At 39.7% G+C, this 285,551-nt stretch overlaps 6 protein-coding genes and 3 long non-coding RNA genes across 18 annotated transcripts; 8 read left to right on the top strand and 1 right to left on the bottom strand.

The window, feature by feature from the left end:
• Positions 1-11,636: 11,636 nt before the first annotated feature.
• IDE (insulin degrading enzyme) lies at positions 11,637-66,759 on the bottom strand. 4 transcript variants are annotated; one of them, XM_069019714.1, is made up of 25 exons: positions 66,680-66,759; positions 58,020-58,204; positions 56,404-56,611; positions 55,355-55,524; positions 53,118-53,240; positions 51,600-51,712; positions 51,027-51,189; positions 50,318-50,410; positions 49,700-49,791; positions 48,022-48,102; positions 45,888-45,991; positions 39,028-39,130; positions 37,934-38,056; positions 37,247-37,329; positions 32,969-33,113; positions 30,204-30,314; positions 28,797-28,917; positions 27,191-27,282; positions 24,804-24,915; positions 23,566-23,733; positions 20,548-20,820; positions 18,565-18,626; positions 17,118-17,190; positions 15,446-15,513; positions 11,637-14,281 (listed from the first exon to the last, which is right to left on the bottom strand). In XM_069019714.1, exons 2-25 carry the CDS (start codon positions 58,177-58,179, stop codon positions 14,186-14,188), a joined length of 2,937 nt encoding a protein of 978 aa, XP_068875815.1. In that variant the 5' UTR covers positions 58,180-58,204; positions 66,680-66,759; the 3' UTR covers positions 11,637-14,185. The 4 variants fall into 4 exon arrangements, with proteins under 4 accessions (XP_068875815.1, XP_068875814.1, XP_068875813.1 ...); XM_069019713.1 differs by lacking the exons at positions 32,969-33,113; positions 66,680-66,759 and adding exons at positions 32,307-32,451; positions 66,366-66,573; XM_069019712.1 differs by lacking the exon at positions 66,680-66,759 and adding an exon at positions 66,366-66,571.
• Positions 66,760-66,811: 52 nt separating this feature from the next.
• On the top strand, positions 66,812-73,492 carry LOC138112503 (uncharacterized). Of its 2 annotated transcripts, XR_011151758.1 has the most exons (5): positions 66,812-66,968; positions 67,547-67,683; positions 68,190-68,335; positions 71,768-71,928; positions 72,774-73,492. It is a non-coding gene; the product is annotated as an uncharacterized lncRNA (long non-coding RNA). The 2 variants fall into 2 exon arrangements; XR_011151757.1 differs by lacking the exons at positions 71,768-71,928; positions 72,774-73,492 and adding an exon at positions 71,149-71,406.
• A 209-nt stretch (positions 73,493-73,701) lies between these two features.
• On the top strand, positions 73,702-92,977 carry KIF11 (kinesin family member 11). The gene is made up of 22 exons (XM_069019709.1): positions 73,702-73,841; positions 76,794-76,926; positions 77,036-77,133; positions 77,215-77,293; positions 77,619-77,804; positions 77,886-78,010; positions 80,552-80,642; positions 80,889-81,131; positions 81,240-81,335; positions 81,971-82,059; positions 82,574-82,661; positions 83,426-83,614; positions 84,791-84,998; positions 85,268-85,440; positions 85,735-85,857; positions 86,834-86,992; positions 87,392-87,531; positions 88,143-88,422; positions 89,549-89,771; positions 90,001-90,155; positions 90,473-90,589; positions 91,280-92,977. Exons 1-22 carry the CDS (start codon positions 73,759-73,761, stop codon positions 91,400-91,402), a joined length of 3,201 nt encoding a protein of 1,066 aa, XP_068875810.1. The 5' UTR covers positions 73,702-73,758; the 3' UTR covers positions 91,403-92,977.
• A 17,832-nt stretch (positions 92,978-110,809) lies between these two features.
• On the top strand, positions 110,810-116,233 carry HHEX (hematopoietically expressed homeobox). Its single transcript, XM_069019708.1, has 4 exons — positions 110,810-111,303; positions 112,938-113,116; positions 113,344-113,394; positions 115,002-116,233. The coding sequence occupies exons 1-4, from the start codon at positions 110,925-110,927 to the stop codon at positions 115,233-115,235; spliced, it is 843 nt and encodes a 280-aa protein (XP_068875809.1). The 5' UTR covers positions 110,810-110,924; the 3' UTR covers positions 115,236-116,233.
• A 20,414-nt stretch (positions 116,234-136,647) lies between these two features.
• Positions 136,648-159,499, top strand: LOC138112840 (uncharacterized). Its single transcript, XR_011151868.1, has 5 exons — positions 136,648-136,690; positions 147,798-147,873; positions 150,907-151,128; positions 155,563-155,711; positions 159,178-159,499. It is a non-coding gene; the product is annotated as an uncharacterized lncRNA (long non-coding RNA).
• Positions 159,500-163,119: 3,620 nt separating this feature from the next.
• EXOC6 (exocyst complex component 6) lies at positions 163,120-249,713 on the top strand. 5 transcript variants are annotated; one of them, XM_069019702.1, is made up of 24 exons: positions 163,120-163,301; positions 183,542-183,713; positions 184,986-185,033; positions 185,147-185,237; positions 186,147-186,192; positions 193,377-193,581; positions 194,668-194,823; positions 195,461-195,529; positions 197,504-197,587; positions 197,682-197,728; positions 198,106-198,226; positions 200,111-200,182; positions 200,780-200,877; positions 201,951-202,056; positions 203,923-204,032; positions 205,069-205,180; positions 205,926-206,060; positions 209,235-209,414; positions 212,452-212,481; positions 218,060-218,201; positions 225,415-225,488; positions 247,604-247,716; positions 248,121-248,132; positions 248,575-249,713. In XM_069019702.1, the coding sequence occupies exons 1-24, from the start codon at positions 163,180-163,182 to the stop codon at positions 248,705-248,707; spliced, it is 2,478 nt and encodes an 825-aa protein (XP_068875803.1). In that variant the 5' UTR covers positions 163,120-163,179; the 3' UTR covers positions 248,708-249,713. The 5 variants fall into 5 exon arrangements, with proteins under 5 accessions (XP_068875803.1, XP_068875804.1, XP_068875808.1 ...); XM_069019704.1 differs by lacking the exon at positions 163,120-163,301 and adding an exon at positions 165,399-165,515; XM_069019703.1 differs by lacking the exon at positions 212,452-212,481.
• A 717-nt stretch (positions 249,714-250,430) lies between these two features.
• Positions 250,431-257,950, top strand: CYP26C1 (cytochrome P450 family 26 subfamily C member 1). The gene is made up of 6 exons (XM_069020427.1): positions 250,431-250,622; positions 250,698-250,922; positions 251,052-251,327; positions 252,971-253,126; positions 256,715-257,221; positions 257,498-257,950. The coding sequence occupies exons 1-6, from the start codon at positions 250,431-250,433 to the stop codon at positions 257,858-257,860; spliced, it is 1,719 nt and encodes a 572-aa protein (XP_068876528.1). The 3' UTR covers positions 257,861-257,950.
• Positions 257,951-261,585: 3,635 nt separating this feature from the next.
• On the top strand, positions 261,586-264,705 carry CYP26A1 (cytochrome P450 family 26 subfamily A member 1). Its single transcript, XM_069020426.1, has 7 exons — positions 261,586-261,841; positions 262,027-262,251; positions 262,343-262,630; positions 262,754-262,903; positions 263,234-263,368; positions 263,583-263,735; positions 263,926-264,705. The coding sequence occupies exons 1-7, from the start codon at positions 261,653-261,655 to the stop codon at positions 264,265-264,267; spliced, it is 1,482 nt and encodes a 493-aa protein (XP_068876527.1). The 5' UTR covers positions 261,586-261,652; the 3' UTR covers positions 264,268-264,705.
• Positions 264,706-266,660: 1,955 nt separating this feature from the next.
• On the top strand, positions 266,661-268,976 carry LOC138112837 (uncharacterized). 2 transcript variants are annotated; one of them, XR_011151866.1, is made up of 3 exons: positions 266,661-266,716; positions 267,675-267,750; positions 268,268-268,976. It is a non-coding gene; the product is annotated as an uncharacterized lncRNA (long non-coding RNA). The 2 variants fall into 2 exon arrangements; XR_011151867.1 differs by lacking the exon at positions 266,661-266,716 and adding an exon at positions 266,863-267,176.
• The last annotated feature ends 16,575 nt before the right edge of the window (positions 268,977-285,551 follow it).

The raw sequence follows: 285,551 nt of genomic DNA, 5'->3' as shown, positions 1-285,551 counted from the left end.
TCTCTCCTTATCCCAGCAATATAAGCCTAGAGCAGATGCTGGAATTCAAAATTCTGCACCAGCTGAAAGCAGATCTAGGTCCCCAGCAGGTAAAATGCTGGACTTGCCAGCACTGTTTTCTTTTTCCGGCTTCTGCTGCTCCTGCCAGTAGCTGCAGTTGTGCTGAAAAGTTATTTTAAAAGGTCAGAGATAAAGATAGTTGGATACAGATTTGCAATCCTGAACACATGCAGTATCTGAGAAGATGATCTGATCTCATATTCTGGTTCAGTCCTTTTATAGTTAATCTCCCCATTTTCCAACTGTGTAGGAATTGTACATTTTGGCTAATCCTTATATGCCTCTGGTGGTTGGAGTTTTTTCCATTGACAGCAGTTCATCAGTACAGCTAAACAAAATCACTGTAAGCTGTCAAACAGAAGACAAATGAGAGCTTAGAAAATAGAATACTCGCTGAACTGAGACAAAACTTCAGCACCGACAATGATGATGGCAGGGGAGCAGAGACTAGTTATATTGCCAATTTAGCAACAGCTGAGCCTGTACTTATCTGAATTAGTATTTCTGCTAAATTCATGATGGTTTTGTCCTGTCCTAAGCTTTAACATTAGCAGACACAATGCAAATGCAGTGTTCCAGGGATAACTCCTCTCTCAAAAGCAGCAGGATGTGGTTAGTCTGAGGACTGAGTCGTAAGGGAAGATCTCTTTTTTCCCTTATGTGGGCACCTGCTGTTGAGCTGAGATTTTTTGAATGTGCCTGCAAGCCATAAGGTGATGAGCAAGCACTGGTTATTCTTCAGTAGATATTTGTTCTAGCCTTCACCTTTTTCTATAAGCTCAAAATATGAATTAATTTTGTTTTAAACTTGCCTATCAGGTGAAGTCTTATCTTGGTAACAGGTATCTTTGGATCATACCTCATAAATCCAGCATTCTGTTTCATCATGAAGGGGTTGCCACCAAACACTGGGGGCTTATTCTTTCAAGGATAGGTGATTTGTGGGGGGTAATTACTGTTTAGCCTCTTGATATGCTCTCTCATCAAAAGATGCTTCAAATTAATGAAGTGTTAAAAGGATATATAAAAATATGCAAAGCCCATTTCTCAGAAATAAATTTTGCTCCAATGCACTAAAGTGCAGATGAGTGGAGTAGCAAAACATGCACCTGCCCTTTTAAATGACAAACGGTCTCAGGGAAATTCATACAGCAACAATAATTCTCATAATCTAAACATAAGCATCAACTATAATATTAGGTGCATGGATGATGTTAGTACACAACATGGCATACCTAAACCAGAAAGATAATACAGAATCCTGAAATTAAAATTGGACTATTCATTACAAGAATAGGGGATAGCAAGAAGCTGGAGTAAGAAACAAATCTTCCCACCTTTCCTGTATAGGCATCCATGTACTGCTATCCATTGTGGGAACCTTCTAACATTCTTCTAACCCCCATGACATACAAGAGAAACTGTGTCCCTTCACCAAGCTGACAGTTATTTTAGTCCCATAAATAGCTTGCTATAAATTATGCCACAGAATAATAAAATTGCAGGGATGACACAAAAATTAGCTATATGATACAGAAAAACAGCAGAGAAATTTGTCTTCAGTTGAAATTTGAAATGTTGCAGACCACTGTGCCACATCCTAAAAGGCTTTGACAGGCCTCTCACCAGCATAGCTGTAGTTTCCTTTTCTACCATGTATTCTCTAAGTCATAGCTGAAGGCCTTTCTTGTTTCAGTATGGGTAGCATGTTTGGTTTGCAGTGTGGATTGTGAGGCAGATCATAAGAAAGGGTCCGTGTGGTCTGAACAATGCCTGTGGTCTGAAGCATTAGTATTTGATACAGCTTTGACCAAATTTGCTGCACTGGAGCTCACGTGGTGAGTGGGAGGGACAGGGGCTGGCAGCACAGTCTGTCTATCAAAGGCCTGACTCAGGCAGCTGCCTAGTCCAGCTTCAAAAGCAGCTCTTTGTGTACAGATTTCACTCTCCTATTGCTAAGTCATAGAAATCTGTGCCATAGTCATGTGTTCAGGATTGCAAGTAGGGCTGTACATTCACGGCTAATGCTGTTACTTACGTAACTGCTACTTTAAAATCTAAGGAGAATTTAGATTTACAAGGTTGAATTTGAAAGTGAATGAAGATGCTGGAACAACACATTCATCTATTCTTTTCATACTGTGTGTAACATCATATTAGATTTCCCATAAATCTGCATAGGCAAGGGCATGGTTTAAACTGAGCCAGTGTAATAATGGTTTGTACTGTCCTTCCTGGCAGGAGCTGTTTGAGTGGCCCATTACCAACTCCTGACTGGGGCCCAGCAATGTGAGGTGAGTGGCTGGCAAGGAGAATGAAGATACACACCTGATCCTTCCAATACAGCGATGAGAATGATGCAGTCACCTCATTAAACCACCCTTCAGACTCACCCCTTTTCACCTTTTCCTTTGCTGCCAGATTTAGATTATTTATTACAGTTCTGCATGTGTGAATCTGACCTGTTTGCCATGACAGGCTGTAGCACAGAAGATCAGAATAAGCTGAGCAAGGAAGCTTGAGCTTTCTCAGTCTTGCTCTTTAAGATGCAAGTAACATCACTTCAGACTTGCATCTGGGTAGTCAGCAGGGATAAGTGCAGGTCTAAGGCCATTCAAGCTGACAAATCTCTGACTCATCTCTCATCTCTCCTCTCTACTGGGGTGATACACACTGCGCATTACTGAGGCCTTTGAAATAAAAAACGGACAAAGGAAAGACAAAAGGGAATTTAACAAAATGTCATAATTGATTCAACAACATTTTAAATCACCAACTGCAGTGTTACTCAGTTTTGGTGAATGGGAAATTAAATAATTCAAATTTTTTCAAATCTCAAAGACCAATTATTCAATTGAAAGCTCAAAAGTTCAGATCAATCTTCAGAGAGGTATATTTCTAATGGACAGGATTTCTCTCAAGCCAAGAACATGCATTATCTCTGCAATGTTCTTTTCAAGCTTACAGCTCTGGAAAGCGCAATTTATTCGTCTGTCAGATTTTATGCACTTCTTGCCAGAGTATCATTTATATATTATTTCTCCAAACCAGAAAAAATATTTTTAGAAAGAGAGAGCAAGCAGAATAAAGCCCTTAAATACAAATCAGCTGATTCAGAGTCTCTTCTCCATTTTCTATCTCCTTCAACCACACTGCCTTGTATTTACCCTTAAGTTAAACCAGTCAGATGAGCTTTTGCTCTCTGTTACAGAATTACAGAAAACAGGATAAGCAGTTTATCCTTTCAATGTACAAACCAGGCATCTCTTCCAAGCAGATGTATTAGCAAGTTACCACAGCAGGTGCAGCCCAGGGATGCTCACGCCCAGCAGAAAGTCTGACCCAGGGGGAAAAGGAAGGTCCTGCTGCATTGCAAAGCACAGAGAAAGGGGCGTGTGGCTCTGTAATTCTGTTCTTCATTCACTGTGCAAAGTGTGCAGTTAATGAGATATTGCTGCAAATTTCTCTTCTTGCACTCTCTCCTAAGGCTCGTACTGCTCCTCTTTCCTCAGCACTCACATGCCTGCATGTACCTACACATACAGCTCCCCCAAAAGCAAGTCTTGAGCCAAGAGGAGGGTGTTAGTACAGGCTTTTGGAAGGCAGATGTGCAGGATCCTTTCCATTTAAGGGTATGTCAGCCTTACAGAGCTCTGCAAGATGTTTTCCTCCTCCTTCTCCTCTTCCTCCTCCTCCTCCTCCTCTACTTCCACCTGACACAGGAATGCTGCTACCACCACCTGGTTGCCTGGTAATTCCTTTAATAAGACCATGTTTCCAATTGCTAAGATTCTTACTGAACCTCAAACACCATGCTCTGTGGCCCCAGTAAGCAACTATGGAAGATTTCTTCTGTCATAGTTTGGACACTTAATGGGAAATGGTGGCAGGTCTCTGACAGTCTTAAAGTTTGAAGCAGGAAATTGAAAATTAGGTGGTAGGGAAGACTTCAGATTGATTGATTGAGGTGGTGTGTTTTGTGAATTGTATGAGGAATCTTCCAAGCACCCTAAAGATTTGTATGTTGAAGCTGCTTAGGTGGAATTGGATTGAAACAACTGCAATTTCCCGAGTCTGGGTTTTTTTAAGGGCTACTTTAAGAGAAGAGATGGATCTTAGCACCTTATCGCCACCTGCAGTGCTGTATGGCTGGACCTGAAAGCAAAAAGGCTGTCCTTCAGAGCGCTTGGTGACTTCCCTGCTTATCCTATCCTACTCCAAGGTAAAAGATAAAATGTGGTTTCAGCAACATGTGTAATGAAGGAAGGACAAAGAAGCTCGGGAAGCTGGGGACTAAGGAGTCATTGAGAAAAGTGCGTGAGAGCTGGTGGGCATTAATCTGTGACAGGAGCCTGGGAGCTGCAGGAGGCTGTCGGCTGTAGGGGGCTGTTGATTACACATGGGGTGAAGCAGGCAGGTGACAAATGGGTGAGGAGATGAGGACTGAGTCTGGCCAGAGCAGAAGGACGTGGATCGGAGACGGGGAGGGGATGGTCGGGAAGAAAAGACACGTGGTGTGTCACCATCCGAGGCTGGAGCGAGTGCGTGCCTCAGCCCTTTGCTGCTCTCCCGCACCGGGCAGTGGCAGCGCTGGCTGCTTATCGCACGGCCACACACGTCCTGCACGTGGCGGGGCCCGTGGCTGTCCCCGCCAGATAATGCGCGTGGGGTCACCAGGTACCACTGAACGAAAGCTGTCCCGCATCGACCCCTTCAGTTTCCCTTTTCTCTGGCTTGAACACTTGCCAATTACATCTCCCAGTCTGTGCTACGAGCACTTACCATCGAGGCCCCACTACGCCGGCACAGACCAGAGCCATTCTCTCTTCCTCAGCCCCCTGTGCGCCACTCTCCCTCAAACCTGCTCCGTAGGCAAAATTGCTGCTGTTTCCATGCGTCTCCCTGTAGTGGCAGCTGTCGCAGTGCCGAGCAGTGCCCCAGCACAGCCTCCTCGGGGGCTGGGTGCGAAGCTGGAGCACTTAAGATGATGGCACTGCCGGCGCCACGTCCCGGCCCGGGTCAGTTCTGCCCTCAGAGAACGGCGCGTCGCGCCCGCCGTGCGTGGGGCGGGCCCCGGTAACTCACGGACACCCCGCACCCCTAGAGAGCAGGGGCGGCTGATAAATGGAGCCTGCGGCCCCGCCGCTGCCCGCCCGCAGCCCCCCGGTGCTGCTCCCGCCGGGCCCCTCGGCATGAGGGGAAGGCAAAGCCGGGGCCAACCCCCCGGGCCGGGAGGCCTGGAAAACCCTTGGAAAGCCCTGGGGTGAAGGGCACGGGCAGCGAGCGAGGTCCGGAGCTGGCGAAGATAAGGACGTCACGCCGTCCTGCTCCTTATAAAATACACATCGGAACTAGTTCTGCAATTTAAAACTGATTTATTTTCTCTGATTAAGCATTAAAAGTTCGGTTTAGACTTTTATCCGTAGAATCGTACAAACACGATTTTCCTCAGCGCAACGAAGGAAATAATTTTCATGCATAATGGTGAGATGCACAACTCTTCACATTGTTACAGGGAAGAACAGCAAACTTTGTATCGTATAGCACCAAGAAGAATTTTAATTACAGTGTGAAAGAAAGGTACCACAAAAGCTTCTTGTTTCATGGTAAATAATTTAGGCTGACGTTTTTACTCTGAAGTATATGCTGTTTTCCAAGCAACGAAAATTAGGCTTCTCATTAAAAAATTAAAATACACCTGTTTAAAAACTTTACACTTTCTAAAAATTAAGATATTACATTTTACTTATTTTCTTGCATAGCATATTTTAAACTTTGAAACAGGCAAGACAATCTAACAAAAAACCCCCAAAAAACAAACCAAACAAAAAAAAAACCACCCAACCCCAAAAAATTAACTCTTCCTTTCCTGGTGTTCCCTTACCCTAGCCTGGTCAAGCAGCAGGAAGTAATTATTGAATATATAGACTACATCATGAACTTGAACATTTCTCTGAAAATTTAAGCCTACAGTCCTGCTCCTTAATTCATTACTATTAAAATGGCACTAAAGCGTTCAAAATTTACTGTCCAGTAAGTCAGTTCTACTTGACTTTCAAAAATATTTTGGGAAGTGCCAGCTCTAAAGACTCAACAAGCGACCCAAAAATTCCTACTTCAGGTCTTTCACTCTCTTGCATCACCATAAATAAAACACCCAGTTCTGTTGTTCATTTCAAAGACGAAGAACTAAATGTGACGGGCAATTTCAAATACTTATGCCCATCTGTTACCTGCAGGCACAGGTAACTGGTTGGAAATAGCACTAATTAATGCCCTATAAATACTGCAAAAGAGGAGATATAATTAAACTTCCTTTTTGACAAGGAAAAGGTAGTAACATATAACATTAAATCAAACCAAAGGAAAGACCTGTTGAGTAAGGAGACTTGATTTCATGTAGTTGCTGCTCAAGAACAGAACTTTACTGTTCTTGCCCAAAGCATCCGAGATTGCAAGGGGCCAATAAAAGCAGGATCACTCTCCTGATAGCTTTGGCCATTCTTACTTTCAGGACTAGGAAGAAACATCACAAATACTGCTGAGCTGCTGTGGGTCTGTGGGTACTGCAGTGCTCTCCATTCTCCTTACAGGTCCCCAAACTGGGCACTCTCTCCTGCAATACCAGAGCACCAGGACTGTGCATGGTGTTGCCAGGACATTTCTGGTGTGTCTGCTGAGAGCATCTCAGCATGTTCAATGCACCAGAACTTACCACCAGCCTAAGTAAAATAGTTTAAGTTTACTGACTGTGCTATCCCTTATAGTCTTATTTATCATACACATAAATCTATACTTGGCTTTGATTTTGAGTTGCAGTCTATTTTCTGAACAATTACCTCTTCTGAGCTGCTGGACAACCAGATCTATTAAATCTTTCCACACAGTTTTGAGAATGTATATTATTTACTTCAGTTTAAGAAAAAGTGCCAGATTACACTACAAATGCATACTTCACAAAGTAGTAGACAGGCATTATTCTTTTGCTTGCATGGGGTATGGTGGCTCCTGGGGACTAGCGAGGCAGCTCCTCTGGCATCTTTGTAACACATCTCTGTCACAGATCTCTGTGACACTGTTGCCAAATTAAAGCTCAGTCCAACAAGCTCAAGTCCAACTATGGGACTCTTGATTATTTCTATCCAAGACTAAGACCCTGGATGTGGATCTCAGATCAAAACAAAAACATGAATGTTACAAGACTTCCAGGATTCTTAACTATTCCAAAAGTATTTAAGATTATTTTAAATGACTAGCCAAGAGTTTATGCCAAAACCATTGTTAAGATATACATATTTTATAATCTAGGGCTATCAGGATACTTACTACAAGGCAACACATTTAGTCCAGCTGTCAGGCCACCTTAAGGATTTAGTTATCAATTATCTCTCAACTGCCTTCATTTTTTTGGTGTCTTGGGTAGAGAATGTAGAGCTAATAAAGTCAATGAGAAATTCTGGTAATTTTATTCTGTTGCTTTCAAGGCCCCAAGAAACTTAGGACTGTTTAGATACTACAAGTTGTCCTGAAATTAAGGTCTTGTCCTCACGCGAAATTACTCAATTCAACATTTAAAAAAGCCTAACACATATTATTAGCTATAATAATGCCACAGTTGTGCATTGGTGGTTCACACAGTAACACATGACCCCTTTTCCCAGGAATTTATAATTTTTACACAATGACGTGACAGACAGACATGATTATCAGACAAGAAGTGCAAAATGGCATGCAATTTATATGCATTATCTTCCATTTCAACATTATGAAGTGGCTCACAGTACGGGCTAGCACCCCAGCTCACACTTACACTTTGTATACATTGAGTTTAGTACAATCTTTTGCATTTTCACATTCATAGTATCTTTAAACTAACCATTACTGACATTTAAATTCAACTGGACAATCCAAACTACAAGCATTCTTTATATATGCACTCTTCAAGATACACAGAGCCTACAAGTTATTCCACTCTTAAATACTCTACTCTTCCTACTGCCAGGAAAAGGCTGCATAAGGTACATTTTTCTTAGCTTATTCACAGCAATAGAATCATGTTGTGCATACATCAGCAGATGTCTCCTGCTGCAGTTGAGTAGCACCTGCTTTTAAATTATTTCTGCAATAGTTTTACTTGCTTAAATCTCCCACTTTGCTGAGCTCCAGCAGCAGTCCAGGGTGGCTCTCCAGACTTGGACATACTGTAGCTGCCATCTTTGTATAATTTCATGGGTCAAGCTTCCCATGATCAGAAGATAAGCTCTAATCACAGAAACAATATCCTAGGGCACACACATGCTGCCCACACATGGTGTGTGCCAGTGCTAAAGGGACACCAGTGACACTCTGGGCTGGTGTGACAATGGCAGTATCTGGTCACCTCACCTTGGCCAGGGAGACATCACACAAGGCGAGGTGAGCAGCAGCTGTCTCTGCCTTTGAAGGTGACACACAGAGTAGCAGAACTAAACAATCAGCTTGTGGAGATGACAGATCCAGTTATACATACAGATTCCTGTGTTCCTAAAATACATTCAATTCTGCAGAATTGTCACTATTACTTTCTCTTCCTACAATCTTATCTGGAAATAAGTATTAGTCAAATCTGTGAACAGAATTATTTGCATAGTTTTTTTTCAGATTCTTCAAACCTTCCCCTTAACCGGTATGTGCCAGTGAATGATATGGGTGTCTCCCAGTCAAAACAAATAACTTCACTTGGAGTAATGGGCTTTAAGAAATTGGTTGTAAAAAACACTTCTACTCCTCTGGCCCTGCAGAAGGCTTGGAATGCACAAGTATTAGCAGGCTGAAAGTTACTGTAATGACAACAGCACAAAGTGAGGAGGTGTTGAACTGTTTGACAGCTGACTGACTCTAGAGCACTGATGGGCACTAAGCTTGTGAACTTCCCTGGCTTTCACACAGATGCACAAATATTCCTTTGGGTTGAAACCTGTCCTGCTAACCTTGCTTCATTCCAGAGCCAGTTGGAAAGTTTAAGAAAGACCAAGTGAGCCACTTTTGAGCACTATTACTGTGAAATGTGTATGTACTTCTGGTGGTTTAAACTACTTCCAACATTGCCTTGTCAAGTGCACAATTTTTAATACTATTCAGGAAATTTTAAAGATCTCTCACTAAAAGGCATCACATCTAAAATTTACATCTTCAAAGTGCTGCCTCAGTTTTCACTGACATTTTGCACACCCAGATTTTCTACATTCCATACCCCAAAATACCATTTTTGCACATGCTCTGAAGTGACTCAGCCTTAACCATGTAAAATGCATTATAATTGGTCTCCTACATCTGCCTGGAATTCACAAATAGCTCTTCTCTCTCTCCCATCACACGAGTCCATCCTCTACAACAGCCTCCATATAAAAAATATGCTTTTCTATGCCACAACACAGTGGTTAGTTGAAGCTTCCAAAACATCAACCTCATTTCCATTTTCTATTAGAATCTTCCCTAGCCTGTTCTTCCCACTTTCCAGGTTACTAATGTAGGCTGAGGACCACCTCATTCCCTTCTGTGGAACTTGTGCTGATTTTTAAGTGTTCCCCAAAAGAGCAGATGTGTGTTTGAGCCCACACATACCACAGGACACCCAGTTCTGTGTATGGCTGGAGAGGAGGGCTGGAAAGGGTCCTGAGTTCCAGCTGCTGCTCCAGTGGAATTCTACATGCCTTTGGTAGTCACTGGACAAGTACCACAATTCCTTGCTTCCCTTTTTGAAAAGGAAGCTGAGCAGACAGTGAAAATCTGTAACAGAAATCTGACACAGAAGGAAGCACATCCAGTGAAGCGGTAGCAAATCCTCAGAAAGATGTAAGATTTAAACTTGGAGGCCTCTCACTGGAGCTTCCCATTGGCTAAGCCTGGTGATTTCCTTGCACTTGGAGCTGTGTATCTTCCCTCATCCATTGCGCAGTTAAGGAATTTAATAGGGAATTTTGCACTGCACCACTAAAGACAGAGTCTTAAAAATTAACAGTGGCAAATGCTCATCAGTGTGGTGTCTACATCCTTTAATGCTGCACTTGGGCTTAGAAATGTTAATTTAGAAAGCTGTAAGTATTTTCAATCTTAAATTCTGTTTAGATGCTTGAGTTCAAATAAGATGATTTAATTGTGATGTTCTGCTGGGCCTTTGGCCTTATACACTTTGTTCCTTTGAACTCCAAATTTCACCCACTATTATTATATTACACCCACAGCACATACTGTAACTTATATTCTTTGAATGGTAAATAGAAATTTTTCAAATAAAAGCCTCTCAGCAGAATCTACATAAGCCAGGCTTCTTTTAAGATTACAGGGTAGAAAAGGGGCCTGACTTTCTGATCTCTTCTGCCTTTAAAATACCCAGAGGTGCCTTGTATTAGCAACAATATTAAAAACTGACTTGCAAACAAAATATTTCAGAGCTGGATTTGAATATCACAGCTCAAGAAAAGGCCCCAGGTGTCACTGTGGATGACCATGTCAGCTCAATGGTCACATACTGAAAAAAAATGGGAAAAATGTATGAAAATGTAGATAATGATTTTTCATTTTACAACAGACCTACAGTAAAAGCATACTAACCAGTTAAGTAGGAGAGAAAAGCTGGAGTAAAATTCTGCTGATCCTGTTTTAAAACAAGAGCTAGATAATAATAAATGAAGTTAAAAAGGTGTGTAATGCTTTCTCCAGATGCTATCATTACACTGTAGAACACATTATCAATAAGGGCTGCTCACATCCAAATGCTTAAATAATCTGAAAAAGCTCAAGCATTTTTTTACAGCTAGTAGTATTAGTTAAAGTAGATTTGGATTACGTGATTTTTTTGTAAGACAGTAAAGTCAGTGAGTCAAGATTTACACCAACCCCCACTGACTGGGAGTGGAGAAAGCTCTCATGCTGGGGACAAACAATTTTCCAGGTGGGCTGTTGGCATTTTTTTTCTCCCCTAAGAGTACCAGCCACTCTTCCCAATGCCAAGGACAAGACCTGTCTCTTTTAACACTGCTGTCATACTTTACTTCAAGGAGCCCCCCTCAGAGTAGCAGGAGGGCCTGCTGACTTGTATCTTTATGCTGTCAAAACTGACATAATTTACTACTTTAACAATCACACACTCCTAACCTTTTGAAACATAGTCTTCTGGTGTGCACAGAACAAAGAAAACAACCAGGGAAAGTAATTTTTCAAAAGCAACACTGTAAAGCTGCACTAGGCAATTCAGTCTGGCTGTAGCCATGGCCTAAATTTACAGTTTCAGATTTGATAATTAAAATTCTGTCTTGTGCAAATATTTCTACCTTTATGTTACTAATTTTTCATACACTTAGAGGGCAACAGAGGTGGATCTACTTAAGAGGTGTGGGATGCCATATGGGGAAGTCCTCTGAAACTTCCCTAGAAGTGCCTGGGAGCACTTCTGCAGCAATGCTATTTGGCCTAACTAGTCCAACTGGATAGCGGAAAATCACATTTAACATCTAATAAAAAACATGCACAGACTGATAGATGTAACATTACCAGTATGCAAAAATTAAAATGAAACAAATTAAGAACTCCAAACATTAAATTCAGATTGTTTATTGTAAACAGAATAACTCTAGCACTCTGTCATACTGGCTGTGTCACATGCACCCAATTCCACATCAACTGCTTAAAATAGCACTTGCAAAAATTACAGTTATGTAATAATAATTTATGGTTTCTTACATAAACTAATTAACAAGCACTAAAATTGAATTACAGTGTATTCTAGGTAGTTCTTTATTGCTTGTAGACACTGCAGCTTTGGATCCATTAAAATGAACCCATTAGTATGCCTGAGTTTATCAAAATTTACTGCTATATCAAACTCAGAAACTGTAAAATGCTGGAGAACACTTAAAAGCAATTAAGAGTTGTTGGAAAACTACATGGGTTTCCACATCCAGTCACAGAACTTTGAAGTTATACATTTTTTCCTCTGGAAAACATGATTTGTGAGCTTGTGTTAGATACACTGCTATTCCAATTTATTTATATAATCTGTTAGAGTTGATAGTACTTCCATGACTATATATATATATATTTATTTTTACACACAATAGGAGCCATTTCATTGTATTTACCATAAGAGTGGTATGTTTAAATACTAAATCCCAAAAAATATATTTTTATAATATGTTGTCAAAACTTTTACTATATATAATACAAATACTTTTACTAAAGGAAAACTATAAACAAAAGTGAAATGCAAGAGGGCAAAAAGCCTCATGTGAAGGTTCCATGAAAAATGTGAACAAAGACATCTTGACTGGTTTTGTTTAGACTGTATTTATTTTTTCCTCCTCATCAGGCTAAAAAAACTGCTAGTGGTCTTCCCTGGCAACAGGTTACATCACAAACTCTCATCAAATTTATTAAAAAGATATTGAAACACGTACCATTTAACCTTTAAAACAATTTTAAATGCACTGTATTTATTCAGTTAGACGAAACTCTCAGATAAACCCAACTTAAGGCCCTTGCCCTGTCAAGCATTCATTTAATTTGGCTTCAGAGCCAATGTAGGAACCAACATTAATTCAATCACAGAACAGCCCTATTGACTACACCAGGATTCTGGTATTTGACACACATGCCTGTCACATCAGGGCATTATTTTCAGGTTCTTCTAGTAAGAAGCAAATTCTCACTAACACCTCTGATGAGCCAATTTTGTATCTTCAGTGCTTTACATACTCTCTCCTAAGTGCCATCTCTTTTATGCACCCCAGAGGTAGGAGAATTTAATGCTCCTTACCTTTTCCTATGTGGGTGCTGTCCCAAGCACTGCAGAAGTCAGCAAAGTTGGTGAAGATGAGACACCATATATATTGTTTTAACATTTTACTACACTATGGAATATCTATATGTATAAACATTATTTCAGCATAGTTCTTGATCCTTCTAAGTTCTGCACAGCCTTCTTCCAAGAAGTAGGAGCAAACCCTTTGTGATGTAACCTGAAGCACAGGCTGTGCTGTAGCACTGCTACCCCAGCACTGCACTGTCCCAAACACCTTCCTGAAGGACAAGAAGGACCCATACATGTATCAAAACAATGACGTCTCTGATTCTGAGAGCCCCTATTTGACATGCACCTGTTCTTGAGTAAAGAACTAGTGTGTGTTTAAAGTTATTTGCACTAGTGAGTGCTTTGCTGGACTGAGACCAACCATAACAAGTGAGGCAAAAGGGACTGTGTTCTCCGTCAGTACATATGCAACTGAAAACAAAAAATGACACCAAATAAAGTATTTGATATACCACATGGACAGTTCACAGTAATGCTGAAAAACTGAACAGGATGTTGACAGTATCAAGAGACTGGGACAACACTTTTGGTAACAAAGATAAGATGCACTAATAAAGTGTTTCCAGCATTTTACTAGTTTTAATATAAAATGTCCCCAAATTTGTATAGAAAGATTAAAATCATGCCCTTATCTTCAATTATTCTCCTTAAGACAATTCTCTCACCTATTACTGTGTTGTCAAATTTCCTTTTTTTCAGCCCCACTGGTCTTCATAAAACTTAAATAGAAAATATGTTGGTTGCATTAAGCATCAATTAAAAAAGTATCATTCAACACGTCACTTCAAAAAAAATGTGAAAGTCTCTATTTTTAAGAAAAATTGTTGACCCCATCCCAAAAAGGACTTACTTCTCTCACCCCCTCCAACTCCCAATAAGATAATTATTGGGATACTAAACAGTGTTTTTCAGGAGTAACAAGCACATTTCAAGCAACTTTGTTTGCTCTGGAGGGTTATTTCATCAAAATGAAAATCTGAAGGGATATATTATTTTAAAAATATACTGCATCTACAAGTTTTCTATTATTACTGTTTCAGTTGATTTTGGTTTTTAACAGGTTGTCTGTAATATAAATGACACATGACCACAACTGATTTTTATATACTCTCTATCCCTAACACACAGCTAATGTCAAAAGAACCAAGAAGGAATTAGGGACTTTCATAATGAACAGAACCATTTATCCCAATGATCTTTAATAATTTTGTTCATCACAAAGTCCCCTGAAACCATGTCAGTACTGATCATTTGCATTTCTTCATCCATTGGGGTTCTTCACAGTTTTGCAGCCATGAAATTGATATGTGGTTTCACCAGTGGGAAGAGCGGCAGACTGCGCTTGAATTCTGTCATATTTTCAATCACACTTGGCTGCAAAGAAGTGCATGCAAGAAAAAGTCTGCTCAGTATCTTCAATCAGAAAAATGACCAATTCCTTGCTTTCCATTTTAACTGTTGCTACAGCTACAAAGAAACATACCTGTCTTGCTCTTTTCTACAAGAAATTAGTGATTCAATTAGTGATTCATGCTTCATTATTACAGGAACCTCCAAAATACAACATTATTTCTTACAGAATAACCGGTTTCATATTTATGTCATTTCAAACAGCTATAATGCAGTAACTGCATTGCTAATAATGTCAGGATCTCCAATAATGCAGCGCTGATAATTTCATTTACAAGTTCTGCTTCAGACCACCCCACCTGTCCTTTGAACATCAGAGTAAGATCATAACCACAATAGCTATTCTGTGCTCTATTATTTTTAGATGTACTAACAAAGTAAGTTTCTAATATTTCAGTCATAATAGCTAATATGTCCCCATACCATTCATACAGAAATTTCTACCCATGGCAATTATTTCACCTGATGAAGACAGATCTACCACACTGTGAAAAGTTAATCACCTACTGGGACAAACACTGCCATCCTTCAAGAAAATTCACTAAAGGCCCAGTAAAGGCCCAGTGCTGTCCCATCTAACCCAGTGAAATCTGTAATACTTGTAGGAACAGAATTTGCCGAATTGTTTTCCTCCACAAGTTACACATTGACAGGAATGTGCATTAATATTTTAGGCTTTAAGACAATGACCAAGTAGTTGGTTTTGTTGTTGCTTTGGGGTTGGTGGGTTGTTTGGGTTTTTTAAACAAAGATTATAAATTTGTTGCTGCATATGCATCTCTCTCGACACCTGATTTATCTGATCATATACGATCAGTATTTTCAGACACTAATCATCTGTATTCACTCCATAGTGCAGATACTCAGTGCAGTTTATTACTATTAGCTTTCACTTCAGAGGGCTGAAAGGAACAGAGGTAACTGGACAAATTGATAAAAGGAAAAATCAGGAAAAATCACTGTTGTTAGTGAGGACAAAAATGCATGTAGGAAAGAGCTAAAACATCAACCCCATGACAGCAGGAATTTCCAGAAGTCTGTTTCTCCCTATAAACTCGTGTTTAATAATACTAAACCTCTAGATTAAGAATGCAGGCTAGGATTTTTTTGTGTGTTGTTTCTTTTTACCTGTGGTAGTGGTGGTGCTGGTGCCAGGTTCACATCATTTTGGCATGGAAATTCTCCAACAACAGGGCCTATTTAACATCAGCAAAATTAATCTGGGACCATAATTTAATGAGTATCTTTTACATAATTAATTGTTTTCTCTTATAAGACAGGCATCTAAATAAAGCACAGGTTTTTAATTTTAAAGTATCACTAAATAAGGTTTTCTAAACATTTTGCTTTTATATACCATGGCTGTCCATTATTTTATTTGAAAACATGAGCTGAGGCAGTGGCTTTTATTCATTTTACTTACACATAAAGAGAATGTAGAAATAGAAATTGCTATGTTGATCAATGAATACTTGAAACTGCTTCTCAGTACAAATTATGAGAACAGTAGCAAATGCCAGTGGTACACTCAAGAGCAGTGCAAGAACAGCACATCATTTGATAAGGAAATGCCTACAGAAGTGTAGAGGTTACTCCAGGTACCACAAATCTGGACAGCAACCCCAAGTACTCCCTGCCTGTCTCCATACACGTCCTACTCCAATTACTCCAAAACTTCTTTTTGCATTTCTAATCTCAATTTTTTTCATGGCGTAAGAGAGGCCAAATGCCAGATTAAAAGATTTAGGACTGGGGAGTTGTTTTAGGACTTGTTATAATTCTGTAAGTAACCACTTGTTAGGTTGTCTCGGAAGCTCATCCTCGTCTTGGGAAGATACCATTCCAAGCAAATAATAATTAATCTGGCAATACAGTTACTACACTTTAAAAAGTTTTTTTCTAGATAGGAGAAGTTTTAGAATTATTTCTATTTAGCAATTGCTAGTCATGAAAACTGGAAAGATGCTTTGAAGCAAGTCTTCCTTACTCAGCTGCAAAGCTACAATTTCTACACTACCATGAAAGTTGATCCTTCAGAGGCAGAAGAGTTTCATGACACGCACGCAGTATCTGCTTCTCTCTCTACTACAGACAAGTCTTTAATATTTTTGATTTTGCAAACAGATGCATGTTGGAATTTAAGTCCAGTATAAAATGGTGGAAGAATTGCAAACAAAACCTTAGAAGTTTCTCCTCTAAGTTTACTCATATTAACACTTCTAGCCTTTTCCTTATTGCATTCTAAAATGGAACAATACAGTCAGAATGCGCAACTGATCTATATTACTTCAAAATAAAATCTAAATAAAAGTTGACTTTCTTAAATTTAAATAAAATGTTTGACATTCCCAGAAGTTTTGGGTTTTGTCTGAGGGTGCTTGAATACTACTGGGGACATTCAATGCTTCTCAGGCAAAAAAAACCCCACACTGGACTGATAACTGCAAATCCTAATTTTGGGTTGGTTGGGGTTTTTTTTCCCCTGTAGGACTATTACAAAGTTTTATGTTTGTTTTAAAACACCTTGTTGAAAACAGAAGTGCTATTTTAGGATATATTGTTTTATTATCAATATACTTCAGACTGGCTGAAAAACTTCTCTAAAAAAAATTAACAAAAAATTTGAAGCATCTATGTGAAGTAAACCTAGAAAAACCCCCACCTTCTTCCTCTGAAAGGTATGTCATCCCCAAAGCTGAGTTTTTCTTACAGTGTATTTGCATGATGTAATATGGCTATCTGTAACTGTGACTTGCTGGAACAGGAATTGATTAATTACTATATTCAGCACAATACTTACAGGAATCCATTTCCCTTGCAAGGACATGTACTGATACCTTGTGCCTTCTGGGAGCATCTATTGCCAACAGCACCTACAGTAAAAAACATCAAGTCCTTCATGTGTAGGAAGTATCCCTTAGACATATAAAATAGTAAAAAGAACAAGAGCATTTAAATTTTAATTTAAGCCTTGAAATGAGGGATGAATTTTGAGATGTGCCTTCAAATATTATTAAGAGTCATCCATACAGTACTCTTGAATTATTTTACAATCAAGTTAAGCAATTCATATACTGCTTGGAAGTCAGAAAAACTGTAAGTAACAGAAATTCAGCCATTAACTATCACAGTATCAAGAATACAACCTAAAATCGCTGCAGAATTTTCTGTCCCTAGCAGCCTTCTGGAAGCACATCACCCTGAACACAACCATTAAATTCAGCTAGACTAGCTCACCAATCTAGCCTGTTATTTCTGCTCTGGAATTCTGGATAATCATGTATTGAGCATTGGTGTAAGTGAAATAGTATAGATTCCTACAAATCCAGAATATGCATACTTGTTCAAATTATCATTTATTAAACAACAGGTACTGAAATTCCATCTACTAACTTTGCAGTTGCTGCATATCTTCACCCATGCTATCATACTATTAAAAAAATTTGAAGTAAACAACCCCCTCTGCCCAAGAGAGGAAAAAAAGAACACAGACACACACAGGCCCATGCTTCTTCATGGGCAGAAATTTTTCCATCCAATAATAAATTCTGAAGACATTAAGTCAATTTTATTTTCCAAAGAACTCCCTGAGCTACCAACCAGCTGCTCCATAAGTAATAAAACTCCATGAGCACTTTGCAATATAGTGAAATACCATCATCTATTACACATTACAGAACAGGAAGAATGATGCCCAATTTTTTTTATACTGGTGGGGGGTGACAGGGACACATTTTGATCGCTTATATTAGATATCCATCCAAGTTAAAATGTACAATTACTGCATCTTTATGCTGTTCCTTTGCTCTGCCTAACCATTAGAGAAAGAAAAAACACCACTGATTTACAGTGAACAGAGCTTTAAAAATATCTGTTTCATTCACAATTCATGCCCATAAAATAAGCTGAATCACTGATTGGTTGAAGAAAAAGATAAAAGAACAAATGTGCCATTTTGGCCAGGCTTGGTCATAGAGCAGCACATTTTATGCCCATAAAGAAAGGACAAATGAAGTAAGTAGAGTAAGCGCTGGCAAGAAAAAAAACACACCAAAACCCTATCATTCTGTACAATTTTTACAGTTGCTATTAAACTAAGTAATATTCAGGAAATAAAAGGTATCTGCATCGATTTTATCATCTGCCTAAAACAGGTGTCAGTATACCCCTTCATAGCATACACAAAGAAGATTCAGTTGCACTTCCATCTCATTCTAAGTAACATTTTAGCTACATGACTAACTTACCTTGTAGAACTGTATAATGTCATCCTTGGTCAGGGTCTTTAGATAAGCCACTTCAATGTTATCTGCACAACAATAGTACAAATTAGAGTGAGTCTGCAGATCACAGCTGGTTATTAGCACACTGCTTATACAAAGTATATTTCTTTCAAATTCAGATGAAATTGACTGCAAATGATAAGCTTTTCATTGTTATCTTTCAAGTTAATACTTGCTTCACTAAAAGTGTCAGTAGAATCTTGGCAGAAAATTGTACTTCAGTAAGTCTATTTGATTGGACTTACTAAAAAATGCACGATTGAAGAATACTGATTGCACTGTAGGATATTCAGTAGCTAAAATAGATATGCCTACTCTTGTATATTATCTTCCTATCAGTTGCATATTTCTAATGCAGACTGGTTATAGATGGCTTTTATTCACAGTTAAGAAACAGGATGGTAGGACATACTTTTAAAGAAATGTGCCTACACACCCCTTAAGAAGTAGTCACACCTTTAAGGTATCTGCGGACAACGTGTCTCAGTTGCTACATTCCTTCATATTAATTAAACTGTCATGGACTAATCACCTAATATCATTGCTGCTTAAGCAGAAGGATTTCTTGTTGTAGGCGTGCTTGCTTTTCTTAGGATTAGCAAAAGATCAAGGAAGAAATATGTGCAAGAGAACAGGCAGCTTACAAGTCTGTAAGGCAGGCTGTAAGTAATATGAAGTTCTATATGGAGGAAATAAAGTCAACAATACAGTTTGGAAAACTAGGTAAGATTTGGGAGAAAACAGTAAAAGTAGTAATAATAGAAATGTAAAAACATAAAAAATCCTTCCACTTCTTAAGGCTGGAATATGAATTTCCAATTTTGACAATTCTAGTAATATTATAATCATTAATGATATAAAATTACTAGAGGGGAGAGGGGAATTAAAGGTATAAAAGTCAAGGGAAATAATATGTGGGATTGAGATATGAAAAATATGGCTATACTTCGCAGTAAGAAATTCCAGAGAGATAACAGTGATCCAACTATGGTATAAACAGAAACACTTCAGGCAGAGAAAAATCAGACTATTTCATCAGACACAAAAAAAAGTACTCGAAGTGAAAAATTTCCATGCCCCTTCTTATGCTCAGACATGAAACCTTGTCAGTAGCTCTCATTCTCTCCAGACCAAGCTAGATGACAAGTCAAAACTGTTCATTATTAAACAGCTCAGTGAGTCATCGTAAAGCAAAAAGACTGTATTTGCTATCATGGAAAGCCAATACAGTGCCCGTAAAGCAGAAGAGAAGTCACGGACTACGGAGTGAGTTTTATGGAGGAAGCATATTATGCATGAAGACAGAAAATTACAGCTGTGAATAAGAGTCGAGACATGAAAATCAGGAAAAGCTGATCTGTACCTAAACTGATTTTTTTTTAATGTTAGAAACTGAATTACTAATGTATCTAACGAATGTATTACTAATATATCTAACTGTATTACTAATGTATGTTAGTATTTTTTAAAAAAAACTTAAAATACATTTGAAAAGTATTTAAAAAAAAATACAACTTAAATATCATGTAGGACCACACAGTAAATAACTGTCTGTCCATTTTCAGTAATAATACTAGAAGCTGGATCTTATTTGGTCTCCTGTAAACCTATAACTTTCAAAGCATCATAGATGGAAAAAAAAAATCAGTGTTTCTTCAAATTCACTCTAAGATGAGACAGATTGCATGTTAGTTAAGATATCTGCTGTTGCTTCTGCCAGCACTCCCTCAAAACAGCTGCACAATGGGAAGAGTAATAGGGTTCATATGAATGTGTGTACTGTCAGGAAAGTCAGTGTATATCTGAATGCACCTCAGAGAAATAGATAGTAAATTATGCATAGCAATGTAAAAGTTTATGTTGTTCCCAAATGAATATGACACTCAACAGTCACAAATGTAGCCAAACTAGAGCATTCAGTTTTAAAGGAATTACCATTTGTCTTACCTCTGTCAAAGTTATACTGCTGGGAAATTATTTCTCCCCAGTATTTAGCACATTCTGCAGACAGCTTCTTTGGTTTGTCTAGACGACGAATTGCTAAAGCTTGGATGTGTTTTTGGAAGGCCTCTTCTGTCATGTCTTCTATGCACTTCTCCATAGTTTTTAAGAATGCTTCAACTCTGCTCTCTAAATAGTGTGGTGGCTTTTCAGATTGGATAATAAATCGCAGTCCTTGGATGCCATTTGCCCGACGTGGACCACTGAACACAATGTAACCTTGGCAAAACAAGAGCAGCCACAAATTAGAAGAAATCCCTTGTCACAGCACTGCATTTACCAAATGTGACATGTTTGACAAGAATGCAATGCTATGCTAACTTAATTCTGTATTATAAATAAAATAATGCAGGTTTTCAAAATGTGTCACTGTATTTTTTTTAGAACATCTTTATTTCACTGAGGTCAAGATCAGTACAGGAGAGGGGCAAGGAGGAGATGAGGCAGACACAAAAGCAATTCTGTCATCAGGATCAGGATACCAGAAATGAAGCTGTACTCTACTGCTTCATTAGATTCAACATTAGAAACTTACTGTTTTTCCATAACATCTAACCTGAATTCTCTTTGTTGCAATGTAAGACCACTACTTCCCACTTTATCCGTTAAAGTATTATTCCCTTCCTTTTTGTTGCAGGATTTGCTAATCTGAACAACTAATCCTTTCTGCAGTATTCCTCCACCCTTTTAATAGCAAATCTATCACATTTCAGTCTTAAATGTTGTTTTATAGTTTTCTTATCGTTTCCTGATGCTCATGTCAAACCTGTTTACAGTATTTCAGAGTTCTTATCTGAACGATTTAGGAGTATGAGTGCATCTTGAACGCTTCCATTTACATATCCCAGCACTTTACACAGCAGCATGACACTGCTGATTTATGTCCTACTTTTGATCCACTGTACCCTGCAGAGTTTTCTACAAAACTGCTACTTAGCCAGTTGCTTCCTAGCTTGTATCTGTGCCATCGGTTGTTCCTGCCAAACTGTTCCTAACAAATTGCATCTTATCTTCATTCAAGTCATGTTTCCAAAATGTCAAACTAATTTTAAATTCTAACTCTATCTTCCCACACACTTGCAGCCTCTCCCAAATTAGTATTATCTGAAGATTCAGTGAGTATCCTCGCTCTTCTATCATCCAGAATTTTAATGAATATACCATGTACCACTGGATCACAGTAGAGCTCTGTAGAACACTGTTTTCCAAATGAACTACTCTCTATTCTCCAGTCATGACCTTCCAAAGTCCTGCACCCAAATGTGTAGCACTTCCACCTAGGTACTTCAGTAACAGTGTCTCAGTAACCTTCTATGAATTTAGAACTAGCTTGAAAGTTTATTCCACATTTTCCTGGACTTAGAATTAAACGGACTGATCTATAGTTTCCCTGCTTTTTTCTCTTTCTTTTTTTTTAAGGAAACATGTACCATTTAGCTGTGTCTATCTTTCCAATACCCCATTTATCATCCACAAATTTTCCACTATAAGACTTCTAATTCCAAGATTTCCTAACTTCATCCTTTGGAATAGAATGCAGAGTTCATCACACTTTGAACTTTTTTAAAGCTTCTAATTTAATCTGATTAATCTGTTATTTTCCTGTTCAAAGGTAAAACACAGACTTTGATCACCAGTGTTTATCTGGGAAGTCATCTGGCCACAGCTGACATTTTTAGTGCAAACTAACTAAGCCATCCCAAATTTTCTGATGATTTGAACATTTTGATTTTAATGATTTCAACACTTTGATTTTTTTTTTCCATCACTGCCAACTTTTCTCCTCCACTTTCTCATACTGCTTAAGCTTTTATTGAAAGAATCCTTGTTACTAATTGTACTCTTTAGCAAACTGCTAATTCTTGAACTTCTTTTTCCCTAAGATTTCTCAGAAATCTTACTAGCAATTCCACGAAGTTTACTGGATTTTGATGGTATTTCTACTGTCTCCCCTCCTAAGTCTCATGAACTCTATTATGAGCAATTATGAAGTGCTGGACTAAACCAGTTCTTCCTCAGTTCCCCCCCTGCTCTCTTTAGCTGTTACTTCCAACTTCTATACAAAACTGGCCACCAGCACACTTCAAAAACCTGTTAAATACCCTGGGTTCTATCCTATTTTCAGAAGGTATATAAATAGTTGAAGTTCCTATGATAAATATTGTATGGCTGGTTCTGCTAGTTGCTCATGTAAAGCCTAATCTTGCCTGACATCCATGGCAGTTATCACACTGAAGTATTTGTCTGCTTCTCACCTTCAGGAAACCTGTACTCCTCCTCACCAGTATTTCAATCATGTGAGCTGTCATGCAAAGTCCCTGCCTCTCCTTCTTACTCTGTTTGGAATACCTCACCAGTTCTCAGGCTTACTGGTTCAGGTAACAATTATTTGTACTTATTAGTGAACAGCTATAGTCTTAAAAAGCCTGAAATGTATTTAGGTCTTCACCAACATGGTAGCTTACCATTACCCACACAGCAGTATTCCTAAAATAGGACTTATAATTTAACAGTTGGACTCAGTGATCTTAGAGGTCTTTTCCAACATCAATGATTCTGTGATTCTAGGAATCATGAAGTGCACCTAGAAGTAGGATCACAAGCAGAAACAATCAAACTACTTCTGGTTCTTTAAGAAGATCTAGAAATTTAGGGAACTGATCCAATCTCCTTTCGGTAAATTCTAATACGAAGTTTTCTGTACAGTGATTGCACTTTTTTTAGTCGGAGTTGATTTCAGGTATTTCAGACATCTTAAAAATCATGCCTGCTTGCTCTTATTTTAGACTCTGTGCACAGTAAAATTTCTTTGAGTCATCAGCAGTTAAGACGATTTACATCTACCAAGTGCCCTTTAAATGGCATTCACTAAGCAGGGAGAGAACACCTCCTCAGGTCTCGTGTGAGCGCGTGACTGTGACAGCTCGTGTGTACACAGACACGCGACTGCTCCGGAGAACTCACCTAACTGCTCCTGGGTGCGCAGAGTATTGAAGCACGGTTCTGAGATAATCTGGCAAAAGAGCTCCAAAAACATATTCTCAGAAGTGCTCTGCATGTCTGTCTGGTAATATATTTCAATGCCACAGTTGTTATGAACTTCATTTCTCTGTTGATACACAAACCAACCTCCTAAAAGACAAAGTTAAAACATTGAAGCTCATAAAAGTGTACGTTCTTATTGTCCACAATTAAAAAGATACTGGTCCATTCCATTTGTGGAATGGAATGACAATAAATGGTTGAGGACTGTAAAGGCAGAATTTCCACTAAGAGCATACTTTTCATGAGACAAGAAAAGACTGTATTATTTTAACATCACAATGTCAGCACTTGGAAATATCAGCAAGTAAACTGGAGCTGGCTGCTTCTCTTGAAGCAAGTATTTTTGGAACAGCAGTGAAATTCTGCATTGCCTCTACTGTGTAAACAGTTTCTAAAGACAATCTGCCAGAAACTATTATGAACATTAAAAATAACTCAGCATTTAATACCAACAGCTTCTTTTGTACATGGTAGCTTCCACAGACAAACAACTATGGGTAATTTATCTTGTCTGTACAGCTACATACGTCATCACTTGCAGCAATACCTTGAACCTCCTTCTTATAAAAAACCACTTTTTTCACCATGGAAGTAAAAGCATACAAGCACTACCGGACCAAAAGAATTTGTGTAAGAAAAAAAAAGTTATTTGTGTAAGAACTTTTCATTTTTCCAAAGAGTCATTATGGGCAATTCTTAACTTGATGGTAAATTAATACTCAGAAATGCTCAAAGAATGGTGTTTATTCAAATGTATACACTATGTGTAGGAGAGAGTGGGACAGGGCTCTTATTTCCAAAAATTATAACAAGTCACTTAGAACTGAATTGCAGAATCATATGATCATAGAAGGGCTTTGGACTGGCAGTCAGCTAAAAGATCATCCAAGTCATCCCTAGAAGTCCCATTTACATACACAAATTAAAAATGAAATCAAATTAATTGTCAAGTAGCCTAGAAAGATCATGTATTAGTTCATAATTTTATTAGTAAAACCACGCCCTAACTATATTTCTGAAGCTTAAAATAACTTGGAGTAAGTTTGGCTTCAAAACACACTCCTAGCAACACATTAATATGCATTTTAAAATTTTGTTAGCAAGGAGAATCTCAATTTAATGTGCCTTAAATATTGTAAATAAATCATTTAACTTACTGTCAGGAAGTTGCACTTCTCTGTATCTCACTAGCTGACTGGGAAGGAGTGGCTTTGTATGAGCATGCTCAATGAGAGTGTCCTCAACCATCTGCATAATTCCTAATGCAGCCTGGAAAAGAAAACAAAGATGATTTTTAATAATCATTAGTTATTCTGTATTGAACAGCAAGGTAAGACTTTCCAATTACTGATGGTGCTGTGAGAGAAAAGAAAAAAAAATCAGGAATAGAAAGAAGGAATATTGTAATTCAATACAAATACAGTAGAAGTTCAGTAGATGAGAGAAAGTGGGAGTGTGGAGGGCAAAAGTTTGTGTCTTCTTTATGTTTGAATTGTCTACATGTTTAACTACTTCTACTTCTCCCCAGTGCTCAGTGCTTCTGAAATTAAAGCTCAATGGGCTGCCTTTTTTTTTTTCCCCACCTTCCCTCCACCACTTCATGTGGTCATCTTTCAAAGTTTGAAAATGAGATATCTTAAATGTATGTTTGCAAAGCAAATGGCATTTCAATAGATAAAAATTTTCAGAAAACAAATGGTTACAGTCATGGATGCATTTCATTGACGTGTTGGTGGTCTTAAGACTCATTGCACAAATACTTTCTTTTATTAGATGGATTACAGTAATAATTAAAAAAATATATTAATAGTGAAAAAAATTAAAAGTCGTTAGTTTCATTCAAGGATTTAACTTCAACAGCTTCACCTCTTAAGGGTTACGTGTTCTTGTAGCCTGCACACTGAAAATTACAGTAACTTGCTACAAAATAGTTTTGGCTGAAAGCTAAAATCTCTCTCTCTGCATTGCCATAAACTCACACAAGTGATTTTATCAGAAACATGCAAAATGTTTGAAAACTTAATAAACATACACCCTACCAACACCGCCAAAACCCCCTCACAGTATCAAAGACAAAAAGATTGAGGTCTAAAAACCACAGTTTAAAAAGTTAGAGAAAAATACTACATATTCTTTCAATCAAGTCACCATATTAAAATATTGACAAGACTGCTCAGACAGATGCTCTGAACAGGATTACTTTACTTTCATTCACTTGCAGCAAATTAAGAAATTGCCAAAGAAAAAGCAAGTATCAGAATGAAATCAAAGAAAAAAATATGAATTTCATGCAGCTAGATAAATCCAATTTTTCAAGTCCAGATTCACCAAAATTTTTTTTCATTATTAAAAGGTGTCACAAGACAATGTAGATTTTGGTTTAATTTTAGTTGGAAAAAAATCTTAGGTCCAGGTTAAAATTGCTGAGATTTGTCAGTGATTATCACATCATGGGTACTGAAGGACAGACAACTTTTCCTACTTGCATCTCTTCAGGTTTGCAGATGATTCCCAAACACTACACAGTTATGGGTGTACCAGGACATCATTCCCAGCTCTTTAGCTGTAGGACTTTCAATAGCCACCCACTATGCCAAGTAAAGAATACACTTCTCTGATATAACTGCATCATCATGGAAATCTAAAACATCTGGACATTCAGTCCTATTTCTAGAAGGAACTGACCTTCATAAACAAACACAAAAGAAGGAAAAAGAGATTATTTTTAAATTTCTCTGCAAGAATACTCTACAAAATTTTTTAACAAGTACTTTAGAGACATTCTTGAAAAAATTTGTCTCTCCATGCTATTAGCTCCTTCCTCTCTTATTTTTCCCCTCTGTACTAGTTAATTTTCTTCTCCATACATTCAGCAGTCACTAGCAGTGTTTATAACAGCTCCTGCTAGTAAACTATCCCAGAGCTGTTGCAACACAAAATACTGTAAACAAGCTTTATGAAAAAAGACTGCAAAAACATACAAGAAAAGTACTACATTTTGTATTGGTATGTATATCAAGTATTAAGATTTCATATGCAAATACAAACTGTTACTATCTTAATGGAAGACGAAGCAAATGTTTTCTGAGTTTTACTTCCCTAACTGAGAGATGACACTTGACTTTTTTATGGTCCACCATTCCTGTATAGCTATGTGCAAACTACTTAATTTGGAAGGATACTGGATTCTTAAATCTTTGCTAGTTATTCTGAAAGTTTTTAATGGAAAAAAGCAAGATCTGCAGAACACCATTCCTTTTGCAGCTTGATCATAGTAATGACATGCAGCAGACTTTCAAATACTTAGATCCTAAGTTGTTTTTATTAAATTTCCAAGAGCAATATAGAGGCAGCACTCAGCTTAACAAATCTAAAGTGGAAAAAATGACACTCTCATACTCCCATAAAGATAAAAAAGTACAAAGTTAAATTATGAAATCACATTTGGCAAAACTGCTTTAAGATCTGCAAAGATTAAACTAGTGTTCCATTTTTATGCTGCTTTTAAATAAAAATTGTTTTATTAAGAAAGTATCACACCAACCTGTTTTGTTATATTGCCATGGAGAAGAGCTTCGATGTGTAACCGTGACAACAGCTGTGCTATGAAGGCCTTGAGACGGGGAAGAGTGACATCTACAATAGATATTTAGACAGTTAAATCACTCAAATGCATTTTTAAATTATGAAGGACCTAAGCCTAAGTCATCATTAGATACAGCGCATTTCTCAGGAGGAGAAATTTGTCATTATGAAGAAGTGAATCTCTCCTTAAAAATGCAACATTGGAATGCTTCCAGGTCTAAACAGCAGCACTCATCATATAGTTTATTTCACTTAGAATTCACATGCTGTCTTGACCCAGATTCAAAAAAAAAAAAAAAAGAAGCTGCCTTTCCAATCATGCTGAACAAACACTCATTCTCCAGAGAAAACAGTTGCAATTATTCAGGTGGTGTTCCAAGGAAAAGCCTTAGTTATTAACTAAACAAGCAACATGTAGTTTATAATGCTCAAGAAGCACACTGTGCATTTACCATCCAGACTAAAAAAAGAACCTCAACTCAAATGTAGTGTTTTAATATTAACTTTGCAACAAACAAGACACAAGAAAAGTACTTTGGCAATATATTCTAGAGGACACATGCACAACACATACACATTCTATCCAGCCCACCCTTGCAAAGCAGTTTTCATATGTACTGCAAAGTATAGTTTAACACATAGAATCAATGGAATAAGAGAAAGGATGGTTGAATGCATGGGGTGTTTATGGATACGTGTTCTGAATCAAATCAATATAATAATAAATACAAAAGCCAGGTATTCTTGAAAATAATGTCTTGGTGTATTCCAAGAAGATATTACAAGACATTTTGCAAACTGTCCCAGGAACAGCCTTTTAATACAACACAGTAAAATGCAGGTAGGGAAAAGTTCTTCAGCTATTACTACAAACATAGAATCACCACAGAATGGCTTGGGTTGAGAGGGACCTTAAAGATCGTCTAGTTCTGACATCCCTGCCATGGGCACGGACACCTTCCACTAGGCTGGTTGCTCAGAATCCCACTCCAGCTGGACTTGAAACATCAATTAAATCTCTTAATTTGAAACTTCTTCTTCCTTCAAATATACTGGGGTGCCTACTCTTTGTTTAGAGCCACAATACTCTTTATTCTTCATCATTGTTGTCATTATCTACAGAAAGTACGTATTTTTTCTTTATTAGCTACGGTTCTTTATTACCTACAGAAACATAAGCTAGGATTCCCCAATAACAGAAAAAACAAAACAGTTTGCACATTGGGAAGTACTGTGCAGATACACTCCAATGTGCCTGTAAGATGCCAACTAGAGCCAAATGATTTTACCAACGTTGACTAAGTATTGGATTCACCATATCCAGGTTCATACCCAAAAAGTTGGTCAAGTTTTGCCTGAACTTTTACCTGCAAGTTTTGCCATTTGAGACCTTTTCCATGACCTACTCTACTTCTCTGAAACTGGAGGGCAAGTGCAGCAAGACCAGCATCAGCTCAGGTCTGGCACTGCAGGGGGTTCACTTGAATAGTGAGCAGAGGTCAAAACAAGTATCCTCAATAGTTAAGTAACATAAGAAAAGAAACAACAAAGTGGCAGAACATTACCATCTAGAGCTTCTTTTAATTCATCTTTGGTCCAAGCAACTTCTGTCATCAGGAGTCGGAGATAATACATTGCATGCTGGTGAGGCTGTTCAGCCCTGAAGTTGTTAAGTGATCTCATGTACTAAACCAAAACATTAGGTTCAAATTAGAAATTTAGAAATAAGAGTTCTGAACATAAAATATTAACACTGCACTCTCAACTTTGCATCAAAAAGATACAATTCAGATATTGAGAACATTCTCTTGCTTGTTTGAACGGTTAAAAAATTGTGTTAAATGACCTTAGTAATAATGTGGGCTTCTGAGCCTTTGGATTCAGCAAAAACCATTAAGATGGTTGAAATGAGCATGAAATCAAACTTGTCCATAAAATTAATGTCTAGAAATTAAACTATTGCAGTTAAACAATGACTTAGATCAAGTTGCTCTACCCAGGAAATCTGCATTCTGTGATGACTGACCAGGGGTGGGAAAATACTGCTAATAGAAAATGAATTTTTCTCTCTGTTGCCTCCTTTGGCTGACTGGATCAGACAAAAACTGGAGCATCTGGAAAATTCTTTGCATTTTTTGCATGAATAAAGGAGGTATGAGAGAAGAACCAGAGAGCTTCTGCAAAAAACCCCTCTTTTCTAGTCCAGCTGCACTTCTACAAAATAAGCAAAACCTTCTTCCTCTAACGGAGAAACTGGAAAGCACAAACTAATAGTTTTGGCAAACTGGAAGCATTTCCAGCATAGGAAAAAAGTAACTCATTGCAGGGCACATGAGTGACCAACAGTGAGCCTCAGGCTGCTCAGGATATATCTTTTTATCTGCTCCAAACAGAAGCCAGAAGTTGGTATCTCCCTTATCTTGTTTAATGCAGACACGAGGAGAAAACTGCAATCTCCCCATCTGATGTAACTTCTAGAAATCAACATGTACTAAACCAGGTGGTGACCTTTGCACCAAAGTATCTTGGCACAGGAGCCAAGACAAATCTGGGGAAAAGAAATGTTGCAAACTTTTTCAACACTTCATTTCCCCTTTCACCCATTTCCCACTTCTTTTATGGCTAGGTCCTACTGAAACCTTTCCAAATTGCAAAATAGTATAAAGTTAAGATTTGCCCCTCCATCCCCCTACTTAGATTTCTACTCCTACCAAAGCAAGCTGTGCTTCCTTGACACATCATAAGAAAGACTAGCTAAGAAAAGACTCCAGGACCAGTTATTTTTAACCAAAGAATGTTATATACACAACTCTGAGGAACTCACAGCCACAAAAAAGAAAAAAGCATCTGAAGTCCCACTAATGCAGAATTTCACTCTCTATTTCCATGGATAGTCAGCCCTCAGACTTCCTAACAAGTCAATGCATTCAACTTTCAATTACTCCAAAATGTGAATTTCTCATGCAGCTTACCGCTTCCTTGATAATTTCAAATCGCTTTTCATCGATCTCAAAAGTAGCCATTTTCTCAATGATCTTCTTGAGCAAGATATGCTGCTTGTCATTATAACCTTTTACAGAGAGCTATGGAAAAAGTGCATAAGTTGCTTTAAATGTGGAAGATAAAAGAATAAAACCATAACCACGTTTTGCATAATTCAAGGAGCAATACATTTTCAATACTTACGCTAAATTCACCATTACTGAACATTTAATAATTCTTAACTTAAATCCCTTTACCCACCAAAAAGTTACTGACAAATATAATATTGCATATTTGCACAAGAGTTCTAAATGCACAGAATTAATGAAATTTCATGTTGGTGTAAGTAAACTATACTCAGAATACAGATTTTTAATGATTACAATGCTGAGTCTTGGAGTACTGAAATGGTTTTAATTTACGTTTCTCACTTTAGTAATGAAGTCTAGATTCACAGCCTTCTAAAACACTCTCTCCAATTCACTTTCACCCTTATCTCTGTTGTTGATCAAAGAATATTTAGGTGGAAGTAAGCAATACTACAAAAAAGGGGTGCCGTAAACAGCAGCACATTTTATAACCAGGATGCTGCTGAGCTGAAACATCAGGGTAGTTATTCTGCAATTGTAATGATACATTGATCTGATCATACATATTTTTGAAAGTATAAATGAAATAAACTTGCTCATTTTAAAAATAACATAAAACTTTAAAATTACTGTATGATTTCATCAAGCTACAGAAAAATTCTCTGGCAAAAAAAAGGCATTAAAAGGTCATTTTTGCAGGGAAAAACTTCAAAATTTGGTATCTTGAACCAAAGTTGAATCGATTGGAATCAACTGGAATCCAACTGCACAAATCCAATCAAAAAGGAATTTGATTGGATTTGTGCAGTTTAATAATTAAGAGTAAAACTTGACTTTAGAACACAAACCAACATACAGATGGATTTCTGCTTTTCAGAAGGAAGAATTTTTTGTTCTGTAGTTGCTGAAACATAGCTGAACTTGAATGAACTTGAAGAAAAAGTTATCATAAAAGGATTTATGACAAAGGTTGGTATCCTAAATCAGCACAGGAACCCTAAGTGTTCAACAATCACCATGGGTGACTTTTCAGAGTAGCATCTGCCTATGCTCAAAGCATCAGTATAATACAGTTACACTTATTAATTATGAAACTTCTCACACTACAGAAAAGAATACAAGTTCTCAATATTTATAATAACTTTGACTAAAAATGAAGAAAATGACACTTTTTTTTAAAAAGGAATTAACCCTGATCATAGAAACATCAGCAAGCTTTGAAACCATGTTTGCAGTAAGTCAAGTGAATGCAACCAGGAATTAGATTTGTGTTGGATAAAAAAATAAAATTGCAGCACTCTCTCATATAGAAAATGTAAAGTCAATATACAGTACATTCTTCTACTAAAATGCTTTGGAAAAATAACACTTCTACAGGACATTTCAAAAGACATTCGGGAATGTAAGGGTGGTTAACAAAAGCTTTGAACAGAACTTCAAGAGAGACTACTAAAATCTCTTATCATAAATCCCATAGGAGAAGCTGAGTAAGAAATAACCATTTATCATAATATCAGTATTTATCAAGTATTGCCAGCCCTTTATAACAGATTATAAAATATGTGATAAAAACAAAAGAAAAAGGCATAAATATCCAGCATTGCATTCTAATGAACACATGCACAATCCATTTCCACAGCTCACTACAGTAGAATTAGAGAATTATAGCAAAATCTGTAAAGTTGAGGATTCATTCAACAGAAAAGTTAATCTTTTTATACAGAAACCAGCAATAGTACTTTCCAGATTATCATGCAAGCAAGTAAAAATGTGAACCAGAATGCAACAATTGCACTACACGCATGTTCACAAGTCACTGCAATCTTAAACAGGTCACTCAGTACTGATTAAAATACAGTCTTGCACTGCCTTTAATTCATGAGATATATGCAAGGAAAAAAAACCATTAACCATCTCATTTAGAAGTGCAGAAGTCAAATGTTTTCTCCAAGCTCAGCAACTCCCAAACTGTTTCATTTCCTCCTGTGTTTTTTTCTTACTTACAAGTATTGCATTCATTCCTGATGCAATGCCATAGACCAAACCTGAGAGGCGTGCTGCATATGTATACTCTTTTAAATCATCCTTCAATAACCTGATAAACAGGTATGTCATGTTGCAATGGAGAGGATCAGCATAAATGTAGCGACTAACAAAAAGAAAAACAAAAGAAATGCTTTGATACCTCAAGCAGTGACAAGGTAATGGATGAAGAAACATGACTGAAGAGTATGTATATGCAGCCTCATGATCAGTAGTTCTTGAACAGAAAAGCAGAAGTATACTGTTTATTTAATAGCATGAAAAGGGGTCTTTTACCCCATCAGTCAGAAAGTATTGGTAAATATCTGACCAATAAATAGGTAAGCTTGGATTAGGGTTGCCTTTTTTTTAATGGAGGAAGAAATCTTACAACTAATTAATTTCACAAATGATATAAAAATAAAGACGAAAATTTGCTTAGTATGAACTGAAAGACTGTTGAAGACTTTTAACAAAATTCAACTTAAAATTCAAATCAAAGAAAGGATGGTTAATAACCAAGATCAAAAGGACTAACAGCCTTTATTTTTTAAATAGAAGTCCTTCCATCAAATCAATATAAAAATGTTGATGAGTGGAAGTAGTTTTAAGGCTCTAAGCTTTTCCTTGATTTGGGTACTTACATACATCCCATAGATGGTATTTTGGAGATCATAGTTCAAGCCAGCTAGTTCTGCTGCATATGCATACTCGTTGAGGGAGTCTTTGAGTAGTTCAAGGTACAAATAGGCCATGTTACAATGCAAGGGATCCACGTAAGCAAATGGGCTGGAAGAAAATGTTGAAAGTAAAATATGCAGTTTAAAATTATTTTTCTGTTTCTTTTGGCCTTTTAAGTTTGATCTGAAGGAAACAGTATTTTCTGTGATTTTATGCTGATGGATCCCATTATGAAGGATTCCTATTTCAAAGCCAAATATGAACATACCTGAAAAGATTTACTTAGCTTGCTTATGGTTTGATGCCTAAATACAGTCAAGATCCCAGACATAGTCTATTCATGCTCATAAATCAAGACATGTTTTATTTACATGGCTGCACAGTCAGAATTCACCAGGAGTAAAAGAAACTAAATATACCAACATAATTTAACAGACGAAATGAAAGTCCACGTACTGAACATTAAATTAATTAATACTCATACACGATCAGTTTCTATTACAAAAATTAGGAGTTCAACAATTTGAGGTATGAAAATACGCAGTACATGCCAAGTTCAGCTCTGGAGACAAGTCTGACATACCCATTTTCTTACTACCGTAATTTTTTGTGTTATCTTTTTAATGGCAGTAACTCTCCAAAACCTACTGCTGCATTAGAAGCACGTGATCACACACAACACTGTCACAAATTTCTCAAAAAGAGAAATGCAACTCAAAGACTCAAGCCATGTTTCAGCTGTGCTAATTGTTACATACCTGTGTGTTTTAAAGATTTGGAAAGTCAAGCCAAGTCATGCGTACTATATGTATTTCTAAAGTCTCTGAAGTGCCTGTAAATTCACTACCAATTTCATGGAAATAATCAACAGTATCTGAAGCATTTGCTGTCAGGATATGGCTTGCAATTCAAACTCGTGCTACTGGCATTTCTTTTCCTGAAGCAGTCAGATATTCAGAGACCTGCTATTACATTTGTTTACACCTATACAGCAGGGTATTTCACTGTGAATATCAACATTAACTTAGTAAAGCAAGGATCACACGACCACAACACACAAACCGATAACTTTAAAACACATTGCAAAGGTATTTTTAAGAAGGTTCCTCATAGCTTTTACCTTCTCCTTCCTTTTAGGCTAAGGAAGCACAGAAAGGGATTTTAACAAACTAAATAAATAATTTTAAAAATATCTATTTGAGAAGCACAGCCTGCTGTAGCCTGAAATCTTAATCCAGATTAAACAAACAGGTCAGTAAAAAAGACAAAAGGAGTGGTATTTGCGTTTCTCCCTACAATGAGATTTCCCCAAACTGAGCAATTTCAATACGCCCAATGATATAAATCCAATTACTATTGAATTTTTAAATTAAGATCAAATTCAAAGCAAAATGTAGGTCAATCCTATAAACCTTCCTCCAAACTCACTATATTATTTAGCATTTTGGTACTAGAATACAGACTTAATCAGTTTGAGTGATTACTATGTCTGTATCAGTTATAAATTCTGTATTCTCACTTAGCTGGCAAAGGCCAACTGGAAGTTTTGAAAAAAATCACAGCTACTAGATCATTAATCCTCAAGTGAAAAGTAACAGAAAACAATTATTACAACACTGTTCTGGGAGTTGCTTCCTATTACTGACAGTTTTGTAAACAAATGCTTATTTCTAGTTTACCTTTTTTTTTTTACTAGACTCAAAGAAGTAGAACAACTCAATCACTAATGATGCATTTAAAAAATGTCAAGTCTAGCCTTTTCCTCTTTCAAACAGCTGTTAAGTGACAGAGCTGGAATCAACACTGAAGTGCTGAGTTTCTACCTTTAAAGAATTTTCAAAACATCAGCACATTACATGGTTGTTTTACTTTCTTTAAAAAAAGGATACTTATTGAGTTCTTAAGTTGCAATTCACACAAATGCAAAAGCTTATCATCCTCTTTTAGGCTGGGCAGTAAGTCAGATGTTTTTAGTGTGATGTTTCTTTAACACAAGGAACCACCCTGTAAGGATTTTCAGTTTTGGAACAAGGTGATTCCAAGAGGTTCATATACTCATTCTTCCTGTGGGATTTGTGTATTTAAGGGAGAAAACAACCTCATCAACTTCCTCTCAATTTATCTACACAGCAACTGCTGCTATAACACCTGGACCAGGAATTCTTTCTATGCTTCACATTGATCAGGGCTGCAAGGCAGGAAAAATCCTCCTAGGTTGTTTTTTTTTTTTTATCATACTGAAGCAGCCTCTAGTGTGAACAAACTCTTGCAATCCACTAAAAGGCAGCACATGCTTCATATTCTGATCTAGAGCTGAGGCTAAAACTTTCTGTGAAAACCCATGTCATTGAGATGGCTTTATTCACCAATTCACTTGGTCCCAAGAGAGATGAGTGATTCCATCAAGTCTCATGAATAAACACTCTACATTTCACCATTTCCACCAATAGCCATTAGCGTGACCAAACAGAGACAGATTCACCAAGCACCGTTTTTAAGTATCAAAACCGGGCAAACCTCCTTACAACACCTTTTAGAAGTGATGCACCCAATATTGTCAAAATCTCCTCTCTCCTGCTCACATACAATTACCACCTCATTTTTAAGGAAAAGGAAAGAACCCTTGCTCCAAGCCCTAAGAAAAAAGCCAGCTCTCCACCTGGAACTGTTCCTAGGAGGAAAGAGGCAAGTCATTCCATTACAATGGTCAGTAAAGCTCAAAGTACTTCTGGGCTTTTATACGGGCTCACTGAGATGAAAGCACAACTCTAACTGGGAAATACCATCTCCACAGGTATAGCTGAGACATCTCTGCTTGTTGCAGGAGGGTTGGACTAGACCTTTACAGGTCCCTTCCAACACAAACAATTCTATGATATTGTGTGTATGTGGAGACATTTATACCTTTGTGTGCTCTACGTAAACCAAATTACTATCTTTTATTCATTCACAAACTATTAGAGACTGGACCACTTACAGTTCACCTGAATTGATTTAAAAAACCACCGCAACTATAAACTCAGTGTCCATCAGTAAAATCCTTCATTGGATTTTGGCCAAACATAGTACAAGGAAAAGCCACGAAGAATGAACAAGGAAGGCAAAGCACTGCAGCTATTGTTCTCTGAGTAAGAGATGGGGAGTTACCGTTTTGCTCCTCCACTTCCTGACACACCGAAGTTGAAACAGTTGTAACATCTGGCCTGTGGTTTCAAAAAGCAAAAAGAGAAAATGCCCAGGCAACCTATTTTCCCCAACTAGTACCAAAACCAGTACCAAGACATGACACACTCTGAAAAAAACCTCTGTAAATCTTTCTCCTGCAATAAAAATTTCAAGTGGTCTCTCAAAACAAGAATTCAACAGTGCATCTACGGGAGCCCCCAAAATGGCCCTTCTAGCAAATAACTTAATTAGGCAAAAGGAGAGTCCCTGAATTTTTTCTAGCTTTCAGCAGTTCTACACAGAAACATCTGCACTCTAAAAACAGCAGTATTTTTTTAAATTGAAATGTTAGAAATTTATTACTTGAAAGGAGCATTAAGAAGGTCCATCATTGCCACGCTCACTTAAAAAAGAAACATTATCTTCCTACGATGAAAATCATGCAAGACCAGAATTAACATTACATCATTCTATCATACATCTTGAGGTCAGAGGCAAACATTCATTGGTAATACAGACAATGCTCTTCTAAAAATGAAATACAATCTGTTACGGGTGTCAGTTAAGTAAAATCCCAAAATTTTAAGCACTTTTTAAACTGGTTTGCATTATGCAAATGAAAACAGGATTTGAGCCTAAAACCATTATGAGAATAGCATTTCATAAAGAAAAAACATCTTAAAATAGCTGTGATTTAGTAATTAATTTTAAAATACACAATTATTTCTAAAGAGGGCTATTGCAATATGTAGTGGGTTCTATTGGCGGGTATATTGCAGCAATAGCAAATAAAATATAAAAAGAAAATTTGGCTTGAAAGTATTTTTAGATAAACTTTTCCTGTTAATATAGAAGAAGCACATCCAATTTCTTGCTACTCAATTACTGCGTATTTTAGATGATGCTACTCAATACTGCATATTCCTGCTATTTAAGCCTTATTACATATTCAAAGTAAGGATGAAGATTCTAAAGTGTCAATACATGCAAGAAAGTCTTTGCTGAAGAAACACAGATTCCCACTAAAGAAGAAACTTTTGGAGACTACTTTATGTGACATAGTTAACATTGCATACCTGAAAAATTCAAAGTTGAGACAAGCTTTTGGCAAAAAAAATTTGTCATCTTGCTTGAACCATAGTTTGCTCATAGCAGTGTCCTGTGTCAAGAAAAGAGGTTTTAAGTCATCTCACTTTTAATTGCAATATACGTCACTATTTAAAAAAAGTCTATTCACCACTTCAAATTGTCGCTTAGAATTATCCCCTTAAATTCATATTGCTTGAATTGCTATGTTCAATATATAAATATAGATATATTCAATATATTTTGAGATCATTAAATGACACTTCTCTCCCTTTTTCCATGCAATCACAGGCATTCTCCATACAGTTACAAAACAATAGCCTTGTCTACACACTCGACTTACTCAACACTGGTCAAAAAAATTAAGAGTGGCAGTCACCCTCCGGCTGAATAAACAGCTCTACTGCTATTTTTATCAATTGTTGACACACTTTCAAAAGGGCAGAGAGAGTTCAAGCTGTATCTAGATTCACTTTCATAGGAACACAAATTGTCATAATCCAAAGTTCAGCAAGAATGAACTTTCTACTGTCTTTGTAGCAATATATTGAAGTTTTGTACTTTTTTGTTTACTATACTTTGGAATATGAGATGATTTGTATTTTAAAAAAGAGAGGAATTAAATTCTAACTTCCCAGAAGGTTAGGCAGCAAACATGACAAATACAGACAGTCTACCTTGACAAGGGCAGGGTACTGCGTTGCATCTTTTTCCAATGGCAAGATCTCAAAGTTTGTAGGAATAAACTCATTCTTCATTGGAAGCTTGAATTTCCCATTCAGGTCAGCATTTTGCCATTTCTAGATCAACAGGAGAAACAATGAGGCTATGGCAATTTCTGCTTAATTAAAGCATATATGTGCTTATTTATTCTATGATGGAACAAAAAATCTAAAAATGCACTCCACTACCTTATGTGTAAATACTATTAAGATAACAGGGCAAGAAAGAAACAGCTGGGAAAACAAGCTGGAGTAGGCTATCTGCAGGATGAATTGCTCTTAGAAGAAGGATGACAAAAAGTAATTTTGAAAAGTTTACAGTAGAGACGAAGGTGGGTTTACATCTTACATTTTCTGCTGTCATGAACTGTAAATTAAGATATTAAACTAAACACTTAAACAAGAATTCTAATAAAGCACATAAGTATGGTCAAGCTAAAGGAAGTGTTTCTATGCAATGTTTTCAGAGCACACTCAGAAGGTCCAATTCAGCCCTAAGGTACATTTTACAGACATATCTTCTTAGAAGATTAGAACAATAACAAGTTTCAGTAAGCATTTACCCACCTTTTTTTGAGTTTTGATTTTTACAATCTCATTTAACTAGCAAAACATACTTGCTTTCTATGTTGCAAAAACTAACTTCAGAAACAGTTACATATAATAGTTTTAAAAAATTACTTGTTAAAGTACCGATCAGTTCATTAACATAGAATAGAGAGTTTTAAGTTTTTAAAAGTTAATGCTTACATTGTTAAGCAGCCACTGCATATTAGGGATCTTCTACAGAGAAAACAGTATAACATTCCCGGTACTTAACATGGTTTATAACCATTAAAATATATCCAACCTATGTAATAAATATTTGAAAACTAAAAACTAATGTAAGAGTCTTACTTCCTTTAACATTAAACAGACTCAGTGTATGATTTTCATGCTATGAAGAGCAGCAGATTTAAGTTCCCCCTTCAACTAAATGGAAAATTAGACTAAGGATTTACCACTGACTTTCATCTGCAGATATTCTAATGTTACAAATTTTAACATGCCTTAATAACTTCATCGGAAATTGCTTCTTGTTTGTACTGTGTTCCATACCAGTCCTCTGTTCGATCAGTTTTTCCTTCAAAAGACTTGGAAACTATTGCAACTCTGAAAACAAAGAGACAAAGCACTTTGGCATGAATGTGTCTGAAAAAAGACTCAGAGAAATTATTCCAAGCACTGTTTCTGCTCCATCACCAAATACCTTTACTTCTGCAAACAGTCCCTAGACAATTACAAGGTACAACAGCAAGTATAAGTATACTGAACTACATGCTAAGGTTAACCATGATATCAGGTTACCAGAGTCATTTAATGTCACTGTTTATTTCTAAAGTGTTACAACCTAGAGTTACACACCAGTAGTGCTGCATGCAATTTCTATTTTTTAGACTCTGTTGTTGTTCCAGAAAACAGAAAGCAGTTCTTGCAGTCTTCTAAAAAACTCATGAAGTGATTCTGTTTTACATATCACCTGTATCAACACCCAAATATGTGAAAATACTGATTAGAGAAATTTTATTCTAGTCCTAGTGTCACAGAATCATAGATAACCTCAAGTTAAAAGAGACCCCTAAGGATCATCACATTCAACTCCTCGCTTCTTGCAGGACTACCTAAAACTAAACCATGTGACTAAGAGCATCATCCAGGTGCTGCCTGAACTATAGAACACACCCAAAAAAGAAGAAATCCAGAATAAAGAAAATTACAAACTTATCAGTATTTTTTAGTAGTCTACGTGATAGGTATCAAGAAAACTCCTCTAATTCTATTAAACAATCTACAACACAAAAGAGTATTCAATGGAAGTGGCTACCTTCAAGAGTAAATAGATGTTTCTAAGAAATCTGAAATAGTCAAAAAGGTAGCACAATTACCTGTTCTCCTGGGCATGGCTGAACACCTGCCTGCCCATGGGAAGCAGTGAATTAATTCCTCGCTTTGCTCTGTGCACAGCTTTTGCTTTCCCTATTAAACTGTCTTTATCTCAGCCCACAAATTTTCCAGCTTTTACCCCTTCTGATTCTCTCCCTGATCCCACTGGTAGGTGAGTGAGCGAGTGGCTGTCTGGGGCTTGGCTGCTGGCTGGGGTCAAACCACAACACAGGTACAAAGTTGCCATGAGATTACAAAAACCATGAAGTCTCTTAGAATTTCAGAGCAACCTACCAGGTCTTTTTGTGCATAAATAAATAATAAAAATAAGACAAAGATGTGAGAGCTTTAAGTGAAAAAACTATCCTGATAAAATTCCAATAATCATATGGTTAGAGCAGCAAGACAAAGATGTTTTATGCTAGAATATACTTTTAAATATGTCTGTTATTCGACATTTCCTCCTCCTACCCTTCTTCAACATACTGATGCTCAAGCAGTAGTGACAATCCAAGCACCCAAACATTTCCTGCACAAACATAGTAAAATTCAAGAGCTAAAAATAATTGTATACTCACTGTATAGAAAATAAAACTGTGGAAATCAAAATTGTAATTCTTCAAGCAGTTCTGCTTCAAGAAATCCTCCTGCCTTCCCTTTATCCCAAATCACTACTGGAATGATTACTGACATTTTGAGCTGTCAAAAACATACCCACAATAATAGAAACTAATCAAAAGGCATTTTGTCTGCCCAAGAATTACAGCTTAAGACAAGACCAACAGGAAAGATGACCAGGACACAAGAAGAGGGGAAGAGAAGCACCCCAGGTAGAAATACTATGCCATGCAGGTATTTCAGTACATTGCAATCCATCTCTAAAATCACCAATTATGTAATGTTACTTTTGTTTTTCGTTTCCCTGTTGTCCTGTATGGCACTATGAACATCCATATGATATGATTTAAGACAGTGTGGAAATGAACCAGGAAAGCAAGACAGGCAATCAGGTAATCTTCAACAGCACCTGCTTAAAGTATATTTAGACACAACCAGTGCAATTATGCTTGATCCATTCATGGATATGGAACACAACAAACTAAAAATGCAATTTACTTCTGTATATACATTACTGTATGTGTAACCGGCTGTGGTCCCCAATTTCAAAAACAAGCACAGCTTCTATACTGTGATACATATTTACTAAATACTATCTTGTTTTTCACTCTCCTGAAATCTAAATTTAATCTACAATTGAGATATCCACAGGACAATGTTACTTGGGAAGAGAATGTGTACTTTAAAATTAATGTACTTCCACGAAAGATTATCAACTATTATACTCCAGATCTACGTAACAAAAGTCAAGGTTCTAAGGTTGAAAAAGTAATCGAGTTAGAAAACTTAGTCAGTATTTGTGACATTAATAAAAAACGTGTCAAAGCAAGTTTATTCTTATAAAAGATTAATTGATTTTTTTAGGACCTAATTTAAACTTGTCTTCCAAATTATGATATTGTCAAACAATGGGAAAAATTATTTCTATCTCATTCAAACACATAACATAACGTGACTGAGACAAAAATAGCAAAAGCCTACATTTGTTCATAGATGAACAACGTTCCCTCACAACCATTAGTAAAACTGATGTGAGGCAACACCTGCTATTCAAAGCCACTCACTTATAAATGCCCCCAGAAACCAGAGTAAGGGGAAACTACATGCAGAGAGATGCTGCTGGGGTGCAGCGCTCTGATCGCTCTGCAGAAGCACAAGTTATTTCTTAGGGTTCAGTAAAACTAAGTTGCTACAAAGGATTTGTAGGGGGAAATAAGTGAATAAAATCGTGATTTTCAAAATTGTTGCTCAGATCCAGGCAACTAAAACCAAACACATACATTTCTAGCATGTTTACCTTCAGGGGTGAGCATCACCAACTGCACTGAGATAACTTTGCTCAGAGTCTGTGAAATTCCAGTAGTTAGAAATCTCTCTATCAACATTTTTGGCATTCATTTTATTTTTCTTCCCTCTAGGATAGTACTAGTGCTGCACTTCTGCTATCAAGAGAGGAAAAAAGCCCACTTACTATCCAGGGGAAAATGTTCTTTAGCTGCTTAATCTGGTGAGTCACTATCTTTTTAAATTTTAATAAGAGCATTTATTTTGCAGATGTTGAAGGGAAAAAATGTCTTGGAAATGATAGGAAAATAACATTTTTCAACTAAGATTGCAACACATGCCAAGTCTACTCCCTTATCTTCACAGATGGCTGGTAAAACCCAATACAGTTTGAACAAGTAAAAATGATACTTACATTTTAAAATGTTTCGCTCTTAGGGGAATTAAGGCACTAAATGCAACAAGTAGTGCATGGGGGTGGGAGGAGAATATGAACACTTCCTGTTATGGTTCAGTCAAACGGAAGTACATGTGCATACTTACTACCATCAGTATGAATTTTTTTTCATACTTTTTAAACTCAAAGTTTGTTAAGAAAATAATAGTTGAAAAACTGTACTTTTGAAAAAGACATTAAATGCAGTTACTACAATACAACTATGCCAAGAAGTCCTTAGTATAGGTGAATGAAAAGGAAATTATAAATAAAACCAGAATACAAAGGAAAAATTCAAATCAATGCCAACTGAACCACCTCAAGACAGAATGCATGCAAGGCATAAAAAGAAAAAATCAAGAAAAACATGAAAACAATTCCAAACAACAGACAAAGTTAGGATGTGGCACATAATAATTCTTTCATAAAAAGGAGAACAGAAAGGTAAACAAGAGGATACATATCAGTAAATGGTGGATAACCAAACATATAGATATTTAAAGCAGATGTGCACAGGTTTTTTTATTAGTATATAAAATTGCTCAAGAAAAGATGAAAGAAGGGAGCAGGCTACCAGATTAATAATTCATTACATTCATATAGATACAGATGTAATTTTTTTAAAACGTTAACACAAAGGGATGCTTTTATTAACATCTGTAATCTCAACTCATTCTTCAAGAGAGCCCACCAAAAATAAAATCCACAGTGGCTTTCTTTAATCTTTGTAATGTACCATGAAATCACTTACAGTAATACTTAAACAAGTTTCCCCTTCCCAAGATAATGTATCTTGCCAGAAATTTAAAATAAAAGATACTATAAAATTATATTCCCTGTTATATTATACTATACTTCGAAGGATCCTAGTTAAGTAGAAGATTTTTTAAATTGCAGTTCATTTCATTCTACTTCTAATTTCACAGGATAAGTGCTTAAAATACATCTAAAAGGAATATAGTACTATATACAAGTTAGTATTTTCCTTCAATCAAATGAAAGTAGGAAATTCTGATTAGCTCAGATCTTTAAACATCTGATGCCCCAAATAAAAAATTTAATTCCCAATTAAAATTGACTTATACTTTTAAATCCAAGTAAAATCAGCTTCCACAGAAGCTACAAAGAGGCATAACCATAACTTTTTAGTCTACACTGAAAAAAATGTATCATCTAGGGCAGCAGGAAAAAGCAACGTGACACTCGGGAATCTTAAATTTGGGTTGATGTTTTGGGTTTCTTTTTTAAGTTATACTTCCTTGAGAATACAAATAGTCTGAATATGGAGAGAACTAAAATGTGAATGTATAGTTGTTGTGGTAAAGACAAACACCAACACAGCCTTAGTCTACACATAATAAGCAACAGGATTATCATTACTCTGACCATATACCATTCAAACTCAAAGCATGCCTGCTGCTACATCATTACAGACCTGCAGGCCTCATTCCATCCATGTTAGACTTGCACTGCTTTGCTGAATTTGGATGCTAAAAATGCATTTAATCAGTCTTTGGACAGTCTCCAAGTTGTACATATTTTTATTTAAGCCACAGCAGGACAGCTGTCAGCATAGCTATGGGCACTTGAGCTTCAGAGAAGTAACCCACTTGTATTTATTATCTTTAAGCCCTACTAAAATCTCTGCAACAAAGACAATATATAATTTCTTTAACAATTAACTGAAGAGGCTATAAAAACAGATTTATTCCAGTTCTGGAAGTCCTTTTTTTCTCCCAATATTTAGCACCCTTTTTATCCAAAATTTTTAAATTACGTATTTCTTCATCTATTAAATTACATATATTTCTTAAGCAGGTAAAGTGAAGAGATAAGATAATTAGTCCTGAAGGAAGATTAAACATCACATACAGCATCCAAAAACCACCAGCTAGAAGAAAGCAAGGTGAGACATATGACATTTAAAGCCCACAATTACAGAGACCCACCGAAGTTACTAATGACCAATTCTGAAACACCTATGTCCATTATCTGAAGGATCAAATTATTATTTATAGTTGCTTAATATACCAAAGTTCATCTTCAGTTCATATTTGTTCTAGGTATGTTCCATCCTGAAAAAAATCTAGTTTTTATTTAAAATTAATCTGCAATTAGCAAGGGTGGAGAAAATGTCCATTTACCAAAAGTCACTTTGTCAAACGGGAGAAGACTGATGTAACCTTACAAAACTACTACAGGAAGATACATATGACAGTAAGCCATTACTTTCTTTGGTTACTAATGTTTCAAGAATGCTACAGCTAAATTCTGTATCTTTTTAGAATGACTATTTCCATGCCAATTAGATTCTTGCTCATCTTGCTCTTTTATTATCCAACCCCCCTTTATTTCAGCAGTGGACAAAGAGGAATGCAGAATTGCCAGGTGCAGATATGGGCCTATGTTACCTACAGCAAAAGAACATTGGGAAATGGATGTTTGCTATGTAACTGAAAAAACTACATCACATTCTTCTAAAAATCATCGTCACTATTCTTACACTACAGGCCACATTCTATAGACTTGAATTTTCTCCCTCTACCAGTATTCTCTACACTTTCCTTTCTCACACCAGTAACTTTTGAACAAGGTTCACTGTGGCTATCTTATGCTGAAGAACTGTCAGCTGGAAAGAGCATCAAAAGATTGGCACAGCCAGCAACAGGAGTAACACAGAACATGAGTGTGAGTGGTCTGTAGCATCCAGTAGCATCAGACAAGCTGAAGAATCTATGAATGTATTCATTTCTTCCAGCAATTTTTCAGTGTTTTAAGTAAGAAGGTGCTTTGTAAGTTCTCTGGGTAGTAACAAAGACACAATTTACATAATGAATAAGATAATGCTGACTATTTTCTTGCAATGTTAAGAGCTATGCTTCAAAGCTATGTGAAGATATAATAAACATCAGATCTCATTAACACCTGCAGCTTCTTTACTACATCAGCAATAGCTCAGGTTTACCTATTACTTGTAAGCAATTCTAAAACCAGTTAAAAGTTCACATTCATGTGGAATTTGGTAAAGCTTTCTACAGAGAACAAGTAATTAAACATTCTCTATGTTAATTACTAAAAACTGTTTGTATGTTAGAGGAATCAAATTTTAGAGAACTTGGGTGGTATAGCAACATGAAAATACATTCAAAATAGACAAGTATTAAATACTTTAGGAAAGAGAACGGGAAATTTTCCTTAAAGTACTGTTTGTTCAAAATCTGATCTCTTGACATAATCAAGCTTCAGCTGAAGTATCCCACACACATTACACCCAGATGCACACCCACACACAAAGATATAGGCCCTTCTTTAAAGGGCATTAATTACTATGGCAACTACTGTTGCTGATACAGGCAACTCCATTTATTCTATCATTACTTGCATATGCCTAGAAACACCAGAACCCTATGACATTTGCAAACACAGTTCACAACCCAAGTTTATCTGACTTTATCCAATAATTATTTGAAATATATCAACCTTAGAAAATAAATTAACATATATCTAAGACTTACTCATACAAAGAAACATAGTGAAGATTTTTCAATCACATTTCTTTTGGAGCTGCAAGAGACACCTAAGATTTTGTGTTTCCATTAGTTTATCTGCTTTCTTATAATGTCTGTGTTAAAATAAAATTTAACTTACCGAACATTTTCTGGTCTCAATTTATCCAGTACCATCTCTATTAAATCAGGCCTGAATTCTTCAAGTAAATATTCAGCAGCCAATACTTCTTCTATAGGATAATACTAAAAAACAAAGCCAAGGAATATGTAGATGAGTTAAACAAAACTAAGCATGAAAAAGCTACGGTTCAGTACAGGAAACAAAAGCAAACACTTCTGGTCACTAAATCTGTATTACCTTGGTAATTTCAAATTAGGAGTGTGTAAGATGTTTTAAAATCTCTCTCAAAACTAAAAAAGAGGGAGTAGCATTCTAACTATGCAATCATATTTCTCACGTATTAGGCAATTTTATATACTGTATATTTATGATTCTTCTCTCTTGGAATATTTTATGTCTCAATATAGAAAGTCACCCACCTCTAAATAGTATTTTGACTAAAGTAAAAATAATATGGTAAATGCTGACCCCTGCAGGATATTTCTAAAGATAGAAGAATACCAAGTACTCACTAGAGTGCATTTGGGGAAAACAAAACATAAATAAGCAAAATAAAACAAACAAAGAAACAAAAAATATAGTTTTTTTTAGAACTCTCTAATAATTCAATTCCTATTTACAGTAATTTAAAGGAAACTATATTTCAATATCTAAAAGCATAATAAAACTTTAAACACTTTTAATTCTAACATTTTTTATTTAGGGCCAAACTGAAAATCTCTTAAGGTACATGGCAATTTAAGAAGGAAAAAAAATAGTTAAAACTCATCTGAAAATTATTAATGTGGTTGAGAGGAGAACTTTCTTGATAAACACCTGTTTACCAAGGGAAAGTTACCAGGTGACATAGGCACCGAGTAGTTTGCCATACAGGTGTACTTTTTCAACCAGAAAGCAAAATGGCTTTCTGAATTACAGACATTATACAAAAAATTACAGTGGAATGACTTCCAGAACAGAGAGTAACTCACAAAAAGGATTCTGGAAAAGAGAAAGGGTTGTGGGGGTGGAGATCAAGGACAATGAACCAAGCCTATGTTATAAAAAATTCAAATGTGAATGCTAAAGATCCAGAATTTGATGCTCATTTAACTACTAAAGCAGAGTGAAAATTACCATTCATACTGCAAAGCAATGCAAAAGAAAGGCAGTAAAAAAAAAAAAAAAAAAAAAAGAGTCCTGATTCAATACCCTGCTCTTTGGAACACTGCTGGCAACTTCCTGGCCTGATTTTTGGAGACAGCAATTGTAATCAGAAATGATCCAACAAACAGGAGCCACTGAAAGACTGTTTCAGAAGTCAGAACTCCATCTCTTAGAGATTTTAGGCATTTGACAGAACCAAAGCAAGCGACAGCATCCCAAGCAGGAGCTCTTTAAATATCCATTTACATGTTTTCAGCCAAGTCTAATGCTTTTTAGCAAACAGAAAGAAAATTTGAAAATTAAAGATCATTATTTTAGACTTTACAGATTAAAGGTCTACAACTAGTAACAGTAATTCCTGCAAAGCAAACAAAAATTTCTCTGAATAGATGCAGACACTAGCTATGCAATGAAGAATGGCTGCAAAAAGTTATAAAAGTTGCATAATTTCACTAGACAAAAAAAACCTCAACAAACCTATCCAAATCTTCCATTTGTGCAAAATGAGGGAATTTTGTAACAAGTATTAAAGACCAAGTAAAAGCTACATGATTATTCTTTCAGTACCAATATGCAATCATATCAATAAAGTCAAGCATTTGTAATTTGCAATCTTAATACAAACATTTCTGCTTACTGCAGTATTTCAACACTGCGAACTAAGGAACACAGTGTTTATGATAAAATATTATTTCTCTAATACTGCCCTGGAGAACACTCAGCTACCAGCCAAACACAGTGGCAAGGTACATATGTCTTAAAAAACACTGAAACAGATCAAACAGCACCTCCAGTTACTGTATTATCAGTTCTACCTAGTGCAGAAGTATAAAACGGTAGAGTGAACAGAATGTGACTTATTGACTGCCAAAACTAAGGCCTATGCAGCATACAAGAAGTGCAAAGGACCTTTGCAGATGCCTGTATTTATTAAGTGGATAATCAAACATACTGCTAAATGATTGTTAAAAAATCCACCCAAACAAAAACGACCTCCTCCACTTACATGCAACATTCCTCCAAGCTTTGAAGTGTAACCTCGTGGTCGCTCCTTATCTTTAAACCTGAATGCTACAGCATTTAGATCCTAGAAAACAATGTACAAATGATCAAAGAGTATAAATTAAAGCCTATTTTAAGAATAATTACTGGCTACTTAATTCCTTTTTATAATGAAAGAAAAGGAAGTACTTTGCTGTATCCATGTTATAGCAGTTAGACAAGTACCTAACACAAGTTTTCAGTAATATTCAAGTTGCATCAAATTCACAAGCAATTTGTGATAGTCTCCTAAGGTGAAGTGCTATACAAGTCGTGTAAGTACTTTTCATAGTAAGAGATCTGCCCCATCTCTCACATATTTAAATTTCCTGATAATTTGAAAACACACCAACTCTGATACAACCAGTACACAGTGTTCCAGTGCAATGTTTGTCATAAGTTAGCAAATCGAAGCCTCTCTCTTCCTTTTTCCTTGCTTTTGTTCAGTCAGCCAAGAGTAAGTTTAGAGACAGAAAAAGTGAGTTTCTTTTTGCTGTCTCAGCCACAGAAATAGAACACAACATTCTCAGGATACAATGGCAAGGGTGAATTAAAGAGATTGAAGACTTTAAAGCCAGTGAAAAGGACGGTCCATCCTTCCATGAAACCATGCAGATAAACTGATTAATTCAACAATTCAGCTGAAAGTAAACTCAAAAAGATTCTTTTCATACTAGTTTGCCAGCTCTCTGACTCACCCCACAGTCTCAGGAGTGCTGGGGTGGAGAGAAGAGGAGCAAGGGAAAGACAGAGGGATAAGACAGAAGATAAACTACCTTGTTCAAACCTTGTATTTGCTTACTCTATCAGTGAAACAAATCCATCAGGACTTTTAGTAGAGGATAACAAGACTTGAGACTACTTTCACAGGTATACAGTGTTAAAGTGTAGGAAATAAAGCTAACCCAGCAGCAGAATTTCTACTTTGGAGAGACTCAACAGTTTTGATCAAATAACGCTAAGATGGAACAAGAAATCTTTACCCAAGCATATGTACTGAACCAATGAGACTATACATAGAAATAACACTGGGTTTGTTTCACACTGACACTGAGAAGAGCAGTGCTATCTGATAGGACACTTCACATTTTTGCTCTGTGCACACAGAACTATCCAGCCTTGAAAGAAGCACGAACAGTTCAGCAAAGACTGACATGTACTGCCAAAGTACTTCATGAAAAGCCTTTAGCTGACTTTCCAAAAAGGTGGTGGCAACAAACAGCAGACTAAATGTCAATTGCCTTTACAATCTTAACTATACAATTTGACACACAAAAGAAGGGAGGGTAGAATAACAGCCATTTCGATTTCCAATTCAGTGTTACTCCTCACAGTAAATGTTTTTCTCCTTCTTCAGTGAAGACTAAGGGAAGTTATGTAAAATCCTTGTGGACAGAGTAAGGTCCTTCTTCCTTCACCTCCATTATGCTATAGTAACTCCCAGCTCTATAAGAGCATTTCACACCTATGTTAAGATAATGTATTCTGAATGTACTTGTCATTTGTGTCATTGCATCTTAAAAATTAATAAACTTAATTACCATGTGATTATTAAATGCTACTTACAAAGTCAAATAACCTAATGATAAAAAAGAGTTTGCAAAAATACAACCACCACATATGGTACAGCCCCAATTACTTACCTTGCACTCTTGGAAAACCCATTCTTGAGGTCCTTCTGTACGTAGTTTTTGAATATATTGAAACATGTGCAAAATAATATCTTCAACATGCACTGAAAAGAAAAAAATAATTCACTCAGTTCTGCACAGAGAAGAAATTTAAGGAACACAAAAATGGTTTTATTTTTAATTACACTTTGATACATCAAGATCTTTAAGTACATCTGCAATCCCACCAAAGTTAAACTTGTTTTTCCCAAACATGAATTTAAGGTGCTTATGTCCCCAGCTAATTCCAAGAATTGCACTGAACATGTCTTTATGTGAAGATACTGATTTACAATATAATTTAACTTGCATCTAAATAGTATGAATAAGTAGCACACAGAGGTATTAACAGCTCTTCTTTTAAAGAAATTCAAATAAAGTATTTAATTAAATAACTTAATATAACCTTAACTAAGTTCATTTCTTATGTTAGGTGAAGTGTGTTAGCATACTTAGAGGAACTAAACACAGAATAAGAAGTTCACTAAAATAAATTGGCTTTCAAGCTACAATCACAATTAGTCTCTTCAGATACAAACACAGAACCATCAGATCAGCAATAACATGGAATACAGATAGTGCTTCACTTACAAAGTCCTTCTTCTGTCAAGTCCACATTAATGATGAAAAACATGAAACCTCTAGCACCTTCCTTCTGGCCTCCAACAAGAGTATTTACCCATCCTATGTCATTAAAAAGAAACTATATTACATAAACAAATCTATAATAATTTATGCAACTTTTTGCATGCTTCAGCAACATCATTTTTTAAAACCCATTTTGATTCATTTACATGTTTTCCTTTACTTCCTTCATGCCTACTGAAACAGTGCAAGTTAAACATAACACAAGTCAGATCTATCCAACTTTGTACTCTGAGTGATATAACAAACTCAAGATCATTTGATTACTGGATAATTTACTTCTGCTTTGAACAGAATGATACAAAGTAAAACAGCAAAAGGTACACTCTTGTAATCTTCCAGACATTAAGGGACCTGACAGTAGTCTCAAAGTTAGTGACAAAATAGAGACAAGACCATTACGTTAAAGTTCATGTAACTCTCTAACAAGGCACATAGAGGGGAGTCCAAGAAATAACAGCCTCAGCAGCCTGAGTGACTGTTACCTATTTATTCCTACCTGCTGCAGAAAAAAAATAAAGCACAAAATTGTTCAGATTACTCAAACAGATGAAGGGTTTTAACATATAGAAGTCTGTTTCAAGTGAAACATAATTATACTTTAAATAACTGTGTGATCAAATATTTTTCAATTCTCTACCTTCAAAGGACTTACCTTTGGCTTTAAGCTCTGATAAAAGACTCCCTGGGCCTTCATGCCCAATCAGATGGCCAAGGTAATGGCCAGGGTTTGATTTATAGTACTTTTGAAGGTCTGGTATAGGAAATGTGACATAAAGATTTCTTATGTCCTTAATGGGTACCACTTTGTAAAGTTGCTGAGGGAAAAAACAAACAAGAAGACCCATGAACAAAGGGAAACTCATCTATTAGATTCATCTCAGGAGCATGTATCATATCCCCTTCACACACACACATTACAAACACATCTCCCAAATCTCAAAAGTAAAGGTATCTAAAACGTAGGGCAACACTTCAGCCACTCATGGTACAAACAAAAAAAATTAATGATCTCACAGTTGCTTACAACTGCAACCAAATGTGCAACCTTTACTATATATACAAAACTATATTCAGCATGGAAAAGTAGGTGGAAAATGAATAAAGAAACATGGAACTTAACAGGGACACTGATAAAAGAGTAGTGAAGTGCAAAATGTAATACTGAAACATAAAAAATAACATTTAAAATATACACCCTGGATGGAAGATGTACCTCTATACATACCCGGAGATGCTCTTCTTGGAAAGGATGTTCAGGAAACTCTGGTATAGGGACATTTTTATTCTCTACTTCTGAAAATAACTTTACCACTAAGCAAGTCAGCTCATCCAAGGATTCTAGAATAAAGAAACATCAGAAAAAAACCAGTCATTATAGGAAGATTCCGACAAACTTTTTTTAATATTGTTTGGGAGAGCCATGAACTATACAGAAAGGCAGTTTTAATGATGTTATGATTTTTAATTTTAGAAAGGAAATAAATATTCATATTTGAATTTTGAAATGTAACATGTTAGAAGCACCATGCTTATAAAGAAAAGCTTCAATCATGATTAAAATAAACCCTGTAACTGAAAATATATCTTTCTTTACATTTTACAGACTAATCTAAGCTAGAACTGAAAGGTACATCAGGTATCAAACACCTACAAAAATAAACATTCCAAAAAAGTTTAAGGGACATGGAATTACAGCTGCAAATTTTCTAGAGTGAAAGTATCTTTGCCAAAGCTTGAATTTGCTTTAGCCTCAGTTCATGTCCAGTACTTCAGGTACACTGTGAGCCAAGTATGTCCCTAGCACCCAACACACACACACACCTGCAACCTGTTCAAGCACTTCTAATTTTACATCCATTCTAATTTCAGTCTGTGACTGCAGTACTTCCCAAGAATGAGAGCAGACCTTTTGCAGAAAGAATGTGACAATGTGCATTAACTCACCTAAACTGACCTATACCCTTTCTGTAGAAATTCTGCCGTTAAAATTGCTATCTGCCTCAAGAAATGCTTTTTGGAGCACTTCTCAAAGTGAGCATAAGATAAAAAAGATTCATCTGACAATTTTTTAGTGAACGTCTTTCAAGGGTGGGCACTGGAAGAAACAAAACATCCATTTCTTGGATATCTCAAAGTACAGCCTTAACCCTTGAAAGATTTCTATAAGCAGTTACCTCGTTACCGAAACAATCCCAGTTAAATTGAAAAAGTAGAATCTTTCCTGCTCAATATATGCATGTTCCTACACTACACTAACAGAATGATGCTGGGGAAAACAACTAACAAAATAATGCAAGATAAGAGGGTCCACTATATATTACAATTTTGTGAACTTCATGTTATTCTATTAAAAACTACTAATTTTCATGCATATTAGCAAAATACACATTCATTTAATCTTGCAGTGATGGTTTTCTTTAGTACAGATTCACAGTTGCCAAGGTGATTCTTACTGAAAAAGTTTCCATGTAAAATTCCTCAGTGAATTTTGCTTTTGATTAGATAAAAAATTCATTTTCTTCTATTCATATTCACCATCCAAGCATCACTGTGAAACACCATAAAAATACCAGTCTGCCAGCACATTTACAAAGAGCAAACAGTTTTCAACACACTTATTAAGCTTTTGGCAAAACTATATTAAGTATCATCTCAACTGTGGAAGGTTCTAAGCAGTTGGAACCTCCTTTTTTTTTTCAAGTATATACGTAAAGTCTTACTCAACCAACATAACAAAACTCACCTCTTCCTAAGACACAAATGGCCATTAAATTTGATGAATAATAAGTAGAATGGAACTTCAGTAGCTCTTGCCTTACATCTATTCCTTCTTTGGTTGGTCTAGTTTCCAGAGTGAATTTGTTCCCTGTAACATAAAACCAATTAACAATATTTTATGTTTAACAGTATTTAATGTTTATGAACTTATAGATCAAAAAGAAATATATAAATTCATCAGTCTGCTTTCCTTTGGATGGACAGTAATTCTAAAAATAATCAATATGCATAATAAGAAAATTGGATCAATAGTGTCTTATGTTTTAAATATTTTGCCTATACTCCTCACCATTTGCAGACAAATTAAATGGCAAAGTTCTAGACACTCTACTCTGTTTACTCCCACAGCATCAATACATAAGATAAAATAAAATAACATAGAGTTAAAGCTTCAGTTCAGTAACTGTGCTGTTACAGTACTGGAGTACATTAGGAAGCAACAGTCAGAAGACTGCAGATGTAGGAAAATGGACACTAGCCAGTGCAGAAGTGCTGGGAAAATTACTTGACACTGAGGGTAATGATGGAGAAGAATCACCATCATAAGCATTAATTCAGGGAGATCAGTGAAGGATATCTGGGCACAAATGCACACCCTTAAAAAGAAACCTGGAAGCTGCATTTGTTCCTATGGACAGATGAGGAATAATGGAAGGTTTGCTGACCAAACAGGGTGCACAGCAATGAGGAGTGACCTGAAGCATCAAAGAGAGTAATTCCTGTACTCTGCGAGATTAACCTCCCAGCTGATCAAAGGGAAACAATAAGGATGCCAAATGCATCACAGTTTTCAACTCTTTGGGTAAATAGAAACCATCAAAGCTGAGCTCTACTTCTGCAAAGTCACATCTACTGGAAGGCTGTGTGCTGTAATTTAATTTCAGAATCAGAATCTAATCTAAGGAGAAGGGAATATGACTAGTGCTGTTGAATTTGAGCACATTTTGGGTATCCTCCCCAAGAAAACATTTCACTTCTGTGAGCTACACAACATCCTTAAACTGCACAATACTATTTCTGCAATTTCCACTTACGTTTTCTGTGTGCTACATAAAAATTAAATAATGTCTTCAGTAGCAGAGATTACAGAATGTACTTTGAACACCTGCCTACTAATGCACAGTTCCCAAGGCTTTATTTTGAAATCTACCGGTTTGGAGAATGGAGTTACAGTTGCACTTTTACAGCCAGCCTCTCTTTACTGGTTAACAGAGCAATACCTGCTCTTGTGGCAGGTGGCTACCAGACCCACAACTATGCCCTCCATCAACAGATGTAAAGGTATTCTTGTCTTTCTTGAGACAGAGGAAGAAACCACTCCCTTAAAGCCCATTATCTGCTCTCCCATCCTCCTACTATACCCAATATTTGAGTCAATTATTCATAGAGCAAACTGACCCATCCAGAAAACACTTTTTTTGAGCACATTATGCTCAAAAACAGTGCAGTCCTGTAACTTTAACAGTTTCAAAAATAAATTCACATAGAAAATAATGCCATTAAAAAAACCACCCAACATTTAAACTTCTACCAAAGCATCAAACATTTGTGATTTTGTCCAGAACTATGGTATCTTAACTTTTATGCTTTTTGAATTGAGGTTTTAGGGTGTATATTTTCAATTGTTACTAAGCGTTCTGTGAATAATTAAGCCTGAACAATAAAAAAAATACAGCCGGAAGACTGGGATTTGTCCAAGATCATTCTGTCTGTCTCCTCCTCTTGTGCTCTATGGTTCAGATTTTGTTTCTATATTCCTACTCAGTAGTTTTCATGATATTTTGCTGATCTTTCTGATTTGACCTAGTCACTGTCATCTAGTCTAAATGCAGTATTAGTTAACAAAAAGCATGTGACTAACAACAATTTAAATACAATTCATTCACTTTGTTATGCACAAAGACTTAACAGTACCAAATTATGACAAATCCAGTAATTGGAAAACAGCAATCACTGCAGCAATTATCAGAATCATAAAGGTTGCTTCATCATTGTACTCCAAGTCTTGGATCTTTTTCCTATGCTTTTGTCTAGCTCTGTTTGGTCTAAGATGTGAAAAATGTCATAAAGCGCCAAAATAAACATGTATGGAGAGGAAAATAGGAGAATTGTTTCAGTCTGTCTTTAGCAATTCTATATAAACAATAATACTATGTAGGTTACACAGAACTCCACTGAATAGATAATTATATTCTGACAAACCTGTTCCAAATTTACTGAAGGGATGATTGGGATTTCCAGTAGCCTTCTCCAACTGAAACAACCTCCAGGCATCATTCATTAGATTCTTCTCATGCTCAGAATCAACAGCATTCACTTCCCTGTCTTTGCAACTTTCATCAAACAGAGGGCACAGAAAAAACTGGGCAAATCTAAAGAGAAAAAAATTAATTCAAGTCAAGAGTACTGCACATAAATTGTAACAGAGAAGTATAAACCTTGGTGCTTGGTACCTCCTGAAAACAGCTGAACACATTATTTTTTAATGCAGAACTTACAAATTCTCTAACAGTTCTGACACTGATTCAGTATCCTTATTTCTCAAGTTCTTTGTGTATAAATGCAAACAACAACATATTCATCATATAAGGTACTACGAGGATCAAGGGCCTTGTATCACAATTCCCACAGTGAAAATTTCTCCTGTTTTGAGGTTTAGCTGCAAGAGGCTCTTAATTTCACCAATGAAATATGTCTTGTCAGACATCCAGGGAGAAGCCAAAGAGAAAACTCACTCTACCTCACTGACTACACACCTTTCAATTTCTGTCCCCTCCCAAATAACACTGAGATTTCAGCAAGTTCCCTCTGCTAAGAGAATCCTACTATATTTCTAAACTTCACCCTTGTTTTGCTGTCAATAAGGATCCCATGGGAAGCACAGCATTTGATTGCACCATCCCAGTATTTGCACAATGTGTAAATTCGTGATCATATTCTGTGCCCCGCATTTCCAAATATATTCAGTGTAAACACAACATTTAAACTTCAAAAATTCTGCCTCAATGAAGAACTCTCCTACATGAAAAAAATCTAAGACTTCTGAACTGAAAAATACATGGTTATCAGTTTTAACATAAGATAATTTTTACCTTTTTAAATATCATGTTAGAACTATCAAAAAACTTTTACACTAATAACTCCAAGTAGAACCTCTGTAACAAAAATTTATACTAAATAATACTAATATACTAAAATACTAAATACTAAAAAATGTGTTTAATAATGAAATACTAAAAATATGTGTTTACCTGTCCAGTGCACCTTCTAGATGTTCATGTGATACATCAAAGTAATAGTTGGTATGTTCACCACTCGTGAAAGCATTTGAGCTCCCAGCATGCTCACTTAGAAATTGGCTATACTCATTCTCTTTTGGATATTTCTTGGTTCCCAGGAACAACATATGCTCACAAAAATGACTAAGCCCAGCAATGTTGGGGGGATCAGACAAGGATCCTGCAAGAGGAAAAATTTTATGTAACCAATCATAAAAAGTAATACTAAAACATTAAGTCTTAAAGTGCTTTATATTATAGTATGTTGCTTCAGGCAATTATATCAATTCTGTAGCAGTAAGAAGACACTTGTGCAACTACAGTCAACTAAACTTAATCTTCAAAACAATACTTTAAAAAATTACAATCAGTAACTGAACCTATTAGTGGCTCAAACTGCCTCTCCAGATCAGCTTGCACCTCCTTATACAGACTATTTTAAATTGAAATTCCTGACTCATAATCTGTAAAGACCTGGCAAATCACACTGCTCTGAAATCTATACTTTGACTTTAGTAACTGCACTGTGTTAAGAGGCAGCAGTTGTCAACCATAATTAAAGAGTTATTTATCCTGTAGTTTATAGGACGAGTGATAACCTGTAATTGCCTGAACACAAGCAGCTGTGGATGACCAGATAGTAGGTGTAAAAACAAGCAGATTAAAATAATGATCTGGAAGAATGGAAGAGAGAAAGGCAGAAGTTTGAGAGCAGCAGTCCTGCCTCAGAATGCGCAGCAATGTGCAGTGGGAGAGTGGAGATGAAGGCAACAGATACATCTCCTCCAGCACATGTGCAGGAACTGGATGCTGCAGTTGGCTGTCACTGTCACAGGACCTAAACAAAACCACATTCGGGATCCTCTGAACTAAATAATGATGTGGGACAGCCATCCCCATAACAAAAAAGGCCAGAAGCTTTTGAAGTCCCTCTATTACTTCTGCCCTAACGCAAACAGCAGCAAGTACTCCCAACTACAGAAATGGCAAGAGGGTGTTTAGGTTATGCACACATGAATTATACTTTCCAAGCAACTGAAAAACTACACAAGCTTTAGAAATACCTCAGATATAAGAAAAGGCTTCCATTATTCCAAAGAGTCAAAGTAATTGCCTTCCCCTTTTATTTCCCATATTTCTGTTTGCACACATAAGCATCACTGAAGTTAGGGAGTGCCTCTTCAACTTCTCTAGCACTACAGCATTTTGTCACCTCTACACATCAACAACTTCGCATGAAAAAAAAAGTCTGACATGACAGATGGAGCTGTCTGAAATAATTGCACTTACACCCGCCCCTTTTCTGCTTACAAAAGATCTTTCATAACAGATCTTAAATCTGAAACTTAATGGTTAAAAGCAGTCTTTCAACTGACTGAGCTACACTTGAGTAAACACAGAGTACAGTAAGAGCATTTAGCTCTAATAATTTTCAACTTGATGCGTCAAAGAATTAAACAAACTATAAACTACAATAAAAGGCTAGGCTGCCACCTACATACCACTACTGTCAGTTTATTTGCATCAAGATACCAAAAACTTTAAGCATTTTTATTAGTGACATAATGAACACAACATGAATTGAATACCTATGTGTACATCAAGTGCTGCTGAAGACTTATCTGTGGTGGGGTCACTAATGAGAAGAGCTTTAATGCCATTTGCCAATTCCAGTCCACGATATTCTCGTTTATCCTCAGGTGATTTGATAATTTCATTTGTTATTCTCTTAATAGCTGGATTGTTCATTTTGTTGTTTGTCTCCTTCTGAAACCTTAAAGAAAACAGAAGAAATTTCTTATTATTTTCACTTAAGCCTTGCTAGTACTTTAATATTATGTTAGACAATACAGAGCAATACTGACAGCTAGAAGTTCTATTATGTGCAAAATTCACTGAATTTGCCTAAAATTCAGACCCTGAAAGATATTGCTGCTAAAAAAAAAAAAAGAAACCTTGAAGAGCAAGAAACATTTAAAAATGTACATCACTTAATTGAATGCTTCAAGTATCACATTAACTTAAACAACCCAAACTTAATAAATGTCATCCCTTTATTCGATTATGATCAAAATTAAATCAAATGAAGTATACACTGCTAACTCAAGTATACTTTCAAACTTCAGGAAAGTATTTCATGTATCTAAATTGTTGATTATATTACAAATGCTGTAACTCTGATTGTCAGATAAACAAAATTTTACTAACAGACCACTGGATTTGTACACTCAAGCAATAAATGGTAACACTGTTTGCATTACTGCCATAAAAATACAAAGACTGCAGAACTGCCATGATAAACAGGGATAGATTGTCTCATGTTTAAACTTCTACCATTAGTTTAACAGATGCTACAAGATACCCTTCTTTAAAGGCACAATTTTGAAATGCTAAGGAAGTGTGACTGATTCAGAATCTGAATGTCTCTAAGCAAAAGCTATAAACAATATGAAGTAACTTTTTAAAATGTGCCATTCATTGCATTTTAGAAGGAAACATTTCCACTAGTAAAACATGGTTCTCTCACTATGAAATACTTAAAAAAAAAAAGTGTAGTCAAATGTAATCACTAAACAGTAGCTGAAATGCTGAATTTAAATTTAAATGTGTACACTCTCATTTAAACTGATCATTTAGCCACTAGTTTAACCCTGTGCTCAGGCCAATCCTGCTTGGAATATCTATGGGCCTTCTTCCTCTGAAAAAATGCAGATACCACTGAAATATGAAGATTAGTCCAAGTACCACAACATCTCTGTTCTCTGCATCAACAGCACTGATACAAACTGTACTAATGATTAAAAGATGCCTCCATGTTCAAAGTTCAGCATTTTAAGAAGAAATACTTTACTAAAGATACCGTGTAAAATTTTTGAAGTGAGAATAGATACTACTTTTCATATATGAAAATCAGTAACAAAACTGTTCCTAATTGTTTTTGACTTGCACTCAAGTTGGATTGACAAATCTAAGTATGCAGGAGAACAAGGAGGTCCCTTAAGCTCCTGATTCCATGTCTGGTAATGAACACCTATAGCTTGGCTTTCAGCTAGAATATTCTATCTCAGTAAGAGACTAGCTGCTTGTCAGAAGACACATATATACTATAAACCATTCAAGTTGTGGGGTTTCTTTAAATGTTATACAATTTCCTTGTCATCTGATATCTCCCTGTTATTTCTACACCACATCACTAAGTCACAGAACTTTACTGTTTGCTCAGATGACTCATGTTTCCAACGTGATTCATCAAATTACACAGCTATGAAATCTTATGAGATTTCAATTGATGTCTTGTGAAGCTGTACACCTCCACTTCATTTTATTATCATTCCATACTTCTGCCTCCTTCATAGGCTACCTCCAGCTTGCTAGTAAAATTCCAGTACAGGAAAAACCTACAATTTCCAAAAGGACAAAATCAGTAATTAAGCCTTCAAACCAAGGACTGAAATTTTTATCTCCATCTTCACTGTTATTTCAGTGGGCATTGTGAATACAACATTCTCTAACTTCAAATGGGTTTGCATGATTACCTACAATTATTTTGCTGCAAAGTGAATCGCAGTACCAGACAACTCAAATAAAAGCAAGGGCTGATCAAGTATGCAATACTCCTGGAAGGCAAATATGTCAAAAGAACAAGACCAACACCTTCCTGCTTAAGTACTATTCCTCCTGGTGCTGTGTTACTACAATACAAAAGTGAGAAGAAAAAATTACACTTTCTTAAGGAGTAAACTGTGAGACCCAATACTAAACATTCCCCCCATTACTGTTTTCCTGCACAGTTTTCAAGTAAGTGCAATTGCTTTATAAAAATACCACAATCCATTCTTTCACACCAGAATCCTAAAACTCTACAAACCACTTTTTGACAACAGAACTGCTTTTAACCACAGGCAAAAAAAAAAAAGTAAGAAAACCAGAAATTCTGTACTTATTTTTTGAAAAGTAGCTTAATTTCTAAAGTCATGTCCAGAAGCTGTCCTAAAGTCCATGTACTATAGCTACTTGCTGTACTGTCATTACAGTGAGCACTGGATACTGCTGGTCAGTAGCAAAGCAAGCCTTCCACAAAGGAGCTGCTACGTTTATTGCAGAGCCTAACAAAAACATTAAAAGAAATATTACCATACTACTTTCACAAAACAGAAGCAACAGAGGAAGATGTCTAATAAAGCCAAAATAGCAGGAACAATACAAAGCACTACCGTGGCAGAGAAAATTCTTCCACTGGCTCAAAAATTACAGGTGGAAAGATGACATAGGTAGAAAGAAAAAAGAACAGGGATGTCTGAACTAAGAACAGTGTCCCGACTCAATGAATAGGAAATATTCTTCCTCCTCATCAAAATTACTTCACTTGTACAGGAAAAGTATCAGTTAAAACCAACACCGAATTTTCAATTACTGCACTTCTAGTGAAATTATATTCTATTCTTTGAGGTTCCACTTTTGTAATCATTTCCAGGCAGGCAGTCCCTTGGAACCAGCAAGGCTCTCTGGGGATGCCAGGTTTCACCTGCAAACAGAATATTAGAGAGTGGGATTAAGTGATATATGATTCTGCTTCACTATTTTAATCTCTCAAAGTTATTTTAGCAAACTTACTTTAATTAAAAATTAGGCTGTGTAGTGAAATCTAAGTCCAATGTTTGAACAATTAAAGGACCATATTTGAAAACCAATTAACAGAAACTCCTGAGGGTTGCTTCAATGCAAGAATGTGACTAGCTAATAAAAATATGACCCCCAAGGCACAAACTCCAAAGTGCTTCTCAAGATTTTTTTTGTCATGACAGTATGCACATACTGAAGTCAAGTGCTAGACACAGGTCTGCTCCAGGTGAAAGGCAAGTTACCATCTCAGCACATTTTGATGCTTGTTTTCTATCATTTGCCTTTAAATTCCTGTTTGCTTGAAGTTTTTATGCAACTAGTTGCTTACCATTTACCAGAATGAAGTGAAACCTTCATTGCATGAGAATCTCTGTTCTGCCCTGCAAGGGAGCTACCATTGGTAGCATGTTCTCTGTGTTATTCACTGATCCATCTTGGTTTACCTGAAGATTTCTCCAGCTGCCAATGCGTGGAAAAAAAGAAGTGCTGTGTGCTTTGGCAGGCGGCCCGGTGCTGCAGAACCACCAGCCAGAGTTTTCTCACCTCTCTTACAAGGATGACAGCACCGAACTGAGCACTCTGGAGGAGTCCATGAACTTCTTAAGTTGCAACCTCATGGCCTTGCAACAACCAAGTAAATCTGTGTTCTTGCACAGGTCTGGACCCCTCCTCTTTGTCTCTTGCACCTACTTCTGATCATGATAGCAATAGAATTTGATGGCATAGTAATATTCTTTTATGGGTAACAGTCACGTTACCAGGAAGACAATCATGAATCTACCTACTCTCCTAACATTTCCATTCACCTGTATGTTTTAATAAAAATGTAATTTTTTTAGACTAAACTGTAGGCAGTAAAATTTTTCTCTAAAATCAGACAAATACTTTAAGTTCTGTTACTAAGAATGAAATAAAAATGGAGCAGCAAAAGAGTAACCTCTAAAAAAAAAATCAACAAATTAAATCAATTCAGGTGAACACTACCAAAAGAGATTCTTCAGGAGACTATCCATACTCTTGCAGGCTACAGGTTCATCAATTCTTCCTTTAGACACTTAGAGATTAAAATACTTCATGATTCAACATCCATAAAGCATCAATCTTGTGTGAATTTGCTTGTCATGAAGCTAGAGAATGTATGAGATCCTAACACATTCCTGATACTGATCTAAATAATTCTGATTGCATGCACAGGCAGACAGACTGCATAAGTAGATAAACTGCTCAAAATGTTAACATGTTTTATCACTTTTAAACTCATCAGGAATTCAGCACACTACTTCATACACAAAAGATCCAACTACAAAGACCCACAATGATTTAATCAGTGCTCCCAAGTTATTAAGAACAACTAATCATGCCAAATCAGGCAAGTTTGAGGATGATGAATATTTATAAGGTTTTGTTATGTAGTTCATTTTGAAGAAATTCTAAAGTCTCGCTACAATTAAAGCATTTTCAGAACCTCAGTCTGCAGCTTTTTGCCAAGCCTGTAATTGACTCAGAAAATTCCCTCCTAATGATGGTGGCCAGGGCAGATGCCTACCTTGCTCTTGTTTCCCAAAGAGTCCAGCTTCTACAACTTCTAGATCACAGCAGTAAAACTTGGTCTGCCAGAGGCTTCACTGCCAACGTGACAGCAGAAACACTGGTGTGTAACACTGGTGTACAGGAATTACCAGTAGCATTAATAAGAGCATACCACATGTGACCTTGGCAAAAACAAGGGCCCTGGTACTTTCACACATAAGATCAGGCCCCAGCTGAGTAACTGGCCTGAGAAGTACAATGATGTGCTGGTCAAAAGAGATGGGATATACAATCAAGACACCATAAAGCTAATTTACTGCCCTAAATCTACATTCCTTAACCAGACCACTCCACAGTTTCCAAAGCACTGGGTAAAAAAGTCAAACAAAAAGGCAGGACCTTATACAGCCTGATTTTACATAGGGCAATAAAGGATAAGAAGTTTTTTTTAATCTCTAAATAGCTTGAGCTTACTTTTCCTGTGTCCTCAAAAACTGCCCCAAACAATTAATCCAAACACAACCTCTAAGGTAAACAAACTCCAACCACATTCACCAGAAATAAAACAATAATCTTTCCCTAGCAATTCCTTGCTTCAATATTTTACAAAATTCCAAAAGGGTTTTGAAGCCTTTGATTATTTGGAAGACCTGAGGGGGAGGGGGAGGGAGGGGTGATTATTAAGTAAATTTATCTGGTTTTAATCTTTAGATGTCATTGAAATATAGTATCATTAAAATTTTCACAAATCTGGCATAGTAATTTGGCTTGCATCAGTATTTTCAAATTGCATGTTAAGAACATGACTGATCAGACTAGTTTCTGTGCTACGTGATCAACTGCTTCAATGCATATTTTACACATTCTCTTAAGAAATGTACTCATTAATTCAATTAATTGCTTTGTTCACTGAATACTTGCAGACCAGTGGTTCTCATTCTCTCTTCCTCTCCCCCTGACATTTTTCCTCCATCACCCAGCCTACAGTTGCAGGGCTTGCTCCACAGCCCCAGGACTGTGGTGGTGTCTAGCACATGGCCCTGCACACATAGCAGGAAATGTTAAACTGGATGCTACAGGAGAGACCTCTGTGCTTTGTGTATTTCATAGATTTTATGTGCAAGTAGCACATCAGATTGCTCAAAACTCTTTGTAAAGCCAACTCACTTAATGCTTTATGCTACCATCTGTCTTGTATCCTCAAAAAGAAAAACTTGTGAGGTCTGAATTAAAAAAAACAAAACACAAGATGAGACTAATACTTCAGTTATACTGCATAACAACAAGAAATTCACAGAAAGATGAGAGAACTGGCAAGAAAATCTGATCTAGCAACAAAAACAGAGAGAATTATAGAATTCTGAATCATTAAAAGCACTGTAATCCTACATTAAAAGCAACTGCTTATCTAACGCTAGAGCAACAAACCCATAATGAGCAGTTTACAAGAGTCAGTGGTGTGTTTCAACAAAGGAAGTCCTGGCTGTTCACCTATTCTGTAGGTTAGTTTTTACGATTTTGGACAATTCAATTCTGGTTCTACTGTTAAAATTATAAATAAACTCTCAGCCCTACAGCATTCTTTCCCATCTCAATTGTTCAGGCAAGCTATAGTTCTGACTCATTCTAAAAGCAAGATGCAGAAGGTAAGATTTTAATAGAAAGCTGTAGTGAAGCAACTTTCAAACAGGATCCATCAAAAATCACCTTATTATATACATACAGTGCTACCTCATAAGAATATTTGAGCAACTTATGTGCATCATAAAAGTTGAAAGCAAAAGATACTCACTGACAGATCATGCATATACAAATACATAACCAGACACAAAACTGATTAAAGCGATTTCTCTAGATTTTTACTACAAACGTTTTTATTTCTATGCAGTTAAAAGATCAGTAACTAAAGTTACTATAAAAGTATCTAATACAATAGCATTAACGTATCAAAAATATCAACCCCACATGCCATTTCTCAAATGGTCTGACTGCATTTTTAGTAAATGACTTCTACAATAACCACCAATGACCCCTATAGCTAGGAGCCTAATACCTTCCAGTACTGCGAAACACTGGAGGTAATGAACTTCTTGTCCCTTCCCTCTTTCTTCTGGATCTAACAGGGGTGGGGAGTGCTTCTGTATTCATGTGCAAAATAAGTTATATGCTTGACACTTCAATCAATTCCCAAAGGTACCGTTTCATCCAAGGATTAAGCCACAGCCTTACAGTGACTGAAGACAGAAAGGAGAAAGCGAGCAAAAAAAGCAGGCAAACATAGGAACAAAATCCTTCAAGGGACTTCAAGGCACCAGAATAGATAATTTTAATGCTGTACATCAGATGAAAAGGAGGTAAGTTGTAACTAAGAAATTACCTTGCTACTTGACATAGAGATGAAGGTTAAAAATGTTATGAGGAGAAAAAGTTCAAGCATGAAAAAATACAGAAATGGAAACAGGGAACATGTAACTGAAAAAAGGTTCTTTATTTTCACATCTTAAAAGAATCATCACATGAAAGAACTATGCCTGCTCTCATTTCATTATCATTTATGTAAATCCTAATTCACAATTAAAATTAAATGTATGATTAAATCATGGTTGTAGGCAGTATGAAAACATAACAGGCCTACTCACATATATAAAGTTAAGTCCGAATACTGCATATATTCACATGCGTAAAGAGGCGTAACCTAGCAGGAGAAACTACAGCCTGAGAAAAGCATTAGCTCCGAATATACACCGTGGATTACCTTTACAATTCTGAAGCATAAATAGCAATAATGAACAGTAACAGTGCACCCGAATTTTGACACACGAGCGCCGACATTATGAGTCATCATAACTCACTTTTTTTCACCGGAAAGATGCTACTTTTGACGTCTCTTACTTGTGCAGTATTAAAAATAGGTTTGGCTACTAAGGTAACAGATACAGTGTTAATGAAAGAAAGACAACAACTTAGCCTTTGTCCCTCACCCCAGCTCCCTTCCTGGAAAAACTTTGCCGAGTTGTTACGCAGTTTAAATTGCCCCTAAAAGTAAGCTATGCCAAGCCTCTCGCCCGCTCCTCCCTTGACCGAGGTTAGTTGCGCTCTCTCCACTGGAGCTGGTGACACTGGTAACACAAACACGCAATAACAAGCCCCGCACAATGCCAGTGCCAGACAACTCGTCAGAAACTGAAGAGGCCATCAACTTTGGGTAACTGTTAGCAGTTTCTTCTTAAGGATTTTAAACTTTTTTGTTGTTGTTTCCATGATTATGCCTTAGGAAGACATGGCAAGTTAAGTAACACGACAATTCATAGAGGTTTTTTGAGGAGGAAGGAGAACAACAAAGCAAGCCCCCGGGCAACGAAAGCCGCACGGCTGATGACCAAGCCTGCTTTGTCAAGGGAGGTGCAGCTGCAAACACCGGAGCACGTCAGCCCGGGCTCTCCCGGGCGGCAGGACAGGACACAAGGCAGGACACAAGGCAGGACACAAGGCAGGACACAAGGCAGGGCTCAGGCCTCCTCGGCACACACGGCCCCGCCACCCCCAGCTCGCCCACCGCCTCCCCGGAAAGCTCCACCGCCAGCCCCGCTCCGCGGCCCGATCTTCCCCGGCTCCCTGCCGCACTCGGGGCAGGGCACTCCCCAGGACTCACAAGGTCCCCCCGCCCGGCCGCGCCGCCGCCTCTTACACAACACCGCAGGGGCTCTCCGGCCTCACCGCTCCGGGTCACACGACCCCGGTACCCGCGGCCCTGCCCCGGCCCCGCCGCACTCGCACCGTACCCGAGAGAGCTGCGCCGCTGGCCCTGAGGGAAGGAGCGCGAGGCCGGGGCGGCCCAGGGGCGCGTCCAGCCCGGCAGAGCCCGGCTCAGCACAGAGAACAGCCGCTGCCGCATATCCCTGGCGGCCCCGCCGCCAGCGCCGGCCTGGCCTGGCCTTGCCCCGCCGCCCGGCCCGGCCCGGCTCCGCTCGCCTCAGCACGCGCCGCTCCCCGGCGCCATGTTCTCCGCCCGCCTCCCCCCGCCGCCCGGCCAATCCCTCCCGGCGCCCGCGGGGTCCCGTCCGCCCTCCGCGCCCGGGCCTGGCGGGACCCGTACCTGGGGGGTGCTGGGAGCTGCCGCCTCTGCCGCCGGGAGAGCCGGGGCTGCGGCTGGGGAGGGGGCCGGGGGCCTCTGGGAGGAGGCGGAGGCGGCGGAGGGGGTGGGTGGCTGGGCGGAGAGCCGGGGCGACACTCGCCGCGGCGGGGGGGCCGCGCCCGGCGGAGGCGGACGGGGCTGCGGCGCGAAAGGCGGCCCCGGGCGGCACCCGCGGAGGGGCTGTGTTGCTGCCCGCCCGCTTCCTGGTGGCCGCGTTCCGCGTCCCTGGCGGTGCCTGCCAAGACAAAAGGTAATTAGACGCCTCGTAATTTGAGTACAGTGGGTACAGTGCCGTCCTGAGAGGCAGAGATTTCGGGTGTCAAAACTCTCCGTCCCCCAGGGACAGGTCACCCTCCGGCAGCTCTGCCTCCTTCGGGAGCTCCCCTTGGAGCCCGCTGGCCGCCGCTCACCTGCCGCGGAGTTCTGTGGCCCCGCCTCGCCGGACACAGGACTCGCCTCGCAGGATGTAAATGCTGGATAAGGTTGAACTTCTGTTATAAAACTGTAGATTTGGGGTTCTAAGGCGATTTTTTTTTCCTTGGTAGATTTCCTTATGGGAAAGTCGTGGATATGCTAGTTGCTTTAATTCCTTGCTAGGAAGAAAAAAAAAAAAACAAAACCTAAAATTAAACAAACAAACAAACAAAAACCCCAGCAACCAAACAAACACCAAAAAAAACCCCTAAAAACAAAAAAAACCAAAACCAAACGAACAAAAACCAACTAACCAACAAATCCTCCCCAGCCTCAAAAAAACCCCCTGCTGTTTGAAGTTCTGGTAATATGCTTTCTTCACGTGTATCTATTTTTCTGTGTCTTATTTTTCAGAGTTATGAGGGGAAAAAAAATAAGACAAAGACAGTGTGCTACATTTAACGCCGGATTTTAGTTTTGCCACTGCTTGCCGTTTATAAAAGGTGGTATCTCACAGCTGGAAAGTCACAGAACTCTCCTGACATAAAAAGGTAGAAAGACGTGGCCAGATGAGTTAACTAAGGTTATATCTGAACCCAAAAATGGAATTGAAGAAGTATCAGAAGTAACTTTAAACTAGTTAGCTTTGGTTAAAATTTCTGTTAAGAAGTGGCAGCACACAGCTTCATATGGTCAGCAGAATCAACAGGGAATCAACAAAATCTGTCAGGGAATTTGGGTAGACAGACGAAGTTCATCTGCTGGTTTCCAGGGAGGTCTGTGCTGCTATAGAGATGCTCTTACCCCTACCTGAGCTACCCAGTTTAAAACCTGTGTGCCTACATCAAGTACACCCACGCTTCTGGCCTCAGTTTAGACATGGAACTGTCTCTCAAGTTAACTCATCCTGGTTGGAGCAAGGCATTTGGTAGTTTTCACCTCAATCAACTGTTTGGATTTAGAACTGTGTGGGTGCCTAATTTTAACACAGTATGTTAACTCCTGTGAAAAATGTCCTCATGGGATTCTAGTTTGAGGCAGTCTGGGTTTTTTCCAGTTCCTAGTGCATGTAAAAGTGAAGACCAAGCTGGACAGAAAGAGGACAGGATAAATGGTGAGGTGTTAAATCTGAATTCCACCCTGTTGCTATTGCCAGTGCATCAGAGAGGCTCATCTCATGGTGTCTGACAGAAGGACTGCCGGGTGAGTGCCCCTTCACAATCTGTCTCCTCCCTTTCTGAAGCAGCTGGGGGATTAAGAGGCTGTATCATGTAGGGGTGAATGCTATAGAATTATACAGTTTCTGACAATTTACTCTTTTTTTGGGTCCCAACAGAGAGAACAGAGAGTTTGTTATCCTAATGTAGTACATATTTAGCTAATGCTGGCCAGATACGTATTTAGCTGCTTTAATAAGTCCCACCTTTTCCTGTAAATCTTGCCTAGTATACACAGGGGCAGTCCTGGGGAAGCAAGGTAGTGGGTGCCAGCAAGGCTCTGGTGGTCTGCTAAAAGCTGGATCTATAACAAGCACTTCTGTTTCTGCAGTGTGATGAGAGATCACACCTCCTCAAGCATCTAACATAGCTATTGCAGCAGAGGTATGCAATAGAGGTCACACCTACTGTACTTTACACCTATTTTATCCATTGTAAGCTTATTTAGCAGCTATTCAAAGCCACTGGTGTGTCCTGGTTTAACCCCACCCGGCAACTAAGCATCAGGCAGTCGTTCCCTCCCTTCCACCCACCCCGGTGGAATGAGGAGGAGAATGAAAGGTAAAACTTGACGGTTTAAATAAGAACACTTTAATAACTGAAACAAAGTCAATAATAATAATAATAATAATAATAATAACATTAATAAATAATGATAGTAATGATTATAAAAAAAAAGATAAGTGATGTACAATACAATTGCTCACCACCTGCTAACCAATGCCAGACTCTGCCCCAAGGCCCGATCAGGCCCTTCTGGGTAACTGGTAATATAAATGCCCAGTTTATATTCTGGGCATGACGTTCCGTGGTGTGGAATATCCCTTTGGCCAGTTCCAGTCACCTGCCCCAGCTATGCTCCCTCCCAGCTTTTTTTCCCTGCATCTCCTCACTGGCAGAGCATGAGACACAAGAAAGTCCCTGATTTAGGATAAAGGCGACTTGGCAACAGCCAAGACATGAGAGTGTTACCAACATTATTCTCATACTGAATCCGCAACGCAGCACTGTGACAGCTACTGAGAAGAAATTAGCTTTATTCCAGCCAAACCCAGGACACACTGATGTTTATTCAAATCAGATTGTGTTGTTATACTCTGACCCCTCTCTATGTCCATTTATACTAGCTAAAATTAGAGTCATAAACTGTTTTGGATATCTCTTCAGTGTTTTAAAGATATTTTTAATAGGACACCCTTAGCAAAAGTAAAGAGGACTTTCAGTGAAATTCCTTCCTCAGTCTAGTCTTGCAACTAAGATTTCTTCCCCATGAAACTTTAATTGCTCATAGAGAATTGGTGCTTTTGGTCCTGCCTTCTTCATCTGCCCTAGTGGAAGAACAGGTGTTGTCTAAAAGACCAAATGAGCTTAAGTATAATTTAGAGTAAGTGTGGAAATTATGCAAATAGTCTCATGAAAAAATCTTATGAAGTAGCAGTGTAGAGATCCCTCTTCAGGATATGTGACATAAATGTACAGTACAGGGAAGGTGATCTTCAAAGTAGGTAGGTTAAAAATAATTTAGAATAAAACCAGTATTTTATGTATGGCCTGAAAGCTGAGAGACAGTAAGTGTGAAACTCTTAAGTACAATCTTGGTAGGCTTCTAATGGAAGCATGTCTTTTCTACATAGATAAAATTCTGGACTAAATTCAAATTGTAATTGTATATAATAGATAATAGAGCTTTGTAGCAAATTGGCCTCAGGCTGGAAAAAAAGCATAACTTACTATTGTTATTTCCACTCCAAAATAAATAGTGGCAATTTCATGACAAGACATATATGAAAGAAAGATTGTCTATTGGCTGTTCCCAGTATAAAAATTCTGAATGAATAAAATTAAATTAATAAAATAATTAAGTTAAAAGATAATGAGGCCAAAGAGATATTTCCTGTTGACTTCAGTCAGTCCTGTCAAGTCTGTGTGTTTCCAGTTTTCCCAGTCATTGTTTCTTTTCTTGTTACCTAAAGGATGTCATCCAGCTGCACGCCTTAACTGAAAATAGGTAACTGTGTGGAAAATTATTAGCTTGACTCTGAGCTAATCACACAAATGCATACATCCCCCTATGTTACTGTTAATTTTTTAATATAAAAAGACTATAAAAAGATGTAAAAGTGCTACCTACCATCTGTGTCTATGTTGGACAGCGATCTGGCACGCATGCCTAAAAAGAAAAGAACTCTTTTATTCTGTGTATTTTCCTGGTTAGTTGAAAGCAGTTCTGGTTTTAATCCTCTTATATGCATTGAGTCCTTAATTTTTAACAATACAGTAGTTACTTTATAGCATTATCTCTTTTCAACAGTGACGTAATTACCCTTTAACCTTGACTGAAGGAGAACCCTGTCCTCAGCTGAGAATATACCAGTACTCTGTGTCTAAGTCCTTGTTGTTTAACTTACTGTATGTGGACAACACAGGGTGTAGAATATTACTGGCCAATTGGTCAGGCTGTTCAAAGGCTAGAATTTGCTCTACGTTTATCTGAGGCGCAGGTGATTTCCCCTTTAATGTCAATATGCAATTAATCAGCAATTTTTTTACTATGTCACTGATAGTATTAAAAAATATTAAACTCTCCACATGCTCAATACAGTTGATATATTGTGTAGCATGTTGACAATCGAATCAGGTATTACTAAGCCTTGAAGAAGTCTCACCCAACTCTATAATTTGTATAGTATATAATTTGTATAATATAATCTCTGTAATTTCTCCATTATTATACCTTATATAACCTTTCTTCATTCATAGGTAATCATGTTCCATGTAAACAATTTTACTGTTTTTCAGGCCTCCACACCTACAATTCTCCAGGTGATCTGATACAAGCCCTAGGAAAACAGTGTTTGTTTTGTCTGTGAATATCACTGTAATTCAATGACTTTTTGTTTGCAAGCCTTAGTTAGAAATTGTCCTTCTTCATCCATATGTGGGGATTAACAACCTCTTCTGAAGTTGTTACATTTGCTGTTGTGTGTATTATTATATAATTTAGTTTTCTGTAATGTTTTTGTCTCTCTTTAAACAAAATAAAACATTTGTCATAGATGTTGTACCTGTCTTCTTAAAGGTCATTCTCCCAACGACTGTTAAGACTGTGGACTAAATATTCTTGTTTCCTTTTTCTCATACTTATTTTTGTTGCTTGTGTCATGCTAGCTCCCTGTTACTCAGTTTGTGTTTATAGTGTATTAGTATCTTTAGGCTCTATCTAGTCTAAGAAAATGTACAACCTGTGCTATAAACTGACTGTGTAAAACAGACTTGCAGCCATTAAACTGTATGCTTTTTTAAGCTAACTTGATTACCAGAAATACATTTCCCACTTATCATAGCTACAGCAAAGGTAGCTATTGGCCAAATTTATAATAATTCGGTAATCAGACAAGTTCTTGTTGTTTAAATGCAGGTTTGAATCTCTTGATCTCTTCTGTGCCTGTGAGAGATGTTATATTTTGAGGAAAAATACAACTTTCATATTAGAAAAGAACAAGCAGAAATTGGAACAATTCTTGTGTTCCAGTGCTGCCTTCATTTGTATGATCCATATGAAGGAGTGTAGAGCAAAAGGTAAATATTTAGATTATTTGCATACCTGCATTTGACTTTCAGTCTAGCAGTAACTACTACACAATTGTCAGTACAAGTGATTTTTATCACTTTATGCTGTTAGCATAGATGGAATACAAAAAAACAAGAATAAAGGTGGTCTCAATGTTTGCCATGGATTATATTTATTTTCCTGCTTCATTAAATCCTTACTTAGCTGAAGCAAAATGTGTTATAGTGATTTTAGTGTTTATTGTTTGTTCTTTGTGCCTAATGTAAGATTGATTGGCTCTGACATTGTTCTAACTCTTCAGATAAATGGTAGAGGAGCATAACATAGGATGTTGCTTCATGTCAGGAAAATTACTTCAAGCCTTACGGGTTAAGATTGATTTGTTATTAACTTTAAGAATTCACAGAGGAGAGAATATAGTAAGATTCAAAGCAGCTAAATTTAGGGGGAAAAAAGGTTGTGGACACGTGCAAAATTATAGATGGGTAGTCTAAATTTCAGAAATTACAAAGGCCCTAGAACAACAGCAAAGCACTGTAGGCTGTAACAGTTAGGTGACAGTATAAGTCTGTAGGAGCCAGTACAGATTTAACAAAAAAAAGTACATCAGACCAGTTGAATCTTCTCTAACATTTGCTTCTTCCCCTCTACCCAGAAGACCTGTTATCCTGTCACAGATCTCCACCTAGCAAAGCTTTTAATAGTGCCTCAGAAGAAGGTCTCACAGGGAAGCCAGGGTGACATAGACGGGAAAGTGGTTCACATGATTAAGTTTCAAAGTAAAAGGATGGATGTAGTGCACCCGTGGTGCTTTGTATTGAGCCTTTAACTACTTATTTTCATTCTTCCATAGGATTTTCCCACTACTCGATAAGGCAACACCAACCTGTGAACGTGTGGAAAGTTAGGTGTGGAGTCCAGACTGACGCTGATGATTTGTGCTGGAGACCTTCCTGAGTTGAAGCATGCCCAAGGGGCAGAGGGAGCAAAGCAGAGCTCTGCAGGCATGGCCAGAAATGCACAGCTGGGGGGTAGTGTCTGCCTGGCAACCTGCGCTGGGGCACCACTGGCCATGGGGACAGCAGGTGCCCTGCTGGGAATGCTGAGCACTGTGCCCCACTGTGTAAATAGAAACCTGATCATTTTTTTAAACGGGCCAAGTAGTGTTTCCATTCCACAAGGCATTAGCAAGGTGCGCTTATTTGTCGTGATGTTTAGAGAAATCGCGAGCCACCCTGAGAGCTAGAGGGAACAGAAGAACGGATGGCCGGAGGGCTTGACCTGTGAGAAAGGGTTATATGGATGATACGACTCTTGAAGACTGATGTCAGGCGAGGAGTTCGGCTGCCCTCAGACCTGTAGGTATCAGCGGTAGCCGCAGAGGAAGCCGGACATTGTCCTGCTGGCCCCTCCCGGTACTGGCGGCACAGACGTACGGCAGGTACGAGTAGACTCCGGATAGCGCGTCGCGGTTCAGCGGGACCAGCAGCGCAGAGGCTTGGAGAGGAGAGCCCAGCCCAAGCCCAGCCCAAGCCCAGCCCAAGCCCAGCCCAAGCCCAGCCCAAGCCCAGCCCAAGCCCAGCCCAAGCCCAGCCCAAGCCCAGCCCACCTACCTCACGGTCCCGGCAACAGGCCCGACACGCTCAGGGCGGGGCAGCACCGCCGCTCCTGCCGCGCGCCACCCCCAGGATTTGAAATCCCGTCCCGTGGTGCCCCGGGGCCGCCGCTGATTGGCCGGGCCGGGCGGTGCGCGGTTCAAAGCGGCAGTGGCGGCGGCGCGCGCGGCCGATCCGAGCTCCGGCTCCGCGGTAGCGGCTCTGTCCCGAACCCCTCCCGCCATGGCTTCCTCTGGCCCTCAGGGCGGCGGCACTACCAAGAAGGAGGAGAAGGGCAAGAACATCCAGGTGGTGGTGCGGTGCAGGTACGCGCGGCAGCTCTTCTCTGGGCGAGCGTTGGGGGCTGGCCCTTGGGGGAGGTCGCGCGTCGGTGCCTCCGGGACTCGGGCCCAGACGTTCTCTGCGCTGCGCTCCTGACAGCCCGCGTGGCCGGCGGGCCGAGGCGGCCGCCGTGTGATATGCACCGTGCACCTGTGGGTCTGCTGGGCCGCTGTGTCCGGCTGCGGACGCGTGCCCCGGGGGATCGCTGTGTCTGCCTGGAGGGATCGCTGCGAGGGAGCCGCCCGTACCCCTGAGCGGTCTCGGCACTGCGCTGGGAGCTGCCGGTCCGCGGGTGAGGCGGCCCCGTGTGTCCCGCGGGGAAGCGGCACTTCCCCAGAAGTAAAGCTGCTGTGAGTGATTTCTTATTGCTCAAAAAGGCAAAAAGCTGCAGTTTCCGAACTTGATTCAGCGCACACCCAGTATGAAGCTGCGTAGGAAGCTCAAGAAGAGCTACGTAGAATTAGTATGACTGATATCCGAGACACACAAAAACCCATGCTGAATTTTGCCCTTCTGTGAGCTCCTTTAGGAAGTCGCTGAGTTTTAACAGCTAAAATTGTTGCTATATATATACGTATACCCGCTGCGGTATTTCTGTCAAATAACTTGATTGATGCAGACTTTCCAGTCTGCATGACCAAATGTCTTGGCTGATGAGATTAATTTACTTTTTGGTATGAAGTGGTAAGTTTCATGTACCATAAAATTAGGTTCTCTTTATAATTCTGAGGTGGCTTTGAAGAATTGCTTATTGATACTAGATCTTAAATAATCTTAAAACATTGTATGTTAAAACTGTAATACTGGTAATGCATTAAGTGTAGTGTTTAAAACACCATTAGAAGTTGGGGTTTTTTTGAGCCAGACCTGCAAATATTAGCTTACATATTATGTTTTAATGCCTTTTGCAGTCACATTCTCAAGCTTACGAGTTCTGCGTTTACAGATGCAGAATTAATATAGAAATTAAAATTAATTTAGCCTTATCTTTGTAGTGCAACTGGAAAGCTTCTGAAACAAGTGTTGTGGGATTTGTGAAAATGTTGATGTGAGTCAAGGCTATTGCAAAAGAATAAGTTTATTGAAGCAATTGTATTTGAAATACGTCAAGAGTAACTGTTTTTATCTTTTGTAATTGTTCTGGAATAGCTTCGTTAAGTATTAGTATCTATTTTAACTAAATATAATGCTCACTATGACAGTAGCATTAGGACTGTCCATGGTGTAGTGTTCTGCATTTTTTGCAGCTCACAGACTAATTGCTGTGTCAAGAGTTAGTTTCTAACCTCTAAAAACTTTATTGCCAACCCTTGCTCTTGCCCCTTGTGGAGCTTTTTTTTTTTAATAGCTTCAGTTTATTTGAGCTAGTAAATGTTTCTTCCACCTTTTTGTTTTTCTTTTTCATCAAGTTAGATTCTCCTTACCTTACAGACATGAAGGTAGATGCAACTGTGTTCTTTGGTGTCCTAATTTGTTTCCAAAACCTGATCAGTCTGGGCATATCAAAAAATCTTTTCAAGCAACGCATTTACTGAGCTTCGGTAAAACATGAATTTGGAAACTCAAAGTACATGCATTAGCATTGTTATAATGTGCTTTATACCTAAGGGAATGAACCTGAGATCAAATGTCTCCATGGCATACTAGGCAGCTGCTTATGTAGTAGTAATGATCTGTATTCCTGCATCAGCCCAGCTAAATTGTTCCCCTAATATCACAGCTATGGGCTGTTGTTCCTCCTGCGATGGACTGGTTGTTACATGGTTACACAGCAGAATATGTTCATTGTTTGGCCTTCTGTTACTTTAAAAGTCATGAAGCTGAAGCTGTAGCTTGCTCCTGTGAACAAGATTTTAGTGATTTTCTGTTGTCATCAGTTGATCTTGCACCCCAGTGTCCCATGGTCTGTTTAGAATCTGACACTTCAGCCTCAGTGATAGATGGAGGGAGAAATGTTAGCCACAAGGTTTAGGAAACTCGAGGTGCCGTGTGCTTGTGCTTTTCTTGTTTTTTTTTTTTCTTTATCAATATACTTTAAAGAGCATCTGAAGTGTCTCTAGATTCAAGATATTTTAGAGAGTACAAGATTGTAAAAGTTATATTTTCAAGTTGACTGCTCAGGTCAGCTATATGGGTAGCTTAGACATTCAGTGCAGTTGCACTACTATATGGAGAATAAAATAGGGTTTCATGCTTTTTAGGACATTTCCATACATTTCAGGAGAAATAGTGGCAAATGTCTCTTTAAGGAAAATGGTGTGCACCACGTTTGAATTAACTTAGTGGTGGAACAAAATGCTCACTGTAAAGTTCAAAAGTTTTATTGTACCTCTTAAACCTTTTTACTATGGTTGACTTCAAATTAACTTGGACTTTCCCCCTAGCCCCAAATCTGATGATTCTGTCTGTCTTATTAAATACTATTAGATGCATCAGCATTATGAAGATTCTGGTATTGATGTTTACTGTCCTGCAATTAGTAGGGTCTCTTGGTATTTTTGGTGCTTTAGAGTGTTGTGTCATCAACTTGCATGTATAAGTGTTTTTCTTTTTTTTGAAGTTGTCTTACTTAGACAACTGTTTGGTATGCTTGATCTTCTACACCCTGGATCTGAACATGTTCTAATGCCTGTTAGCTATGTGCCCATCTAAATGATCTTAAACGTGGTTATAGGCTTGTTAAAAATATGTATATAACAAAAAGCTATAGATACCTGAGTTGTCTCGCAGTGGAAGAAAGGAGAAATGGTCTGTAAACTGCCAAATTGTGGCATTTTTTCTTAAACAATTATTAAACAGATAAAGTTAAAAACTTTGTTCTTTTTGCCCAGTTATACTGTTCTAGAGCCTTAAACTGAGTGATATTACTGCTTCATCTGTTTATATTCTTGTTAGTAATGATTTCAATCCGATATTCCTGACTCCTGTCCTTTTAGGCCTTTTAACGCCTCAGAACTTAGAGCGAGCTCCTATGCTGTCGTAGACTGTGATCAAGCAAGAAAGGAAGTCAGTGTCCGCACTGGAGGAGTGACAGATAAGTCATCAAGAAAGACTTACACATTTGATATGGTCGGTAACTGCTTGTCAAGTTGAGGACTTCTAGAAACAAACTAGTACTTAGTGTGATGTTATACATTATTGTATGGATAAATCAGATGTGTTATCTTTGTGTCAATAGGTTTTTGGAGCTCAGGCAAAGCAGATTGATGTATACCGGAGTGTTGTGTGTCCCATTTTGGATGAAGTTATTATGGGCTACAACTGTACAGTGTTTGCGTAAGTAAGCTGCTAATTAGTATTAGGAAATTTTATTTGTATTTTAGTTACTTGTTTACATTTTTATTTTTATTCTCACAGTTATGGCCAAACTGGTACTGGTAAGACCTTCACAATGGAAGGGGAGCGGTCACCTAATGAAGAATATACTTGGGAAGAGGTATTTTTTCACTCCTGAGATTTCTTGTCTGTACTGTAGTTCAAAGCTGGAAACTGCAGAAGGCTAAAGAAAACCAAAAGCTGATGCCTTTCAGAAGCTGACTTGCCTTCAATGTTTGTAGATTAACAAATAGTCTTGTTCATATATATGAGAAGCACAACTTTACATCTTTAATGTATTGCATTCAACTCATGGCGATTTTTATATGGAAGGTCATCTTTATTCTTGTTTATATCCAATCAGACTGTTTAGTTGAAACTCTACCCCCTAACTACAAATCTCTTTCAGTACACTTATAAATCAAATATTTCTTTTTAATTTATAGGATCCACTAGCAGGTATCATACCCCGTACATTGCATCAAATATTTGAAAAACTCACAGAGAATGGTACAGAATTTTCAGTGAAAGTCTCTCTTTTGGAAATCTATAATGAGGAGCTTTTTGATCTTCTGAATCCTACTCCTGATGTCGGAGAAAGACTGCAGATGTTTGATGATCCTCGAAACAAGGTTAGTGCTACAAAATTTGTTATTTTGAGGCTTTCAGGATTGTTGAGAGACATATAATAAGCATGTATTACTTTCTGACAGAGGGGTGTAATTATTAAAGGCTTGGAAGAAGTAACTGTACACAACAAAAATCAAGTTTACCAAATCCTGGAAAGGGGTGCAGCCAAAAGAACAACTGCAGCTACTTACATGAACGCATATTCCAGGTACAAATCTTCCCCATTTCAGAAACCTTGTTTTGTTCTTTCTTAAACAGAATCTTACTGAAGAAGTAAGAAGCTAGTGCAAATGTGACATCATCTTGAGATTGTTATCACAGTGCAGGCTGTCAAATGTGGGTTAGAAAGCCAGAGTTACAATTTCTTCCTTATTACATGCTGTGGGATGATTGCAGTAGGCATATGAAGGGGTATCATGGTTTGACCCCAGCCAGCAGCCAAGCCCACCCAGCCACTCACTCACTCCCCCACCTGCAGGATTGGGGGAGAGAACTGGAAGTCTAAAAGCTGGAACACTCATGGGTTGAGATAAAGACAGTTTAATAGGGACAGCAAAAGCTGTGCACACAAGCAAAGCAGAAATTAATTCACTGCTTCCCATGATTCATCCATCTCCATGAGAGTAGGGCCCCATCATGTGTAACAGTGACTTGGGAAGACAAATGCCATCACTCCAAATGTTCTCTCCCCTCTTCCTCCCTCTTCCCCCACTTTATATACTGAGCATGATGCCATATGGTCTGGAATATCCCTTTGGTAATTCAGAGTCACCTGTCCTGACTGTGTCTGCTCCCAGCCTCCCATGCACTCTGAACCTCCTTGCCATTGTCACATCTCTGTATTATCAAACCTATATGCAGCACAAATCCAAAACACAGCTCCCTAACAGCCACTCCGAAGAAAACTAACTCCAACCCAAAAAATCCAGTAGAAAGAACATCATAAAATCTGAATGCTTCTCAAGTTAAAAATGGACAACCTGTTTCTCCCTGCATTGTTTTTAACGTAAACTTCCCCTCTTGTTAAGGGTTTGCCTACCTTGTAATTAATACATCCTTTGAAAATTTGCGGTGTCTACTTGGAACAGTAGCCCTGAAATTCCACATAACTGTAGCTGAGATAAAAGCATCATAATGTTCTTAATTAGATGTCTAGAATATTGAAGTTTAACTCAAAGTTATGAAGTGAGCATTTTCAAAGCTTTCTATGCCTATGAAAACAGAAGACCTAAATCTGACAGATAATAAGTAAAATGCATCGTATGTACTAGCATGAGATAAATACTCCTTGCAGTAGATACTGTACATTTTCAAAAAGAAGGTTCCTTTCAATTTTGGAAGATGTTTTGTTGATATACTTGTATCAGAGAGGTGGGTTGTCTTTATTCTAGCTGTTCTTGGTGGTTGGGTGTTTTGGCCAGTCCAATTTACTAAATAAACTTGCTGTAAGAGTCTTGAGTATCCTTTCCTCTCCTCACCAGCAGTAGAAAACAATACATCAGGATTTGTTACTGAAGTTTGTAATTTCAAAATGCTGCTAAGATCAGCTTTTTACAGATCATCACAAGACCCTCATTTCAAAATCTAGCTTCTGCAAAATTTGTAAAGTAGGTTGTGGAAGTTGGGGATAAGGTTGTATGGCAATAAGGGCTGCTTCATATGGTTGCAGGTCATAGAATGTGATAGAAGCACCTGGGTAAAAAACAGCATTCTTTTTATTACTGCCTTCACATTCTTGAGCTGCAGATGTGATATCTGTCACTGTGAACAAGTAGTGGTCAAGTGTTGCAACAGTAAGGAATGTACCCTGCCTGTAATTGCATTTTGATTTCAAGGTATACTGAGCATGTCTGACTACTGGTGGAAGGAAATGGGTATTTTCTACCACTGATTAGAACACAGAACTTATTTTGTCTGAGATTCCAGGGAATTTTGAGAATTCATTGTGCCTGAAGTGTTGTTCTATATATGGTCAGACTGGTGTAATTTGATGTCTGTGGCTTTCTATATGTGTCAGCTTCGTGTCGTAAGAACTTATTAAAGGAATAAACTCGACCTAAAATCATCTTTACTATGAGAGTGGTGAAACACTGGAACATGTTGCCCAGAGAAATTATGAATGTTCCATCCCTAGAAGTGTCCAAGGCCAGGTTGGATGGGATTTTGAGCAGCCTAGTCTGTGGAAGGTATCCTTGCCCATAGTAGGAGGGTTGGAGCTCGATGAAACCATTCCATGATTCTGTTATCTTCAATTGTATTACTATTTTTGATTGAAAAATTAATTGGACTTCTAAATTTTTAATACTGGATTCAGCTAGCTGCTGAATTTTCTTTGGCTGGATAAAGAAAGTTATGTTCCTTAAGCTCACATTCTGTGAAACTGCTCTTAGCATAAGGACTGAAAAAAAAAAAATCTACAAGTCAGTTTTCATGAGATGCTTGTGAGTTGAGAATACACAAATGTAAGCAAAATCAAGGCATTTCTCTTGCTTTTCCTTGAAATAAAATAAAATTTATCAGGACTGAATGAGTCCAATGTCATCCAGTTGCTTCAGCACTGGTTTTAAATACCACATTCATATGTACACACACAAAATTGTACTTGGCAGAATAACTTTGTGTATTGAAAATGTAATTTGCAGTTCATGGGCTAAATGTATTCTCTATAAAGAGCACAGAACTTGCAGCAGTCATATAACAAGTAGATATTTGGTTTTAATGGAACATCTGAAACTGGTTTCTTTTGCAGCCGTTCCCACTCTGTGTTTTCAATTACCATCCATATGAAAGAAACAACAGTAGATGGAGAAGAACTTGTTAAAATTGGGAAGCTAAACTTGGTAAGTATTTGAACTAAATGTCATTGATAGAATTTTTAGTCATGGACTAGAGCTTATGAGAGTTTTTTTCCTGATAAGGGGAAAATGATTGTTTTCATAAAGTGATATGAAGTCTCTTTGTCACTCTGAAAAATGTCAGTCCCATTTGTCACCCCATTGTCTCCTGAAAAGCTTTATGTGTTCTGCAAGACTTTGGGGCAAGCATTCTTCGGGGTGCTTGAGACAGAAGCATAACCTGCCTTTCAGGTGGATCTTGCAGGAAGTGAAAACATTGGTCGATCAGGGGCAGTTGACAAGAGAGCTCGTGAAGCTGGAAATATCAACCAATCTCTGCTGACACTAGGAAGAGTTATTACTGCTCTAGTGGAAAGAGCCCCTCATATTCCATACAGGGAATCTAAACTCACAAGAATCCTTCAAGACTCTCTTGGAGGACGGACGAAAACATCAATAATTGCCACAGTTTCGCCTGCATCTGTAAATCTTGAGGTAAATTTAAAGTCTGAAAACCTCTTCCTAAAATAAATATTTTGCTAATGATACAAAAGTATGAGTTAATTCCACAGCTTGACCTAGTGTTACATCTGTTTTTCACAGGAAACATTGAGTACACTGGAATATGCCCATAGAGCAAAGAACATAATGAACAAGCCTGAAGTTAATCAGAAGCTAACAAAAAAAGCTCTTATTAAGGTAACAAGACATATATAGCTTACAAAATGAAGTTACAGGTTAGGCTTGACTTTTTATTAATGTAGTTTTTACTGTGTGGGAGTTAGGAGTATGGGAGAAGCTGAAACTAGTAGCAGTGCTTTTCTGAAGTGATTTTAATTACTGAACTGATGCTTTTAAACTAGAGCTGCACTGGTGTAGCATTAGTCCCTGTAGATATTGGAGCTGTTAATAAGACTAAAGTTGAACAGAGGGCTATTGCTACTAGCTGTGACTGTGGGTATTACATGTCTGCAATTTTGCACTTTCCCTAGAAAGTGCCTGAATTAAAGTGAACTTGTCAGTAAGTACAAGTGGAGAGCCAATGTAAAGTAGCTCTGCCCCTAACAAAGGTGTGATTCCCATTGTAAGCTGCTAAATGTAACCAAGTATGACCTTCAAATGGAAGGTTTCTATGCTCTACATATAGCCAATATATGTCCAATGATATGAATTTTAATGGTGCTATACTGAACCTAGAACAGAAGTGAAGTGCTTTGCTCTTATGTTTATGCAAAACTTCTGTAGAGCACTACCTTTGTGAAGTATCTGTTAAGCTGAATATCAGAACTGAAATAGAAATTTTCAGGTTCACATGGGATTGTTTCTTTATGCAGGAATACACTGAAGAGATTGAGCGTCTGAAGCGAGACCTTGCTGCTGCACGAGAGAAAAATGGAGTCTATATTTCTCTTGAAAACTATGAGTATGTGTGCAAAATTTCTATAAAAAAACTAGCAACAAATCTGAGATACTGGGCACCTATCCTTATACAGGAATACCTTCAGATCTGTTTTCAATCCAGAAAGTTGAAGATAGTTAGGAAAACTGAACTGTTTGGTCAACTTGTTCTTTTGAAATTAACTATTATACAGATAAAATCGAATAGGCTTGCACTGAGGAATTTATGTATGTGTGGAATTTACCATAAGCATTACCCAGCATGCAGGTTTACACATGCAACCTTTTTTTTTTCAGTGGAAGCTCATACAGGAAAGCAAACTTGATATATTTAACTTCACTTTTAATAGGGGTAGTTTGCATAGAAAGTTTGCAATGGAAAATTATCGTAAATCTTTTCTGCCTTAAGTAAAAATTACCTGCTATTCATATAGAATTTAGCAGTACTTATTTTTTGAAATTACTGAAAATGTAGTGAAAAATCTTGAAATTGCCTCTTACTTTTCTAATTTGTTTGTTTATTTTAATCCTTGCTTGAGAGCCCTTAATGGAAAGCTGACGGTTCAGGAAGAACAAATTACAGAGTATATTGACAAAATCAGTGTCATGGAGGAAGAAGTGAAAAGGGTAAGTGATATTTTTCAACTGTGTCTTAAATCTGCCAAAAAATGGAAGAAATTCATTGCTCCTTTCAAAAGGCAGAAAAAAGTTTGAGGAGGGAACAGTCAGAAGATTCTTTTTATTGTTGTTCTTAAAGTTCCCCAATTAGCTTCCTAGTCCTTGAAGTTAGGAATTTGAAATAACATATATGAAATTGCAGGTTGCAATATTTATTTCTAAAGCTGTTTTCATGTCTACTACTATAATTTGCTTTGCTACATTTTCAGCCAAAAATCTGCTTGTAAAATGGTATCTCAGTTGACAGGCATCTGCTTAGGAGCAAAGAATATGGGAAGAGAGGTCATGAGCTCCCATTAACAAACTACATGAAAATTGGAGCTCCTTGTTTAAGAAAAATGTAGATATTAATTTGCTGGTATATGTAACTCTTCTATGTAATCAGCTTTACTGATGCTTTTTGATCTATCTGGTTATGTTTGTTTGGTGGGTTTATTTTCCTTGTGCTGTAACAGTAGTTTGCTCTTGTATTTTGAGAGGGGAAGCAAGGGATTATTACAGTGAGTGAGAATGGTTGGCTTGATATTTTCAGTGATTACAAAGACTATACAAACCTGTAGTTTAGGTTTAAGACCTGAGTCCTACAGCTGAAATTACGTTGCTAGATGACAATTTGCCTTTTGGCATTGTCACATAATTTGAGAGATGTGAAATGAGGCTGTCAAATTTTTAAAAAGTGATGTTGTCTTTTTGATGATTGTCTTCCTATTTAGGTCACTGAACTATTCAGAGTCAGTAAAAATGAACTTGAACAATGTAAAACAGATCTGCAAATCAAGGAGAAAGAACTGGAAGAAACCCAAAAAGATCTACAAGAAACCAAGGTTCAGCTGGCAGAAGAAGAATATGTGGTTTCAGTTTTGGAAAATACTGAACAAAAACTTCATGGCACAGCTAGCAAGGTTGTCACAGTTCTTGTACCTACTGTAAATCAGCTTCCTATGTTTAGGAGTTTCATGGGCTATTCAAGGAAACCCAGTTGTTGGTAAAGCATGATGTGAGTGGGACAAGACCTGAATTTAAGATGGAAAACTAGGATTAGATTGCAGGACTTTGTGTGGTAGTATTGACAGTTGACTGCTAAACACTCTGGTTGGTCTGAAACTAACTTTACCTCAGGCCAGTTTGTCATGGGAGTTCCAGTGCTTTGCAGTATCTATTATCATGAGTTGTTTTGCAGAATAAGTAATTTTCTTTCAAAATCTTACAAGAGGTCCTGCAAAACAGTAAATTATACGTAACTGAAGAAGCTGGTCTAGTGGAACATGTCCCTGCCCATGGCAGGAGGCTTAGAATTAGATGATCTTTAATGTCCCTTCCAACCCAAACCATTCTGTGAACTGGGGTAGAAAAATAGCAAAAAGCTTTGACTAGTGTTGCCCTCTGTGTTTTAGGGTATGGCTTTGGTGTGTTTGTAGATTGGTTGTAACTATCAAAAAAGACTTGAGGTTAGGGAGAGAGGGTGTCCTGCTATTTAAACTGCAAAGTGATGAAACTTGTATCTTCAGGCACCATGACAATTTCTTTCTATTTGGATTCCTGTAAGATTGGGAGGGAATGCCTGGTTTTTACATGTGGGTTGTGGAGTGTTTGTGTGAGACAAATAGGTGCAAAAATTATTTATGCTCACTACAAAACCAGGACTCCACTATTTGTATGAATTCTAAATTATTTATCACAGGACTAGTACTAGAAACCTCTTGTTTGAATACTACATTAAAGAATGTATTTACTATCAGACTGTTCAGAAAAAAGTTGAACTCCTTAGGTATTTTTCAGTTACTATTCTGGGATAAATTATACCTTAATTCCTTAAATACTGAGGAAGTAATTTATTAATGCTTTGATTTTAAAGCCAGACCAAATGTTCTCTAGTAGGTAACTTTTTCCCATGTTCTAAAAGTATAAATGACATAACAGCAGGGTCTGGAACAGTTGTAATTTGATGATGCAAAGGGAAATACCTGTCTTCCTAGAGAGTTAACTCCTTTAAGTCAGAACTATTGTTGCTTTTCCTTATATAATATATGTTTGACTCCTTGTTTAAAGACTTACTAAAATAACTTTAAAAATTATAGTTACTTAGTACAGTGGAAGAAACTACAAGAGATGTATCTGGGCTCCATGCAAAACTGGACCGTAAGAAGGCTGTTGATCAGCACAATGCTGTTGTCCAAAATACATTTGCAGGACAGATGAATGCTTTGTTCAGCAAAATACAAGATTCAATTACTGAAAACAGTTTGAAACAGCAACAGATGTTGACATTTTACACAAATTTTATAGGTAAGTGTAATACCTGTATCAGTAGTCATCCTGAATTTTTGCAACAGTGATCTCAAAGACCACTTCCTAAAATGTATCTGTTTTAGGAAAGGAGAACTGGCTTTATTTAAGTGACATAATGATTACAGTTGCACCAGTAGTAATGTATCTGGGATGATCCACAGCCTTCCTGTGCTGTAAGGGGCATTAAGGTGATGGGCAATAAAAAGAGTTCCTATTTTACAGTGGAACTTCAAAAAAATTTGTAACTCTTGATTTTTTTTTTGTAGGTGACCTCCTGTCTACCAGTTCTTCTACAGCAGATATTCTTGCATCAGTTGTATCAGCATCTTTTGCCTCTTTTAAAGACTTGGTGTCTACCGAAGTTTCTCACATGTCTGAAAAAATAATACAGCATGAGAATCTATCACTTGATTGTAAAGCTGAACTGCTGAGATTAATTGTTAGTACATTTGCATACTCTTACTTAGATACTTAAAATTGGTTTTGATCAAAAGGGTTCTGTAAATATATAGATTTTTTTTTCTGATGCTCTTTACCTGTATCTGCTTTACCACCTAACCATGATTATGTCCCTCCCCACTTCCCCTTCCATGTCACCCCCACAGGGGGTAGTATACTGTATAGCATATACTGTCATTACAGAGCACATGGGTATGTACATAGTAGCTTCTTACAAATGTAGATGAAGGAACAGCCATATTCTGGTTTACTTTTTTTTTCCCCCTCTTCCTAGGAGGAGCACAAAACTGGATTAGGAAGAGCAGTAAATAGCTTGACACCAGTGGTAGAATTTGTCTTGGGGTTAAACTGTCAGTTTCAGAGTAACATGAAGAAATATTCTGCTGTGGCTGACCAGGTAATGCACAAAACCTGCCTCTTTGCCTTGTGCTCTTCTATTTTATTTAATTTACAGATAACATGTCCTTTGTTTTTCTGCAGTATGTCAGTGTTTCCACTTCTTGTCTGGCCTTTTCCCCTTTGTCTTGTCCCATGAGTTCTACCTTTTAACTTTCAGACATTTTTTCTCTCCTAAGTGTGGTAAATTTGCCTGTTACCTGTATTGGCACAGCTGCTTGCCTAAGTGCCACAGTAGAACGGTAAAACATGGATGCTTAAATCTTTATATAACAAATATTTGATGATACATTTAATATATTCTCCCCTGTATTTTAGAAATCTAAAAAAAGTCAACTTAAACAAGTCTTACCACTCCAAATTTTTTCTGCTGTCATACCAAACTTTCTGTAGTCCCTTTGATTCCTGGGGAATGCGATGCTTTATCTTGTTAACAACTGTAAATGCAAACAATATTGTGCTTATTAAAGTCCTTTGCTTCAATTTATAGTTCTAGTCTATCTCATGATACTTGTGTAGAACTGCAGCCTCTTTAATTTCTTTTTTTTTTTTTTCTTTCACTTTTATCTTTATTAGATAAAATTTCTGGTGACCTGTTTCTTTTACTGAAACAATTTTCCCTCCTGTCAATTACAGCTCATGTGACATCAACTCTCCTTGTCCAAGAGGTTTTTATTGGACTTAGACAGGAGATAGTCCGTGGCTTACCAGCTCTTGCTGTACCTTGTCTACTTTTCTATTTTGTTTACCTTGCATGCCAAATTTTGTTTGGAATAGCCCCCACACTAAGTTCCAGTCTCAAACTTCAGATTGTTCCAAGTGTTACTCTCTGCCTTGTATGCACAATACTTCATTAATGCCTTTTGACAATTTCCTTGGGGTAGAGTTTGTTTCTGTATCAATTATGCTGGGAAAAAATATCAGTTTCTTGAATAAAGATATAAATATCTAACTGTAAATAAAACTTTTTTTTTAAGATGGAGGGCCATAAAAAGGAAATGGATACCTTCTTTGGAGATCTTTTTCTCACTCTGAAAAAAATACAGGAAGAAACAGCCACTGGCTTTGCTCAGCTCCAGCATAATTGTGACAGTTTAAAAGAAGAAGTGGAAGTGACGAGGTTGGCACAAAGAAAGGTATCCTTAGAGTAAGAAAACATCCTAACATCAAGTGTGATTGCTTGCTTTGATTTAAACTCCTATGTGGTAGTAAACCATTATACTTGCTTCAGAAAAAAAGCTAGGAGGACAGTAACTTGATCCTAATTATTTTTACTTTTTGTTAGGCTGCTTTAAGTAGTTTATGTAGGAATGTAACAAATAAATCCTTCCCCTTGCTGTGAGCATATCCAATATATGTCCATTTACAAATGTCTCCAAAAGCTAAGAGTCTGTATCTTGACAAAAATTGTACCTTCTGCTTTAGAAGTGCAAAACTCTGCATTTTCTGCATTTTTAATTCAGGCATTCAAGTACCCTTTAAGACTGTTAACAAGTGCAGAATAACAGTGAAACTTGTGGGTTTTTTCTTAATAGAGCGCAGCCAAATTGATGTCTTTACTGCAAAGCCAGCTCGACCTCTTTGCTCAGGAGACTCAGAAGAACTTAACTGATGTTCTCACAAAAAATGGAAGCCTGAAGACCACCATCACTGCTATGCAAGAAAATGTTCACCTGTAAGGAGTGCATTATTTTTGTTGTACACTTATGCAAGATAAACTATATATGAAGAGAACTTCAAAATTGGATGCTCTTCATATTTATGTGCTTATAAAGCCTGCTGGGCATGGCCTGCACACAGAGTGTAGATCATAGTTTGCCTTTCCCCAGAGTAAACTAGTTCTGAAAGGCTTTCCCTCAAACTTGTCTCCTGAGCACATCCCATAAGAATGTATCATTTTGGGAGCAATGTGCTGAGGGGTGTCCCTCAGTGTCTGGACTTCAGAACTCCATATTGTAAAGGGTTAGCTTGAAGCATAAAAATGTATCTGTTGCAATATGCTCCATTCAATTGCAGACTGAATAGCTAAGGTCTTGCCAAAGTTGTTCTTAGTTTGTGGTTAGGGTCTTTTGGTTCTCTTTTGGGCTTTCTTGGTTGGTGGGGGTTTCTTTAACAATCCTGCTCCTGGAAGTGCTGCAAATTTACTAAGTAGAACAACAACGTTATAATTAACTGGTTGGATAGAACTGTGCTGTTTCACTGCTTCTGGTCTCATTCTTCTAAAAATATACTGTGTTAAAATCTACCTTTCAGAATCTCTGAACTCTTACAAATATGTTGTTGCAGGAAAACTACAGACCTAGTCAGCAGTGCAAATTCCAATCACAGCAAATTTACTGCATCTCTGGATAATTTCTCTCAAGAGCTCAGGAGCATAAATGCTGAAAACAAGACAATGCTAGAAGAATCCAATGGCCACTGTCAACATCTTCTCAGCAATCTCAAAAATGTATCTCAGGATACCAGTACATGGGGTGAATTTACAACTGCTCAGATGGTCAACTTTACTAACCAGCAGCTATTGTCATTCAAGGATGAGAAACAGCAACTTCAGTGTTTACAAAAGGTACCTATACTCCTTTGGAGTCTAATGCAACCTCCTGAGACAAAGTTTACTGCAGAATTTGTAGAGCCGAGAAGAAAGTTCTTGGTTATTGTCAGAACAAAAGTATGGTTTTTTTGATAGCAGACTCATGTTACTGAGCTTAAATACATGTAATCAGGAAATCAAAAGCCTAAATTAAGAGGGAGACTTTGAACTTCAAGTGCACATAACCTCAAAAAATGGTGTCATGATTAATGCCATACAGCTAACTTGCATTTGTAATCTGGGCATTTTACATCATCTCAGTAGTGTTTATCTCTGATTCTAAAGCTTTATCTTTCAGTACTGTCCCTGGGAGATGCACGGTGATCAAATGCAGGCTATTTTCTGGAGGATGCAAATTACTTTACTGGTCAGATTGAATCAATATGGGAGCATTCCTTTTCAGCATCTACTAGTTCTGGCCTCTTAGATAAGAGTTTTTCTCTCGGTTTTTTGGTTTTTTTTCATTTCCATCACAAACTTCCCATCCCACCCTTGTTTTATTGTTGAAATAGGCAAATCCAGTATTTTGCGAACTTGCAGGAGGAAAAGCTCAACCAGAAACTTCCTTCACGCAGAATCACAGAATATTCTGAGTTGGAAGGGATCTCTGAGGATCGAGTCCAACTCTAAACTGTTAAAAGCATTTGTGGTCTCAAGATGTCTCTGTATTTGTTGTACCTGCTGATCATTTCATGAGTTTCATTTCAATGGGAGGGGCTAAAACCATGTTTTCCTTTTTCCCTACAAATGCAATAAAGGTTGTGCTTGTAGGATGTTCACATTCGGTTGGATATCCTAATTCTGTGCAGGGTTTGTGCATAGAAGCATGAGGAGTCTGATCTGAGCCAGATGGCATCATCTTTATTCTTATGACTAGCTTTATAAAATGATCATACTTTCTAAGAAACTGATTCTCTTCTGAAGGTAGCTCTCAAAATGAGAGTGTAAAACTGGCACTGAAACTTCTCAATTTGAGGTCTTTCAGTTGTTTCGTTTCAGGTCATGTCATTAATCACGCACCACATCTTAGAAAAGAGGCCATAACCTTACCTTTCCTGTTAACTTGGTGTTCTTGGGTTGGTTTTTTTTGTTTCATTTTCAGAAAAATGAAGAAAACTGTGATAAAGCAGTAGCTGAAATTGCTGACCATATTGGCAGAAAAAAGGCTGCTGAGGGGAAGGTGCTGAATGGCCTTCTTGATCAGATAAAGGTGGATCAGGAGATACTTGTGGAGCAGAAGCTGGCACTTAAGGAGGAAGTACAGCATGGGCTAACTCAGGTTAATGGTTTCCTGCAAGAGGATCTTAAAGTGGATATTCCAACAGGTACTTAAGCAGGCTGGGGACAAAATTGTCTTACAGAAAACAATTTGAGTTCCAGAATTCGTAAGTGAAGGTTAATGTCACCAAAATATAACTAGCAGCCTTACATCTTTTTTTAAGATGTGTGCAAAGAATGGAGACTGAACAAAGCATGATTTCTGTATTGAGTTGATGTATAATTGAGGATTTGAAATTAAAGCAAACACTGAAAAGTGTCAAATCTTCATTAAAGGGACAACTCCACAGAGAAAAGACTACTTCTATCCAGTCACACTTGTGAGAACAGAGCCCCGGGAAATACTTCTAGAGCAATTAAGGCAAAAGCAACCAAATCTTGATGCTATGCTAAGCAGTGTGATAAAGGAGGTGGAGGATAATGCAGGTCAGGTACGTATATAAATGGCAAATGAGGCTCTTGAATGAAAATTTCACGTCTTTGAGGTTTTTCCATGCCCTTGTGGAGGTTGACTTGAACCCCAGGGCTGTTGAAGCCTTTGTGCTTTATGGTGTACTTGGACTCAAGTGTGTTGAGCTTATGACAAAAACATTTTCTTGAAAAATAAGCAATGATACTAATAATTTAGATTTCTCTTCTGTTTTCCAAAAATGAAAGTTCCATATCTTTGATTGATCTGATTATGCTTAATAAATTCATTGAGGAAATTCAGACATCAAATACATTTTCTGAAAAACTTATGTTTTAGGACCTGTTGGAAGAGGAAGGAGAGTTGCAAGAATCCAGTGAAAGCCTTGCTTGTGACAAATACTTAATGGATACAAATGTCTATTGCCACACAAATGGTGGCATTCCTTTTTTCCAGGTAACTTCCACAGATAAGCAAAACAGCAATGTATTTGAGAGAAGAAATATTATTGTTCTGTAACAACGCTGTAGTTTCAAGTCACTTATATTTTAGTGTGGTCTCACAATTCCTTTAAATCTTGTAGATAATGAATGCTTTGTTAAACTTGAGTTAAAGTAACAGCAGATTCTGGTTGCAGTTAATAGTGGATAAAATAATGTGGATTTCTGACAAGCTGGATAGACAGCTGAAAACTCCTCAGCAAATAATCCTGCATGAAGAAAATGGTCATAATTTGCTATAGAAATGTGTGTTAATGGAAGAGTTGAAATTATGTGGGGTGTTTTCTTAGAGGCCTGACAGAAATATTGGCATTCTTGAGTCTTCATGGGTTGGGGTTTTTTTTACTTAAATGCTTCTGACCCTTTTGCTCTACCAATGTATCAGTGTAAACTTCTTGGTATGTTAGTCTAGGGGTTTTCTTGCTGGGGAGAGCATGTGTTCTTGTTGTGGATCCTTTAAAAATAGCTGCTGAAGTTCTGTATGTCTACAGTCAATCTCTTTAGTAAATGCAATCTATTAGGAACCTTTTTTTGGGAGTTATGTCAACTTTTTTTCTCAGGGCACAATGTACTGCATTGCACATGAGCAAGAAGTCTTTAATTTCTTTGTATTCTCTTAACATTGGGTATTTTCTTTAAATCCCAGCACAAAAGAAGTGTCAAAAAAGGTAAAGAGAACAAATCTGCAACTACACTGGAGAACAAAACAGAGGATATGACGGAAGAGTTTCTTCAGAAATCTAAGCATCCTTTAAGATTGCTGAACTAAGATATATCCACTGCAGATCCCTGTTTTTAAATATTCCTATCTCACTGTCTTACTGAGCCATAACTTTTTTGGTAATTCTCTGTCTCTCTATATAGTGATATAGTGATGCAAAGTTTAATCAAAAGGTGTCCCTGCTCAGTCTCATGCCTTGGTCCCATTTTTATATGTTGCAGCTTGTGAAGTTTTAAGAAAAAAAAACCCTGCAGATTATGGTGCTGTTATGCTAAACATATATGTATGTTGTCAAGTAAGAAATTATTTTCTCTTTCTCAATAGATCTAAAATACCAGAAAGGGATGTGGAAATACTCTTTGTTAGAATTATCAGTTACCATTTTATGTATGAATTAACTGTAAATAACTGTTCTGATTTTTATACCTGCTTTTTATTCCAGTTCCTCTCTTTTGACTGTGATACTTCAAATAAATTGATACATGGAAAACAAATGTACAAGCACCTCACTCAGAGTAATTTACCTAACTTTCTTATGGTGCTAGGTTTAACTTAGCTATAACGTTATCAGCTATGTCGTAAGTCTTGTGCTGTCAGAAGAGGATTGTTCTCTCCCTTGTTTCATAAAAGACAATAGCTTTATTTCAGTGCCTCCTCATTCTGTGAAATTTAGTCTTATTGCTGCGTCTTGGGCTTTTTGTTTGCTTGAACCCCACTTTTCTTACCTTCCTCTTAACTTGTAGATGTGAGGTGTTGGTTGGGACACAATGCCAGTCAGGTTGTGTATCACAAACTGGTAGAATTCCTTTAAGATCTAGGTACTTAACATTAAAACACACAAACTTGGTTACAAATGCAGCTTCTATGTTGTATAATAATAGTGAATTTCCAGTAATCTACAGTAGCATTTGACCAGCTGCTCTTTTCATGCTCCTTATCTGGAAATTTGAAGAAAACTTCAAGCTGCAACATGCTGAAGAAGTAGATGAATAAGATTATGATGGGAGTAGGGAGAGACACTGGAAGGTAACCATAATTACATTGAAGCACTATTCTTAGATAATTGTCCAAACATGATTTAAGAGATTGTTCCCTTTTCTGTGTTGAGCTTGCAAGCTTACACTGATGTTTCTCAACTAGGTGATCCGTGTATTTATTTGTCTTTGACCAAGTATGTCAGCTAGTTATACCCTGGACACCATTCAGACAGCACTTTGCAGTCCTGCTGCTAGAGCCAGAAAGACATCATTTGAAGTGTGCCCTTGCACTATTTCTCTGTACTGTAGTATGAGGGAGACCATTAATCAGTTGTCTTTCTGAACTCCTATCTTGCCTCTTACTTATCCTCTCATTCACTGCTGTGGGCAAAGCTAATTGCTTTCTGACAGTCTAGTAGCAGGAAGAAAAGCATTAATTCCCTTTCAAATGACTAAAGCACAACTACAGCTTTGTTTTTTGGGTTAAGTGGGAGGCAGCTTAGTATCATCTTGGTACCTACTTTATATACTGGGTCTTTCTCCTGCTGTAAGGGACTTGAAACACTGGAACGTGCAAGACTCTTTTCAGTCTGTTTGGAGTATTGTCAAATTCTGGCACCTAAAACTTAATGGGCTTAATTCTCCAGGGTCTGGGATCCATTTTCTTTTACCACATGCCTGTTAACACTGACTAGATATTAGCATAATCTTCCACAGTGGTTCAAGAAATCATTTATTAACTAAAATTCAACCGCAAGGGTTGATCCCACAGCTGTACTGAATAGCCTAAACCAAATGGGAGAGGCTTGTGCAAGCCTTTCACCCTACTACATTTTCCCTGTGGAGTCAACAGGATTAGTATGAACAAACTGGAATAGCCAATGACTGAGGAGGCTTGCATCCACAAAATCATGCCATATTTTGTGCTCCCTATCTTTATCCTCTCAGAAACTCTACCTCGGCCATTTGATTCCTGCAGTGCAGGCACAGCCTGCTTTCCTTAGCAGGTGTATGAATTTCAGAGGCTGCTTCACACTTTTTCTAAAGTAGCCCTTGGAGTCGTGTTGTCCTTTGCTTGCAATACTGGCAGTGATCTGCTGATCATTGTTCTGTTGGCCCAGGTATCCAGAGGTCACACCAAAGCCGAATAGGATGAAAAATTGGGATGCAGAACGTGTCCTGGCCTCTGTCCGTGCCTCCTCTCCCACTAGATGGCTCTAACACTAAAGGTTAGTCTGAGCTCAGGTACTGCCTGCTAACCAGGACTTGGAAATGCGGGGTTTGCCAAGCTTTTCCTCAAGCATCTGTCAAAAAAACATTTCAAAAACTAATACTGAGTTTATGCTTCCATATACAGAATTCTATACTCAAGCTTCAGTAGGGGGTGGTTTTATGAAGAGCTGCATTTGTGTAAAAGATGATCTACTGCCATGCCTTGGGTTTTACTGCAGGGCTGATAGACCATTTTGGTAACTAAATTCTTGTCCTGGCCTGCTCTCTGTGTTCCTCACCACATGGGCATTGCCCAAAGCAGAAAGCAGTGCTAATTTGTTTTGGTGTATTGTATGATGTTTAACAAAGAAAAGAATGGTAAGAAAAATAAAGCAACAGTTGCTTCTTGTGTGCACTCGTAAGGGAAGAAATGGCCATGTTCAGGCTAACTTACCTGGCAGTTTGATTTTATCCTGTGTAAGACATCCTTTACAAGAAGGGTACAAAGCCATTTCCACAGAATAACTAGCCAGGTCACACCCACACTGACTCAAGCCAGCTGAGCATGAGGGAGAGTTGTAGTGGGGCTGCAGTGTATGGCCACATTCTAATTAATCTGATGATTATTGTTTGGATTCTAGATTCATGGTTAAGTGAGACAGCTCTTGATTTAACAAAAAACTGAGATACAATGAATACAATGTGGGGAAATTAAATAAGGAAAGATAAGTTTAAATGCTTGTAAAGGGTGAAATGCAGATAGAACAATAAGAGAGCCACAAGAAGCACAGACAACTAAGTCACCAGCTTCCTTTTCTAGTGAAAAATGAGCAGCCGGGAAAAAGGAAGGGAAACTTCCTGCTTCCTCCTGGAAATCAGGGAGCTGCAGCACTTGCTGCATCAGAGTTGTTGGGGGATGCAATGTTTATTTGAAGAGAGAAAAGAAGACTAAGCTTGACTGGCTGCTATTGATGACTGCCTTTATTTTGGGTATCAAACAATTGCATGGAGCTAGAGAGGAGTGAGGAGAAGGTGCAGAGTTGCTAGACTGCTTTTCTTTATTCTGCTAGGTGTCAGTCAGCATTGCAATTAGCTGTTAAAAGGGTAGAGGAAATAAGAGGAAGCCTTTAACTCTTTGGAGTGATAAAAGAAAAAAAACTAGGAAGAGCTGGAAAAATAAAGTCAACATTCCTTTTCCATCAAAAATAAGGGGAGAAAATAAAGTTCTAATGTTTGAGAGCATTAGAAACAGGAAAAGAAATATATTTGCTAACTATGTATTTTAAAATTTATGCATTTTAAACAAGTGTTTACAACCATTTGACTACTATTTTTTTCTTTCCCTGCTACAAACTACTTTTTATGGTAGAGGGCAATGCTCTATAAACTGCATGCCCACCCATGCAGTTACTTTATAAAGTTAAACAACAATAAATCATGCTATGCTTTGCATTCATAGGCTTTAAGTGACAGGGTTCTATAGGTGAGATGCAGACCACCTAGCCAAGCAGGCTGTCCTTGGAGGGTGAACACAAACTCAATCCAAGCAGCATTGCTGTGCTCAGTCTTGAAATCGTTAAAGGTACAAGCACAGCGAATGCAGTGAAGTGAACATTTACATTTCTATGTTATATTTCTATACTTCTCATATACTCTTTGGCTCCCTAGAAAAGGGTCTAGCTACCAAAACGAGGGCATTGGGATAGCCACACAAGTGCTCTTCAGACAGATAAAAAGGAGTAAATGCTTGGTCTAGCAGTCTCTCATCAGGGAAGAGCTTAGAAACAAGCTGCCTCTTTCACATTTAGGTCTGAAAATCGTTCCATTTTTCCAGCTTTCTACAACTTTATGAGATGATTGTCAGTTTTCAGGTGGCACAAAGTTAAATTTTATAAAATAATGGAAGTTAACTGGATTGCTTTCTTTTTCTCCAAAATATTAAACCTATATAAATATTCCCTTGACTTCCTTAGTTATACTTGAAATTCTTTTGTCACTCTTGGTCTGTTTATAACCTAACCATTGTAATTCAAAGAATGAGGCACAATGGAACTTTGAACTTGACTAGTGCATTTCCTTTATTAAAAATGATCAAATAATGGAATGAAATAAACAGAAATATCATATAAAAGTACATTCGATTTTTGCAGAGCTTCTCAGTTCTTGTCAACATATATTTTTTAATTATAATTTTATTCTGAGAATGTCCGGAGCACTAAAGTTACTATGTGAAGCATTTTTTTAATGTGATAAAGAATTTTCTTTTCATAGCCATAGGTATATTTTTAAAAAAAAATTTCCCTAATTAACATCGAAGTTTTGTAAAGCAAAAGATAAAAATTAACAGGAAAGAATATATTCTTTTTTAGCATTTTTAAAACAGATTAAATACACTGTAAGATACTTCTCTTCCTCCCCAGCCTTTTGAATAATAGTAACGACTGTTACTTCTCCAAGGACTGATTTCCCCACTGCACAAGTCCAGTCTTGCTAATTCTGCTACAATCACTTGACTTACAGTAAAGTGGTAAGATGGAGGATCAGAATCTCCATTTTCAAAAGTACACACTGAGTGTGAAAATGATGCCTAAAAAACCCACAAAACAATTTCAGGCCCTGTTAGGTCTCTATGGCCAAAACATTCCATGGTGTTTGGAAGCCAAGGGGGGAAGTAGTTTTCATGCCTAGTTCTGTATGCTCTTTTACAGGTACTTCAAGCATAGCTACTGCCCCTACTTTGTAGAATCACTTTGGGATCTTTCAGGATAGGTAGGAAGTTATTGTTCTGCTCTTAAAGACTGGACTCAAATTCAACTGAAGCTTAGCACTGTGTGCAGTGGCCACTGTATCACACCGGTGTCCTTAGGCAAAGTGTGTATCACAGGGAGAGGAACCTTATAAACTTCCAAGGGAGGGCAGAGATATCCTCTGTCTTATGGTAGATAACTTCATGCTGAATCTGAGCACCACTGCTGCCACTTCGGAAGAAGAAATTTGTGACTGTGTTTCTAAAGCAGTAAATTCCAATTTGGGGGGGGGTTGGGTTTGTGGTTGGGGTTTTTTGGTGTGGTTTTTTGTTGGTTGGTTTGGGGGGGGGGGTTGTTTTGTTGTTGGTTTGGGGCTTTTTTTGATGATACAGAAGAGCTTAAGTAACCTCTGTCAGATGTAAAGATTGTTTTGGGAAATCAATTTTTCACATCTCAATTAGCTTCCTCTAACGCTCGAGCTAAAACCTAAGCAGCATTGTCATTATGTTCAGAAGGTAAAGAAAACAAAGAAGTAAATCACTTATCATTTGCTATAGCCACCATCTTCTCTGACTTAATTAAAATATGACATTAATTTGAAAACCATTCAGCTACAGATATATATTTAAATGGTTATAATATAATAATGATAGGCACCAAAATTTTATTCATTCACTCTAACAGTTTATTTTAGGAAACTCAGTCCAGCAGGATGAACCTTAAATATACAAATTATTGCAAGGAAGAAAATTTTATGGTGTCTGTTAGTTAATACAGAAGCCAATCTTATTAATCATGGATTTACAGAGGGCTGTTTTATTAGATGTTAACCATAGCTTATGTTGACAATTGATTTTCATTGTAGGACAACTAAATTTATTATTTGTAAAAAGATAAAGATAATTAAATTGACTTTATAAAGGTTACTATCATAAATGTTAGTACCTGAGAATAGCAAACATAAAACTGCCTTAGGCAGCAAAAATTCAGTTAAGTGATAGGTGCTTTTTTTCCATTACATTTAATAGTCCCTGAACATCTTTAGCCTACATTTTATTTTCCAGAGTTTACACCTACTGCTGTGAAAAACTGTTTGGGTTGAAGCCTCACTTTCAGTTTATTTTCTTTCCAATAAAACAGGCTCAAAACAGTTTTCAACTTAGAGAAGTAAAGCGAAACAAAATAAAGCTTAAAGTACAAATGTATTATGTCATCCTGTCATTTATCATATTTGTCATGAAATTATTCAGACTCTGTTGAAAAAGATGTTGGATCTGCAATAAAATCTGACACCTAGGAGGTTTTAAGAATTAAAAGGAGTAATTATTATGGAAGTTAATTTGGACCTTTACTTCTTGCTCTAAGGGAAGTACAAATCTTGCACTGCTAGGATCCAAGTATTTCAGCGAAATTCCTTCTCTCTGTGGCATTCCTGCTGTGTGAACAGCCCCTGACAAGTGAGTACCCACATTGGTGAAAGCGAGAAGGGTGTGAACACATGAGGGCTGGCAATTCATGCTGCCATGCTTTGAAAGCTGCTTCCCCAGCCTGCCAACAAAAGCTGCTGTCAAAACACAGCCCATGTCCCTCTGCCCATGCCACCACAGTTTGGTCTTGTCTTCATGGAGCTGCAAGCATTTCCCCTTGTGTTTGGTGTGCTGAGGGGCCCAGTCTTAAACCCATGTGGAGTTTGGTGCAACAGAGGATGGACTACAATCCTCACCACCTCTTCAACAGCTGTGGTTGATTTTGATGGAGCTCAGCAGTTCAGGTGAAGCTTTGTTGGACATTGTCACCTTGTGGTCAAACCACCTCTTGGTTCCCAGTTCTCCTCCCAAAGCAAGGCAGGCTGTGAATTCAGCTTTTCTGTGTTAATTTAGGCAGTTATAGAGAGGTACCGAAGTCAGAACCTTCTATACCCTGCTCTCTCCAGCGCCAGGGGAGACAGACAGGAACCTCATTGGATGATTTATTGCTAGGTGCCCTGTGTGCTTCTCCTCATCAACTGCAAGGGAACCTCAGGAGGCAGTGATTTTAACTTGGATGCTACAAGTGCATTGCTGAATCTGGGATAAGCATCACTCCCCTTAAATTTTCCTATTGTGATTTTTTTAATGTTAAAGGCATTTATTGAAACATAAAATACAGATGCCTTGGCTGAATTTTAACTCTTCACAGCTACCTCACGCTGTCCTGTTAGCCACCTTCAGGTCGTTATAAATAGCACTTTCTGATTCTCTGTGTGCACATTTGCAGTGAAAGTGCTGAAGCCATTGCAAGAAACTGATATTGTCTGGTTTTAATATATTACTTAATGTGTGCAGGACTAAGCCAAGGCAGAATTACTCTTCAGGCAGGTTCCATTTTGTTGCAGTATTTACTTTAAATGAAAGGCCATGATCCTGTTCAAAGACATGATTTCCCCTCTCTCCTCTGCTGTCATTAGAGGCAGATAACAGGAAGAGACAGTAAGATAACTGCCACTTATTTAGATTTCACTGAAGCTTTCAGGCAGAAACAGGGACGCCAGCCAGCGCCAAATCAATTCATTTGAATGATTTGCTGATTATCTATGTTAGTTATTCCCTGATTATCTTGCCTGTTGTCCAGGACTAGCTCTTTGCCTTTGGGCTTGGGTTGGCTGTTTATTTTAACATATTATTTCTAGGGAATATTCTGCAGCATAAGTAGTGCACCCCAGTCTGCAGATACCAGAATAATTTGCACTGGAAAAACTGAGGATTGATGGAAATAAAGCTTGATCATAGTTTTTCGTGGGAGCATCTTGTTAGTGAAGCAGGGTTAATAAAGACTTTAATAGTTTTTTTTCAAGACTGGCTTGAACATTTAGATTGCTGCTTTTGTGTTATAATTAGTGCTTAAATTATGTACATTCCAAGAGCTTCCCATCAAGATATACTGAATGGGGATCATATCTGTAGAAGAATTTAGTCTAAAAGACAGGGAGCAGGTGAATGGGCACAAACAGGCATGGATGTGGTGACATGAACTCCAACAGCAGAATAATGTGACAAAGGTAGGTGTCCAGACCTCCAGTTTCCAGTCCAGAGTTGCTGAACCACAGTCCTCTCCTCTCACATGGCAGCACAGTGCTCCTGTTGTCACTGCTGCATCCCTCCAGAGAGTTCATGCTCACCATCCCAGTACCACTCAGACAAAAAAAGAGAATCAGTGCTGCTCCTAACACTTTGCTTGAATTAAGCTTTCTTTCCACAGAGTCTATAAGTTCATACTTCCAAGAGTCATACAAGATGATGAACTATAGCAAAGTTTAGGAAATTTGAGTCAATAACATTGAGATGCTAAAGTACTGTGTGATGGAGCTACAGTAGCAGGTGGCTAATTCACTCAGATTGTGCAGTCTGACCTCCTTCCTGCAACCAAAGGATCTGAAATATTCTTCAAAATCAAAGGTAATGCTCTGTACTTTGGGGTTTCTGGTGACAAAAAGACAATTAAGCCTCTGAATTTGATTCTGTTGCATTGTCATTACTTTCCAAGTGAGGCAGGCCCTCAGCCAACAGACTTTTGGCTTTTAACCATGTGCATTTTAACAACATAATGTAGATAAATACATACCACTTTCTCAACAATAGAAATAAATCACTTCAGTCTATTCATTGCCATGCCTAAGTGAATTTTTCTGCAGTAACTAAGGCAGTTACACACAGTCTGAGCTAATGGAGGAGATGTTTGGAAACAAGGCTGTGACCAAAATGAGATATTGTCGTTCTAAATGATGAAAAAAGAAACCTCCATGACAAAGCAATACAGATGAAATCAGACAACATGTTTTGCAGCCACACACAGAATAAGAAATGAAAGCAACTCATGATGCTGTCAAAATTATGGTCCGGTTTTCCCTCCCTCATGGACTGGTGCAACAGGTGCAGCCTGTGGGGCGAGGCTCTCTGCCTAGACAAGAGTGGCAGCCAAAGGGCCAGGGCTCACTCCCTGTCTCACCAGCCCACCCCCCTCTCCTTCCTCATCAGCCCACCCTTCTCTCTTTCCTCACCAGCTTGCCCTCCTCTCCTTCCTGTGTTTGTGAGTACGGTTCTGTTCATTTTGCTTGGCAGTCAGGACAAATTGAGAAGTCTGAGGAGAGACTGATAAACCAGCAATTACAGAGCAAAGTCAACAAGAAGAGATGGCACCACAATGGCCGGTGGGAGCATTTGTTCAGTGAGGGGAGAGAGCTCCAGGAGCAGATACAACTTTCACAGCACAGATAACAGGTTGCTGCTTGACATCGGTCCCCAGTGAAGTTGATCCAACCTGTAATATCTGTAAAATCAAACTTTTGGCTGGGCCAATAAATCTAGCCATGCTGAAACCTTAAAATACCCTTTTTCACTCATACACTTTGCTGTAAACAGCATGTATTTAAGTCAGCTGGATCAGATCTGATAGAAACATCCAAAGAGAAGTCAATTTTTGGCTTACAGATTGTATTTTTTAAACTTACACGCATCTGTTGACATCTGTGTGTCTCGTTAGGAGAGGAGCACTAGAGCTGCTTTACTAAGAACATTAACTCCAATGTCTTCTTTTTGGCAGTTACCAGAAGAGACTACTGAGGGGAACTGTGGGAGAAACAGGCACCAGTAGAAAAATCCTTTCCTGCTTTCATCACACAGCTCTGAAAGGGCTTCCTGAGCCAAACACTGTGAGCAAGCTACTACGTTTAATACTCATCAATGTACCTATCCTCCATTAACTTGTCTTCTCTTTTTCTGAACCCATTTGGACTTTTGGCATCCAGCACTTCCCACGGCAACAAGTTTCATAATTTAATTATGTGCTGTGTGAAAAAGTACTTCCTTTTGTTTGTTTTAAACCTACTAAAAGAGAATTACAGGATACACAACAGAATTGCATGAGCAGACTTAAATGGGAAGATAATGTGGAACGACAATGGAAAATCAGTCTCACCACAGAGAAGTGGAAACCAGCTTTGTTTTTGCTTTACTCTGACCACCAGTACAGGGTTAGTTAATACTTCCTATCGTTCCTCTCCCTGTCATAAATAAGCCAATTCACGTGATTTGTGTGAAAAGTTAGAAAACATTCTGAGGTCTCTACAGAAATAGTAATGTTTGTTAGAAAGATGAGATCCAAGGTCTTCCTTTTCTCTTAGGGCAGAAAATATGTGGTGACTGCTGTGCTGAGCAAGGAGGGCCTCTGAATTTGCATTTGAATTTTCTAGGTGATGTGACAGTTAAATATGTCAATGTGATTTGGGGCTCTCATGGAGACACACCACAGGGAAAGAGCAAGTGAGTCTCTCTTCTTGGAACTGACGTGCGATAGCATCTGGAAAAGGTGAGTGCAGTTCTCTGCACCTCGTTACCAGGAAGCCAAGCTGGAGGAAGTTCAGAGAAGAAGAGCCAGCTGTAGCTATATGCTTGGAAGAACTGCCTGATGAGAAAAAGTACAAAGAGCTGACGGCACAGTTTGCTAACCAGTGCTTAGGGTGTAAGATGACATAATAACTGCCAACTAATATTTTAAGTGTAAACCTGCAGGAATGAGAGGAACTAGGTTAGTGCAGGACAAAAGAATAGCATAAGTAGTGACAGGCATAACTTATGCTTAAACAAGGCTTTATCATCCCTGGCCTTGCCCCATGTGTGGGGTTGACCTGGGCATTCCTGGTCTCAGTGTGTAATGTTTGCCAGGAGCACACAGCTTGTGATGCTCTCGCCCAGCAGAGAGAACTGTGGGCACAAACTGAGCAGTGCCATTGCCCACACTGTGAACAGGGGCTCGAGTGTTGCTTGCATGTCCCAAAAGCAACAGAAGCACTGTTCATGTCCCATTCGCATTACTGACTGTGGCAACGCCAGCAGAACCTTTGGTTCAGGTGTTCTCTGGAGAAAGCACATCCCTGGGTCTAAGTTAGGCTATAGATCAGAAAGACTGATCTTGTTTGGGCTTTATCACTAGTCTCTAAGAAACTCTAAGAAACTATTCATGTCGTGAAACCCACAGACAGTGAGACTTAAGTATTCAAAGCCCATATGTGAACTAAATATGAAGAAAACTGTAGAAAATGCCACAGGCAAAATTGCAAGTGCGTTGTATTGCAACAGTTTCAACTGCAACAGGGTTTGAGGAGTGTGCACTGTGGGCAACACAACTTCCTTCTGCTGCTTTCTGTGATTTAATGGTTATCTACAGCATCCTGACTCTTTAGGAATTTACCCTTCAGTGATACAGACAGAGGTTGTGGTGCTCTCTCCCAAACAAACCCATTTATCTATAGAACACACTTATCCTGGCTAACTGACTTTAACACACATTCTTACAGTTTAATATTTTACAGGTGTCAGATGGGTGCTATGAAGGCTGCATAAAGAGCAATGTCATGTCCACCAATAGATTCAGTCCTGAGGGGAAATGTAATGTAATGTGAAAGAGACAAAAACAACAGAAAAGCAGCTTGGGAAGATGCAGAGATTAAGTGACACATAGGGCTCAGTTTAGGCACATCTTAATATTAAATTGCTTATTTGTCTTCAAAAGTAGAGTACTCTGACTTGATTCTGTAATCACAGTCCAATTAAACCTGCCTTTATTTATGGCCAGTACATCTGAGACTGAAGAAGACCTCTTTTCTTCACAAACAAGACTCTTAGAAGGTAATGTGATGGCAAAATTTAGAAAGGGTTCACACTGTTCCTCCCAGACTGGTAGATGTTCTTCAAAGGACAAATGTGAGCTACCTCGACCCTCAGTTTTAATTGGTTGTATCATGTTAATTAATCCTTAAACTTTATTTTGCACTACCTTCTTAAGAAAATTACTGAAAGTGTATAGATTTCCCAAAGATTACACAAAATCAAAACACACAGCTACACAGAGAGCAGTGTAGAATCTGTTCTTCTAAATGAAGCTATTTCTCCAGTTAATTTGTGGTACATGTTGGTAATATTATACAAGGAATAATTTTGGTTGATTATGATCCTGTAACTAATGGGTCTCTTCCTCTATCTACAGGATCTCTGAAGTCTGTCCTGGTGACCAGTCTGCTTTCTGCATCCCCTCCCCAAATGTTCTATGAGTCTGAACAGATTTTTAAAAGCCCATTTTTGTTCAGATTATATCTTTGGCTGTACCTTGACACGTGAAGAACTGTATGGATTTGCACATGACCTATGTGCATAGTATTTCTCATTGCTCTTTGTATGAATGACCCCCACAACCTGCACTGTCTGTGGCTGCCTTGGAATCCTTGGAAGCAGACATGCTTTGGAATAGTGGGGATTCACTGACAGTGCTGGGGAAGGGGACCCCCAGTGTAGTGCAGGATCCTTCTCCAGGCATTTCTTGCGTGTGTCTGCTCCAGCAGAGTTAGGTGCAAAAGTGTGGGCTGTAGATGTGCCTCTGAGTTACTGTGCAGCAGTTGAGCTGCAGAGGTACAAGCTGTCCATCTTGGAGGATGTAGCACTAAGCTCTGGGTTAAGTCCAGCTGCCTCTTCTCAGCACCTGTCTGTGTCACCTGTCTGTCTGCTGAGGATACTATTCGGACACCTATTTACATATTTTCATATTAATTCTGCTGTAAGGTTTTAAAGTAAGCATTTTAAAATAAACAAAGTATGGTTAGAGATCAAGATTTCGATTAGCACTTGTATCAGGTTTGACTCTGATGTTATGGTTTGACTTCAAGGGAACATCTGGGCTATGGTTTAGACTCCGCAACATTAAAACTTCTATGTCTACACCTACAACTTTCAACCCCAGTACTGGGATGAGGTAAGTTTATGAGATGGACAAACTAGGGAAGGATTAAGAGAGAGCAGCTGTTCCAAAACGTTAGTCCAGCCCAAAGCTTAAAGTATTTGGAAGGTACTGTAATGTTTTGAATACAGATTTTAGGTATACACAGATTTTATATCGGCATATTTATTTTCCCTTCCCTTCCCTTCCCTTCCCTTCCCTTCCCTTCCCTTCCCTTCCCTTCCCTTCCCTTCCCTTCCCTTCCCTTCCCTTCCCTTCCCGGCATATTCTCTCAGTCTGTTATGAAAAATAACTGATTTGCCTATGAAAACCATCAGCTTCAATGGTCTCCAAATCCATTGCACTAGTTCTGAATTTGTCTCTAAGGCAATTCCTCCTCTAGCTCTCAAGGGCCAATTCTACCCAAGTATTTTGGCTTCTACCTGTGAGAACGAAGCCTTTTGAAGAGTTTCTGCACCTGAGAGTCTAGCAATCTCTTTTTAGATGAGGACAGATTTCAGGTCCATCCTTCTAACCCCACTGTTAAGCAACCATTAATAGTTAGCTAGATGGTTATTGTAAGCTTCTGTATTTGACTATTAACAGCAACTGCATGTGTGTGTCTGCTCTGGATAAAACAAACCTATCTAGGGATTGATTTTATGATGCCAAAATGATAAAGTTTGCTAAAAAATGTAGAGTGAATGTGTAAGCTCTGGAAAACATTAACAAAAATAACTAAGTAACACTCCCTATTCATACCTAATTCCTACATCAAATTTAGCTGTGTGTACTTTGGACTCATTGGAACTACTACTGTGAAAAATCTTGCTGCACAAGTCCTCTTTGAAGCATATAATATTTTGTGTTCTGATTGCTCTGTTAAAAAAAAAAAAAAGTTTTGTCATCACTGTAGTTTAGGCAGATTCTCCATTGTCTGGTGTCTTGTTATAGTCATTTATATCAACACAGAGTGGGTGTACGGTAGCCAGCAGTCTGTGTTAGCAGCATTTTAGATTCAGTTTGCACTTACGTAAATGATTGTGCAAGATGTGAGAGGTAGTCTAGCCCCTGGGAATTATATATGGTTTTGGGCGTAATCTTTATGTGTGTAGCCAACACATAAGAATATAGAGAAGTTTTAACATGTTACCGTTGCCATCACCCCAAATAAATATAATTAAACAAGCAGCTTTCAGTCGCACTTATAGGCAGGATCCAGGATAGCTCATGTTTTTGGTGGCAGATATATAGGAAATATGAGCCTATAAGGAACAATATATTGCTTTGTTTTTCATAGCATTGTTCACCACATTCTCATAATGGTCAGATAAGAAAGTCTTCAGAACAAGGAAGGGTTAGAAAGTGCATTTCAGAAAACATTACCATCTATGTAGTTTAATAGGATGCCTCTTCACAATTCAGAAGAAAACTCTAATGAATTATGTCAAATTTCAACTGAATTAAACTGGTTTAGAGATACTGGTATCACAGTAATTGCTAAGACAGCCCAGTCCAGAAAGAAAGTGGTGTTAAACTGTGTTTATAATGTGAGGCCATGTGTTCCTTGCTTTTACCACAGAGCCATAAATGTTGCATATTCCACTTTGTAAGTCAAGGCGTCCCAGAAGAGATATTAATGATACTAGGGGCTACAGGAAATGGAAGCACCTTAACAATGTATTCCCCTGAGGGTCTGGCATGTGCTGCCTTGGAAATCCTTGACAAGACTCAAAAGCACCATTAAAGCTTTTCTGTAGCTTGCTTTCCTTTTTTTTTCCATCAGAGCTGGTGACAGCATATGGGAAAAGAGCACTTGCTGGTGGCAGCACATCTCTCATACCCACAAATATTCAGTGCTGGGAAAGAAGAGCTCTTCAAATCATCAGAGAGCTAAGTCAAACCCATGGGTGACTTAAACATTCCTGAGGTGTCTGTGTCTCTCTGCAGAGGTTTAGGATCATTATTTTGCCTGACTCTAAACCGCAACCCCGAGTAAAAGAGCAAAGGAAGAACTGAAGAGACAACCCCTGGTCAACTTCTTGCTGGTTGCTTTCATCTCTTGAAGTTTCCCTGTGATGGGGCTCTGCAGGTTTTCAGGGCAAAGCAAAGATGTCTAAATGCCAAGGAAAAAATCTGCTTCCTTCTAACCCAATGCTCAGAATCAGTTGAACCCATTTTGCTGAAACCTTAAATGTACTCATCATGATGCAGATTCCCTCAGAACAGAATTTTTTTCACTTGGATGATTTAAATTTGGCAAAATCATAGGGATGGAGAATAAAACGCTATAAGCTCCTGCTAGCTCTGCCTAGAAGAACAGTTTATATGTTGTCCACCCCTTTTTAGACAAAGATTTATCTTGTTCTGCTATATATGATGAATGCCTTTAAGACTGACTTGCCTTAATGTTTATTACAGTTGTAACTCATTTATTAAATCAAATCACGATGGTGAGGAGGAGGAAGTTGTGAGAAGTGAATATCTAACAGATGAGTTATCTGGAAGAAGGCAGCACCTACTGACATCACCCTGCAACGTGCAGTGACTCTGTCTGGAGCAGTCTGGCTTCCATGATGCTAGGAAAATCAGAGAGGTGAACTTCCTCCTATTTCCTCCTTGGAAGGTGTTCAAGGCTGTGGCCTCACCTCTCTTGGAAGAGTCTTGAAATATTTTCAGTAATGGGAAGAGGTAGAATGGCTGTGGGCTGGATCCTCTTGGAAAGTGCCCTGTAGCATTAAGGAATGACGCTGCTGGTAGCCTGCTGCAGCTGTTAAAAAGATGGAGTTTTGCTGATTTGCTCACTAATTCTTTACAGCCAAACGCCGTTACTGCATCTAGGATTGATCCATCACTGGTGTAACTCTGCCGAAGGCTGCAGTGTCACTGACGGTGCGATTGTGGGTGAAAATCCCAGTTTGGAGAGCAGAAACCGGCTAGATACACATTAGTGATAACAATCTGTGAGGCAAAGGATAGTTGTTCTGTGATTCCAGACACGCTTACTTATAAATTGCGGACCGGTTTATGTATTGCCCGATTTAACCACTCCAGGAATCAGGAATATTCTGTTTATGGGGGCATTTATCACAGATAATCATGGGTGCGGTGGAAATATCGCCTGGCGTGTGTCGCTGGTTTTGGAAGCTTTCATTTCCTGATTTTCTGACACTGGGTTTGTGGTTTTGGTTTTTTAAAATTATTCTTATTTTATTTTAACGCACCAGCCTGAGGACAGGCCGGCACAGCTCAGCGCCCTCCGCCGCAGCCGCCCGCCCCCGCCGTGCGCGCCCGCGGTGCCGCCGTCCAGGTGTTTCGCGTTACCGCCTGCCCGTAAAAGCCGCTCACGAACACGGTGACACATAAACGCTAAATTAAAGCGGTGCTGCGCCCCCGCCCTGGGGCTGGGGGAGAGGGAGATCCGACCACCCGCAGCCGGGCCGCCGAGCGGGCCCCGGCCCCGGCCCCGGCCCCGACCCCGACGCCGCCTCCGCGGGGCTGCCGGTTCCCCGCAGCACCGGGACGGAGGCGGTGGCGGCCGGCGGGAGGCTCCAGAGCCTCACCGGAGCCCGTGGGTGCCGCTTCCTCTGGCAAAGGCTTCCCCCATCGCCATTCGAGGCACCTGTGGAGCGCCGGCCTTGGGGAAAGCTGCTCCGGGTTCCACGCAGGACAAGGGCTGGAAGGGGAGGGAAATAGGGTCAGAGCAGCCGATGAGCAAGGCTGGGCCAGGATTACAGCACAGCCCCGGGGGCACAGTCCTGCGAGGCTAGCGTGGCAACATCACTCATGGGGCGGCCGGTGACAGCCCGGACCCCACTGCTTCCCCCGGGGAGCCCGTCTGACCCCCCCCCGGCAGCCCCCGATCTGGGGGGACACATGAAGCAGCACATTCGCACCGGCTTCCTCCCGCCAGAGCTGCTCTTTCTGTCCGCCCCGAGGGGAGCGCGGCCGGGCGGCAGCGGGGCAGCCCGGGTCCCGCCCGGCTCCGCCGTCGGGGCTGGCAGCGGGGCCGCCGGCAGCAAGTGGGGGCCTTGATTTTTATTATTATTTTTTCCTTGAGCTCAGAACCCCTCGAAGGCGGGTGATTTCACGGAAAGTGAAGGGGAAGACAGGGCCCCGAAGTTATTACACAAAATAATGAGTTCTCCAGCCGATCCCTTCGGGCTGAGACCGTGCCAGTGCGGGGATGCACGCATCCCGCCCCGCCGCCCTCCAGAAATCCCGAGATTGGCAGGAAAACTTGGGGGTGTTTCAAGTGCGTACCAAGAAAATTAATTTGAAAGGATTCCTTTTTTTTTTTTTAATCGGGAAAGGTGTATATTTTTTCTCACTCCCAAGGCTTCTCTCTCTCTCCTCCCCTTCCCCCCCGCCCAGGGTTTTCCAGATAAATTGGAGAGCTTTCCAGAGGGAACCTGGAGAAGAAATAATAGAAATACTAAAGCACTGTCTTGATTGCCCTGATCTACAGCACCTTACTTTAAATGCCCGTTAGAATGTAAAATCCGGTCAAAACTGTACTCATTGCAACAATATTGGTAATAATGTATGTTGTCCGAAGCTGCATTATCTCCCTCACGACAGAAACTACAAACAAAATGTATGTTCCAAGCGAAAAGGAAAAGGTTTTATTTAATCCAGAAAATAATTAAAATCTCATGTATTTTTATTGGTTTTAGTATCCAGCAGAGTGAAAATATTGAAACTCCGAGACCCCTTGCATTAAAAAGTCACAACTGTTCTATTTTATTAGTTCTGACTGTGTGAAAAAAATTATAAGGACAACATTGAAAAAATCCGGGTTTTAGAGCCCCGAATGGCCATAAAAACAATAAAATCAACTATAAAACCTGCACTAGTGATATTAAAAAATTATGTAGTTCAATAAATGTGACATTTCATGAATGCGGATTTAATAGTCTCCAACCCGTGGAAGGAGGAAGGCTGAGGTCTAACAATTGAATTTGAAAGGGGCGGTTCTGTAGAACTGCAAAATTAAGTGCTTCATTTTTCTTGTTAGGGATTATGCAGTGGTAGTGGAATGTAATAACTGTGTCATTAAAACTTCCTTTTAACAAGGCCTATTGCTTGTATAAAAGTCAGAAAAGAATAATCTCTTCCTCTATTTATTTGTTTTCCAATAATACAGCAAAACAATTTTTTTTCTTTTTGCATAAACTTGTTCTCAAGATTTTGAATCGACAGCTTGTAAAATATTGTGGGGGCCCTCCATTCTGCTGCCTCATATCATGCACGTCGTTATTCCAGAGGGCAACGGGTCATGGGTTTACTGTACATTTATTAAGTAAATCAAGCTGCAAATCCAACACTTCCAGATGAAAACATTAACTAAACCCCTCGGAAAGAGCAATGCCTGGGAGACTGAGCACAGAGAAAAAATAATCAAAACTGTCAGCTCGCTTTACGTGTACCTGATATTTACAAGGCACAAGACCACGCTTTAAAGGTGAGTTTTGGCATTTGTTAACAATGTAAAGAAAAAGAAAACCCAATCTCTCTGTATTATTAAAAGATATATTTTTTTTGTTTTTCATTTCACCAACACCCTTTCGTCTTGCTCTGAGCCTCTCAGTTATTAAGATCTTCGTGGGTTTGAACTGGAGACCTTTTTTTTTTCTTTTTTTTTAAAGAAAAAAAAAAAAAAAGAAGCAAAGTTATACCAGCACCTGCTATTCCTTAACAGCTTTCTGTGCTCGCTGTCAGCACGGGGGCATGGGAGTGAGACGGTGCACGGCGGGGTCCGCGGACACGCAGGGTGCACCTGCCGCCTCCGCTCGCACGGAGGGGGACAGGGCTGCGCCAGCCGCTGCCGTCGGGGCGCGGCCCCGGGTGCTTGAGGGGCGCGGGCAGAGCGGGGTTCGCTGCCCCTTCCACACCGCTCCCGCCACCCCTCGCCCAAGCCCGGCCGACAGCGGTGCTGGCAAGGGGCAGCCCCGCGGAGCGGAGTCGGCGACGCCCGGACGGAGAGCGCGTCTCTCGCTCGGGGCTGCGGGGCAGGGGGAATCACCCGGCGGGATCTTAGAAATTTAATCGATGGAGCCCAGGTGGCGCTGCTCGGGCCGTCGCGCCGCCTTCTCTGCCAGGGCTGTCGGGCACTGGGACCCCAGCCCCGCGCGGTCCCCGGACGCCCCATCACCCTCCAGTTTGCTGCCCCGATGCCGGCCGTCGGTGCCAGGCAGGACGCGAGAAGTGCGGCGCAACTTCCTGCTTCGCCACGCCGTGCTCTCGGCCCTGTCCTGGGCACGGGGCAGGAGCCTGCGCGGCCCCGCCGCCCACGCACTCCCTCCACCCGCTCCCGGTCCACGCAGTCAGGCGGAGCGCCGCGCGGACCTTTCCAAAGAAGAGCTCCCCGGGCCGGGTGGGAGGTGCCCATCCCCTTCTTGCTTCCTCCCTCGGTCCGCGCCAGGGCCACGCTGCAGGGCTCAGCGCCCACCCCCACGGGGAAGCCCGAGAACCGGGTGACGCTGTGTCGTGCGCGGGCAGAGGAGCGGGAACCGCTGCGGGAGGCGCCGGGCCCCTGTGCCGTCGGGGCCCGGCGGGTGGCGGATCGCGCCCCGCTGCCCCGGGCTCCGCTGGGCTGCGGCGGTGGTTGATTGGCGCCGCGGGGAGTTCGCTCGGGGAGGCGGGGGGAGTGTTTGCCGGCGGGGGGTGGTTTCCCCCTTCACTGGCCGGGCTCATTGGCCAGACGGCGCCGTGGCAGGAAGGGGACAGAGACCACGCGGGCTCCGCCCCGCGCCAATAGAAACCTATCGAAGGGTAACCCGAGCCCAGAGAAACCCGCGGCGGCGGTGCCAGCACCCAGCCGCCGCGGTCGGGGCCGGCTTTCCGCAGGGGCGGCCGGGGGCGCGGGGGTGCGCGGGCGGCGACCGCGCCATGCAGTACCAGCCACCGGGCGCGGCGCCGGCGGCCCTGGGCGTCGGCGTCCCGCTGTACGCGCCCACGCCGCTGCTCCAGCCCGCGCACCCCACGCCCTTCTACATCGAGGACATCCTGGGCCGCGGCCCCGCCGCTGCCCCGGCCCCCCACTCCCTGCCCGCCCCGCCGCCGCCAACGCTGCCGTCGCCCAACTCCTCCTTCACCAGCCTGGTGTCCCCGTACCGGACCCCCATCTACGAGCCGACCCCCGTCCACCCGGCCTTCTCCCACCACCTCGCCGCCACCTATGGCACCGGCGCCTACGCCGGGCCCCTCTACTCCTTCCCCCGCGCCGTCGGCGACTACGCGCACGCCCTGATCCGGCAGGACCCCCTGGGTAAGCCATGTGCCCTCCCCTCCGCCCTCCCCGGCTGCCGCGCAGCTCGCGTCCCGTCTCCATCCCGCCGTCGGAGCAGGGGTAAATGGGAAGTGCCTGAAAGTGGTCCCCTTTCCCGCTCGCCCCGCTGCCTCTCTGTGTTCCCCCGGCTCCCTCCGGCCCCCGTCTGATTTACAGTAAATTAAAGACGTGCCGCGCTCCAGGTCTGGCAGCGAGACCACAGTGCGCGGCCGCGGTGACTCAGATTTGTTTTTCTTCAAACCAAGTGACTCTGAGAGTGTCCTTAGTAATGTCGCGTGTGGTTTTGGTGGGGAGTTTTAATTGTGCTTGGAGATCGCATGGCAGATCTCAGTCTTTTCCTGCGGATGACTTGAAAAACAGTCGGGAGGCCAGCTCCTCTCGCTGGGGCCCCTGAGGTTCCTCCGCGGGTCGGTTCGGGCCGGGCCAAGCCGGGTCGGGTCGGGGGCCCCGGCGACCACTTCACGCCCTTGGCCGGGGGAAGCGACCCCGCTGCGGGGGCCGAGCCCCGTGCCCGAGCTGCAGCACTTGTTCTTAGTGATTGCAAAACTGGACCTGACTCACCACATTTGTGCAGTGAAAGAGGCTGACCCTTTCCGTTCATACAGGAAACCTTGAGCTCTCGATAGGAGTAAATCTGGTTTCAGAAGCTGTTAAGTGTTTTCCTGGCCGCCTGAAGCAGGCTCTTCCCCGGGAGTCGTGCACATTGCTGATTACTTTATCGACATCCTCAATACAGACAAATTCAGGAAACACTCGACTTCTGATAGCCGGGATCCGTTTTTCTGATATTGTTCATTTCCTCTGTGTGGGATGTGACTTTATGACAGCTAAAATAACCAGTTGCTTCCTATTTTTTGAGTCTGTTTTGCACCAGAATTACTAAAGCCTGACGCAAGCAAAATCTCGAAAAACAATGCAGCAAATTGCAAAGGGTGCAGGCAGAAAGACAAACAGCGTGACTCAGTAGCACTGGCTAGAGCCTCCTGCCCCGGGACGCGGCCGCGGCTCCGCAGCGGGGCAGGTTCCCCGGCGTGTCGCTGCCTGCACCGCCTCGCCCCTCAGGCGGCCCCGGCCCGGCGCTCAGCCTGGCGGGCACACCGCGGCCTCGGGCGGGCAAGCCCCCAGCCGGGGGTGGGGGACATGGGGGCACTTCTTCCTAGAAGCCCAGTGCCCTCGTGTTGGCGCATCACCCCTGCCCAGCCCCGCGATGTTCCCACTCTCCGCAGGTACCCGGGCACTGGCTCAGAGAAAGGGAGACAGTTTCTTCAGGGCATCGCAGTGAAAGAGCAGAAGGAAGCAAAGGTCTTTTTTTTTTTTTTTTTTTTTTTTTTTGGGTCTTTTCTTTGCGAGATAGACCAACAGGAAACACATTGACGGAAATGTTGCCAAAGCCCGTAGAGTGACTTTAACTGGTCTGCCTGCTTGGCGGAGGGGAAAAATCAGAGAGGGGAAAGATCAGAGTAGGAACTAGGGGAAATAAAATCAGGCGAAGGAAATTAGCGAGCCCTGGACCCGGCGCGCTTCCAGGCCTGGGCCCGGGCAGGGCCGGGGCTTCCCAGCCACGCGTGTCCGCGGCCGGCCAGTGACCCTCGGCGCTGTGCCTCTCTTTGTAGGGAAGCCGCTGCTGTGGAGCCCCTTCATCCAGCGGCCGCTGCACAAGAGGAAGGGGGGGCAGGTCCGCTTCTCCAACGACCAGACCATTGAGTTGGAGAAGAAGTTCGAGACGCAGAAATACCTCTCTCCGCCGGAGAGGAAGCGCCTGGCCAAGATGCTGCAGCTCAGCGAGAGGCAGGTGAGGCCGTGCCCCCGCCCCGGGGAACCGCACCCCCTTTCCGGCCGCTCCGGCCCCGCTGTGCGGCTGCTGTTGGTGCATCGCTCCCGGGAACCTGGCCGGCTCGGGGTCGGCAGGGAGGGGGGGTGCTTGGCAGGCTCTTGCTTTTTGCTTGTGGCTTGGGTAGGGCTCCGGGCACTTACCGGCTCCAAGACTACCCCGCGCCTTTTCTTGTTGTCGTTGCTCAGGTGAAAACGTGGTTTCAGAATCGCAGAGCCAAATGGAGGCGTCTAAAGCAGGTTCGTGGATGTTTCTGTTTCTATAGAAATAAGTATTTTAATTGTCTTATCTTACACCGTGCTCGCCTATTCCAGGTTGTATGCAGAAGTCATCTGAAAGGCTGTTTAACCTCTTCACCTTGATTAAAAAGACAAATAGTCATGCTGGAATCCATGAGGGCTCGTTCAGGCAGCACTAATGTTAAAAGCTTCTAATGTAGTTCCTATATCAATTATGCCCGTCTTTCACACACCACCTATTAAAACTCCACGCTAATTGTTTTGTAAACCCATATGTTGTTTAGCCAATTAACGTGGAGAAGATAAGTAATTGTCAGTAAATTACTTAGGCAGTTTTTTTGGAGGATGATATTTAGTGGTGTTTTAAAACGCCCCCTCTTAATAAACACAAGTCGATGTATTTTACTAATGTTGGGAGAAGGCCGGTACAAACACCTTTTTAGTTTTGAGGAGCCACATGGAAAACTGAGTAGCTTTTACTTTCCGTTTGCAAGGAGTTACAGTGTGTGAGGCTAAGAGGTTAAAGCAGTTTCCCTTCCCTTAGAAACCATGCTCAAGCAGATAATTATTTAGGGGGTTTTATGGCACTTAGGGCCCGATCCTGCCTGGCTCAGCAAAATTGAGGTCCCTTGGCTCAAATATTTTTGAAAAATTCCAACATTTTGGCCTGAGTCTGGCTTCAGCAAGTCTGACATGGACACACAAGTTTTACTGGCAAATTGGCCTTTAATATAAAAGTAAAAACAAAAGAAAACCAATCACAGTACCATGCTCTAGATGAATCTGTTCTGTGACCTTCACCTGAGTTTAACTCAATCTTCAGTTGATTTTTTAATAAAGTCCTATTATTCTGGCAAGAGGCTGGCTAGGGCCCAACCCATGCCACAGTGTCTGGAGACCTCGCTTGGGATCTCGGCCATTTTAAGTCATTTCCTCCTTTTCATTCAGTCACATCCATTTCTCCAAGCCCGGATGGTTATATCCTGGGTACGTGTTTCTGCCTGCTTTCTCTTTAGAGTAGCATTTAATGCCCCCTTAGGGGACTGGGCTCTCCAGACAGGTGCCAATACAGGGTACTCTTGCCTTCACAAACAGGGTTTTGGTTCGGTTTGGTTTTAGTGGTGAGTTTTTTAATGTTGAGTTTTAGCTTAATTAGTAATTTTTTTTCCATTTGCTTTTGGGCCACTGATGGATTCAGCCTCCCTCCTCTTGCTGTCGGGTGTAATTAAAGAAAGATCAGGGCAGGAGGAAGCTGTGTGTCGGTGTTTGTAGACTCATAATAAACATTTGCTTTGCTAAAGACAAAAGTTCAGAGGTTCCTGGGCTCCAGCAGCTCCTGACTCTTTTGAAGTGACTGCGATAACCATCACCAAGGAGCCTTATTCACGGCAGCAGCCCCTGTGGCTGTGAGGGAGTGCAATCAGAGCCCTCGCCCAGCCCTGTCCCACTCAGGCAGGTTTATAGGCAGGAGGCCCAGGGAGGTAGCGGGACACCTGCCTCTTTCTGCAAGAAACCCAAGGTGGCTTTCCCACACAGCACAGCTGGAATTCCCAGGCCTCCTAACTCTGGCCTATAGTTCTGTACCAAGCAGGATTCTTTCATTGCAGGAGAACCCCCAGGCCACCAAAAAAGAAGAAGTAGAAGGTGCTGACAGTCACAGTGACCAAAGGCCGGAGAGCTGCCAGAGCCCGGAGCAGAAGGGTAAGGAGGTCTCTCTGGATGGCTCACAGTACACCCCCTCACCAGCCTCACAGGAGGACCTGGAGTCAGATGTCTCTGATGACTCTGATCAAGAAGTGGACATTGAAGGTGATAAAGGCTATTACAATGCTGCCCACTAACAGCCCCATGCAGAGAGCGGACCCTAACTCGGCTTGCACTTTACCAGGGGCTGGTTTGAAAGAATATTGTGCTGCAGGAGAAAACTTTCACCGTTACACTGAAAGAAAAAAAGCATCACCAAATAGACTCATTTTATAATAAGCAGAGAAAGAAAGATGTATTTTCTGCAAACAGTTCAGTTTTGGCATCTCTAATTTGGTTAAAGGACCATGGTTTGTATTTAATTCTTTGTAAGATATGTTTGTACAATAATCAATGTTCTAACTGGAATATAATCCTGCACCCTGTCTTTGCTCACGGTGGTGGAGAGGGTCTGAATCAGCTGCTGTCAGTGATCAGGCAAAACTCTAGCTAGCGTGGAAGTGAGTATGGATTGCAGGACTAAGCCCTTTATATGTGTAAACAAACGTACTTTAAATAGATTAATTTAAATGCCCTTTTTAAGCAGAAAAATATGTTCTGTGAAATAGGGAGGGATTTGACCATCCCAAGAAGTGCCTTATGTTTGCACCCTTTTATGTGCCATGGTGCTCTCTACTGAGACATCTCTCCATTTGTCAGGTAGAGTTGTTGGACAGATTCCTTTTTCTTCTTGTGTGAGATGAAATGTGCCTTCTCATATTTTTGATCACAGTTGGATGGTTCCATTTGCAGAAAAAAAATTACTTTCCTCCTTCAAAATCTCTAGCACTGTTTTTTATGGATTTAATATTTGAAGAGAAAATGCAAGGAGCGATAGGGCCCTGCTGCAGGAGAGAAACTGGCATCAGCTGTGGGGCATAAGTGAGGCACACAAGTGTGGGAAGATAATGCCTATCATACACATATCTGCTTCTGTACATACTAGTTTTGTTTAAAAGTCTTGTGGTTTTATACCTCACATTGTTCATATTTTGTACATATTTGTTCAGTGTTAAAAAAAAAAAAAAAAGGCAAAACCTGGTATTTAATTTTTGATGGACATATCTGTGAAATAAACCCAAACTCTGCACATTCACCACTCTGGTCATCCAGTTACTGGCAGGAGAAAACCCAAACCTCTCCTCTGCCAGCAGTGCCCCAGGTGTGTTGTAAGCGGGCTTTTCCCTCACTGTGCCGGTCACCAGCCACCCCACAGCTTTCTGGGTGCCCTTGGTTGCAGGAGTCTCATGTGATCTCACTGCTATATTTTTTTGCTGTTTTTCACCCCACGTTTCAGTTTTGCCCATATCCACACGGGAACAGGCTCTGTGGCAGCAGGAGGAAAACCTGGCTGGCAAGCCCAGGCTGGAAGCGTGGGTGTTTACCCCCGAGTCGTCCCGACCTCGGGGGGCCGGAGAGGGGGTGCGGGCTGGAGGAGGAGCGGGGCCGGCAGAGCCTGCTCAGGGCCGGGCATCGACCGCAGCCGGGGCAGACGCTGACCCACCTGAGTCAACAGTGGTTATTCATCGGCCTTTCTCTGAAATTACGTTGACCTGGGGAAGGAGCACGGAACCCGGGGTGCGAGAATTGCTCCCAGGAGCGGGCATCCTCGGTGGGTACCCGTGTGGGTATTCAGCTCCTCCAGGTGCCGCAGTGAGCACCCAGGGAACAGGGACTTACACCGGGCCAAGTGTCACGGAGGCTTTTAGTGACAAAAAATGTTTTTCGATAACAACAAGTGACTATTGTTCTGGTGAGGGAGGATGGCCCTTATAGCAGCTGAAGTGTCGCTTCTAATCGAGTTAATGCTTTGAGAAATATCAGCTGAGTTTTCTGAATAAGTTCAACCCACTACAGTGGGGCTTTAGCTTTGGTTTATTTTAAAACCGCGTTCATGACGGGGCCCGAAAAGACGAAGCGATCGGGAGGTTCTGTCCCCCTGCCCGTGCACGCCGTGCACAGGCTCCGGCTGCCCCCGAGCTGCTCCGGTCGGGGCCGCGGCAGGGCCGAACGCCCGCCGCTCGCATGGCGGCTCCGGGGACGCGGGCACCGGGCCCTGGTTTAACGCCGCCCGTGAAAAAGGGAGCCTGGGGACGCTCCAGGGCGGCCCTGGGGCTCCTCTCCGCCTTTGCGCCCGGATCGAGCCCCAGCGCGGTGCGCGCCACGCGAGGAATCGCTGGCGGGCGCAGACAACTCCCTTCTGGGGAGGAGATCGCTTCTCCGTCCTTCGGCTTTTCTCTCGCTCGGGTTTCCGTCGAGGCTCTCAACGCGGGTCCCGACGGGGACGGGAATAGCCTACCGTGAGTCCCGGGAGCTGCGGGGAAGGGGGGGGGAGGGTGATGGGGGTGGGAGGGCCGGAAGCAGAGCGGGAACGCTCGGGAAGATGCGTCCCGACTGTACGCGTCTGTGTTTCTTTCTCGGTCTCTCTGTCCCGACCGATATCGAGGAGCACGAAACCGGCCTTATCTCTTCACCGCAACTTCGTGTGATGGCTGTGCTTTCGCGTGGGGATGGGAACACGCGTGGGACAGAGCGGCCGTGGCGGGTGGGCAGCTGCCGGCGGCCCGTCAGAGTGGGCGCCGGGCAAACCGCATTTCCACGGGGGCTGATGCCGCCGTTCCCCGGCCGGGACAAGCCGGGAGCCAGCCAGGCCCGATGCGGTGGGCGGGGCGGGGGCTCTGCCCGAGGCACTACTTGGGGTCGCGTCCCGAGCGAGGTAACGGGGTCCAGGGAAGCCGGGCTCGACAAACCCCGGCGCTTTCCCTACCGTGGCAGGGATTTGGCGGCTCCCTGCAGGCGGGGAGCTCAGATGCGCTGTCTGCAGCCGCCTGGCCAGGGATGTGGATTTCCGGGATGTCGCGACAGGTGACAAACAGCGCTGTAAGCCAGGCTGGGCAGTCAATATGCCCTTACTCATCCGCCCACCCCGGGAGGGGGCTTATGGAGGCAAAACACACCGGCAGGGCCGGCCGAGCTGCCAGTCAGAAGTAGCCCCCCAGCAGCTGTCCCTAATTCCCCCAGCTCGTTTTCACAGCGGGGGAGACCGACGTGGGGATGTCCACAGTGGGGCAGACGAGTGTCCCTCCACGGGCAGTCTTTGCTCCTTGGCAGGAGGAAAAACAGCCAAAACACTTTACACCGTTCGGGAAAACCTTCGAGCCCCTTCCGTGCCACCCTGCTCTGTCCTGTTTGTTTGCCCGTTGGCTATTCCATGCCGAACTGGCACGTATGACCTTTCCAGCACAACTCCCGTCTTGTTTTCGACTTTTTTATCAGCCGATTCAACTTGAAAATGGTTATCATTTAGCAGAAAAACAAACAGAAAAGCACATTTTTGTAAGCAAAACGTTAATGATTGGAAGAATTGCACCAATTTCAGCTTGACAGTGTGTGATTAATCCTCCGGGTCAGGTACTTATATTTTTAGTCATTAGGTTCGTCGGCCTTTGATATGCAGAACTGTTTCTAGCCTAATAGGCTATCGACCGAGCCGCTGTGTACTTTGACTCCCTGCGCAGCGCGGTCCCCGGGCCCGCGGCGGGCACAGCGCGGGATGCGCGGGCAGCGCCGGCCGGGCGGGGCCGGTCCCGCGGGGCCGGTCAGGGGCAGCGGCGGGAGCCGCTCCCGGGCGGGGCAGGCCGAGCCCGCTCCCGCGGCCGGGACACGCGTGGGGCTGCGAGTTCGCGCCCGCCGCCAGTGCTGCCGCGGGGGCGGGGAGAGGAGGAAGACGGATACGCGACGTTTGCAATGCAGGTCACTTTAATCCTTCACACTGAAATGTCCAGAGCCTCTTCTGTTGCACAATAATAGGAAATAATAACTCATGGCTGCTAATTGTTTGCTTTCGCTGAAAAGGACCTTCCTCTGGTCATATCGGATAAAAGGAGTTTTATCCATCCACTCAGTTTAGTGGACGACAAGAAATGGTATTAGGCCTGGAAGATATCTGCTATTTAATGTCGCCTCAGAAGACGAAAAAAAAAAAAAAAAGGGACAGACAATAAAATCTGTGCATGGGTATTATTGTCTTTTAGCTATGTATGTATATATTAAAAATGTTAGTTTTTGAAGACATTATTTTAGCACATGAGAAAGTTTCAAGACAGACAGAGCTGTAAACCTGAAAGAAGCATGAACAGCAGGTCAGAGCATGCTGATCTGAATCAGATCGACTTCCCATTGACGTTTAGCAGTGGTTTGGGCTTAGTAGGGACTTTGTCCAGGTCTTTGGGTGACAACTGCTTACCAAAAAGCCTTTGCTGATAGTTGAGTCTCTGTCTTATTCTGAATCATGGACTGGCTCCAGAGCTCCTGAGCATAGGAGGTTTGCTTATTCCTATTTCCGAAACAGGAAATCAATGTGTATTTCTAAAATATTTCAGATGGTGCATGTCAAGGCCAAAAAAACTTTACACAATCATGTAAAAGCCTTATCATGTTAACTTAAGTGGCTCCGTTTCACAACTCCATTGTTTGAGAGCTATTGACAAATGACTACTAAACCCCGGGAGTCTCAAGCACATCCAGGCTGTGTTACCTTGGTCACTTCGAGTTATACCAGCAAATTATTATTTGGTGGAGTCTTTCAATTGAGTTGGTGACTTGTGAATTTTCCCCTGAATGTTAGATACCTACCCATGTTATAAAGACTTAATCTCTAATGTGACTAATTGAGAGGTAGATATTTTCCCCTATCAGATTGATACCCACCTATGTCGTTAAGCCTTAATAATAAACAGAACTAATAGGTTTGTTTGGGTTTGTTGGTTCTTTTGCTTTGTTTATTTGGTTTTGTTGCTGTTTGGTTTGTTGTTGTTGTGGTTTTTTTTTTTTCCATAGCAAAACAGAGCCTGATATTAAACAGTCTGAGAGGCTGTTCTTATGCTTGTTTTAGAATTGTTGTAATGACTTTTTAATTTTTATTATTTTTTTCTTTCTTTCTTGAAAGTATTGTTCAAGATGTCACAGATACTATTACAATTCCGGGAAAGAGATGTTCTGATTTTTTCACTCTCCAGTAAGCTGGATAGGAGCAAACCAGTGTAAGGATATGTATTAATGACTAAGAATTTATCTGCTGATTTATAAAAGTCAATTGCTAGAGTGGGTATGTGTGCAAGCATGTGGGCTAGACACATTCAAGTGGCTGTTTAAAGGAGCAGATTTGATCAAGGGTTTTGTCTGAGTGCATTTTGGTGAAAACAAAGTCAAAGTCAAAACTAATTGCTGTGGTGGCCTGTAAGAAATGAATTGGTGCTCACAGTCAGCTAGAAATACTTATGCTAAAGACAAACTGAACTTTGCATTTGTTGGTACAGTTTAGGCAAATGATTTGGGTTAAAAGACTGAATGGGCATGAAAAATCATCTGCCATCTCATCAGCCTTAGGGAAGGAGCCATTTCCAGGAGACCTAATTCAATCAAGCTTATTTAAGGACTAAAATTCCCATCTGACAGACACATAGACCTCAACACTTTTAACATGATTTTAGCAGGCTTAGTTGCAGTCAGTCAGGAGCCTAGAATATGACCTGCTAAAACTTGGAAGATTATATCAGTATACTCTTAGCTGGTCTAGCTTTTGACTGAACTAAATCTACTGAAAATCTACTAAATCTACTGAAAAAAGGATCCTTTTCCCCCTTGTTGTCTAGACAGGCCCTTCACGGTTTCCCTGCACTTCAATCTGTGCCATTGCTTTGAAGATCTATGTGGAGAAAATTCTTACTGATCCTTTCCTATGCTATTATACTCCTTGGCTGTTGCAGTGGGCATGCCATTGTAAGGGGTATTCTGTCATTGTCTAGACAAGTAAAAATGTTGTATTTTTAGAATGACTTAGCAAACACTTTAAAAACACCTTTTAGGATTTGACTTGTCCTGTCTATGCAAGGTTTCAGATCATGGTAGTCAAACCTTGTTAGCTAATATCTTTAAAAAAACAAATTTTACCCTAGTCTAGGCATACTGAAAGAGAGTTCTTGTCCTGGAATACACCCACGTGAAGGTAGAGCCATTTTAAAATGAGTCAGGATTGCCCACTACCCTGCAATTTTATCTCAATGACTTACTGCAGCTACCAGGATAAAAATCACAGGTTAAAAGGGGAAGAAGTAACTTTCTTTTATACACATCAGTTCTTCCACTTCCTTTTCTGTGTAATAAGGAACCCTCTTACACAGCCAAAACCCTAATCTAGCACACAATCAGAGAGACCTGTAGTAGTCCTAAGGTATAGAAGGACCCAGTCCTGCCAAAGGATGGACCAGTGGCTGAGGTTACTTCCCAGGTACTTATCCTGGAAGTTCTTCCCAAATGTACCTTGGAAACAGCCCAAGTTGCTGTAAGCAGTTTATAGATGATAACCCTTTAAGGAAAAGGTCTGCACTAATTTGGTTCATTTTGGCTGGCGGGTGTTGAAGCCCCGCCAGCACTTCAGAGAAAGTTTGGCTGATTGAGGGAGTTTCGTTGGTTGGTTCTGGGCTCCATGGCTAGTAAGACACCAGATTAAATTTATCTCTGAGCATGTCAGTGCCAGTTAGATGTGGGCAGGAACTGCGAATGAGTTGCTCTGTTGGCTGAAAACAAACACAGGGCTGTGTAAGTCAGGGTGAGAACAGCCAAACAAGTTGAGCTGTAGTAGAAGAGGCTTAGGGGCTCAGAGGCAAAAATAATGGGATGGGGTGGTAGCTCTGCAGCCCCATGGCATACTGATGCAGGCAGTGGAGCAAACAAAGAATTTCTTCTGAAGTTTGTCAGATAATGGTAAATTATTGTTTTGGGTAAAGGGCTGAGACTGATTTGGCAGTCTGGCAGGGACCAGACTGAAGTTTTCCATCCAAGTAAGATTTTGGGATAAACTAGTGGTCAGCACAATCCCTAGGAGGTGGATGGGGCCTGCCCTGCAGAGCTAAACCTTCTTCTGTGACTTTGGCCCTGGAGACTCACACAGACAGCATTGGCTTGGTCACCAGTAATGCACCTGGTACAAGACTGTCTCCTTGGTGCAATACCTCCTGCAACTTCATGAGCATTTTACCCCAAGTAAAGCATCCTAATTCGATTCAGTGGAATAGCAGCAACAGTGGCAGCAGCAAAGATGGCAGCCCTTGGCAGTCTCTGTCACCTGAACTCACATCTCTGAGCAGGCAGGAGATGTGCAGCACTTCCCCAAAATCATATCTGTTTATGGTAACTCTTTTCTGGGGAGGACTGAACCCCATCAGATCACTAGTTGCTTTTGAAAATCTCAGTCAGAACGGTATGCAGATAGTCTGTGTTGTTCACCGTTTCCCATACCGTGGTATGAGAAGAGAATGCTGACACTGCAATAGCTGAATAAAAGACACCCATTTTCTGCCCGTGTTACTCTCATAATGAATATTGTTCAGGCTCGGTGCTGGTTTGCTCCACCAGCTACCCCTACCCCACCGCCTTTGGGAGTGTCTGGGTGGTCAGGGTGTACTCACAGAAAGTGCAGGTAGTGAATATCAGCATACATTAAAATATATTTATGACTTAATTTAAAAAACTTACACTGAAAAGTACAGTTTTTTCTCCCTTTTTAACCTTCGCCTGATATTTTTGCCATAGCAAAATATATGCTACCTGCATATGGAAATAAATGTTTTTTCTAGAGAAGAGAATTATGCCATGGAGGCCTGTGGCTGACATGACACCGGAACTCCTCTGAAAGTAGTGTGTGGTAGGATGCAACTGGCCAACTTCAGAGTCTTTTGCAAGACAACAGAAGTTCCCTGTGCTTGAAGTAATAAATATCTGACATGCACAGTTGTGGCTGGGGAGGGCGGTTTATATTGATTCATCAGCAACCACTCCAGAATGAGATTGCTGTGTTGTAATAAAACCCTTGGAAGGAGTTTCCTGACAAAATTATTTTCTGTTATTTTGTATTTTTTTTTCAAAGATGATACTTTTGCCTCATGACTGTCTCCTGAACTATCAATCATGTGATTCATTAACACAACCTGTACAATCTTATTTCCTATACGTATGAGGAATAATCTAGCACTGGCAAATGAGGTACACACGATGATACTTTAAAATGTTAAGTATTAAGTTATTTGTTGGTTGCACCAGAACAAATGTAGGATAAATAATGACATTAAATAACAAATGGATTAAGGCCTTATTTCTTCTTAGTTGATTACGGAATCTGCATTACTACATACTTTCCATTATTTGCAAATTACACCAGACAGATTGAATAAATGCTTTAAAATGGGTCCTGAACACTGGTTTAGAAGCACAGAGGAAGTGGTTTCTTAGACAACTGCTACCCACATATTGATTTAATAACAGAGAGGTGGAGGGGCAAAGATGATTATGTTGATGTACTGAGCTGTTGATTGTTTAATTGAAGGTAAAATTTTTAGCTTCACTAGTCAATTACCTGATCTCATTAAGTTCTTAAAAATCACTAAAATACCATTCTCGCTGAAGCAGCTGCACTTTGCTACTATATTGTCTAAAGCATTAGGAAAATCATTTGCTAATGGTGATTTACAAGTGTAAACATGGGATATTTTTAGCATCTGAATAAGCTTTCTCCGTGTGAGAGATTTTGAATGACTACCATGCACCAGGTATGTAAGGGCAAAGAAGGATATGAAACGTGTTTTTATGTTTGCTTAAACGAACCTTAAACTTCTAAATATTTTAAGGTTTTTTCTATTTGAGCCTTATCAACAGAGTGGAAAATAGAAGTAGAAAATAACAATTTTTTAATATTAAAGCTGTTTCAAATATAAATGTAAGAAATGATTTGGTGCCTGTCACGTAACGGAGGCTGTTTTAAGGATAAATGTAAACTAAGACTAAGCATTTGGCATCCCTGTGGAGGAAGAAGCCCCATGCTGTGAAGATGCTGAAGATGCCAGCCTGGCAGCACAAGGTGGTGATGCTCTGAGAACTCCAGAGCAGCAAGGACAACTCATGCTGGGCCTCGCCTTGTTACTTTTGAAGCTGCTGATAGAGGACTTTGCATAGACCTCTTGGATTCTAATATATCATAGTGTGTATGGTACTGACATGAGCACTGCTAGCAATAAATGGCATCTTTTGTATTTCCAGACATCCCAGGAACAGATTCTTTCAGGTTAACACATTTTCATTTTGCAGGATGCCTGTCCCAGTAAAGGTAAGTGATCAGTCTATGTTTATACAGTAATGTAAGAAGCCTTTTTCAAAACCTGTGTGGAAGAGTTCTGTCCTTGTGTACTTTGTTTGGTTTTTAGAACAGTTCAGAGAAAGACATCTGGTTTTCCATGCAGAAGGAATCTGGGATGAATTTCTTCATTCCTGCAAGCAATGTGATTTCGGGCACATGAACTTGATGACCTCTCAGAAAGGAGCTAGACATGTTTTCCTCAGTGCAAAGATGTAACAAGGTTATGAACAAGTCCCAGAATGAGAGATGAGGGAAGACCTAGGTTGTATTACCTTCCCCCTTCACAGAGGGTTAATGAGACATGGTAGTAGTTGAGAAACAATTTAGAAGAAATTCAGTAATACCAAGACTTCCCAGTTTTTGGGGTTACTCCCACTGATGTCTGGTTCTGGTTCTGTGCCAATCCATGTGCCACTTAAAATCTCTTTGAAATGAAAAATGACTGTCAAAATTTGAAAAGGGGACAAAAACACACAGCATCAACTAGGAAATGTCCCAGTTCCCCAATCATAGAGCACATGCCTCCAGACTTCTCAGGAAATATAATTATCTTCCTGTAATTACCTATTATTGCTTGAAGTTCCCATACATCAGTAGCTCCTAAGCTACCTGTATGGTTGTTACTAAAGTTTTTAGGTACTTGAATTTAAGTGCAAAGTGCAAGGCAAATAAAACTACTAGTGTTGCATTTTGATGTTATGTAAATTGGCAATTGCATTCTGCACAAGGCATTGATATAAATTATGAGATCAAGCCAAATTTGAGGGCATTCACAGGGAGTCTTCCTTAATATTAGGTAGGTGCCAGAAAGTATTTTGTGTTGTAACACAGAGAGTGGGCATGAAAAAGGCAAAACCCAGTTTTTAATACAACAACATTGACTTAGGTATTTCAGACTGCAAAACGACTCAGGGCCTGGAGTTTGGCTTTGCTTTCTATTTTTTTGACTGGCTATTGCCTTTTTAGGATGTGGGGAGGGGGATGTTTTGGTCCTGCACTGTTCTGTATTGACTGTGGAATAGGGCAGAAAGAGTAGGAACTGTATAGAGCTACTCCACCATGACTCACTCATACTGTCAAGCCAGAGAAGTTTGTTGTGCCAGTGTCCAAAATGGTGCTGCAACCTTTCTCAGGTTTAAATTGCACAAACCCATTTTTGGAAGGAGTATAGCCTGTGTTACTTGGTTAACCATTGCAGTTTTCGGAATGATAGCAAATTTGGCTGTGATTTGTACACAGGAACTATTAAACCATTTTAAGCACTGATTCAAAGGTAATTCTTGGTGATAGCTGATATCAACAGTGGGTTGACTTCCTACTTGGTAAGTGGGCCAGGAAAGCCATCCTGGTGGAAAGGAGAGCCTGGAAGGTTTCCTGTGAGTAGAGCCCTGTGACCCAGGAGATCCTGCAGAGTGAAGCTACAGGAATAGCCAGCTCAGGAAAGTGCCTGGGGCCCAATATTTGCAGAAGTGTTCTGAACTATCGTTCTGCTTAGGGTCTTTGTGGTTTTGAGATAAGAAAATGAGGAAACTGAATGAAAGCAACTACCCACCAAAAGGGTGAATGGTATAAGGATATCACTTCTGTGCACCATCTCCTCCCCCTTGCAGACCTGTGCACTGGCAGAGGCTGCCCTGCTACGCTTAGTAAACAACTTTTGAGGTGTTTGACTGGCATTAAAGCTCATGCAGCCTTTTCGATGCCAAATATCTTGTAACCTGCACCCTGAATATTACATGCTGATACACAGCTATCCATTTCATTCAGTTAATTTCTATTTTCAAAGTAGAATAGAAGAATCAGGGTGTAATTTTCTTGAATAAAATGAGTACTTAATTCTGAAGTCCACCTTATAAGGTCTCATTAGTTTGTATTTTTGTTTGTTTGTTGTGTTTGTGTGTGTTTATTTATTTTTATCCTATTTTTATTTTCAGTGATTTTTCATGTTCTTCAGAGAAGGAAGAACTACTTCTCCGGTAGCATGAGCTATACTAGATCCTGCAGGTTGCACTTAATGTTGATTTATATGTAAAACTTAGCAAGGAGGGTCAGCCTAGAGAGACCTTTGTCCTAACAAATAAATCAACATATTTCCTAAAATGAAGGTGCCAGGTGTTTACTTAATTTGTGTTTTTCATTCGTTTTTCAGTTGACTTGAGCTCATGCCAGCTTATATTGCACTGGATTGCATTTTAAGTTTTCTAAAACATATTCTCTAGGAAAGAAGCAATTACAGTGCAGTGTATTTTGAAACTACAAGAGTCTGTGGTCAAAGTACTTGCCTATAAAACACATTTCTCAAATTTCTGTCTTCCAAAAATCAGCTAAAGCATAATGCTGGGAATATAATGTATAATGAATGAAGATATTTCAGTGATTTGTGAGGATTTGTCTCATTCTATTTCTAGATATGAGTAGATCATTAACTAGCCTATACACATGTATACATTTAAAAGCAGAATTTTCCCTTGCCCACTAAGATCAGTAATATATGATATAAAAACACTGAAATGTTTCATTATATCTTTTCTCTGACTGGTATGTCTTATTCCCAAGATGATAAACTTTCTGAAAAACCTTTTCATGAGATCACTCGCAAATATTAAGGCTTTTAATAGTCACATCATGCAATGCTTATATTGCCTAGCCAACGTTTATTGTGAATCTATTAATGCCCTGCTTTTAATTCCTAATGATACTGAAATTAAATTAGCTGTGAACTCCCTTACAACATCTTTCTCCTGATCTGGAAGACTGTTTATACAAGCAATCAGGGAAATTAGCTGCTCACTGGCAGGGCAAGTGTCTGCAAATAGTCTCTGCAATAACATATTAGCCACTGCAAATGGAGGAATATGAATTAAGCATATAGATTTTGCACTTGTTTCCCTTGTGCCTCCCCCTTTCCTTGACATGTTTACTAACACATTTATAATGTCAGAAAGAGCTCTGAATGCTGAGCATTAATTACATGTGGGAACTGGAGCATAAAATAACATCTACATTTTATCCTTTTTAATCAAGAGGAAATGCCCTAATGTTGGATTTAGATTTAATACAAATATTTAATACTAAATATTTGACTCACTATATATTCTGTCAGTAGATTACCTGGTATTTATCACACTTTGCAAAACTAGAGCTTTAATGCCTCATTTGACATGATTTTGTCAGTCCCTGGCAGAAAGCTGATAAAATGTCCATTTATGCCATTACAGCTGCCTCTTGTAGCACTTGTGCTGCTATGGAGAGGGGTCAGTTGTCTTTTGCCTAAAACCTTTGGTTTTGATAATTTTATAACAGGTTGATCTCTAAAGTTCACTTGGCTGTATTACAGTAGATAAGTTCTAGAGTATAAATCAGGTTTTAATGGTACAAAAATAGCTTAAATTGACTAAGTGGTCAAAAGTTATCTAAATAACTGCATTCTTTCTGTCAAGGTAGCTGAAACTGGAGTTAAAAGTATCACTGGATTTCCATTTCTTCCCTTACTTTGAGTTTCTTCTTCATACGACCTTTTTTTACCTCTTGCTGGGCATTTTTAAAAATTTCCTTTTATGCACTGCTAGCAAGAAAAAAGGTTTTCCACAAAAAACGGCAAAGCTGAAACAGACCAAATTATATGATCCCTGCTGACCAAACAAGATGATTCCAGAGAATTCTCTAGCTCTGAAACTCTATCCAGGTGTGTGCTTTTACAGAGGCATTGTTGTCAGAATGGGCAACATATTACCCTGCACCCCAGCTCTTACATGTAATGTGGATATGCCAGTGCTGGGTACCCTGTGCTCAAAAGATCTGCATTGGGAATGTCTTGTTATAAATGCAGCAGAACTATTTAACACTTATTTCTAATCCACCTCCATCTTTATTCGTGGTTTTAGAAGTGGATGCTGTGTCACTGATCTGCTGACTGGGCTGCAGCACTGCTGGGACAGCTGGGACAGCCTGAGGAGGTAAAAATGAGACAGGGAGTTCTGTTTCTCCCGTGATACCTTCCATTTCATCAGGCTCTGCTCACAGGGTGACAGCTTTACTGGCTCTATCAAAATCAGTAAAATAATAATAATAATAAGACAAATGCAACAATGAGTAGCAAGAAAGGCTACTCAAACATGCAGTGCTTTGTCCCTCACCTGCACTGGCAGGGAGAAGCTTCCTGCAGGACTGGCTGAAGCCCTCTTGTGAGTTAGTTGCACAACAGCCTCCGTGTCCAGTGTAGTAACACCGTTGGAAATATGATATGTGTGTCTATTTAGGAAGATTGGCATATTCTTACAATTACCTAAACAAAATGAATTGCAGAATTTCAGGTCAAGCCTGATCTTTGCCCTGTCTCCAGAAGTGGAAGGACAGTCAAGTTACTGACTTGTAAAGAGTACAACGCATCCTGCGTATTTTCTTTCCTTTTTTTCTGGTTGATCCCATTGAAGCCAATGTCAGCATCCGCTAAATGAGCATTTACCTTTGGTGGCTGGATTTTGGTAAGGAAAGTATGTGGAAAGTCAGATACTCTAGGATGTTGAAAACAGTGCTTTTCAATTTATGGGCATAAATTAATTTTCCCCCTACCAAAGCAAAAGGAAAAGTAGTTCCAGCACTGACAGCTTATACTCTGTGGAGATGTCCAAAACCTGAGGACACAACCTGTTTCAAGACATTCAGGTGCCACTTATCTGTGTTCCTGGCCAGGTCTGTCCTTTCTGATAGTGTTCAGCCATCACCAGCCCAAGGGTACAATAATCTTCCCCTGCGACCGGTGGTGATTTGGGTGACAGGGCTTTAGTTTCTCCCTCTGCTTTGGGAAGGACAGAAGATGGGCAATTAAAACAATTTCCCCAGTAAGACCCATTCAAAGGTGGAAGGAGAGTCATGCATATTTGTGCATACTTGCAGTCCACCCACTCCTTCCTTCCCTGGGCCCACCCTTCCGCCCTCCTCACTGTCCCCAGGGAGCAGTGGCTCTGCCTTTGCTGGATGCTGTGGCAGCATTGGGGGGCTGTCAGAGAGCCTGTCCTCTCTGCAGGGCCTAGGAGGAGGGGCAGAGATGCTCTGGGGGCCAGGAGTCCTCCTCCATCAAGGAAATGCAGTAATCTGTGTAGCTAAAAGCGATAAAGAGCTTCCCTTCTACCGATGCCAACTCACATGGTATGTGTTTGACAAGCCCAGGTAGCTTCTTTCCTCCTGTGCTCCATGCCCAACAACAGGAGCTACAAATTCTCTAATATAACATATGTTTCTGGGTCATTATCAAGAGGAAATTATCTGTGTGGTGGGTTGAGGTAGGCATTTGTGCTAGCATGGAGATTGACATTCTCATGGGAACCTGCAGAGGTGGCATCAGCCTCTGGGACCACTGGAACAGCACCTTTTGTTTGCTGACCTGGTGGAAAGGCAGCTCTTCCGTGCTCAGCAGTGCTAATCAGCAGAGGCCTCAGAGCTTGTGGGATCAGCACTTTATTCACATGAAAGACCTGATGCCTTTGATTCAGTACTTCTGTCTTTCCAGGATGATGACACCAAAGCAAAGGTCTCTGTGATCTCACTGTCTCAGCAGCTTTCACGTGTGAGCTTGGTACACAGAGAGTTGCCCCTCTGGCATCTATTTACTCAGCGGAAAGGGAGCAAAGAGGCACAGACTTGCCCAGGGTCACACAACAGAGGTGTCGCCAACTCTTTGCAGTGCACTCTATTGCACCAGGTTTTAGAGTTCGTTTTCAGCCTTGGTTCTCGCTGTTGTGTGATAACCTGGTCCTTAATTAAAAAAAAAAAAAAAAAAAAGGTGCAAAGACCCCGTAACACTGTCAAAGAGAAATTAGAAAATGTGCAGCTAGGGACTAAAAGTATCATAATGCAAATAAGAACCTATGTGATATTTAAAACAAATACGCTTTTCTCAATTTTCTGACTTTTCTGAACAGGGCAACTCACAGTTTTAACATTGTTACTGGAAATAGTGAATGTTATGCTTTGAAGTCCTCTAATGTGCTGAAGATGCTCCTGTTCACATGCACAGTTCTCAGGGTTGCCCTGGCCACAGCTTTATTGGGGCGATGATGTGGGTGGAGATACCAAAAAAAAAAGACACAAACCAAGGGCAGGAAGAACTCACACAACTTCTTTTTTCACTTCTTGTCTCCTTTGATTTCCCACACGACCCCTGCTGCTGGTGCCATACTTGTTAGCTGATGGGCCAGCATGGTGGCTGGCCAGTGTATTATTTACATAGCCACCATTTAGATGGGGCAGGTGTAGTACCAAACCCCAAACCTCTGTGTACTCACCTAGTAGAACAAAACAGAGGATGAAATTGCCTGACTAGGATGAGATTTAAAAAAGTATTTTGTTTTGGTCTAACTGCCTCCAATGAATTTCTGAATAAAATCCCTCCCTGCCCATATTCTGGACAAAGCCATCCCAGCCTCCCCTTGGAGATTTGACTGTCAGCAATGTCTCATCCAAATTATAACACAGCTCAGTCTTCCAGTCAGAAAACCAAAGGAAGAGACATTCTTCAGTTAAGATTTAGAATAAAATTATAAATATATATTAAGGTTATAATCTCAAATATACTCAGAAAGAATAAAGGAGCAGTCATCAAGCTGTTTTACAGACTTCAATTTATAAAGGACTCAGGTTTGTTCAAACTTTAAAGCCAATGTGTTTAATGCAGAAGAGTTATTTTTACTTTGCTCCTCCAATTAAACACTGAGAGACACTGTGTTGATCTTGTGAATACTTGCTGTTTACCCAGGCAGCTGGTAGGATGGAGAAACAGATATGATTATGTCCTTGCCATCTTAGGCTGAAATAAATGAAATAAAACATTGGTTTTGTTACATGGGGAAGTCTATTATGGTTCTCTGATATGGCATAAAGTACTTCAAAACAGTGTAGATTTAAATCTGCAAGTCTAATTTCTTCTGTATTTAATTTTATAAACATCAGATGCTATTAATTCAGACATAGGAGTGGGGTGAATAACTATGCAAGGTGTGCAGGGTCAGGGGAATTAGAATCTTTGTGCTGGAAATTTGTCGTGCCTAATAGAAGAAACCAGACTTCTCTTAACTTTGCCAGCCAGAGGAGAAATAAAGTGAATAAAATCCATCTTTAAAACAAAGAAATGTTCTACTAAAGTAAAACAAACAAACAAGCAAACAAAAAATCCCCCACTTAATTTTAAGTACTACATATATATATATATATATATACACTAAAGGTTGGAAAAAGCAATGAGCATGCTTTTTTTCCATTCAATGTCAGATTCAAGTTATGATGTTGAGATGTGTTGGATAACTGTGTTAAATACTGCCTTGGAAGGGAAAAATTGTGTGGGTTTTAAGCTGTTGTGTAACATCAGAATTTTGTATTGATTTGAAATTATAGAGACATGATGACAGCACTTTGCATTAACATGTGCAAGGTCAAAATCATGTAGCCTAGAAAATAAAATGGCTGAATATACAGTACAGGTGAAATATGAGCATATAATAATCTCTTCACGTTCCAGTGTAGAGGAGGGAAAAGCTCAGCTTAATTAAGTTACACACCCCAGGATTTCTTATGGGGTCTGAGTTTCGCTTCAGGAGATGACAATCCTACTACTCACCTACCAAAAAAAAAACCAAACAACAAAAACAAAAGAAATGAGCCCCTGTTGTCTCTTTGTTCTTAATTTACTTCTTCTGGCCCAGTTTGCTCCCTTGTTTTCCTTCTGGAGATCTGTGAGGACTAGTGGTTGGGTCCTTCTTGTCCTTTAGCTTTTCTGATGAAATAAGTAGGTAAGTGTATACAGTTGTAAGAGGTTATTTCACCTTGCTCTGTTTTGTTTAGTTTTTGGGTTGGTTTTTTTTTTTTTTCTCCCATTATTTTGTTCTTGCCCCCATTCTTAATTATCCAGCATAGTTTTAACTGCTGGAGGATACTTGCTTATGTGGAGTTTTGATCTGACCCAATATGGCCATTTTTATATTCCCCAGTTTACTGTCTTACAAAATTAGAAAGTCTAAACACTGGGGAAAACTTAACTACTTGGTATTTTTTATCATCTTGCTGTGACAGGTGTATTTGTCATAAGTTTATCTTCTTTTTATGCCCAAGTCAAACAAAATCATGTAGATTCTCTGCAATTGTGAGGGCAGGAATATCAAACCCCTATGTCTTCAGTCCTGTGACTGAATGTGTTCCAGTTAGTGACACACTGGCTGCTTCTTCTGAAAAATCTGTTCAAGGTATTGAAATAAAAGGGGAAAGTTCTGTCCACTGTTAATCATAGTTTTTTTGTAAAATAATTCAGCATCAAATTTAGAATGAGTAATACTTCCTGTTATGATACAACTGGCTTAAGAAAAGTGGAGCTAGCACGTATGTTTGTCCCTTCTGTGTGGAAAAACCCACCTGATTTGGCTGCTTTTCTTTTTTCAAAGAGAGCATTCACACATCCTAGTGGTCATGTAAAAGTCACTATAACTGTGTATAACTATATATTCTCTAGGCAACAAGAACAAAGGCTTCTATATGCGCTAAATATTGTTTCATTCAGGAAGTTATTCTTATGTGTATGTTTCCACAACTATTATCAGTAGAATTGAAGGGTAGCAGCAATATCCACAAGCTGTCTGATTTCCTTCCCACACTATCAAAGATTGAGAGAACAAAGATGAAAATGTCAGGGAAATGCCTTTAGCTATGACATAAATTTCTTTCCTGGAAAGGTTTTAGGAAGTTGCCTTTAATATATTGTTTATAGTATGGCACTCCTGCCTGAAAGGGTTTGGTTGTGTTGGATCTTCTAAGCATTTCCCAAGTCTGGCTTCAGGATGTCCTTCAGTGGGTTATGTTCTGCTCTTGGTCAGGGTAGTGGAAGCTCAAAGTTCCTGCACTGTTTCTAGGTTGTTTATTCTGTATTTGTGCGGATGCATCTGAAATCAAGCTGTAGCAAATATCTGTAAAAAGGCCAGTTCAACCAACTCTGGAAAGTTCAGAGGATAAAATCACACAGGAAATTATTGCTCTTAGAGTGTTTATTTTATAAAGTTCCATGATTAATACAGATAATTTATTATTGTGACTTCTCCCACAATGTTTGCTAGTGCCTGTGCCTGGGGTATTATGCAGCGGGAAACTTAAAGAAAGAGGAGCTGCTAAACCCTGTGGCATTGATGAGATGTTGGAGCTTACATTTTCAGCTCCTGTTCCTGTCTGGAAATGCTCTCCTAATGTACATCACTTTCGATGGCAATCCATGCCCAGTGAATGGTTTCAGGTATTGCTCCGCTCCCTTTTATGACTTTATTTTGTCTAAATTTCATGGGTCAGTTTCATGCACATCCTGGTGTAGGAACTGAGAGGAAGCACTTGGCATGACAGCTAGGTGGGAAAGGCTGTCTAGCAGAAAAATTGGACATCCAGATGCTTCCTTGATTAAGATCTCTAGACTGGTGTTCCCCTGGAGTCTGGGAAGTGATAAAGAACTGAACTGTTGTCTGCCAGGACACAGGTTACCCTTCTTCTCCAAAGAACTTCTGTCCCATCCTTGTCACTGCTCCCACTCCTGGGCTTCTGCCAAGGCAGAACAAGAACAACTGCAGAGATGTGTGTCCACTGTGAGCCCCTGTGAATGAGCTGGCCAAAAAGAGACCCTGAAGCAATGTGTCACCAGAGCCCTCAGGTTTGTTGTGAGGTAGTGTCCCCACCCCCGTGGCTACCATCCCTGTTGTCCTGCTGCAAGGTCCTCACCGAAATACCTGATTCTGATGAGTCAACTTTCTGGGTCAATAAACCAGCATTTCTATTAGTGGTTAGAAATGCCCTCCCATAGCATCTGATAGAAAACTCGCTGAGACCAGATATTGGGATGTGTTGAGGTGGGCAATAGTGATCAGATTGGGAAAGGCCTGCCTGCTCATACACACAACAAAGGGTCAATGCCAGGGAAATTAAATGTGCCCCCACTGTTAGGGGAAGGAGCTGCATTACACACTTTTAAGTTTAAATGCCTCAGTTCTGCCAAAGTCTTTCTCATATGTGATATTTTTTTCAAAATTGAACAGTAGACATTGCCCAAAGTCTGGATGAATGAAATATGGCATTTTTGGAACTAGCTGAAGGAAGAGTTTGGACTTTTTTTTTTTTTTTTAGTTAAGCATACGTTACAAATAACTGGGTCCTCAGCTGGAAAGTTTTGAGAGGTGAAAAGAGAATTTCGTATATTAAGACGTTAAGATGACTTCTGCAAAAGGAAAAACATACTAACAAGCACCACTATTAATACTTAAAACAGGTGAAAATGAGTTAGCACACACCAAATCTTACTTGGTGGACACAGTTGCTTTGTGCACATCAGCTCTTGTTACCTCTGTGGTGCCACCTCAAAGGCCCATGTTAACTCTGCAACCTTCATGGTTTCAAGGGCAGAAGCATCTTGTTTACTTGTTGCAGTGGAGGCTATAAAACCACAAGATAAAAATATTTAACAGCCAACTAGCAACTCCCTTTTGAACAGGTGAGATCTGAATATCTATTACCTCACAGTGTGTGCCATCCTTCATGTCAATACAAAGTGGTGTGAAGGAACAGCAGAAGTGCAGGGTCAGAAACTATGATAAAGTGGGTGTTAATCTGATCTTTACCACTCTATACAGAGCATAAAGCATTGCTTTCTCTGTTGCAGTATATATTTTTGCATGGCTTCATATGGGCTTTAAAGCAATGACAAAGGTTTTTGTACCCTTATGTAATGTGTGTTTGTAAAACGGAATAAAATGAAGTACTTCCTCCTCCTTCAATAGCATTACAGTCGTAGTTGTTTTCCCGGGTGGGAGTGGTATAACTTAACAACAACCACACAGGGCTATGCACACTCCTCTTGACTTGTCAGGGATGACAAAACAGTGGCTCCCTCCTGTATCTTGTGACCAGCAAGATCCTGTGCAGGGTGCAGAGCCCCACCATGGACAGGACAAGGTCAAGACCAGCCAACGCCCTGCACCCTCAAGATGTGAACCTGATGTTAGAATCTGCTGGAGTTGTATCCGTGTCTAAATCCTACCTTGTGACTTTCCTGGGTTTCCTACCCTTGTTTGTTCTCACCAGACTTAAGGGTGCCTCCTCAGGGAGGGTGCAGAGCCCCACGGGTGCTGGTCCTGTGTGCTCTGCTCTCTCTGCTTGTGCAGCAGAGCAAGCACTGGTGTGGCTACGCAGCTGCTCATTTGCCTAACCTGCTAGTAAATGCTCAGGGGGCACTTCTCAATGTTCTGCCTGTTGGTCACAATCGATTTATTAATTAACACAGTGGTGGGAATCAAGGATCAGTGGCTTTGTTTTTCTGTCTCTCTTCCACTAACTTGCTTTTTGCTTCAGGCAAACAATCCAAGCTCTGTCCACATCCTCGATCCTGTAAAACAGGAGTGATAATACCTACCAAGGAGCTGTTTGTGAGCTTTGCTGAGCTCTTTAGCATCCTCAGCAGGAGGCAGCATAGAAACATATGGCAAACGTACTATTTCCAAACAACCCAGTTTTAAGTCATTGCAAAGAGCTCCCACTAGTCTGGGCGTAGCTCTCAGTACCCTCCTGATGTACCACCATTGCTTTAAGAAGTTGCAGCCAAAATAGTTTTTCTGGCCCTTTTCTCCCCAGTCATTGTTCCCACACATTTTGTGAAAACTCACACTGGTGAAAACTGACCACTTTATTTGTATTTTTTCAGGTTAATTTTCAGCACAAGTTCCCTGATCTAACTGCCTGCATAGTTTCCTGGCTACTCATACTCAGAAGAGGCACACTAAGGACACTCATCTGAGCAGGTTATGGGGCTGCATCTTTCAGTCACAGAACACATGTAGGTTAGCTTAAATTTGCTGGGAAATCTAATTTTCAGCAAAGCTTCTCCAGGTAATGGTAGGTGACCTCAGCAAGCCCTTTGAGGCACATAACCTCAGAACATTTGTTAACCATGCATCTTAACCTTCAGCACAGGTGAAAATTTGGTGTTGTGGGTTAGCTGAAATTCAGTGATCCACAATGTTTAGGAAACAATGATTTACACAAATCGTATAGTCAGCCTTTTCCTTGCTGTCTGGCTAGAGATAGAAGGGAAGCAGGCCTGGCTTGTGCTCGGACACAGTTGTCCTTGTACCCCTGTCTGGGCCATGGCCTGGCAGAGAAGGAACAATCTCGGTATCTCAGCCCTGTGGCTCTGGGTAAGCTCATTAAAAGCTACGACTCAGCTGAGGTCTTCTGTAATCCCCAGGTGAATTGGAAGATAAATGGGTTATATAAGTTTGTGAAAGCCATGGAGTTAAGGAACTTTTCTGGGACAGTGACAGACTTCACTTAACACCTTGGAGACATAGTAAAGTAAGTTAAATAGAGTATCAAGAATGTCTCACATAGTTTTTTGTACTGTTGAGGACCCCACTTCCAGATAACAGGATAATAAAAGCAAAGTACTTGAATCAGCATTCCTGGCTGCTAAGGTGAAAATCTAGCAGTAGTGCCCATTATACAAAGTGGTATTTCTATCATAAAATATGGGAAAAGCATTGAATTATCTTTTTTTATTATAGAAGTATTTTTTCAGAATTAGTTTTGTTTGTTTAGAAGGATATCTATCCCAACAGCAATGGGTGACCTGCATCATAAAGTAGTGCACCATTAAACAAATGTAAATGTGGAAAAAGGTTTAAAAAAATGCTGGGAGGTTTCTGAAAATGAAATTGATAAACTGGGTTTAGTAACTAGGTCCCCTAATCCAGACAAGAGGTTCATAACCATTCCCTCATAAAGTGAGAGAGAGTGGTAAGGGTTTTTGGTGACTGTGTGAAGCTTGCTAGCTTTTGTTCCGCTCTGAACACAACAATAATGGTAGCTGGAAAGAAACAGTCCCCACGTGATTAAAAAGAAAGTACTGCAGATGCTATGCCTGCTAAAATGGGTCCTGGGTAGTGATGGCTGTTTTCTCATAGTTAAGTGTGTCCATTAGTGTGCATAATGAACAGCTAAAGGCATTAAATTACGTTGTCGAGGGGCTAACGTTCTGTGACGGACTAATGTGGTGCTTGACCAAGAATTGATTTACTTCAGGTTCTCTTCAGGTTTTAAAAAAAGGACTACAAGATGACAGTTGGTAGATTTTCACTGAAGTTTAAAGAAATTACACTTGACTGATCAATGTCCAGAGAATCCCAGGACTGTTCAAGTAGGCATTGAAAACAAACCCTGCCACTACTCTTGGTTTTACCAGAGTAAGTCTATGATAACATTATTAAGGTCACTGCATAGGAAGCATAGACAAATACATCAGTTTTGGAGTATGCTTTTTCACTGTGCTGAATAGTTCTTTAAACCAGGTAGAATTACATGTCCTAGATGTCTAGCCTACTTCAAGGAAAATGTTCAAAATTGTCTTTTACTATGCAGCTATTAGGAGATACTGCCATGTCTCCCAAAGTATGTGAATATTATTCAAACTTATTATTTTTATTTTTTATTCCTTTTTCTGTACAAATATGATGGAAAGAAAGTACACACAACTCATAGGTCATGTTAAAATTACCTTTGGAAAAGTTTGAGATGCTCATGTTTCTTTGGTGTGACATAATAAGGTTTTGGTCCTGAACAAAGATATTGGAAAGCTGGGTTGTATCACAGTAGTTTGCATTATTCTTTTACTTTCTTGATGGTTTACTTTCTTGATTAGGAAACAGAGTGTCTCCCTTGGGAGCTTCAGACAGAAGCTCCCCTGGGAGCTTCTGACAGGAAAATATACTGATTCCTGTAGATCATTGGTTTTTGCACAGATAAAAACATGTGGAGAGATGAATTGCTAGAGCAGCTGATGATTTTTTTAAAACTTGTACACAAGACACTGGTTTTCTGGCCTTTTTTCTTTCTTTCTTCCTTTTTTTCTTTTCTTTTTTAAAGCAGCTTATTCATCTGTAAAGATTTGGGTTTGCTGCTTAATAAGCTGTTTAGAATTGTACACTTTGCATAATCACTATTTGACTACCCTTTGAAAAAAAAGGAAGTTCAGTCTATTTGTTACTCAACTAAAACAACCTAAAAGGCCAATCATACTTTCTGATTTCTCTTCATTGCAATGAAGTTTTGAGGTAACTAATTATTCTAGGCAAAGACACTGTGACTTCTGCCTAATCAGTATTTTCAGTCTTGTGCATGGTCTTATCTTCCAAGTAGAATTTTCTGTAACGGGAAGTCAATATATTTCAAGATACTGGGATGTGAATAGTTTACTTGACTTGGGGTATGTGTGTGGAAACAGCAAACTGCTCTGCAGTGTTCAATGTAAAAATCAAAACACAAACTGATATGTAAGTATGTGTATGAGTTCTTCATATCCAAGATTTTTCCATATATGCATACAAGTGTATGTGTATTGAGGTACATGAAAACCTCTTTAAAATGTTTTGTGCTTGCTTTTCCCACTGCAGTGGGACCTGAGCACACCTGTCAAAGTTCTTATTCTATCGTACTAGAACAGAAAATTAATCATATTTTCCCCCCAAATTTTAAACATGCACATATCTTTTGTAACTGAGAGCATAATAGTATCAGCATTTCTCTGGCATTCCCAGCAGCTCTGAAATGTGCAGTTAAGATTAGCAGGACAGTTAACAGTCCATACTGAAATTCTCTGCCAGACTATATTTGAGAGAACCACCTTCATAACTATAAATGCTGATCAAAAGAGGCTGGGGCGTGAGACAGACATTTCCAAAAGCATCTTAGCAGAGCCCTTTTTCTGCCATCCTTGCACTCAGATTCCCACTCCAAGCTCTCCTCTCCTGCACCACTCAGCTGGTGCCTCCTGCCCAGCCCTTGCCCCCTCCCAGAGGGGCAGCAATAGCAGGATTTGGGCCCCGTTGTCCTCTGCTTTCTCTCAGGGGGATTTAGGGTACTGGCACTTGTTGAAGACATGGACTGAGGGGGGAATGTAGGGGTGGGACTGGGGCTGAAGCACTTCCAGGCAGGTGCTCATAAAATTTGCAGCAGTATCCCTGAATTCCTGTTATGGCTGTTGTCTATATTGATGAAAAGCTCCTTTCACGACAAAGGCAGGAAACTTTTAACATGAAAACGGTCAAACTGTTGTCACAATTCAAAGCAAATATGAAGTCTGGATAGAAACACAATATAAACATTCCCAGGAGAGCTTTTTGAGACTTGTTATGCAGAGCAAAGTTGGCACAGTGTTCCATTTGCAACACTAAAAATCAAATGAGTTTTTGTTTGTTGTTTTTACAATATTTAAGTGACATTTTATTTATTTTAAGGACCAGTTGCTGACGCACAGTATTCCTCTGCCCACTGATTCACATCAGATGAGCACTCTTTCTGTAGCCACAAGTGTCTGCACGGCAGGCTTGTATTTGCAGTTGAAAAATCAATAATTAATTCATAGCCAAGATAATGAGCTCAATCCCATTACGAGATTACCACCGATGTGCAGATTTTCAGCTGTATTGATAGTAAAGGAGGAGGAGACTGAGAATGTTTGCCACTTATAGTTTGGCCTACTACCTATTTTTGTTCTTTCTAAGGTGCCTATCGCTGGGCTATCTGAGTAACAATAAGCTAGTCACTCAAGTGTTATACTAAATATTGGTTTCAAGATAACTCAGTATAATGAAAATGAAACTTGTTTTGACAATGATAAAAATGTTTGTTCAATAATTTTTAAAGTGAATAAGCAGTCCTTGAGTTCCCAAAGAAAAGCAAATTAATTATTTTTTTATTCAAAAACAACTTGCACCTGAAAAATACAAATTGTTATCTGATTACATTAATTTATCTGCAAGAGAAATCTCTCCAAGGAAGGGAATGTCAGAAAAAAATTAGCAAGTGTGCAAGCTTAACGGGAAAACAATAAATTTTGAATTTGATTACAAATGAGTTTCCATATTTTTAATATAATATAGAGACGATGGAAATAGGCCAAAATTGACAAGCACGTGTGTATTACATTATTTATTTTAAAAACTTTTTATCTATTGCTGCCACCATGGTAGTTACTGTCTCATAAATCACAAGAATGCTGTAGTCATCCATAGCATTTGGTTCTTTGCTCAAGTGTGTGGCTAAGAGGCTATCAGAAAAAGAATCATTCAGCCTGCTATTTTCTGCAGCCACATACCCTGACAGCATAGCTATCAGCAATCACTGGACTGTGCTTTCATTTACCATTCCTCCGGCGTTCAATCTGATTCTCCTTTTCTCCTCCCTGCCCGACACACAGATTAATGCCGGGGCTGGTGCCCCATTGGTGTGGCTCTGCTCTGACCCAGCCTCTGAAATGGGTCAAATAAAAAGGCTGCTGAAAAGGTGTTTTGTTTTTAATAACTTGGTGTTTCGCAGACTGAGAGCTCTGTACAGCTCTGCCTTGGTTTGCCTGAGCTCAGCATGGTTGTGCTGCGGGCATCTTCAGCGCTGCTCTGATGGTAGCTGGGCTGCAGGGACACTGGTGAGGTGTAGGCATGTGGGGTACAAAAGGGACCAGAAGAAATGATGATATTATGGCTCTTTATGTGTCAAGAAACACTGTACAGGGCAAGTCCTTGAGAGTATCACCAGAGAGCTGTCACATTAATTTCATCAGTCATTGTGCTTCCCTTATTACTTCTCAAACTTGCAATAGCAGCAGAAGCTTTTTTTAAACTTTCCAAAAATAAGGTAGCATTTGATTGATTTTTAATATACTGCAGTTGCTTCTCTCACTTGTCACACAGTCTGAGCTCCTCAAAAAAGCAGTGTAAACAGAAGGTTAAAAAGAAATGCACAGAACTGATGAATGTTAGCAAAGATACTTTATACAGAACAGGTTGTAATGTCTGGAGTCTGGAGCCTTCTGGTGTCTCAGAAAGAGGACTTGATGCCAAGGCTGGTTCTAGGACATCCCCATGTGAGGTGAGAGTAGGTGTCTGCATAGTATGTGAGCTGCTGTAGAAGCACCCGTGGAATCTCTTCCAGGCTTCAGTGATCTGTCTGTGCTTTTGACAATGTGTAAGTCTATTTTTCAAGTGTTGATTCACCCTTGAACAGTTTATGAATTCTTGACACTTTGTATTAGAAATTGCATGTGCTTTGGACCGTTAACTTCCATGGATTTTTATTTTGTGCTCTAGTCAGTTTGTATACGAAGAAATACCTCCATACTTCAAATATTTTCTAAATTCTAATAAAAAAACTCCCAAACAACTTCTGGTGTATGTTAAATACTCACATTTGAAGCTCATTTCCCCCACGGCTTTCAGTGTGAGGAAAACTGCTCAAACAGTCACAACGTGAATTCAAAGTAATTATAAATATATTAAATTTCTTGGAGTTTGAGGTGACATTGATGCAAAATTGGGAGGAAATTCCATGAGAAGGAATTAATTCTATTTCCTACAGGATTTTTTCCTCATAGAAGACAAATCTAGCCTTATTCTTTAAACAATCCCTCCTTATTTCTTCATTTGACTTAAGTTTTTAGTTTCGTTTTCTTTAAAACTTTCTTTAAAATGTAAGTGGAAATATTAGCTAGGAGGTTTCTGAATTGCAGGGCTCTAGCTGCAGCACAGAAGCCTTTGGGAGAACATGGATCTGGAACTCAGAATTAAGTGCAGTTCCTTAAAGAATCATTTCAGCAATGTGGGAGTAGAACTGCTTTGCAGCTTACAGAATCTTAGTCACTTGTGCTTTGGCTTTTGCAATAGCCACGTGAAAAAGAAAGGGTTATTTATTGAGAGCAGAATAGTTCCCTTTTAGTTCTGTAGCAATCATGTCTCTTTTTTTCCAGTCCATGGAAAGTGTTATCTCAGGCAGCTTTGTGCAGGAAGTTCTGTTTATCACTTCCTCACAGTTGCAGTTTGTCTAGGACTTAAATATATGATATCAGATTGCATCAAAATGTGGGCCTTTGTGTGCTTAACTCATCAAAGGAGTGGACCCTCAGGACTTGATATCACTTCACTGCATATGCAGTCATGTAGCAAAACAAAGTCTATCTAAACAGGACAGGACTATTTCTGTTGGTAGTGTAGCAAAGCTAGCAGAATTGGTGTAGTTTCAGGTATCTGCACTGTTTCACTTCTTGTTTTTAAATTTATCACTTTTTAAAAAGTGACACGGTTTGCCTGTTTTTACTATGTAAACTACAATGAAAACAAAAATATTGCTTCTACAATAAAAAAACCTCAAAAAACCCAGACCCAGATGGGATTTACTTGGTGTACACTGTTGGGGTGTCTGCTTATGTCACAAAAAAAAAGAACTCTAAAGTTTTGAATCCTTGTATTTTCAGCTGGCTATTGTTCCCACAAATCTGAAATGGTAGATGGTTATCTAGACAACTATGTGTCAAATAAGCTTAATGAGACTATAACAAATAACAACAGTTACTGTAGGAGGTTGGGTACAGGTTACGAACCTGCTCTCCCACCTTCGTGGTTATGTTTCTATTTTCTCTGGGCTTGCCAGAGGAGTTCCCTTTCCAGTACAGCAGGCTGCACTGCCAGATGTTGTCTCAGGGCAGCCACAGGAAGTCTATTCAAACTGTGTAGCAGTATTTCTGCTCCAAGCAGCAGCTCCTCTGCGCTGACTCTGGTTTCTAACACCACCCTGTCCCACGCCCCTTGCAGTATCTTACTTAAGTGTATTAGCCCTTCTGCTCCACACAAGTTGGCTTCATGTTGTCTGATAAATGTCTGGGCATTGCACAGCCTGATACCCGCTTGCCAGGCTGGGGAAGCTGCAGCTTCAGGTCTATTTCTGCCCCTTCCCACACACTTCTGGTGCATGTTTTAACCACATGATAGATGCAAACCTGAGAATATGAAATTAAAATAGTATCCACTCTCAGGTCCATGATGTAACACGTCCTCTGATTATTAAAATCTTCTAGTACTATACAAGGGAGGGAAAAAAAGTTTAAATTACTCAGCAGTAAAAGACAAAGTAAAAGTCTCTCCTCTCTTTATGTCTCTTTTCTTACCTCTGAAGGAAAAAAAAGTTATTATTAGCAGGTGGACGCAGAAACTGATTGAGGGCTTTTCCCTTCTCCTTTTTTCAATTATTTTAACTGAATATTAGTTGCTGAACATGATCAAGAGATTACTCCAAATCCCATCAAGCAACTGCTGGGGGAGCCAGTCAGCAATGTGACCTGAGCAGAGCCATCCCATCCGAACAAAGGGGCCCCAAAGCCCAAACTTGTAGGGATGACTCGATCTTCTGGCTGACACTGGTAGAATCCTATCAGTCCTTGAATGCAATCCGGGAAACAATCGAGTTTTCTAATTCCACTGTTTTCCACTCTGCCTTGCTACGTATGCCAAGGAAATCCTGAGAGGCACTTTATTTTGTCTTCCTGCCTTTGATTGCTGCCTCCTACCACTTTCTCCACAGAAGGGGTGGTGTGGACCCTAGCACTCAGTAGAGCTAAGGAAATTTTTGAAAAATGTGGGATGTGCTGCTGTGTGCTGTAATTTTGAGCCTTGTCGGCCCTTTATGAGGAATGAACTCTCACTGGACGGAAAACAGGAAAACGCATAAAACCAATGACTTTTTTTAAGAAGTTGGAGTTTCCCCCCCCTTTTAGATTGTATATTATTGTGGATTATATAGCAAAAGTGAAAGTCTGGAACTTACCTCAAAAAAACGTTGTCCTGCTGCTTCAAAATAGTTTTACTTTGAAAATAACAGTACTTTGCAGGAAGTAAATATGCACTGTTGCCTCATGAAGAATATGTCCATTTTCACTGGGGGTGTGGGAAACCCTGCTTTTGTTAGTCAATATGGATAATCAGTGTTGTGAAAAAGAATTTACAGCTACTAATCAGCCGTATAGTTTTTCACACACATACTATGCCTTTAAATAGAAATCCTTTGGTGGTTTTTAAAAGATTTATTTATTTTTATTTTAATTTTAGAAGGGTTGTATTTTTGGGCGGGGGGGAGAGGTTGGTGTCATCCAGTTTGGGGTTGTTTTGGTTCTGATTCAGAGCCCCATATCTCTGCTTGGAAAAGCATGTAAGGTGATGTCAACTCTAAAACTCTGCTTAAGTCCCACCAGGGTTAGCCAGGAGGAAGAAGAGCCAGCTTAATGATTTCTTGGCTTGGGGCTGCTGTAGGACTCCCAGAGATGCTAATGAATGTTAATTTAAACTTCTTATCACTACACTAGCAAGACCGTTCACACATTTTCCAGAGCCACCACAGGATTTAGGCTGTTGTCCTAATTGCTATTGTTCTGGCTGCTAGCTATTATATTTACCACAAGCTGTTTTCATCTTGTTGGGAGCCTGGTGCTAAACTGAAAAAACACCTATCTTAGCAATTTGCTGCCTTCTGGAAGCTGAAGCAATTACAGTGGAGTATGCAGACAGGCTTCTATACAATGTGTGTAAATTTCTGACTGTGGTTCCAATAGATAATAAATTTGGGTTCCTGGAACCTTGCACCTGATTAGAAATGTAGGGCTCTGTAACATAAAGCACAGCACACAGTCTTTCTGTAAATGTTAAAGCTCTTTTTGTATGATTATTTTTAAAAGATTAAATATAACTGATTTACCAAGCTGTATGTGATCATGGTTTTCATGCCTGATCAGGTCTGAACTTATCCTACAAGACAGTCTAATGGTGAATCCACAACCTCAGTTTGTGTCTGTGTTGAGTCAATGACTGTCAGACATGGATTTCTCTGCCCCACAGAAGTTGTAGCTGCTCAGAAGACCACAACATTTGCACTGTCATGGTGGTACCATTCTGGAAAATTACTTCAGGCAAGTAAGAGCAAAGGAGAGAAGCCCTTCTTCATCTCAGTCTGAAAGAAATGGCTACCTTAATCTGGGACCAAATTTTTCTCACTTAATGGAGTTTGGAGTTACATTACCTACTTGTGGCAGCTACATGACATGGCAAAGCACAGTCCCCTTTCAATCTTTGTGCCACAATTTTCTGCTGCTCTTTGTGCACCGGGAGCAATGTCTGACCCAGCAGCCAGCCAGCTAAGAGAGGGACAAACAAGAAAAAACCCAATAGTATCCAATATATTTTCTGCCATTCTCATTCCTTGATCCAGTTTGTGGAGAGGTCAGGAAATTTTTGCTCTGGGCAGCAGATCCAACATTTTGGGCAACAATCTCCATAAGACTATGCTCAGCAGTAAGTTAAGGTTGAACCTCAAATGTCTGACTTCCTAAATTGCTTTCTTCTCTTTCCTATTTTTAGGTACAGTTATTAATCTGCTTTAAAAAGGAAAGTCAGATCACAAGTCATAGACTTTTATTTAAAGATTAACTTGTCCTGGAAACAAAACTTTCTAAGTTTAAACCAAGCTTAAGGTTGCCAAAAGAGTTTGGTTACCTGTGTATTTGTTTCATTTTTCATACTTGTCTCCACTTCCTTCTTTTGCTGGAATATTTCCAGCCTCATCAGAACCTGAAAGTACCAGAAATTAATCAGAGGCACCCACTTTTGTAAAGCACAGGTCTTCTTGTGCTGAGAATCCTGGGCTAGGACTTGGGAAATCTGGGTTAAATTTTCTGCTTTGCCACTCATTTGCAGTTTGATATTGGATAAGTTATTTAGTAAAATCAGTCTATGCTTCAGGCACCCATCTGTGAAACAGCTGCTACCTCCTTCCCTCGAAGGAGCACTAAGTTGGGTGGAGCAGGGTGCTCATAATGCTGAGATCACAGGTTCAATCCACTCACAGGCCATTCACTAAAGAGTTGGACTCAATTTTGGGCCCCTTCCAACTCAGAATATTCTGTGATTCCCAGTAGTTAATTCATGGTTCCACACTGCTCCGATACTGTGGTGATTGGAGCTGTTTGTGAGCACAGAGAGGCTCTTTAAGAACAACAACAAAATGCTGTCACATTTAAATAAACATAGGATTAGTTTTGGTTTCCCAAATCATTATTTTTATCTTGTTTCAACCTGCTGGAGAACAAGCTGTTGTGTTTGTTTCTGGAGACATGTTATCCCAGTCCTAAGCAGCTCCGTGCGTGTGTTGTGACTGTCACTCCCGGCCAGGTGATCTGGAGTGGGTTGGGCTACACAGCTCATTTGCAAATACCATTTGAATCAAATCCCATTTTTAAAGGGATCCACTGAAGAGTGCTATTTTCAGTACGACATTTGTAAGTTTTTTTTCTTTAAGACCTAAAGGTTAGCAAATCTTGAGCAATGAGTATATTCATGCTTGTATTCAGCAGTGTGATTTACTGGGCAGTGCATCTATAAGCTACATGTCTGGCTCTGAATTTAAGCAGGGAAGGGGTGATCTGACCCTAAGATTAGAGATCCTGGCTCTGCAGATCAACTTGTCATCTCACATACTCAGTTTCTGATGACCCAGTCTGAGTGTTCTGCACATAGAGAGTTGTATTCCCAGATGTACAGGAGAATGTTGCATTTGAAAGGTGGGATGTAATTGAAGGTCTGAAGGGTAGCCACAGCTTCTCATCAACCTTGACTCCAGTTAATGATCTGAAGACTGTGCTTGGTATCTTGGGGAATGCTGAATCAATCCACTTGCCAGTTTTAATAAAAGAGTTTTGGTCTTTAGAACTTGTATTTACAAAAATTAATAGAATAAATGTAGCACAGAGCCAGGTGTTTACAAGGATTTTTTAGCACTACAAGAATCCTCAGCTATTACATTAAGACCACATAAAATTCCACGGTCTTTCGTCAGTCAGAAGATACTAGGAGGCAAGGGTGTAACTTATCATAGGTATGAATAACAGATTATTAACATATTACCTCTTTTCATGACTTAGCACTTAGAATATATGCTGCTATATTTCATGAGTCAAATTTTTGAAGGGGCTAAATAACTACAAAAATTAAAACATTTAATCCTGGATATGCCATTAGTTAGAAGTGCAAACCATACAAACAAAATCATTTGCAACAAACTACTCAGCAAAACACATTGCAAAAGAATGCCTTACAAGTAATTAGATTCCCAGAAAAAAATTCATCACAGCTGCTTCAGCAGTTAAAAAGAGACAAGTATCAAAGTTTATTATAACATTGCTGTGTAATGGTTTACATATTTCTCCATTGTGCTTAAGAAGAACTCAGACTTAAAATTATTCTCAAGCAAATGACTTTATTAAGTGCTACTGCACTCACTGAGTCATGTCTTCACCATTAGACAATGATTAAGCTATCTTTTGAATCATAGCTATGTACCTGTATAAATGTATTACCATGATACAGATACTGTACTATTCTATTTTTAAATTTTCATAGTATTGCCCACTTTTATATTACGTGGTCTTTGAAAAACTATCTACAAGAAAGAAATCTGTACGCACAGGTGAGTTTAGATAAAAAGACTGAAGTTGATGTCAAAGGTATTTTCTTTGCAGTATCTTTTAAGGATGAATGGAAGAATTCTTTGAAATTGAAGCCAACTGGACATCTAAAACTAAGTATTTTTGTTACAGATGCAAAACCTGGAACCTGGAATTGTTGCTAGCTGCTTCAGAAGCACTAAGAAAACCAGAAGTTGAGTAAGCTAGAGTAAGATGATGTAGCTTTCAGTGCTTGGCACACTTATCATTCTTAGATGAATGTTTGCCAAAAGCAAATATGGTTATTGGTTACTGAGGTGTTATGACATTGTATAATTGACACAAGACCTTTGAAAACCCAAGCAAACTGGTTTGGGTTGAGATATGGCCACATGTTTCTGAACAGTTGCATTGCATTGCAGAAGTAGTGGGTGAGGTCCTAAGACTGGATTCGATATTGAATATAAACCAACATTAAGAAGTTCAAAGTTAGTTCCACAATCTTTAAGAGTTTGACAGTAGTCCTTGTTGGAGTAAGTTCATGTCTGGTGAACTGTGTATAGAAGACCTGTGTCTGTATAGTTATGTACAGTCTGATTTATGAAAATGTGGGGGTTTATGCTAGACAAGAGTTTTTGTGGGTAACATACAAATGTTTTTCACACCAATCATTGTTTCAAAATCTTCTTGTGAAGCTGTTTTGAGGAACTGAGTTTGGAAGTTGGTTTGGTATTTGAGGGTTCTCCTGTTTGTATAGCTCTCTCTGCTTCCAGTTTGGGAGTAGGATGCTTCTAAGTCTATAAAAACCAGGACTCTGCTAAACACTCCCTTTTTTACAGCCTGTCTAGACCTCTAGAAATTGGGAGTGTCCAGCACTTTAACAACGGATGGCTGAGTGTGTATAGCCTTGGTTAACTGCATAAATGCCATCTCAACCCTTAACTCTGAATTCTTGGCACTAGTCAGTGAGTGATTTACTCTCAAATTAACCAGCAAGTGCAATGAGGAATATCTCACCAGGCCTGCTGTACTGTACCATTAGCAAAAGGCAAATACAAGTACACTAACCAGAATCATCATAGCTTCATAAAATCTCCTGAATTGGAAGGGGCCCACAAAGATTGAGTTCAACTGCTGGCTCTGCATAGGAACATCCCCAAGAGTCACACCATGGGCCTGAGAGGATTTTCAGAAAGCTTTTTGAGGTCTGTCAGGGTTGGTGCTGTGACCACTTCCCTGGGGGCCTGTTCCAGTGCCCAAACACCTTCTAGGTGAAGAACATTTACCTAACCTAAACTTCCCCTGACACAGCTTCAGGCCATTCCCTTGGATCCTGTCACTGGTCACCAGAGAGAAGAGATCAGTGTCTGCACCTCCTTTTACCCTCACCAGAAAACTGTAGACTGCAATGAGGTCTTTCCTGCAGGCTCTTCCAGGCTGAACAAGCAACCCAAGTCGCTCCTCATACAATTTTCCCTCAAGGCCCTTCACCATCTTTGTTGCCCTCCTTCATGTGCTCTCTAATACTTTTATATCTTTCTTGTACTGTGTCAGCCAAAACTGCCCCCAGCACTCGAGGTGAAGCTGCCCAGAGCAGAGCAGGACAATCCCCTCCCTTGCCCGGCTGGCGATGCTGTGCCCGGAGCCTCCCAGGACACAGGTGGCCCTCCTGGCTGCCAGGGCACTGCTGACTCATATTCCCTTGCCATCTACCAGGGCCCCCAGGTCCCTTTAGCTATGCTTCATGATATTTAGCATAGGGTTTTCTTTTTTTCCCTTCAGCTATGAGATACCAGCAGCGTCCCCTTGCACAACTGTGTGTAACTATGACATCAAACAAATTTAATTAAAATATGCTCATGCGCTACCTGTAAGGGATTTAGCAGAGCAGAACAGTTCTGATCTTGTCTAAAAGATGTCAGCTCTATGTACATAGCCATATGTATTTGCTAAATGCCACTACCTTCTAACCTGAAGAGAGTTGTACGTCTTCATTTTACTGGCAGGTGCTTCAATACATTTGATTATTTGATGCCAGTTATATTAATAATGAAATCTGAATGTTTTATCTGGAAAGTATTTCTATATTTTCAAAGTTCCCTGGGCAGATTTTAAAATTCATTCACCAGTTTTCAGAAATGTCACTACATTGTTTTGGTAGAGAAGATCACAGCTACAGTTAATATAGTTGGGGTTCTCACAAGGGAACATACAGGGAGTGGAGGGGAGAAACATGATGTTTCTGCTTTCTTAACCAGGCATTTCTAAATTCAACAAATGCTTCCATGATGCCTTATTAAGAAATTTAAGAATTAACACTAAATAGAATTAACTAGAACAAACCAGTGGGCTATAAATGTGAACTCCACTGTCTCAAAATCTCTAAGGTAAAATAAGGGAAAAGTAGATGGGATAATTTTCTCAAAGAAGGGACAGATGATGAATATGATTCTTTGCCTTTGGAGTCCTAATAACATCAACAAATTTGCATGTTAACTTTTGGGAACATTAGATGTGAGAAGTCATTTAGCAGCTTCCTGGCAATCACATAAAATCAGAAGGCATTATGTCCTTCTCCTCAAGATAGAAAACAAAGTGACAAAAATTAATTTTTTCCATAAGACAAGAGCTTGTTCTAATGTACAAAATGAGAACTTCTAGGAAGAGACAGAGCAGGGAGAGCCTTTCCTCTATTGCCGAGTCCTTCAGCCTGGGAAACCCACGCAATTCCCAAATCCAGCTCCAAGACACACCTGGCCCAGGCTGGAGCAGCATGTGGTGGCCACCTTGGAGGTTTGGCTTCCCCATGAAGCAAAGGGAGGGCTGTGCTCCTCCTGATTCTTTCCTTTCTTTGCTCACAGACATCTCCCACAGTTGGGTGTGGGGATTTTAAATACTGAGAAAATATTTTCTTTTTTTTTTCCATGACTTGACTCAGCAAAGTTTTTGAGGGAGGAGAGCCTGGTTAATTTGTTCTGAGACCCTGGGAAGGTTTATGACCTTGTGGGATATTTAGGGCCAGGGATTACAAGGGTGAATCTTCAGCAAATCTTTCCTAGTACGCTCTTGGGGAAATGGTGCCTGTTGGTGGATTTCTGGCTTTCTGATCCTATGAAAATTTGTACCTGTGGATGACAGTGGTCACACCAGTATCCTGGGTGCAGCTGGGTCTGAGCTCATGATATCTGCCTGGCTGCATCCCTGTGGGGTGAGCACCAGGACGGGGCACAGACTTGTAATGTCTGTTTTGTTTTATTGGCAGTTGTCACCTGTAACCACCAATTTTCCTCACTGCAAAACCTGGGCGTGTCTCAGGGCGTGGCAGAAGCCACTGCTCGGTCCCAGCGGTCAGAAAGAACGATGCCATACAGTACAGCAGGAGATTGTCTGGATGTGTGGATTGAGCTGTGTTGTGCCATTTGCCCACAGAGCCCCTCCAAATGAATACCTACCGAGGTGACAAGGTTGTGCTGAGGATGCCCAGGTACGGGATGTTTGTCCTGCAAACGGCGCTGCAATGACCCCTGTAGCTAAGGAAGGAGAATTGAAGGGCTCAGTAAAAAGTGTTCTGAGACTCCCAAAGATGTTGACTGGCATTGGCATGGGACTTTAAGACAAAACAATAAGCATCTGAGTGATTTAAAGTGATCTTCAAAGTAAATATTTAAAGCGATCTTAAAATGCTTGCTATCATGCAACCAGTAGAAATGTTGAAGTAGCAGGTATGGAGATGGAGTCCATTATTTTTCTGGACCTTTTGGAATTGTTTCAGCTCTGACAAAGCAAATCCCATCGTGAATGATGAGCTTTCTTTGACTCTGCTTGCAAGGGGTCATCCTAAAACTGAGAGGTAATCCTGTCTCTGTCTCTCTGCTAAACTATGCTGTGCTTCAGTCCAGCTGCCAAAAAGGAAAAATGGAAAAAAAAAAAAAAAAGAGAGGGGAGAGTTTATAAAATTTATTAAAACAAAACAAACCAAGAATGTTCAAATTACTTTTTTTTTTTAAACACTTAACTGGCTGGATTTGAACTAGCTATTTATTGGCCAAAGTTTATTTTTTCCTCTCTCATTTTTAATCCTACTAATGATGAATTATTTTAAGTAGTATTGGTTAGTTCTTGTTTCTTATTAGAACATTTCCCTTCCTCTTCCCCCTCTTCACCTCATGCTTTCTATTTACAGAGAACATCAGGTAACAAGACAAGCCTGGCTTCTGACCAAAAAGGTATTTTAGCTAGAGATTCATTAGTGGGTATAAAAACAGCCAAGCTTGTTTAAAGGCACTTCTTGCACAAGAAGAAAGGGGTTCAATTACCATATTTCATTTAAAGTGAAGATTAAACATCTTTACCAGGACAGTGCACTAATCCCATGAATCCTATTTATGTTGAAATGTAGTGCTATTGGCAATAAACAGCAATTTGAGAAGTCATAACCCAAGGAAATAATTGTCAAGTGACTTTAGAGCTCCCTATAAATTTCCTCTTCATGACTTTGGCAGTAGTGTTCAACAACAGAGTTAAATATTTGTTTTAGGTACTCCTGCCTTTAACAGACTAATTAAAAAGATGGAATTCTTTGATTCTATCTCAAATAATTTTACTTCTAATCTCTCTCAGGCAAAGTCAGCTCTGTAAATGGAACTAAACATATTTTTTTTCTGAATAGAGACTTTACAGTATAGCAATAAATTCAAGCACTGGGAAAGTAAATGCAACTGAAGTACCCTTAATGATGCTATTGTGTCGTTGTTATGGTTGTAATCCCATTACACAGACCTTTACCTTGAAGGCCATAAATTCTTTGAGAAATAATTCTAATGGGAAGGTGCATTACTTAAACATTGTGTTTAAACATGACAAAAAAGAAGATGATTTAAGTTTGAAAAACTAAGTCACACTAACTAAAGTAGTAATAATGGAAGGAGATTAAATTTTTGCCTATCATGCAAAGCTTCTAAATTTGTATTTCCTGAGAAACTGTGCAATGGAGCTGTTCCCGGAGCTACTTCTTGTAATCACATGCATGCCTGGAACTTGCCATTAAGGATCAGGCCCCCATTCTCTGGGAGGCTCTACTCCTGCAAACTTAAAAACAGTACCTGAACCAGAAAATTGTCAGTCTAAATGCCTGACCCAATGCCCAGTGAAGTCAGTGGAAGATTTTTCATTGATTTTAATGATTTAGTTCAGGAGCTAAGTAAGTATTTCTACGACAAAAATCAATATTGTCCCACAGTGGTAATGTTTTCATGTGCTTCTATTGATCCTTTTGACACAGATTACAGGATACCTTGGCACTGTCAACATACAAGGTTTTAGCAAACTGATTTGATTTATTAACACCATTTGATTAACATCTGAAGCAGCAAGTATTTATCAAATGTCAGCAAACAAATGTCCAGCAGACAGATCACCACAAAAAATGACTTGTTGCACAGTGTAAGCTGAAGTTCAATAGCAAAAGGCTTTCTGTAAAACCAGTTTATGTGAGAGCCCTACACAATATGCACAGCATAAACTGGGTATTGAGAAACTGGTTTTTTTCTTAACCAACTATATCATCAGGCCTAAAAAAGCTCTTACCTCTCCTGGAGTATCTTAACTTACCTCTTTACATGAATGGTGAAAAAACCATTGCTGTGACAGCAAGGCTGTAAAAATTATGCCGAAGTTTCCAAATCCAATGGAACTTGCTTAGTCTGTCAGTTAAGTTTTATGATTTTATAACCCATCTTCTAAATAAATACAGCGAAATGCATTATTCTCATTCAGAAATCCATTGCTGTGTTTGGAACATCTGACTTACAAATGGAAGTCCTGGGGCACCAGAAATGGTACTGGTTGTCAGTGATATTTACAATGTGAGTGTTCAATTGACCATCCTGTAATTTAGCTTTGCCCCTTTATAAACCAACCAAAACCCTTCAGTCATTTCTTGAGAATGACTCTTTGAAATCTCTAATTCAACTTGATTTTTGTATGGCTATTTGAAAAATAAGTAATTCATACAATTTAACAATTATGTAGTAGTAGTCTGTGGTGCACAGCTTTCCTACTACATGACCAAAATCTACTCTTTTAGGACATCAGACTCTTCCACATGATATTGTTTCTCAGTTTATTAATAGTCACCAGAATGATCCCCAAACTTAGAATATAATTTCCTCCCTTTGAAAGGATCTTTTTCTCCTGGAAGAATATTTGAAACCTTTCAGAATTTTTCTGATCCAACCCCAAAACTACAAGTTATATCTGACACAGACTAGGATGGGTTATATTCATTTGCAATTTCAAAACCAAAGTAAAGCCTAATTTGCTAATTGAATTGGTAATCATTTATCACACATATATGAATATCTCTTACAGTTAAATCGATCATACCAAAAATGTGCATATCATGTAAATCTTATCAGGATCACTAAAATAATGGGACTTTTGTTTACAAGGTGTCGATTGGTTTTAGAAGCTTTGATAATGACTCCAGACAGTCAATAAATACAGAGACTTTTACATAGCCAGTAGGAGCCGAACTAAACTATCTAATCTTTTTAAAATGACAGACAACACAATGAACTCTGAACTTAATCCCCTCCAAACATTAAGGAGACAGTTCAGTGCTTAAAGTACTATTCAAACTCAAACCCTACATTAAAACAAAATCACTAAGTGTCTGATTTAAACACACAGGAAAATTCAGAGGTGAGGCTGATTTTCCTTCCCATTGTGCCTGGGCAGTGGTCTGTGGTGGGCTCCAAGTCTGTCGGTTGCTTGTCTTGGACAAGGAAAATACCTCTGTGCCTTTTGAAAGTTTGTAGTCAAAACATTAAAAAAAAACCCCAAAACTGAAGCCTTGATTGCTTTTTGTCTCTATCAGGCAAATTTTCCCCTAATGTTTTGAAGCAGACATGGGAGACAATGTTACATGCTACATTTCAAGTTGCAAAATTTACACTGTTGGGCTCATAACCTCTGAAAATGATAAATTGCCTTTAAGAGGAAAAGGAAACTGTAAATGTAAAGCTTATGTTACACTGAGAGATGGGGGAGGAAGGTGGCAGGTAATGGCTAACATACAAGTTGTGTATGTATGAGCATATAAATATGTTAAATCACCCTTTATTTCAACTTGTCAATTTTTGAAATAGATAATAGGACTGTTGGAAAGTTTCATCTAGTATTAATAAAGTAAGAGAAGAGAAAAGAAAAATATCCTTTAAATTATCATTAGCAATTCTTTTGACATAATTGTTTGCTTTCTAAAATTATTAGAATCTCTATTTGCAGTGTGAATATGAATCCTCCCAGTACTGCTGAAGGTTCACTATTACCCTGTTTTCCATGAATTGCATCTTGTGTGAGCCTTTTATTAGTTTGTCTTATAAATGTACCTCTTGGGATAATGAAAAGAGGAATGAATCCATTCTAACATTTTCAGTGCATCCCTCTTGCTTCCTAATGTAAAGCCTGATGTGAAAAAATGTTTTTATTCTATTCTTAACATGACCCAGATATCTTTAATGTCTTTCCTAGTTAATTGGAAATGGGATGTGTTAAATATCTGTATTTGTTATTAATTAATTCCACTGGATAGATAATATTTCCTGAAATCTTTTTGATGCTTCTTAGTATCCCAGGTAGATTGCTGTATGCAAAGGGGGAAATACAATTTAAATAATCACTTGGACTTTAAATCATAGATTTTTTAATTAACAAAATCTGCTTACATTATAGAATACAATTTGTTGTTCTACAATTTTGTAAATTTGTTTTATAGTATCCTCATTGTCTTGGTAAGTTTCAGTATGTGAATGGCTTCAAATATGTTATTAACAATGATTCTTAAGTCAGGAATTTCTGATATTCCCACTATCTGGGCTTTGCCGTGATTAATTACTTAATCTTGTCTTTCCTGCAGTGCTTGGAGAGCAGACTATAGCTTCTTGTTGTTGAATTGTCACTCAGATGAGCTACATTATCAGGACAGCCTAAATCTTACAATGGATTGTTATTGAGAGATGTGATATCTGTGTTCTCAGGATGAGATCAACCAGCAGAAGTGAGAGTGTGAGTATTTATTTGGCATCAATGTGTGATATTTGAAACCAATTTCTAAAGTCTGAATTTACATTAACTGTATACAAACTCTATCTTGATTTCAGACTCCAGTTATGCTAATAGATTTTGCTGATGGAACACAAAATTTCAATATAATCTAATTTAAGAAACTCTCTAAATCCTTACTTTAGAATTTATTTGACTGACAGGATTTTGATAATCAGTACTTTCTCTGGTGATCATTTGTGGTAGAATAAGTGGAATTTCATGACAGCTTATTACACAACACTTTTCCTTTGCAAGAGTTGCCTTTCCTTTCCATATTTGCCTAATTAGTATTTCCTGAATCAGGGAACAGCTACATGTTTCATAACAAAAAAAAAAAAAAAAAAAAAGAAAAAAAAAGAAAAAAAAAAAGATAAAGAACTAGAGCTCTGCCAAGTCTGTGCTGAATGAAAGTCCACAATGGCCAACATATTTGGCTTCTGTTTTTTTTCCTTCTTAATTTCCTTAAAACTTTTCTTACCCATTCTAATAGATTGCTTCCTAATCTGCCCCTGGTTAGTTACTATGCATTTAAGGCCAAGTACTGTAGAAAATCTTACAATAGGAAAGTTTATGTTAAAGAACTACACAACTGGTTGTGAATAACATCTAACCAGTATCCAGCCAGAGCAGAACCTACAAGTGTCTGTAAGATATGCTGCAGCACCTTTTACTCTCAGAAGCTCCTTGGTACGTGCTTTCTCTCCTATTCTCTTTCCTCCACCATGTGTTCCCAAATTCACTGCATTTGGGCAGTGCCATCACACATCAAGTTATAACTACTTTGATTAGTTGAAGGCATTTGTATTTTTTTCTTTATTTGTACCAGTGGTAGCAATGAAAGGGTTTAAGAAAGCTGAATGATGCCTGCTGGCATTGAGGGCAAAGCATCCTTGGCATGGGCTGGGTGGCAGAGGACTCCCAGGCTCACCATGTCCCCTTGCTGTGGACTATCCCTGGTGCACTCTGTGTAACACAGGCCCCCTGCTCTCCTCACCTTGGTGGGGTGTGGGGACCCCTCCTTGGCTGGCTGTGCTGCTCATGGCTGACTCGCTTGGAGCACCAAGCTGTCCCCGTGCCATGGGCTGCTCTGGAGCGTGCTGGTGGGGCTGGTCTAGTGACATTCATGTCCTGGGCTAAGGGTGTGCTGCTGTGTTGGGTCTGCCTGCAGTGATTCAGTTTCAATTTTTAAAGTATGGAGCTCTCCTATCACCTGTAGCAGCCTCCCAGCATGGTGTTAGCCCCCAGGGTGGCTCAGTACTGGTGTCTGTGGAGGTCCTGCTCTCCTGAAAGGAAACCAAGCACTGCTTTTTGGATAAAATCCCAGGCATGCCATGGCCAGTGAGCTTCTGAACCAAGAAGAAATATAAAGGTGTGACTTTTTTTCCTCCAAGAAGAATAGCATTTACCATATCTTTAATTCCAAACCGTGCAGCAATTTCACAAGGAGTACTTAGCAGTTTCCCAATTTTTAATTGATCAGACCCTGCCTTTACTTTGCCTGTGTGTGTATTTATAGCAGTGTAACACTAAACCAGATTTGCCTTTGTTTTTGTGATTTATGCATTTTTTTTTCTTGAACAGGAAAACATTAATTATCAAATGTTGTGAGAACAATACAGTAACTGGAGGTTATTTTATATGAAAATCTCGTTGATTGTTCCTCCCCTAGAAATCTCTCTTGGCAGCTCACTTCCTGCCAAATGAATCAGCAAAAGTTGCTCATGAAAGTTGTTAATATATAATACAATCACCCAGCACTGCACTTGCTCCTTATCTATAAAGTCCTTTTGTGATCAATGATTCACATCACCTTTTGATTATAGTCTCTGAGCACAAACAGTTTCTTAATATAAATTAATGGCCTTGGAATTTCTAAATAAACATTCCCTTTTGTTTAGCATCATTTCCTATTTTCGTACCAAAACAGAGACTTATTGTAATTGTTCAGTTTTCACTGGAAAAAAGTGTTTGTGGCCTGGAATGTTCTCAAAAAACAAGCGGTTCCTTTCAAAGCTAACAGTGTTGATTTACAAGGTCTAACGTGCCATGTTAATTGAATATAGCTAGGAAATATTACAAAAAAGCAGCTAGTGTGGTGTGATACTTTAAATAATGATTCTTGTACTCATTTACTGGAAAAGAGATTTTCTCTTGGAGTATAGTATTATTTGGCAGTGTTGTTTGCTTGGATGTTTTTTTTCTTTCACAGTAATGAGACCCAGCTATCTAAGCAGCAGATAGTCAAGATACTTCCTTTAAATTTCCTGATAGCTGTTAACACTACTAAATTGTTAGGCATGCACTCTTCAGCAAAATGAATACTGAAGATTTCCTCTGGCCAGATCTGACTAGTAGGACAATTAAAATACCAACCATCATGCATTGGTAACCTAATGTTAACTATTCCCTCTTACAAACTTAAGAGAAGCATGAGTGGAGAATGTAGCAGAAGCATAACGCTGACCTGCACAGAACTGGTGCAAAAAACTATCTGATAATACTCCTTTCTAAGGCAGAGTTATTTCACTTAAATCAATTAGGTGGAGTTCTAACTTAAACTGAAATAAGAACATGAGAGACTGAAAATGCCTGTGGAGATATTTAGTTTAATTAATTGTTAGCTAAAGTGATTCAAGCCTATATTCAAACAAGGTTGTGGGTTTTTTTTTTCCCAAAGTATTAAAAGAATATAGGCCATGATAAAAATGATCAAACTTCTGAGTGGGTTGTTCATAGAAGTTTCAATTAAAGCATTTCAGTTTGCAGTGAGAGTAGAATCAGAGCGGGCATCTCTGTCACTCACGGTGGCTCACCTGACAGAACAACTCATCAAGCTGGGATCACTTGGCCATCACCCATCAGATGTCCATCATGCACTCATCCTAACCTCAAAAGTAATTTTAATTTCTGACTTGTTCATACCCCAAACTAGAACAGGGGCTGTTTTTCTCAAGAAAGTTCTCCTGGGTTACATAAAGAATATAAATTCTGTGGCTATCTAAGACTGGATGCTCTTAAAAATGTGGAGAAAAAGAAAGCTTTCCTGTTCCAGGAAAGTGATGTTCTCTAGAACAGTATCTGTAATAGAGCTCCTCACTGCCTACAAAGAAGCAAAGCCCTCAGGCTCCCAGGGCATGTCCTTGACTCAGGGCTTTGGCTGATGCTTGTTCCTTAAAAGCACTCATAAGCACAGAGAAAAATTTTTTATGCATCAGTGTTTCATTCTGTAGAATGATGAAGATGCTACTTTGTAGGCTAGTACCCAGTATTATTAAAGTGTCTCCTTCAAATAGGAAATTCAAATGCTGTGCTAAAAAATATGGTTTGCATGTTGCAATGAAAATTAAATAGTACTTGTTCTTCAGTGTCACCAAGCATTACATAAACACATATAATGACAGTGACTCTCCTCTCCTTCCCACTGCAGTCAGACAGAAGTGCCTCTGTTCAACCAGTAGTTTCGATGCCTTTATTGACTCTTACAAAGATAACATCAGCACCAGCTGAGGATCTCTCCAGATATTTTTAGGAACTTGTAAGATGTCATTGAAATGTCAAAAGCAGTTAGTGATGGACTGCCCTCCTAATGGGAAAGATGTGTGCTGTTCTGATAATTTACTATAAAAAACCCCCAGGTGTAAATGTGAAATAGAACATTGTTCATTCAGTATTTTGGTGAAGATTGTTATATACACTATCCAATTCTTAAATACAGTGTAACTAAAACAAAAAACCAATGTATTTATGATTTTGACTACTATTCAGAAAGCATAATTCACTTAAATGCTCTGAAATAAAAAAAGGTAATTTCCCTGCTGATAATGGTAATTCCATCATCTCCTTATGTGCTTGTTTTTCCCAAGTATCATTTGATAGGGTTGTTGCCACCATGTTTCATCTGAGAGGCAGAAATGGGTCTGGCCATCAGAAAAACAGGCACAAGGGGAATGGAAGCAGCCAGTTCCATTTCTAGGGAGAATGAGCTAGTTTGCAAGGGTCCAGTTTGGGGATGAGCCCAGGAAAGAAGGCAGTAGCAGAGCAGGAGATGCCAGGGAAATGACTAATGGCATTGTTGTCCTTGTGGAGGGATGTAAAGAGGAGATATGTGGGCAATGACCAATGAAGTAATTTGTTATGGATGGCATTGCATGTGAAAATTATCTATAGTAATTCCATTTGAGGGTGGACATTTTCCCCCTTCTCTCTTTTCCATGAATCATTCAAAATGGATTCCAATCCAACTGGGAAAGAAAATTAAACAGACTCAAGGCTGGTAATCGTGCACTGGCAATTTGAAAAAAAGGAAGTAATCTACACGGGAATTGCATACCCAGTAGGGGCTCTATTCTACAGCACATTACACTTTTTGTAATGGTCATGTGGGTAAAATGTATTTTTAAAGTATCAACACAGGCAGGCAAGATTTAAACCAGCAGTTCTTGGCCCTCTGGTATCCCATTAGGGTTGGGGAAGAATAGGAATTAGGGGAGGAAAGGGAGAAAGGACGTGGTGAAAGTGGGTTTGCTCTAGATAAGCCTCTGCATCCTGTTTCACAATCTTGTTGATAACTTGCCCCAATTTCCCCCCTTGCCCTCTTCTGAGCTGTGAACCGTTTTTACACCTTCAGCAAGAAATAGGTGCTTTGGATCATTTTTTAAAGGAAAAGCTCAGGATGATTGGAAAGATGGCAGCAGCTGTCTTTGTAACTTACAGGGCCTGAGGTTTCTGCCAGTCCAAATAATGAAATACTTCCTTCACAGAAATAACATGAGTTTAACCAGCACAGAAAATATCTTCTCTTTTTCTGCCAGGGACTTCTAGAAGATTAATAACTTCTCAGGCTTCTTGACCTGGTTAAATCTGAACTAGTACAAATATGATACCTCAGAAATGATAACTTCTACTCTCTTTTTCTGCATGGAGAGTACCATAAATTAAAAAAAAAACAAAACTAACTGAAAGACTTAGCATTGTCTTTGCTGACAATCTATTTAGCTGCAGCCTCCAAGTATGTTATGTATAGTTGTGAAGCAAAGATACACTGTTCTGCCAGAAGCTGATGTCATGTGCCTATACTGAATTTGTGCCTTTGTCTTTTTACAAAAAAAACTTCATTTCCTTGAACAAGGCAGTTCCCTAAAGCCTTTCGAGAGTGGCCCTGAGCCCAGCTGGAAAAAGGAAAAGCTCCTATATGACTGAAAGATGTAAATGTTGGGCACATCTAATCAGCACTGGAATTACGGCAGGGAGGAGCAGAAGACAGAACTGGGGAAGAGGAGCCCAGGTTGGACAGACAGCACAGGGTAGAAGCAGGGTCATCTGTGCATAAAGGGCTTTTGGCAGGTGTTAATGTACTGCCCATGGATCAAATACAGATCTATCACTGTACCTTAGATCCTCCTCTGGATGTCATGGTCTTAGACTGGTTCAGTGAGGCTGTAAAACACTGGAGAGCTGAGCAGCCAGGCCTGGTGCATTTGGTCTGATCTTGTACAGAGAACCAAGGTACTTCCTCACTCACTGCCACAACTGAAGAGACTGTAACATCTGCCTATTTCTTGGTAATTCACCTTTGTTTGCTTCTTTTTACATTGTTTTGCTTTGTTATTAAACATATTTATTTCCATGCAGCTGTGATACCAATAAGAACATCTGCACAACAGTCAGAGTCCTGTTTATTTTGGTTGGTTAATTTCCTAAAGCAAGCTACTGTTTAAATTTTTTTGGGGAAAGGAAGAAGAAAGTTTATCCAAAGCCTCTGTAAGAATCGAAGTCATTTAAAATCATATAAATATATTCATAAAAGCATTTTGTATACATAGTCATGCTTCCATCACTGCATTCTATTTTTATTGCCAGCCAGTGTGTGATGGCTGGGCGTAGGTGTCTGAGGCATCTGTGATTTACCTGCCCAGCCTCTGCTCTGCCACAGTGGCAGCAGATGTACTTTCTTCTATCACACGAATAAGCTTAAGCTTATTATAATATCTGCAGTTTACTTTCCAAGCGTCACCTCATAATTGTTAAATTAATACTGAACCCAGTGACTGTTAAGATTAGAATGAAGAGTTACAATATCCATCCATTCGTCTGCGTTTGTGTGACATCCAGTGGCAGGATGGGTCAATCACAAGCTCCCCTTTCTGGTGAAAAGTGTAAAAATTACTCAGAACTCCATGAAGAACATGAAAGCAGGAAATGTATTGCATAGTAATGCTAACAGAGAAATTGCTTAATTTTGGTTCAAAAATAAACTGGTGATTAAAGCAGCTTGTTCAAGGAAACACATTGCAAATTTGTACGTACCTTTAACTCACTGCAGCCTTTCGTGTTCTTTCCCACTGCTACTGACGTGAACTTATGTCCTCAGTGTTCCCACTGGGCACAGAAAAGTGAATAAACTATATATCACCCTGCTCAAAAATGAGTAATCTCTGTTTCTCTGCATTTAACAGTTGACTGCACCGCGAGTGTCTGGACTCATCAATTTTGTCAGGAGCAGTACTGATTCAGAGCCAAATTTTGATTAAAACTCGTGAAATATTTAAAAACCCAAAATATATTAAGTTTGATTATCCAAATAATATTGAATTAGGTTTCTAAAAAGTTGTTTAAACTGAAAGAGCTAAAGTCCAATCTCATGTTTGAAATAACTGTCTGAAATGAAAGTAATTCATGGCAGTTGTGTAGTGTTTTCTTTGCCATTGTCACGACAATGATGTGACAGCAGCACTGCTCTCAATATTTGTTTATCCATTTTTTTCCATGCAGATAATAAATTAGTAACATCTTTTTTATTGCTCACACACATAAAACCCACAGTTATCATAGAGAATTTTTTTGCAATTTGTTATAAGTAGCAACTACTAATGCTGAAAATGACAAGAACATGTTTCTCTGTTTTTCTAATCTGCTTTACAAGATCCATAAACCTTTCATAAATCCAGCTAAGTCCTTGTGTGCAAGCTTTTTATATAGCAAAAGGAAAATAGAATTTTTTTAAAGAATAGTTTTAATCTCATAAAACTTAACAGAGAAATTAAGCATTGATGTCTAGCGTCTGAAATTCCTTTAAAGTTAAGTTTTCAAAATTACTAAATTTCAGGTTTACTATTTTTTAATGACAAGCTATTTCAAGGATGTAAAAATATTATTTTGGCAGTAAATTGTTGTTAAGATAAATATATTGGACATACACACACAAAAAAGACTGTGCAGGCCTGGGTACTGCATACGAGGCACATGTTACCAGTAGACAGGAAAACAGCAGCTGTGCACCATTCTTGGACACAGAGTCCTCAGGAGTCACGAGGTTACCACAGGACCTTTTTTTTTATGCCTGGTTTTGCTGACTACAGAGTCACTTAGTCAACTATAATAATCAGAATAAAAGTCCTCTCCTAATGTTAGATTAGTTTTATGCTACTCTATGGCAAGGAAAAGCAAGTCAAATCTGTCAGAACTGTATCTAGAAGAAAATAAAGATCAAATATACGAAAATGCCCTTGCTGAGATCCAGTCCTTTGAGCTGCCTCTTGGAACCACCCTAAGGTATGCTTCTTTTTGATAATACTATACTCTTCATGATGGATGTGTTCCATTCTATAGCTGTTCTTTCAGCCAGCACAATATATTAGAAACTTTGTTTTCCTGACCCTGAAGCCTACAGGAAAGTTGAGTTTAATTTCAATGTGATTGGCCCTAAGTGAAAAAATACAAACCAAGGTCACCTACTCTGCTCTTTCTTTTCACCAGGACAAAGCAGTCTGTTACTGATGGCTGGCTGCAGATTTAGGAAAAAAGAAAGTGCTCTTAAAAATGAAAACAAAGGGAAATTTTGTCTTTTGTGTAGAAGTGTTTTTAGTTTGAAGTTCACAGCTATAATTTAAAAGAATTAACTGCTTATTATTCTTAAATTTTTAATAAAGGCAACTTTTATTTTAATCAGCAAAGACACAACTACTTAAGGTTCTACCGTTGATATTTGAAGATATCTGAACATTTTTTTTTAAATTTGCAGCTTATGGAAACTATCTAATGGTAAAAGTGTAACTGAGAAAATTCCTCTGCATATTCATCCTTAAAAAAAGTAATACATAAAAGATTATTTTGTAATCTGTCTAGGTATATTGTCAGTATTTGTAGAAGAGTTTTAAAAATAGCCTGCCTGGCACTGTAGGCGTCGGGTTGCAGTAACGATCAGGCTAAAAAAAGAAAATTAAATTTACCCTGAAAAATGTGTCAATCTATAACTTCAGTATTTTGGTGGTGGGAAAAAAAAGGAATGTGGGAAGATCATTACTGCATTTGAGTGATTTCTTGAAGGAAATACAAGTGGTAGGATTTTTACTTCTTTTTTTTTTTTTTCATCATGCACTTTGTAAGCACTCATCAACTTTTAGAATAGTCCTTGTTGATTTAGTAGGCATCATTAATAAATTTATCTGAATCAATGCTGAATATAATAAAGGCACAAGCATAGACAAGATATGCACCGTCTTCGGTGCCATTTATTAACTCGTGTACAGGTGTAGTTGCACCAGAGCAGGAGAGATGATGAGCTTGATACAGTAACTGGAAGGGTGTCAGATGCAATTGTAGACCTTGATGCATTCACACTTGTCAAATGCTGTCAGTTCCTTACGGGAAAAAGTAGCTATACATCACCCTAAAGTTTTACTTATCTAGCCTATTTCTTTACACGAGCTTCCCACTTGTGTGCAGAGAACTTTGCCCAGAAAGCAGGTGCATCCTGTCTCCTGAGCATGCAAAACCCAAGGATTAGTTAATCCCTGGCCACAGGCCACAAAATGTAAAATTTAAATAGAAAATAGGTTATTCCTCCTTCATTGACACATGAAGCTTTGCTGTACAAAGCACTAGGAAACAGTATGTCAGTTTCTACTGAAACACAGCAAGCCACTGCACGTAAAGGTGCACTTTTTTTGTTTTGGCTTGGTTCTGTTCTATTTTTAATCCGACCCCCAAGTTTCTATCACGTAAAGAATGGAAGGACTGAAGTCAGCGATATAACCTGAATGCAGAAACCCCCGCGGCGCCGCCGCCTCAGGGGTCGGTGCCTTCCTGCCTGGACGGGCACGGGCCGCGTGTGCGGGAGTGGTCAAGTCAAAACAAACAAAATAAATTATATTAATAATAAAACAAAAGCACGCCATGAAACAAACCAGAACTAGCTCAGTGAAAAAGGCCGTGTTGAAGCCTATAAGCCTTCAAGGCGCCTGTGTAGCGCGCCTGTGCACTGGGCAGGGCAGCCGGTCCGTCCGGGAGAGGGGCCGCATTTTGCGCGCCCCTCGTTTGTCACAGTGCGCTGAGCGGGTCGCAGCGGCTGGCGCCGGGCAGACGCAGCTGCCTGCGGTCTCTATCAGACACCAGCGCCCGGAGATGCCATGGGGACGGAGGGGCTTTGCTGGGCGCCCCTGGCGTCCCCGGCGCAGCCCTTCCCCTGACAAGGGCCGCGGGGCACTGGCGAGCTGATGCGAACCTGTGCCTCTTCACCTGTCCCTCTTCACCTGTCCCGCTCCCGCCCTCCCTCCTCCCCGCCGCCCCGTACGCACCGGGAAGCCCTCCCCGGCCGCTCCCGCCGGCCCCCGCCCGGCTCCGTGGCCGCTCCTCCCTCGGCGCCTCCCGCAGCGCCGCGGCCGCGGGGTCCCTCCCATCCAAGATGGCGGAGAGTCTCCCCGAGCATGATCGCATCCTGCAGGAGATCGAGAGCACCGACACGGCCTGCGTGGGACCCACCCTGAGGTGCGGGGCGTGGGGGCCGCTGCGCCGACAGCGGGCGAAGCTCCCGCGCCCTGCCCGCCCGCCGGCCCGGGGAGCCGCGGCCCAGCCCGGCCGCGCTTTCTGACAGCTGCTCCCCAGGGACGGCGCGGGGCCGCCCGCAGCGCCGCCGGCGGGAGCGGCCGCGCCGGGCGCGGAGGGGACGAGCAGCCCCCGGTGCCGCTCCGCGGGGGCCCGACCGCCGCCGCCCACCCCGGGCGCTGCGGGGCGGAGGGAAGGGGCCGGTGCGGCGCGGGCAGGGAGCGGGGCTGTCACGCCGTGCCGGGGCGCTGACAGGGAATGGGGGCCGAGCGGAGACGGCGGCCGTGCCCCGGCTCCAGGCTGGCCGCTCCCTGGTATTGTCTACCGGGGAAGCAGCCGGGCACGGCCCGGCTCCGGCGGGCTGGAGTGCGGCCTCGGGACGTGCCCGGCCCTGGGCCCGCTGCGAGTGGCCGGGCTTGGGGCACCCGCCGTAACCCAGTGCCGGCCTTTGCTGCCCCGCACTTGGACAAGAGTCAGCTCCCTGGGTGTGCTGGTACCCCCGGTTCTGTGCTGAGAACGGGGCCGAAACCATATCATGGGTGGGTGTTGCAGCGCTCCACTATGCAACCCCTAATGATGAGGTCTGGAATCTACTACCCTGGTCAGTTTCCTTAGAAATGTGGCTGTGTTTAGAGCATTTCTGCTGTGCCATGACTTCTGTGGTTTGGTTTTCTGCCTTTTTCCTCCAATTCCACATACTGCCAAATGGCCTAGCCTGCTTGTTGAAAAGGTTTTGCATAACCTCTCCTGTTAGAGGCTAACGTCGAAGTGCCTTTCACTTAGAGCTGGGGAGATAAGGGCAGTGCCTGTGGTGAGTTAATTGGGTTACAGAGGAAACAGGGGGAAAGGGGGTCTTCATCATGGAGCTTTGCTGATGCTCTCCTGATTAAAGATGCTTCCCTGATAAAAGATGTCTGAAGGGAATAAAAAAGCATAGGCACTAGCCAAACAGGGGAGGGAGAACTGTGTATTTGAATGTTAGCTCTTTCAGAAGATACAGTGAGCCTGTGTGCAGAAAACTGGGAAAGGCAGTTTGTGTGACAGCATGCTGCAAAGCAGTGAGCATGGTGCTACTGGCTTTTCCTGGAGTGGGAATGATGCCTCCTAGAGAGTGTGGACAGGGCTGGGGAAGGGTGAACGTGGGGTACATGGGTGAGTAACCCAGTGCTGAGAACTGGTAGAAGAGAAGTTTCTGTTGTATGCCAAATGGGCCATTCTGCGCATCATAGCAATTGATTTTGAGGTTGGCTATGTGTGGATCCTCCAAAGCTGTGTGGTACATGGCAGTCTGGACATTTGTGTGAGGCTGGGGCTAATCAATCCTCTGAGAACCCCCATGGGGAGTGTGGTGGGGTCGTCCGGACATCACACAGGGACTGCTTGCTGCGTCAGTCTGGTCTTGGAGGTCAGCTTGGAGCAAACTGCACTCTGATCTCCCCTCATGTTCCTTAAACACAGCTGCTCTTGGGAATACAGTGTGGAGATGCTGAAGCTTAGCGTCACAAGGAGCCTCACATGTGACAGTCTGTGGGCTTAGGCTGAGAGAAAGTAGCTGGGATGCTTTCAGACTTGAGTTGTCCCTGGAGGCAGTTTAACAGTGTTTCACTTTACAAGCCCAGGCAGGTTGAAACTGATGCCTGCAAAAAACCACACCAAAATATTAGATATAATTGCAGTTTCGCTGCCATTTCCAGTACAGAGCTTATATCAGAGTATTCTATGGAAAGGACAATCAGAGAATTAGGCTACACAACAGAAGGTGGCAGGTTTGGGAACCACAGGTGTGGATGGGGAAGGGACTATATGAATCTCTCATTCATATTAAGCATTTAAAATTTGCAAATGTTTTTATAAATACTAAAACTTAATTTCTTTTTTTTTTTGCGTGTTCCTGTCCTATCACTGACTTTCCAGTAAGGGAATTTTGCATTGCTGATTTTCAGGATTTTTAGGAAAAAAGTGCATGTTGGTCTGATTTAACCTCTGGTGTTCAATTACAAATAAAAAAAATGAGGTTGAAGAGTGGTTACACCTGGCTGAGTGTTTTGAAAGAAGTCCAGCAAACACCGCAGAAATATGCTTCTACTCCCTAAGAACACCAGTGTTTAAAACCAAAACTTGAGCTGTCTGCTCAGCTCTGTCTGTTGCAATTTGTGAATTGCTGTGTGAAACTGAAAAGTCTAAAGTCCCACATCTAATTACAAGATCTGTTTCAATGAACAGAAGCATGAATGTAAAATGGAGCATTATTTTCTGCCTGAGATCTAGGTTTTACTTGCTAAACAATATAAATCAAAGAAATGAGTTGAGTAATTCTATGTGCAATTGCATAAGGCTACAACATGAAGTGGTCCATTGATTTCCAGTCACAGAAGCTATTGAAGCCAGTTGTCTCACGTAATGACTGAAATTATGTTAATTTCATTATGTGAAATGGAATATTTTTGTAATCTCTGGTTTGTAATGCTGGGAGAATATTTATAGCATTGCCACATGAAATAAAGTACCAACATACCTACTTAAATAGCAGAACAAAAGAAGGGACTTGAGGTGAGTAGTTCAGATAAGTAGCGTGAGGTAATATTAAATGCTGAAGATTGCAGGATATGCAGGATCTGACTTATCCTTAATTGTTAATATCAAGATATAAATGTCTTCCTAGTGCATCCATGCTTCACGAAGGACGTGTACGTTTTTCTTGTGGGCCGTATGTAGATTCCATGGAAACACATTTTTGCTCCTGTTTTTCTTCAGTGGTTTGCTTGCTGGTTTGGTATAGCTGTCCCTGCCAGGTGCTGTTTCTTACCTTGCTATAAGAGTGGCAGCACTTGTTCTTATTATAGAAAAAATAATAGCATTTATTGATATATAATGTTTTTGTGTATAATTTACAGGTAAGGAACAACATACAGACTGATCCTGCAGGTGATTTTCTAGTGCTGAGATCTACCCATAAAGAGGAAAGTGAAATGCAGGTCCTTTATAGGAGGAATCAATGTACAGCTAGTGCAGTTGGGATTATTTACTGTTCAGGAGAGTTAGCTCCTAAAGATTGCTCTGCATCTCAAGAGATGAAGAGATTGTATTGGATTAAATTAATTTTCTTTTTAGATTTTAACTGGATGAATTTAGTGATTTAAATTTGCTGCTATTTTACTTTCATCTCTAAATGCAGTAACACATGCTGAATCACTGTAAATGAGACTTAAGCCAGCATGCCTTTCATTAAATAGGCAGACTGTGTATATAGCAAGGCAGGATTAATTTTTTTTTCATCAGACTCTATGAAACTTTTATCAACATCTTTTTGGCTTTAATGGATAACAAAATGAGATTAATGACAAAACTTGTTAAAGGCTCATCACTCTCACCTTTTTATATAACATGTTAATATAGTATAATTCATGTTTCATACATACTTTTGTGCTTCTCTCAGGGAGAGCTATCACATTTCTAATCTTTAGAAAGGAAATGGAAGATGACAGAAAGAAAGACAATTCCCATAATCCTCCCAACAACAACAAAAAAAATCAAAAAGTTATTAACAAAAAACTTAAGGCCCTCACTGAAGCCTGTATCTTAACACTTCTTAAATAGTCAGTTGGACATGCTGTGGTAGCTAGTAAGATAAATTCTCTTCAGAAGAAAGTAATTGACCTTATCTGATGGTTAGTTTATGGTTGGTTGAAATAGGTCAAAGTGGAACTCAACAGAGTAGGAGTTGTTCTGCCAGTGCCCTGTATACTATAGATAAGAGTTTTTTTGAGTCTGTATTAATGTGTAGTATTTCAAAGCTTTTTTTAAAAATAAATGAATTAACTCTTAAACTCTAGCTTGGCAATATATTTCATAAGCATATGGTAGACTTTCTCTAAACACTTCATCTTGTGAGCTTTGCATCACTAAGTTTGCAGTGTTCTGTGATTCCCATGCACAGCCGTCAGTGGAGTACCTCCATGCCCACAATTCATTGACTGAACAAAAATACAGAAGTAAAATTAAATATAAAAACTGTGGGGGATTTGGTAATGGAAATTTTGTAGCTAAGGTGAAGTTGATAAGGAGGTGCTATGTCTATTGATGTATCTATAAGTGGAATATACTCTGTAGCTTTAACCCACAGTCACAGCTTGGAAAGTGCTCCTCAAAAGTCAGTGTAAAAATGCTTTTAATCAAGTTCCCTCTTCCTGAAATCTGTCATCACCAAGCTGTTGCCTGGTAGATGTTAGAGCATCTTCTAGGTTGCTCTAAGTTGTGCTGGCTGCGAAACTTCTTCGCAGAGTTCTTAGAGAGCCTGCTGTGAAGACATTTCACTGGCCTGTTGTCTCTGGCTGCAGCAATCACACCCACAAGCACCGTTCAGACGATGCATTTCTGTCTGATGCTGCAGTATGCTGCAGTCACCTCCACTGATCTAGGACTGCATTGCACTGGTAAAAGCAGCACTGAGCTGAGACTGCAAAGCAAAATCGTTTCTGTATAGTGCTGGGTTTTTCTCATTTAGTTTAAACAGAGTTTGGAGGTTGGATGTCATAAATGAGTTTAGCTGAATTGTTAGAACCAATTGATAGCTGTTCATCCTGTACTTCTGTCCTGGAGTTACAGAGAAGCCAAAGGTAAAAGCTACACTTTAGTAAGGCATCATTAGAAAAATAAGTAAGACTATTTTGTCCTTTACTGATCAACGTCTCTAAGAAAATTCAGAGTTAGAAATGTGGAGTGAGAGTCTAATTCTGCTGCTTTTACTGTGTTGCGGTACACTTTGCAACTGCAGGTGCTTTGCCTGGACTGGGGTCTGTAATTTGTATTTTGGAGATATTCTTGTATGCATTGAGGGGAGCTGTCCAAAGCAAAATGAGCAAAGTGCCTAAATGTTATGTAACTTCAGTTTTACTGAAAGTCTACATTACAGTTACTAGCAGGCGTGATTTAGCTATGTGATTCTGTGTTTTCAGCACAACAGTTAGTGAGCAGTAACATAGGCAGTATGAATGAAATCTCAAAACGTGGGAAGATGGTACAGCATTAACACAATTGTAGGCAGGGAAATACTTTTTCTGAGTACTTGCCTATGGTCTATTGGGATTTGTGATGTGGTTATCCAATAACAAAATGTGGTTGCCCTCATTTTTGCCCTGTGGTCCTACTTGTCTGGTAGGGTTGTCTAAAGTAATTTTTCTGTGTCCTCATTATTTTGGAGTATGACCCAGCAATTCGCATTTTTGTCTATAGCTTAGTCTTGTTTTAAATATAGAGTAAGAGTACTCTGAGATCATCAGCCAGTGCTATAAATCAGAATTTTAGTGGTTTGATCACATATTTTGATTTCAAATTGTATTTTTTTTCTTTTACAGAATTGTAAGTTACTGCTTTGAAAATTAATGGTCTCTATTAATGGTCTGTCTTCAAGCCCTTCTCAATTTTCAAGTTAACATGTTTCATTCCTGGTTCCCTTTCAAACAAAGTTACTAAGTAGCCCAAAAGAACTGGAAATTCCGTGTGTGATAGCTGTGGTCTCTTTTGGATCAGGTGACAGACTGTACTTTCATGTATATTGTTGTGGTTTAACCCCAGCCAGCAGCCAGACCCACCCAGCTGCTCATTCACTCCCCCACCTGCAGCATGGGGGAGAGAATCAGAAGGGTAAAAGCTGGGAAACTTGTGGGTTGAGATAAAGACAGTTTAATAAGGGAAGCAAAAGCTGCACACACAAGCAAAGCAAGGAATGAATTCACTGCATCCCATGGGCAGACAGGTGTTCAGCCATGTCCAGGACAGCAGGACCTCATCACAAGTAGTGGTTACTTTGGAAGACAAATGGCATCAATCCAAATGTCTCCTCCCTTCCTCCTTGTTCCCCCACTTTATGTACTGAGCATGATGCCATCTGCTCTGGAATGTCCCTTTGGTCAGTTGGGGTCACCTGTCCTGGTTGTGTCTCCCCCCAGCCTCCCGTGCCCCCCCAGCCTCCTGACCAGTGTGGCAGCACTAAAAGGCCCTGGCCCTGTGTAAGCCCTGCTCAGCAATGACAACACATCTCTGTATTATCAGCCCTGTGTGCAACACAAGTCCAAAACACAGCCCCATACCAGCCACTGTGAAGAAAATTAACTCCAACCCAGCCCAAACCAGCACATATATATCAGTTTGCCTGTATTATAATAGCTAACTTCTATTTTGTATCTGGGTTGTTATGGAGTAAGGAGAATGGCCTGCTCACTGTGAACCAGTGTAGCCTAAAAAAACAGAGACTTGCTTGTAGTGTCAGTTGGAGATTTTTTTACTTGGTGCAGGATTTGATGGTATTCCAAGTATTTAAGTTGAAAGACAACAGTCAGATAACACAACTGTCTATGTGATGCATATTGCTATGAAGGAGCAATTTTTTTTTATTGCTAGTCCATTATATAGAGTCAAAAGGTCATAAGAAGAGTCTGTGCTGTAGACTGATTAATCTGGCATTCAGCAGCAGAACTGCACTTCTGATTTTTCTGTAGCCTGATCAGTCAGATTTGCCATTGGTAGCAAAAGTATTTTAGAAAGATTCACTTGCATTGCTGCAAGTTTCAACATATTCTCAAGTTTTTATAAAGCCTGAAACTGCTTGTGGGTAATCATACCTGTACTGCATTTTTTTGTTGTGAAAAAATCTTTAGGTTAAATGCTGATTAAGTTTGTCATGAAATATGTGTCTGCAAATCAGGTTATCTTGATCTTTTGAGTGTTCATGCATCAGCTTCTGACTCAATTCTTGCAGTGATTTCCAAATGGGCAACTGCCAAGTGAATCTTTAACCTACCTAGTAACCTGTGCAAATTGTTCTGAAACAGCTCTCTCCAATTTCTCAAGCATTACCAAAGAGCTTGAAATTGTCCCAGTGTTTAGGAAACAAGTTTCAAAATACAATAAAGCTTTTAAAATAGGGAAATCATCTGCTGCATCATCATCAGAATAGTGTACTTAATAGATGTTTAATGCAGTTTGTGACATTGTTTCTCATTTAAATTTAGCCTTCCCTTCATATGAACAGCTTATCCTTGTGCACTCTTACATCAGTTAAATTCAGAAAAGCCAGTTCTTATTCCTGTCATCTCTTCATTGACTTATTCCTCAAGCTGATTTTATTCAGTGTCTGATGACCCAGATTTTGGACCTGCCATGTGCATAGGAAGTGCATAATTTTACATCCTTCACAAATGCCAGTCACACGGGTGCTTACTTCCTTGCAGATTTTTTTGGAAAGCCAACAGCATAGCCTGTGCTCCAGCTTGCTTTGTGTGTGGCTGAACTATTGCTCCGAGACTTTGCAATTTCCTCAATACAGATATCTACCTGAGGAGCCTTAGAAAAATTCAGTTAAATATAAATCGGGTTTTGATCAGTAAGTGCTGGTGTGTTTGTAAGTTTTGTCATGTTGCATTTTATGTATTGTACTACTAATATGAGCTCATTCAAGTTGATGAGGATTAATATGTCTTAAATAATTCTTTTAAGATAATGCCAGAAAAGGATTTGAAAATAAGAAGCTATTTTTATGGGTTGTAGTAAGCTATTAAGTACTAACTCATTCAAAAATATAGACATAGCTTTGCATCAGCATCAAGTCATCACATGAAATTTTGTCTTGCTGAAGGGCTTTCTATGGCTAGTTATAAAATCTAGCTGTGTTTAGTCTTTCTGGCTATTTTCTGATGATGGTTGAAATGACTAAACCTAATCCCTGTCACCACAGACCTTGGTATAACAATGACAGAATGTTCAATTTGGTGTTCAGCTTGATGAAGTATTTTCAACAGTGCATCTCTTCCTCATCTTGTACATGTCTACTATGGAGCTATCTGTACTCCTGACAGACTGGGTCCTGTGCAGGAAGGAGTTAATGATCCCTCCTGGAGCCTGGCTGAAGCCCTTCCTTTACCTCAACCTTTGCCAGTAATAGCAAACTAGTAGGGAACTTAATCACTGACGGAGGTATTAAAAAGGAAGGAAACAGATTTTAGAGTGCATCAGCCTTGATGGAAAGACGTGGGATTGGATAGAGAGGACCTAAAAGATGCTGGGGATTTTTTTTTTTTATATATATAGCAAGAGAAAAGTGTTCAGTTCTAATACTGTGAGTGGGATTTTCACTGTTTCTCAGGGAAAGTAATTTGCTTGCAAAATTGCAGTGAGTGTAACTTGCAATTCTCCTGTGAATCAGAGTAATACAAAATTAATAATGCATATACTGTCATATATGTACCTGGGGGATACTTTTGAGACATTTCAGCTTCAAAGTGAAGTGTTTAAACTTTCAAGTGTTGGGACTTTCACAGTTTGCACTCTTCCTTAGGCATAGAGTGACTTTGAAGGATTTTTACCCCATTCTGTTCGTGGAAATAATATTTCCTTATAAGTTTTGTTTTGAGTTAATTTTAGCAGAAAAGTAACGTAGTAGATACTGTTTTATACTGTATATTTGTTCCGGTTTGTTTCATACACGAAGGAAGCTGTAAGCAGTTAGCCAGTGTGTTCTACCTTCTCTTGAAATGTGGAGCTCCTGTGCTGTGCTGGAGTGTCACCTTTCCCTAAGAAATGAACAGATTTTCTTGGTTTGTTTATCGAGCAGGTCGAGAACCGGAGTAAGTCAGTTGCTTCAACACTGTTAATTGCTTCCTAACTGAGAGAAACACTGTGAGTTTCAGTTCAACTTCTAAATTGAAAACAGACTTTTTTTTAGAAGTCATGTTTTATTTTCTTCAGTGATCCTGGGAGATATGCAAAGAATATATAGCACAGACTGTTGTTTTACATGAGTTAAATACATGATGATTTTTTATGTGTAGGCTGTGTGAGCTCATAGAGTTAACAAAAACGAATTATATAAAATCACTGTAAAATGCATGATTTGGTTATAGATTTGCAGAGGAATGCAATGGACCAAAAAATTAAACGGTTTGATCTGTATTGAATAGAATACATTCTTAATCCAATTGGTTTTGAAACTTTTAAATTACTGGATATTTTATTTAATCTGGAACTTCTTAAATTTGTGAAATAATATATTTACATCTGTGTAGCATTGATATTCAAAGCCTATTGAAGTAACTTAAACATTTCTGACATTAAATATTCTGTTTTATTTCATATGTCTTGTGAAGAGACATATGAGATTGTTGAAATAGGAAATTTATTTTGTCTACCAAAACAACTGGTCTGTTTTTATCTCAAAGATTGTGTCTCAAGTGCTCTAGTTAAAGTTGACAGATTAGCTAGAGGTTGTAATAGATGCCTAATTATTTCTGGTACGTGTGTAATAGAAATCTGATAAAATTTTTTAAAAGAACTTAGAAGCTCACAATTTGGTTTACAGATGAATCCATTTCTCTTAAAATATAACAATTTATGTTACAAACAGTCTATGGAAATATTAAGGGAAGATAAAAATACTGTTATATGGACTTCAATTTCCTACTTTTTATTTTATGAAATAACATAGGTTCCAACTACATCCACTTGTATCCATGTGGGTGTATGAAACAGATGGCCAAACTTGGCACTTGATTCTGTGGCAATAGCCAGTACCAAAGCGAGCGAAGCTGCCATTTCCTTTGCTGCCTTTTTATCTACTATTACAACACAAAATTGGGAAAAAAAGTGGTAGTGCAGCACTTGTTTTTCAGTTTCTTGCTTCATACATCAGTAAGTCGCACAAAGGCTTAGCAGGAAGAGGCATCTCCTTGGTCAGCAGTGTAAAAACAGGAAGGAGGAAGTCTATTGCAAATCTGGGTATACTGATTATCAGTTCGTGTTTTGCTGCAGAGGATGTCCATTAACAGCCATCAGCGTGATCCATTGCTTATCCAGCATGAACAATGACTGCTCTAGTGCTGCTACTACAGAATAAGGACCCTGCTTATAGGAAGTAATGTTAACTAACAAACTGTACTCGGCCCTTTCCTGCTCATAGAAACAGGATACTATTAGTGAGAACAATTCACAGAAATTGCACATCCAGGAAAACCAGGCAAGCAAAGCATAACAGCTAAACTAAGATTAATAAAATCTTTTTTCTGAATAGGCCATAGCTGAGTTCTGTGTTGTTCTGGCATGTAATGTGAGCTTTTAAATAGAGTGGTGAGATGTAATTATGAGTAAGAATGGCAGAACTGGAATGTAGGTAGTGTCTGGCATTGAAAGGCTGCTTAGGTTTTAAGAAATGTGCTTATTACCATAACTGCAATTGAATGACCGGAAACACCTGGACATTATTTTATAAAGCTTTTTAGGGTGTATGCAGCCACCTATATGAAATTACTCTGTGGAAAAATCCCTACAAAGTTTGTAGCTTGTGTAAACAGAAAATATCTTTGTATATTGTAGGACAAAGGAAGTTTCTGCAGTGTTTCCTGTGAAATTGCAGCTCAAATGGAGTGTGTGATACAGTATCGTGGTTAGGGATGCCATGGTTATAGTCACAGTGACAGGTCTGTTTGAAGGGCAGAATCTTAATTTGCATTGTCGGTGTTTTGTGCCTGCACTGTTCCCACTGAACTCATCATGCAAATTTGAATTGTGAATATTACTTAATTTTATAATTTTATTTAGTATATCTCTGTGTTACTGTTTCCTTTGGGGTGTTTTTTCAATGAAAGGAGAAATAGGAATAGCATCTAGTGGGCCACTTCTTGCAATGTGTGTGTGGGAGCTGGTTGAGGGCATCTCCAGCACCAGGACAAAATTGGCATTGGTAGCAAGATATTAGTAGTAAAAACATTATTTTCCATAAGCACAGTCTCTTCATTTGGGAGTTGGTTTATTTGTGTGTGTATATTGTTTTAAATATTACTTTGAAAAATTAAATAAAAAGTGTATGGTTGGAGGGGGTTTCTTTTGTGCCTGCATTTAATTGATCAAAGTAATTAGTAATTTTCCTTCCCTGCACAATGCTTAATTTGAAGCTCTACAAATGAATCTTTTTCTCTTGCTTCCATTGCAGGTCAGAAGTTGCATGGTCAGACTTACATTCTGTGTCAAACTTGTACAACTGTTGTACAGACACATGTAATTCCTGTCATTGTCACAGCATTCATGGAGTTGTAACTGATTGGCACTTACTGAGTGGTTATCAGTATCCTGAAAGGAATGTGTACATACAGTTTTTAATTGCTTAATATGTCTTGTGTAATCAGGAAATGAAAGACTCTGTGGCAATATAGGCACGGCTGGGGAAACCTGCAATTCATCCTAGAAATGGGACAGAACAGGATGGGTTGGGGGAGGTGTGAAAATGGTGAAAGGTGGCAAGTCATTAATAAGGAGTTTCTTTGTCCTGTAAAAAGATTGCTGCTTTTTCTCTATTTTCTGACATGGTTTTTTGGCTATTTTAAAATACGTGATCTGTTTTAAAAGTTTCTGCTGCTGTTAGAGCCTATTATTATAAATGATTACTAGGAGAATTGTTCTCTCAAAAAATTTACAGTAATGCTTCATGAGCTTGGATTTGTCGTTCCTGAATATGGATTGCAATTAAAAATAGAATCGTTGCCTATTTAAAAGAACACAAAAAACAATCCCCAAAACCTTCAAGAAACAATATTTTTTTAAAAACTCCAAGGGGATTTGTTAAATATTTTTTTTCTTTATTTAGTAGACTGTTCTAGTAATGATTTTAAGTGACAGAGTTATCACCAACCAGGAATTCATATATCTTCTGAATCACTATTGTCATTGAAAGTATGGAGATTTTATTTTTAATAAAATAAACTCTTCAAGTTCATTTTTTTGCCTAAAGTATGAGTTCCTGAGCAGTTCTGCTTTTTTCCTTTGAAAAGTTACAACTATTGCTATATATATGAGATCAAATTACTTTAGTTCCCATTCTGATTATTCTTGCAATTATTTTTCCATGCTAAACCAAGAAGATTACAGTAAAAGTTGTATTTAGGTGTCTGGTTATTGTCATTTTCTAGTCTAGAGGCCATAGATGCAGAGATAAACTGGAGATGAGGAGGGGAAAAAGCAAATTTGGGATATTTGTTGAACTTACAAAAAATAATTTTGGGCTCCTCTCCTTTTACACTTAATAGTCTGTATGCATGTCAGTTGTCTGCCCTTCCAGTCGTCCAGTCAATGTATTAAATTAATTTTTGGGCTTATATGATTTTTTTTTCTTCTAACTTTTTATTTCCCTCCTCCTTAGTGAAATGCTCATCCTCTTTCAATCCTGCCTACACTCAGGCATTTAAGGACATCTATCCTTAATTGCATGCACAGAAATATTTGTATGAAATGATAGCAGAAATGTATTTTTGAAGTGAGACTGTAACCATTTGTGAAGACATTTATGATGCTCACTTGGAGTGATAATGTATATGTATGGACTTGTCATTATGGAATAGATCAGATGATTTCAGGATAATTGATTTTTAGTATTATTTTTGAAGGGTTGTATGGAATTCTTGGCATGTTAAGTTTTACGATTTTTGACTGAATTTTAGTTCTCTGGAGATGAGCCCTTTTGCTTACTTAACAGTTGGTGTTTTCGTGCATAGGATGGTGCCCTCTGGTGCTTCAATATATTTTTACATGTAAACACAAAAAGTCATCAATAAGACCTATTAAATACACGTTTTTCATATTGTGGTTTAGTTTTGAAAGTAAAAGTTTTAGGGAAGTTTTTTTACGGTATAAAGTAAACTTATTTTATTGTTTTAAATTGGAAAATGGTTGCATATCTGAAAATTCTACTTCATCTTTTCTTGAGACCTGAATTCAAATCTGTTTATGCTTGTCTTTCTCCCTTCAGCTTACCTGGTAAAAAAGATCAAAGTAAAAATATCCCTATTGCAATAAAATGCATCCAGTGAACTGAGACATCTTTTTCCTTTAGGTTAGTCTCTGACTACTCCTAGTTTATTTTTTTTTCCTTTTTCAGTTACTTTCTACACTATCTTCTTTTTACCTAGACTGACATTAATATGACTCATCCAGTTGTTGGGATGAGTAAAAAACAAAAGTGTCTCAGTTTATATACAGAGTTCTGGGAATATAGACAAAGAACCTGCTACACATTACCAGGAAAGTTGTTCAGCTCTGCTTGTGCTCTTCATGGGTTCCCTGCTTGCCCTGTTGATTAGGAAGGAACATCAATTAATGTTCTCTCATTCCAGATTGAAAATTAAGGTGATAACGTTGTGCAGTTTTGGGTTTTTGGGTTTTTTTGGGTGCCAAAATCAAATATAAACTTCAGTCTCCAACAACAGTGATTTTCTCCTGTTTTGATCCAGTTTGAAGTCTCCTACCAAGGAAAAAACTTTGTCAAAGTTTCGTGATATGAATCAAGCACTAGTAGTCTATAGGTTCCTGTAGCTGTGCAGATCAGAGGTTGAAAGCAGTTGTAATAAGAACTGATCATATCTTTCAGTTTGACACAGTTCAAATTTGTGCTATGTTTCAGACTGTCAGCATCTACTTCAGGGGTCCATAAAGCTGAAGAAGATCCTTGGGGCTCTTCATTCAGAGGTGTATAAATGTAAACAGAACCTGAAAGAACTGTATTACACACGTGAAACTTCTTTTGGTATCCTAGGCACATTTGCCCCTTTTTATGACACTTCCTCCTGCTGGATGTGAAGCAATTTACAGTGAGAGAGAGATTTTTAGGGTAGACATAATTGCATGTAATTGTCATCTCCTGAAGAAATGGAGCTAGAAGGGTTACTACTTCCTCACTCGCTTTCCAACAGAAAACACTCTGTGTGTGTGTGTTGTAAATTCAGTTAATTTTGTCTTGTAATTAAAAAAATTATCTCTAGGATGCTTTTAGGATTCCATGTCTCTTCAAGGTACTGCAATATTGGTCACTTGTCTGCCTGATAATTTAGTTCTCAAAAGTGGAGAATTATTATCAGCATCTCTTGCAGTGTCATTATCTGTTGAAATGTACATTTTCAGATAATTATTCAGAGGTAGCAATTACTTTATTTAGATAGGTGTAGATAATCTTTGAAATAAATATACGTATGGAAGATAAGCTTCAGTATCAGAAATAAACTATGATGTGTGGTGTTCCGTAATGGGTAAATCAGATGTGTATTGCCTCAGTTGTGTTTGCAGATTTGAGAAAAAGCCTGATTTCAGTCCATGGCCAGAGATGGCCTGGCTCTCCAGTGTACACTTACTTTTTCACAAAGGCCGGTGCTTTAGGCCAGACTTTGTTCTGAAGCCCCTGAAACAGCATGTGTAAAGTGTCTTCAGAGGACAATGTCCTAAGGGAGTCAGTAAACCCGTTTAATTCATCTTCTTCTCACCTAGATGGGAAAGTTGTGATACAAAGTGTGAATTTCTTCTAAATACTCTGATTTATTTCTGTAAAGGCAAGCAGTTCTTTCTCAGGGTTTTTTTCACTTGCGTGCTGACAAGCGTTGATTTGTTGTTCCCACAAGATGGAGCTGTCTACATATGTAATTAACGTGGAATTTATACTACTGGTGCATCTTGGGGAGCTCTGTCAAAATACTGCTTTAAATCATAGGTCACAATTTTATTAGTATCTTTGCAGAAAAGGGTACAATGTATGACACAAAACAGTAACTATTATTTGAAGGAGGTAGGGTAATCTTGTGATTAAGGCATTGGGAGGTACGCAGTATTTCTTTCTTCCCCCCCATTTCGAACATTTATTCCCTGTATTATTTTCAATTAAATATTGTGATAATACCCCTGAGATTAAAAACCAGTACTTTATTATCATTAAATTTAAGCATAAGCAGCCTTAATATTGAGGAAAACCTAATCAATTCTGATTTTTATAACAGTGAAAACTGTATTACCTATGCTATGTTGTATGTACTTCCAGAACTTCTGGCTGTGTTTTCTGGAATTTTTTGATAACATTTTAAGGAACAATCTTCTGATTGCAAAGGATTCCCTTTTCAGTATTTTAACAGCATGTGTGAAAGTGTTGGCACAGATGTGAAATGAATAAAAAATTATCAAGGCAGCTATTGGATACCTTCAAATCATCAGGCAATAACTAAGTCCAAAAAGACAGTGCATTGCTACCATCAAAGAAAGTTTAGTGTTACAAACTCAAGTATGCAGTTCCTCTTGCACCATCTTTTTGCAATCTCATTCTCCTTTTAGATATATTTTCTTTACTGAGTTTTACTGCTGTTTTCATTTATACTTACATTACACAATTTACAGTTTGAGCATATGGTGATAGATAGAAGTCTCCTGTCTTTGTGATAATGCCTCTCCTTTCTCACTTCTCTTTGAGAACACTGGAAGGAGACCTAAACTTGGAGGCTTCTTCCGCCCTTAAACAGAAAGGCTAAAGAAAGCAGTAATAAAATGAACTTTTGTTTTTGTGTATGGTGTTTTTATTGGTTTGTTTTTGTTGGTTTGTTTTTTTTGGGTTTTTTTGTTTGTTTGGGTTGGGTTTTTTTGAGTTGGTTTGTTTGTTTGTTTTTGGGGTTTTGTTGTTGGTTTGGTTTGGGTTGGTTTTTGGTTTTTTTGGGGTTTTTTTCTGTCTTTTTGCTTTAGGATGCAGTGCAGTATAGGTGGTGAGTCCAGCACGTTTAGAGGAGGCTCATGCTTTCAGTTATCTGGGAAGGCACTTTGATACATCTGGTCCTCCTAATCTTTTTTTTCTTCTCCAAGGACTCTGAAGACAGTTGGATGTCCCTCTGTGTCCACCCTCTAGCTTCCAGCCTCTCTGACCCTTTTCTTAATGGAGCAATATTCATGTAACCAACCTTTTTATTTTGGAGTGCTGCAACATCAGTCATTGAACCTTTTTCTCATCCCTTCCCCATTTCTTTACAGGTGGCAGTGCTATGCTCCACATGCTTGCCCCTGTGTCTTCTCACAGAGAACATTAGGTTGCCTAATGAGGCCTCACTCAATGCCCACTGTGTCTTGTGCCTTTCTTTCCTCCCGGGCCAGGATGCTGCTTCTCCTGCCCGCCAGCACTGGGTTCTGGGTGTGGGTATTTCCCCCTGGCAGATGCAGGTCACTTGTGACCATTCACCACAGCCCTTTAAAGCTCAGTCATCCTGGGCAGCCTTGAGGGAGCCCTTTCAGGCAGTCTGACAGGAACCTCAAGAGGAGAGACTTACGGGCACACTTTTGCTCCTTCCAGCTGTCATTTCAAACTGTGGCAGTGGAAATGGTGAGGGGTGAACCACTTTATGGGTCAACAACCTTTTTTTTCCCCTGGTGCACTTTGGAGGAAAAAACCTGCTTTCAGTAGCATAGCCTTATTTTTCTGTCCCCAACAACAAAAGGGGTTGTTCTTGGAATATTTTGTTCAATAGATTTTTGCCCTGAGAAGATACCTATAACAAGCAGAACGTAAGGAATTGGCTTTCTTCCTTCAGAATGTAGGAGAGCATGTTGCCTTTCTTATGTCTCTTAAGTTCAGTTGCTTCTCTGAATATATTGTACGAGGTTAAAAGAAACTCAAAAAGCATAAGGAATCTTGTTACAAGTCTTTTCAATCTCTTCTGCATCCTTTTCTTCACTGAATGGTCATGTTCCTGTCAGACACTCAGCCATAGGTTTGTTGTGCTGATGATGAGCCCAGATCTCATCAAAGCCCAGGGGTCTAGTTAGAAAAGGGAATCTTGAAGAATACAGGAAATCACACTTCTCCAAGAAGATTGGGAGGGAAGTACTTTTTTGTCTACTCAAGAGTTTTAGAGGCTTTGACTCATGGTTACCTGGTTCTTGAACTTAAGACTGTACTTCTGCAAGCAACACTGAAACCCTTGGAACTTCAGCCTTTTCTTTTCCTCATCTTAACTTTTTAAAATTTTTATTTTTTTTACAAACCGGCTTCTCCTTATAAATGTCTGGAGAAAACTTTGTAATTATGAAAGGAAATTAGAAGCTAAAAAAGCAATTTAAAGATTTTTGATCACTTCTATTTTCTAACACTCGTAGTTTGCAGTGCAAACGTTTGTATGTGTATGACTAAATCATCCTCGTATTGCTGCTCTCATTCTATGTGAAAAGCTATTTTAAAACTGCCTGTCTTTGCTGTTGTTGCTGTATGAAATTATTAATCAACTTTTTGAACTGTCTGTGCCTTGTCTTTGTTGGGAGACTCCATACCTTTGGTTTTGGTACAGTTCTATGTAAAACCTCCTGCTTCCTCTGACGAAGTCTAAAGCTTTAAATTGCCCTCTGCCTCTTTCACTCATTTTTATGCTGGAGCATTTTTCCACGCAGATTTCTGTTTCTGATGCTGCTTAGCAAACAGCACCAGTAATTTCTTCCAAGTCACGTTTCCTCCTGGAGGTTTCAAAGTGAGCTATTAAAGAATTAGTAAAATAAGCCAAAAGACCTGATTCTAGCCCTTCCTGACAGTTAGATCCCATGGAGGAGGCAGCCTTAGGCGTGTGCATGCCACAGTTTTGCCCTGGGAGCCAGTGGGCGTGGGCAGGTGGGGACAGAGCCTTGGGGATTGCCAGGGGTCCGGCTGCTGCCGCACAATGCTCCGGTCATTCCGGCTGGAGTCATCCGACCCTGATTTAGTTGGATAACTCTGCTGGTAGGAATACCAGGAAAGCAAATTTGTATGTTTGCACTTCTTTATATTTAGCAAAGAGTGGAATTTGATGGAAAAGCGATCCATGCTATTTGAGGTGGTTGGAGAAACTGATTCTTTTGTACCCATATTTGAGCATTAGGGCATAAATAACAGACCAGTGAGGCTCAGGTCAACCATGATGTAACTGGTTAAGCACCTGGATTAATGCCATAAGGGCTGGGTTTTGTGCCATCAGTTCTCGGTTTTGTGCCATCTTTTTTTTAATGCTGATTTTGGTGGAGTGGATCCACCAAAGGATACCACTAACATCAAGTTTGCTCACTTTTATTTTCTTTTTAAGAGAGATAGGTTTCAATAAAGATCGTTGCATACATACTATTTTCAACTGGGGATAAAAGTAAACTCTGATTTTCTTATTTGTATTTAATAGGTCTGTATATGATGACCAACCAAATGCACATCAGAAGTTTATGGAAAAACTTGATGCCTGCATACGTAACCATGACAGGGAGATAGAAAAAATGTGCAATTTTCACCATCAGGGCTTTGTGGATGCTATTACAGAACTTCTTAAAGTTAGGGCTGATGCAGAAAAACTAAAGGTAAGGAACAAGTTTTTCAGAGTTTCATATATCATCTTTGAATCTAAAAGAAGGAACTGGACTCTTATACTGAAGATTTAGTATTTATCTCATGCATTCTGATGTTTGCAGCAATTTTTAGAAGTGAACTGGATTTGTGATTAAAGCTGTGTTACCTGATACAGTAATTTACATTTACAAAGCTGAATATTTGATTAGATCTCATTCTGATTTTTTTAATGTGTGTTTTCAGAAAATGCTACCAAATTACTTTGCCTTTTTTAAAGACTTCCTCAGAAGGTAAAGGACAACAAATGATAAACACAGTATTTCTGAAATAGGGCTTTTCCTAATCGTGCATTTATATGTTAGACCTTAGAAGAATTTAAAGTCCTTATTAGAAAACTAAAAATACCACAATTATACATGAAAAAAAATTGTTCTTTACTTTGTAATGAGCAGAAGAGTAGGTGATGTTAGTAGTTTTCATGAGATATGAGAACCAAGATTTACTCACAGATCAGAATGCAGAATAGTGAATTATGAGATCCGTCCCTTTTAGCTCTCCTTACACTTTTGAGAGCAAAATATGCACACCAGACAGAATGAGCATAGTTCATCAGAGGTTATGATTAGAGGACCATTATATAAAGGATATTCAGATAACAAGAGACCAAATACAGCATCAATGAGGTCATTGAGCATCTTTGTTCAGAAATTAATGAGATTTTTAATAAACTAGAATGTGCTTCCTTATTATGATGACCTAATGAGTCACTTACTATGTGGGAAAATCTGAGGTTGAGCTTTGCCTGCACCTGCAGCATTAAAATGTTGCTGTGGTTTGGAGATTTCCACGTTTGATGTTAATCAACCACCCAGTGTTTGCATTCAGCAAAGTATGAATGTTTAATTACCATAAAATGCAATCACCATTTCTTACAGACAATGAATGGCCCATAGAGCTCATTGAGGTTATCAAAAAGGGACCAGTGGTCAATTGGGTCAATGATTTGAATTGTTTGACAGACCTACAGAAACAAGGAAAGTTCAAAAATCCCAAGTAAATTTGAGAAGTTTGCCACAGAATCTGTTAGAAAGAACTGTCATAAGTAATTGAAGTTAACAAAAGCCCTTTGCGATCAAAAGTTCAAGTTCAAGCTGTAGAGTTAATTTGAATTTGCATTTCTTTGTTCTAAGTTTCTCAGGAAGCATGATCTGATTACAAGGGTGAGCAGTCACATCAGGGCAATATATGCATATTTGTCTAACAAAGGTGAAATTATTTTTAAGGTCCAAGTTACTGATACCAACCGAAGGCTTCAGGATGCTGGGAAAGAGGTGAGAGAATGGTGCTTCCTATATGGGCATTATGAATTTTTGTAGCAAAATAAATTTATTTGCATAATTTAAGTGTGATTTTCTTTCCTTTTTTAAAAAAATAAACCTTTAAGGTGATAGCTCAAACAGAGGAAATCATCCGATGCAGAGTTCAACAGCGGAATATTACAACAGTTGTGGAAAAACTACAGTTGTGTCTTCCAGGTGAGTGACCTATAGCTAAATAAGATGGCAAACTAAATAAAGTAAGTCACAATAGCCAAAAGGAAAAGACTTTTATTTTTTCTAAGTTGTGGTCCTGTAACATCCAGTTTAACAAAAAAATTAATAGGTTTTTAAAAAACGTCAAAATGTAGGTTTCATGTCTTTTATCATATTTGACACAGAGCAATTGCGACACTGTCAGAAGACAGTGAGACATTTAAATGATCCAAACAATGTGGCCACATACAACTTTGAATGAACTAATATTTTTAATATGTTAAACAATTCATTTTTTTGCTTGAGAAGGTGGGTTTTAGTGTTTGAATACTGGGGAAAATACTAATGATACTCTTTCAACATTGTACAGATTCTAGCTATGTGCCACTACAGGTGTTTTAACATAAAACCTAAGGACTCTAAATGTTGTTTCAGGAAGGTAATATTGTAGGATTGCACATAAGCTCCCTAAGGGTTTTATCCTGTTTGTCATATTGGTGTAAAGTAGATTTGAGAATTTTTCTTTGTGAAGTCTTCTTGTTGACATGTTCTAAGTACAGTAGGTGGTACTGTTGCCTTTTTATGGAGACAGGCCATGGACTGGTAATGCAGATAAGGTTGTGGCATGTAGTAAGTGAATGAATATGCTTGATATGTATAGTGTTGACTGTTTTGTTAATTATTTTTAATTTAAAAGCTGTTAAGAGTTCAGTTATTTTTTTCTTTTTTAGCTGCATTCTAGAATCTTTTTTTGCTAGGTTTATCACATTTATGCTATAGTAGTAATTAAATAAGGTAAATATAGAACATCCTTTTCTGTTTCTAATTTTGTCCTTTACAGTACATATTTTCCTTTTTTATTAACTAAAGCCATAATAAGACTAACAAATTAATCTGCTTGTTTTTATGCAGCGCTGGAAATGTACAGCAAACTAAAAGAACAGATGAGTGTAAAAAGGTGAGTAAACTTATTTCTATGAGAAAAAATGTAACATTTGTAAGTAAGTTGATAGAATAGCAAACACTTACATAGACAAGTAAGTGTTCTAAGTCTGTAGCTTGGCATATGTGTAGTCTTTGTTTCCTACTGGCCTGTATTTCAAGAATATTTGAAAATGTTGTATTAAAGAGCTTCTAGGACTTTAGTGATTGCCATGAAAAATAGTGTTTACTTAAATGGGCATGACATGTAATGAAGTTATGATTATAAAATATGAAATAAAATTTGCTCTTCTTTATTACTTAATGTAGTTTAAGAAGCAAGAAAAGTAAGATCCTTAGGGACTAAAGATCTTTCAGAGTACATTAATAGCTGATTAATATATTGTCATATATTTAAATCAAACTCATAATGCAAGAAAAAAGGACATTTTACTCCTTATACCTTTCTTTAGACCTATCTGGTTTCTCTATGCTTTTGTGTAAATGCAAATATGAGAATGAAGTGCAGATAATGTATTGTGGTTTGGGGTTTTTCCCTCTGTGACAAGTTGACTTGTTAAAAAGAATAAAAAATATAATTAAAAATGAATTTCTAGAATAACAGTTTATAACTAGTACATGACTAGCTGCTCCTTCCTATTGTGTCTCCACTTTTCGTCCTCTCAGGGAGCCACTCACTGCTGCTGTAGTCCCAGTAATCCCCAGTTCTACCTCCCTCCACGGCAGCTTGGCTGCCCCTGCCCCATGCTTTAGCTGCATCCTGCCCCACTGGGGCTGCTGCCTGCACCTCGCACACCCACCCCAGCAATACCACTGCTGCTATTTTCTTCTTCATGATTTCCATATCCTCACTGCCACCGTGATCCCTGCCTGGTGTGCTCAGTCACTGGTGCTCTGTGCCTGCCCTTTCGGGATTCCTGGTTGCTGACGGTGCCTCTTTGTGCACTTGGCACCACTGCAGGGAGCTCCTGCTGACAAGTCTGTCTGGACAGGACTGCTTCCATTTGGAACTAGCTGTGCATGGTCAGTTGTCTGCCGGGCTGCTATGTAATCCAGATTTACTTTTGGACTGTTTGTCTGGATTTCAGTTTCTGAGTAGCCAACACCTCCTACCATACTGTTGGACAGCTGAAAAACCTCAACAGCAGCCACTGTATATGAACAATCAGCTCTGAAGCCTGTGTGCAGACATGTCCAAAATGCTTCAGATTAACTGTACACATCAGCTCTATGAACATTGCAGCAAATCTGATGCATCTTTGACAGTGATATATGTGCTACACGATATCTAGGTATGTTTGCTCTTTAGGAGGTCTTTGCAGAAATAAAAAAGCTTTAAGAATGACCTTACAGCTATGGCACTGGGGTGTTTCTTATTACAATTAAAACATGCTGTATGTGAAGCAGTGTGGTAGATCTCATCAGCTTGGCTACTATGCAATACTAGCTTTGAACAGGGCACTGGTTTGGCATCTGCTTAGAGCAGCTGGCATGTAGTAGTGGTAGTAGCATGTTATTGCAGCGTTCTTGGAGCAGCTCTGCATAAAGATGTAAATAGTCCCCTTGCTACTCCAGTCAGAGATCAGACTGAAGAGTGTGCTGTCTGAATCACACCACTTCCCTCTGCAAGGTCTTCTGTGGACTATGCTATGTTTAGTGTGCTGAAAATACTGGAAACACTGGGTTCAAGCGTGCATTCTGCCATACCTTTGCTCTGTCAGGCAAGGCAAGCAGTGTTCTAGTTTTTGAATTGCAGGGGAAGTTGTAGTTCCTAATGTCATCATGTAAAGAGCATTTAGGTGAGGTAAAATTGCTGATGGTTTTTAGCATTTTGACTCCATATTTGCTGGTGGTTTTGTAGAGTCCACTGGTGGTTGATGTGCTTTCTGAGAAACCATCAGCACTCTTCAAATCTTAAACTTATATCTGATAATTTTCCTGTGGAAATTGTTGCCAGACAGGAAGTCTTGAAAGTCAAAGGACTCCTGAATTGAGGAGTTTGGACATGTTATTGTCATACCATAAAAAGATCTAAAGGAAAGGGGAGATGCCATAGCTTTGATGTACCATGCCTTGAAATCACATGGAGTGCAGAAGGCTTAGACTCTGCTGCAGGCTACTGCTTCAGCTCAGATAACTCTTTCATTAGCTACACTACAGTTACTATTTTGCCCGTGACTTACAATTCCCTATAATACAGCCTACAGGTGGCTATCCTATGGAACTTGCAGGTAATGCAAGTGGTAATTACCTTGTGGCTCAGCAGAGTGCATGTATCCTGGCCTTTATCACTACTAAAAGATTGAGCAACAGCAAGGACATCCATAGTGTCAGTGCAAAGACCTGACAGCTGATGTGTGCACATACAAGGGATTTCAAAATTGATCTTCCTAAGTTTTGCTGTGAAGCTTTTTCCTGGAAGAGTCAGAGAGAGTAGCAGTCACAATCCCAGACATAGCAAAGCAATGAGGAATGTTTGATTTAGGCAAAGATAATTTCTCATAAACCTTCATTGAGGTTTGTTAATGCAGCAAAGCTTTCACTGCTCTTTTTTAATAAAAAGATATCTTGCCTTTCTCTGCTAGTGGCCTTTCAGAATGTATTTTTGTTATTCCATTGTCTTACAGTCTTGCACCATGAATAAAACTCTCAATTCTAATGTTTAAAGGAAGGGAAAACAAAAATATGGATACTCTATATGTTTGGGGGATAGTTGTTACAGAGAAAGATTGGAATTTCATTTCCTTTTTTCCCTGGTAGATCTCTTTTGAGATAATGCAGGACTTTGGGTCCAGAATACATACTGCTTTGTGCAGATGAAATAGAGGTTTATGGAGAAGTCCAAAAAGCCATCTGTTGATAGCAACTTTTGGTCCTTACCAACATGGGTAACATTTGAACTGATGACCTAGAGGTGAAAGGCTCTGTATCCTATTTATCTGTCTCCTGAGCCATGGATAACACAAGTTGACAAGAACTGTAGTAGTGAGAGGAAGTAACTGCAGAATCTGCTCTAAACAGACACAGTTGGCTGGAAAGAGTTACGGAGGGTTTAAAGTCTTAACTGGGGAAGCACAAAGGAGAAGTGTGGTTTTCTTGCTGCTCTCCCAACCGCCTAGTGGGGGCTATGCACTTAGACAATTTGAGCTTGAATTTTAAGTCTGAGATAAGGTCATCACACATTTCATACAGCTCTGTTACCGTGGCCTTAGTGTTTGGATTTTGGTATGTGTCTTGGGAGAAAGGTCCCAGCTGCTTCAAGTGATTGTGGTCTAACTGGAAACAGTTAGAACTGGTGTTCTTGCAAGTCTTTTTCCACAATAAATATTACAAAAAACCCAAACCCATCATAAAATGAAAATAATTAAATAGGTCAGTCTGCTAAGGTTGTTGCCGAATCTTCTCAAATCTTCTGTGAGATGGACTGAAGAATGAGTATAGTGTTTCAGAGTGAGCTTTTTGCCCTGAAAGACTTGGATTTGTTTTTTGACCTTGGTATAAGCTTTTTTCCAAACTGTGGGAAAGACAGAGTTGGTTAGATATTTAGGTTACTAAAACTCACTGAGACAGCCATGCAGCCTTTCTCTGCATAAACCTTTCAACCATCCAAATAAACTTTAAGACATAAGGGATGCAAATATGAAAAGTTCATAATTTGTATAATTTGGTTTCACCCACGTGTGTATGGAAATAGATCAGATAAAACCATGGTGATTTGATTTTGTTTTTCTGCATTGTTTTAGAACCATGTCAGAATGAAGCACTGGCTTTTACCAGCTGCAAATCAATGCTTCCCAGAGGTACCATGGATATGGCAAAAAAACCCATCAAAATTCATATTTGATACTGAACTGTCAGCTGCTTTCTTTATCACCATTCTCAAGTCTTATTATTTCAATGATTTCACTTCTAAAAAAAATTTCCTACCACATCATTATTGACAAAAAAGGTATTCCACAGATCTTGTTTTTTTCCACACAGCAGCTCTTTAATCTCAATTTTGGAAATACTGAGCTTTTGATTGACTTTATACAAGTTATAGAGTTATTAGTGCCTCTGTCTCAGTTCATGGTCCTTTGGGCAACTGAAAAAATTGGTATACTGGGGAAGTTTAAAAATTAGGTTTAAAGTTGGTAAGACAACTAGATTTGAAAACAAAGACTTGTGGTAAAAGGATTTCAGTTGGAATTTCAACTGTCACCTTCAGGATCTCTCTGAATATGACTTTTCTGGAGCATTATTGAAAAATTCCAAGGAACTCCCTTTAACGTGTTTGGTAGTAAAGTTTTACGTATTTATTCAGTGGAAATGTAGTAAGCAGGAAAATACAGTATTTCCTTTAAGGGAAGCACTAAAGTTGGGGAATACTACTATTTTTTCTTTGTAAACTAAGTTTGTTTCCTTAATTAAAATAAAATGAGGATTCTGTCTCTCTTTTTTTACGGCAGAAAATTTTGGGCTATAACTACATGTTTTTTTACTTAATAAGCTTGTGTGCAAATAACATATTCTCAGTAAAATTCAGTCTTTGTGTTCATCTTGCTCTGATCTGTGTAATTTCTTTACTGCTGTAGTTTAACTTGGTGGAACTTTTTTAGTAAGTTATGGTATTCCTCTTTACTGACTCCAAACAACACTCTGCTGATAAAAATCTTAAAAGCTCTCTTTGTCATTTAAAGCATAAATGCATACTTCATGTACACTAAATTAATGGTCATTTTCTTTTAGTTTTGGGTTTTTTGTGTGTTGATGTTTCATATTCTCTACAGACCTGACTCTTCTGTGCCTGGGGCATTTTGCAAAGAATAAGATGATGCAAAACACTAATATTAATCTTTGAAATGGGGGGGGGGAGTTGGCTGTTTGTTGTGAGGGGTTTTTTTGTTTATTTTTGTGTTGTATTTTGGTTTCTTCTGTCCTGGTTCTTGATAGTATTAGAAGGTTCCATTTTTATAGTTTGGGTATGTTGGTAAAATCCATCATGCAATTTTCTTGTTCTGGTGTTGAAATGGATCATTTCTGCACAGTTATATCATATGACCCATGTTGGTGTATCAAACTTGTGTCTTTAGTTTCAAAAAATTACAAATTTTGCATTGAGGAGAATATCCTCACAAGATTAGCTCAGAAGAATAGACAGAAGAATACTATATGTATATGAAAAAATAACTTTGAAGATACTTCTTTAATTCATTTGTAGTCACATGGGCAATCTTCACCTTATGTGATTGATGATAAATGATGGGAGCTAATAATATTGTCAAAATCTTCAGCATTGAGTTAAATCTATGGAAAGTTTTAAAATCTGAATACGTAAATACATCATTCTAACTAATGATATGCAAAACTTTTAGTTTAAATCCTGACCTGCAGATGACCTTCAAATTAATAAGACTTCAGTGCTTTATCAGAACAGATGTTAAAAGGGCAAGGTCCTGAGCTCCATATATGTATAATTAGTAAGAGACTCTAGAATGGATTTAAAATGGATTATGTTAATTCTGATCTTAGAGCCAGCAGTCAAAAACCTTCCAGATGAACTAACAGTGTTCTGATAAGCTGATCTGTATAATTTAAATAAAAACCTTTTATACCATTTTGATGCTATTATGGTTTTATTCCCCAGAAGTCTCACCATGTGACACTCTTGGCCATTTTCTGTTTAGAAAAACAAAACCCACACACATAAACCCCCCAGATCTTTTCTTATGTGCAACATTCCCGTCACCTTATGTATATTTTATATAAACCAAGTGTATAATAAACAAAAGCTCCTAATTTACACTTGAAACCTCTTTATTTGCAGTCTTCTGAAAGCAGCTCTGTTCTGGAATAAAAGAGAAGATTTTTCCCATCCTCCAGCTTTGCTGAGTTGTTAACTTAGAAATGTCTTGATTAAGAAGATTCAAAACACTGTCTTAATTTCAGAATTGAACAAGAAGTCATGACTGTAGTTGTTAGTAATTTGTTATTGCTTGTGTACTGAAGGAAGCCAGAAACTTGAATTACATTTTTTGAAAGTGTTTACTCACTATATTTACAAAGTAATGTCTGGAAACTAAAGAACCATTAAGGACAATTTTCCAGGTTTTCTCATTTGAAGGGATTTTCCTCATATTCAGCTTTTTCCTTCAAAATAATTTGGTAATTTTCCAAATCAGATTATTTGGGACTTTCAGGAGGAAAAAGGAACTAAGATTATGGAAGAAAAGCTGAAAATGGGTTAAGGATATTACTCCATATTTGTGGAAAGAAAGGGTTGGAACTAGCAGCAAATTAACTCCATCTGATCTGAGTGTTTCTGCTTTTCCCATTTAAGACCAAGCTAGAAGGCTTTGGTTTACCTTACTCTGTTCTAATCAGGCAAACTAAATTCATTTTCCGAAATGCCTCCAGGGCTGAGTAGCTGGTAAGAATACTACATAAAGGAAAATTATTGTCACATCTGCAATTGACTGCTGTCCTACTCATGTTTAACCTGGTTCCTATTCCTCTCTTTAAAATGTGGTTGAGATCACAGGTTTGTTGATTACAGTACTTTGTTGATTCAATGTAGTTGTTTTCTGGGTGGGATAGACTGTATTTTATCAGAAGAGTTAATAGGTTTGTGGTTTACAGCGAAATATGATATACTGCTGGAAAAAAACATGGGTCAGGATAGGTGTATACATTGTCTTTTCTGACTAAGGATGGTGGAAAGAAGGTGGGTGTAGATGTGAGTCTGTGTTCACATATATCTGAAGAAGGCAGATACCTGCAGGCATGCTTTTTCAAGATTTTTTTCACTGTTTGGTGCATATACTGCAGTGTTGGGTGATTGGCAGTTTGTGTTTCAGAAAAAAGCTCCAACTCGTAAAAAACCCTAATGAGTTCAATCTCGAAGGGAAGATAATGGTTATGACTTTAGTGTCTCCATTCTGCAGGGTGCACCGTGTGGTCCTGGGACTGTTGATCAGAACAGTTAATACTATAGGAGCCTACTTAAAATTTTGACTTGGCTGAGCTACTCTGGCACTTCACAGGGGTTTTTTTTCAAACTTTATATGGATGACCTTTTGATTGTTAATTTTTCTAAAAACAGAGCAAACTAATTAGATGCGTATTGGTTGCATGTGTGATATTGATGTCTATATTTGATAAATAAATTATTTATTAACTTTTTATGAGAAGATACATAATTTTATTTTGATATCTTTTTAGGTACTATTCTGCTTTGAAAACAATGGAGCAGCTAGAAAATCTGTATCTTCCTAGAGTTAGCCAATACCGCTTTTGCCAGATAATGATAGAAAATCTTCCAAAACTGCGCGAAGAAATAAAAGAAATATCCATGTCAGATCTGAAGGATTTCTTAGAGAGTATTCGAAAGCATTCTGACAGAATTGGGGAAACTGCCATGAAGCAGGTAAGCCAGCCTAACAGGATGACTTCGGTCCTGTTGTTTATTGAAAATTTCAGTTTCATTAGTCTCAAATTATCCCAGAAGGTTTATTCAAAGATTACAGTCATCCCACAGACCTCTGAGTAAAGATGGAGAGCTGTGAAATGCTAACATGTTGTGTAGTTTTTATCAGTGTCCTAGACAAGAAGTAGTTTCCTCCCTGAGAAAGGAAGGAGAGATGCTGTGTATCTCAGGTTTTAAGAAATTACGAAATACTAGGAGTAGTCAGCTCCTGAATAGTCTGTTTCTCAGCAGCTACTGCACCAAAACAAAGAGCAGCCTATCTGGCCAGCTGGCCAGGATGAACTAGACAAAAGAAGTGTTGAGATAACTGCCTAGTTCTCTCTAAAGTGCTACTCGTACAGAAGACAGAGGTAAGAGCCAGGAGGACACTGAGCTGGGGGCCTTGCCTGCTCCATCACAAAATAATCTGCCACTTCAGAGCACAGGTACCAGGCAAGGTTTAAAGCAGTTAATGCTTTTAGAATTTATTCAGAGAGCAAATAAAATTTTCTTTTGACTTCTTGTTGACAGAATTCAGGTTGGGTTGCCATTTTGTCATCTAAGGTTCTTGTAAAATGCAGCATCAATTATTATAAATAAAACTTAATTGCAAGGTTGTGGTGTGCTGCCCTCAATAGTAAGGACAATATAGTGCCCTTGACTTCTGCAGCTGACTGCTCACTTAGACTTAACTGAAGACAGTAAAAAAATAGCTGGGAACTCAGATACCTGTACTTCATTTAAATACTGATTCTCTGTTTGTGATTTATGATCAGGAAAATTATGGATTGGTTTTTTTATTTTTTTCTGCCTTTAAAATTGTATTCTGGTAATTAGGGAAAAATTATGCAGGATTCACTATTGGATTCATTTATCATCCCAAACTGATGAAAGGCAAAATCACTGGTGTAGACTGAGGGTGCACGCATCTTGCAGTTATACTGATGCATATTCAATTGTACCACCTGTTTTTCATGTCATAGCATATACTCATCAGTGATGAAATTTGAATTACATGCCTCTTAATTGGTTCTACTCTTAAAACAGGCACAGCAGCAGAAAACCTTTAGTACTGCTCTTCAGAAGCAGAATAATGTAAACTATGGTCGGAATATGCATTTAGGTAGAAACAGAATTTTGGAATCCAAGAGTGAAATCACATTGAAGCGAACATTTGAAGATGAGGATGAACATGAAGAAGAGGTAACTTTGTACTAAATCAGTTCAACTTATTTAAAGTGAACTTTGTAGGTTTATTGAACAAAGCTCGCAGTACACTGTCTTTAGATGGTTAATATTAATTAGTAAAACACACAGAACACCTCCAAGGGCTACCAGTCCAGATCAGCATTTTAGGGTGAAAAATTAACGCTAATATTTTAGTTGTATTAATGCTAGCTTTAGCATTATGTTTGAGGACATTCAGTCAGACAGGACTTGCAGTCACTCTGGAATTCAGTTGCAACTTACATCATCCATTACCTGCCCACTGTTACATGGCCCACTGGAATATTCTGGTGTTGAGGACCTCAACTTGGGTTAGAACTCTTTCATCTGTCAAATACTCGGTATTCCTAAATTGAACAAAACAGTGAGTATTTAGACCTTTAAATCTGATGCTCAAAACACAGAGAAAGGAGTGTGGTATTGTAACACAAATAAAATATATTACTGTAATACAAAGGAAGGAGAGATTGGAGCAATTGTTTTATTGTTTTTGGATAGAAGCCATCCATTTTTGAGTCATTATGTAGACAAGTTCTGTTGGTAATAGATCCCATTTTGCAGATTATATGCTTATTATGTTTTATATACTCTTCTTTTTCCTTTACTTCTTCAGGTTTTAACTGCTCAAGATCTTGTAGACTTTTCTCCAGTCTACAGGTGTTTGCACATCTACTCAGTTTTGGTATGTATTAAGGTGACCTCAAAAAGAGATTTAACTTTTTGAAATTGCATGCTCATTTTCATATTGTTCATATTCTTAATAGTTCCCAAACAGGCAAGTGTATTGCTTCTAGTGCTAGTAGTTCTGGATGAACCAGCTGAGATGGGTAGACTGTGGATACTCAGGGCATGAGCCCACCTATTCTTTTGTATGCATAATAAAGGACACTCCACAAGGCATTAACTACCTAGGTGTTTTTAAGTATATATGTAAAATATGCATGTTTGCTTTAATACTGGTATTAGCACTTCTGCAGTTCCAACAGGTATTCCATGTTACCCAAATATTTGGATGAATATTACAAAACACAGGAATATTCAGACTGAATCTTGTGGAAGTCAGAGTAGTAGTGAAAAATAGGAAGCAAAACCTGGAGATTCTGACAGGGTGTGCCCAGGCAGATTAGGCTGGATTCAATGGCAGAGACACTGTAGCCCATTTTAGCTTCTGTGAAAGAGATTCAGTGCACAAGCTTACAAGGATGAACACTTTTTTTGGGAAACACGGTATCGAATTATTTGTTGTTTTCTGATTTTTCTTACGTCTCAGTTACTTTTGAAGTCAGATTACTTATAGAATATTAGTGACACATTGATGATGTAGATGCAAGTATTGCTAATCCTACAGTCTCTGCTCAAGCATTCAGGCTGGGTTACCATCTTTTTATGGAATCCTTGCAGCAGTGTTACATGATAGTTTGCATATTAAAATATTGTTTAAAATGTTATTTCACTGTCAGGACTGGGTAGAGATTTGATGCTGGAGGTAGAAGTCAACAATCTGAAAACTGCACTGAGTATTTGGGCTGGAGGTGAATGGTTGATATCTGATCAGTATGTATTTGTATGAATTGGAGCATACTGTGTAAAGTTCTTCTGCAACTTGGTTTCAAGGGGATTTTTTTTGTTTTTAAGCAAAGTCTCTTTTACTTTTAGGCTTTCTTAGGTTAGCAGTATTTCTAAATATGACTAAATATTCATTATGAACTAATTATTCATTGTGAACTAAATATTCATTATGAACTAAATTTATATCTTATAAAGGAATTAGGTAAGTAGTGCTGTCTTAGTAGTATAAAATGTCTGTAATAATTTGATTTGGAGATTTTTTGGAAGACCAAGTAATGGAATTCTAAATAGCACTGGCCTAATAATGGGCTCATAAAGTGAAAACAAACCTTAAAAATGCTAAGCTGCTTTATTCTTCTTGCATACAAGTTAGACGTGGTTTAGCAGATAGATGAGTCAATGCAGCAGTGATTTCAAATGGACAGATGGTTTCTACTGAATGGTCATCTTAATGAGATGAGTAGGATGTCACTTGAATTCCTCATAATATAACCTTTAGGCACAGAAGGTATTGTATTTTTGAGGATCATGATAGGAAAAAAATCCAAATCCACACTCATTATAAATCTGAAGAGAATAAGCAAATATTCAAAAAGTCTCATGTGTGTCTTTCCTGAGGCAAAGGTAATGCAGAAAGTGTTCAGATGTGTCATATATTCACAGAAGCTTTTTTGTAACAACTTTATAATGCAGTTACTTTCTTGATTAACTTAGACAAATGTTTTAGGAGACAGTGAGTTTCAATTATACAGTAATAGGCAATATGCCTTGTCTATGAATATTAATATACTCTGAAAGTTGTAGTTTAAAAATGGACATACTGTTTAAAATGAATAATGTTGCTTGACAAAATGTATGCACGTGAGCAAAATTTTTATTTACAGTACAGGCTGCAAGCTTCTCTACAGAAAAAGGTAATTTCTGCGCATTTCACGCATACAAAACTTGCGGGTGTCAGTTGGAGGTTTACATGTGGAATAAATGCAAAACATGTGCTTAGTTTAAGAGAATTCTACCCTTAAATTAAGAAGTGCCTTTTTCATACAGAGATAATATTCCTTTTTTGACTACTGACGTCTTTTTTTAGGGTGACGGAGAAATATTTGAAAATTACTACAGAAAACAAAGGAGGAAACAAGCAAGATTAGTTTTGCAACCACAGTCAAGCATGGTAATCAATGCTTTTGGTTTTGCATTGATTTGAGTTGAAGCTAATGCTTAGTGGTATTTTTGTTCCTAAACTTGTTTTTTTTTTTCACTAAAAGCATGAAACAGTAGAAGGCTACAGAAGATACTTCAGTCAAATTGTAGGGTAAGTTTTCTTAATGAAAATTTATTTCAGTTTTACTGTGTTGATTCTTAACCTATCTCCCATTGTCCAAAAACTTTCTTCTGCAAGATTCAGTTTCTGCACAAATTGTGTGGGTGGTTATTGCTGGATCTGAGCAGGAAAGAGCATCCAGGTCCTACCAGCACGGTGCCCTACAAGGACCCTCCAGCATCCTGGGCTCCAGATGGCATGAAACAAACTTCTCACATTTTTACTTCATTCTGGGTGAAGCACAACAGCAAACCTACTGAAGTGTCACTGCTCCCATGGGGAAGGTTTTGGCTATACTTGGGTGTGATGGGTAGTATTTGCTCTAATATTAGAAACAACTTAATAATTTAAGTATTATTTTGTTTTAGTTTCTTTGTAGTAGAAGACCACATTTTACATGTAACGCAAGGATTGGTAACTAGAACATACACTGATGAACTCTGGAACATGGCCCTTTCCAAGATCATTGCTGTTCTTAGAACACATTCAGTAAGTGAGAAGTCTTACCAGTATTGCAGTTTAAATCCTTTTACTTCAGAGCTCTGTGTATTTAAAGCTGGGATAGCAACAAAGTGAAAAATTACACCTCTCTCATGTTTTCTTTTTCTCGTGATTAAAAATTGCTCAGATTTGGGAGGAAGCCTGCCAAGCTTTTGTTTTGCCCAACAGTATCAGGCTGTGATCCACAGCCATGGGCTATTTGCATAATCCTCCACTGATTTACAACTCACAGGGTCTTCCAAACCTTCTCTTAGTCCAGCAGTTTAGAATATGCAGAGTTAATCTGCTGTTATTATTGCAATCCTTCCTCATTAGTCTCAACTGACCTCTTCATTAGATCAGATTGAATAGTTCAGCGCTGAAAGCACCACCAGGAAATAGTTCCTAATTATCATTCCAAATGCTGTGTTTCCAAAATAAACTCCACCAGCAAAACCCTTGAAGCTCTCTCTTCAATGCTATAGCAGTGTTATGTTTATGTTGAAGTAAAGGTATTAGAAAAATTCTGTATCACTCGGGTATTTCGGTGCGTTCAAGTGTGTCTCCTAAAGTTTTATTCCTCCCTTAGCTGCAGTGATGCTGCATGCTATTTCTTATTCCTCTATGAAAAACCAGTGGAATACCCATTGTTCACTCAGACTGGCTGATAATAAATTGCTCCAGAGTTTACTATTGGTGTAACTTTTACTATCAGAAAAAATAGAAGAATTTTATCTTTCCCTTTTTAATGTTTGCTAGCAGCATTTCCTTTATGCAGTGTTAATTTTTATTTTTACTAAAATTGATCTTTAATTCAAGGAATATTTTCTATTTCATATATACTCAGTAAAAATAGGGGAAAAGTTGAGATTGCAACCATAGTTAGCATAGGACCTTTATTATCAGTGGTACATGAGATGTTCTCGTATGTTTTTACTTCTTTTGAGAGGATTGTGATTAATTAAGAAATATCCATCCAGAATTCTTTAAGGCTAAATACTTTGCTAGTTAATTGTCTCCGTGTAGATATATACACCTATATAAGAATATGATATGTTAAGGGTTGAAGGTAATGTAATCTCTAAAGAACTCTTCAAAGTCTTGTTGTCTACTTGGTCACTATTTCTTCTCAATCTGCATAACTCACATCAAACCCAGTTCTTTCAGAATCTCTCTAACGTCATCCTACTGTAGACTAATGTTTAGATAAATAAACCAAACCCTTACTTTTAATAAAATACGCTAAAACCAAAGCTTCAAGAAAGGTGATACAGGTGTATATGGTCTTCAATCAATACTATATTCTTGTGAAGGTCTAAATTATTTTAATATAAATTTTTTTTTTACTTTATCTGGTATTGCAAATAGTGAAGCTGAGTTGTATGACTCTACACCTCTGAAAACCAAATTTCAGTCATCTAATAAATAACTTAATGTCTTGACCTTTTTATCATCCAATTTAAATTTGAACTTGTTTAGAAAATATTAAGTTTTACCCATACAGCTGGGAAAAACTGTCTGAGGTGGTACAGCATTAGTTAGACCCAGGCTTGGTGGTCAAAAGAATGTCCTGTGGAACCTCTCTGATATGGATTTAGCCAAGTGTGCTTATGTTCCACTAAAATAAATGTAATTTGCTGATTTTCAGTCTCAGTACACCATGCTGGTATTTATTGAACCTCATATTTTAGTTTACTTTTTCTGAACTTCTACACCATTGATAGTTATATAAAAATTTAACAAATACTTTTGTGTAGCTGGACTGAGTAAAGACAAATGAGTGTAAGTTGTTTTTCACTAGGGCTGGAGAGTTTAACCTGTGATAGTATTCTTTGAAAATATATGTCCCATATTTTAAATCCTTTTAACAAAACCAGAATTTCTCACTTTCAGTCATATTGCAGTGATCCTGACCTTGTTCTGGAACTGAAGAATCTCATTGTAGTATTTGCTGATACTTTGCAGGTACATTCTGTATTATTAATTTAACTGAAATTCTTGTAGTCAGATTTTAACTTTAGATGAGTGCAATGTTTGTGTTTTCATGAATCATATATACAAATCGAACCCAAAATTACACAGTAATATTTTAAAAATGTATTTCTTGCCTTGGGTCTTCACTTTCATTATTATGAACTGAACATATGTGTTCTGGGCTATCCAGCAAGCATTAGTTATTCATATTTGTGCAAAATTAGTGTTAGCTTTGTAATCTGTGTATGTCCTTGTTTTTAAAAAATGCTTTACTTCTCATCTTAAAAAAGAATAGCATTCCAGTTATCCTTAACTCTTTAGCTGAAAGACCAAGTGAACATCATTGGGAAGTATTCTTGCAATTTTTAACAAACAAGGACAAATGGGGTAAATTTCTGAATGCATAGGATAAATACTTTGGTAAAAATTTAATAAATCAACATGTAGTGGTGGGCTGAAAGTACTGTGATTTGTCTTATAGAGGTGACAAGATTGAATAATAAATCTCACCTCAGATTTCTGAAGTGTTGTGATAGGAATTGAGTGTATTGGTTCTTGAACTATTCCCTCTTCATTTTTATCCTTTAGGGCTATGGTTTTCCTGTGAACCGACTGTTTGATCTTTTATTTGAGATAAGAGACCAATACAATGAAACACTTCTTAAAAAGTGGTCTGTATTGTTCAGGTACAGTACATCAAAATAGTTGTGCCTTTTATATTGCATATACTGTTTTTGTCTGAGTTCAAGTTTTTATGATGTAATTCTGAAAGAATTTGTTAAGTGTTGTATATAATTTCAGGTTGGTTAGGACTAAGATATTCATCACATGTAACTACAGATTAGAAGAGGAGACATCAAGTACTGCCTCTATAGTTAATGGAAAGAAGGAAGGTCTCCAAAGGGATGTTATCAGAGAAACATGCAGGAAGGAGACATCTGTTTCTCTTCTTTAGGAACCTAATAATTCTAGGTTATTGCAATAGGGCTTTAGGTTCCTAATTTAAGTTGTCTTAATGTTTACTGTTAGTTGATATGCACATCTCGTGACAAACTACTGACATTGCCAGTATGTCTGCATGTTTTTTTTAATGAAGGTTGGTTTCCACCAATTCCTTGGGATCATTTAATTGAATACAATTTAAACCCAGGAATACGTCAGCCTGAGACTGTACTCCAAAGCCTGTTTACAGATGAGGTGTGATGTCTCAATGTGCAGAAATTGTTTGCCATAAAATGTTTCATTACAGAAAATATTAAATTGACCACTTAAGGTTGTCCAGCTCTCTGTGCTTCTGTTATAGACATTTGACTAGTAGAGAAGTGCAGAGGATGCTGTGGCCTTATCCAGCTTGAAGTTCTCTGAATCATCTCCATTGACCATATGTAGCTCTGGTGCCTAGGTGAGACACTCTGAATATCAGCTTTAGTGTAGGAAGAGTGTAGGTGTCCATAATCAGTAGGTATGTTGTGGTTTACTCTGGAGTGGATTAGTTGCTCTGAGGTTCCTTTGCTGTATTATGCACATATTGAAACACTTCTGGGTTCTTGCTCTGTGATTCAACACACTGTAAAAAGTTAATATATATGAAGTATTTCCAAAGTAATTAAAAATACTTGGGATGTGTAAAATTCTTAAAACTTTTTGAAAGTGCACACCTAAGTGGGGTAGCAAAATTTATATTTATTTACATATGTTAACACCAGAAAATACTGTAAGTTACATGTCTAAATTTTTTTTCACTTCACTTATTCACCAGGGATATTTTTGAAGCAGACAACTACAGCCCTATCCCTGTAGCAAATGAAGAGGAATACAGAATTGTTATAAGCAAATTTCCTTTTCAAGATGCAGAACTTGATAAGGTAAGGGAATCTTTTATGTTATTAAAGTTTGTGGAAATCCAGTTGAAGACACTAGGGACAGTAATGATTTTTATAATTAAAAAACAATTAAAATTTGAAAAGCTAGGTCGATTAAGAGGCTAAATCACCTTCTTTGTGTGTAATTATCTAGTTATAAGTAAATATGAAAATGAAAGTTTGACTCATTCGTTCAGATGTTGGAGTGAATAATGAAACCCTTTGTTTTGTAAACAAATTAATAATAGAGTTTAATTGAAAAAGTCTTTATGTAATTATAATGCAATCTGTCTTTAGTTAAATTTTGTTGCAACTCACTGGGTTTAATTACTCAGTATTGCTGTTATATTGCAAAAATACATGTAAAATAGAGATTGGTTAGAGACAATGACTTTTGTATTTCACTTTTAAATTTTAATATTTGTGTTTGCATATGTGGGGCAAAATAAACATGAAGGGACTGTGAATAATTCTGCTGTACTAGCACAGCAGTAGGATGTCCTTTTGTAACCTCAGCCATTCTTTCACTACAGACTTTTCACAGAAAGGTGATTAACCTGTTCTGCTATTCAAGTATGGTTTTAGAAATACCATGAAGAAATAAGAGGCTCATGATGGAGTCTGTAGAGGGGCACTAAGTCTAAGAACCTCATGACAGTGGGAGTAACTGCTGTAGGAGGAAGCTGTTCTATACACAATCCACCGCTACAGATACCTGCCAAAGTGAAAAGCTATTTTAATTCTATGGTTCAGCAGGGATTTGCCAGGCAAATGTAACAGCTGCATGTCATTAATACAGTGTTGCAATGAAGATGAAAAATTAAGGTTTTTATGCTGATTTTTGAATGAGATTCCAGAGTGCTTTCTGGATGCTTTCTGCCATCAAATGAATTTACTTAGCCTTTATAATACTAAAATAAGTTGAACAGAATGGAAATCCCTTATAGTGTTGGAAGTATACCATACCCTGGATACTATTTAGCATGGCATATTTTGCTAATAAATGGCAAAAGTTTTCATTTTGTACTAAATAGTTTTATCTGCTATACATATATGTATGGTTACTACAAAGATTTGGCTGTTGTTGATGGATGCTTTTTATTTAAAGAGAAAATGAATTATTCATGCATGATACCAGTTGTTGATTATTTTTCTCATGCATTAGTCATAAAGAGAAAAATATTTTTTTTGTAAATGTCAAAAATTATGTGTTCAATGCAGAAATACCTATTTGGTCTGTGTAGATTAAATTGAATTTATTCACTTTTGTTCTCCCAAATACAGTATCGGCTTTAAAATCAAAGTGTAAGAAGCATCTTATTATTACAAACTTACTACTATTTCCCACATGTTAATCCAAATTCCTGAAAATAATTCAAACTGCTTTGGTTTTGTGAACCATTAAAAAAATAGTCTGAGCATTCTCTAGATACTTTGGGAATCCCAGAGGAGTTGAACTTCTCAAACTTTTTCTTTGGCACTGCTTTTTTGGGAAAAAAAAGTTTGTGTTTTTGAACCTCTTATCCCAATTACTTCTATCTTGTTCATTCAGATTAAAAGCAGTTTGAGACCTGTTTTTTAATGTATGTTTGTAAATTGCATTCTGCAGGGGCATAGTGAATTACATAAAATCTCGAAACTTTATTGTAATTTAAAGAAATGATAAAATTCTATTTTGCTTATAAGCTATTTAAACAGACATGGAAGTCAGCTCAACACGTACAGCTTTGTATTTGATGAAAACCAGGAAAGGTTAAGATAGATTAAAACATTGATAATGTTAAGTGGCTTTCTAATTGTTGTGTTTAGTACCAAGCTCTGTTGGAATCAGTTTCAAGTGTAAGACAGTATTATCTCTTATTTTCACAGCAATCCTTTCCAAAGAAGCTTCCAATGTCTCAGTCAGTGCCTCAAATTTATATGCAGGTGAAGGAATTTATTTATGCAAGCCTTAAGTTTTCAGAGTCACTTCACCGCAGGTAAGCTTGAACTATCAGGAATGTGGCTGTAAAGTAGGTTGTAACTTCAGGTCACCTAAAAATATATACTAAAATGAAAATAAACTTTCTTGTGTACTTGCTTGCTATGCTTGTTTCATAATTTACATATGTAATTCTTTATATATGTTTGATCTATGATTCCCAATGCTGTAGCATATATTTATATGTATGTGGATATATATATATATGCTATACAATACATGCATCGGTGAGTCTAGCTTGGTGTGGTAAGCAGTTTAAAACACTGCTGGGGTTTTTTAAACAGTGTTGACTGGTTTGAATAATCTAGAGAACTTATTTAACAAGGCATGTAAAGATTGAAAAGGATACATTGATACTGACCATTTCAGAAGTAATTGTTTAGCATCCCTGATTACTTCCTAGTCTTTTCCTACTCAGTGCTTTGAGTTTCCTTAGCAATGATTTCTCCTGCAAGAAAATGAGCTGCCTGCATGTTCACTCCCTCTCCTATCCCACGTTCGTTCTTCTGATGGAAAACATCAAACTTCACCCATTTTCTTTCCTCTTCTGGCCTTCAAAAGCTTAGTATTAATTCCATAAAATAAAATTCAGAGATCTGAAATCTGGAAGGTATTTGTGGTCCTTGTCACCCACTTCTGCACTGTTAAAGATGTAAATTACTCCCTTTCACACATTCTTAATTGATACTGTTTATAATTTACACGTACTAATGAGCACATGTTGACCTCCTTAGTAACTCATTAAAACCCACAAATTACCCTTTACGAACTGCTGTGTCAATAAACATGTCTGAAATTTAAAAATAACAGATTTTGCTTCAGTGTTGAAATTCAGTTAATGGATAATTTGGTAAGTGAAAAAGGTGTTCTATCTGCTAGATCACAGAAAACTTGGAGCAACTGGAATTTAAATGTACATAGAGAATTCTTAGCGTCAAAGGTTCCCTTTGCAGGGAAGAAATTAAAATTATTAAATATCACCATCAAAGTGTTGTCATGTACAGCATAATTATGGAAAAAACCTTTTTTTTCAGTTCAACAGAAATAGATGATATGCTCAGAAAATCTACAAATTTGCTGCTTACAAGAACTCTAAGTAGTTGTTTACAGAACCTAATTAAAAAACCTCATATAGGTTTAACAGAGGTAAGTTTTAAAACATACTCAAAACGATGGGTTTGGAAACAATCCATGCTGAAACTGTTTTTGTAAATGTAGATACACAGATATTGACGCCACAGTATGAGAAAATCAAGTAATGTTTGTTTAAAATGAAAAATTAAGAGAAGTATAAAAAGCATCAATATCTGTTACATAGATAAGAGCAATACAGTGTTGGGTCTAGTTGGGCCCAGAGAGGCCTCATGAGAGAGACATGACAATGAAAGAGTCTTGTGTTTTGTATGATAAACAGAGAGTTGCAAGAAATAAGCCAAAGACTCTTACGTTTCTGTTTATATGCAGAGTATGATTTGTGTGTTCTGTCTAGCAGTTAGTAGCACTAATGTTGAGTTTCTCTTTCTTCCTATAAAAAATAGAGTGGAGTAGGATATAATATATACTTGAATGCATCATTCTGTAGACAATGTTGTGGCTTTTTTAATAGCAGTAAATTAAAAAAATTCAAATGGCACAAATTAGTGATTTTATTTCAGCAATATATTTTCCTTTTTTTAATTCTAAACTATCAGTTGGATTTATTTCTCTGGGTAGGTGTCTGCAATCTTTATTTTTGAAAGCAAACTTGAAAATTAACAGGAAATAGGTGGTAACCTGAAATACTGAAATGAATTTCTAGTACCTTTGTTCCTGGAAGAAGTAACCATTTACAAAATCAAATTACAATGCGTGATAGAAAAAGGTTTTTACAATAATTTTTTGTCCCTTGTAGCTTGTTCAAATCATCATAAACACAACACACTTGGAGCAAGCCTGTAAATACCTTGAGGATTTTATATCTAACATTACAAATATTTCACAATTGACTGTTCACACTGCAAGACTTTATGGGCTTTCTACATTTAAGGTATCGTATATCTCATCCATTATATGACTTTGTCTGAAAAGTTATGTAAATGAAGCCTTTTAAAACAAAAATGGTGAGAGCAAAGCTGCATGTCTTCTCATTTTTGTCTCTCAAATTATTCAGAACTCTAAAGCTTGTGAAGTTGTAACACTGAGCAGATAAACAGTGGGTTTTTATGTTATTAGTATGACCTAGAATATGTCAGGATGTGAGAAGCCTCAGTATTGTCTTTCAAATGCATTTTTTATTAAGTTGTGAAATGACAGTCTAAGCTTAACTTCACCAGAAGCTTTTAATAGATTAAGCTCCAGTTTATGTAGCATCTCCCTTTTTCTGAATGGAATCAAGCAAAACAGCTAGCTTAATCTAAAATGTTTGTATCTATTTGTTTTTATTCTACGGTAGAAATGTTTTGTGATGTATTTTCAAAGGGTGTAAGTATTAGTATAAAAGAAGTATTAACAACTAGTGCTTCAACTAAAAGTATTCTGTGATATTTTTAGAATTTAAAAAGTAAAACAAAAATAAAAGTCATCAGGGATTCTACAGCAGCTGCAACTTGAAGTTTAGGTGTTTGGTGTTTTTTTCTGTGCACACTGAAACAAAGGAGAGTGATTTCTTGTATTTATGGGATAAAGGGGATTAATCCTATTGACAGAGTTCTGTTTTCTGCAATTCATTTTCTCTCTTGATGCAATATGTAGCCTACCCTACTGTAATATACCCTCTGGCATAGTTGTTAAAAGGTGGGTGAGGTGGAATAAGATACCATCATTGCAAGACACTTCTTATTTCCAGTTGATTGCTAACAATTCTCCCATTAGCTGTTGCTTGTTTTGCGAAGGATTTAGTGCGTGAGGCAAGACAGAAAGGTTGTGGCCTAGCAACCGAACTTGGTTACCATCACCCTAGCAGCAGTTTTACTAATTTTGGTCTAGGCTGCCTCGTTTGTTTGTTGTGTACCAATAGTGCATATATGTCTTGCAATTTGTGTATCTATAGCTATTTTCATGTAAGGGCAATTTATTTTTACCATTCAAACACGCATTCAAAAACACTTAATACAGCCATAGTCTTTGATTTTGTTAAGAGGTGAGATGTTCTTTATCCTTGAGTTTCATTTAATATGTGCCTTTTCAAGTTGCATTACTTTTTTGTAGATTGCTTATGCTGTAAGTTATGTTTAACGCTCCTGCCAGCTAAGTTTTGTTGGAGGGATTCACACAATACTGTGTCTGTGCTTAGTAAGTTTAGCATGTATGCACTTTGGAAAAATATGGGCTAAACTCTGACAAACATAACGGGTTTTTTGTGTGTGTGGCTTCTCTCCTGTCTACTTGCCTGGAGAACTTGTTAGCACAACGTTCTCAAATTATAGTCGAAAATTCTTTTCTTGTTAATCCCTCTTTTTTTCCCTCTCCATTGTAATGAAAAACTGCTCACAGTTCCCCAACTGGGCCCTCACAGAGTTTGGTATGTTCTACTGTTATTAAATTCATCTCCTGGTGGCAAATTGTGTCACCTCCATTCTTTCAGAGTGGTCAAAAGTCTCCTTTTATTAACAGCATTGATCACGTTTACATTCCATGAGATGAGCTTTTAAGTACATCTACGCTGTAATTTTTTAATGCAAAACGAAACTAGAAGGACTAGTGCTGCCACTGCCACTAAATCATTCTAGCTGTTAAAGGTGATACAACCACTCCATGAATGACTTAGTGTTTTAAAAAAAAAAATCCTAACACAAAAAAAAAAAATTGAAGCAATTTTGCTAAACCTAGGCGGATATATTTGCAAGTCCCATCATTATTCATTGTTGCAACTGAGGTTTCATTGTTAATTAGAAATTTTAAATACAGACTAGACTTTAATTGAAACTTCCTTAGTTGTGGCCATCTACAAAATTGTGGATATCCGCATACCCCTTTGTCATCATGAAAGGTTGCCAGATTCTTGCATGTTGGATTTGGAGAGCTGTTCAGTGGAGACTTTCTCAAGTTGGTTTGGCAGTAAAAATGCTATTTTTAGGGAATCATACTTTGATACGTATTTATGGCAGGGCCACATACTTTCTTGCTTACTCCTGAAGTGCCTCTCAGCCTTGGGCCTCATTGAAGACTAAATTTGGCACTCTCAATGTAAGGACACCTTTAAGCTCAGATAAATGTAAATATTTTTATTTTTTCTTTTTGCTTTTCTTATTTACGCTTTTCTTAAATGCCAAGTTTTTTGGATTGCTTTCTTCCAGAGGAAAGTAGTGATGGGAGTTTCATCTGCTTTTTTGTTCCTTCAGTATATCCAGGCTGTTTTTACCCTCTAAAATCCTTACGCAGCTGATCCATTTGGTTTAAATCAAATGTCTTACTTGAATTATTTCTCAATATCAGGGAAGAAAATTTTATGTTGAGCCCAAATTAGAAAGATACCCAATATCTCTAAACTCCAGACTGGGAGTGTGAAAAACACAACTTTCCAGCCACACACACAAGCATCTGCCCACAGATCCTGTTGCATCACTGAGGATGTCCCCTGTACAAAGGAGACAGAGAGACAGCGTTGTAAACTCCGTTCACAGTAAATGCGGGACCTTGCTGTTCCAAAAAGTAGAATCCAGAGTGTGGCAGAACAAAAGTAGGAGGAAGGAGGGGAGTGCTCTGCATCGTGGTGTATGATGATCAGGATATTTAAAGGAGGATGAAAAATTATGAGTGTTCTTCAGATGTGCAGCTTTAAGACATTATATAAAAATAATTTGATTTCTTTACCTCTGTACATAAAATACAAAATTATTAGGTTCTTTTATTATTTTCTTTGTAAAAGAAAAATAAACTTTGTGTCAGGGTTGATACATTTGTAAGGCTGAATTAAAGGTGGTTGTTGTGAAGAAAGTAAACAAATTGCTTTGTTTCCAAATTAAAATTAGCTTAATTTTTCTGAAAACTTTGATTATTCTCTAGGCATATCATGTTATAAACACTCATAGTATGCATTATGGGAGTATTTTAAAAACCACAGCCTCAGATGTAAGACACATTAAAATACCAATTTAAATAAAGTATTTTTTAACCTAAGAAAAACAAAAGACTTCAGTTTTGTTGATGGATATAATCTTATCTGAATTCAGTAATATTTTAGAATACTGACAAGCATTGCACACAATTTTTTTTTTTTCAGGATGCAAGGCATGCTGCAGAAGGAGAAATATATACAAAACTTAACCAAAAAATAGATGAATTTATTCAGATTGCTGATTATGATTGGACAATGTCTGAATCAGATGGACGAGCCAGTGGATACTTAATGGACCTAATTAACTTTTTAAGAAGCACGTTTCAAGTTTTTACTCATTTACCTGTAAGTGTTCAAAATCAAGTTTAATTTCAAACTATTTGAACATCATTTTATTTTAAAACAGTAAAGTTTTAACAAAAGGTGTGGTTTTTGAATTGTGCACATGCTGACAGATGTATTTTTAAGATTTTCTCAGCACAGAAATGCTGTCAAATGTGTTTCAGTATGTTGATAAAGCTTACCCATCAGAATACTTAGAAAATACTTTCAAATACTTTAGTCTAAATATTGTTACCAACAACTAATTTACAAATAGTGTAAGAACTCGTGCCATTTTCTAAAGCCTTTCTGGTTAACCATCTTGGTTTTGTGTACACATGCATTGGTTCAAACAATGCAGAATTGGTGCAAGTCCTGCATTTGTGCATAAGGTTATGGAGGTCTTATATTCTCCAAGGTTTTTAGCTAAATATTTTTGATCAGTTATTTGATTCTAGTTAACAGAGCTTTATTGAAATGAATCCATGTTCATATTCAAATATATCCTGTGTCATTTTGTCCCAGGAAAAAGGATACTGTTGAGCTGTCTTATGTATGAATTGTTACGTTCTGTTGTCTGATTTCCCCTTGCTTTCAGATGAAAAAGACTATTTCTAGTTTTGCTTATTATCATAATGGTTTATAGCTTTATAGGTCTGGAGTAACTTCAGTAAGTAATTCATGCTACATCTGCTTTTTATCAGCTTGTCCTTGGTTGTTACAGTCACACTGATGTCTCACCTGCAATGCTTATAAAGAATAAGTCCTCAATGCATAGGATGTTTCAAGGCTTCAGACTGGAAGTAAAAGATAATTCTTTATGTGCACAGCAAGATGTTGAAGTTGCTGGCATAGCAGGCTTATCTCATCTTCCAGGTCTTGCACAAAGAGACTGTGATTCTTCAGTCTCCTGTTCTTTTAACTGACTCAAAGACAAAGCCCTCTCAAAATGTATCATGTGATATTGATGTGAATGTGTCATGTGAGGCATATGCTTCTGTGCCAAATAAGTGGAGCATTTTTTGATAAAGAATAGCAAGTTTGTTAGATAGTGTAATTCATTGTAACTTAGTATACAAAGCAGTGTGAGCAAATGGCACTGCTCCTCATATGCATATGACAGTTAAGGGACGTGAAATTTGTAGAGCAGGGTGTACAGAAGTCTGTCGTGAATGTATGTTGCTAAATAGCTGTTCAGAAATGAGCCACAGACAAAACGAAGTAATCTGTTAAGAGGAATGCAAAGAAGCAGCTGTGGATTAGGATTTAGGGAGTGTGGAAGGAATAGAATTACGTGCCTGGGGGTACAAGTCAGCCTTTGGAGAAAGCCAGTTTCTGTGGAGAGGTTATTCTGTAATTTCAAGCTCTGGTCAGGTAACAGGCAGGATGTAGAATTGTGTGGACAAGCAGTCTGCTCTGGCAAGAGGTTTCTTGTAATTTTTACTTATCCTGCGTCTTTCTCCCTATCCTATCTTGGCCAATTGTAGAAACAGTCGTGTGAATGTTGTGTGTGAGCTGTGGAGTTTCTATGAAAATGTGTACACAGTTTCACTATGTTAGATTTGTACTAGTAAGTTATTTTCTTTAAGAGAGAATTTATAGTAAAAGTATTTTCCAAGATTAGCCCAGAACTAGGTTCTATAACTCACTAAAATAGTAAGTGCTTCAGAGTGATAAACTAAGCTAGATTTTCACATGCTATAATTAAGGTTTGGAATAGTTTTAGAATTGATTTTCATTAGTGAATTATTCCATTAATGTCACAGTGTCATTTCCATAATAATTTTTGCATGGCTGGCAGAAACATTCCACTGCTCAAAATAGTATCAGAACCTTTTCTGTAATTAGAAATCAAAGAACAACAGTCCTAGAACACTGGCCATAATTCTAGTAAGAAAAAGAGTGGGACAAGTACAGAGGTCTCTTCTCTTCTTCCGTAACATACCCAATTGTGTTAGAGGGCATTGGGCTAGGGCTGGGGACACTAGCTGGCCACACTAGTTCTTTGTTGTTACACTCCAGGATCACTGACTTTATCTTTGGTATTGTTTCAAACTCTAGTCTGCCTGTAGAAGTATTATAATATGTTCTTTAACATTTTTTTTTGTTGCAGTCATTGGGTTCCTGTCATGGGAATCTTGTTTTATTTTTGCTGTATGTATAAGCTGTGTAAATGCACAGGGATGTGTCTTCCTTTGTGCTTTCATGTGAGGCTGTACTGATGTATTTCTGTACCAATGTAGACATAACTTTTCAAAAATGCATCTGATGTTGTATATCTGTTTTATGCAATTTGTATTACTTTTATTGGAGTATGAGAGCTCTAAATCAGGTAGACCATGATCTCAACTGTACAGAATCTGCACACAAAGTGACACTAGTTAGTTGGGGTCTGATATCTCTGTTGAATCATTGGAAATGTCTTGTGTCTCCAAAACTTCTTTTCCCTCTCAAGTTTTGCGTCTTAATTTTCCTCTCTGTTTGTTTACTGTACTTAAGAAGCAATTTTGGAGAAGAAAACAGCTTTCTTCCACCCTACATTATATTGCCATAAGTTTTATGTTAAAATTTATTAATGAGTCGTGTTGTATTTAGATTCTTACTATCCTGAGTCATCCTAAGTCTTGAACAAAATATGTTAATAACATACAGATAGGCTCTGTAAGCAGTAATGGTAAACACGGCATTTGTTTTTTAACCTAAGAGTTTTGGAGAATATTCTTTCTTGTAACGAAAAGTTTTTGGAAAGGCATTTCAATAGACACTCTCTCATTTGAAGTTTGCTACTTTGATATTTTGGCATACGGTTCCTTATTACAGAAAACATATTATTGCCAGATTAGTATTATTTAAATTATAATCTCTTTGTAACACCTCAACAAAATACTGTATAAGTTCAGAGGTTTTAAAAAAAATATTATTATGTAACTATAATTGTTCTTTATGTAAGCTTTTCGTTATCTTTTATTGCTACCAATTTTTTTATTCTTTTTTTTTTTTTTGAAGTTGACAGTACATCTTAATTTTTTTGTTTTGATTGCCTTACTGGTTTCCTTCTCAGAATAACAACAATGACCATGCAGCTATGTCGGTAAGTAGATGCAAGATGAAGAAAAAGCATGTGAGCAGAAAAACTATGAACTGCCTGCAGGCTTATTGCTTCAATTTTTAATCATTTAATAAAAAGAGCCTTTCTGTTTTGCTGATAACTTGCTGTGTACCTTGTGTGGATGCATGCAGGGATCAGGTTAATGACTAACATTGGGCTTTCATACACTGGGACAGACAGCAGGAGTCCTAAAAACCTTGCAGAAGGTTGATGGGGTGTGCCTTGCATCCCAAATGAGCTAATTTAGAGGAGACTGAGACCTCTTGAAAGAGGGGTCAGGTATCAAAATACATGAGACATGCATACAGAATGAGGATAGAGTGATATAGCTGAATAAGGAATCAGTGAAAGTTCCATCGTTCCTCTGCTCCATTTGTGTGGGGTCAAGGGAATGTGTGTGCTGGTGTTCTTTATTTGCTTTTCTAAAAAAATTTTTTAAGAAGCTGATGAATTGCATTTAAGAATTCTCCCATCCCCTGATTATTTTCAGGTTGTAATTTTTTTCATGTGAGGAGTTTATTTTGATTTGGCATAAGCATTGCTGTGATAATGAAAGGGATGAGGTTAATATTACAGATTATTAAAATCTGTAGAATGAATCTAGCAGTGGGCTCCCAAGTTGTTTGGAGCCTAGAGCACATGAGTTACAAGTGGAGGTGTAGGGAGATGGAGTATTTAGTCTGTTGAAGAGAGAGCTGAGGAGACATCCAGGGGCAGCCTACAATGTCTTGAAGAACAAATAAACATGGAGCCAAACTTCTTGGTAGGACTGACAAATTCAGACATGGCTGTGATCAAAGGTAGAAGCTTGGGAGATGGAGTTTTGATATTAGGGGAGAAGTGAGCTCGGAGACAGTAATGCAGTCTTGAAGGAGATTGTGCAGAGAGGCTGCTGAATTCCCATCCTCAGTTATTTTGAAGGCTCTGCAGGAAAAAGGTCAATAGACCTGAAGTAGTGTTGGCAATAGTGCTCCAAGTAGAAGGCTGGACTAGATGACAACGGTGGTTCATTCCAATCAACACTTCCATCACTTGAATACTCAGCATTGTGGTGACCTGTCCAGCTAATAGGTGTCATGAGCTCTGTGTTTTGTGTAGAAATACTTCCTGGTAATGTTGCATAGGTCTCAGACTGCCGATTATGTCACGATCGAGGACTAGCAGAATTTCAGCAATGTAGAGCACAGAAGCTGAGTGGCTTTTGGAAGTCATGCAGTTTTTAATGGTTCTGTTTTCTGAATTCACAAGAATATAGTCTTTTGAGATTATGTTTACATCCCATTTTAAATTCATCTTGCAGTTTAAAGTGCCACTAGATGCTTTGAATCAAAAAGTGAATAAAAATTTCATTATACAGCCATTAATCTAATTAAATAAATTGGATGATCAATTTTTTTATTAAGGAACTATGTTTTTTAGTTTTATTTTGAAGAATTAAGGAAAAACATTACCTTGTATTTCCAGATTAGTTAACTTGAAATTGTAGTGGGACTATATGTAAATGGCTTTAATCTAAGTTTAGAATTAGCTGAAATTTTCTTCTAGATATGTGCCTTGTCAGTACAAAGTTGGAAAAGAGTGGCCATTGAAAAGAGACAGTTGCAAATTAACTTTCAACTAGGTATTTTTAATTGTTTCAGTAGCATTTGGGGCAGAGACAGGAAGTAAAATTGATTCTTAAAAATTTCATTCATGTTTTTAGTATACTTGTATTCCATCAGTAGTTCAAAAGTTAGAGTTTTTAACCCTGAATGATGAAAATTGTATGTTTAATTTATTTGCATTTTCAGAAATAATAACATTGTTATTTCATATTGCTAAATTAATTCTTCATCTTAACATCTTAGATTCAACGGATAAGTTTTGTTATTTTCTTTTTATGCTGAGGATAGCAGTTTGTGTTATTTTATTGTTTCCATGATTGGCAGCAAAAGCCTAATTTCACAGCTTGCAGTGAGGGTGAAGGGGTGGTGGTTTTCTGCAGCTATATTCAAAAACTGTCAATCAACAGCCTCCACAGGCTACTTAGAGAATGGGTTTTCTTACTGACTTCTCCAACTGCTGCTTCATGCTGTCTTTGATTGGCACAGCCTGGCAGGGAGGATGGATGAATCTGTCACTGGCTGGTTAATTGTGTTGCTGGTCTCAGCCTGACATCAGGTCTTTGACTCCTAAGTGGCTCAATACAAAACAAATTAGCAGATTGTAGTCATATTTCTCATTCTATATGCTTTGACTTTGTTGAATGCAGTCCATAAATCATATTGACTGACACCATAGTGAATGATGAAAGCTGCTTTTGAGACAACTAGCATGGGTTTTAGAAAGCAGCACCGCGAAGGTGCCATGGAAGGATGCATATGGCTAACCCTTTGGGAATTTCCTAGGAGCCAAATGTCTCTTTACTACAATTGTTCTTAGGAGAAAAGCTTTTGGGTCCTGTAAAAAAGGATTTAATATGTCAGCAGATTCTCTTTACAAGCTCCTTTGAAATATAAGAAGTTTGTCTAAGGGTTTTCTCTTTTTACAAACTTGTATTTCAGCAAAATGTGAAGGCTGGGTGAAAAAATAGTTGCCTTTAACACTGTTAGCAGGTGTTTTTGCGTATAGAATAGGGTCCTTGTTTCCTAAACTTTACACTGATTGAGTAGAAGAATAGGTTTTGTAGATAGGAGCAATTAGCATAGGCACAGCAGAGACAATAGTAGTGTCTCCAAATGGGAGGCAACTGGGGCGGATGTGAGAAGCCTGCTGAATCTCTGCATGCTATTGAATATAGGTATTTAATTGCTAGATAACCATGGCCACCCCCACCCTCTTAAAAAATAATAATAGTAATTTTAAAAAGCAAAACAACTGACTGAGAAATAACAAACATCAAGACTGTTTTAAAATTAACTGACATTTGTTCAAGTCTGAAAAAGAAATGTTAATGCTATGTTCATGAACCCTTATATTTCCTCTTCAAAATACTTTATGTAAAAATGGCAAGGAATTGATTATGTGGTACATGTTGGAAATTCGGAGATGAATTTTTAAATAGATCCTATTTTTCAAACAGAAATGTTAATTTTATTCTTTTCTGGGTATGATACATCCAGTGTATTTTGAAGTGGGAAGCACTGAATTTTGAAGAGGGATAACAGTATAGTTCACGTTTCTCTTAGTTAAAATTCAGCATATTGATAGATATGCGTAGCTTTATTTTTTCTCTAAATTTGAGACTATTGAGTGATTTTTATTAAGTATCAACTGTGTATAGTAAACTTGTAGTATTTGTTGATGTGTCATTTGAACAATAAGCCTGTAGTTCAAGTTACATAGTTGGAAATAGTTTCTATGTTAGGATGCTTACATTTTATGAAATTTTAAAATCAATGTTAAATGTACATGTATTGATACTTATTTAAAGTCCAAGTGACTTTAGCCATGTCATTTCTGTATTGTAACCATTATCTTGTGCTCCAGTACTATTGATATTTGCCAGATTGTAACAATTAACTACACATGCTTGTTAGAAATATAAAATTCTGTCATTTATTTAAGATAACAGATGAGTACACATTCTTTCCATATGGAATAAACTGAATGTTAAAATTTTTCATGACAACCTATTAATCTGGTTGAACTTTTATTACATTAGAGTGGCAGCATAAATAGGACATGGAGCTGATTTGATGGAGCAGTACATTAAGCAGAGATGCACTAGTTGTTCCATTAAATCAAAATGACATTTCCATTAAGTATTTCAGACATACTACACTGTAATTACATGAACTGTGGCCCATTGAGTCCCTTTCTCACCTCTCTTTTCCTTCTTTTTTTGCCTATTCTTTTTTTCTTCTTTTTGCCCCATTCATATTGATATTGTTCTGCTTGGGGAATATAGCTGCATGTCTCCCAGTATAATTGCTGTTTGGTTTGGGAGACTTTTAAGCATGCTGTTCTTGCATTGTTTCTTACATTCTTTGTTGTCAGTTCATCTATTTTGCTCAAAAATGTTATTTGCTTTTCTGAGATTTTCAATTAAGAAGCTGACATGTCATTTTAGATAAAAAGCTCCTAACAGTTCAAGGTGTCCTAATGCTAAAAAAGAATTAGCAACAGCCATTTAATGGTTCACTGTGAACATGAGGGGAGTTGAAGGCTTTCCATTGTATTCTCTACATTTTAATTACCTTTTAACAAATAACACATTTTTAAAGCACAAAATATTTGGAGTGAGATTTGCTTTCTGTTAGGAAAATTTTCTGTACATGGAAATTCAGTAATGTTAGCAAGTTGACTTTTTAAGGACGAGATCTGGCTCTTCAGGTTCTGGAGCAGAACTTTCCAAACTTTTTGGGACAGCGAACTGTTGTCCATTGTAATTGCTCATTACTTCTATGTGTTTCTGGAAGTCAGCAATGAATTGATCAACCTGGCTTTGCAGAAAACAGCTGGGGAACCATTGCTTCAGAGAAACAGGTGACATCACTGTACTGATGGATAGGAGTAAAACAATAGTGGTATGTGCTCCAATAGCTCTGTTATTATGATTTATTTTGTGTAAACGTGTTGTTACCTTTGTTTCAATATCATTCAACATACACATCAGTTGAAAAGAATGGTTTCAGTACATTAAACTGCAGAGATTATCATATACTTGCATTTGACACCCAAGATCACTCTGTTCTAAAAGATGGCAGTGCTGTGAATAGAATGGTGCCATCTGGTTTGGTGTCTGGTCTCAAGTGGTTTTCTTAACTATAAGTAGGAATTTGTTTTTTTCAATTTTTCTGTACTAAATTTTAAGTAATTTATTCAGGTTAATGTCTGAATTTGTGTTTTGTTTTTTGATCTCATGTTGGAAAAACTGTCTCAATTACGTGTAGATGATAAAGAACAATATTGCTAGCTAGACTGTGATTGGGAAATTATTTCTATTTTGTACAGCAGAGGGCTACATTTCATTTTGTAAGTAGTTGATCACTGACAGCACTGATTTATTAAGCACCTGAAAAGATGATGGATAATCATGAATTTTTAAAATAATTTAGCAACAAGCTTTGAGATGGAATCTGAGCAATTAAACTACCAGTAATTAGCACAAGCTCTTACAAGAAATGCCCCAACCAATTGCAATCATTTTGGTTTAAATAAATTTGGGGGTTTTGTAATTCACTGTTGTTAAAACTATGCTGCATGTTGATTTTCATTACCTTCTTGCTTTCATTCTGTTTGGGTTAAAAATATTTAAATAAATCCACAAAGCTGTTCATATGCTTCAGCAACTTTAATTGTCATTGTTTTGGGAATGGCCTTGTATTCATGAAGACTGCTGGATATCTGAAAGAAATATCAGTCCTTGTTTTAAAATGTATTTAACATAGTTCTCTGTTTGATCTAATGGAAACAAATATAATAGATCAAATAAATAACAGAAGTGTGATCTCTCTCCTTCTAATCTAAGTTTTGTATCATTAAGACTTAAGAGTGTATATTAAAATCAAATCAGATGAGCAGTTCTTTAGTGACGCATCATTGTTTCTATCATAAAACTTGTTGCTTTTTCTACTAGGGAAAAGTGGCCCAGACAGCTTGCATGTCAGCCTGCCAGCATCTTTCAATGTCCCTAATGCAGATGCTACTGGACAGTGAATTAAAACAAATAAGCATGGGAGCAATTCAGCAGTTTAATTTAGATGTGATACAGTGTGAATGTAAGTATATATTCGTATCTGTATTGGTCTTAACATTGAAGAAAGTTATTTAATGTAAGCTATACAGTGATCCTTTTCCATAATCTACTAAAACTTTGTCTTTTATTAAAAAAATAATATTACAGTACATCTTCTTGTAAAAATTATTTATGAGTAAGTATATTGGCATTCCTCAGAAATTTTTTTATGAAACTTTTCTTTTAACTAAAGTACCTGAATTGAAACATACATTGTTGTTACTCCTAATGGGATCATAATCACTGTATCCAGTAAAGACTTAGTTTAGTACAAAATTGCCCCAAACTACTGCATAAATATTATGTTTTAATGGTTAAGAGCAAAGGTCAAATATCTGTGAAATTTTAATGTTCCCTCTTGAGTTGATCTGTTATGATACAAATTTTAAATGTGCTGTTATATAGGGTTTCCTCACTCCTAGAACAGCTACTGCCTTACTATGCAGAATAATAGTACTGATTTACTAAACATCAGATGTTGTTTTACTGTCACTGTTTAAAATATGGCATCAGAATTATTTTATAAACTGGTTAAATCCAGCACTGAAGGCAGGATTAATTACCTCATACAAAAAAGATTAAAAAGTTGTAAAAACAGAAATTATGTGGTATTCGTAATGCTGACACCATAATCATTCATCTTAACAAGCTGAATGAATGCAACCACTAAACCATCATCGGCCTTCTGAACAAATAGTGTAACAGTGAAGAAAGCTTGTCCATTACAATATTATTCTAATATTTAAAATACCAGCTGTGAACAACACAGTACTTCACTACTCTCTGTAGATGAACCAATGCCCTGTTTCACGCTGGGATTTCTAGCAGTACAGGGATAAAATGCATGTCTTGCAGGTAACTTTCACATTATGAACAGTATGTTCACAGCAAAAAAGGGAGAAGTTCCAATGTGTCCAGCTGTCATCTGATCTTTGGGTTTTTTCAGACCATTTTCTTCTCAGGCAAAGGCTGATATGTGCCCTGATTAGTGCTATCCTAATTTCTTGTTGCCATTCTGTCTGCCGTCTTTGGTTGATGCACAGCAGAAACTTTAATCAGTGAAGAAATCTTAGCAGAGTTTTATTTGATCTAAAATTTCATTATTTTGGAGTTAAAATATAACTGTAAGACAGCATGGTTTTTATATGTAGCTGTTATTCTGAGCATATGGTGTGGACAGGACATATCAAAACTTGGGCCAAAAAAAGAAAGTTTCAGAAAGCTAGTAACTTAAAAACTGAAAAATGCATCTTTTCCACCACTCTGTAATTTCTAGCATTGGCCTTACAAGTGCTAATAGAATGAACTTTACTTCTTCCTTTCTGCAAGGCTTTTAAAGCAGTTAGAAAAAAAGAATTGGTTTTTCACAGAAACCCTTTGAGTAGTTTAAATGCAATTATGGAAGCTTGTCAGAATAGTGTGTTGCAACAAATGACATTTTGCAGTCTGTGGAATAAAGGAGTGACACAAGATTTTGCTCAGACTGCTTTGCTGATGTGGTTTCATTCATAAGGTCCATCACAGGCACATTCCAGGCCTCACTGTGATGCCCATGATTTATGTTCTTGCTCATCACCCTCCCCCAGCTTTATTCTTTGATTCTTTGGGATTAATGGACACGACAGTGACATTTCAATTAGTGCTTAGAGTGTGCGAATAATTCACAACTGTTGCGAGTTTTCTACTGTACTGTATTAATGGGTTTGACATTTTACTTACAATGGAGTATACTCAGATGAATTTTGAACTAAGAATTTAGATGAGATGTAGAAAGTTATTAATATCTGAAGGTAAACTTTTAAAAATTCTTGCCAGTATCCTAGAATTTTTTTTCTGATCTTTAGTTTTACTCTTTCTGATATGTACTGGAGAGATCTAAATAAAATCAGGAAAATGTGATAACTTATTAGCTTTTTTCTTTTCTGTTAAAAAGCAATCAACAGTCCAAAGAACAATCCAGCAATCTGTTAACGAGCAGCAATCTGTTAAAGTCTGTAAGTGCTCTTCTTAGCGGCAAAGGATAGGTAGAGTGATAAGTGGACTTCCAAGAAAGGAAGGTGGAAGGGAAGGAAGTGATCTGGTGGTGAATTGTGATTTTCATTATCCTGCACTAAATTTTCATGCAGTGTAGTACCTATAGTAGCTAACTTCAAAAAGCAGAGCAGGAAATCTGGAAATACCTGATATTTTTGCTCAACAATAATAATAGCATCAGATGGTCTTGTCTCATGATTTGTAAGGAAAAGAAGATCATCATCATCTTGTTCTTCTTCTAGCAAGTTTTTTGTTTCCTTCCAAAGATTCCAAAAGCTTTCAGTATGATTTCAGTTTGTCCTGTTCTAATCAAAGTACTTCTTCACTTCCTCTGCAAATTTTATAACCTAGAGCAGTGTTTTACCCCTGTATTTTGTACCATTCTTTCTCAGTGGTTATTTTCCACTAGAATGACTGGGATTCTTTCAGCACTGTTCAGAAAATAGAATGTACTAAGTCCCATTGAATAAAATCCAAAGATTAGTCTTTTGCTTGAACATTACATTGCGGTTCCCCCAGCAAGGAAACGGGTTGTGAAGGGGAGGTATTTTCTTGAAGTGAAATTCAAATGTGGGTTACTGTATCTCACTTTACAAGAAGAAAGGTGTACATAATAAAAATGAGCTTTTCAGAGACACCATCCAGATCTGCTTAGGTTACATCAGCTTCTTATTAAAGAGTTAGAAGTTGTCAGAAGTTGTAACTGTTGGAAGAGCAAAATATTTTAATGTATGTGTTTTAACACAGATGAATGGTGAGAGGCAGGATTAGTTAGCAGAACGAAATATGGGTGAATGGGCATCCTTCTTCACCCAGCTGTGAAAGGGTGAAAAAGTTTTGGGTCTTGCCTATAATCGAGCAAGGGTTAGGAGAGAGTTAGTGCAAAGCACGGGTGCTCTGTATTTTCCTGATCAGCCCTATGTATGGCTTCCTGACAGTCCCTCCTTCCACCCACTGTGTGGAGAGCTGCAGTATCCAAGAGCAAGTGACATCTTGAGCAAAGTGTTCTCTGCTGAGCACACACAAAAGTAATCTCCAGGTGGGCATGCCAGAGGCTGAGGAACTCAGATCCTGTTTTTCCTTGAAAAGACACGATATTCTTCTCTGGAGCCCCTCAGTTTACCTGCCTTCTCTCCCATCTGGGCAGTCAGGTTAACTTCACTCGCTGGCGGCCATCCTTCATCTGCCGGTCACGTATGGCAGCACGGGCGGGAGAGGAAGCAGCGAGGTCCTGCTGGCGCTGGGGGCTGCTGCCTGGCCAGCTGGCAGCTCCCTCAGCAAGCCTCCCTCCAGGCGTGTTTGAACAGCTGGAGCATCCAACAGGGCTGCAAAGTGGCTGAGGCAGCTGAGATAGTCACCTGATTCTCTGCTCTTCCTTTAAAAGTACTTCTGAAGCTTTGCTGTCCCGCCTATGCTATGAGACTGGAGTAAAACTGTCCTAGTTTAGCTTTTGATTCAAAGTCTGGACTCTGGTTTTTAATTTCTTCCACTGAACAGCAAAACTGTTTGTCAAGAATTAGCTACTGAATTCCCAGACCAACAGAGAGGCACAACCAGATGATGTCTAAAAGATGGGATTTTGAGAAAATAAAATGAAGAGACCTGTTAATAAATCTAGAATTGCAGAGAAAATCAGTGCAATTTACAGTTAAAGATGTCTTGAATTCCATTTAGCAGATACAGCCTTTATCTTATGATCTCCATTAATACTTACGTATATATATGTCAATTCTCATATATCCTGTATACAAAATGTAGTTACAAGATCAAAGCAAAATATTCAAAAGAAAATGGACTGAAGTAATCTTTGCAACATTTCTATTCACCATTATAATGTGTATGTTACCTCCTAGCCTGTTTTTGTATTACTACATATTTGTTTCATTCAATCCTACCTTCTTTATATTCCTAAACTGCCTCTTACAGGAAGTATGTTGAGATTCTACATATTGAGGATGCACGCTGTGCCAAAGTTATTGTTCTATATACACAGTAGCAGCAAAGCAGAGGAAGAGATGATGTTAACAAAAACCTTGTGAATACCAGATCACATAGTGTGTATTTTCAACAAATTTTTCCTAAACAGTTAAGTTTCTGATTCAAGCTGCCAAACAGCCACTTGTTCGTCCCTAGAAGTGACAGTTTAATGGTGATCTTTGCACTTCATTCTCCTGTGTTATAAAATTCCAGAATGCTTTTATGCACATTATGCCAAACAACCAACCAGCCCCCTACCCCTCCAAATCCTCTTTAAGTCCAGAATGATTGTAGGGGGTGAATATTTTAGAAGATGTATATATGACAGTGTTTCATTACTATCTGGAAAAGGGCCCTTAGGACAAAGACATTAAGAATGTTAATCCTGTTCTTGTAATATCTTCCTAATATGCTGTGCAGTAGAAAATATTTAATTAGCTTTGTAAAATTGTTAGCAAAACTTAAAAGCCCTGCACTGAGGGCGGAGGGGGAACTGTCTGACTGTTATCATAAGTAGATTATCTTTTTGCCCTTTGAACTCATGAAATTAAAATAATGAAACAAATTCTATTGTAGTCACCTGTCAGAGTGATTCAAATGTGAGAATAAATGCTTGTGCTATAATGAGTGTCCCTAATGTTGTACATGCATTCATAATATAAAATTGTAGTTTAAGAGAACAAAGCTGATACAACAACTAAGTTTGGTACATTGTGTGCTTCTTGTTCCATAGCTGCAATGCTAGTAGGTATTACGTAGAGAAACAAAATTTTTCTGCATTATTTAATGCATTAGGATAAATTCCAAACTATCTTACCCTGATGAGCACAGAAAAGAGGCAAATATTTGCCCCATGGCATGGAAGAGTATTCTGGTGTAGGAATATATCTCCCAAAGTATACAGTGCCAAAAGCTGAAAAGACTTTCTTAAGGTCACACTTTTCAGTTATATTTACTTTTCAGTTCTGTAGCCCTTTTTTTGTCATTGATCTTCTTTCTCCCAGTGCTAGCTACAGTTGTGGAGTGGCTGGAGGAGTTGAGATTCTGGTGGGGGAAGCTGGTCTCAGTGTACTGTGTATGAGCAAAAAGTTAGGATCAGATCAGATGATCTGATGGGCCTTACTTTCCTGGTTTAAGGGGTGTAGAAAAGACCCCTTCTGACCATCATGCATATCCTCCTTATTAATACTCACAACTCAAGTATCTCTTCTCATCTGTTTACTGTGGAGCTTTGCTTAGAATTCCATGCTGGAGTGTGGTGTTCCATTTTAAACGCCGTGTTTGGCTGACCACAGAGCCCAGCTTCACTGTCCATAAGAAAAGCTGTTCTTAGTGGCCATGAAATACCTGCAGAAGACAGCAATGTAGACACATAAGCCTTTAGCCTGGGTTGTTCAGAAGGGTGCCCAGGGTTCCTAGGCTTAGGCATCTTTGTACAGTGATTGTACAGGCTGTTTTCTCTTTGCTGCTTTTAAAGAGTTTAATATTAGAAAACTCTGCCTCTAAAATACTGAGTGTAAGGTATGTTTTTTCTACTGTTTTTTAGTTTGTTTTTTTTTAAAGGCATGTTTGTGGTCAATTAGAATTCCCTGAAAACACCTCTAGAAAGTTGGTGTTACTTATACAGTAGGAAGACCAGACAATTTAAAATTCACACTTGAATACAGTAATCAGTGAGCATTTGCCAATGTTACTAATACTGTCTGTGACATTATAGTGGTCTCTCTAGGGCATTTGATTTCTATTTTTTATTTCTGTAGTTGATAAAGAATGAAGTTGTATTGCAGTTCAATTCATTCTCCTGTTACATGACTTTTGCACTAGTGTAATACAAGTAATAAATTCTGCTTCTACTGGTAAAGCTGCTACTCTAATACTATATCCATCTATTACTAAGCTATTCTTAAATATTCTGAGCTGGTCTTAATAGTTCCTTGTACCATTTAAGTGAGAGTCTTTTTTTTTAATTGTGTTCCGTATACTCATTTTTAGACTTGTGGAATAGTCCATCTGAATTCATTAGTCTGCTTTAAGTTGAAACCATACATTCAGAACTAAATGTTCAAGGCCATTATTCTACCATTGTGTTAGCTCAGACACCAGTGGTTTTCTGGATTTTACCTCCACATAATCTACATTTTCTAAATAGCCATTTAAAAAAATATACTAAGGATTTCATATTACTTCTAAATGTTAGTATTAGGAACAGTAGAGTTTAGCACTGGATCTGGAAATTGGATACATATGTTCTGTTTCCTGTACCATTGAATGACCTGTTTCTCAAACTTAGAAAAAAATATTACCTTTCATTGCCTCAGATGATGCTTCTTTAAAACTATTGCAGTAGTATCTACTTTGTTTTGTTAAGATCTCTACCTGAAGGGCATAAGAAAAATACTCTTCATTTCTTTTGAAATGAGATATCTAACCTGAGTGGGGATGTGAGGCAGTGGGTATTTGTTATTAACTTGTGACTGGGATAATAACAACAAAAAGTGTATTTATTTTCAAGTTGAACAACTATTGATTGTTTCCTGATTTAGATAAATAGCTGACTTTCTTTCACTACCATGTTACCATTTTTTGTATTATGATTATATTTTTGCCTGCCAATTCTGACAGCCAGTTTTGGGTTCAAAATGAGCAGAAGTTCGTTACTGATAAGCAGGCTAAAAGACATAAGCAGGCATTTCAGCTCTGCTCCGACAGTGGCACATAGGGCTTTCTACCTGTTGTCTGCACATGAAACTAACTCCCACCTTAATGTTTGTCCTTTAATGCTGTTTGGCTGGAGGTTGAGGTTTTTATAGCATGGATGCTGTAACAAAGGCAGACGTTTGAAAATACATTGACAGCCATGAAATTGGTATTATTTTGAAATTCTTCAGTAATCATGCACCTCAGGCTAAAAAATATCTTGTTTTCTGTGGTCATAATGTTACTACTAGGTTAGAATTTTAAGCAAAATTTCTAGTAATACTCCTAAAAGTATTATTCTTTAGGGTTATTAGAAGAACTGTCGAAAGGTTGTTTGTTGGTTTGTTTGGTTTTAATCACTGTGAGTTATTAGTTTAAACTATTCCTATGAAACTGTGCTACCTAGCATTTACAGTGCATAGAGCTTCATTTTTCTGTTAGATTAAAAAAAAAATCTACATCCGTAATATTTAACCTTTTTTTTGCAGTGTTTGCTAGTTCTGAGCCTGTGCCAGGATTCCAGGGAGACACCCTGCAGTTAGCTTTCATCGACCTCAGACAAGTAAGACACTAGTTGGTGTTTTTTATCCTACTAATTTCCCCTTCTGACCAATGCTGAAGTTATTAAATTCAAGAACCTTTCATGTTTTTGCATTCCCATGTAATTAGTTGTGAAAAGCAGTTATTTGAAGTGTTATTAGTGGCACTATTCCCTGTAATTTAGCATAAAACTGTTTCTCCAGTGCGTGGTTAGGGGGCACTGTGCTACTGGTAGTACTCTTACAAGAATATTAGATTGAATTTTGGTCCTGACAATTCTGTGAAGATCCTGTGAGAAGATCCTTTTTGCAAGAGTGTATGTGTTATCCTGGTGTGTGCTGATCTGATTCCATTCTGAGCATTTGCTCCTGTCTGCAAAACTACTCCCTGGATAGCAGAATCAGGCATCGCATTATTTAACATTTCCTTTCCTGAATTTGTTACATAGAATTCTTTTAAACTGTTGGAAAGCAGATTTATTCCAATTGGATGATCTTTATTCTACATAAAATCTAATTTAATTTAATTTAATTTTAAATGCTGTAATGTTGGGAACACTTTCCCACAGATCTTGCCAAAAGGAAGGTTTTTCCAGGCTAAAATTTACTAAAATCTTTGTAAATTCTGACACTATAACCACCCATAACAAATGATTTTCAAAGCCTTTTCATGCTTGAAGTTAGCTTTTACAAATGATTTATTATTTCACAAAATTGTGAGTATAAGTACCATTTAAATAGTGAAATGAATCATTAACTGCACAGGGAGGATCTTTAGCCTGCAGATGTTGATGATATTTTTCAGCACTATTATGAGCCTATCAAAGTCATTAGAAAATAAGAGAAAGTAGAAAGAATTCCATACCAAATTATCTATATAGTAAGAATATTCTTGCTTTTAGTAGGTTTAGTAGGTTTTTCACAGCAAGATTATTAAAGGGCATTTCAGAAGGGAAAGTTCTTGAGGCAAAAGTATTCACATTTCTCCTGATAGTTAGAAAGGACTTCATTCAACTGTCTTTTTAAATGAAAAACTTAAAAGGTAGGGTTCTCTGTTACATTCTCTCAGTAATATAACAATGAACAATATCAACAGTGATAAGTGTGTACTATGTGAGAAGGATACAGGATTATGGCTATAAGACTTGTTCATGCCACAAGTCTTGCCTTGACTAGCAGCCTTCCTCTTTTGGATTCTTTTTTACTCTATTTTTATTGTCAGTGTTAAAAGGACTAAACATCTTTCAATTTGTACTTAGATCATTTCAGTTTAAGGGAAAGGATGTTGAGATTTTGGCACCATTTCTGTCTTCCACCTAAGTGGTATAAATCCTTGCAGAACCTATGTTTGTTTCACAGGAAAACAATTTTTCCAGCTATGCGGGAGGGCAGGGTGTGTACATACTTACTACAGGAAATAAAGATTTTTGTGTATTTTAAGCACTAGCTGGGGAGTATGTCACTTCAATAGGTATTATGTTGTTTATGATAGCTCGTAGTTTATGTTAGCAACTTATATTTAGAATTCTCTCAAGCACTTTATAGAGGATGCTCTGTATGTCACGAGAATTTAGTTGATTTAAGATACTTTATAAACAGGAGAAGTTTGGGCAACTCTCTACTGGGTTGCAACTGGAGCTTGCAGATGTAGAAGAGTTCTAGTATATGTGATTTGGTTTGGTTTTTACTATATTTTTGTGTGCATCACCAAAAGGTATTGCAGGCACACATCAAAAAGTCCTACCATTTAGTAAGGCTTTTCAGTGCTTTCTCTCTTCTCCTTATTTGTGATCCATTTCTGTCTTAATAGGGTAGATGACAGTTCTTTTCAAGAATACTTAGAAAGGCAACAGAGCCTTTTTCAAAAAGTTCTTATAAAAGGTCATGCTTCTGTTTTTTAGTTTGAATTTGATACTTCTTCATGAATTGCAGGATATGAAAGATAAGGAAGTAGGTCCAGTGGTCAGGTTTTACCTGCCCACCCGGTCTGTGCCCTGAGGTCAAACTCCTGATATTGGCTGTTTGGTACAGAGGAGCTGATGACAGGTAGGGGCTGATACAAGGGGGAAAGCTTGAACCGTATCAAAGCTAAAAGGCAGGAGATTTGGGACTCAGTGAGAGACTGTAGCTAAAAGATGGATCAGCAGGATTGCCCTCTTCTTAAAAAGCAGCTGACCTGCAAGGGAAAAGACTTTATCGTCCTGCCAATCACATGGTTGCTAATGGAAGCCAGTTATCTCAACAACAGCTTACTCACTCTGTGCTGTACTAGTGCAGTGTGTAAGATTAATGAGGATTGGGCAGTAGGATATTATAGCACATTTTACTAATGAAGTAAAGTCACTTACAGGGAGCCAACGTGGAAGACAGAGAGAAGAGCTACACTTGGATAATTACCATGTAGGGAGGAGCAGCTTTGAAAAGAATTGCCATAGGTATTTTCAACCTAACAGTTCTTGATCCTCTGTCTTTCCCTGAGGACAATGTGTAGGGAGCCTGTTGTCCCCAGCAAGCCCACTTTCCTTCTTCCTTCCACAGACATGGAAGAGCAAACAGAAACAGAAACAGCTGGCATGAGAAAGAGTTGTGTCTAAGAAGACAATAGTAGTTAGTAGCAGGAAGCTCTAAGAGGACAGAAATCATGAAAGGGCAAGCACTTACCAGTGTGCCCTTTGAGCCACCTCTTTCTCTTTATACTGTTCTTCACTTAGGCTTTTGTCATACTTAATATGCTCCTTTACAGATCTTTGTAATCTGAAGAAACCCTAGTCAATAAAGATTTTTGTGCTATTTCCATAACCGCAGCATCTCAGCATCTTACACAGGTGACTTGGTGTGGTTGGCTAATCACACATGGTGAATCACATGGATCATCTAGAAACTTGCAGCTCCAGCTATTTTAGCAGGTAGAAAATTGGGGCAGATTCATGGTTCTGTGCAGCTGCAGTAATTGTGTCATGCCTTATGCCACTTTTCTTAGCGTATGACCTGAGGTCACACCTATGTGCACCCTTTGACCCCACTTAAAGCCACTGAGGGGCCATCTCAGCCAGGCAATTATCAAAGTGGCATGTGCTGCGTTACAGAGATGTCTCTGGCATCTTGTGAAGATGACCCAGCTCTCCTGCAATTAGCATTGCTCTCTGACAATCATTTCTTGCTACTGTCTGTACAGGGAGCCTGGGTTAATAGTGCAGTGGCCCAAAGTGAGGGGGAATAAACTTTGGGGATTTTGCTACCAATTCAGATCTTAGGTCAATCAGAATTAACCTTCAAAAGTAAACAGGTCTTAGTTTGTTCTACTTGAATTGCCTCTGAAGAGGAAGCACAGCCTCTGATATGAATTAGTTTTTTCCTGGTTATGATCTGTTCATTAGTGCCTAAAGACTAGGGTTACAGTTCTGGAATGTGAGGCAGTTTCTTGGATGTTCTGTACACCTAAGTACTGTGAGGAAAAGACATTAATATTATAATTTGTGTGTTATTCTTTGGAGAGCCAGTGTAGTATGTAGTGGGCAAAAAAAATAACCTTGTGTTAGGCTCAGTAGTTGCTGTCCTAGGTCAAATGTCCTGATTCTTAACCAAGTGGGTGCCAACAAATACCTACTCTTGAAATCAAATTATTTCCTGCAGAGAGATAACCTAAGCTGCCAACATAGCTTGACTTTGTTTCACTTTGGACTTCAAAGGTTTTTCCTGATGTTTCTTTCCACTGTCACCACTGCTTATGGGCTTCTTCCTCTACTGTCTCATCTCAAACAAGCTAGCTTGATGATTGTGGAATTTCCTTGTTTTGCTGGGGTTAGGAGAACTGTGTCTCATCTGTGTTCTTTTGGCACTTAAGTACATGTGGTTAACACCCTCCAGCTGCTGTTAGTGTTGGTCCTGCAACGGGCAGCGGTTTCAAGTGGAAATAATCTATTGGTAACTCCAGAGTTAAGCAACCATAGTAGCAGTATCTTCACCCACGTGACAAACACAGAGTTTACAGTCTGATAGTGGTGTCCCTCAGATGGTAGACCAGGGGCTGTGATCAACAATGTCCATAAGCTCTGCTTAAGCATGGGGGGAAATTTTAGATGATTTTCAGCAGTTTCTGTTTGCATTTTCTCAATGTTAGAGATAAATTGGACATAAAGTCATAACACAATCAATATGATTAATATACAGAGTAATATATCATAGAAATGTTAGAAGATACATTTTTGTCAGATTTTGTTTGTGATGTGTGTAAATGAGCATGTGTCACTTCTATGAACTCAAATTATTGGTAGTCCACAACATGTATTCCATCTGCAAGTTGATACCTGATATTTAAAAGTATAATACATTTTCTTCTAATTTGCAATCATTGATAGTTTATTGGGTTGCTTGTCCATTTATTTTGTGATGTGTTTTCTGGTGAGAAATATTGCTAACCTTCTGACCTGCAGTGTTCCATGCAACAAACGTAAATTTATTTGAAAGTGGAAATTGTTACTACTACTTAATATAGCCCTCCTCTGTCTTCCCATTCATTAATGAGACATAGCATTGTCCTTCTGATAAACTCAAACTCATTGTAGGTAGGAACTGTGTAACAGATCACTGGGCTTCAGTCCCAGGCGCAGGATTTTCTGCCACTAAAGGCAGGGTGACAGTTCAGTCTTCCTCACTGTTATGTTTTCAGTGTTTAATTTGAATTAATTTCCTGTGGTAGTAACTGCGTTTCAGCTCTGGCTTCTCTCCGATTCCCAAAGGTGCAGCCTGCCAAAGCTCTTGTCATCTCTATTCCCTGTGGAAAATGCTCTCGAGCTCTTCAGTAGACCTCAGAGAAGTTGCAGCCTATTGCCAGACTGTTCACCATAACTCTTGGAGGTTGAGAGCTCTGAAGGTGTGTTCTGGCTTCCTTTACAGGCTGCCAGCCCACAGAGTGCCTAGGCTTTTAAATTAGTGGGGTACACTCACCCCAACCTCTGTGCCAAAAGAGTCTTGAACTGAAAAAAACATCAGGATTTTTCAAGAGGGAGAAATCTGCAACAGTATGTTTAGGAGTAAGTTTTAAAAGCTTCAGAGTTTGAAGATAAAAAGTAAGACTTCTTTTCATAAGGCAACAGTTTGAATTTTTAATTAGAAAGTAGTATAGAACATTTCATCTTTTGCTTCCTGAGGGAAATGGTTGCTGAGACTTTCATCTTCACAGAGGCTCTTTCACAATGCTTACCGATCCCTTTCCCCCTGTTTTGCACTCCCCAGCTTCTCTGAAGAAGCAGAGGAGCATGTTACATCTGTAACATGAAGCCCAGCCTCAGGGTGCTATGTAATGGGATTTGTGCTTCTCTAGTTTTCAGTGCAATGCTGCTTATTTAGCTAAAGAAAGGAGCTCAGGTTTCAGACAGCAACAGAACAGGAGTTGCATCTCCCTGGATTTCAGATCCTCACTTTGCTGGAGGAGGAAGGCAATTCTTCTTGGACTTTCCCTTCTCCATAAATTAACTTGGAACTAAGGCAGGAGGGCTTGAGACACACTGTGAGCAGAACAGGCACATGTCAACTTTCAATATCTCATGTATTTGCACCATTAAATGGTAGCATGCATCTGCATCTCTGGGTTTAAAATGACACAGTTATTTGAGTATGACTGCAAGCAAAATACATGTTACCTGGCTTGCTGGGAAGACACAATATTTCTTCAGAATACTACATTCTTCCAAGTAGACAGGAATTCTTCATATAAATGTGACAACTTGTTTGTAAGCACTTATATTTCCTAATAGAATCTCTTACTTTTGATTTCTCCTTCTCAGCTAGGTTCTGCAAAGCCTTTAGTAAATCATGGTAGGCTCAGATCACAAGCTATGTGTATAGATATTTGTGAGGAAGATCTCAATCAGTGCTCTGTACACAGAAGCAAACCGGCTCATTACTGGGATGGGATTTATACCTGCCAGCTGGTAAGAATTAGGAAGCTTTGGTAACAAATGCACAGAAATTAACAGCAGGGATCAAAAACAATCGTGGCTGTGGATTCACCATCTTGATAAGGATTTGCAGAATCAAAGCAGAATGGCAAGTCAGTCATTTCCTGGTAGTAAGTATTCCTACCCTGTTACTGCCAGAAACTAAAAGCACACATGCCGGGTATTAGGTGTCTGTATATTCTTTGGGACATTAAATCATTCATCAAATTCAGTGCAAAACAGATTGTATCCAGTTCATCTAAATGTCCCTTTTTCGGCAGAGAAGTGTAAATACCATGCTGATCATGTACCAGCTTTTTCTGTAGATCCTGGTGTACTAACAGTGAGGGGGAATAGAAAACCTGAAAACAGGTTTGAAAACCTCAGTGTACAAATGCTTTTACTTCACTTCAGTAGCTCTATCAATACCTCACTTAACTAAAATGATATGCATATGGCCATTTAACTAAAAGATACCCTATTCCATCTATGGCAAAAACCTTACCAGTTTCTCCAGAGGAAAGTATAGTATATTGTGAACAAAAGGTTGTGAGGTGTAACGGTGTAATGCTTAAGCAGAATGCCATCTCTTAATCGACAGTAAAGAATGCCATAGGTACCTAAATCATGGAAGTTATAAAAAATATATATAAAATTTTCTTATTGTTTCTTTAAGCTAGTTAATTTAAGGGATACAATTCTCCCAGTTGTCCTCTTACCTAACAAGATACACACGAGAACTAAATGAGCTGACAAGAAATCTGTACTGTGTATTTAGGAAATGACAGAACTTGTGAAGCATTGACTCAGCTTGACTTAGAGACCTGCAGATAACAATCTTTGAATAAGAACATAGGAACAAGAACATTAGGGCATTTTTTGTTGTTGTTAGCTGAGTTTATAATTTTGGGAACTAAGGCAGGAAATCGCATTTATTGATCTCATTTGCCATGTGCAGGTGAAACACTTGACTTAGAACTGTGCAGGGGAGTTTTATCTTCTAAATGCTACAATCATAGAAATCACTAAAAGTTTCACTGGAGAGGTTGATCAAAGCAGATATTAAGGAAAAAAAAAAAAGTTGGCAAATGCTGCTGTCAAGACTATTTAGGTGGACATCTCTGAATCTCTATCTGACTACTAACCGTCACATTTAATCAGCTTTAAGCTCTTCTTGGTCATCATTACTTTTGCAAGACACAGTTAAGAAATAGTTAATCAATTAATTCAAAACCTACAGAGCTGTTGTTATGATAAAAACTTCATATCTCTGGAAAACCTTCCCATTCAAGAAAACTCATCCCATAGTTACAGACGAAATTCCTATAAGACTGGGACCTAAATGGAACTAAATTGTGTCCTTGGTAGTTGAAGTGAAATCCCAAGAATACTCTGCACATAATGTTAGAACCCAATTCCGTTTGCTTGGGCATGACACTAAATTTCTTTAATAACTGGCATGCTGTGGAACACTTATGAAGCAGCCATTTCCAAAGACATTATGAGAGAAGGCACAAAATAAACTTTATCTGGAGGTTTTATTCTTTTGCAGAAGGACCTGTTGGTAGGAAAGTGTCAGAAGGTTCACTTCTAGATAATTTCTCAATTAACAAATACCTTCCTTGAATTAGAAGTTGACCTATGTGCATGCTACATTTGTAAAATCCTACTTAACCTTTTGAGTCACTGATATGCATTCCATTTGGTGGAAGTTACTCAATGAAATGAAGATTCTCTCTAGTTATTTTTCTGCTAGCAGTTTTGGCTCCCATCCAATCCTTGCCTTTGTCATGTAAGAAATTATGTACATGCAAAGAAGAAAGATTTGGGTGCAGAACTTCACAAGGTTTGTGAATACCTTATATCAAGCTGTTGTCTTCCTGCTGACATCCAGTTGCTGCAGGATCTCCACCATTGTGTCTGGGTCCTTCTGTAGCCCTGAGCTGATGGATTGAATTCAGTTTTGGAGCCCCCATCTCCCCAGTACTTCCTCTGAATTCTGCAAGCAATATGTGGTTCCTATGAGTAATGAGTAAGGATTGTTAGTTGAGCAACACAAGAGAAGAAAATTATTGGTTTCCTTCAAGTTACATGTTGTTTGTATTCTGTTAACATAGTTCTAAGTCCTAGTCTCCCATCAGGGAGCCATGGAACTGGTAGCTGCACTAGTGTGTTAAGTAATTTCTGCACCAAAATCACTTACATTCTCCAGCCTTAGATAAACAGGTAGTGTCGCTGGTATGTAGTATGTACTGAGCAGCACTACTAACCCTTTAACCCTACAGATTTGCCTGCAGTATTTTTTCAGTTGCATCAATCAACATATTTAGGTTCCATTCCTTTTCTGAATTATCTGTCAATCAGATGCAGCAGACAGAATACACCATTTTTTTCCCTTTTGCTAGTTTCTTCTGTGAAAAGGAAAGTCCATCTTATCTTTAAAAGTCACTGTAGGGCAAATGTAAAATCCAGCTTATCATACATGTTAACATTTATGGCTCTCATAACCTGGATGTGTCAGGTTTGGAGCAATTTATCCTCCTACAAATTGTGCTATTTTAAATAATATTGAAATAACAAAGTTTACATGGATGATTCACATATACATTGTGTCCTCCCTGCAGAGGACTTTCTCTAGAGCATTAGTAGCAAAGGAACAGTGCAACTTAAAAGACCCCACAATTACGAAAAGTGTGATGGTGGTGAATAAAGAGTGAATAATAGCAGAAATGAAAAAAAGAGAAAAAAATCAAAATATGAGTAAATGGAAGCACTTGATGATGGGGAGAAAAGAAGAACATAAAAATACAGGATGAGGGGGAGAAAAGATTAAAAGTCAGTTTGTGTCTGTAAATGTGCTTTATTGTTCTTACCCTTTTCTTTTTGTGTTTATCATTTTCCATGGTTTATGGTGAGACCCATTAAGAACATTTCTTCTTTAAACAGTGCAAATTTGAAGAGATGTTTTTATCCAAAAAAAAGAAAGGACTTTCAGTACACAGTTAATGGTATATAAAATCCACGAAACCATCAGGTTGCCTCATTCCCAAGGAGAACTCAAGCTTTCCCGGTTTCAGTAGTGTGCCTCCAGGAAATCGTCCAGGAGGACACATAATTAGCCCACACTCTTCCAGAGTGCACGGTGTAACATGATGCAGTTAAACCAGAAGACAGTTTGCATCTTTTGACCCTGTGTCAAATGTGTCAGTTGGGTAGCTTACCTGAGATCTGTAAGACAACATAGGCCATCAGATGTTTTCCCATAGAAAGGAACATGCAGTAGGACACACACACACAGAAACACAATTTTAAAACCTGACTTATTTTCAAAGTAACAAAAAAAGTGGCCTTTGTAAGTGGCACAACTCAGTGCTTTCAGATTCTTTCGTTTTGCCAGTCTGAAGTTTAAATAAAAATGTTTGCCCTTGCTTAGGATGTATGAGAAGGACATTGAAAGTGGCTCTTTCACTTTAGGCACTATCAAGATATTGAGTCCTCTGGAAGGATGAATTTGATACTATCATTCCAATGCATGTCCAGATGATAGTTCTGGGAATGGTAAAATGTTTAGTATAGTGTCTACTTCTTGCATTTATTGACATGCAGAATAGTCAAAAAAGTTTACAGTGAAACGGAATAATGTTGAATAACTCCTAGACAGAAATGCCATGGTAAGTGTGTGCGGTGGGGTGGTGGTGGTTTGTGTGTGTCAGGGTGTGGTGTGTGTAGGGGGGACTTGTGTAAGTGGTAGAAAAGGCACAAGCTGAAAACTCAAATGACAGTGTAAAACAGCCCTCATAGCTTAATTAAATAAAACCAATAATGCGATTTAAACTTCTTTGAGTTAAAATTACTTTAATAAGGGTGTTAATTACTAGAGGATTAACACTGCTTACATGTGATAATAGATCTGGTCAGTCAATAAAGGGTGAGAATAATGTTCATTTAAGAAGCAAAAGAATCTAGCACAGGATTACTCACTAGAAAGGGATAACATTTCAAAGTGGCAAGTAAAATCAGGGGAAGATGTTTTCAAATTGCAGGAGGCATTAGAGGCTGAATTTTGCCATCATTAGTCAGCAAAAGTTCCATGTGTACTGGGATCTGTTGGAGCTAAAATATGAAGAGTAATTATTGCAAATGACATATAACAGAATTTGGAATTACTCAGTCTTCCAGGGAAATTATAAGAAGTAATTTTTCAGATAAAACATTTAAAGAAAATACTGTCTATAGAAGTGAGGAGAAAAGGTGTAATCTAAAGGAAAAAGACCAGCTTCCAAGGAGAGTAATTTCTTGAAGATGTATTTCTTAGAAAAGAAATTGTATTGGATTATTGCCTTTAAGCAGAAAGGAGTTTTTCCTAATACGTTTGCAAACAAGAGCCAGAGGAGAAAGATCTTTTGCAAAAACCCTATAAAAAAAGGAAATTCTAAGGTATCCAGGTTACAACTTGCTGGGCTTGGAAGCCTTTGTTAAACCAAGTTATCTAGACAACAAGTTAACAAAACAAAACCAGGATTTTATATGAGCTGTAGTATTTGCTAAAATATTTTGTCATTGGCTAGATATAAATTGATACAGATTAGATAGATAGATAGATAGATAGATAGATAGATAGATAGATAGATAGATAGATGGAAGTAAATGTCTTCTTGTAGCTGAAGAGGAAAGTGAAGGTTGTCCATGAAAGAATATGAAAGTTTTTTCCTAGTGATTTTGGCTTTCCTTTTAACTTGTCTCTATTTACATTCCTGAGCTACTGATTGTGGAATTCCTTGTCCAGTGGTTCTCAGGTCTAGAATAGCTTTCCCTAAGGGATGTAACTTCATCTGCTATAAAGGGTGGTTATGCAGCCGTTCCCTGAGTGCACTACTTTGGAAGAAATAACTATCTGTTTACAGTAAACTTACAATGGCCACATCTGTAAGTGTCTGTGCTTTATGGATTGCACTGGATTTTTGTTTCTGGATGCGAACAAACTTATGCTGGTCTGTGGCCTGTTATGTCTTGAATTTCAGTGGCTTTTCACATATTCTAACTCAGCACCCAAGATCAGCTGAGATACTTTATTGAGCACTTGCTGTATTTGTATCTGGTTCCTGCAGAAGCTTTTCAGAGAGATACCTTGTATATAAAATTTTAAGTGTTTTGATGGCCGCCTAAGAGAAGTGCACTGTGGCCGTAATTTTTTTTATTTTAGATGTGCAGCCTTTGACAAATGCACAGATCCTAAAAGAAACCAAGCCAAAAAAAAAGTTTCAAATTTAAAAATAATTACTCTGTTGTGTTGAAACAAACTATTTCCCCTTATCTGCTGTAGAACCTCAGGTTATCTCAGTGGAAATGGTGTGATTCATAGTACACACTACAGATCATGGACTTCTGTGGAGACCAATTGCTGCAGATTCAAGAGGTGGTCATAAACCTTACAGACCTGATGTATATCCTTCTGTTGAGTCAATCTGTGTAGCAATCTAATTTCAGCACATTTCATAGATGTAATTTTCTCTGGTGTTTTTGTTCAAGTCAGAATATGACAAGAAAAGATTGGAAAGTTAGGAGAGGGAAATGCTCCATTCACTGAATCCCTAGTTCCCAGCAGTGCCTGGGCTGGCAGCATCCTGGGTCTGTTCTTGAGCTGCAACTTCACACAAAGAGCTGAAGTCTTTGCCTCCTCTGTAAGCACGAAGCTGATGCCATGGAGCTGTGCCATGCTCACTTGCCTTCCCATAGGCATCAGTTTGCATTTGTGTGCCAGGGCTGCATATCTAAAACTCCTTCCTTCACTCCTAGAAGTAACCGGACTGAAATTTAAACTTGGAGTCGTAATTATACTTGGACAGACCACTGCAGGTGATTAGTTCTAGGGTACAGCAACCTGACTGTCTAGATGTGTGTGTATACAAGGACAGTTTGGGGGTAGTTAAAACCAGCATTTGTCAGATAATGACTTCTTGTGATATGGTATGTGTATATAAACTTGTAAGACTGCAGGCATCTGGAGTTACTCTTACGGGTAGTGCTAAATATTAAGTGTGACAGATGGGACAAGAGTGTTCAATTTTAGAACACAGTATGGAAGTTAAAGTGAATGTGTTTTGTGTTTGAATTTTATTCTAGTTATACCAAATGAGATTATTTTAAATTAGACCCACCTCTAAACCAGAGAAGGTGATTAAAATTTAACTTCAGATTTTGAACTTCTTGAAGATGTTTTTATAGTGAATCATCTCGGATGGATTTTTACAGGAAGGATTGAGACAAATGATACAGTTTTAATCCCTGAGAAACTTATTTTAGGATGCTGTGCCTCATCATGTGCTATTTCTGGCATCATTTCATAGATGAGTGAATAGTTTAAAGCAAACCTGTGTAAGTTTAGTGCAAGTAAAAAAGAAGTACCTATAGAAAATAAAAAACTAAATAAACTAAACTGTAAAATTCCTTTTTGGTAGATGTCAATATTAAGTACTACTGGCAAACCTGTGTTTAAAAAAACAATCATAAGCTGAGTGAAAATGCCGGCTGAGATTTAACTGTGCTATATTAAATGTTTCATAATTTTAACAGTAGAAATTGTGTTTTCAAAGTGTCTCATTCAGGTGAGAGGCAGATGGCCCATTTGAGGGGCTGCACTTGTCACCCCTGCGTGCTGTTTGAGCGAGTACACCTCTGCGTCAGGAGCTCAAAACCAGAAAAAATGGTGAATGACCTGACCATTGCATAATCCACAATTTTTAATCCACACAAATTTTGCCATCAACATAGTTTTATGCTTTGTCTAAAGGGACTTTGTGTACGGACTAACACGCTTGACAGGAGCAATTTGGCCCGAGCCCGTGCCCTCTGGAGCCTGACTGTCTGCCAGGCTCCTGCTTTTCAAACTCTTCCCTGTTTCTAGACTCAAAAGACGGTTCTTTTGCTACTAGTCCAGTTTATTCTTTAATGATGAAGAACAACACACTTCATAATAAACATTTTCACTGTAATTAAACAAATCTTCTTTGAAGAGGTATTACTTGTTGCTATACTGTGTATTTCGTAGGACCTAGCTATTTATATTTGTCTCAAACTACTTTTCTGTGTCTTCAGATGTTACATCTTGGGCTGCTTGAAGTTTTAATGGGATTTGTAAAAATTATACATTGTGAGTGTTTTTCTGGTAACAGCAAAAAGCTTGTTCATGTGACTTCAACAGCAAGTGTTTTATTTTTTAGGCAGGCCTAAGTTCATTTGAAGTGCCAAAGGAAAAAAAAAATTATTTTGACATGTTCATGAATGTAACAAGACCAGACATCTCTCAAAGTATACCACAAGGTCCAGATTTTAGGAAAGAATTCTGCCCTTTGCAAGGATTTTTTTTCTTAAAAAAGATATATGAATACAAGTAACTTTTGGTTTTTTCTTAGCATAGCAACAAATCCCAATGGTTCACCTGTCATAACATTATACATTGTACATATATGAATGTGTTGAAGATTGTATCCAAACATTCAAGATAGTGACAGATACAATTTCACTTATAAATTCGAAACAGATGGTAACATTTAAATACAAAATTGTTTCATTCTTGTGAACATTTCAATGTCCCAAATTTAGAAACAATTTCTAAATGCATGGTGCTTAAAAGAAAAAGGTGCGGTTTAATGCAGTGGCTTAAAAACTGAAAGACACTGCCTTTCTAACACAGACTATCCTTCCTTTGAAAATCCAGGGCTCAGTTTTCAAAGCATTGTCTAGGAATTTAGCCTGCGACCCCCATTGACACTAATGGGAATTGCATAGCTAAGTCCCCATAACATCACTTTGAACATCCATTTGTCGTACCAATTCAGAAAAAGGGTAGCATAAACTACAGGGAGACATTGACAGATCAAGAGATCGATGTACACTTTGAAATACAAGACCAATGTGCATTATTCCAGTTATGTGATCAATAGGGGGGATTTTAAAATTCACAAAATTAGTCACCAGGTCTAAATAAAACACAATATTTTGGCAAGTGGCAGGCAGACTTTCTAACCAGGCTAACAAGATGTTTATCAGCAGTAATGAACACCTACTGATTAAGTGATAATTGTGTTTGGTTGGTAGGGTGTTATTCTACACTTAGCAAGCTCGGTCTTTTTTTCTTTCAAGGACTTAGGTATCTATATTTTAAGTAGTTCTGTTGTTCCTTTGCAACCAAGAAATGTTCAGAGTAAACAAGGCTTGTCCTTGTCCAGTCCTGATTCTTATCCTGGTCCTTTATGGTTTTTTTTTTCCAATTTAGTAAGTGCTTTCAGGGTGTGCATGCTTTAATTAACAGGAGCATAACTTGGTGAATAACGATGGTGTTATCTTCATGGTCATGCATACAGTTTTTGTTGGAAATAAGTGTATACGTGTATAACATATATTCATGTATACTTGTGCATGAAACCTAAGCAAAGATTAAAAAAGTGTTGTTGTTGTTGTGTAGCTGTGTTACTGCAGTGCCTATGAGTCCCGGTCATGGACCACGGCCCCATTATGCTGGGCAGAATATAAATAAGTGTTTTAACAAAAGAAAGACAGTGCTGCCTCAGAGTTCCCAAAGCAATGAGATTATAGCTCCACTGAAAGGTTAACGTTATGTCAGAGATTATGAAACAGCAACGATTCTGGTTGACAGGCTTCCTTTTGGGTCGTGAAACCCATTTGTCCTTCTGAATACAAGGTGAGGTGGATTGGTACAGTGTGAGCTTCTAGGAGTAGGAAATGTTGAGGACTGGAACATTTGTGAGTGGCTTTTGTGAGTTTACTGTGTTTAAAATAAAAAAGTCCCCTTCATGTTTGGTGCTTTTTAGCTCCAAACCCCCATAAAAGTAATAATAATTGAAATATCAATGTGTTTGCTATTTCTTTATCTTAGTGACTTAAATGATACATAGCTAGCAACAGTCTTTTATTTTCTAGGTCAAAAGCCACGCATCCTCAAGGAAAAAATTGTAATGTTACTTGTGTATTCTTTCCTAAGAAAAGATTGGGTGTAGCTTGCAGTTGTATATGCTTGGCACTGTTCATTTCCCAGAAGAGTTCACCGTATTCTAGGCTTTGGGGTTTTTTTAATTAAAGAGGTCAAAATCCATTATATCAAAATTTCAAAGAATTTACCAATTAGCTGTAGTCTGTGATGCCCAGCAGGTGGCTTTTATACTATTAAAGGGAGATTGTTTCCATCTCTGATCAAAGCAAAAGCAAAACAAAAGAAAATATAGAATATTTTGCTGTACACAGTGCAAACCACATGCCATGTAAATTATGTGAAAACGTACATGAGAGACTGTTCAGTCATCCCACTTCAAGAAAAAGTTCTATATATTTTCACACTGGTCCTCACGAGGATTTTAATGGTAATGTCTAAGTCTGTTTAGATTACTGATTAGCTGAGAAGGTTAGACAGCTTGCTATTTCCTAAAATGAGGACTTTAGCATTTTTCTTATTTAAAAGTAAAAGTGAAAATGCACAATTAAGTAGATAATGAACTTAGTACGAGTGAAATTAGAAAAAGCTGAGTGTGCTGGAATGTTTCAAGATGCAAAAAAATTCCAATTTGCACTTTTCAATGAATCTAAACTTCCCCGATTTTTGCCTACTTAAAAGAATGTTTGTGACCTTTTGACCCTTTTGTTATCCCTTACTCAGAAAGGCCTTTATTCTGTAAGACTTAGGTATAAAAAAATAAAAAGAGCGTTAATGGCATAACAGTCCTTTCTGATCACCCTGTGCAAGATGTTTATGCAAAGTGTCAATAGAAGCAATTGGCCTAACAGTGTGACAACCTGCTTTGCTTGGAAATGGGCTAATCTCCTGTTTGGGTTATCCAGAGGTCAGGTAAGGATTTCTTTTTTCACACTCCCCGTAGCGCATGGGTACATAACCTGCAAACACTACAGGGCAGAAATCAGAAGCAATTGAGCCCAAGGATGCCACAAAGCATTTTTATTTAATCCTGACCCGTTTACTTTTCCTGATTTTTTTTCCTCTGCCTTCTTTTAGTTTTTCCCTTCCTGGTCCCATCCCAGAGAGTCTACTTGAGCATATAACACATAATGAAGACAGGGACTCTACCAATTTCATTATCTGCTGCTTCACTGTGTTGGTTTTTTTCTTTCTTTTTTTTTTTTTTTTTCCCCAAACAGGCATCATCCCACTCTTTTTTGAAGTTCACGTGGAAACCTACTTTAAATCTCAGTTTTTGAGGGCTGCCCCTGTTGCCCTGTCACAGCAGGCTGAAACTCAATAAGAGCTCAGGCAAGCGTATCGGGCCGGGCAATGGGCCTTGGCGGGCTGCACGCTGTGAACTCCTGCCTCACTGAATCAGCTTCTGTGTGTTTTTATAACTGCCTTTTTTTTCCCTGTTAATTATGCCCCAAGGCTGTGGAAAGACAGCATTTATCTGTTTCAACAGACTAAGCAGCAAGTGTTCTGACATGTTTATCAGGCAAATTGTACCTGACAAAAGGTAATTACACATGCAATCAAGTCCAGAAGTAACTGGGTGATTAGGGGTTAATAAACTATTTAGCATAAGAAATATTCAGCTTGTGAGCAAGGAGAGTGGGCCAGAACTGACATAACTGACAGTGATATGTTAAAGAATTACTTTTCTTTGGGTGGAATATTTGACTTTACTGAAAGGTAAGTAAGATATTAAGCGTACAACTCCTCAGTTTTATCTCCAGCTCCTGAATCACTGGTGCCATTTGTACAACCAAAGCTATTTGCTGGTGCTCATGCTACTTTAGAAGAGATAATTGCACCATTCCAACTTGCACTAAGCTACCTTGATAATTTACAATTAGGATTTTTGTAGTATAACCAGCACAGTTGCTCTTGTCTAATGGACACTGCCCCCATTTCCATCTGCAAAGCTCGTGTTTCCTCCTTCTGTTGCTGTGTTCACTCTGTGCATAGCAAGTTCCCAAAGTTGCGTTCTCTTCCAAGATTATTCCTGACAGTTGCCCAAAAGTAAAAAGGAAAGGGCATCTGTATGATATCTGAGGATGTGACAAGAGGCTCAAATGGCATTGAAAGGGCCGGATGGTCGATTCCAGCAGTTCCCAGTGCACAAAATTCTCACGTAATTACAAGATGGCCTAAATACAGGACTATGGCTGAGCTGCTCTGAACTTTAGGTAATACAATGCAAAGCTCTAGTGAGCAATGATGAACAGTAATTTCTAACCAAACACAGCCATGTCACCTAGATACTGGGAAAACACTAACTTTGAGGAATGGGTACAAGTACCCTATTTGAAATCAGAAGTCTGTCCCTAAAATTTTAAGATCTTTTCCCCTCATAGCATCAATATTGTAATGTTTTGTGTTAACTGATCCTGTTAGCTAGCAAGGTCTTACAGTAGGAGCTCTTTTAACCAAAACATAGTTTGGTATCTTTTAAAATAAAAGTCTTCTAATTAAAAATAGCAGTGTTATCTGTATAATGTCAGAATGTCCTATAAACTTTTACATAAGTACATATAAACACCTTTTCTTTTCCAAGTGGTGTTTATTTTTATAGAGAGACCTAATGTTAAACATAAAAGGCATTTAGAAAATACCTGCACATGAAGGGAAAATTACGAAATCATAGCTCTGTAGGGCATAATTCAAAATAAAAGTGCAGAACAGCAACCAGAGGCTTTAGTTACCTATAACATTAGAAGTATATATGTGACTAATAATGTAATGGTTTGGGAAAGCAATGCTGTTGCACATACAATAAAAGAAACATGCTGCTCTCTGGTCATCAGCCCTGATGGTTCCAAGATGTTGGATAAAGGTTCCCCTTCTATCACACCTTTAGAAGAGGCAAAATCATTTAAATAAGGTGGAAGTGTATACTGTATCTTGTAAATGTAAGTAAGTGGACAATATATAGGATGTTCTATGTGGTGTACTGGAAAGGCTAAAGCTTGTTCTTTTTTTTGTTTGTTTCCTTGTTCTTTTTTTTGTTGTTGTTTTTGTAATGACTCAGACACTTCTCTGCAAATTACTCCTACTCAGAAAGGAATAATTGTTCTTTGCTCCTAGGGAAGCATATTCTGCTTCATTATAAAATACTCAGGTATAGTATTGCCTGTCTGAGCTTATTCTTATTTTTCATGGTTGTTATGGGATAAAGAGCACAGCAGTACCATTGTTCTTGGGTAGCAGAGTATGTATATTTAGTTTATTTGGTGCTTCACAGTGTTCTGGCTGCATAAGCTGGTTCTGACTGAACACCCCTGGGTGGCTCCTTAGGTAGGGCTGAGGAGCTTTCTAGCAGCCAAAATGGGCTGCACTGCCTCCAGACTCTGAGTAGTGAGGGTGACTGCCTTTCTGTCTGAAGTTTTTTCCATACATGTTAACTTTGGAAAGATGCATGTGCAGAATAAACATTTTTCCTATTGTAATTTCAAGGCAAGAAATCACATTCTAACCTTGAAGGAGTTGCAGCCGGTAGCACCAATATGATGTTGGGGCCTTTGATTTTTGAAATACTTATTACCAGGATCTCCTCTTTGCCTGTATTTATCTTTTGACCGTGTATGCCAGTGTGGACCATTCCTTGCTAGAAAATACATCTCATTTTCAGTTATTGTCTCAGTAATAGTTAAAGCTTTAATAGATTAAGTAGTAGTAGGGAAATGTTGCTTTAACTTGGCCTTTAATAATTTTGATCTTAGGTGCTGCAGTAAAAAATACTGTCACAGAACCAGGAAATTGTCCTGTGCTTCATGTACATCATGTGCCTGTGGCCAAGACAGTCCCACTTTTTCTGTATCAGGAGAGGAATTAAAATGCTTAATTTAAATAGGGCACACATTTGTGTAGCAAAAGATGGCATGAATCAGAAAGGAACAGGGCAGCAGAAATTGAAACAGATTGGTGAGTCAACACCTCTGCATTGTTGCTGCAGGAGTGAAGGTGAATTCGGCGTTGTGTTGTGCTCAAGTGAAGCTTTGCATGAGTGGATTGAAGTTATTTCCCACCACCCATGTGGTGGTCCTGGGGCCAGTGAGTCATTTCTGCTAGACTGTCCTCCCTGCGACTGACTGCTCGCCAGCCTGCTCCCCTCACAAAGTGCCTGCATGGGCTGTACATCCGCCAAGTCTGGGTGCCAGGGCAGATGCAGGTGATAGGAATGGCCAGGAAACAGATCCCAAGAGCTGCACACCAGGCAGCTCCTGCCCACCCACAGCATGCAGTATGTGCTGTCAAAGCCCACTGCACACAGCAATATGCCACAGTGCAGAACTGCAGCTGTGAGGGGGTCAAAATGCACAATGCATAATTGTTCACGGCAGCAGTCTGGTCTCCAGCAGTGTCTGCAGCTCCCTGCCACATTTAATCCAGAGCCTAGGACATGATTGTCACACTGCAGCCCCTGAACAGATGCACAGAAGGAGGGACGGGGGCTGTGACTGAGTGGCATGTGTCATTTGATTGCATGTCTGAGCCTTTGAGCTACCTGCCACATGTCATGACAGCTGCTTGAACTTAAGAGATTTATTAGCATGAGGTTGGTTGTGTGCAGCTCTTTGACCAAGCATGGAGCAGGGAAGAAGCTCTGGGTACATCCCCCTTGCAAATAGTGTCTCTTGAGGCGTTCATTCTTTAGAGCCAGGACTGTCTCAGAGTGCACAGAATATGCTTCATGTTTTGTGTGACTTTTTTTTTACCTCATGTTGAAAAACAACAGACTTCATGGTCTGTTTAGAGCCCTACATGCTTACCTGTGTTTGGCCAGGTGACAAATGAGGTGTAATCTTCCAGCCATCACTGTGACTGAGATTTCCCAGAGCCATGGCACAATCAGACAGTTGAGTCAACCACTGAAAGCATGGTATGGAACTCACTCATGCAGTATTGTCAGGGAAGTTTCTCTGAACTTGTCAGCACTGTAATTGTGTCAGTCATCAATGGCTTTGGGCCACACGTTGCTTACAGGATACCTTTCGATACCTTTTGCCCATATGAGCTTCAGGGTTGTTTAGGATTTACCCAGAATCCTCAATTTCAATGTTACAGTAGGGATAAGAAATGAAATCTTTCACCTCTGACTCACTGCATGCAACTGCAGGAGCATTGGTCCATCGTTAGGGACCATGTCCCATGTGGAGCACATGACAAGTAGCACTGTAAGTAGCAGAAAGTTATTAATGACCAGATTATATAGTTTGGGTTCCTGTCAGCTTTATCCTCACAGTTTGTCTTGTGCATCTGCCTGTCCTATCTTTCTACTCTTTTAGTTGGGCTTTAAAATACCTCTATGAGGACTGGGCACTACTAACTGTGTAACACAGGTAATAACAAGTGATAAATAACATGCAGCAGCAACTGAGGCTGTGGGTTTCACAAATGATACTAATTTCTGAGTTATCAAGCCTTCCCAAGTCTGTTTGCTTAGTGACTAAAGGCATGTTCTCTGCAGCTCAGTAAAATTGGTGGCGTCCATCTTGAGAAAGGGCTTTGTGGGAAAGAACTGTTTGAATTTGACCTTTGTAATTATCACGGATATCTGGTCAGCAAAGAATGAAATAACCTCCTTGGGTTTTAGATCCTTTCACCCCTGTGAGATAGGGAAATGTAAAATGTAGGTGTCATTGAGGTTTGTAAGGGTCCCTGGAACTCTTTGGGATGACAGAGCAGTAGGTGTGTCAGAGGTCCATTATAATGCCAGGAAATGTTGCTACCTAGTCCTAAAAGACTACATTACAAATAAGGAAGGAGTAATTAATTAGAAAATTACATATTTAAATTAGACACTTTATTTGAAAGTAACATAAGAAAGTTATTTGGAACTGGAAAAATTTGCAAAAAAAGAGGCATAGAAATTTGAATCTGGGAATACTGGGTGTATGCTTTTATTCTGTAAATAAATTGGTGTTATGATTTTGGGCATGAGCATTACTGGACAGCTCTGACAATTTGTCAGGCTGAAAAATTTGAATAAGGCAAGGTTCTCTGAGGTGCAGTCCCTTCTCTTAGTGTAGCCTGAGAAGTCAGAGGAGTGGGCACCTGCTGCAGCTCTGCCTGTGGGAGCAGGGGCTGCTACTGTTGTGCCCCAGCTATAACAGCTCTGGTCTGGCTTAGCAGAAGTGAACAGAAGTTTTAAGTGAACAGGGTTCTTCCTTGAATTAGCAAAATGGTGTGACTTTCAGTAGTCTGTTACATTTTTTTCAGTGGTTTTGTTACACAAAATCCTGTTCCAGCCCATGTTTCCAGCATTACTGATTCAGCAGGTCTCCAGGCAAGCAGGGCTCTAGGTTACACTGAGGACCCAGCTCAGCGGAGCAGCCACAGGCACTGCGCGCTGGGGCAAACTGTTGTTAATGGTTCCCAATGCTTATTTTAACAGTAGGTTTGGCTAACACAGAACAGCCTGAGAACAAGCCCTTGTTAGCCCTCAGCAGCAGGACAAGGCCAGGCACCAGACGCAGGGGGAAGCTGGGGCGCCCCGCCATTGACGTCAATGGCACTGGGGCCTGCCGGCCCGCAGGTAGCCGTGGGAAAGGCATCCCCGAGCGGGACTGCCTGTGCCCTGGCTCCTGGCAGCCTGGGCAGGGTGCCCAGCGGTGGCTGGCCTGCACCCCGTGATGGTGGAGGGGGAATTAGGCTTTGAGGGCTGTGAGGGTGCTGGCTGCTGAAGGTTCGGCATTGCATCTGATTGTAAAAGCAGGCTGGTTTTTTGTTGAACCGCAGCTCTGAGATCATGAGTCAAAGGCCTGATTTGAAACTGCAGCCAGGCATGGGACTGTGCTTGGAGACTTTCTGTTCCTCCATTGAAGTGTTTGGGTTTGTTTGGGCCAGAAGTGTGCCCGGGGCTTGGCGCTGAGTTTCAGAGATCAGTCACAATGGGGAGTGCAGCAGGAGGTGTTAATTCACTTAGTTGAGACTACCTGAGCCTCTGGTTTTAATTACTGTGAGAAGCAGCAGACTCGAGCATCCCTGTCTTGCTCCCCACGGTTAAAGCAAGTTCCCGAACACCAAAGCGTGTATCCATTAGCATCCCCTCCTGGGGCTGAACCTGCACAGCCGCCTCCCTGCACACGGAGGGAAGTGAGAGAGGTTAAAGAAAGAAATGGGCAGGTGAATGGGGGCTGTTGGCTGGGCTCGGCGAGGGGCTGCGCCCGGCCTCTCTCTGCAGAGCCGCCCCGCGCTCCCTCACCCGCCTCTTCCCCCGCAGCTCCTGGACCTCTTCATGGTGTGGGACTGGTCCACCTACCTGGCTGACTACGGGCAGGCCACCTCCAAGTACCTGCGGGTCAACCCCAGCACGGCCCTCACGCTCCTGGAGAAGTAAGTGCCGGGGCCGGAGCTGCAGGCGCGGGGATGCAAAGCAGCGCCGGAGCCGGAGCCGCCCTGCCAGGAGCGGCGGCGGCCGGAGCCCGCAGCGGGTCGGTGCCCCGGGGCCGAGAGCCGCGCGGGATGGCGGCGGGGCCGGGGCCGCGGGAGCAGCCAGCGGCTGCCCGAATCGCCGCTCTGGGGAAAGGGAACGCTGAGATTTGGCCGTGGTGAAGCCGGTGCGAGCGTTTCTGCCGGCTTGACGGGCGGGCTGGGAGGGCAGGGTGAGCAGGGCGCGTTACCGGCGGTCCGGTACCAACCTGCTTGTAAAAGCCGCATCAAAACACGTTGCGGTTTAAAGACGCTTTCTAACAGTGTTTTCTCTCCTCTCCTGCCTGCGATGAAAATGTCTTTTGCAGAGTTCACAGAGGGTACGTATTGCCTATATTGTTACAAAATATTGTTTCTGTAACTTACTTAATTTCCCGAATTTCGTTTTTAAATCCTTTGGTACGGGAAATCGGAGATATAGATGCCCCTTATTGACGGTGAACAAAACTCACCCATTTGCCGAGTCTGAATTTGCCATGGAAGCAGATGATACTAACGAGTTTTCTGACTTGCTTCTCTCCTAAGGCAATTGGTAGGATCAGGGGTCCTGCTGAAGGGGTATTTGCTTAATATTTACAGGTTATTTGTGAAGTAATATTTGTTAAAATGAGTTCTGCACTGCAGAAGTTTAATTTAAGAACACATTTCTTATTAGCAGAAAGATCAAAAGAGGAACAGTAGTAAACCAATTTAAATAGTCAGATTTTTCCTTTTCAAATTATGTTTCTAATGTGTTTGTCATTTGCTTTTTTATTTCTCTAGAATGAAAGACTCCAGCAAAAAGAACAACATTTTTGCTCAGTTCAGGAAGAATGACCGTGACAAGCAGAAGCTAATAGAGACTGTAGTGAAGCAACTTAGGAGTTTAGTGAATGGTATGTCCCAGCATACATAGGCCTCTGAAATTGACAGTATCTCATTACACCAAGAGGTGTTTCTTAGCCACTATTTCTACTAAGCAAATAGTGATACCAGTTATGACTTTTGTTTGACTGAGAAAAGCAAAAATGCAGCAGATGGATTGTACATGGAGTCTTCAACAAAAAATTCTTTGTACGTATTTTTAATGGATCGAATACTATTTTGTATATTGTAAACAAATGGTGAAAAATGAGATTGTACAATAAAAACCAGCGCAATCGTATTGTACATGGAACAGCTGAACTGTAAATATGTTATTTAAATATCTGCAGATATGGTGTCCAAAATTTAGCTCTTAGTAGGAATTATTTGAGAAATGATCCCTTAGTTGCTGTTTTCTGGTTGAATCCTAATTTAATGTTTTTAAGCATTGAGATACTTGTGTTTCAGATACCACCTCCTGTTTTCCCGCATTAAATGTATATTAGCCTTAAAGTGATTGGATATAATTTTGTATTCCAGGTTTTGTAGTCTGGAGGTATGAAAAAGTCTTCTGATTTTTAGTACCTTTGAAAACTACCTGAGAACTAGACTTGATACCTATTTAGCATTAGGACTTATAGGCTTTGTTCTCCAAAAGGGTATAATCTTGAGGTTGTGAATGTAAATAACCGTTTGAGTTCTTTATAATGTGACGTTTTGTTTTGTTTCGTTTTGGTTTTGTTCCTCAGGGTTACTATTTCTCACTGTACTTTTGTAAGATCTCGGGTTCTTTATCCCAGGTTGCAGTAAGGAATAGGTTTGCCGCTGTTGGTTTTGTGCCGCATCTGTTTGTTAGTTTGCGCTTTCTCGCGCCAGCCCCATCCCAGCGATTAGCATTTTGTCCCACTACCAGTCTCTTTGCACTGTCCCCTCCTGGCTATTTTAGGCACTAAGAGAATGTCTAACAAATACAAACCAAATGGAACGTGTGAAAATAATGTACATTTTCGCTGTATTTTTAAGTTATTGACGGTCTAAATACAGTAATATAAACCTCACCCGTATTCCTGTTTAATTTCACACACCGAAACACACCTCGGAGCCGGTTTCGCGGGGCCTGTGCAGGTCCCGACTCATTGGTGATTTACCCCCGGGGAAGGCGGCCGGGGCTCCGCGGGGCCCCGACGGCGGGGTGCGGGCCGGGAGCACTGCAGGATCGCCTCGCCTGCCGCTGCAGGTCGGAAAGCCGGGGGCGGTGGGGCCTGCGGAGCGGGGCTGGGGCGCTCCCTGGTCGGGGGAGCCCGGGACGGAACTCGCTACCTGCGCAGGCTGGCCCGAGGGTGCGCCGGGAGCTCCCGGCGGGGCGGAGAGGGTACCGCGCTCCCAAAGGCGGCCGTCCCGCCTACGGCTGGTCGCCCCCAGGGGCTGGGCGGGGGCGGGAGCGGGAGCGGGGCCCGGGCCCCCAGCCCCGGGGGCTGCCCCACCGCGGCCCTGAGCCCCTCGGCTGGTGGCCTCGGCCCTCCCGCGCCAATTACCGCACTTGGCCGCGCTGCTTAAATATGCAGCGGATACGTCATCTCCGAAGGTGGATCGGGCGTAAGTGGCCAATATCTATATAAATGTGGCCGAGGGGCGAACCGGCAGCAGGAGGCGAGCGGGGCCGGGCGGGCAGCAGCCGGCAGGGCCCGTCGCGCAGCGCCCGGAGCCGAGTCCCGGGGCGCCGGCCCCCCGCGCCTGACAGCCGCCGCCCGCCCCGTCCCCGCCGCCGGAGGAGGATGCCGGCCGGGCTCTCCTGGCCAGAGGCGGCGGCGCTGGCGCTGCTGGCCCCGGCTCTGCTGGTCGCCCTGTGCCGGCACCTGTGGGCGCTGCGCTGGAGCCTCAGCCGGGACCGCTCCAGCGCCCTGCCCCTGCCCAAGGGCTCCATGGGCTGGCCCTTCTTCGGGGAGACTCTGCACTGGCTGCTCCAGGTAAGGCGCCGGGGGACGGGGCGGGGTGGGAAGGGGCTGGCGGGAGCCACGGGCTGACCCGCAGCTCGTCCCCAGGGCTCCCGCTTCCACAGCTCCCGCCGGGAGATGTACGGAAACGTCTTCAAGACCCACCTCCTGGGCCGGCCAGTGGTGCGGGTGACAGGCGCTGAGAACATCCGCAAGATCCTGCTGGGCGAGCACACGCTGGTCAGCACGCAGTGGCCCCAAAGCACCCAGATCATCCTGGGCTCCCATACTCTGCTCGGCTCCATTGGCGACCTGCACCGCCAGCGCCGCAAGGTGAGCCTCGTGGCCACCCCAACAGGGCACACAGCCCAGGTGGCACCTCAGGCCCAGGCCTGGGCCTCGGTGGCATGTGTGCTCCCGCTGCTTTAACTATCTGCCTCTCTTCCCTGCTTCTCCTCCTAGATCCTGGCCAGAGTCTTCAGCCGTGCCGCCCTGGAGAGCTACCTGCCACGGATCCAGAAGGTTGTGAGCTGGGAGCTGCGGGGCTGGTGCATGGAGCCAGGCTCTATTGCAGTTTATTCCTCCACTAAAACCTTAACTTTCCGCATTGCAGCTCGGATTCTGCTGGGGCTCCACCTGGAGGAAAAGCAGTTCAAGGATCTGGCCAAAACTTTTGAACAGCTGGTGGAGAACCTCTTCTCCCTGCCCCTCAACATACCCTTCAGTGGGCTGCGCAAGGTACTGCCGCCTGCACTGCTCCCTCTGCCCGGGGGCAGGGCCTGGGCCCTGGCAGTACAGACCCCCTGTCCCTAGGCCCACCAAGGGGCACTTCTGATGGACCAGGGCATCTGCAATGCCCCATTCTAGGTCTTAGAGCTTGGTGTCTTACCTACCCCAGCCGTTTCCCCTTCTCTCTGCACTTCTCAGCTGCTCCCAGTCGGCTTTCAGCACCTCTGGGTGCTGGCTCCAGCTCATTGTACAGCATGGGGCTCCTCTTCTCCCTCATCCCATATGTTGTCTCTGGTGAGTCCATCATGTCTGGGCCTGTCCCATCTCATCCCACCTGGACTCATGTCAGCCCATGGCAGAGGGGTCTGTGGGCATAAGCACAAAGACGGATGGGCACAGAACACCTCAGGTTAGCATCCCTGTGCAAGTCAGGGAGGCTGAGGACTTAAGACCCTCTTATGGGTCCTCAGTCCCTTGTAGTCCAGCAGTACAGAGACGACCCAGGGAGAGGGTCAGTCTTCTCTGCCTCTTCCAGCCTGCAGTTTCTTCCCTGCTGCTCTGCCCCTCTTTGTCTGCCTCTCCACGCTCCTGCTCCAGTTACAGGTCCTGTGTACCATTCTTCCTCTCGCATTCCTTCCTCCTCTGGCTTTGGGTTGTCCACTCTTACCACAGCTTAAGTCTCCTGTCCATTTTAGCCAGGTCTTCCCTCATCTCTTTTCCACTGTGAGCTCTGCCCCATTGGATCACCTTGCCCAGCCAGTCCCAGCTCTCCCCCAGCCCCCCTGCTACTCTTCATCAAAGCTCTTGTTTCCCCTGTCCAGTTTCCCTTTGCAGGTTGTTACCAGTGTGAGCTTTCACCCCTCTTTCCCTATCCCTCCGTACTCCCTCTCAGGTCAGACAAAGCCTGTCTGGCCCCAGACCAACATCTTCAACTTGCCTTTAGGTCTCCTTGTCTTTCTCCTTGCTCCCTGCTGTGTTTACTTTGTCCAATCCTTCCCACCTCACATCTAAGCTTCTGTATCTTCTTTCCAACCTCTGGTCATGGCCATTTTTAATTTCAAATTTCTGGTCCTTCTGACTTTTGCAAGAGACATTTTTATAGAGAGTCGTACTCTCCGTGATTCCATCCATCCCACTTTGCAAAGAGATTGCTGATTGCTTGACTTGCTGAGATCTTATGTGAATGTTTTGCTGCACTGGAGTGCAGCACACCTGAAGATGAGCTGGCTGTGATTCATGTGTCTTTATCCACTATACCCTTGTAAAACCATTTGTGCCTTGCTGTCTGAAGTCAGTTTTATTAAGTTACCTTTTCTGTCCCTTGGGATAAGCTTCTTTTGGACCTGACATAACTGTGGGTTTGCTCAGTGCAGATGACTCTGAACATGGTAGCATGGATTTACTGCTGTCTTTTTCTCCCAGAGAGTTTCTTGGGACTCTTTGCATTTGATTCACAACAGCAAGGCAACAGAATGTGCAACATTTCCCCCCAAACTGCTGCCTCTTGCAAGGCTCTGGGGCTGGGCAACAGATTAAACAGTTCTTGCTGTTACAGGTCCTGGGATTAAGGATTGCTACACTTGGGTTTCCCTGGTCTCTCTAGAGAGGGGGCAGGTCCTAAGGTTCTCCTCAGCTGTGTCTGCCTCTCACAGGGAATCAAAGCACGGGACACACTACATAAGTTTATGGAGAAAGCTATAAAGGAGAAACTGCAGAGAAACAACCCAGAGGACCACAGCGATGCTCTGGATTTCATAATGAATGGTGCCAAGGAGCATGGCAAAGAACTCACCATGCAGGAGCTAAAGGTAAGGAGAACCTCTGCCTTGCAGTGCCCCTCCTGACTCGATGGCTGTTTGAGAGACATGGGCTGAGGGCCAGGAGGAGGCTTGTATGGGGACCCACCACCAGCTGCTGGCTCCTGCCCTTCTCTTACACGAGGACACCAGCTCCTGCACAAGCAAGGGAGCCTGCACTCGGCACACTCTTGTAGTCATGTGTCTCTTTGCATTAGAAGGGACCCCTTTAAAAGGGAATAAATGCCCCTTCTACCTTTCCTCTTCATGGGCACCAGCCTTCAGCCTGACGTAGGATACTGGTAGGGTTATGTGGCTGCATTAAAGCTCTGCATGTCTGTGCAGTCAGTAACCTCCAGGACACTCTCTTGGAAATACTTAGAGCTACTTGTGTGTTCCTCAAACACAGCCCAGCACCCAGCCTAGGGCAGGGTGTAGATCATGTCACTGGAGTGCTCAGGGCTGTGAGCCCAGAAATCTCTGAGATCATAAATCAGAATGGGTCCAGGGATGGAACGATGGATTCCAGGTCATTCCCTATCACCTCCTCATTAATCAGATCATGTAGCTTGTGGATTGCTGTGGTGGAATATGATGTATGACTGTGACTTAGGGATGAACCCAGTAGTCCTTACTGAACCAAAACCACCAAGGGAATGTGAAGAGTATTTTGCCAAAGATCTTGGGAAAAAATTGTCATTAGTACTGCATCATTCATAGTTCCACCTCACTTGGTATCAGTGAATGATAGATGACATTGCATTTATATAACAAATTTTGAAGCAGTTTTGCATGGGCACAGCAGCTGGATATGGTTTTAAAGTATCTCAACATAGTTTAAAGGTAGTTTTACTGTTCATTTAAGCATTTCAGGAAAACTATCCAAAGACTAATGTTTTATAAATATTTTGTAAAAATGCAATCTCTAAATCTAGAATATTTGAAAAACTTTGAGCAACTAGTAGATATAATTAGAATCAGTATATATTCCTAAATAAATTTTATCATAATTATTTATTATATTATTTAACAGTGTGTTATTATAATGTAATTTTAAAAAATAATTGACAGATTCAAAATGTGATTGATTAAGATTAATTAATCTGTTAGTATTCACATGAATATTGCGCAAGAATGATTTCACAATCTCTCATCATGTCCCTAGCTCTGACCACAAATAGAATAAGGGGATATTAAATGTAACATGGACTGTGTGACATCACAGCAACCTTGGGCCAGCTGATTCAAATTATAATATATTCATATGCTGTACCTTTCTGTACCTTCATGGTTAGAAAATCTCTGTATTGAACAAAATTACTTGAAAATTGAACTGCCTATGCTTGCAATTATGGGAATATTCTCCACCCTAATAAAACCGTAGCAGAGCTCTCATTTAATGAAATGGTGTAATTGGATAAAAAGTCCAAATCTGTCTCAGAATTTTGGATATATCTGTCTTTGAGAGACCTTCCAGACACTGTCGCACACTAGTTACTAATCTGCTTTTTTGTTCAAATGGTCTGGAAAGACAGTTGTCCCAGAAATTTTCCTAAATACACTGTGATTTGTACTGCTGCCGTGAACTTACCAGGACCCTTGAAATGTAAAGGTCATTAAAAAGATACTACTTTGCCAAAAATATTGTTTTAAAATATTTAAAACCTTGAAAAGAGGAAAAAACCCCATCCTGCATAATAATGCTGTATAAGATATGTATATATATGTATATTATATACATATATTATAAATATGCATATATATGTGTATTATATATGTATAATATATAATAACACTGGCTGGATGTAATGCTGCCTGTTCTGCCCCCAGGACAGGGAGCTGGGCTGTAGCACAGGGACAGTACTGGTGAAGCTTGGGAATATCCTGTGTTCCTGTCACTGTTTCTGTTGGCCTTGTAGAAGCAGGGAGGGAAAGTTGTGACAGCAGCTGTGACACCACTTCTGCAGCAGCACTGTCAGAGGTTGATGCAAAGAGCATAAGGGCTGTTATTTCAAACCTAAGAGCTTGCCCTAAATTCCTGGCATGCTATTGAAATGTCTTGGGGTTTAATTGCATGTGGTGGAATGGAGAGGTTTCTTTTCATCTGGGTCTGCTACCTTGTGAATGTAAAAATTCCTGCTAATGCCTGCAGGAGGTGTGATAGGGGTTGACAGGAATCTGTTGTTCCAGGGGTCTTATTTCAGCTGAAAGATGCCCTTGAGAGCTGCACTTTGGGCAAAAGCATCTAGTCCAGTCAATATATGGCACTAGGGATGGTAGCAAAGAGTCATCTTTGTTACAGTATCCTTACATTTATCAGACTTAATTCAAGTACCTTCAGTCTTCAAGTGTTCTTCTCCGTGTTTGTGGCTTCACCTCTCTAGAATCGGTTGTATCAGAACAATTTAAAGTCCAGACACAGTCATGTGAAAGGACTCTGTGTCCCTGGGGGATTTTGGTCCTCTTTGCCCCTGGGCTGGAGCAATTAGTGCTCTGTAGTACCAGTCAGGTCCCAGCCCTCCCAGGGGTGCAGCTCCTGGTACTCCTCCCTTCGACTTCTCCCTGGCTTTTGTCTCTCAGCCTCTGGCCTCAGCACTCCCAGCCTTGTGCTATGGAGCCACTGGCACCTTCAGATGGTGCTGTAGGTTTGAGCATTACATTTGCTGTCAGAGATGTGACAGGCCATGAACCAGCTCTGGGCAACCCTTAACTTTTGAAAAACCATTTGGAAAAGTTGATCAGAGGGTACTGTAAACAGCCCACAGAAACCTGGCATGTGCTGTGCCATATAGACCCTGCAGACAGTCCCACAGAGGCTGGGAGGCTGCAAAGGGACCCCTGAACTTGGATAAGGCACATATTACAGATTTGAGTGTGCTGTGGTCCATGTATCTGGGCTGATTAACTTCCTAACTGGTTGTGGATACATCTGCTTGTGGGAACACTGCTGTGCTTCAGATCGTACAGCTTGAAAAGCGAGCAAGTCCTTTGCCTGGTGTGTGCTCCCTGCTGGCTACAGCACTTCCCAGGCTGACCTGCTCTAGCAGAGAGGCCTTTATGCTTTTGACTCTTGGCTTGAGTCCCCTCCCAAATAAGATAAATCATAACTGGAGATGGATCAAATGCAACCCATTTTAGCTGCCAGCACATTTTTTGTGCATAAATTTGTGCATAAGATTTTTGTGCATAAACACAGCCATATCCACTGCCTGGGCAGAAAAGTAAAAGCTGGAAGCAAAGGGGAATTGGCAGATGGAGATAAAAAGCATAATGCTTGAAATGGACTTGACTCAACGTGCTATAATTCACGTTAAAATGCTGCTCTAAAACAGGTAAATCTTTTGAGGAAAGCTCGGAAGAGCTGGATTGGAGGTGATGTGCACTCATCCCAGCTGTGGTTCTGCATCAGTCACTTGGCAAGTGGATGTCCAGTTCATACAGAAATGCTTTAGTCCCTGCCAACCCAGGATGGGTGCAGGTTTGGGGAGAGCAGAGTGAGGGCCCTCTGCACAGTAGCAAAACCTGCAAAAGGTGAGAACAGTCTGAAACACAATCACTTTAAAATGTTATTCAAACTTGTCATTTTCATTCCTTTCCCAGGAATCAGCAATTGAGCTCATATTTGCTGCTTTTTTCACCACGGCTAGTGCTAGCACCTCTCTGATCCTCCTGCTACTGAAGCACCCCTCAGTGATTGAAAAAATAAGGCAGGAGCTGATGTCCCATGAGTTGTACCATCAGTGTGAGTGCTGCCCTGCAGGATCCTGCCTGGACACCCTGACTGTCCAGAGCAGGGACAGAGAGAAACCACTTTTCCACTCCATGGCCAAAGACGTTCACAAGGAGCAGAGCCAGCCACCAGCCCCATTGGAGGAAGATTCCCTCCAGCCCAGTGCCCTGATGGAGCCCACTGTCCCCCAGAGCAACCCCTGCACTGGCCCCCAGCTCCCGGCACCAAAAGGGCAAAGCTGTCACTGCACCTCACACATCAGCCTGGAGAAGCTGAGCCGCCTGCGCTACCTGGACTGTGTGATTAAGGAGGTGCTGCGGGTGCTGCCCCCAGTCTCCGGAGGCTACAGGACGGCACTGCAGACTTTTGAGCTCGATGTAAGTAAGTGCCTTGCACTCTGGCAGGCTGCTAGTGAACTGCTGCCTGCAGTTGTGTGCAAGCACCCTGTGTCCAGCACAGTGGTGGGACTTGGCAGTGTACCTTAAGGGGAAGTGTCACCCAGCAACCTCTGTGGGTCCCAGCTGGGCTGGGGAGAAAAGGAACTGCAGAGCAGGTGGGCAGTGCAGTGGGGCTGTCCTCAGGCACCCTCTGCTCACCCTCCAGCAGCACAGGTATGTAACAGTCCTCTCCTCCCTCTTCTCTCCCCTCCCCAGGGCTACCAGATCCCCAAAGGCTGGAGCGTCATGTACAGCATCCGTGACACGCATGAGACAGCTGCTGTCTACCAGACCCCCCCCAGCAGCTTTGACCCCGACCGCTTCGGTGCCAGCCGGCCAGAGGCTGCAGGCCGCTTCCACTACATCCCCTTTGGCGGCGGGGCACGGAGCTGCATCGGGAAGGAGCTGGCACAGGCCATCCTCAAGCTGCTGGCCATTGAGCTGGTCAGCACGGCCCGCTGGGAGCTGGCCACCCCTGGCTACCCCACCATGCAGACCGTGCCCATCGTGCACCCTGTCGATGATGGGCTGCAGCTCTACTTCCACCCCTTGCAGCCCCTCCATGGCCATGAGGCCTGAGCCAGGGGTACGCTGCTCCCCTCAGCCCTGGAGCCAATGCCCCTCCACAGCTGCCGGGAGCAGGTCTCTGCTGCCCCAGGCTGAGTGTGCTACCAGGTCACTGCAGAACAAACCCCAGAGGTCTTTCTATTTTTCCCCTCCTGGTGTACAGGCTGGTAGGGTGTGCAGCATGCTGGAGTAGGGTGTCCTGCAGAGTCCCACTCCTGAGCACTGGGGTGAACCTCAGCCCCAGGCTGGGGGCAAAACCCACTGAAGCTGCTGGCAGGGTGCATATACCATGGGGGCTCAGTCAGGACCTGCCCCATACAGGCCCCCAGCTACCAGGGATGGGGAGCAAAACTCCCAGACCCACAGCTAAGGCTCCCAGGGTTATCTCCTGTAGGTGTGTTATAGGAGAGGCAGGACAGCCCTCCTGCACACTATAGCTTTTTAGATGCAAAAAAAAGGAAGGTGGGTGGGCTCTGCAGGAAAATACAAGCCAGAGCTGCCCAATCTACGGCATCAACTCTAGCTAGAATAATAGGGTGTAAAGTGGTTTTTATTGTAAATATTTAATCTCATTCATGCACTTCCCATTAGAGCTGGCACAAAAGTAACTCTCATTCACTCACTAGTAGTAGCTGTGCATGTTGTGTTTGAGCACTGTGCTGCTGCTTGGGGTCTGCCATGAAGCCCCCTCTGGGATTCCCCCAGGATATGATCCCCAGCCACAGCCTGCTCATGGGATTGGACAGAAGCAGGGGAGGGGGCTTTGGGGAGCAAATGTCTAGAAAGCAGACACTTATGAATATGTCTGATTTGTTGTAGAAAGTCCCTTGTTCCTGATGATGCTGTTCACATTGCGGAGGGGACATTTGCAAGGTGACACAGGCCCTGTGGTAGCTGGCTGGCTGGCCTGACTGACTGTGTCACCTCTGTCAGCCCAGCTCTGCCAGGCAAAGTGTCAGGACAGCAGCTCCATGGGTCCACCCAGGGGGTGGTACCTGAGGCTAAATTTGGATGCTGAGGGCACCCTTTTAGGTGGCTTTTGAGTACTCTCACAGGGTATTTCTCTCCCATGAAAATAAAATGAAGTGAGTCCTGTTGTTTTGTGTACTGAGAACAGAGCGGGGCCCAGGTCCTTGATCCACAACAATGTGTTAAGTTTCTTTCAGCTTTACTTCTACTCCCCACTGTCATACATCCTGTGTGAATGCAGTGAGAAAATAATCCTCCTTGTCCCTCCAGAGCATGCCATGCCTGGTGGTGTTGTGTGCTCTGTGTGAAGAACCAGCTTGACCTGTAAGGGCCAAAACATGGCACAAAGACAGTGTCCCTTTGGAAAAGCTCCGGGGAGCTCTCCAGTCTCCTGAAACTCTGTCATCATCCTGCTTCAGTGTTACAGATGACCTTGCCCTGGCCAATCCCCCTTGCCTGTCCGTGTTGGGGCACTGCAGTGGGACGTGTGCTGGCTTTAGCTGTCAGAGGGCTGTGCAGCGACCACCACGATACCTCGGGCAGAAACCTGGCTCCCAAATGTGACAGGTCAAATCTGGAAGAGGTTGAACTGCAGGGCTGAGATTAAGTGCTATTGGCAAGTCGACCCTGTAGTGAACCAGAGCCTCTGGCCCTCCTGACCTTGTCCTGAAAGGTGAGTCTTTTTGCCTATCAGAGGTGAAATCAGTAGATGGTGGCTGCAAGTGGCAATGACTAACTTTAATTAGCAGGAGCTACTGGCTGGCTGAGACTGCAGGCGATTCAGGGTCTCACCGCAGGCAGGGCTTGGGCAGGGCTGGGTCTACAGCATCCAGCACCCGGTGCAGGAAGGTCGGGGCTCCTCCAGCAGTGCACTTAAAAATTGCCCTGACTGCTAACGAGCCCGCTGAAAAATGTAACATGAATCTAGTTTAAAAAAAAATTAAAAAAGGAAAAAAGAAACGGATAAACTGATTTTGTTTTCAGATAAACACGAGCATTTACAAATGAAGTGTAATAATTGTTGCTTGTAATCAAAGTTTGTCCATATTAGGCTGTTAATTTCTTGACCCCCTTCCAAGATGTTTTTAATTATCCCTTTCACTCTTTACCATTTGATTTCTTTTCAAGCCGATGGCTGGGGAATACACAGCTGGGGAGATAATAAAGCCTTCCTGTGGCAATTATCGGTGCTCAGGCCACCGTATCTCGTTATTTTGATAGACAGTGAACTTGGCGCGGTTGCCGGCCGGGTTCACGCAGATGTCACGGTCCGTGCTGTAGGTCACAAGCAGGTCAGCGCCCGGCAAGAGGAGAGCGCCGGGTCAGGGCGCGGCCGCCGCTCCCGGCCAGCGCCGGCCGGGCCCGCCGCGAACCCCGAGGGGCTACCGCCTCCGGGGCCTGGAGAGTACCCTCCGGGGGGGTTCCCTCCTGGGCAAGGGGCTGCGGAGGCGGGCAGCCCCTCTTCGGCAAGGCATCGTAAGAGGAGGGCGGGTCTCGTGTGATGCGTTGATTGTTAGAAAAATAATAATTAAAAGTGACATCTCTCCCCTACACAGACACGCACACACAAAACTTCCAGCGTTTATTGAGCTTGTCTGGAAACAAGAAAGCAAAAGTAACAGGGAGGGAAGAGATAAAAACCGTAAAGAAAAAGAAGTGTATTGGCAGCAGCTGTGGCCGGCGGAGAGCTCCACGGCCCCGCAGCCGCCGTCCGCGCCGGGCGCCCCTTCCCCAGCGGCCGGCGGCTCCTCCGCCGGTACCCAGCAGCAGCCCCATCCAGCGCAGCCCTCCCGCAGCCCCGCTCCCACCGCGCTCCTCCTGCCCGGAGCCGCCGCTGACGCCCGGAGCGCAGCGCCGGTGCCCGCCCGCCGGTGCCAGCACGGAGCCCCTCGGCGCCGCGGCTGCAGGCGAGGTGCCCCGCCGTGCCAAGCGCCTCTTCCCGACCGCGGCAGCCCCGACGGGATGCCGAAGAGCCTCAGGAGAGGGCGGGCGGTGGATCCCGGGGAGAGGAGCTGGGCACGGCGGGTCTGGTGTTTCCTTTCCGCGCTCACCTCCTTTTCCCTCGATGACCTGCGCTTGAACCTGCATCGGGAGGCTAAGACGGACTGCTGCCGGCGGCTCCTTCCTCCGTGCCCGGCAGAAATACAAGCCGTGCCTTTCGAGGTGAACCAGGGGACAGCGGAGGCTCCTCCGCCGACACGCTAGCCCAGCTGCAGCTCTGCTCAGGGGGTCTCCGGGCTGCCCCAGCACGGGGGACCGTCCGCTCTGGCCGCCTCACGGTTCCGGCCCGGCGTCTCCCGGGTCCGGCCGCTACCTCGCCGTTCCCAGCCGACGACGGCGGCGGGCGGGCGAAGGAACTCCGCAGAGCGCATCGGCGCCGGGCGGTAGCGCCCCGGGGTAGGTGTCGCCGGGCCGCCGGCTGCCGGCGCGGGAATTTCTCGGTGCGACCGCTGGTCTCTAACGAGCATCGCCGATAAATCCGAGGAGGAGGAGGCGGTGGCGGCCGACCACCGGCTGTCAGCTGTCGGCGGCGTCCCGAGCGCGGTGTAGGGTCAGCGAGCCCGGGGCTTCTGCCGCCGCCCCCGACAGCACCTTTCCTTCCTCGGCAGCGGTCTGTGGTGGACAGGATGCACTACGCAAAGCAAATAGTTAAAGATTTCGGGGGGAGGAGTCAGGCCGCAATCCGCAATTAAAGATGAACTTTGGGTGAACTAATTTATCGGACCAAGGTAGGGGTGGGCAGCAACCTGGGAAGGGTATAAAAGGCGGCCCGCGGCGAGCCCGGCCCGCGTACTCGGAGCTCCCGGGGGGCCGGGCGGGAGTCGCTCCCCAGTCATGGGCTTCTCCGCCCTAGTCGCCAGCGCCCTGTGCACCTTCCTGCTGCCCCTGCTACTCTTTCTGGCTGCCGTCAAGCTCTGGGACCTGTACTGCGTGAGCAGCCGCGACCCCAGCTGCCCGCTCCCGCTGCCCCCGGGCACCATGGGGCTCCCCTTCTTCGGGGAGACGCTGCAGCTGGTGCTTCAGGTAAGGCGAGGCGATGGCGCGGGGAGCGGAGAGGCGCCCCGGCTGCTCCTCTGGCTGCAGGAGAGGGAGATGAGCGGCAACTTTGACAGGCTCCCGTGCCCAGGTGGGAAAGGCTCTCCCTGCCTCTTCCTCTTATCCTTTCTAAAATTTCCTTTATCATTTCCCCCCTCTCATCCCCTGTCCAGAGGCGGAAATTCCTGCAGATGAAGCGCAGAAAATACGGCTTCATCTACAAGACTCACCTCTTCGGGCGGCCCACGGTACGAGTGATGGGCGCCGAGAACGTGCGGCACATCCTGCTGGGCGAGCACCGGCTCGTCTCCGTGCAGTGGCCCGCCTCGGTGCGGACCATCCTGGGCTCGGGTTGCCTCTCCAACCTCCACAACGGGCAGCACAAGCACCGCAAAAAGGTACGGCCCGACGGTGGGCGGGGAGCGGGCGCGGTCGCCCCGGGCTCGGCGGCTGAGCCTCTGTCCCATTCCTCCTCGTCCCCCTGAGCAGGTGATCATGCGTGCCTTCTCCCGGGACGCCCTGCAGCACTATGTGCCCGTCATCCAGGAGGAGGTGAGCGCCTGCCTGGAGCGGTGGCTGGGCGCCGCCGGGCCCTGCCTGCTCGTGTACCCCGAGGTGAAGCGCCTCATGTTTCGCATTGCCATGAGAATCCTGCTGGGCTTCCAGCCCCGCCAGGCCAGCCCCGACGGTGAGCAGCAGCTGGTGGAGGCCTTCGAGGAGATGATCCGCAACCTCTTCTCCCTGCCCATCGATGTGCCGTTCAGCGGGCTCTACCGGGTAAGGCTCACGGCGGCGGGCCAGGAGAAGAGAGGTGCCCTGCGGCCAGGGCAGGGGGGAATCGGGGGTGAGGGATGGCAGTACAGCCTGAGACCCACACTGCTCTCCCTGCTGCTTGGTCAGGGCTTGCGGGCACGCAACATCATCCATGCCAAGATCGAGGAGAACATCCGTGCCAAGATGGCCCGCAAGGAGCCTGAGGGCGGCTACAAGGATGCACTGCAGCTGCTGATGGAACACACACAGGGGAACGGGGAGCAGCTCAACATGCAGGTAAGGTTCCCCAGGACTGGATTCATCCCTTTCCCCAGCCCCTCTGAGAGCATCACACTTGTGGGGAGAAACACATAGAGCAGGAGGTGCTCCCTCTCCCCACAAAATAAACCAGCTTGTTCTGAGTACTAGGGTACAGAGGCTACATTCAGGCTGTTGGTTGGGGAGACATGTCCATAGGGTGCATAAGCACCTCCAACCACCCCCATTCTGGCCCCTGGGTGTCTGCTCCAGTTTGGGAACAATGTACAGCATTGCAGTGGTAGAGTGGGCCTGGTAGAGATACTGCGTTCAAGGCCTGGTTTATTCCTCTTCTATCCTTTTTGTAAGGAGCTGAAGGAGTCTGCCACAGAGCTGCTGTTTGGGGGCCATGAGACCACTGCTAGTGCTGCCACATCGCTGATTGCCTTCCTAGGGCTCCACCATGAAGTCCTGCAGAAAGTGAGGAAAGAACTGCAGGTGAAGGTGTGTGTCTTCCTCAGAGCCATTTCACAGGAGGGGGTAGTGGGAGGAAGGTACCTCCAGGACAGGTATCCCAGACAGGGCTCCCTTTGACCCAGGTGGTGCCCTCCTTTTAGGGGTGTCAGGAAAATACCACTTGGTGAGGGGCAGCTGCTTTGCATGCCAGGAACTCTGGCTGGCTGCTTCATGAATGTCATGGCAGCGTTTTCCTTTCTAGGGGTTACTGTGCAGTTCCAGCCAGGAGAAGCAGCTGGACATGGAGGTCTTGGAGCAGCTGAAATACACAGGCTGTGTCATCAAAGAGACCCTCAGGCTGAGCCCGCCTGTTCCTGGAGGATTTCGAATTGCACTCAAGACCCTTGAGCTAAATGTAAGCAAGGTTTGGGCACAATTCCTCAGAGCAGCTGTAAAGTATTTTGTGTTCATGTAGACTGTCTGCCTTAGAGTGACGTGCAGGAAGCCAGGAGGGGAGGTGGGGTGCACTGATGTGTCCTGTGCTGTCACTTCACGTTATTTAACACAGCAAGGTGTTCCACATCTCCTTTCTCTTCTTCCTATAGGGTTACCAGATCCCTAAAGGTTGGAATGTTATTTACAGTATCTGTGATACACATGATGTGGCAGATCTCTTTACCAACAAGGAGGAATTTAACCCAGATCGCTTCATGTCTCCATCTCCAGAGGATTCCTCTAGGTTCAGTTTTATTCCTTTTGGTGGGGGCTTGAGGAGCTGCGTGGGCAAAGAGTTTGCAAAAGTCCTCCTAAAAATATTTACAGTGGAGTTGGCTCGGAGCTGTGACTGGCAGCTGCTGAATGGACCTCCTACAATGAAAACGGGCCCCATAGTGTACCCTGTGGACAATCTGCCTACCAAATTCATAGGTTTCAGTGGCCAAATCTGAGAGCTCAACATTCGCCTATGACTGGATTTCTATATAGCATTGAATATGTACATAGTAACTTTTTATAGTAACAAAGGTCTTTAAATATTTAAAACTTGTAAATGTACAATAGTAATTTATGTCTTCTAAATATTTCAAGAGGCTATGATATTTTTTCCCCCCAAGCACTACAATTATGGGTCTCTGATTCATAATTAGATAATGTTATTTCTATAGAAATAAGTTTTCCCCTATTTAAAAATATCATTGAAAGCTGGCTAGCTAAGCATTTGAAGACATTTCGGGATGATGTGTGTATTAAGAAATATTCAAAAAGCATTCAAAACAATGGTAACTAGCTACTTATCCAAATTACCTGAAATGGTTATTGTTTGAGAACGTTTTCAGTATTATTTGTGTCTAGATCGTATGTTTCATGTGTGAATTTTAAGTTTGATAATAAAGTTTATTTTTGATGATCCTCTGTATGAAAATCTGAGTGTATGCTAAAGAGTAACTTAATGAATGTGGCTCTAGGGTCTGGATGTAAGGTCAGATCTGCTTTTGTAAATGAGGTATTTACTATTTCTGTTTTCATAACTCTCCCCTCCTTCACATGTGGTTGCTTGTGACTAGTTAGTTATAAGTTTTGGCTTGTAAGTGCAAGAACAGTGCAAAACCACATGCTCACTGAAAACTCTGTGGAGTCATGGCAAATGCTACAGGTCTCCTTATCAAGCACATCATTTTGAGCCACAGTAGAAAAGAAGGAAAAGGAAAGAAGAATAATGTCATATAAGTCTTTCTCTGGAGCTGGTTGAGGAAAAAATTCCGTAAATGTCCTCTCCTCCCATATTACTGCTGACCTGTGGGACCAGACCACTGAGTCTTGCTCTGTGTTGAGCCTGCTGGCTATGAATCTTTACTTACAAAGGTGCCTCTTATCAGCTGGTAGAGCAAATAAAATCTGCTTATTTCTTCTTGAAATGCAACAGTTCTGACTAGGTCAGAGATAGAGCATGCATTTGGTTTAAGAACTTCTTTCCTGGAATTCAGCAAAGTGAAAACTAAAAGGCAGGCACTAATGTGAATTGATTAACAGAGAATCAACTGTTGAGATGCAATTCCCCAGGCGTGTGTAAGCAGGGCAGATAAAATGCCCTAGGCATGACCCCTATTTTGGCTTAACCATAAGGAGTTTTGTGCCCACCCCCACTTACTACACCTATTAGTCTTCCCTCAAAAGTCAAACAACATGGGCTGCCTCTATAAACATCTACAAAGTAAACCAATGTAATTCAGTGTCACAAACACTTACAGCACCATATAGAATAATTAAATTTTTTGTTTGCTTCTGGAAAACAGTCACATTTTCATATTGTTCTCCCAAGATCAAAATTAAGGACAGAGTTAAGTTGCCCAAAATAGCTGCAGGTGCTTAATAGCATCTGTGATGTTTGGATTTTCTAAGAGGTGTTTCTGTAACACATTTGATGTGTTTTCAGCTAGCATTTTAAACATGGAAGCTTCTAGCACATGGCCTTAGATGCAACCTACATATGAGCATAACTATCAAGCATTTTTCATGTTCAATTTTTTGTAGCCTTAAAATACAAAATATATTTTTTCTAGATTGCACCTGAGTCTTCTTGGCAATGTTTAAAATCTTAAATATTTTTTACTGTGCAAACCTGTTGTACCATTATGTTCCTCAGGAACTTGATGAATAACCTCAGTTTAAAACCCCTTTATTACCAATATAGTAGTGGAAAATTGCAAACCTTGATCCTGACTGGGAGGTGATCTGGAGTCCGGAGAACAGCAAGGCTCGTGTCTTGGTATTCTTTACTAACATGCTCTTCTGTAACATTACAACATTCTCCAAATCCAAATAGATGCTGATATTCTTTAAATGTTTTAATTGGTTTTAATTAAAGTCTTTTATATGTGGGAAATTATTGAATGGTCTTCACATTATTTTAGTTTATATTTTAATTTTGTAAAGAATGGCGACCTAAGTGCTGTCTGGAGAATACACACACTTTCACAGTGTAAGTCTAAGGTCATACATGCAAGTCTTTAATTTTTGTTTTTGAGTCAAGTTTGCATGGCTTTTATGTTTGAAGAAGAAAAAAAATCATATACTTGATTTTGTCTGGACATCTTGGGGGCACATCCTCAACTGTTGTAAATCATGACAACATAACCTATGTTAGGCACTGCCCCTGTAATAATTTATCTCTGCAGTTAAGTGGTCTGTCACTGCTGTGCAATTTAGGCATCCTGGCACTAGCTCTAAACAAGCTATCTCGAGAAATGGTAGCAGCATAGCTACAGTAAAACAGAGCTCAGTGTGGGTTAATTGCTAGAATATTTGCCCAACTTCTTGAGCAGGTTTTACAACCCCTGCTAATCTCCTGTATGCAGCTGTATTTTGACAGCTTAGATGCTGGCTGCAGACCAGTTTCAGGTGAGCTCTGGTACGAGTGTAGCTTTGCCTGCTCAGCAGAGGCTGGGGTGGGCACATGCTGAGACAGTAGTTGCTGTTTAGGTGCTGCCTGTCTGCTGCACCCTGAGCCCCCATCTCTCTTGTGCTGGGTCCAGGAACTGATTTTGTTGAAAAATGACCCATCAAAAAACTAATTGCTTTTTGGGCAGACCAGGTCCTCATTCCAGCTACCCACATGAGCATAGTTTGTGCTGGGGTGCTGCACCAAGACAGGAGGCAGGGTATTTCATATTCCTTCCCTTGGTTAACCTGTTATTTAAAAGAAAAATATTTGACCAGGTCTCTCTTGGAAAAATCACACACAATTTAGAAGTTTCTATGCTTTGGTCCTGGAGTAGAAAGCTATGACTTATATGTAACAAGCTGGTTCTTCCCTGAGGATAAGGTGAATTAATAGAACCCACACTTCTCCTAAAACCATGTGAGTAATAGCTCCAGCCAGCCAATAGCATCTCTGGAGCTTAGACTTTCTGAACTCTCTATTCAGTGCTATTCTTAAAAACACAGTTATATCTATTCTTGAATTAAAAGGACATTAAAGAATTACATTCGTGTAAATTGACATTGAGGAATGCTGCTTGATAAATCAATACCTGATTGAAAGGTATGAGTATTTCCAGATAAGGTCAGAACAGGTAAAAGTGAATTTTGGTAATGGTTATATTAATTTAAAAAAAGGTGCTGAAGACTCATTGGAAATGTTTAAAAATACCTTGATCAGGTTTATTTCTTTTGTCCTTGTGAAAAAAAGACATGTCACTTGCATGTTGCTTTCAGCAGTTGAGCTGGGAAAGATTTTCTTTTGTTTTGGTTCACAGAAGCACCTATTCAAGGAACAGTATAATTTGAAGTCTTGTATGCTTAAGGCTTTGAACTTACTTTTCTGATATTTTATTTTATTTTCTTACTTTTATTACAGCTTTCTTTTCCCAGACCTTGCAAGATGAGAGGCTGACAAAAAGGTTTTCCTTCTTTCTGCCCCATTTCAATCCATGGTATGTTTTCTTATTTCATTCTGTTCAGTGATTTAGAATAACCTTTGGAGAGGTAGCAAGAAAAATACTTAATAATATGTAAAATGCTTTATCTTTGACTTTCAAGTGGTACTTTCCTGAGTGCTATAGGAAGTTTTTAAAAGTGCTTTTACAAACCTGCATCTAGCCATCTTTGAGAAAAGAACACTGCTATGTCTTGTTAATTCTACAGATCTGCAGAGGTTTCAGGATGGATGCTGATAAAATAATATGCCCCAGTCTTTTAAAAACTAGTGTGAATAAAATTAGAACTCTAGATCCAACTTTCTTTTTTTTTTTGTTAAATCATTGGAATTGATTGTATGAGGTATAAATTCTGAAAATTTGCTATCTATCTCAAAGGGAGCTGCACTGCTTAGACTGCCTGAAAATCCAACTACTTTTGATATAGTCTTAAACACAGATTAAATAGCCCATGTGTAAGCAACCCATCGCTGAATTTCTTGACCTTAAAATTATTGCATGTCATCTTTCCTAGGACAGTCTAACAGGATCCTATGCAAAACTACTGAATCTTTTACAAGGCCACGTGGGAGATTTGCATAAACCAAACTTCAATCTACTGACCTTTGGCAAAGTTTTAGAAATTATAAAATGCAGACACAAATCTTGTGTTTGAGATACACTGCTGGTATGTTTCAGGCCCAAATTAGTGAATTTATTTATGGCTTAAAGGTACTATGTTACATGGAGTTGTCCTCTATTATAACAAAAAAAGAGTGGGGTGGGTTTGGATAGCATTTGTTAATTGAGATAGTTTTGTTTGCCAGGTGGTTTGTATTGTAAATTCTCTGTCAAGTTATACATCCAGCATGCAATGCAAAACATATACAGATTAGCAGCAAAAATTCAAAAAGTTTATTAGTTGCAACCATTAGAGTGATAGATTAGGAGAAAGGAAATGTAACTGGCAGCAAGTTTAGAGAAGACTCATTATTAGACTGGCTTGCTTCACTTGTTTAATAATGTCTTACGAAAAATGTTATATGAGAAGTTCAATGAATAATGCAGCCTTCATTAAGTTATGTAAATGAATGTAGCTTCGTGGGTGGGTTGGAAATAAAATATTTAACAAATCTGTTTACATCCAAAGAGTAAAAGCAGCAGAAACAGCTTTTAAAGAATCTGAGATTTAAATATTTAAGAGGTGACAGACAAGAGAACTTTCGTAGTAGGACATAATAGTGCTGTTTTGATAGGTGTTTACAGCTTGCCTCTCAGTTGCAACATAAGCAGGGCAATATATTAAGTATTCTCAGTTAATTAAAGTGGTATTTGTCCCTTTATCAGCAGTCCCAACGTTGCAATTTCACTTGTATCTCTTAGTGCCCCAGAGACATGCAGAACTTGTGTGATTTGCAAGGCTGGAAGGATCATTTTAGCAAAAGTGACTTATGATGTACTTGTTTGCCAGGTCATTTTGTTCACAAATACACAATCATTCATATGTTGCTAGATTTCAATGCTTTTCTTTCCCCCAGTTTATGACCATTTAGGAAAGCCTGTAAGTCCATGGGTTAAGATTAGACTGCTGTACATGATAACTGTCACAACATGAGAAAATTATAAACCCAGGACTAAATCAGGCATAGACAACATGTTCTCCTACCACACCCACAAATGCCAACCTTTTTTATGCTTCTCCCAAAGCAAATCCTTGGACTTGGGCCTCACAGCTTATGCAGAAGGTCAAAGATTGTTGGAGGCTGTTTTCGAGCAAAGGGGGGAATAAATTCCAGAGCTGAGGGCCCCTCACAGGACCTGTCTAGAGATAAAAGTAACCAAAATGCAGTCAGTACCATTCACACTCTTGAGTAGGAGGCAGGCCAGTAACTTTCTGAGGCGGTGGGAAACTGAAAAGATCAGTGTCAATACAGAGCTGTGGGTCCTGAGCTTAAGGAGGAGATGCACAAAGGCACACATCTACCAAGACTTGTTAAGTCATCTTTGTTAATGCTGCTTTAAATGAAATAGCTTCCTCCAGCAACTGCTATTTTGAGGGGAAAAGGAACAACTTAGGTTTGGGATTTTTTTCTGCTTGAGCTGTATGGGATGAATATTAGTCTAGTGTATCTGTATCTCAGAAACATATTGCTTTTGAAAAATATCAGCAGAACAAAGATATTTTCAAGATTGAATCTGAATTTTCAGTGGAATGATAGGAGGTCTTGGTTTCCTTGGCTTGCTGGTTTAATTGACTTAAAGAAGCAAGAGGCTGTGTGTGCTTCACCTGATAGCCTTTATTTTATACCTGAATGAACTAATTGCCTGTATCCTATGGGAAAGAGAGGAAGGGACTGCATATTGCCCTGATAGCAATAGCAGTGCCTGCCTATGTGAATAAAGTTGGGGTTTTTTCCTCTCTTACTTAAAATCTACATGATATACCTACTCATCAAACACTCTGCTTCTCTCCAAAGCTTCCCTCGGAAGCGTAGGAGCCCCAGAATAATCGGAAACTGCTCCCTGACCTGGCAGTAGCCTCCTCTTTTGTGAATTGTCCTTAACTTTGACAAGAATGGAAGGAGATAGGGTGGGAACAAAGGGGAACCAGCAGTGAGACAAACAGCCCCACTGCTCCAGCACCACACTGCAGCCCTGGCTGCCTAACACACAGGTGATTTTCACCCTGGTGTCATCCTCCTTGTCCCGCTGTCTCTGGCTCTTGGTGTCATTATATTAAATATATATTATTGATGTTAATGATGCTGCCTACAGCACTGCAGCAAGCTAGCATATGCATTATAAATCTAGCAGTTAAAGAGAAAAATTCATTAATCGTGCTTGAAGTGATGGCATGTCATAACCTTTTTGCTCATTGTATGAAATGAAATGGCTCAGATTTGTGACATTTCTGAGGGGACTTTTCCTCTAACTGGGACTAAGAGCATGTTGGTGCCTGAAATTCACTAATTGTCAGTCAGCGTTTCTAGAAAAAAATCACAAATTTCAACCACAAGGACATGCACAGCAAAGTACATTTTACAGAGAGCAGTTACTTGCCTGCAAAGTAGAACCATAGACATTTTTTTGGAATTGTCTTGTTGTTCTCCACTTTTGCATACTGCTAGTAATTTTTTTTGTAATCAACGCTTTGCAGATGTACTTATTATCAAAATATTTAGGAGGAGAGAAGGGAGACAGGCTGAACATGCTGATGTGGAAAACCAAGAATCCTTAAGCAGTCAAAGGTACTTGTTTATTTTGGTGGCTCCTTGGTGATTGTCCTTTTCACCTTTTATTAACCTGCAAATGGATTAGTCCTTGTAAACTAAAGAGAAGAGACCAGTGCACAACCCACTGCCCCAGAGATAAGGTCACAAAGAGGGGACGTGTCCTGAGTACAACCTCAGAGAAGAAATAGAAGCCTGAAGGCATTTACACTAGGCTGCCATTGCGCTTTACTAGCCCTACTGTGATTTACCGTATCAGTTCAACTGCTGACACCTTTATGTCCCTCCCTCCTATCCCAGCAGGCCACAGAGACACAGTCCATGATAGATGCTGGTGAACTTTTCCTCTGATCACCTTCTGAAGAACTTTCCCATAATCTATTGTTTTCTATCACAGTGGAAAACAAAACAAGGGGTTTTTTTGACTTTCAGTTACCAGCTATTTTGCCCTAACTTTAAAGCAATGTACTGAATTTATTACATCAGTGTGAAAGAAGTTTTAAACTCTTGTCTCTTTATCCTACTCCCTGAACTTAACATGGTCCAGAGTAAATCAACGTAATTGCTGTTAGACCTACATTGTTGCAGGAATGTTTTATATTCCATGTTGTCAGTTATTTAGAACAGTTAATTGAAATTGCAAACATAAAGAGAGGAAAGCTACAGTTAAGAAATTAACTTTTTTTTTTTTATGCCTGTGGCTACTTATATGAATTATATTAAGGGCCAACACTAACTTTAATGTACATCCAAAAGTGTCTGGAATATCTGAAAGGAAAAATACATTTTTGGATTCAAGGCAAGTATTTCCTTTAATTGACAGGTAAAAATATAAGAACCCATTCTGGATTGAGAGAAGCAATTGACCTTTCATTCTCCTTTGCAACTCCAAAATATTTACCGAAATGTTGCATTTGCTTCTAAATAAATACATGCCACAGGCTACACCTGGTTTTGTCTCATCAAAATTCAGCACCAGTATTACAGCTTGAGGGGGAAAAGAAAGTCACAGCGGTATTACCAAGGGGTACATTGAGGAGGGTGCACTTGGAAGAGAGGGAAACTGTGCCACAAACTCTCCTGAGAGCGTTCTTCCTCTGAGTGTGCCCTCAGGTGACTTCCTTGCTCCTGCAGCCTGCAGAAAGGCTGAGCACAAGCACATACAGAAGCATCAGTACCTGTGTAACAGGGAGTTAAGGAGTGGCTGGGTTGAGAAGGAGATACCAGGGAAGGCTAAATCAGAGCTTGTCAATAATGTTCTGATTGCAGCACCGATCAGCTTCATCCTTTCAGCAGAGAATTATGTTTGAGGATGTCTACCATAAAATGCTCCCGAATATGTTTTTCCAATCTTGTGCAAGGCTCTCTGTTCTCTCTGGGTTATGAGTGTTGCAGACTCAAAAGTTGTTTTTTTGGAATTATTTTGATAATTGCTTCTTATAATTAACATTGTTGTAGAGGGAGATTTGACCCAATGTCTTTTAACAAATTAAGTATTTGTCTTGCTATTTTTTTCTTCATATACTGAACTTCGTGCTCTATAAACCCAACTTCTGGGCTCTGTTCTATCAGCATGGCTGGCTGTGGTTTTGGAACAGTTGTTTTCAGCACAAGTGACAAAAATACAATTGAGATATTATAAACCAATCTTGTATTCCTGAATTCCTTAAAACTGATTGCTTTATCTGGCAGCATGAAGTCTGGAGTCAGGTTAGACATAGAAATATTTACTCACACTATACGTGGGCAAATGTTTATAGTTATACATCTAGCTATATAAAGTCAGGCAGAAATATGAAAAATGATTTTTAACTTCATATTACCTACACTAGGCAAAGAAACAGAGATGCACTGTGGACTTGAAGTTTAACCTGTCCCCTTTAAAGCACAGTGTGTGTCCCACCTGGCTTCTGCTCCTTGTTTGCTTGCTTTTTCTGAAGGTTGGAGGAAGGACAAGAATTTTAGCAGCAGCTTCTTGATCAGACACACTGTCCTTGCAGCCACAGCAGAAAAGGGGCAGGAGTGTAGTCAGGCCACCCGCTTGTGACAAGGACAGTATAGATGCCTTCGTGCCTGCTCAGCTTGTTCAGATGGAGAGGACATAAGTATGCTAAGAAAACAGCAAGTGGGGGGCACAGAAACCCAGCCCTCTCCTGCTGGTTCTACCCAACACTTGTGCACTTTGCAGCTCCTGCAGGCTGAGCTGGCGCAGGCTCCAGGATCACCTCCCTGACAGCTTCCTCTTTCCCATCTTCCTTTGATCTCCTGCATGTCTCTGATCCCTTATATCTGCTGCTGCACTGTGGCTTCCCTTCCCTCCTGCAAGTTACTCAGAGTAAGTGCAGTTCACGTCCCCTCATGCTCCCTCCATCTCTCTCCCCTGTACCAGGTTTCCGTTTTTCCTCATCTCCCTTAGCAGTGCTCACGGTGGCCCTGTCTCCCTAACTCTGTCGGTAGTCTCCCATCATTCCCGTCTGAATTGCTTTCCTCAGTCTTCTACCCCTAGCGAAGGCAGACTCTCCAGTCTTTATTTGTCTGGGAAATGGCTCATTTAACTGGGACAGGGAGGATGGGCAGGGATGAGAAAGAGCCATTGTTATGCTGAAAGCAGTTAATGGGTGCCACCAGACACTTGTGCGATCTACAGACCGTAGCAGAAGTCCCTTAAGCTGTGCTGGTGCTGCCCAGGCCGCCAGGGTTTCCCACTTCTCCCTTCTCAGTTTTCAAATTTTCCTCGTGCTGACACTGGTCTGGCATCATTCCTTGGCATTTTCTAACGAATTTGATGGGGTAGTCAAAACACAGCATACTGCAGAAGGAGAAACACCCTCGGGTTGAGAAAAGGCCTTACGATATGCCTGTCATCAAAGACCTGAGGCTTTGGCTTTGGAGAGCTGGCAGCCCCTCTCCTGGAAGGGAAGGACTGGCGGATGGAGCTGCAGACAGGGCTCCCTCTGGCTCTGCTTGGAGCCATCTGGGCTTTGGCCGGCTTTGTGGAGTGAGGGTGGGATTTTGTGGCCCAGGCCCTTACTTTCTCCTGAGCATTTAAACATGCCATTAGAAAAAAAAACAACCCAGAACTTTCCAGGAGAAAACTTTGTTTTACTGGTAGATGCTCGGCTTTCAGCAGATGTGTAGGTCAGCTTCATGGTCTGAGTGTCCTTATTTTATTAAGGAAGTCTTCCTTTGTGTTCTTGTATAAATTAGGCTTAACTCATGATTGGACTGAAGCTTTTATGGTTATTAGGCAAAACCCCTGACAATATAAAAGCCTAAATAACTCAGGCTTTTACACCAAAAATTAGTCATTGTCATAGCTCTTCCATTTTTTGTGGGACTGCCTGTTCAAGTCAATGTGAATTTTGGCTCAGTTTCTCAGTTCTGCTCTCTGGGGACTTGAAAGTTACTTAAATTTTCACCCTTTCCCATTTTTTATCTCTTTCTGCCTCACCCTCTCTCTGGATCACAAGTGCTGACTTTAATGCTCAACATGAGCAGTAAGTCTCTCAGAGTTGTCCTGTGACCAAAAAAAAGTGAAAGATGAGAAAGATTTTGCTGGTCAGAAATTGACTGTTACTGATTCATTGAAACAAATCCAAGTGGCTGTTGGGATGTCTGTAATGAATCACTAGTGACCTCTGAGGGGAAGATAATTTGTCAGAGATTGCCTACAGATACATCTCCCAGACTGGTACTGAAGATGGCTGTGTCCATATTCCCTGACAGGTACAGGGAAGGCACTTGAAATAAGTCTTATATGAAACAGAGTGGCTGGCATATGGTGTCATTCCCCTTCCAGTCACATCCAGCTCAACTCAGCAGTGGCTGGTGCAGTTATCATTGTCCTTTAATGGTCTATGAAAATGAACTTTTGATCCCAGTCCTGTTTTAAGTAAACAGATGACCCCATCAAGCAACACCATCCCATTTGGGAGCTCAGCAGAGGCTAAAGCTAGCAGTAAAAGATCTGCCATTTACAGACACCGCTAGTGAGCTGTGAACTTTCGTCCAGGGGGTGATGGTGGTGAAAGGACACAGGAGGAAGTAGGAGGAGTGACGCTCAGGCCTTACGAATTTATGGCCAGGTTTTTTTAACTCTAGTTCCTTCTGTCAGAAGAAATGTTGGCAATGAAGGATATTATCCACGAATAAACTCGTGAGGAAGAAAAGGTTAGTAACCCCTCCTGCCTCTCCTAGAGGTTGCCTGTGTAGTGGCAGGAGAGAGTTCACATCTGGTTCAGCTGTCCCTGGACTGCAGTGGCAATCCAACACCCTGCTGCTTTTAGCCGGAGTGATGCTGAAGGATGGCGGTCAGCACACGTGCAAACCCTGGCCCTGTGGAGCTGAACTGGCTGATAAAGTGACTGAGTGCCTCTGGCAGAACCTGTGTGCAGACTGCAGTCTTTCCCGTTTCAGTGCTAGAAACCAAAACTCTATTGCAACATGGTGTACTTAAAGGCTGCCACAGGCCACTTCAAATTTGATCTTTAAAGTGTTTTTTATGAATGGGAAAATTCACTGTCTATAAATAGTTTTTTCAGATTATTGCAATCTTTTTTGTTAAGCCAAATTCATTAGTTTAAACTTAAGGACTGCATTATACCATAAAGCTGGGTAACCTTTTTTTTTTGTTGGGGGAAGGGAGCTGCACGGCCTTTCACCTTCCAGCTTTACAAGCAAAGCCAAACTTCTGGGTAATCACTGCAAAATGCTTTTTCCCTCCCCCTCTTCCAGTGATGGCTGCAAACAAAGGTCTTTAGGGCTGGCTACTCCAGACTTCAGGACTTTTAAAGGTCTTTACTTGACTGGAGATCAAAGGTTTCTCCTTAAAGAGTTTATCACTCAGACAACTGCAGTTAGCATTTCAAACTGGGTTTACAAGTCAAATAATTTAGCAATTTCTTCTAACCATGTGGTCTTATGCAGAGACTGCTGGATGCCAATTATAGCACCACTATGACATGGAGTGCAGCACTATCTATTGACAAATGTGTGTACCCTTTTCACAATTCTTTAATGCAGAAAAAAAGCGATTTCCACATATTCTGAGTAGGTCTCAGACTGCTCAGCTGGGGTTTGAGTTCCCTTCCTGGGATTGTGGATTCCTTCTTTGTCACCTTGAGTATGGCTCTTCAGCTCTGTGTGCCCTGGCAGAAAATGTTTTTCTCCTTGGAAAGCATAGAGCTATGATGGTGGATGGTGGGCATGATTATCATTGCTGTATAATGCAGCAACATGACTAAAACGAGGTCTTAAACATTGTTCAAATGTCCCTGACCATTAACCCTTCTCCTTTCAATGTTGCTATCAGACTGTCCTGACACTAGGAAGAAGAGATTGGTGTGTACAGGCTAAGCCAGTGACCAAAACGCTGTTGTCAGCAAACCTGTACCAACAGCTCTATCATATTAGCTGCTTGAGTCCAGAGCTCTGTTTATTTTCTGTGCTAGGTTATCATCAGTTATGTTCTTGTAGGTTCCCTTGCTGTGCTAATCACTTTAAGCACCTTCCAAAAGTGCATTGAACAATGACACTAGCACCCAGCTTGGATTCATACAGCTTTTCCTCTCAACAGGCAAAGAAATGGAGCCATGGAATTGTTTTGGGGGTGGTGAAACGTACGGTGAAACTTTTGTTTCTGTTAGTCCCTTACACACGTCGTCACAAAAACCCATGTGTTTACACGTGTTGTACTTTAATTTGAATGTAAAATTATGGTAGCAATATCAGCTGCCTATTAAATTGGCAGAAGAGTTATACATGGGATTCATTGAAGGGAAGGTGCCTAGGCTTACACAAACAATCAGCCTGTTGTAAGCAGAGCTGTGCAAGAAGTATTATATATCCCATATATGCAGCTGGAGGGAGGTTTTGCTCTGCCTGCTAACTATGGAGGCACAGGGTCTGACTTTGGCTGGCAATTCCAGAACAGAGGCATTTTATGGTAGCAGAAAGTGAAAAAGAGAGTGGGTCAGACAAAAGGCTGAATGGTTTCTCAGAGCTCCTGTGCAACCAGTAGTATGCACAGCATTTAGGCAACATTATTACTAGTATTTTATCTGGCTAACTGTTTTCAATTCAAAGTGCATGGAAAGGTAAGGAAAAATGTCAGCATGTTATGGGCAATTTGTGGTATGTATTTTTTCCAGATGGACATTCCGTCTTGTACATGCCAATTATGATGTAGGCTGATCCATTCACAATTATGGGTGAGTGAACACTCAGTAGAAGAATTGCATGTTGTTATTAAACAAATGGTGTGTTCTACTTGCACCTGTATCTGAAAAGCTGGATAACTTTTAATTTAGGATGTATTAGGTGTATATTAGATACAAATACCCCCTCTAGTTTTACATGACAATGGTATCCACTTGGCATCCTGATAATTTAACAATGTTAAATTCTGAGGAAGCATTTTTGATCATCAGACCCTTTCCCTCACAGAGAGGGTGGTTATTTTCTACATTATTGAAATTGTATAGCTTCCATTCCCCAGGCTGACAGTTTCTACAAGAGGCCAAGATTATTCATACAAACACGTTGCAGAGGAGCACAGAGGGTGTTGCATCCTTTTCCTGACCAGCTTCTGAATGTTAGCCTGTCCTTGCCCAGTGTCTACACCATGCAGAAGGCCTTTGCAGACCAAATTGAAGATAATAATGATAGTGGTATGACATCAAGATAGAATTGTCTAATACAGGGACCATTCAATGTTATGTACAAAAGCAAGGCATAATTCGGAAGACAAGCTTATTTGAGCTGATAGCAAAATTCCACTTGAATTTGAAAAATCAGGCTGTATCTAGCCAAAACATCTTGTAGGACTTCCCCAGCAACTCAATCTTTATGCAGGAGCCCTATAAAGAGACCATTCTTATTTATTTTTTTACTGTTTAAAATTTTGTCATGGCATCTAGGAATCTGTAGCATGAACTACGAGTCTAAAAGGGCATTTTCCAGCACATCTTTGTTCTCAATAATCTAGAAGTCTTGAGGGCCCTAGATGCATTAATTTCTTACTAGATGTGCTCAGGGTGTCACCCAAAAGAGAGGAAATAGCAATGATGTTTCCCTTTCATGTAACTGCCTACTAATGGAAGTTGCCATCCAAGACATAGGAAATATGAGTCATACCTTGGCTGGGTGACACAATTCACCCCCTTGCTGCGAAAACATTCCTAACCACAGAGCCTCCAGCAGCATGGTGGAGTGCTCTGCTCCAGGGCAGAAATTTGACCTTACCTGGAATTGTGCCAGACCATGATTATAAATATTCACTGGTCTGGTCAGGAAGCAGGATGCTATCACAGGAGCTGGAGTGCTTCTCTGAAAGTGAGGGGCTTGGCTGTATCTTTAATGATGTTGTGCATCTTTTGAAGAAAGCTTGATTAGGCTGAGGATGAGTTTGATGTCAGTTTGGTTACCATGTTGGTAAGATGGCTACACAAGTGTGCAATTGGTGTGTTCAGCTCTGCTTTACACAGTGCCACCTGCAACCTTAGCTCTGTATAGCCCAAACTTTCTAATGATGAGTGTGCTTCATTTTTGAGAGAAGAATACTTCAAAAGATGAAAGTTAAGCTCCTAGGAACCCTCATTCCAAAGGCTCAAGTTTTACCCTCCATGATTTAGTTGTTGTTTCTTGGGATGACAGTGTAGGCCACTCCACTGGGGAGCATATTGCCCATTGTAGTCCTGGGAATAGTGGTTAAAACTGACAGGAGTGAGGCAAGAAACAGCAACACTGACTTAGTGCAGAAATGCTCAGATTTCCTAATGGACTATCACCTTTTCTGTGCCTGAATGTGAACATTGTCCACTTTATTATCTCTGTCTGGAAAGAGGAATTGAATAAAAGATAGTCATAGACCTGAACCTTTCTGAGTGATTTATCAAGTAGTAGGAGAATTCTGAATATGAGGGTTAAATCTGGAAAACAGCTGTGTTATGAACTGAATCAATGCAAAATACAAATTCCTTGTTCTCTCATACCCTATTTGGTTTGTTCATTTTATTCCAATGTAGTAAATGGGGATCCAGTTTTGCATTCCTTACTCAAATGCACAATTAATGTAAAAGAATCCCCTTGTCTGAAAACAAGTTGTGAAAGGTCTGAGTTAAAACAGCAGGACCAGGCAGTAAGTCATACACTGCAGAATAATAACTTCTTAACATAATATCATCATGTGCCACAAAAACTAGAAACTAAAATATTCACACTGACCATAAAAATATCTTTCTACACTTCACCACATCCTAAGGTATGTTTTCTTTTGGAAGTAAAGTATAATATATTCCTACCATTACTATTGCTTGGTGAAGTGGTTCTTGCAAAGTTTAATATCTGCTGATGCAAGGTGGGGGGAGGAAGTGGAGGGAGAAAGAGCTTGTTTCTAAATTTTAATTTTGAGAGAAACTACATAAATATGTCAATATCTTACAGATATTATTTTACAGATAGCTTTATTTTGGCAACAATGTGGTAGTTCTTATATCAGAGCTAGTAATTTTTATCAAAAGCAATGTATGTTATCATAGCACTGCTCTAGAAAAGACCTTCTTTGACACTGATGTTGCAGGTAATTGGTATCTGGTCACAAAACCCATTCTCAAACTCGGTCGTAAAAACAGGTATGTTACTTGCTTCCACTATTCTTGAGGGAAAACTCTCCTTCAGTGTCCCTTTTCTAATAGTTAAAACCTTCAAAATCCAGAAAAAAATTGCTCAGAGCTAGATTATATTTATTCTTGCACTAATTTGGTTTTAAAATTAATAAAGGTTTTTCCATTTTGAGTATAGAGAACCATTCTAGCAGACTTCATTCTATTTCACCACACAAACCTTTTCATTCTCTTCTCCAGGGTCCTGTCAGTACAGCAAGTTTTCTCTTTAGTCATTCAATTGTGAACAAAGATGAATTTAAAATATGGGCTAATGTGAACAGTATTCCAGATGAGGCTCGAACAACACCTTCTCCAGTGTTATGAATATTTGCCTATTTCCACTGGAAGTGCCTCACCTCATATATTCCAGGATCACTTTTGGCTTTTCACAGCCATATCATGTTGGCAACTCAGTCTTTCCATGATCAGGTAATACCTCCTGACCTTTTATTTTTCCTCCAGTGGTTTCCAGCTGATGAGAATTATTAGTCTCAGTCTAATTTTAATTCTTGCTCTTAGTTGCTAAATGTTCCCTTTATACATTACTTTTCATGCCACTAGCACACTCCTGAGTGCCATTCTCTTTTGGACACCCTCTTGACTTCTCGCTGTCTTATGAAATGAGATGGTCACAAAACTGATCACTGAGAAATTACAGTAGTAATTTCTCACCTAACCACTTCTGACCAAATATTACTACTTTTAGAACCTCCCCCCAGCAAAATCCTCATCCACCTCATAGCTCTCAGTTCCTACCTTCTCTACCTTAACTAGCAACACTTAAGAAGCACAGCACCATGTGCTCCACTGCAGGCTTTTTCTGTGCTCAGAAATTCTGTTATGTCTTCAAAACAAAACACCATTAAATGCCTCATCTAGTCTGATATATTTGCTATGAATTCTCAGGGGTAGAACTGAGAATGTCACTTCTGTACAATAGCCTACGAAATAATCCTTAACTTGTCAGGAAAAATTCAAAATGTATGCATTTCAAATGTGAAGATGGTATTGTTAACAGCTGCAGCTTTGTGATACATCAGTGCAATATTCAATAGCTAATTCCTCCCATAACAGCGGGGATAGAATGCAGAAGTAGAATAATACTTTTTAAATGCTTCTCTGGTTTGATTTTTTGTCTGTTTGTTTCTCCACTGAGAATCAAAATGATTTAAATTCTTTCAAAGCTGATGAAAAACATTTTTGTGACTACAGTTGTGCAAATAATCATCTTTATTTATTAATTGATTAAATCTTTAGAATACAGACCTGGCATAGTTGATCTGTCCTAATAGAAAAACATGATTCAAGAAATATTAATATTCTCCTAATTACATAGAGATGACATTTATACTAATGCCTTCATGTATAAACGAATGCCTTCAATTCTGTATAACTTTATGACTTTATATTTTTTTGAGACCTAGGTCTTTGTAAAGCACAATGGAATTGAGAAAGAAAAAGAGGAATTTTCTGTTTCTTGTATGCACAACTTCAAACAGATATAGTTACTTATATAAAGCTATTTATATACTATTAAAAAAAGTAGAAATAAAAGTAGAGAGGCTTCGAAAAGTTTTCATGCTTGGACTCTCTTGTAAAATACCTTTTGTAATTTGTATATTAGCCATTCTTTTAATAGTGGAAAAGATTTATAATTCTTCAGATATAGGTTCCCAGTTCTTGTTTGTTCCTATATATTTTTAATCAATGATTTATCATTAATAATTTTTTGGAACAGGGAATAAGGAGGTGGTTTGGACTCATATTTGGTCAGATGACAAATACAAATAGTGAGGCACCAAAATTGTTTCTTTACAAAATGGAAAGAGCTCATGATAAATAGGCTTTTTCTCCTCCCCAAAAAACCAACCAACCAACCAACCAAATAAAAAAAACAAACCACAAAACCCCCCCAAACAAACAAACAAACAAAAACACCCAACTGCGCATTTATAACTTCTGAAATCCAGCTAAAAATGATAAGAAGGTAAACATTTTTGCAGATGACTTCAGACTCAGACACCTGGTTTTGAAGCACAGAACCACCTGTGCAGCGTTAAACATGAGAGGAAGGAAGTACAGTACACAAGGTAAAAAGTACAGGGTGAGGCAATGTGATGTATCCCTTAGGTCAAACAAGAGGCTGTTTGTAAATGACCCTTCTGAGGCAGGGTATGACTTCCCAAGACTGGAGCTCTCTACAAAGGGATGCATAAATAGCAGTTGTTCACAGCAAGGGTTATACTATATGGCTATTAGAGTGAATAGAAGCAACTCACTCCTTGCCAATGACAGGAAATAAGGTCAAGCAAAGATAACAGGTCTTTGAATTAGAGGTTTTCAAAATATTAGTCTTACGCCTTTACTATGGAGTGAATGAGTGGTTCTCTTTAAAATGTCCTGCTTCTGAAACTCAGGGACATTTGAAACCAAGTGTATGAAACAGCAGTCATGAGGTTTTATACCTCCCTGACCCAGCCTCACTTACTGCAGTAAGTATTATATTTAATAACGTGGTCCCTCTGAATGCAAATAATTAAAAAAGGTAGCGGAGGGATTTTGGGATGTTTTGTTCCATCTGGATGTTCTCTGCAAAAAGAAAGGAGAAGAAATCATGTAGTATGTCAGTGCTGTAATAGCACTGTTAAACATCTGACTTGCTTGAGAAAATAAATGTTTGAGTAACAGCATCTTGTTTACTATTAATCTTTAATACCTGTATGTGCTGCAGAAATAGTTATCTTTTTCCATAATTCCTTAATCAATTAACTACATAATCAATTTCCAGAGTGACCAAAGCCTCAGCTTTCTTCTTAGGCATTTGATAAAGGAAAATTGATCTTTTCCTGTTACCTGTTGCTGAATGTGAATCATAAATCATCATCCAAAACCAATCATTATCATGTTTCATAATGCAAGCATTTAATATAAAAATTTATTAGGGAAATAGTTTTCCAATGATTTCTAGGAGCTTAGTCTGAGCTACTGTCCTCTTATCTCTTCAAATCTTACCAGGTATTTTTTCCTGTAAGTCATTTAAAAATGTATAGCAACTGGATCTGTGATAGATATATGAAATTAAATCACAGACACAAAGTTATGATAATTTAAACTCTTTTGTACACATAACATGTTCAGCAATCAAACAATAAGTGAATCTATGTTAAATTGTTCCATAATGGGGTGAGTTCAGTAGAGTGGGCTCAAAATTAGTGGAGCTCCCAGCAACAGTGAGGATATGGACAAAACATGAAAGAATTTTTTTGTTGTTGCACCTCTAGTAAAATAGTACATTGTATTAATTTTCTATTGCTATTTTGTAGTCAAAATCAGAAATGAAAAAATAATCAAACACCAAATTACTTCTTACACATATATAGCTGGAACAGCTTTTGTCTTTACTGTGTACATGTTTCCTACATTTAGCAGGTGTGCAATTTGATTTTGTACATATATTGTTCTTTCAATAAAACACAAATCTGCTTACTGCTAGCTAAGTCATTTCTGAATAATTAGTAAATTCATGTAGCATAAACAGATAGACCCCATATTTTGTTCTAATTTGTGTACACATTTGTGTTTCAAGTCAAATTGATAAGGAACAATGGATAAGGCAATTTATTTTAAAATAATAGTCTTCTCTGCTATTTTTGCAAGAAAGGGTAAAAACTCTTGATGGTCACTAATGTGTTAGTTGGGCTAAAAAAAAAAGGTTAAACATCCTTTCTTATTATCCCTTAATCATGGGCAATTTCATTGATGCAGGGGTTTCATACCTTTCATAGGGATGCCAAAATGACCCATCTAAGTATATCAGCTGCAAGGCAAGGGAAGAAAACAAACTTCACACATTTGTATTCCTTTTGTAATGCTGCAGCTTCTCCTTTAAAGTGACAGAAAACATATTTGCACTTGGGGTTTGCATTTAAGTGAAAAATCTTTCTCCTTTTATATTGTATGCTTTGTCCAGTAATAAAATGCCAGTGATGTTAATTAGATAGATGAAGATTGTTAAATGAGCAAAGTATTTGTTTCTGGTAAAAATGTGCTGTTTAGGCAGAAGAAACATGAAACATTAGAATATATTTATTAAAAATAATGATTATAGGTACATTTTGTTCCTACATTATATTCTTCAGTTTATAGAGTGATCTACAATCAATAATGAGATCTGCAGTAAGGAAAAATACTAGAAATTATTGTATTTCAGCTACATTTCAAAGACTGCTCTTTTGAAACCATAATAAGACAATGTTATGTAGTTAAAAATGTTTTCTTCATTACCATAAATCTCTTTAAATGGTGGGAAACAAGAGAAGGTTGTAGCCCTCATCAGCTATATCACATCAAAAATCTAATTAAAATCTGAATATTCAGCAGGCAAGTTATATTAAGGTATAATCAGGAATAGTGGTCAGCTTTTCCCAAGGCACGTGCATCCAAACATGCAGTAGCAACCAGGATTGGTCACATTGCCTCTGCTACTCATCCGTATCTCCTGACAGAAATCTCCTTGCCTCCAATTCCTTTTGGCCTGATTGAGGAAGAGGTAGAGGGAAAGAAATAAACTTCTTTTTGCAAATCAACCCCTGGTTTCTTGTTACAAATTTAGTTATTGTTTATTTTTATAGTTTCCATGCTGTTTATAATAATGTTAGAAATAAGGCTTACTCTCTCTTTTTTCTCCCCCATTCTAATTTCCTTTATTTTGAAGAAAGGATTTATTGTGTTTTCCTTTAAACAATATGCAGAGTAGGATTAGCTTGACAATATATTCTAGTTCTTTGTGTTTATGTATATATATGCAAGATTATCTCCCTCACATTGTTTTTTTTCCTACTCTTCATTAATTTTAATGATTGTGTATTTCTACCATAAATTCTGAGCTCCCTGAGTGGTGCCGATCTCTGAGTGGCATTTGGTTTTCTTTCTTCCTTGGGTCTTTAACTTTTATTTAAAAACACTTAAGAAATGGTGCCACATGTCCTTGTATTTGTCCCCTTGAGTTATTCCTTACTCGCCGTTTTGTCCAAAGTTCATTGATTCTGCTCAGTCTGTTATTCATTCATTATTCCACAAAGGGTGGCATTTTTCCAGGGTTTGAATAATTTTTTTAGTGACTGTTTAAAATGAAATATTTTATATGCTCTTGAGAGGTTTGCAGCTCCTCCACATTTGCCATCTGTATCTGGAGATGTATTAATTCAGTGAGCAGGCTGTGTTTCTGGGTGATGACTACACAGACCTCAATCATCTTTTTGCAATTTTCATTCCCAAATTAAGAAGTTTCCTGAGTAGCACTGTTCGACATGTATACTGAGATTGGTCTGTCCTGTGTAGAGCCACCACGAATGTAATACCTGGGTACTGCAGTCCCAATGCATTTTCTTTACATTTTTCTTAGTGAGGAAAGTGTCATTATTCCTGTTTCACATATAGCTCAGCATGCTTCAGTTTATGACTGCCTGCATATGTCAACACAGATTTTCAACTCCTCAACTCATGTCCTAACTGCTGGAGTTCTTGTATGGTTACTGTGCTTTATGTGTGGTTTCTAACTCAACCTTTTAAAGAAAAACTCCTAAGAACACAGGATCCTACATAGTCTGGAATTCCTTAGTTTTTGGATGAAAAATGATTATGCATCATTTTACAAATTTGTTTACAAACTTGAGTCCTTCTGCTTTGTCATATTTTCTGTCTATACAAGTCCATGGCTTTTTTTCCCTCTGGCTTTACATGTATGGACTTTCTCTGTCTATTGTGGCAACATTCAAAAACATTAATATTGTATCTGAGGTGCTTGCTGAGCATTTCCGACACTTAGCCTGGGAGGGGCACACATGTTAGTAATGATATCTCCAGCTGCTGCTAAATAAATCATAATGCCATCTTAAAAACATTGACAAAATAGAACCAGATTCCA

The sequence above is a fragment of the Aphelocoma coerulescens genome, chromosome 6 (assembly GCF_041296385.1).
Source record: "Aphelocoma coerulescens isolate FSJ_1873_10779 chromosome 6, UR_Acoe_1.0, whole genome shotgun sequence".
NCBI classification, from domain to species: domain Eukaryota; kingdom Metazoa; phylum Chordata; class Aves; order Passeriformes; family Corvidae; genus Aphelocoma; species Aphelocoma coerulescens.
Note: the sequence above shows the minus strand (reverse complement) of the source record. Positions and strands in the feature narration are given on the sequence as shown.

What these genes read in the sequence shown, in the direction of transcription:
- CYP26A1 (XM_069020426.1), top strand. Translation starts at nt 261,653, where the DNA reads ATGGGCTTCTCCGCCCTAGTCGCCAGCGCCCTGTGCACCTTCCTGCTG. An exon ending in GGGAGCAGCTCAACATGCAG is followed by an intron (nt 262,904 to 263,233) that starts GTAAGGTTCCCC and finishes CCTTTTTGTAAG; the next exon opens with GAGCTGAAGGAGTCTGCCAC. An exon ending in GGAAAGAACTGCAGGTGAAG is followed by an intron (nt 263,369 to 263,582) that starts GTGTGTGTCTTC and finishes TTTCCTTTCTAG; the next exon opens with GGGTTACTGTGCAGTTCCAG.
- KIF11 (XM_069019709.1), top strand. Translation starts at nt 73,759, where the DNA reads ATGGCTTCCTCTGGCCCTCAGGGCGGCGGCACTACCAAGAAGGAGGAG. An exon ending in TACAACTGTACAGTGTTTGC is followed by an intron (nt 77,134 to 77,214) that starts GTAAGTAAGCTG and finishes TTATTCTCACAG; the next exon opens with TTATGGCCAAACTGGTACTG. An exon ending in ATGCAAGAAAATGTTCACCT is followed by an intron (nt 87,532 to 88,142) that starts GTAAGGAGTGCA and finishes ATGTTGTTGCAG; the next exon opens with GAAAACTACAGACCTAGTCA.
- EXOC6 (XM_069019702.1), top strand. Translation starts at nt 163,180, where the DNA reads ATGGCAAGGAAAAGCAAGTCAAATCTGTCAGAACTGTATCTAGAAGAA. An exon ending in CCTCTTGGAACCACCCTAAG is followed by an intron (nt 163,302 to 183,541) that starts GTATGCTTCTTT and finishes TGTATTTAATAG; the next exon opens with GTCTGTATATGATGACCAAC. An exon ending in ATGACCATGCAGCTATGTCG is followed by an intron (nt 212,482 to 218,059) that starts GTAAGTAGATGC and finishes TTTTTCTACTAG; the next exon opens with GGAAAAGTGGCCCAGACAGC.
- CYP26C1 (XM_069020427.1), top strand. Translation starts at nt 250,431, where the DNA reads ATGCCGGCCGGGCTCTCCTGGCCAGAGGCGGCGGCGCTGGCGCTGCTG. An exon ending in TGCACCGCCAGCGCCGCAAG is followed by an intron (nt 250,923 to 251,051) that starts GTGAGCCTCGTG and finishes TTCTCCTCCTAG; the next exon opens with ATCCTGGCCAGAGTCTTCAG. An exon ending in CCTTCAGTGGGCTGCGCAAG is followed by an intron (nt 251,328 to 252,970) that starts GTACTGCCGCCT and finishes TGCCTCTCACAG; the next exon opens with GGAATCAAAGCACGGGACAC.
- HHEX (XM_069019708.1), top strand. Translation starts at nt 110,925, where the DNA reads ATGCAGTACCAGCCACCGGGCGCGGCGCCGGCGGCCCTGGGCGTCGGC. An exon ending in GATCCGGCAGGACCCCCTGG is followed by an intron (nt 111,304 to 112,937) that starts GTAAGCCATGTG and finishes CTCTCTTTGTAG; the next exon opens with GGAAGCCGCTGCTGTGGAGC. An exon ending in AATGGAGGCGTCTAAAGCAG is followed by an intron (nt 113,395 to 115,001) that starts GTTCGTGGATGT and finishes CTTTCATTGCAG; the next exon opens with GAGAACCCCCAGGCCACCAA.
- IDE (XM_069019713.1), bottom strand. Translation starts at nt 66,478, where the DNA reads ATGCGGCAGCGGCTGTTCTCTGTGCTGAGCCGGGCTCTGCCGGGCTGG. An exon ending in TTGAGACCAGAAAATGTTCG is followed by an intron (nt 39,131 to 45,887) that starts GTAAGTTAAATT and finishes CTTTGTTTTCAG; the next exon opens with AGTTGCAATAGTTTCCAAGT. An exon ending in CAGGAATGAATGCAATACTT is followed by an intron (nt 30,315 to 32,306) that starts GTAAGTAAGAAA and finishes CTTTTTCCATAG; the next exon opens with CTCTCTGTAAAAGGTTATAA.